The following is a 288358-nucleotide window of genomic DNA, read 5'->3' as shown; positions in this document are numbered from 1 at the left end:
AAAATGCCAACATGGTAATGTATTTGTTATGTCTCCCAAGAATGTTTTTTTTTTTGGACAGGCATGCAACCAAGGTGCCTAACTCATAAGTGATGAATGAATTAGCAAGAAACTAATGGTTTGTTTCTCTCTCTTCCATTTCTCTACCAAAATCTGTGTGTTAATCACATGGATGACACAACCTAATCAACAACTACTTTGGCTGAACGGACACTTTCCTGGTTCCATACAATAGCGAGGAGATAGATATCTGATGGGTGGATCGCTAACGGGGCGAGCAGAAGCGGAGTCACCAAAGCAGCAACAGCAGCAGCCAATACCGCCAGGTCCTCCTGGTGGACCAGCACCAGGATTTGGAAGAGGGAGTCCAGTAGGGGTGTTTGATGGGCCAAATAACAAGCGCCGGCGGTACTGACATATATTTTTACCCATGTGCTGACTACATATTTTTCTATTTTTCCCTGAGATTTATGTATTTCATTATTACTATGCACCGCATAGTGTTTACTGTTTTTTTTTTTTAGTGATTTCAAGTCTACCACATCAGACTTTTGGAACTTGGTCTAGTAACATACATCTACAATAGAAATGTACATGCATTAAGCATGCTGTTTCCCTGCATGTGTTTACTTGAACTCTGGTATCTTATATGGACAACATTGTGATGTTTTGCACTTTTTGTTTGTAAAGAAAAGCATCAATCTGTTGAGATTAATTTTGTTTACATTTGAATGTTGTCTGAATTTTTTTGTACATGATGCAGTGTTGCATCTTGTTCCATTTTTTTGTCAAAATAAAACATTTTGTAGTGAGATGTGTTTCTGCGTTTTATCCCTGTGGCGATCCCACCTTCCACTAGTAGTACAAGCACAACAATTCTTTGTTGATCCTTGGAAGGATTTTGGATCTAAAGAGTTGCATTTCCATTCCATGTATACATGGAATGTATACAATGTATACAATGTACCCAGGGATTCAACATTTTGGTGAGAACCCTAAATGGATCCAAGAAAAAATATGACTGTACTACAAGTAATACAAGTTTTTTACGACTCTATCCTCGGACATGAAAACTTAACTTTTTATTTTCGTAAATTCCCAACTTTGTTCTCGGAAATTAATTTATCGTAATGTTACAAGTTTTTTCTTGTAAATGTACCACTATTGACAACGATTTTTTTCAGTAAGTATTTTTTCAGTAGGCTTAGTAGGTGTGTCCCACTGTGTACATTCTTCGCTGTCTCTTTTTAGCTGTTTTTATATCTTTAGAATGCACAAAATAGAGAGAAACACGATTGTTGATGATAGTATTTTTTTACGTGCAGTTTTCCTTTAAAGTGAATGAGAAAAAAAGTTTTTTGACCAATAACGACTATGCAAGGATTCAGTGTACACTTATTAAAAACTTGTGTAACTAACATTTCCATTGTAATTACCATAATATAGTACGTAATATAACACACAGTTATGTATCAATGATCTTGATATTACCAAAACAGCCTCTCGGTGGAACTGTAGGTCAGACTTCGTCTTCGTAGGTCAGAATCAGTGAACCACGACAGCATGGAATAAATCAATACTTTTTATGAGTGATGTGAGTCAATAGTGGCAAGAGTGAAGGTTGTGTTCCTTTTCTCTGCCGCGCCCAAGGCTGCTCATTATCAACATCATGGAAAGTAATCATTGTAGTGATCCACTTTTAACCGGGCTGATTGTGACCAATTTGGGGAAGGAAGACTTTGTGGCCTCATTTGGCTTTAGCCCAGTTTGTGGCCCACTTCTGTTTTTCTCCTGAAGCAAAATCGATTTTGGGGGCAATAACGCGCTCACATATCTGCTTGTCTGTGTTAAAAATTTCAATCTGGTTATGGGGTCAGAATAATTTGCAAAGGTGAGCCTTGTCAAAATTCTCTGCAATGAAGTTGTTTTCCAGGCTTTAGTTTACATTTGACTGGAACAATAACATCCTAAATCTTATACACTAACTGTGATCACGTAAAGTCACATATCTGTTAAAATTTGTCTTACAAGCTATCTGTCTTGTTTGTATGTGATCTAACAATATAAAACCGAGTTCTAAAAATAGAGCCAACTTTTCCTTGCCTACGTTCTGGCGCCGCCTCTGCTCTGAGCGTCGACGCATTAAGAGGGGGTACAAAAACTGCTAATCCTGACATGAGGCGTGGAGGTGGGTGGGTGTTCTTGCACCTCAACGTTACCCACTGATGCTGCTTTGCTTTGGCCATTTACTAATCACTATCTCGAGCCTAGAGAAAAATAGTGTGTGTTATTTCATCAACCAGCGAATTCCAACACGTGTACGTCCACCCGGATCTCATTAATGGGATTAGATGGTTTGAGGGCAGCTGGACATTGAGCCGCAGGTGTCTGAAGGCCGGATGGACAACATGTCTCCTCAACATCAACAAGACAGACTGAGCCGGAGTACGGGAGACAACGACAACAGACGAGTATAGATTTATTCATATTTTCTATGTTGATATTGTAATTTGTTGCTGTATATTATTATTGTTTTGGATAACAAGGATATTGTCCAACTCTCAATTTCCAATACCGATATGTCTAAAATAAAATGTGGTGTTGTATCCAGCATTTTTAAAAAATATCTGTTTACATGATCGGGCAAAAATCTGTTACGGATATCAACCGATTTTTATGCTCATATCGGGCCGATAATTATCGGTACTGATAATTATACTTGCTCATTTTTGCTCAAAAACATCTTTACACATAACATAAATCGGCAACTAAGCGCTAAACATAACACGTAACTTAAAACTGTTATTTCCAAATGCCCACAAGGCATGCTGGGTACTGTTCACAATATGAACTGTGAACAATAAAACATTGGATATCAAGAGTATGTTAACTCCTCCTTCTTTACTTCTCTGATGGCATAATAATAATTTGTAATCAAGCAAAAATGAGACAAACACGGCAAAATGTTGGGAGGAATGACCACAAGATACCCAGCATGACTTGCGGTGGAAACATATGGTTGTTTTTTTAGGCATGTGTTTGTATGATTGGTTACTTTGAGCGTCGTGTGTGTTGACATGTTTTGTTGTTTGGATTGCTTTTTCATACAAGCCACAAATTGCATGTGACTATTTTGGCAATTCAAAATTAGGACAAAGTCGTATCGTGTCATATTTAGGTTCTAAAGAGTTATACTTGCAAGCAAACAGGTGGTGCCAAGCAATTTGTGTCAGAGCTTTTTTTTCCTGGCACTCACACACATCAGTGACCTGGACACTAAAAGTGTCGTCTTATGTTCAGGTCAATACAGTAATAGAATACAGTAGCGTGTCATACGTATAAATGGGTAGGTTCTTATTCAAGTTCATGCTCATGATGAGATGGGACTGATTCTATAGCCATTGTGGCATCATTTCAATCCAACCACAAGTCCCTCAAATGTGACTTTGTGATCCCTGTGGGGAAATAGGCACAATGTGACTTATTCATTCAGGATTTGGGAACAATGAACGGGGATAAAACAGGGTAACTAGGTCATTATGTAATATAGACGTGTGTTTACGGCAGAAAATGTGTCCAAGTCATCTAAAATCTAGCATTGCATATACCTCTACCTATTTACATATCTACATATTACAGTCAAACCTTACAGTGCCCAAACAAAGCAGCCTTTTTTTGCTAAATAACCTGTCATGGGGCCAAATATAGCTGTGTGTAGTATAGTTCTCTTTTGTTAAAACATTTTTGCGTGAATTGATTTGATGACTCTGCCTCATTGATCACAATTACAGCTTTTGTTGTTAGCTAACAACCTTTGAGACACTTGTTCCATGGCTACATCTGTCCATGTCTCTGGTGTGTACTGTATGTGAGTGACAGGAGGAAAAGCTCTGACTCAACTTGTTTGGTACCACCTGTTTGCTTGCAAGTCAGATGTTTTTCTTATCTGTTGGAATTTTTGCACCCGCCCCACCGACCCTCTTGAGTAACTCCTTTGACCTTGACATTTTCTCGTAGCGGATGAAGTCCCAAAGTGTTCGGCGTCAGTCCGCTCCCTCTTTGGTCATCAGCAGGGCTCTGGCCAGGTCCAAGACACTTTCCAGGTACAATGCTTCACCACCAGATGACCTTGTGGTTTGTTGTCCTTCTCATTCCAGTGAAACATTTTTGGTGTGAATGACCTTTTTGCTGCCAAAAATGTTTACTAATCCGTCCTCCAAACACTTGCCCTGGTTTCTCAGAGGTCTGAAACCATGCTATGAAAGTTAATCCTCCCATAGTCTGACCCGGGAAAGTACAAGTCATGTGAAAAAGGCGCTTGTGGGATGCATTGTGGTCATCTACAAGTTGAAATGAACAATAGTAATTTCGATTGTGGTTTTCCAGAGAGAGTCTCCCAGTTCCGGTATTCCCAGAAACATGCTCCTTGGTCCAATCCTTCCTGAGAGTGCCCGATCGGTCCTTTCTCCTACACGGGCACACTCAGCTGAAGACTGGCATGCAGACTCAGGACAGACACCTCTTCCTGTTCACAGACGTCCTGGTGATTGCTAAAGCCAAGTAAGGAGGACCGCTTGTGTGAACGTTTTTGTATGGGAGTGCATTCATGTTTTGTATCGGCAGGTCAGCCAATCAATTCAAACTGAAGGCCCGAGTGTGTGTGTGTGAAATGTGGACGGCGAGTTGCATGGAGGAGGTGTGTGAGGGAAGCACCTGCCCCGAGAGGAGCTTTGTCTTGGGCTGGCCCACCTGCAACTCCGTGGCTACATTCAGGTGAAGGACTACTAATGAAACCGTTTTAAGTCCACGTGGTATTTACCCTGTGAGTTGTATCCTCTGCTTACTGTGTTCCCTCAGCTCCGCGGAACAAAAAGAACAATGGCTCTCCATCCTCAAAAGGTGAGCTCCTTTAATCACCATTAAAAGGGTGTGTGTCAAAAATTTCTGCGACCATTTCCGCTTTTTTTTACAGTCGCATTAAAGAGGAGAAAGAGAAAGAAGAACCGAAAACCATCCCTCTTAGGGTGTATGGCAAGAGACTCAATACTTATGCCGTGGTAAGCACACATCAGCACTGACAACGTATTTTACCATTGACATTGTGTGCCTTCCGGACCCCAATTAGACCAAGACTTTGCCTGTCAGCAACTCTGATTCCACCACTGAGGTGATTCGACTGGCCTTGCAGCAGTTTAGCATCATTGTGAGCATCAAATCCTATAAAGTGTAATTCACATGGAAATGAATCACATGTGAAAGTGTTCACACTACAGTATGCATCTGCACAACAATGTCATCGTAGCTGACTTGGCATGTTTCTATTCAGGGAAATGTGAAGGACTACCAGCTGTGGATCCTCTCCAAAAGAGACAATACGCCCTATCCTCTTATTGGTCAGTCACTTGATATGTTTTGGTTCTTCTCTTGACACTCTTTGAATGTGACTGGTCTGTTCCATTGGGGAATACCTTGCACAATTCAAGTCTGAAAGACCTTACAGTAATTTCCAGTTTCTTCAGATACAAAGTAAATGTACGTATAGGGAATAATCCATTTTAGGGTAAAACTGTTGATATGTAAATCTAACTAACTGTTATTCAAGTGTAAAAAAACGCTACACTGTTCTAGAAGGGGCGGCACGGCGGTCTAGTGGTTAGCGTGCAGACCTCACAGCTCGGAGATCAAGGTTCAATTCCACCCTCGGCCATCTCTGTGTGGAGTTTGCATGTTCTCCCCGTGCATGCGTGGGTTTTCTCCGGGTACTCCGGTTTCCTCCCACATTCCAAAAACATGCTTAATTGGCGTTAAAACTCCAAATTGTCCATAGGTATGAATGTGAGTGTGAATGGTTGTTTGTCTGTATGTGCCCTGTGATTGGCTGGCGACCAGTCCAGGGTGTACCCCGCCTCTCGCCTAAAGACAGCTGGGATAGGCTCCAGCACCCCCGCGACCCTCGTGAGGAAAAGCGGTAGAAAATGAATGAATGAATGAATGTTCTAGAAGAAAGAAGCGCCCAGTGATTCGATGATGTGATCCTTGCTCCTCGTCCATCCCAGGTCATGAGTTCCCCTTCAGCATCCACATGAGTCATGTAAGACAAGCGCTGTCCCAGAGCTCCACCTCGCCTGAGGACATAGTGAGGGCGATACAGACAGAGCAGCTGCAAGTACGCAAGCGGTGCCAGTTCATCCTGAAGCCCCGCCCAGAGGAAACGCTAAAACCACAGGTGGTGGCAGGTGAGGTCACGTGTAGCGTCAATGAGACTGAGATAGTGCGGTGTACTTTCCAATACAGTACCATCTTCTGTTGTAAGATTTCACCCAGAAACCACTGAGAAGGAGGCGGTCCCTCATCACTTGGGCCTTCTTGCGAGGCTCCTCCCCTTATCTAGGGTTATCCACAGGCAGCGCGCCCCAGGGCTGCTTGTTCGGTCGGACCCTCAGTACTGTGTGTATGGACGACGCTCTACCCAAGCCTGTGATGGTGGGCATGCACACTGAGCCGCACACTGATTTTCTCACACAACACATGTCCCTGAATGGTCTTTCTCCCTTGCCAGGACATGCTGACGTTCCTGTATCACGAGGGCCCGTGGACACGGGGCATTTTTCGGCGGCCGGCAGGTGCTCGTGCCGTCAGGGAGCTAAGGGACTCGTTGGATTCCGGACAGTTTCTTCTCCCATTGACACAGGACCACGTCTTCATCATCGCCGGAGTCTTCAAAGTCAGTGTGAGACCACGCCCTGACTGACCCACATCCATCAGCTGGGCTTTAATCTGCTTCTGCACAGCCACATTAGTGGGACAAAGTGTCCATAATCTGCATTCTAATCCCTGTTATTGTCAATGGATAAACACTCAAGTCTCTCCACATGGTGTTAATGATTTTAAAGACAACATAATTACAGTCCAGAATGTCATCTTTGCTTTCGCCCCTTTCCCTTTGAAACTACGTTTATTAGGACTTCCTGCGCAACATCCCCGGCAGCCTGCTGTGTTGTGAGCTGCATGAAGAGTGGATGGATGCTTTGGAAGATGAAGAGGGGGAGGAGGAACAGGTCCAAGAGATACAAAGGTGTGTTAAGCCAATGAACTTATAATAAAAGGTTCAGATATTGATAACACAGCTGCTACTGTTCCTTATGACACCTAACATACAATACAATACAGTATACTGTATGTCTATCTCAGCTCTCAATTCTTGCAAAACTCAAAAAAGTAGATATTATCCTCCTGCAGAATGATGAGTCGGCTGCCCAAAGACAACGCCCGGTTGCTACGCTACCTGTTGGCAGTGCTGTGCAGTATCCAAGGCAACGCCCAAGAGAACCAGATGACGAGTTTCAATTTAGCGGTGTGCATCGCTCCCAGCATGCTTTGGCCTCCCGGAGCACTGTGTAGCCCAGAGGCAGAGAATGAAGGAACCAGGAAGGTAAATGAGATGGAGGAGGGAATGTAGAAAGATGAATTGTATCGTATACTCTACTGATCTGAACAAAAATCTATTTTCCCACAAATGGGTGTTATGGGGCGGCACGGCGATCGAGTGGTTAACGCGCAGACCTCAATTCCACCCTCGGCCATCTCTATGTGGAGTTTACATGTTCTCCCCGTGCATGCGTGGGTTTTCTCCGGGTACTCTGGTTTCCTCCCACATTCCAAAAACATGCTAGGTTAATTGGCGACTCCAAATGGTCCATAGGTATGAATGTGAGTGTGAATGGTTGTTTGTCTATATGTGCCCTGTGATTGGCTGGCGACCAGTCCAGGGTGTATCCCGCCTCTCGCCCAAAGACAGCTGGGATAGGCTCCAGCACCCCCCACGACCCTCGTGAGGAAAAGCGGTAGAAAATGAATGAATGGGTGTTATGGACAGACTAATGGAAGTTCCGTGTTTTTCTTGATGTGGTCTGCTGCAGGTGTGTGACCTGGTGAAATTCATGATAGAACACTGCCAGCAGATTCTGGGAGAAGACCCCTCCTCTCTGTTCGGAGGTTTGCCACAAAAGCTGTGCACCGAAGAAGAGACAGGATCTGGTACTATGCCACACACTTATGAAATATGTGTCATTATGTATCAGCATAGCATTTAGCAGATGCAGAAAGGGAACATCTCCAGCTGAAGCAGAACATGGCACCATCATGCTGCATTAGATGAAAGGTGTTCTGTCATTGACACAAAACTGTAGATACTAACCATTGTCACCTTTCCCTGGTTTTCAGACAAGTGGCTGTATCCTCTGACAGACTCATCGTACGACAGTCTAGAAAATGAGTTGGACACGAGCAGTGGCGGCTCACCAAGTTTTTGCAGCAGACGTCTCAGGTCCAAACCAGGGAGTCTGGACTCAGTCCTCACCTTCAGTGACTACGACCAGGACACCGATGCCAACACACAGCACACTAACGGGCAGCTGCTGACGGACAGCAGAGGAAGGAGGCTGCACTTGGGAATCTCCTGCCCCAGCCAAGAGGCACCAGCTGTGGACCCCGCCTCAACCCCTGACTCCCTTTCCCCACATAGTGTGCACAGGCAGCGTCGACGCTCAGAACCAGCATTGGTGTATGCGGCCAAGATTCAGTCGTGCTTTTCGGCGAGCACAGATGGCCACACCGGTGAGGATGACAACAACGAAGATGAGTACCCCTCAAAGCCGACCGCCCACGAAGCAGAGGAGGGGCTTCACCAGAGGTGCAGGAGGTCATCGGCAGCCCTGGAAGCCAGCTCCTCTAGCCTGTCGTCTAACCCCACCTCTCCTGCACCAGCACAAACCTACATATTAAACAGACGATACCAAACCAAAGCATGCACTCCCTCCACATCCTTCACCACAAGCTGTGCTCCAACGTCAGGGAGACACGAGGAGCAGGGGACAAGTCGTAAAGAGAGTAAATGGGGGACCTTGAAAAGCTGCAGGAGCCTCCACCCCAATTCTTGGCTGAGGAAAGATCGCCGATTGTCCTTAACTCAGCAAGAAAGCCTGGACAATAACTCTGCCAGTGTACATACAAACACACTCACCAGTGATGAATATTAGCATCTTTGGCAAGTATGTGTGAAACTGTAAGTCACTTGTATACGTAGCTTGAGTATTTTGTTTATATTTTACAACTGTAGACAACTGTCTTTGCTCAGGATAAGTGTATAATAGATTATTGTACAGTTAATGGCCATCAGAATGTGAAAGTTCATCAATGGAATTGAGGTGACTGGTCAACACAGTCAGGAGATCAGGAAGACCTGGGTTGGAAACTCTGCTTAGGCATCTCTGTGTGGAGTTTGCATGTTCTCCCCAATGCGTGCATAGGTTTTTTTCCCCCCCGGGTACTCCGGTTGGGTGTACCCCGCCTCTCAGCCAAAGTCAGCTGAGTTTCAGCATAGCCTCCACAACCCTACTGAGGATAAGCGGCATAGAAAATGAAATGGATGTATAATGTCCCCGAGTGCACATACTAGTATTTCCATTGCATTATCGCTTCTTTTCTGTGCATGCAGATTCATGCATATGGACAAATTCAAAAATGTTTCTTGATGCTCATGTGAATTAAAAATGTATGAAACGTGCAGAGAAGTTGAGTCAGTTTACCGTCAATGTCATTTCTGGTTGTACAACAACATCAAGTTCTCTCTTCCGATGTGTTGAAGAAGAGAAAAACCTTTTTAGGACTTTATTTTTGTCTTTATACAAAACCTTATATAGATTGCGTATCAATGTGCTCTAGCTATTCACAATCACATGGTTACATTAAAGTTGGCATCAAATCATCAGTATATATGATGGCATTAGAATAAAAACATACTTGCATGTCAGTCACAAACCTACCAGGGCCCTTGTATGTCAGTACACTACACGACGTCACGCTAAGAAGCACCGTCTTTACTCTGTCTAATGTCGGCTACACTCTCTGGGACGCGGGCCACCATGCCTTCCAGGGACCTGCTCAGACAGATCTGGCAACCCAGACGCGATCTGCGGTCATGGGGAACACAAAGATACCACACTGAGACCTCTATGGTTGAACACAATCTATAACATGGAGCGGGTTATATTCAGAAAGGGTGTTTTGTGTGTGTGTGTGTGTGTGTGTGTGTGTGTGTGCTTACGTATCAGTGAGGCCGTATGCCAAGTCCAACATGTCCATCTCCTCGTCTGTGACTGGCCCAAGCTTCTTATAGACGTCCTCATCGAAGATCAGATGGCAGGTGGAGCACGCCAGCGTTCCCTCGCATGCTCCTGCAACCAAACAGGCGCTGAATGAGTTCAACGAGATACCCTTTACGTGTCGGACGAATTTGCTTGTTTACAAACCAAAGCCGTCAAAGTCGAGGTCTTCGTTAATGACGACGTCGAGCAGAGAATCCCCTGGAGACCCTTCGACTGTTATCTTCTCGCCATCTCTATTGACGAAATGGACCGTCACCTTGTCACTTGACCTGGTGTGAGAACATGACAAAATCCCTCACTTATTGTGGTTATAAATTGACTTGTTTTCAGTGTATTTCCCTTAAATGTGGTAAATTGTACATTGGAATTAACAGCTACAAGGTTAGTGATAAGAATATTCACTGCATGTTGCATGTCTTCCTGTTTATTTACACACGCACATCATTATAAAGCCATTTTGGTGATGGACGGTGTAGAGACGCGTTTGAGTTGGAGATACATACAGTACTATGTGGTGTGTTCAGGTCAGAATTAAGTTATGAAACAGCATCAGACATTGTGCTCCCTCGGGTGCACATGCTTTAATTACACAAAAAATTCTGTAATTAATTAATCAAATTATTTGCAGCTGTTAATGTGTTATTTTTGACAGTCCTAATTTAAAGACAATGTTTGGTGTTGTTAATTAGTGTCAGCGTTCCAGATTTTTTCTTTTAAAATATTGCTCTTTTTTGATAAATTGTATTTCTACTCCTCTCCACCATCGGCCATCTCTGTGTGGAGTTTGCATGTTCTCCCTGTGCATTTTTGGTTGTTTTGGTTGTTTGTTTTTGGTTGAATGGTTGTTTGTCTATATGTGCCCTGTGATTGGCTGGCGACCAGTCCAGGGTGTACCCCGCCTCTCGTCCGAAGACAGCTGGGACAGGCTCCAGCACCCCCCACGACCCTCGTGAGGATAAACGGTAGAAAATTAATGAATTAATGCATTTCTACTATGTGCTGCACTTTGGACACCTATGCAAAAAAGGCTCAGTTTTTTTTTTACTTCTTACTTTATAATCTTCTTAAATATTCCAATAATCACATCCATATAGCTGGACTCATACTTGTACTACTTGACCTTTTAATGTCCAAGGATTTAGCAGTAAACCACTCCAAACGGCTCAGTGCATGTTGAATCAACACAGCACTTTAAGGGCAGCCTGTTTAACAGAAATGAACCAACTTACATGAATCCCAAATACATGTCCTTGTAGGCACAGAAGGATGGATAGATACAACCTTGTGCACACATGAACGAGCCTGCATTGGACTGGAGACAAGTCTCATTCAAGGTTCCAAGGTTCTTCCCAAATAAACCTGACCAACTGCCTTCACTCACATCACATCACATGCGATAAGATTAAGCAACATTTTTAACACTAGTTCGCACTAGCACTGTGACATTTAATACTTAGTACCAAGTGTTCGCAGATGTACTCACATCTGGTATGAACATTAATAATTAACTGTGATAGAGGAGAGTTGGTAGAATTTAACTATTATAAGAAGGTACATAACGTTGGGATGTGTTGTGAGTGAGTTCAACGACCTACCTCAGTGGCTGCGCCCCGGTGACGAAACCCCTGTGACCGGTCCATCCAGGAGCCCCACAATTTACCGCAATCCTGCGCGTATAGTCACGTAACCCGGCGTGAGCTATTCTCCTGAACGCTGTCAGCACTAACGCCATTCGAACCGCAAATGTTATATCCCACTACACACTTTAAAAGGCACTTATTCAGCTCAACACTACAAGAACTTTCTCTCCCTTCCCTCGATGCCAGCTAGCTAGCTAGCTACTTAAACTAAAAACTACCCAGTCAGTGTCTCTCACACACATTAATTACGCAACGGGCGACTTACAGCAACTGCGCGTTGATGGAAGGGCAGGGCGGACTGGGTCGTGATAAAAGCGTTCGGACAAAAACAACAAAACTCGCTTACAAGGACGACGCTCAAAACGACCTGTACAGTGTCCACAAAATAAATGTTTGACACTGTACACGCATTTCCTGATAAGGCAACGAGCGGTAGGCAGAAACTTCCGGTTATGATCTAACAATAAAGGTCATTACTGTTGTTATTCGAGACACAGCGGCTATAGATTGCCCGTAGCTGGATGTTTACATGCCTTTCTATAAGAATTGGACATGTTTGTAGTATACCAAATTCTCTACACCATGGTTGACAAGTACAAGTGTAGGTGTGCAAAATGCAACCTTTATTTTGAAGACAGAAACATCCATATTCCTATTCCGGCTAATTTGAGCTACTGTGAGTGTTTAATGTAGTACATATTAAAACTTAACACATTAAAAGCCGGGGCTTGTTTTATACAGACTTCATCGTGTCTGGACTAAAATCTCTCTCGTGTTTCGACAAAGTAAATGTAAAACAAACAGAAGAAAAAAACAACACCTTAAAAAACAACACCTTCTACACTTTCACCAACAGAGGTCGCAGCAAACGTAAAACAGGTCGCCATAGCAACCACCACGCCGTCGTCCCAGCTTTCAAAACTTCACCTGTTTACATTAGAGCCTGCGTAAAACACTTATCATATTCTAGTAGCAGAATTTAAAAAAATGCTTTCTAATATTGTTTCTAAATAACATAACTAAGATTTAAAACATATATTTCATCTTATCTTTAGTATTTCAATTGATTGAGATTATTAGTTGGTCCTGTGTCAGCATTGACCTGGCAGGGCAAATTACACAACATATGCAAGATAACCAGTAACCTCATTAAAACCGATACTTTTTATTGGCTGCGTTGGGGTTTACAACCAAGGGGGCCGCCACTATTTATCAGTGGTTGCATGCAATTGGGAGTTGCTCACTGTTCATCAGTGCCACCTCAGGTGAGGAACACATTACTTGAAGGACTAAAGGTCTGCTGCCGTGCAGTTCTTAACACAGCAGAGCATTATGTTTACTTATTTATTTTGGTATTTACAGGATGTTCAAGTTAGTGCTGCCGCTGCTGTTCCTGGCACTGTCAGGTAAGTAAAATGTAATTGTCTCTAAAGATGGTAAAAAGATGGTAAAAGATCCGCTGTGGCGACCCCTTAATCAGGGAAAAAGCTGAAAGAAAGAAAAAAACAAACAAAGCTGCAAGCAAAGGCGAACGAACCTCGCATGACCACAAGATGATGACGGTGTTATCTTTGTCATAATTATTATTATAGAAGTCTGAACATGTAAAGCCGAGTTATTCGGATTTTGTGTTGCTTTTGTGTTGTGAGTTATCAAAGGTTCCTCCCACATCTTATAGGACAGCCTAAAATCTTTGCAATTCATCATCGCCCATCCATTATCTAGTATCCATGTTTGGATTTGTGCTCATAGAAAAAGTTTGTCTTGGTTTGGTCTTACAAAATTTATTGGCTGATGAATTTGGGGGGGCTGAAATATTAAAAAAATATTAAAAAAACCCAGGCCTGATGTGCTTGCCTTGAAAAATGTGAGGAAAAAAAAAAAAAAGAAAAAAAAAAAGTGAGGAAAGCCAATTTGTGCTTGGTGCTCGGGTCCTAATTCCAAAACGACTGAAGAACATTATGTAACGATAGCAACAAAAGCGCTGATGTCAGCATACAGTCATGTAATCACAGCAATTAACCTCTTGAACTGACTGATTTATTGCACTATTTAATAAAGTTACGGCCCACATGTTCTTGTACCACAATAGGCAATCATTCACCTGGAAAAAAACTATTTAGACAATGTTGACTTGATCTACGTACTTGGTGCGGTTTTCACAGGACTGCAAGCTCTCCCAATTGCACCTATGAGAGGTTTGCCAAAGGAGTCATCTACTTCCGTTCTCTCGGAAAACTCCAACAGCATCAAACTCCTTCCTGAAGGTTTCCAACAAGGCACCGAGCCCTCCAAGAGGTTCTTTGACACCGGATTGGTACAAGACCACATTGGTGAGATGAGCAGGAGGACAGGTGAGTAGAAAGATGCATCCAAGCATGTCTACCCCAAACTGTCCAAAATGTCTTCAACAAATGTCAAATGGGGCCATGGACAAGTTTTTTCAGTTTGGTCTCTCAACTGATTGACTGCCGACTCTCACTACAGGTTTCATCCACAATCTTGTTGAAAATGGTCTGGGAGAAATAGAAACAAAACATTGGTTGGCAGATGAGGGTAAGGAGAAATGTTGACGCTTAATTAGGAAAAATCTATTTGAATTCTGTCAGGTAGAACTGAAATATCGATATCACCAAAAGTGGACGCTATAAAAACAGACCATTCTCTCGTTTCAGTCCCTATTGATGTACCAGCCCAGAAGAATGGAGACGGTTGGGTTCGGGTTGAGGAACCCTCTTCATCTCAACTCCCAGATGGTTTCAGACAGGGAACCGAACCTTTCATGTCGATCCCAGATGGTTTCAAACAGGGAACCGAACCGTCTTTGTCGATCCCAGATGGTTTCAAACAGGGAACCGAACCGTCTTTGTCGATCCCAGATGGTTTCAGACAGGGAACCGAACCTTTCATGTCGATCCTAGATGGTTTCAGACAGGGAACAGAACCATCTTTGTCGATCCCAGATGGTTTCAGACAGGGAACCGAACAGTCTTTGTCTATCCCAGATGGTTTCAGACAGGGAACAGAACCTTTCAAGTCGATCCCAGATGGTTTCAGACAGGGAACCGAACCATTCATGTCAATCCCAGATGGTTTCAGACAGGGAACCGAACCATTCATGTCGATCCCAGATGGTTTCAGACAGGGAACCGAACCTACAATCATTAGCCACAGCAGGAGCTTTAAACAGGATGCTGAGTCCTTTGTTTCCATCCCAGACGGTTTCAGACAGGGAACTGAACCTTTTATGCCAATCCCAGATGGTTTCAGACAAGGAACAGAACCCGTTGTTTCGATACCACATGGTTTCAGACAAGGAACAGAACCCGTTGTTTCGATACCACATGGTTTCAGACAAGGAACAGAACCCGTTGTTTCGATACCACATGGTTTCAGACAAGGAACCGAGCCAACTAAGTACATCCCGCGTGGGTTTAGACAGGGAACGGAACCATCTCTTCTTATCCCAGTTGGCTTTAGGCAGGGAACAGAACCATCGATTAAAAACAAAGAGGGACAGGTCCGTTCCAGTTCCAGGCTCCAAACGCAGGCATGTAAAGGGGAGGTTGTGAATGGAAACTGCTATGAGTTCAACCCAACGCCATTAACCTTCAAAGAAGCACAGGTTACTCTTTATATTCTATACATGTGACTCCATCTGTATGTCTTTGTCTCCATTAATTGTATGCTTTATGTTTAGGATTTATGTCAAACTCTCAACCCACAAGCCGAGCTTGCATCTGTAACAAGCGGAGACCTTCATTCCCGCCTGGTTTCCATGGTTACCAAGGGTGGTCAAATCAGCCCACAGTTGACGTGGCTGGGGGCCGTGGTCAAGGCAAGTCCATTTTATCCACTGGAAAAAGATGAATGCAATATAAACACCTGTCTCCTGTCACAGTTTTTTATTAATGGGACTTAGTGACCCTGAATCCTTCATTCCAAGGGTAGTTCCATCAGATATGTTATCTACTGTTATTCCTACCTTACTCAAACATTGACCCTTAGACTTGAAAGTAAAGCTTTCTGGTGGCGGTGATGTCAGAGAGAGAGACAGGCCAGTATTTCTATTTGCACACCTTATTTGAAATAATATTCATTATATACGGGATTGTTTTGAATTTGCAGAACCAGCAGGGCTCTTGGGTTGATGGGTCAGAGTGGGGCTACAGCGACTGGATGCCGGGTCAGCCCAACATTCACACCAACAAGCCAGTCTGTGTGGAGATGTTCAAGATAGGTGAGACGACACAAGGTTCAATTCATCGCATATTTTTACTCATACTCAAAGTATGATATAAAATATGAGTTGAATTGAAATTCTTTCTTTTTATAATTTTTTTCCCTTAAAAATAATTTATTCCCATAATATTTAGACATTATCTACTTTTTATGCAACCTAATTTCCCCCAAAATACAAATTTATGTTTTGTATTCTCCTACTTTGTTACTAAATTGTTATTTTTCCTATTTATTATTACATTACATTACATTATTATTACTACATTATTCTTGTAAAATTGCCAATTTTTTCAGATAAACTTTTCTCAGAATTATTTGGCTTTACTGCAGATTTTAAAATTATTGCTGTTGTTTTTTTAATGTTATATTATATTTCTAGAATGTGTTGCAGGCCAATAAAAGGAAAAAAACCCTCCTGACTTAATGTGTTAATAAACCTTAATAACTAACTGCCCTACTTGCACTGTTGCATAACAAGACATTGCCGCTTTGATCTGCACTAGTAACCAAACAATTATAAATCAGATAAGATATTTTAAGTAATCTTTGAGAATGCTTTGCACTGTAACATAGTAACAACTGGTGTTGACAAAACAACTCTCTTGCAGATGAAAGCTGGTGGACAGCCGCCGACTGCGACCTGAAGAGAGCGTCAATCTGCTCATATCCAGTCGCGGCGTAAAAAAAACCCCACCCCCACATCTAACGATTAAAACCATAATTGCATCACGCATGTGTCTTGTCACTGTTGTTTACAAGGCTTCAAACACACCACTCCACACTTTTATACACTTGTAGTCTAAATCCAGACAAGACTTTAATGATCATGTTCCACTTGTGTATACAAAGCAAGTATGTACAGTTTAAGGAGCCAATTTAAAACAATTTCTTACTATTTGAGTACCTGGAAAGTGCAAAAAGTACATTTAAAAACATTGAAATAATAAAAAAAAAATCATGCTGTACACTATATATTTAGACTGTTTCATAAATAATCACAGATATACACATATCCATTTTGGTGAGTCACAGAGAATAATGCTAAGATGTCATTTGTCTTAAAGCCACTTCCTCTGTTAATTTAATGCCAGGAACACGACACTATGAGAACCATCCTGGGATAAAGGCACTCCATTTGTTGGAAGTCTTAGAAATCAATGTCAGTGAATAAAACAAAAAGAATCACAGAGGGAAATAGTTGGCGTGTATGACGGACACTTGGGTTTAGTAACGTAAATAGACATCATTACCGACATGTACGACCGACTCATACACACAATCACAATGCAAAAATGTGAATCAGGCAGTCTCCACAGGAGCTTCCCACTGTGGCTTTAAGAGTCCAAATGACTGACAAAAATAACAATTAGTGTAGGTAAGTACCCTGTTTATAGACAGGAATGATTTATAAACCATTTGAGGCAACGACGCACACATATCATCAGGGAACGGTAAGCGGAAGACATAAGGAACATGCAGATGAAATGATGTGAGGCGACAAGAGACAAAAACCAGCACCCAACAAAGTATTGCTATTACTGCTGCTGACATCTGGTGGAGCCCTTGGAGATCTTCCCTAAAGGGTGTTGGAACAGTCTGGGGATGATTGAATTCAACGTGTAATGACAAAATGCTACTCTTCTTATAAATAAAAACGATTTCAAGTAACTTCAAAAGACTGTTATGTCATGTCTACAAGTGTCCCCTGCTGCTATCACATCTCCAAGTTATATTTGCGCTCCAGAAATACCACATGACAAGCCAAGCCAAGCCGCAGGAAGCATGTGTGCATTTGTCGAAAAAACAAAACAGATATGAAAAAGACATGAAAAAAAATTTGGTCTTGCAAGTGATGGGCGTTGTCTTACTGATTGGCAGCTTTGAGGAATATTTCTGCATCTTGTAGTGCTTCTGCATCAAAGTAGCGGGACATAAAGGTCACTTGAAATTATACACACAAACAACATGACGCAGTGTTGATGAAGGCGGCAGCTACTTATGGATGTCAACCACAGCGCCAGCGCCGTACGCTCAGTCCAAAGTAGGAACCAATAAAAGGAGCAGTCCACTTATAATTGACAGGAATGGAGGATGAGCGTGAAGGGGGAAGCATTCAAGGGGGCGGGGGAGAGGGTGGACTTGGGACGGTGGGCATGCTAGATGTTGTAGTCCGATTCCCCCGACGAGATCCTGGTCAGTCTTTTAGTGGAGCCCCACAGCTTCCGTGTGATCTGGCCGGAACGCATCTGCGAGGAGCGGCGGAAAAAGGAAGTAGGATGGAGGAAGGGGGTGTGGTTGAAGGGATGGGTGGGAGTGGGGGTATAAAAGCATGAAGCCAAAAGAAACAGGGAGAGGAAGGGGATATGATTTATGAGTGATTAGTTGGTTGCTATTTCATTGCTGGTAGCAATAACTAAATTAAAAAAATCAAAGTTTGATAAACTTTGGTGTGAAAAGATGAAAAGGCGTGCAATGATTTCCTGCCTGGACCGATGTCTGCTACGTTACTATCCACGATAAAACACTATTTATTCTAGATTAGTGCAATATTATCAGCTTATATGATTAAAAAGTAGCTACTCTATTAATATGGCTTGCCAAAGCAGTGTTTTTAGTGTTGCATGTGACGTGTTTGACGTTATAAAGTAATGACACTTCTGGTAATAAGCCTCAAATGGGGGCAGTCAACTCCCCCACTGTTGAATACAAGGAGCTTTAGATGAGGCGTCAGCACAGGAGAGTATTCATAAGACTAGAGCTGCTACGGTTTCTGGATGACAGAAGTGGAGTCGAACACCAGCTGGTCCCGCTGGTGTAGTAGACGAGTTGGAGAGCGAGCTCGCAGCGGCGCCAACAAGGGTGAGGCCATGAGTGGCGATCCCTCCAGGCTCTGAGCGATGTAGTTCCTCAGAGAGTTCTTTACCTCTGCCGGCTTGCCCACGCCAACGATGATCAATTTGCCATCCTGCAGGCCGACCAGGACGTGACTCTGCTCCTTGGTGACAGACACGCAGCACACGGGCACCCGCATGGCCATGGGCTCCGCACAAAGGGCGAGACTGCGAAAAATACACAATAAAAATTGACTCGTATCCTATCATATCATATCAAATCACACAACACTTGCAAAGCAAACATCAAATAATTTATTTATTTTGATTTTGTGGTGTACTGTGACACTTATGTCCCACTTCCAATTTTAATTTACTGTAATTTGGGGTGTTCTTTGAACACTTGTGTTAAGTTGGTGTATGAGTTCAGTATTTTCCAAAGGAAAAATGTTTTCAAATACAGTCCAACCAACCAGTATAACCTTAAAGATGAAGTGTTATAATTATAGGTTATAACATGGTTTGTTGATCTTATTATCACATACTATTTAATCATGAGCTTATTATCACATTATTTATTTAAAAGACCATTATGTTTCCAGAAAATGTTCAGTTTATTACATGTATTATATCTAAACAGTGTAAACACAACAATTGCAAAAATATTTCAACAATAATATTTTATCAACAGTCTTATCTTATCAATGTCTGACAATTAAAGTTCCATTAATCAAGTTTGGGTTTTTTGGTGACTGGAGAAGCTCTAGGAATATTTATAGTGTGTGTTCACGCTCGTGCGCTGTTCTCTGATTGGTTGTTTCATGGGCACGATACCAGAGCAGCGCGCTCTAAGTGGACAGCTACAGGGGCTGATACTGGACATGGTTAAACTCTATATTTTATCAGTATCACTGCCCTGGGCTTTGACACAGTATCATTTCGGCCTTTTCCCGTATCATTCATGGGCGGTTTCTAGTGTACAGGGCCAATTATTACTGTAGTATGTGATATAACATGAGATCATGTGCTGTGATTTTACCTGTAGAGGTCTCTTATAGATAAATAGCCCTGCTCGCTGCCAATGACCACAAACTCCCCAGAAACACACATGTCAGTCATCTGCTCCTTCAGAGGTTCACTGCAAAGGTGCTTCCCGTTCACAGAGTAAAGGTGGAGGGTGTTTTTATCCTGGAAAAACAAAACAATAATTCATTTCTCACCAGTCATGTTTCAGAGAACACAATTTCTACATTTCTATGAAGTTGTTTTTGGTATTTAGAAACAAATGCCTTCACCTTGAGTGTTGCCTTGCCCTCCAGACTGGTGTGGACCAACAGGTGGCCCTCCCAGGACACGACCAAGTGGAGGATGGACAGCGGCAAGGAACTTTCGCATGGCGGTCGCAAGCAACGCACGTACTGACCCTTGCGCACCGTGTGGATGATCACGACCCCATCCTAATGCACAAGATTAAAAAAAGTGTAATGGTTACATCCGCTAACTTTTGAACGTGTTATAAGCATTATGTCCCTCCGATGTCGCCTCAGGTAACACACAGGAGCCTTTGCTCCTGGTGGTGTCATTGTGAGTTGTAAACAGTCTCTTTAATAAAAAGACATTAAATTGCTGATCATTTTGTTCATTAAATCATATCACAGTTGTGGGAGGAGTAGATCGCTACTTAGCCATGCTAGCAGATAGTGCTGTCTTAAATCATATTAAATGTATGTCAGACCCTAATGAGCTTCCCTTGTTTCAAAGACCAGCAACCAGCACTGGTAGCCAAAGGGTTGGTGCTGTGCCACTGTTTTCAAATGAATATACCATTTAATGTCTTAACATGTTCAACTTAAACATTAGTGTTTTTACTCTCACCCGTGATCCAGACACAGCCATGTCCAGCTCGGTGCTGATACTGACGCTGAGCACCTCATCTGTGTGGCCATATAACACCTGAACAGGTTTAGGATGCAGGCCAACAGGAGCAGCACCCTGCAAGAAGATATGAGAGAGGACACATCAGCCATAGTACAAAAATGGGCAAAAACAACATTTTTAGACCGCAAGGTGGCCAAGGTGCCCTGACCTGTTGCAGGACCTGCCACACCATGCAGGTTGTGTCCCTGGAACCTGACATTAAGTGGATGCCGCAGTGGTCTGTTGACAGGCAGGTTACAATATCTGCAGGAGACATGATATGAGATATGAGACATTGTGGGCTATAATTGAAAATATTGCATAAAGAGTGGAAAAGAGCTGCAAAGATTGGGAATGGGGGGGGTCCATATTGTTTCCACAGTGTACTCTATCTCAATGCTGTGTATTCACCCATGTGTCGGATATGCTGCCCCACAGTCTTGCCCTTGACTAGTGAGGTGACCCGTAGGCTATTGTCCCAATGTCCACCACTGAAGAGCAGCTTTCCATCATGCGAGACAACAAAGAGGCCTGTTGTTACCGCTATGCCAGGAGCGAAGGGTCCTGACAGAAAACGTTGCGTCCTGGAGATAATATTTGGGACATGCGCTTAGTGAAAGCAGCATTTTCAACCAATTGGCTGACATGTTACATGTATGCTGGTAGAAGCAGCATTCTCACTTGGTGTTGGACACTGTGGGGTCCTTAATGAAGGTGAAGTAGTTGGAGATGTTCTTATTGTAAGGCAGCCACCCGTGGGTCCCGAACAGACAGTTCTGACTTACTGTCACCTACAAAAAAACATGCACAGCACAGACATCAAATAAGTCGTGTTTTTATAATGGAATCATTTCCATCACGTAGGAGATGGGTCTCCATGATCAAATGTTTTATTTGGTGCAGATGCAAATTAGGATTGTTAGGAGTCTACCAAAGTGCCATTGAACATTTTCTAGTCAATACCTCATTTCCCAAAAGTCTGAAATAGTATGCTAACCATAGTGTCTGGGCTGCCTTGGCTGATGAAGGAGTGGGACTGATTCTTCGGAACAACAGCTTTAACCAGCGGAACATTGTCACTAATGCCCTGCAGGAACATGGAGGGGAATATCATTGTGAGACACACGGCATATTACGGTCAATATTAGCCTGAGAAAAAGAGGGCTCGAACCTCAACAAAGAAGGATTTAAGGTCGCTGAGGTGTTCGAACATGCTGAGAGGACAGGAGTCCAGCTGAGCCTTCCTCTTCTCCACTTCTTCTTGAGTGAGCCGTATTGGATGGGGCTCCTGCTTTCACACACAACATGCATGAAATGCGGAATTATTATGCTTCTCGATTATTATCTGAATACGTATCACACCGATGGAATGGGACTGTACCTTGAGTAGCTGGCATGGCGTCTGCCCAAAGTTGCTGATCATTCCTTCCAGGGCTTTACGTTCCTTTTCATCTGTTATGGCATCAAGGTCCACTGCCCCTGCAGAGCAAACGCAATGAAGCGTAAAATACTGAAACTGGAATGTATACAGTCTGTATACCAGGGGTCTCAAACACGCGGCCCGTGGGCCAAATGTGACCCGCAGGACACTAGTTTGAGGCCCCCGCCTTGATATGAAAGTTTAATGTTAGTGCGGCCCACGCAAGTTTGATATGGATGCTGTATGGTATCATGTACCCAGAAAAAATTATTACGTTTGATTAATGTTCATGTTAAAGGTTAAATAACTGTTAATAGTTATCCTCCCTATCCGTGTGGAAGTGGTAAGTTTTTGGCTATTTAATTTTAAAGGAAATAACTTGAAGGCTACCGTTTAAGTCGCTAGCTCTCTAGATTGCGAGTTAGCATGTGTCTCAAGACCCTGCAGTTGCGCAATATGTTGTAAATAAAAAGAGTATAAATGTGACTATAGTCGTGTTTTGTCATGTCTACAGGGCTCTAATAATGCTTTGTTAATTTTAATCTGAAAAAAATAATTTGTCTACCCACCAACTATCTGTGGTTTCTTTTTATTATTTGCCGTTTTATTATTATTATTATATTTATTTATTTATTACTGATTGGTTGATTTTCTTTATTCTTGATTTGTTTATTTATTTTTCATCTTATTTTGTGTAGAAAAATAAAAAGTAAGATATTTGAGAACAGTGGAATGTTTTATCAGAGCTTTTCTTGTAGAAAATTGGAACCAAAGTGAAGTTTTTTTAAATTTTTTTGTTTTTAATAAATGCGTTTTTTTTTTTTTTTTTGAAAACCTGATGTGGCCCAGTCTCACCCAGACCCAAGCTCCAGTGGCCCCCAAGTAAATTGAGTTTGAGACCCCTGCTGTATACATACCCACTTGCGCGATACAAAAAAAATCAAGTCTAATCTCTTCTCCATTCTCCAGTGTGTGAAAGTTAAAGATGGTACCCACAATGACTACTCAGGATGTTTTACCTTCATATGTGCAGTAGTAGAAGACGTTGAGGGCCTGCACTGCCGCAGGACCCTTCTGCTTGTAACCGAAGATCAGATCAATCCATTCATTAAGGTGCATTGAGACATACTCAGATTCCTGTCAGAGCAACACATCAACATTTAGCTATAAAAGACATACACATATTTTTTCTATATGGTTTACTTGTAAAATGTACATGTGATATGCTTCTAAGGATCTACAATGACAAAATGCAATAAATAGAATAATAAAGCCGAGAGGAGCAGAAGAACTGGAGCAGAAGCTCACCAGGGCTTTGCGGTGCTTGCAGATGAAGTCCTCAGGAGACTTGGCCCATTTAGGTAGAATGACTTCATTCACTCTTTCTTTGGTTATCTGCCTACGACCGAGGTCAAAGCCTGAGTGACAACAGGACAAAAAAAAGAGCAGAATTAACCCCACGTGTATAACAAGTTGCATTCAGTCCACAGCAAGCCTCACCATTGTGGTTCTCTAGAAACTCTGGGAAGTAGAAGAACTCAGGGATGAGCTCCTTGACATCATTGGGGTTATCCATGAGCGTCTGCCAAGTTGCCGGAATGGAGTGGAACTGGCGGTCGGCGCAGTCAAATCTGAGGATGGCAAGAGATGATACACGTGTGTAGGCTACACGTCAGCTACCAGAGCTAGATATACCCATCCTGCTGTGGGTTAAAAGCTCTGCTTACCGTCCGCTCTGTAGCTGGATGTGCAGGGAGGTGAAGGGCTCCACTCTGATGAGGTAGTGCATTACCCCAGCAGCGCTTGAATAATGGGTACCATAATGGAACTTGTCGATGGTGCCTGTTGGGTCCTCAAAACTTTCATACCTGACAGATATTAAGGCTCAAAATTAGACTGAAAGGTTATGCTGTGCTGCAATAATCTTCAATATATGTTGTTAGCGTTTATACTTTTCTCGAACTGTCTTTGCATTGCGGTTGTTCTGTACTGCCACTGGCTTGGACAAATCCCGAAATACCCGTGGATCCGAAAGGTCCAACTCTTCTGATGTGTAGTCAGCCAAAACCCAGGGAAACTGATAAAGGGACATGGCAACAAATATTTTGACAGGGGTAGCCAACACCGGCAGATCTTTTACAATGTACTTGTATTTAGTGATGCAACATACCACTGGATACTGAGCCAGGTCGTTGTACGTTCTGCCAGCAATTGTGTTCAGTTGCATCAGATAGTCAAAATTGGAAATCTCCCGGTTGACCCATTTCTGTGCATAATTTGACCCAAAAAGCACAACATAATGTAAGGTATGATTTGAAATAATGGGAAGTCTGTACTATAATAATAATAATACATTTTATTTGTATAGCGCTTTTCAAAGTACTCAAAGACACTTTACAGAAGAATGGAGTTCAATAAAAGCAAGTAAACAGAGTAAAAGATACATTAAAATACAACATTCATTCGTTAAGACACAGTTAAAACATGAGAAAAAGCGGGGCGGGGCACACTATAGTTCCTTACCTGTGTAAGTCCAGAGGCCTTTAGGAGCTCCTGTGGAGAACGGGTTCCGTACAGACTGAGGGATCGCAGCACCAACATTCGGTTATACACTTTGTTTCTTGCCTGCAAGTCAGAAAATCCTTATAAGTTTTACTTATCAATAAGCAAGCATCAGACAGAAAAAAAGCTTCCACCTCTTTCTTGAAGTTGAGAAAGTAGTTGGTTTGGTCGATAAGAAAAATTTCCAAAGCGGAGCGTCGCAGGTTATATCGCCGCAGGTGGACCTCACGGATCTGACTCAGAGGCCATTTGAAGTCATGGCCCACACCTTAAGGAAAGCACATTCATCAGGTGTTACATTATATAAAGTAATTCTGCTGTTAGTATAGAGCAATGTAGAGTTAATTTATTTTAAAATGAAAACCTCTGCCAAGATGGTCAGAATTTTATGTGTTGGTTTGTAGGTTACGGTTATGGGGGGAAAAAAACACTTGACATGGGTCAACGAAGGACCTTTTGATGAATGTATGGATGTAACTGCAGATGCAGGATTTGTGTAGTAACCTTGGGCATATTTATGCATTTTACCTCATGGAATTATGTATTTAAGTTGATGACAAAAACTAAACAAACAAAGATGAAAACTTCTAGGGATATCTGGCCTTTGAAGAGGACCGTGATCTACTAACTAAACTTGTAACAGATCCAAAACAACACACCTTCATCCTTCTCTTGGCTGCTGTCATAGAAGTAGATATGTTGGGTGGTTATCTCTAAGCGGCCAGGGACCACGTCGACCACAGTCACCAGCTCACAGTCTTCCCACAACACTAGTTTCTCCTTTTGACCTGCCTCCTCTGCTTCAGTCCTGTAGGAAAACATAGAAATCCCCGTATTAAATTACATTTTTAATAATGTAATTGTTAGTTACTTACTGGTTGTTGGCTGCAGCCGGGTCATCCTCAGGGAGCTCCAAAACATCATCTTCCAAGTTGGTGACTTTGACCTGCTTCACAGCCTCCAGCAGCAGCGATTCTGGGTTTAGCAACTGCTGATGAACACCTGAACAAAGCCACAGATGTTGAAATATTAATACGCAAGTTGTATTATACAGTATATATGTATTGTGCAAAATGTACATTCAAATCCAGGTTATTTTGTGTCATACCAAGGTTGTCTCGCAGAGCGCTGGCCTCCTTATGAGGGTCAAAGTTGTAGTTTTTTACCAGCTTCAACCTCATGCGGGAAAAGTTCTCCGCACTGGATACCCTCCAGTGCATCTTATCCTGCTGCCTGTAACAAAAATGTCAAAGATTCCCCCCTTATGCCGAGTATGTAATGGAGCTGTTAATTTTCATTTAATAACATACTCCTGTAATACGACTGGTCCGCCAAAGAATGACACTGGGATCCACAAAATCCACAGCCTAGCCATCGACCTAGCATCAAGCCTGGTCTGTGCAACTCTTAAGGTGTCACAGAGTGAGGTCTACCAATGTAATTTTGCACAGTTGCACCAGCTGGTATTCGTTTCACTCACCTCCTAAACGTCATTTAAACCGCATACTTTCTCACAACTGCGGCAGCTGCCGTTTGTTAAACACTCTTATCATCAACTACCATGTGATACTTCAGCTCAACATGCAATTAATTGTCATGCTTTCTCGTTGGCTTTTTTGCATCGTGGAATGCTTCCAGTAAATATCAATACCTTTCGGCCCATGGCCCCCTTTCACAAATAAGGCCCCGCCGTGCTGCCTTCCACTGCCTGAGAGAGGCGCCGTATTGACTATGCTGCTGCTTTAACATGCTGTTGTACCGCAGGTTCTCCTGACGACTTCGGCGGGAGAAGGGCTCAACAAACTGTTCCTGAAGCAAACAAGAAACAGCTCATTACTTGCGTAATTCCCAAGTGTAATTTGAATAAAACTGAAAAAATTCAACTAACCTGGAAGCGGATCTTACTCTCCCCCCTCTCTCGTTCTCTTTTATGCAGACTGACCATGAAGGCCTCAAAGCAGTCCTTCCAGTAGAGCGCCATGCTCTCATGTCCTTGACTGAAGGTCTCAATTTCATACTGCTTCATGTATGGGATAATCTGAAAACAAATGGGAGTCACTTTATCAATGCTGTCATCTCATCACCTTAAACGAGTCCCGATATATTATATTTCAGTCTCATACATATTTGTCCAGGTAGACACGCCATTCGGTTGAGTTGCAGTATACTTGGAAGTCCTCAAAGAAAGATGGGCTCCCGTTGGTATCAGGCAATTGGGGAAGGTGCAGCTCCATATAAAGGAGGCGGTGAACTTTGGAGAGGAGTGTTCGCAACAAAGGAACCAGGAAGGTGTATGTTTCTTCCGCCTTCTCTTGAACAGCCCGCCTTAGGATACCCTCGACCTTCCCTAACAAGTAGCAAGCCTCGTCCTGGCTGGATACCTCCTTCATTTGGAGGACAAAATTAAGCTTGGCAGTGGCAATTGCAGACACCTGCAAAGAAAAAAAAATGTTGCAATTAGTGTTGAAACAAAATAAGGTCAACATAATATGTGGTGAGGACAATGTTTCACCTCTGAGTCCTCTTGAGCCATGAAACCCAGCAGCAGTCTCAGTCCTACTTGGGAGAGCTGGAACCACTGGGTACCAGCAGAATACCATACCATGAGGCAGTCCATCAGTGTCACAGACTCCTCCAGTACCTTCTCCGTCCACAGGGCTGGGTTGATGAGACCCTCAGCCTGCAGGAAGTCTTGTACCACATGAAGCAGACGGACGGCGTTCTCCGTGTGTTGAGGCAACGTGGCAGCGGATGCCTCGCGATTGTCACTCACCGCCCATTCCAACATACGTTCCATGAGACTGAAATACGGCATAGGGAAGGGAGGATTAAACCAGTTCTCTCACACCTCATGGAGTTCTGCTCAGATTGAAGGCAGACCTGAGTTTGATTTGGTCAACAGGAAGCAGCAGCTCGTTCGCCGTGCCCAGCTTCGTCAGAGCTGAAAAGACTTGTCCACGCTCCAGCCAGGCCGAATCGTCAGAGCCTTCAACTCCACGCCACATGACACACAACACTATCTCCAGCAACATGCTGCACAGTTCCTCCTCAGCTCGCTGGGTAGCGACAACAGAGAAATGAAAAAGGGTTTTACAAATCTGGGGTTTTTAATTCTTGATTTTATGATCCTCCATCTCACCTCCATGTTATTGAAGGACTCCCCTAGAGAAAGAGTGTCACTGAAAAGGAAGGTGTCTTCAGGCAGTGAGGCATTTGCATCTAAACTCCCGGAGTTCGACGGAAAAGGCTTTGATGTCTCCAGTGGTGAGGGCGTGCTGGGCATGCTGCCGGGTGTCTGGCTGCCACTCTCCAAGCCCTCGTAGGTTTGCAGATGAGAGAGATCCAGCGTTAAGCCCCCAGATTTTCCTACCACCCAGGGCTTGATTTGGGCTTGTGGCTCAGTGGAAGTGGAGGATGACGGAGTGTCCAGCAGTGAGATGACATCGCCGTTCTCCAAGCTGTCCACAGAGCGAGTGTCACCGATGCTGAGCCAGTCGTCCTCTGGGCGGTCCAAGCGGCCAGCACTGCCCACCCTAGTTCTACGATCTAGCGGCAACTCCAGACGGTTATTGTTACTTCCACTGGGTCGGTTTAAGTCCAAGCTGCAGGTGCTGACGTTGTCTGCATTTCGTGATGAGCCTTCTCCTCGCAAGTAGAGTCGTGTCAGAGTGTCCTGCCAGCACTGCTGCCTTGAGATCTGGTAAGCAGCGTCTTGTTGGGATTGTAGCAGCTGGTACACCTAAACACAAAATATTATATTGAAACTTCTTGAAACTCTTCTGGGTAGGCCCCCTACAGGCTTTTGGAGTATGTGTGTTTAAGGGCTTTGCCTAACTTCATTAATGAGGGAGTTAATTGAAAAAAACGGCAGGTTTCCAAGGCAAATAGCAGCAAGTTTTCTCACCCTCTTACAGACAATGAGTCGAACACTGGGTCCCGATCGATGAGTTAACTGAACCAATGCCATCAAGTCCTTGTAGTTCACCACTTGATCTGTGAATTAAAAGCAAGCACATGCACATTACACCATTACACATTACACTTGTGTTTCGTATATCAAAGACGACCACTATTCAGCTAACCTGTGTGGAGGACCTGGTTGAGGACGCAGCGAACGAGTGACGGCGTTATGTGAAGATCGGAGAAAAGAAGCGACAGGCCGCTGTAACCCGCCTCCCTCAATCTCAAACGCTGCTTGTTTTTCTCATAGACACGGTCACATCGCAGCATGCGCTCAAACAGCTGTAAACAGGTAGAGACAAATATGCAAAGCTCAGTGAATTGGGTCAGTTACAAGATGCACGGTGGTAAATGTGTGTTAGCTTACCTTGAAGACGAGCTCTCTGACGCGGTCTGAGTGTTTGCTGTTGAGCAGAAGTGCGTAACAAGAATCAGCAGCTCCGGGCTCAAAGAGGAGCAGGAAGAGTTGGTCTCTGGATGGACTGCTCTGAAGGAGGCTGAGTAACATCTCCAACAGCCCACAAATCTTCACCACAGAAATAAAAAACACAATTATCAAAAATATTCATGCCCCAGACTTAGCAATGTAAATCCATATTATTATTATTATTTGTTGATATATGTACACTGCCGGTCATTCCTACAGGTGCTCCATGTTCTGGAGTTATTACTACCTCCAATGTCTGCATAAAAACACTACTATAGCCTCAGTTGAACAGCATTGTACTGAAGAAAGTCATTTGTTGCTATTTTTTGTTGCTAAATTGTGATAAAAAAGGGAATTAACAATGGAAGAGTGACAGTTAAAAATATAGGTTTTGTAGTGTGTATTGAAATGAATGTTTTTCACTTGCAGAGTGAATAATGACTCAAAATATTAAATCAGGAAGGAGAGAAAAAGGATGCCTGGCGGGAAATGAGCCGGTAACTTCCTGCATGGGCACTGCTGTAGTAATTCTCGTGGGGAACCAGAAAATCGTGTGAGGAAAGGTCATCACATTACCTCAGCCATGGAGGTTATGTTTGCATTACCACTTGCTTGTTATATACTAGTATGTTTGATAATGATTCAACATTTCAGTTCTGGAAAAAGAGATGCAGATACCATATTGTAAACACTTCATACACATTTTTTCTTGTGAAAAATACATGAATCTAATAATTTAGGCTAATAAATTGAGCACCCTGTTGAGCGCATCATGAATAAATGAATATACTAATTAAATGAATTCAACATGTTCATAGTTAATGTAGTGTCAATTCCAGACTGTGCCCTCACCTGATCCTCGTCGCCAATGGCAGCAATATATCCCATAATACTGTGCATCTCTTCCTGTGACATGCCCTTGCTGATGTAGTACTTGACGAGCCCGCAGAGAGACATGCGGATGGTTCGAATGTCGTCCTCACTCAGGTCACTGTCTTTATTACTGGTTTTCCTAAAGTCAAGAGCCGAGTTTGATGTTCTGCCAGGAAACACCTGGTGGACCACAATGTTAAGGAACTGACTCTCACCCATAATAGAGGCGTATGATGTCCAAAAGAAATCGTACACCATATTTTTTCCGGAACTGCTTTCTGTTGTCTTTGATGACAGTAGACATATACAGTATATGACCTTTAAAAGACAAAAACAAAAGAGTCATGTGGAATGTCCAAAACTGCTCATTTGAACTGGTTTGCTGATTTTCTGATCTCACCTATTCGTAAAGGGAAGTCCCCTTTATTCCAGATGTTGAAGTTGAACAGCAGATGCGTATGAAGCTGCTGCAGTAGAGCCTGATTCTTCTCATAGGTCACCTGCTCTATCAGCAGCTGCATAGCCACCAGGACACTGACATCAACGTGACCTGCGGGAAGCTAAAAATACACAGCACAGTTATGCTACACTGTGTACATGAATGTGGAACCCCAAACACTATCCTCACGTCACAAAAACATTGAAATGACAAATGTGTTATTTGAAGATTCAGCATTATGATGACGCATTTTAATCTGCCGCTCAGTGAAGGATTTTTACTTTGCTGTGGTGTAAATGCTGATTCAGTGATATTTCTCGTTCTGACACTCCTTTGTTTCCGTATGACACTGAGGAAACAAGTAGGACAGATGCAAGGAAGTCACTGTCAGGGAGCGCTAAACAGGAATTTAGATGTTGCATTTTGGTATCCACCTCTCAATTTTAGTTGACTCAATTTATTAATTCCTCTTGTCTCAACGTATAATCCACTTAGTACATTAACAGCCACAAGTGGAGATAATTAGTCAGTCATAGTGCAATTTCATTTAGTAATGTTTTGATCACACATGAACTTGAAATTTACCCACAGATGCCATCATTCTTTACTACAGCCAAATCAACATCATTAACATTCATGTGCTAAATTAGCATCAAAACAGACACCTTCTGCAGCAGGGCTCCCAGTGTACCAACACCATGCGAGTGGAGCAGATTCTCCTGGTTTATTGCATGCCGCTGGAGAAAATGTTTCAGCACCAACAGGAAAGTGGCTACCAGATTCTTCTCGAGGCGTGCTTCTGATACAAGATAACATAGAAAAACATTTCACATCCTGCTTGTTAACACACTGTGCTTGGTCTCATATTGCAACAAAATAAACATATTTGCAGGGTGACACCAAACAGACCTGAAGCCCTGTTAGATGGGAGAATGACCCACTCGCCGTCGGCTGGAGTGGTCACATCTGGGGTGATGAAATCGGACCCAGTTGGAACATCAGTAGGCTGTTGATCAGGGGTCACAAGAGCCAACTGCTCGAGTATAGGGAAGAGTACTGGCAACCCACCGACACAATTGATCATATCCTGCCAAAGGTACAATATAAAGTATATTAAGATTCCCAGCACATAATTATTGTGTGAGAGAATTACTGGGCTATTCCTGTCCAACCTTGACGTCCCAGTTAACAACTTTCTTCCCGGTCAGGCGACCATGCAGCTTATTCGGGGACAGATCCAGACAGATTGGGTTTTGACAAGCCTGTTGACAAAAGCGTCATGTTTAGGGTTAGGTGGGACTTGATGGGGAAAAATGAAGAAAAATATAATACCTTTGGTGAGTAATGTAGTAGCAGTTTGCTTGAAAGGTCACCAATTTCTGCTTCCTGGACTTTCAAAGGGGAGATACAGTTTGGACCTGTGTAGAAATAGCCATATTTGAGGTTCTTATTTATTTATTTATTATTCATATTTTTGAAATTTCTCCATCACAATATCATCTCATTCTGCTTACCAGCACTACAGATGGCTTTAATGTGGTTGGGCTGCAGGGCTTCATGGAACACCATAACACTCCCCAACTGACCCTGCAGAGAAGTAGGGCTTCCCCACTCGCTGTCCTGGGTCCCTGCTGAAATGAGCTTAGTCACAGACTCAGGCTTTCCACTCAGTAGTCCTCCCCAGGTCTGAGGAGAAAGGATGCCACCCAACGAGGAGCGTGTGTTGGGTGTGGTGGCTGACAAGAAGGGGGGGTCTGGGATTTGAGATGGTGGAGGAGTAGTGGTCCGGTGGCCTGCTGAGCCGATGCAACAGGAGGTAAAGGGCTGTGGGTGGGAGAGAAGGCATGAGTGGAAGTGAACTAAATCTTGGTACAAGTTGCTGGTTTCAATTATTGTGAGTGATGGTTATACCTCGGTCATTGTGGGGTACTTGAGGGGGGCAGACAATTTCTGCTGTCCGTCCACATAAATGTAGACAAGACTCTGCCCAAATGGCCTTTTTCCTGGTATGTGCACCACACCAATGCTGTGCTGTTAACAGAAATTAGACCCAAGTTAGACCCATTTAACCTTATATTCTCAACACCAGACATTAATGACAATGTAAACAATCTCTGGTATTGACACTACATATTAAGAATTCTCCATGCTTATGAGGGAGACTCTGATTTTCGGACTCTTATTTTAAAATTTTTGAATGTGAAGCTTCTGTTTTTGTGTGGGTGGATATGTGTTACAATCGGTGATGCTGTTCTCTCTGTGGCTTTCTACGACCAATGCAGACGTCATTGTCAATGTGAGTTAGTGCATTAACATATAAGATACATATTTGAAGCATTGACAGCTTCTCAGTGTGTGTGATGTGTTCTTGATGTTCTGATATGATTTCAGTTCGAATGACAGCTGTGTCTGTTTAGTGAACAGCATCTGATGATTTAGCTATTATGACAACCTGCGCATGCTGATAGACGAGTTTAAGTGACATTATATGCAAGTGTAATGTGTTCTGACCGGAACCCCACGGTGCTTAATAATTCCATACACCTGCTTCAGAGTTTAATACTCAACACTACCTGTTAGCCCTCCTAATAAACAGGCAATTAAACATTGCAAAACATTGTAAATTGTGTCATACTTTCATGTGAACAACACGTCACTCGATGAACTCACCCAGAGAGAGTCACAGAAGCAGTTGTCAGGCAGCATGACTGTGACATATTCTTTCTTTGTGCAAACAGCCACCACAAGCACACCAGCAGAGCTAATGAAGGCCTCAAAGCCTGTGCCCCCCGAGGTAAAAAAACTGCACAGGGTGAAATATGAGAAAAGGGTTCATATCAAATTGGTGAACTTCGTGTGAAGCATATGGGACAACAACAAGAAGCCGTCCTTTTAATGAGCATGCCATAATGATGTGTGATACAAACCTGTAGAGCTGCTTCCTTTTGTCTTTGCTGAGTGGACCCAACTGATCCTGGTCCAGGGACAACCAGGCCAGGAAACTGAAGGCAGAGCCTGGCCAGCGCTGCACGATTGGAACGGCAATGCCTGCCATGCTGGGCGACAGATCGAAGTACTGCATGGCACTTTCCAGACCCTGCTTACGTACCATGGCGAGGAGAGCTTTCAGGACAGGACCCACATAGGGGTGAGCTTGGCTTGAATCTGTAGGCCTGAGCAAATGCAGCAGTTGAAGGAGATCCCTGGTGCTCAGTGACTGAGAGCCAAGAGAGCCCACCAATCCCAAAAGGCTCTCCGCACATGTTCTGTGCAGCCTCTGGTGGCACTCCAGGACAGCCAGCGCACGCATGACCATGGCAGCATTGACACAAGTAGCACGCGTCTGTCGGTTGAGGCAGCTTAGGCGGCAGAGCCAGTCAGCAGCGAAAATCTGTAACTCGGATGAGTCCAAATCTGGCAGCCACTGTACCAGCAGCAGCAAAGGCTCCACATTGCTGATTCCCAAGAGACCCACTGAGGTGTGCTCACCCTCCACTGCCTACAAATGCATCCAAACACACACACACACACAACAGATTAAGGAGCATTCAGCAAACCGGAAACACGACTTATGAGAAGCAGCAAAATGGCAAAAGACATCAAAACATCATCACCATGTTCATCAGCTCTTTCAGGAGGTGTCGAGATGGCTGGCCGAGCGAGACGAGGACCTCGTACAAGTGATTGTAACCAATCCTCTCTTTAAACACCTCCTGTGGGATGTTCGAAAAAAATGTGATTGCTTCTACCTCATTTTCTGTACAGCTGACTTTCATCATGGGGCACATACTCCCAACATTCACTCATGTTCAAACCTATGGCCGATTTTGAATCTTCAATTAACCCAGTGGTTCTCAATTATTTTCTATAATTTTTTTTCATTTGAAATACCAGAGAAACTAATATTTATTCATTTACCTGTATTAACTTGAAACCGACTTAACTTGAAACCGAAACCAGGAAAATGCAACAAAACGGGGAGCAGTCAAACTGCATGCTGAATACTATAAATGTGTACATGTTGGCAGGTCTGCACTAACATTACAATACATGATGCCTTTACCTTTGCAGCTGGTGATTTATGCATCACCGTTGTCAGGGCCTTTATGGTTGCTACAGCAAGGGAGTCTAATCGTCCTTGAAACACCTAAAAAATATCAACTATGTCACTCAAACAATACTAGCAACCACTTATTTAATATAGATTTTATATCACTTAAAAAGCATGCATGGTAATATAAAGCCACACATATATAAAAGGTAAAATAAATGTCAAACCACAATGAAATTAAAGAAGATGGAAGTGTGTGTGCAAAACAGAAATGTTTAAGAACTCTGAACGGCAGTAGCCACAGGGATCACAGTGGGTACTGCAGATCTTATTGTGAAAAGATGCGTCTTTGAAAAAGACAATCCACTGAGTTGACAGCATGAGATCTGACAAGAGCGGGAAGCTTACTTGGTTATACAGAAGAAATAAAAAAAAAATACCCACCGCCACACACATACAATACACAGAAAATTGATACACGCAGCCAATCACAAAGGAAGCCTGCTTCTTACATAGACGACATGCAACCCATATCCCAGAAGCAAAACCATAAAAACAAACACTTCACCATCCAGCTCTGTCCTGCTCCTAATGTGTCATGAAAATAAAACATGGAGCTGAGTCTTGGATTGTATGCAAAATGTCACACTTGAGAACACGGAAGCCCAGATCCCCTCACAACCCTGAACTCTGGGAGGACAAACACCACTCCAATGTGAAAGCATTCAGTAAAACCCATAATACGATGAGGAAAACCAGGACGATGGGTGAACGGAGCGAAGAAACTGAAAAATGCATTTCATTAAGTGGGGTTGGCAAAGCAGCATGGGAGGCATAGAGGTCACTCCTCAGCAAGGTTCCAGATTTGCTGTCAAAATAGCTCAAATTTGAGTCAATTTTGTATTTGTTGTTTTGTTTTTCAATAATGCAAATGGCTATACAGCTACATTTGGACACTGAACAGGTAAACATAATAGAAATAACCAAACACGACCAATCATGTGCCTCTGCATTAGGTTACCACTAAGCTACAACAAAGGGACATTGTAGTTGGCCAACTGCGAGGCCATCCGCCAGTCCTCACAGTATCTACATCAATGGAGGGATTACGCCTCTGCAAATGAGGCAATAAGTTGAACAAGGCTCACTGAAGTGCTGTATGTCTTCTTGTTGATGCTCTAAGAGCGCTATATGTTCAGCAATATCGTCATGCTTAAAGCTCAATAAAGTTCATTATTCTGGAAAGGTGAAGGTCTTGCTGTGGAGTGGCCAAATTGGCTCTGGTGAAATTAAGGGAGATGGATGGTGAATGAGGGAGGAGGATGACGTGGGACTTTCTCTGCTGTACCTGAGTGTCTCTGTCTCTTGTCAGTAACCTGTTGTTGGTTATATCTTTCTGGTCCTTGTCTGCTGCCGTGCACCTAGCGTTAACCAGCTGACACACACAACAGGCAAGACGTCAACATAGCTTGTGGTGGGGGAGTGGAGAGAGAGAAGGTGAGAGATCGGGAGAGAGGAAGGGACAAAGGTCGGTGCAGGGAGGGAGGAAGGATGTTGTGAGTAGAGTGGCCAATGAAAGGTGAGAAGACCTGACCCCCCCAGTCAGGGTCAATGTATGGAGGAGTGACGGTGATCCAGCCGAGCTGTAGAGAGTTACCATGCATGACGTGCACGATGTTTTTTCTTACACTAGAAGTTTCCAAAATACATAATCATGATGAAGTTCTACAAGACCAAAATAAATGTTGGAGGCCACAGCCCCATGTGTTACATTTGAAATTGCTGCTAAAAAGAATAAGCTTGTCTGTGTTAACCTCAAGATATGAGAAACCATTTCAGTATCTACATCCTAGGTGATAAGAAATCGTTCTTTGAATGTGCAAGTCACGTACTGTGTCATTACCTTGCTATTCTGTAGCAGTCGTATCAAATGCTCAAAGCAATTACTGTTGAGGAAGATGGCTTGTAGAACTGGTCTGTCTGAACACAGGAACATGTCCCTCATTGTATCTGTAGGACAGTGAGAGGCAGCGACAGGTAAACAAACCCCAGGCACAGAGGACCAATGAATATTTTGTCATGAAAGTATAAATATTCTAAAAACCTAATCAGTAGTTTCAACATGCAACCCATGAATGGGATTCAAATGAAATGAAATTAGGTGAATGCCATACCTAGCATGTGCACTTGCAAAGCCACAAAGCGGCTTTCCCAGTGTCGGCCCAGTGTTGGCACTCGTCCTTTGGCTTGCTGCTGTTGTTGCTGTTGTGCAGCAACCACAGCCGCTGGGTCTGAGTTCAGCAGCTTGAAGTAGTTTTCTAGCACAGAGGCTATTTCCACTTGCCGCTGGTCAGAACTAGCGGCCAGGAGGCACTGCACCACCACCCTCAAACATCCCAGAGTCAGACAGGCCTTCCGATCAGGGGCCTCACTGTCCCAATCTTCGCCTTCATCTGCAGAGCAGCTACCCATGGAGCAGTCCACGAGCACACGCACCAAAACCTCCATGGTGGCTGGAGAGATAGCAAGTACAGCATTCTTCTGCCAGATGGATGAGGAGAGGGGAAAATGATTGTAGAATTATGCTGTATTATGTTTTACTTTTCTTTTATATTAAATATATATAGTATGAATATGTATAAGCAAGTTTAGGATAATGGATCATCTGTATCTTATCCTTGTCTTGTGTAGTGGGGAAAAAGCCTGTTAACTAATTTCATTAAAACATCTGACCTTACCTGGTCACCCGCTACTATGGCACCAAAAAGGTGCAATAGACAACATTTGAGACTCTCCTTCAGATGTTCACTCTCTTGAAAACACTCTAAAAAAAATAACATATACGGACAAATGGGTGGATTAGTGGACCCCAAATCGCACACAGTGAGCACACAATGTGCACAAAACAAGACAGTATTCTGCATCAAGGTGGTCCCGGATAATCCATTAACTCATCTGTCAACAAGAGCTGTGATGTCTTGGAAGTGTCCACAAAGAGGTTGAAATTATGAAAATTTGGTTAAAAATAAATAAAAGCTCAGTTTCATGCTTGAATACAAGACAGTACTTGTTTTAAAAGTGTTTACTATGATCTCATCTGAATGGCTGGCAAACATGACAAGGCCAGCAGAGTACAATCAGCTAAATTGTTACATTACCACTTAAAAAGAGATATGGCATTGATTTTGCTGTGCAGGAGTAGAAACACGAATGGGATGACAAGCAGAGGTGGGGAGCTGAACATGAGAAACTTACGGTAAAAGAAAGGTACAAATTCCACAGTAAGTGGAGCTGCTTTGTACTTCTGCCTACTCCTTTCGACTGTGCCCAAATGCTCCCTGGAAGGAAAAAAATGTGTGTAGGTCACGAGAATTAAAACAATGGCACAGATGCTCCCAATGGCACGCTGCACTTCAGTGCTTAAGGATAGTATGTGTTGGGTGGTATTACCCGCATATTCGAAGCCTCCAGTTGGAATAAGGGTCATAGAGGCTCTCGCAGAATGCCAGTGCATGACGGACAAACTCCTCTGCTTGGCTCTGGTCCACCAACTCCTTCTCTTTGGTCTTGCTCTTCAGCTGGAAGAGCACACATAATTAATTTCATACCTCTTTCATCCATTCATCTTTTACCGTCGGAGTTTGCGCGTCTTGATGATCCTAGGGCTTTTATGCCCCTATTAGGGTTCCCCATGACGAACAGGACAAAGAGTGGCTCAATAGACCCCCAGGATGAAACAAACCATTGGACACCGGGGCCCCCCTCTGGAGCCAAGCCTGGAGGAGGGGCACAATGCCGAGAGTCTGCTGGCCGGGCCTGCACCCATGGGCCCCGGCCGGGCACAGCCCAAAGAGACATGGGTCCGCATCCGACAAAGGGGTCGGATGCAGATTGTGCTGGGTGGCAGCCGGATGCGGAGACCTTGGCGGTCCGATCCTCGGCTACAGAAGCTAGCTCTTGTGGATGCGGAATATCATCTCTAATTTCATACCTCTTTTACAATAGATTTCTAAACTCATGTAGCACAACATTAGGTACAGCCACACAAGCTCAAGTTTCCAAAATATAAAGAGGAACAAGTCAGACCTGTTGAATATAAAGTGTCGTCATGGCAATGATGTGGTTGATATAGGAGCAAGTGCCAATCTCCTCCACGTTAGACAGGTTCCTTTTAGAAGTAATTGGAAACACAAACAAAGCATCACAACATAAAAAACAAAGCCTTCATAGGACATCAGTGACCTTTGAAATGATGTTACCACTGTGTAATAGATATGTTTGTTGTCCTGACCTGCACACAATGATGAGGAACTTGAGTAGCAGCAGTGCCAGGTTTTGCTGCTCGGGCTCCAGGCCGTCAGAGGCCTTTTGGACACACTGCAGCAGCTGGTGGCGCAAAACCTGCAGGATGTTGTCTGGGAGGAGGCTCAATACTGGCGGTGGCTCCTCTGGCCTGCACATACAAGAACACAGATTCAGGGTTCCCAAAATTAAACATTCCTTTGTTGGTCTATCCAAAAGCTCAATATTGGAACAAAGGCCTGTTTATACAGGAATGATCAAGCAGAGACGCAAGCAATGTTCCCTTGCAAAATACAATCCAACCTGACGTGATGTAAATGAAATAAACACTATGCCATTTGCAATGCAACTCAGTGAGTGGCAGGTGACAACAAGCGGAAAAAAATCAGATAATATAATGACCAACACTGTCTAGCCAATGCTAAGAGCAGTCTGTTTGAACATATTTACTTCGACCACTCAGTCTGTTTTGCACGTTAGTGAATAGCTACTGATGCAAGAGAGCTGCGAGAAAGGGCTGCTCTTTCAAACATGCTGCAAAGCCAAAGCCAAAGGGTGGAGTGAATGTGTGGCTTCAGTGTGCATGTTTTACAGCCCTGCTTTTATTTTGATGGCCAGACGTATCAGTTACAGGAAGTGTTATACTGGGGTTGTGTTGCTGAAGGGACCACAAGGGGTAAATTTAATGTATTTTTTTATTTAGACAAATGTGAACATTAGCGATGCAATGATACACAAAATTCATGGTTCGATATGTTTGCGTTACGGTACAATAGTTTTTACAAAAAAAAAATGTCTTTTTTTAATTCAAATGTTATTGAAAATGCCAACATTTTTCTCACCTTAAAAGTCCAGTTCTGCTGTTCAGACTCAGCACCATATAAGGCCATATAAGCTAAGTTTTGTAGAAAATTATCAATACGAGTGTATTCAATATGAGTCACTTTGACCAAGATCACAAATTCATGTCTCAGTTTGTAAGTGCACTTTAAGGCGGAGTTACTTCCTGATGTGCATGCTGGCTACATGCAAAAACAGAGAAAATAACAAAACCCTATTTGGTGGATAAGGGTGAGTTAAAAAAAAATCAACATTTCATACTCTTGAGTGCATACAGAGAGGCGGTAACAGTGACAAAGCAGTCAGTCATACATCGGTGTCCCTGCATTTGAGCTTTGGGAGGAGCACAGACAAGAAAGGAACTATAAAAAAACATCTGATTGGAGTAACTCGTTACCTTGATGGCAGCTTTTCAAAGTCCACATCCAGGCAACGGTCATAGGAGCTGATGAAACTCTCCAGCCATAGCTTCAAGTAGTCTGGGTCCCTCTGAAGTGAAGAGAGGTTAAATTATGAGAACCATTTTTAAGGTTTGATTATGTCGTCATTAAACAGTTGTGTCTAGAAACATTTTCCATTTGTCATATTCTGACAAAAACCTTGAATAAAGCGTGCATTCAGCAAAGTACTCAGGCACATTATACAATTGTGGAAAGATTTATAAAAAAAATCGTATGAGCATACTGAACAAGTAAATCAGTCCGGTATTTCACGTCACAGCTGCACGTAAAGCACGTGAGAGTAAATGCTTCAGGCAGTAGTGCTACTTATCTGCTTTCTTATCTTAGTGTCAGGACACAATATGCACCTGCTGGAGCAGAAAACAAGACAGACTACATTCTGAGGGGGGGCGGCAGAGGTCAGTTTGCAGCCGGCTGATCGACATATCCTAAATTCCTGGAACAAAGCCCAGACAGCGACGGGGTGGCAACTTCAGCCACAGAGAAAGACTGGCCCACAAGGCACAAGTGGAGTGCAGAGAAGATGATGAAATTGTCTGAAAAGATTAACTGAAGCAGGGGTCTCAAACTCAATTTACCTGGGGGCCACTGGAGCTAGGGTCTGGGCAAGGCTGGGCCACATCAGGTTTTCAAAAAAAAAAAAATATATATACATAGTTTTCAGTGCTTTGGTTCCGATTTTCTACAATAAAAGCTCTGATAAAACATTCCACTGTTCTCAAATATCTTAACTTTTATTTTTCTGCACAAAATAAGATGAAAAATAAATTAAAAAATCAAGAATAAAAAAAAATCAATCAATCAGTAATAAATAAATATAATAAAACAAATAATAAAAACTTAAGAAACCACATATAGTTGGTGGGTAGACAAATTATTTTTTTCAGGTTAAAATTAACAAAGCATTATTAGAGCCCTGTAGACATGACAAAACACGACTATAGTCACATTTATACTTTTTTTATTTACAACATATTGTGCAACTGCAGGGTCTTGAGACACATGCTAACTCGCAAACTAGAGAGCTAGCGGCCTAAACGGTAGCCTTCAAGTTATTTCCTTTAAACTTAAATAGCCAAAAACTTACCACTTCCACATGGATAGGGAGGATAACTATTAACAGTTATTTAACCTTTAACATGAACATGAATCAAACGTAATAATTTTTTCTGGGTACATGATACCATACAGCATCCATATCAAACTTGCGCGGGCCACACTAACATTAAACTTTCATATCAAGACGGGGGCCTCAAACTAGTGTCCTGCGGGCCACATTTGGCCCGCGGGCCTCATGTTTGAGACCCCTAAACTAAAGGGTGAGAGTCCACCTGCTAGCAAGCATTGGATAGCAAATGTCAGCATTGTTTATGAACAATTATGTGGGTGATATGTCACAATGTGGATTTTCAATATGCATTTTCTCACAATAGAAAGAACATTAATAAGATGCACAGCTAAGATTAACAAATGAATCGTGTATCATATCTGCCCTGACAGCTCATCTCATGACGGCTGACTGCTTCTGTGTGCCTGCCAGTGTGAGAATCCGCCAAACCGTAGCAGGAAGTGAGCTTGCTGCTTTTCTCATGAAGTCATTGGGACAGGCCTGTGACTATAGAAACACCAGCACTGGCCACGTCGTAAGAATGCGGAGAGGAGAAGATCTGCACTCAAAGTGCACAGCACTTTTGCTCAGGGTTTGTCTTGTGACAAATCAGAAATGTTAAATTGTTTACCCTTAGATCTGGTTAATCTGGTTCTTTCATCAATTATGATGCTACATAATTAGAATCTGCTAGGACAAGTCCAAACGGGGACTTAAAACATCAACATGTTAAATGATGGATTTAAGTTGTTAAATTTAAACCCCTTGTATAATTATGTATGACGTCTACATGTGTGGATTACCACAAACATGCTACAATCCTTGGAACAACACAAAAAAAGGCTGATATACACTTAACCAAAATAGAAAATAGCAAAAACACTTAAGTTTTTGCTCCCATCTTTCATGAATTGAACTCATTCATTCATTTTCTGCCGCTTATCCTCACAAGGGTCGCGGGGGTGCTGGAGCCTATCCCAGCTGTCTTCGGGCATGAGGCGGGGTACACCCTGGACTGGTCGCCAGCCAATCACATGGCACATATAGGCAAACAACCATTCACACTCACATTCATACCTATGGACAATTTGGAGTCGCCAATTAACCTAGCATGTTTTTGGAATATGGGAGGAAACCGGAGTACCCGGAGAAAACAGGGAGAACATGCAAACTCCACACAGAGATGGCCGAGGGTGGGATTGAACTCGGGTCTCCTAGCTGTGAGGTCTGCGTGCTAACCACTCGACCTGAATTGAACTCCAAGATCTAAACCATTTTCTATACAACCAAAAGGCCAATTTCTGTCAAATACCTTCATAAAGAGATGCGGATTAAACAGCATGATTATTGCAAATGTGTGCCTTAGGCTGGACACAATAAAAGGACACTCCAAACTGTGCAGGTTTACTGTATTGGTGATAGCGGGGTGTGTGTGACCAGCATTTGCCTCATGCAGTGTAACACATTTCCTTTGCATAGAGCTTGTCTTGTACATTCAATATGCCAGCAATAAAATGCATCTGTGTTTGTTGTCCATATCATACTCCTGACATCAGCAAAAGGCTCACCCACACAACACCATATACGATGTCTGCCATCTGCCTTGTACAGTGACAACTGGCATTCATCAATGAAGATAACGCCTCTTCTAAGTGCAAAATCCAAATGTGTGCATTTCTGCACTCAACTCAGTTACAACAACAAACTGCAACCAAGTTGAGACCCTATGAGGATGACGAGACTGCCAGTTTGTGCAAATCTTTGGTCATCAAAATAGTGGGAAAATTTGCAATAAATTTGCAATTGCTATGTGATGAAACTGGTCATTATGGTGTGGCCTTTTATTGTGGCCAGTATAGAAGAAAATATGCTGTCTAATACCACATCTGTGAGGTGGATGGTTTATCTATGAAAAATGAGAAATACTCGCTCACACAGATTTGATAAATACAAAAGTGTATATTTTTGTTGCCATACAATGCAAATAAATAAACATAACCTTTTAGCGAGAAGGTAATAACACTTAAAATATAACATGCCCGGTTATTAGTGGAATGAAAATGTGCAATATTTCCATCACTGCCTCTGTTACTACCTCAAACATATTTATTTATTTAACAACCCAATACAATACACTCATATGTGACTTTACTCATCTGTATACACCAGTCATTATTTGCACTAAGACCCATTTATCATTGCACTAAAATTAATATATCTGCAATATGTCTGCCCCTGCATAATATTATGTGTATATTTTGGATATCTTGTATATATCTTGTTAAACTGTCTTTTTTTTTTTTACTTGACTACTACACTGAAAGGAGAAGCTCTCCAATCTCGTTGTACATCTTGTATAATGACAATAAAGGCCATTCCATTCCATTCCATTCCAATATGGTTGGACAAACAAGGCTGTGCATGAATCTAATGCCATAATCAGGGAAATGAGTGCATGCTGACTGAGCTGTCACTGAATTTATTGGCTAAATGCTCAATACTTTCCAGCATGTGATAGTGCAAGCAAGCGGTTTCCCCCCTCTGACTGCAGTGTTTATGTGTGTGTGTGTGTGTGTGTGTAAGAATGTTCTCATTTAGACAGCAGCTTTGGAGGACAGATGCCCATTGAGGGTTTGGGTTGTGGCAGACAGGGACACACCCTACACTGTATAGTCCCTGTTACCCTCTGCCTTCGACACTCGATCCAGACAAACACTTAAGCATGGCCACACAGACAGGCAGGCATATCATGAATGATAGTTATGTATTATATGTGTACATACGTGTCTACCATTATATTAAACCCTATATAAAAGCTATTTGATCACACTCATTGCTATATTAAGAACTTGCTGATCTGTGACATCATGACATCATATCCTGATTTAATAATTGGGAGTTTGCGCTACTGTGGCTCCAGCAAGTGCCCCAACACTCTAGACAGGCGTGGTCTGCCTGCTGCTTTGCTTGGGTGAATGACCCATTATGGTGGAGGTGACATGGATGGAGTCACTGAAACCACAGTATAAAAAAAGCTTGTCTCCGGGGAGAATTTATAGACGGATGTGGTCACAGTGTATGGCTTACAACTCCCACCAACCGTGACGTCACAGTATTTGTGCATTTGAAGAAGTGTGTGGGATGGTGTAGAACCCCACAAGGCATGTCTGACACAAAGACAGTGACGTCAGTGTTATTCCATGGGTTTGCACTGTTCTGAGTGAGTTATAATAATCAGCAGTCAAGGGGGAAAAGCTAGCAACAAACAATTAACTTGTTATTCCTATTCAAGAAAGACCACCCTGAAAAAAGAAGAATATATGGGATATAAGAATATTTTTTTACTTAATAATGTACCTGTATAGTAAGGTGCATATATAAATACAAGTTTTATGATGGCAGCATCCTGACCATAGATGAGATTATTTCTATTCTGGAATAAATTGACTGTATAAATAAATGTAAACAATTAGAAAGTAGCTACAGATCCCATTTACTTCCCTTTTCCATTCACTGTTGAGTTTCCTGCAGCAGCAAGAACTAGGATGTCTACTGAACCACAAACACTAGTAGATGCTGTATGGTGGGAGGGGGGGATGATACCAGCAGCAACCTGCAGCTGCCTCTGTGCAGTGACAACACACAGGCACGAGCCAATGACAGCACCTAAGAGGATCGCTGGTTACGTAATGGTTTTAGCTGTAGCTTGTGACCGCTCATCACTTCACTGCAGTAAGAAGACTGCTGGAGCAACTTTATACACAACACTCCGCTTATCTATATCTTTTCATTTCATGCTCATATATCAGGCATGGTTTTTAAAGTGTGAAATGTCGGCGGCCGTGTGGTTGGTGGTTAGCGCGCAGGCCACACAGCTAGGAGACCCGAGTTCGATTCCACAATCTCTTTATGGAGTTTGCATGTTCTCCCTGTGCATGTGTGGGTTTTCTCCAGAGACTCCGGTTTCCTCCCACATTCCAAAAACATGCTAGGTTAATTGGCGGCTCCAAATTGTCCATAGGTATGAATGTGAGTGTGAATGGTTGTTTATCTATATGTGCCCTGTGATTGGCTGGCGACCGGTCCAGGGTGTACCCCGCCTCTCGCCCGAAGACAGCTGGGATAGGTTCCAGCACAAAATGAATTAAATGTCAAAATGAGACTTAATCAAACTCTCCTCACACAACCTGCCAAGAGACACTCATGGCCAGAATAAATCCATAACTGATGAGATTCATTCTGACAGTGTCATGCTGAGTCAATGCAGACACACTCTTGCTAGTACAAAGGAAACATGTAAATGTGGAAATCTGTGCGGCTACACCACAGACTGAAAAGACTATGCCATCAAGATCATGTGATCAACACTTTGCTTCAACACACAGCTTTGCTTTCATGGGCTACAAACCACTGTGGAGGGGAGTGGGAGTGGGTTGGCGTACTGTGCGTGTTATTGCGGGGGATTACTGTGGGCACTGAGTGTGTTGCTGCAGCTCGACTCATGTGAGGAGAGGCTCAGGGAGGCTCTTTTGATTGGACACGAGGAAATGCTAAGGATTTATTGGCAGGTGAATTAAATGTAGCCAACAGCTGACTCAAGGCGTGCTGTCTCAGCTTGAGAGCCAAGTCATTCATCTCCTCGAGTCGAAACACAGCACCATTCATTGCATCAGTACCCGTATCATCAGAGCCTCCAAGTTTGGACTTTGAAACCTACCATGGCCACCCACTGTAGCACACACTGGGGTGGATGATTCAGTTCTGCTTTGTTGTGTGCAAAGACAGAAATTGTTAAATGTTGACTTGCACCGGGGGTGTCCAAAGCGTGGTGTGTGGGCCACTTTTTGGCACATTTTAAATTTGCACTTTAATTATTAATGACATAGCATATATTCCTACACTAATGCAAAGCAAAGATGTTCATGCTTTATTCAGATCGCTCTCGTGTATCAAAGTGACCCTCGCATCCTTCATTTTTTTGTATGCGGCCCTTGGTGGAAAAAGTTTAGACACCCCTCATTGCAAGTTGAATTAATACTAGGCTCTACACTATTAGTTAGCAAATGACGTCACAACATGAATTAAAATCAGCCACAGTGAAACATGGAGTAATGAGAGCTCACCTTAGTGCAATAGAGCATCCAGACCTCGTATAGTCTCTCACTGGATGCCATAGTGCCCAATAAGTGGCACCCTTGGGCTGCAGGCTCCACCGAGGTCACTTTTCTGGGATCTTCATGGTCATTAAGTCAAGACATCAACCTTGGTTACTGGGGATCAGCATCATGACCGTCCCCGTTGGCGACATATCCCACAAAAAAATCAGTATATATTCCACGAGAAACGTCCCTGGTTGGTGATCGATGGGTATTTAAAATCCGTCAGTCGACATCCGGAATAATGTTGACACTGTCAGAACAGAAGCACAGACTCAGTTACTGTTAAAGTTGTAGCGAAGCGACAAGAACTAGATGCACTTTGAGCTGCCCTGTTAGATCCCAACACAAACAGATGGACATTACGCGGTCAAAAACACACACACAAGGGAAATGCCTGCGTCTCTTGTGTGCTCTACAAGTTAGCTTCAGTTAGCCTCACCTGTCGTATGACAGCTGTGTAACGCCTTCACTCATCTTCCGGCAAAGCGTACAGCATTAGACGACCTTACCTGGTCAGGCTAGCCGCAAGCTAGCTGTCAAAATGTCCATTTCTATTTTCTAGCCTCCCTTTTTCCCCTCCTCCTCCTCCTCCTACTCATGTGACAGAAGCGGTTCGTTTTTACCAAACCTGTCCATTCACAGCGGTCTTACATGTCATAACAACAGTCGTACCTGTTAATGTGGATTTTTGCCGAGAAAGACCGGAAGACTAGTCACCTGGATAGCGAAAAGCACTATCTTTACCACAGTGAGAACGGGTCAAGTTACCCAAAACAACCCGATGCTTGGAACAGAGAGGAGCCTTCTGTTCGATGACGTTTGGGTTGATTTCAAAATAAGATGACTGATTTGCAAGACACCTAAGATCCGGTTTTCATCACAACCATTGTAATCTTTAACGTACAGAGACAATAACGACTATTGTGACTGTTATTGTTGTACAGTTATCTTTTAAAAAAATAATGTATTTATGATGAAACAAGTGTATAACGACAACCTTTTATTTTGACAGCAAACCGGAACCGTAGTCAATACTGTGTCCAACAAACAGGGGGACAATGCGAAAGTAAATGTTTTCAGGCCTAATGTGCAGCCTCAGAGAAATACACTTGCTTCTTTTATGTGACATTTATTACCCTAAAAAAATTGTAAAACTGAAAATGTATTTTTAGTATGTAGAATGCGTTTGATAGTCACGACAGTTTTTCTACTTTACGGTGCCGATGTGGCTCTACGTGGTTGTTAAGGTGGGTGTTATTTTTCATGTTGATATACTGCCCTCTAGTGTAACAAAGCGTGAAGCTGCAGCCAATTTTCAAATATTTGGCATACAATACATTAAATAACGGATTATTTTATACACAAAAGCACAAATACTGTTGACTAGTCGTTTAATGTATATGCATTAAATTAATAAAATTCACCAGGCTAAAAATAAACAAATTCAAACAGAAACCACCTTTTCAGGTCAACCGATTAGTTGCCAGTTCTAGTTGACTGGGGTATGTAATATATCTTACAACCTATTAAAAAAGGAAATGTGCACGAAACTCACAACATTAGACACTAATGCAAAGTATTGTGCAACCATGGAGTGTTGTACAACAGAGGGCAGCACTGACCTGCAAATGAAATAAAATAGCATCACAGCATCACACAGAAAAGCTTGAGAAACCCCCCCATAGCAAGATTATTTTATTCTCAATTATTCTCTGTCATGCCCCCCTAAAAGAAATACACCCCCCACGATTTTAAATACTACTGCATACAAATAAACTGCAATTCATTCATTTATCTGTACTGTACAGACTGAACCAGGGAAATACAAGAAAATGGAGAGCATACAAGCACATTGAGTACTATAAATTTGTACATGTTGGTAGGTCTGCATTGGAATGAAAGCACCCCCCCATCCCCCCTCCCCACTATCTGAGTAGCACTGCTGTAAAGTTCACTGACACACACAAATGCCTTAAATTCTCTCACAACAGACAACAAACTATTGTTGCTGCTGTCACCCACACCCCTGATTTCACTTCCTGTCCACACACCACACAGCTCCTCTAGCAATCACACTTATAGCAATACACACAAGTCTTATTCATGTCTTAAATGGCTTATTTACTTTTACTATGTCAACTATATTGGGTAATACAAGTGTAAAGGTGATTATAGGGGTGTTAGTCCATGTATAGAGGGCTCTAGTTATGTTAAAAAACCTATTTAGATGGTTGTAAACAGGTTTTCTAAGTACGAACATATTTGTATAAATAAACATGAAACTTTGATGTGTTGTCCTTTGGCCTATGTATCAAGTCTAAGAAGACACGCTAATAGTTTTTGCCTTTTTAACTTCTGACAAAATGTCTGCAAAGAAAAGTTACACCCAAATAGGATTTAAAAGCACAGAGTTGCATGAAAACCCTCTAGGCTGCTTTAAGGTTATTTGTGGTGAATAAGAACGTCTCTGCTCCTTTCTTTGCTCTCTGGCAGCCTGTCTCTTTTTCCTTCTCTGTGTGTGTGTGTGTGTCTGTGTGAGTAATTACAGAACAGATGAGGAAAGAGGGGGAAAAAACTTTGCTGAACTTTCTCCTCCTCTTCCTTCCAGCCAGCACAACTTGTGGAGCTCCAACACATAAAGACGAACCCCAACAACTCCTGGATCCAGCTTTCATTCACCTTTTCCAGAGTCCTTTAAGTCTTCACCCGCTCGATACACTTCCTTTTCTGAAGGTAAAAGGAGGGGGGATATACGGTTTCTCTCCGACAATGGAAACTCAATCAGGAAATGGAGAAGGGGTGGCGTGCTCAGCGTCCTCAAGCATCCACTCCCCAGGTCACCGCAGGCCACAGGTAGAAGCATCAGAAGATCCGGTGCTCAAAGAGGACCTGCAAGCAGCTAAGAGGATTGAGAGGTTTGACATCCCGCTTGACAGTCTGAAGAGGATGTTTGAGAAGTCAAGCGTGAGTATATGAAACATTTTTCATAGTCCATTTGATTGGAATTTTTACTTCTTTTTTTTTTAGCATGTCAGCAGAGTGTGAAAAAGTTTGTTGGCTGCCTTGCACTTTTGGGTTGAAAGTGTCAGATAGATGGATGGGGTTCAGGCTTCTTGCATTTCAACAAGGAAGCTGCAAAGATATGTGAAAAATGGATGCCGTAGCCACAAGTAGCTGGCGAAGCATCTGGTAGACAGATCTCTGTGGGGAAATTACATTCTATTGAGATTTATCACCTCCTACAAGTCGATTATGTTTTCTTTTTTTTTTTATATTTTGTTTTTTAGGGAGGAAATAATGAAAAAGTACTTTGCAGCATTTCATAAAATTGGCCTTCATTTATTAAAAGCAATAATATGTGAAGTTTTGATGAAAAAAAAGAAAAAAATCTGTAAGTGAATGGTTGAAAAAATTTGGATTATTGTCTTATTTTGCTCAATTTACTAAAAAAAAATGCTTACAGAGCACATCGGCCCTGCTCAGTTTTTCCATCTCAGCTGGAAGCTACCGAGGAAAATCTAGCAGTCTCACGCAGTTTTTCCTAATGTCTAATGATGACTTAAAGGGGCCAATGCGGTTGCGACATTAACTGCAGAAAAGTTCTGGCATGATCAAGAATGGAAACCTTAACTTATCCAAATCATTTCCTGAAAGCCAAACCCAACCCTGAGCCAGTGCATTATGGGTAATGTAGTCATGCAGCGCAGAGACACAAAGTACACCGCCACCGGGCAGTGACATTCAACACCCTGTTATTTGAGCCTTGCTGAACTTTATGGTTAAGAAGGATTTGAAAATAACCCAGTAATTGGTACATTAGCTTCAGCTGGACTCACATCAAACACCTCTAAAAAAGAGAGTCAACGTGGATCGTTTTGACTCACATCTGGCACAAGAGGTATAAATATCCCACAGATGACTCTGGCTAATGATCTGCATCAAAAGCCACTGAATCAACGACTGCATCTTTGCATGGTCTTTGTTCTACTCAGTGCAGCCGGGATAAGACGGTCTCGTATGACCATGTTTTTGTCTTTAGACCTTTGCTGCCTATAGAAGTCAGAACGATGGGAAGTGATAAGAGCTTTTTGGCTGCACATTGCAGAATGTGTTAGTGACTGTCGACTGCTAGGAATTTTTTTTGCTCTGGTACGACTACTACTACAATTGCTGCTACTGCTACTGGTGGTCCTCAGTTTGTAGCTTTCTGGGTTTTGGCATTTTGTTGTGACATACGCGCATGCGTAAATGAATGTAAAAAAACACATCAAAACATCAGCAAACTCAACAGTCAACCTCCTCCCCACACACAATAATTACTTTAGTCCATCCGTCCGTCCATCCATACGTCCATCCATCCATTCGTCCGTCTGTCCATCCATCGGTCCTTCCGTCTGTCCATCCATCCGTCCGTCCATCGGTCCTTCCGTCTGTCCATCCATCCATCCGTTATTCATCCGTCCATCCATCCGTGCATCCATCCATCCGTCCGTCCATCGGTCCTTCCGTCCGTCCATCCATCTGTCCATTCATCCGTCCGTCCATCCATCCATCCATCCATCCGTCCGTCTGTCCGTCCATCAGTCCTTCTGTCTGTTCGTCCATTCATCCCTCCATTCATCCGTCCATCCATCCATCCATCCATCCATATGTCCATCCATCCGTCCGTCCATCCCTCCATCCGTCCTTCCGTCCATCCATCCGTCCATCCATCCATCCATCCATCCATCCATCCATCCATCGGTCCTTCTGTCCGTCCATCCATTCATCCATCCATCCATCCATCCGTCCGTCCATCCATACGTCCATCCATCTGTCCATCCATCGGTCCTTCCGTCCGTCCTTCCGTCCGTCCATTCATCCATCCGTCCATCGGTCCTTCCGTCCATCCATCCATCCATCCATCCATCCATCCATCCGTCCATCCATCCGTCCATCCATCCGTCCATCCATCCGTCCATCCATCCGTCCATCCATCCATCCATCCATCGGTCCCTCTGTCCGTCCATCCATCCATCCATCCATCCATCCATCCGTCCGTCCATCCATACGTCCATCCATCTGTCCATCCATCGGTCCTTCCGTCCGTCCTTCCGTCCGTCCATTCATCCATCCGTCCATCGGTCCTTCCGTCCATCCATCCATCCATCCGTCCATCCATCCGTCCATCCATCCGTCCATCCATCCGTCCATTCATCCGTCCATCCGTCCATCCATCCGTCCATCCATCCATCCATCCATCCATCCATCCATCCATCCATCCATCCATCCATCTTCATCTTACAATGTGGGGGCAGTACTTCAAGACATGAAGCCCAGGCATCCTTCTCCTTCCCCAGCCGCAAACCGCGGCTCAGCAGCCGCATGCTGCTCTTTAGCGCCGCCCTCGTGGCTTCCTGGAGCTTTTTGAAAAATGTTTGAAATTGAAAAAAGGGGGAGGGAAATATATTTTTTGTTTTAATATAGTTTCTGTAAGAGGACAAATATGACACAAACATTCTTAACGTTTTCCAATGTTGTACAAATGTGTAGAGTAAATATTAAATATCAACATTTCTTCCTACGAAGATTTGCGTCATAACCTGCGACACACGTTTCTATCAGCAGGGCGGGATGCCAGGCAGGTGGCTGTTGTAAACAAACCAGGGGCTGTGTGATGGGCCATGGATCCCACAGGGAAAAGTAGAAAAATAACTGAGGAGAACAGAGCCTTAAACTTTCTTGGACCGACTCATTTACATCCATTCCATTCATCTTACATGCCCGATGTTGAGAAGCTGACCAGTCATGTCCGAAAACAGAAGTCACATTAAACGGGTAAGAACACAACCCTGTCATAGGCACACATTTAGTAACACAGTGGCTATTTTTATGAAGGGATTTCTGATTTTCGTCAGTATATATTTGGAATGACACTTAGAGATATTATTGTGTTTTGTTGCTCGCGTCCGAATTTTACAGGCATTTGCCTTGGACAGCTATGTAGGGTAAACTTGTCTGACCTTTGAACCAGGAAGTTTGTCCGGTGTGAAATGCCTCGGGGCGGGAATGTTAAAATAAAGTTGGTTGGAAGCAACACGTAACATTTTCCTTCTCTGCTGAAGTCAGGTCGCCTTTACTACGGTTCGGAGCGGAATAACACTGACAAGTTAACACGAGGATAGCTACGTTGGTGAGGTAGATACTTTATTCATCTATCTATTTACCCACTTACCTGACAAGTTAACGCCAGGATAGCTACGTTGGTTGCGTGTCAAAAGAGAAGAGGACAGCTGCTGCGTTTTACCCTTGAACTGACTTGCTCAAACTTAAACTGTATTAATTTGATTTTATATACTTTACCTTTTATTTGTATAAATGCAGACTGCGTTTTATTGCACTCTGTCGCCCAGATAAGGGGCGCTTTATGCACGTTCCATATTGCTGTTGTTTTTTCGAATCCTCAAAATAAAAATGACATCAAAAATGTGATTTCTTTATTGCATTTTTTTTAATTTAATCAACGCAATGAAACATAATTTATTAATATTGTAAAGAAGTTACACTTGAGGTGGCATCTGTTTTTAATGTCTACCTTTTTATACCTGACTGCTGTGCCCCGCTTTTACTCTTGTTTTAGCTGTGTATTAATGAATAAATGTTGTACTTTAATGTATCTTTCACTCTGTTTACTTGCTTTTATTCAACTCCATTCTTCTGTAAAGTGTCTTTGAGTATTTTGAAAAGCGCTATACAAATAAAATGTATTATTATTATAATTATTTATCTACAGCAGAGTAATCACATGGTGCGTCATTACCTACAGGATGCGCTGCAGGGAAAATAAACATTTAATCATGAAGGCTCATTATGTATTTGTAGCCAACTTAGTCATTTTGATAGTAGGTTAATATAACTAATATAGATACATAAAGCATGTGTTGCCTTCATTATAAGGCTTTGAATTTTTTGTGGCTCCAGACATATTTGTTTTTTTGGTCCAATATGGCTCTTTCAACATTTTGGGTTGCCGACCCCTCCCCTAGCAGATCTGAGGTGTTCTCAGGCCATCTGAGAGACTTGTCCAATATGTTCCGAGTCTTCCCCAAGGCCTGACGTGCTCTGAAAACCTCCTCATGGAGGCGTCCGGGAGGCACCCCACAGACATAAATCATTTAGGCTGCTTTTACCAGCGATCTTGCCCTTTCCGTCATAACCCGCAGCTCATGGCCATTAGTGAGGGGAGGAATGGAGCTTGACCGGTAAAGCGTTTCGGCTCGGGTCCCTTTTCACCACAACAGACCGATGCATAGAGTGCAGACGCCGCACCAATACAGCTTTTGTATTGGATCAGACTACAATGTGCATGTACCTAATATTGTGGTTTAAGAGTGAACAACCGAGAACTCTTTACATACTGTATTCGGCATCGAGCATGAGTCACTTTTCCCAGGTTTTCCAGCAATGTGCTTCCAAAACACGACCTTGACTCTAACTAAAGAGGAAGCTTAATATTTGATGACTTTTTTTTGCCACAGGTTTCTTGCTGTGCCACCGTTTGAATAATTTAAATGATACTACGCCATTGGCTAGGCAGATTGACACTTGCATGTGGTCGGGGATGAGATTAAAGTCCTCACCGTGGGACTGCAGACCGCTTTCAACAGCCCCTGATGTAAGCAGATGCACATGTTTATCTGCAGTGCAAAGAGGGAGTTTTTGCGAGCAGGATCAGCCTAGGGAGGACACGGGTGTGTGTTTACAGCATTCATCTGACCTTCTGTTCATCACTGTGCACATAAGGAAGCATGCACACATGCTTATTCACATGCTATGTATTTTATGTTCAATGAAGATAATCATGAATATTCAGATTCAGACCTCCAATCATCCATCTATTTCCGATACAGCGTATCCTGATCAGGGTCATAGGGTTTTTTTTCCCCAGTTGACTTTCAAGGAGAGGTATTGAGTGCATGGTATCACTATAGTCCTGTGGGGATAGCTTCATATCTGGATATGTGGATATGGTTGGTCCCAATTTTAAACAATGTTTACCACAACACACACCGCCTGTAGAACAAACATAGCATCTATAAAGCTGGAGTTTGCTGTGGAGATTAAGGAGAAAAAGCTGAATGCCACACAGAATTCTTTGAATTTCCGGAGAGTAGCATTCACTATTAATAAATTGAATATTTTCATAGTTAGAGCATAGAAAACCTGTGTATGACTTTCTAAATATGATTTTTACCATTATTAGAAGTAACACCCCTATAGTCACCTTTTATACTCCCGTTATTCTTTCTTTACACCACATTACGCAGACTACGGGATCACTACTGGGATATAAGACATGAGCGCTTTTTCCTCACGAGGGTCGCGGGGGGTGCTGGAGCCTATCCCAGCTGTCTTCGGGCGAGTGGCGGGGTACACCCTGGACTGGTCGCCAGCCAATCACAGGGCACATATAGACAAACAACCATTCACACTCACATTCATACCTATGGACAATTTGGAGTGGCCAATTAACCTAGCATGTTTTTGGAATGTGGGAGGAAACCGGAGTACCCGGAGAAACTGTGAGGTCTGCGCTCTAACCACTAGACCGCTGTGCCGCCCCTCTGCAATTTACTTATTAAAAAAAAAGAGTACCATTTCCACATGGAATGGGAGGAAAACTTCTTATCACTGCGTCATGTGCCATGGCTGATCCATGCAGTGCATAAGTTATCTAAACTTCTGTCATATCCCATCATTGTAACATTACTGACACCTTGTGGCCAGAATACTACATAAAACCTGTATTTCAATATTTTTGACTATAGTCAACGATGAAACATTCATTCATTCATTCATTTTCTACCGCTTATCCTCACGAGGATCGCGGGGGTTGCTGGAGCCTATCCCAGCTGTATTTGGGCGAGAGGCGGGGTACACCCTGGACTGGTGGCCAGCCAATCACAGGGCACATATAGACAAACAACCACTCACACTCACATTCATACCTATGGACAATTAACCTAGCATGTTTTTGGAATGTGGGAGGAAACCGGAGTACCCGGAGAAAACCCACACATGCACGGGGATAACATGCAAACTCCGAGGGTGGGATTGAACCCTGGTCTCCAAGTTGTGAGGTCTGCGCGCTAACCACTTTACCGCCGTGCAGCCCATGAAACAGGAGTCATTTATTAATTGATTTATTTTTGAAAAACTGTGATAGAGTGAGGCAGTGATGTTTGAACTAGCAAAGGACGTCTGTGTAGTATTCTGGAGTAAAAGCAGGTAAACATTCCAACATTGACCCAAAAATAATTAGGTTTGGAACAACCAAATGAGCGGGGGAGAAAGAACGTCTGGGAAAGACAAAGCAACATTATTTTTCAATTATACTAGTATTCTTTTTGTGCCACAATATCAAGTCAAACTAAATGTAGTGTATTTCTATTGAAGCATGTTGATGTAATGGCGGCTGTTGGCCAGTGGGGGGTAGTGTATCATCGAGGGGCTAAGATGACAGGAAAGCAGTCATCTATAGATATTACTGGTCTGTTCACTGGAATTCACTAGTACAGTCCCTAACATAACTTTTATGTATGCATGCCTGCCAGATGACATAATAAAAACAAGAATGTAAAAGGATTTTGGGAGATCAAGTTCCAAGTAACGTTAAAGGGGATGTTGTCACTTGACTGTGTATCATGACATCATGCGGAGTAAATTTAGAGATGAGAGGGTGGTCTGGAATAACTTGACTCGTCACCACTGAAAGATAGTCCTCTGCTCTCTCTCTCTAGCTTCTTATTTTGAAACAAGCAAGGCCTCTTCAGTTTGTCATTTTTAGCCAAAACATACGCTGAGAGATGGGACAATACGCCCTTCCTGAAGGAATCCATCACCAATGCGTCACTGATCGTATTCTGTTAAATGTTGAATAAACTCAAAGCCACAACATGTCTGTGAGGAATGGCTCCAGCCTTGATGAGGACACTAGTGTCTCCATCATGTCTATTGAGCTCATAAAAATTCCATTAAGTTTTACCAGGCATCTCTCGCGTCTCGCTTTCACAGATTCAAATCTTTTAATGGGGCTGGCAGTGGGGGCCCACTGTGTGTACATTGCTCATCTGTTGTGTGATGATGACTTGTTGCTTTGCTTCCTGGCTCTGGGAATTATTGCACTGATGCATATGAACCAAGATAAGTTGTGTTTAAGGGTGTACTTTGTCAAAAGTACAGATCAAAGTCTAGTTGCACTAATAATCGTTAATGGACAGTGGTTCTCAACTGGTTTACCTGCAAGACCCACCGGGGGACTGCACTTTTTTTGGATTTTTTGATTGTCATCCGGGCGGCACGGCGGTTGAGTGGTTAGCGCGCAGACCTCACAGCTAGGAGACCAGGGTTCAATTCCACCCTGCATGCGTGGGTTTTCTCCGGGTACTCCGGTTTCCTCCCACATTCCAAAAACATGCTAGGTTAATTGGCGACTCCAAATTGTCCATAGGTATGAATGTGAGTGTGAATGGTTGTTTGTCTATATGTGCCCTGTGATTGGCTGGCCACCAGTCCAGGGTGTACCCCGCCTCTCGCCCGAAGACAGCTGGGATAGGCTCCAGCACCCCCGCGACCCTCGTGAGGAAAAGCGGTAGAAAATGAATGAATGAATGAATGATTGTCATCCACAATCCTGATGTGAAACATGAGCACGTATTTAGTTCCCTTTTCTGTGCATTCTAGTGTGACAAAACAAGTTAATATGAGTTAGCTAACAACCGACGTCATGGGAAATACCTATTTTGACTCCATAAAAAGCCAACCGTGTTCCATTTAGATAAGTGACTGACTACCTAGCTCTTAATTCCGCTACAAAGATTCAATAAGATGATCAAAGATTTTGGTAATGTTTAAATCATCAAAATACGGCAAGATACTGCGACTATTATTATGTAATCATCAGTGTACTTGATAATGCATGATCACGTCATGTATATCAAAGCATGCAATGTTTTTTTTTTTTTTTGAGGTCTTAATAGTCAAAATAGGTGTATCCCAATGACATGCATTGTTAACTAGCGGCAGGCAATGGTTTAATTAACTTTTACCTCATGCATGCTCCCACCCCTTGAGGATGCAGCGATACTGCAAGTGAATCCTGTGTGATATTTCTGTTATAGTCTGATTAGCAAGAATAATGACATCACACTTACATTAAAGTCATTAAAGATTCTGTAAAAGGTCATGGTGTATAATAAATGTTTCTGCAACATTATATTACCGCCGACATGCTGACAAACATAAACTAGCAGTTACCATGCACTAACTCAGTGCTGGTAGGTGGGAAACCACGCTCATGGTGGCCTCACCTTAGATTTCTTACCTGGATTTAATCAAATCTGCAAATTCAGTGATTTTTACTTAAGAAAATGTAAAAAAATATATAATCATCCAGAAAATACAATGGACAAATTAATATTTATTCTATACACGCCACTGTAACCCAGTGACCAGTCTGTACCCTCAAAGGTCCAAAGTTCTAGTGTTAAAACGCCAGCATGAATCCAAAGTATATGTTAATCCATTGCTAAAGCTGCATTGCACATACAATGCATATTGTCGTCTTGCCATCCGGTTGCATTATCACTTAGCTTAAGACGTATAAAGGCTTATCATGTATTGTCAACATGTGTCTTTGTCACTGCGGAGGCTCGTTTTGCCATCCCTCATCTCTTCTTGGCATCGCAAAAACAAGGGGAGATTGCGGCCAAGTCGAGCTTTCCAATGAAAACGATTGGCTGCTTATCAAACTCAAACCTCACCATGAGAAAATCTGGGAGAAAGCACAGCTTAGATGCACGCTGAGCAAGAGGTTTGACAACGCTGAGGAGTGACAGCCGTGCAAAGGCCGTGTATGCCGCCCTCTTTGCTCTTTATGCCAGCGGGAATCCATACATGGTGATGCGTAATATGGAACTCTAATCATTTATTGCTGGTATTGATTGAACTATGACAAAATATGACATTTTTTCCACCAACTGTACCAATGTGCAATATTAATAAGGGATTTAAATGCAATATACTAAGTTCTATGTGAAGTATTTCCATAATGCCTCATATTATTGTTATTATTATTATTATTATTATTATTATTATTATTATTATTATTATTAATGCCTCAAAGGTGGCGTTTCCTTGTTCCTCAGTGCCATGCCATGTCTCCCTACTGTGTGTGATTGTGTGCTTGCGTGTGTGTGTGCATGTGTTGGTCTAGTATGGAGGGTGGGAAGGAGGGGCTTTCTTTTGTTTCATTGTTTTTTCCTTTTAATTGTGGAAATTGTATTAATTCTATAAAGCACTTTGTGTTGCATTTCTTTGCAGGAAAAGTGCTATACAAATAAAGTTGATTTGATTTTGATTTGATTAACTCTCTAACAAGATCTCAGTGTATAGACTGGTCATATATCTCATCTCGTTTCATATTATCTACATACTGTATTGTATATAACTCTGGGAAAAACTGTTGATTTTGTTAATACTTGGGTTGTTTATATTGTTTATTTTTCTATATTGTGTATTTTGTACTACTTAATTGACTCTGTACTCTTGCTGCTGTGCAATACAAATTTCCCCACTGAGGGACGAATAAAAGCATATCTTAATCACAAAAAATCATAAAATGAGTTAACATGTCATTTAATATGATCTCAAAAAGAGATGCACTCTTTCTTTCAATACTATGAACTTTTTTGCAATAAGTTGGCCTACTTTTTGGTTCACGGGGCCAGTAGGTGAATCAAAGTTCACGGACCTACGTAAGCTTGTGTGAGGAGTCTGAGAACATCAAGCACCCAATGCGGCATACCAGCCAATGTCAGTTTCTTGGCTTTGGGATCGGCTAAAAACAGAGCCCCGTCCTTAGCCACATTGGAAAACATATAAATAGTCGTGCGTGGTGTTGTGGACACTGACGCCCTCTGAACATCAAGCTAGCAGCACGCATGATGAAAGAGAGTGAAATATCAATGATTTATATTCTGCAAGCATTGAGCCAAAACCTTTTGCAAGACCAGACTCTTGGGGGTGGATGGGAGGGGCATGGGTGATGAGAGATTTAAGATAAAGTAACTCCCACATATAATCTAACACATTAACCTTTTCGCTGCTCTGCATTTGACTACTGTTAAAAATGGCTGTCGAGTGAGTCATTACTGTGATGCTCCCAGCAGTTGTCAGCTGGGGTTGCAGTGGGGGGGTGGTTTCTGGAGGGTAATTATGGTACCGTATCTGCCTTAGTTTGCTGGTCTTGTGGGTTTTTTTTTGTACGTAGGAGCACAGAGGAATGTAGAAATATTAATTGAAGTACAATACATATCACATTACTGATGATACTTGTTAAAAATATCACGTTTTGGCGCAACAACAAAAAGTATGAATGTTAGTATTGCTATTTTTAGCGCTCCTGTCAGACACTGGCTCTGAGTCATCACCCCCCCACCCCCCCTTAAGGCACCTCTGGATGGCGATTACACCTACAGGAGCCAAAAATAAAAAATATGTGAATTGCTGTAAAACGTTTCCATTCTTTCTGGGAAGACGTTCTGCAACATGTTGGAGGTCACTGATGTTGCACTTGAGATAGAGCCACTGATTCCGTAACAAAGTCACGAGAAAACAGACTTCCCTAAACAGTTCCCACAAAGTCGCGTTGAATTGTCCCAAAGGTCTTGGTAAGATGATAACAATAAAACTAACAGGTCATTGATTGAATAATTTATAGCTGGGTGTCAAGGCTTTTGTCCATGTAGTGGGGGGAAACCGCATGCAGAATAATTGAATGAATGATGTGGGGGGGTACTTTCATACATTTTGTGCATTAAAGATACTGAAGATACTGCCCCCACCCTCCTATTCATTACAGCAACCACTCCATGCCTGCTCTGACCTTCCCACCTTCAAAAACAAGTAAAAACCTGTGTTTTGTTTTTACCTCTGCTTGCTATATTTAATGTGCCTTCCTTTTCTGTTTGTCATTTAGCTTTTTATAGTTTTTCATCCTGAAAACTATTCCAAATGCAGAGAAATGCTGAATAAAAGGCATAAATGAACATTTAAGGTCACTTTTAAATTTACTGAAGATTGAAAACTGGGTTCTTTTGAAGCCGTAATCAATAAGAAAATCAGGGACTTGTGGCGTAACTGTGTTAGTTAGAAAAGAACTACAGAGTCAACCACTGACGTACACGCAGTATGGGGACAATGACTTCCAGTTCCGGTTTCTTTGTTCACAGTAACAGGTTGCTAACAAGGACATTTAGTGATAAAAATATGTTACAAACACAGTTGGACTCACAAAGTGTATTAATAATATCCATTAATTATGGGTATGCCTGTAATGCAGGCCCCCAGTGACAGCTGCAAAGCAGCATTTAGCATGTTAACATTTTAGCTAATTTACTTGTGTCTAAACGCAACTACACACATGGCATGATGTAGGGAGACTCAAGAACTGTCTTGTTAGTGCTATCTTGCTAGGTCCTACCATGCTAACTGTTAGCATGTTAGCATTTTGGCTTTTTTACTCCTGTTTAAAGGTCTATATATATATATATATATATATGTGTGACACGATGTAGGAATGCTTTAGGACAGTTTTGCCACTTTTGATGCTAGCATGCTAACTGTTAGCATGTTAGCATTTTAGCTGATTTCCTCATGTTGAACAGCTAATACAGACATGGCGTGATGCAGGGTCATTGTAGAACAGCATTGGCACTTTGGCTATGGAGTGCCATCTTGCTTGGTGCTACCATGCTAACTATTAGCATGTTAGCATTTTGGCTTTTTTTACTCCTGTTTAAAGGTCTATATATATATGTATATATATATATATATATATATATATGACACAATGTAGGAATGTTTTAGGACAGTCTTGCCACTTTTGATGCTAGCATGCTAACTGTTCGCATGTTAGCATTTTAGCTCATTTCCTCATGTTGAACAGCTAATACAGACATGGCGTGATGCAGGGTCATTGTAGAAGAGCATGGCACTTTGGCTATGGAGTTACATCTTGCTTGGTGCTACCATGCTAACTGTTAGCATTTTGGCTTTTTTACTCCTGTTTAAAGATCTATATATATATATACATATATATATGTGACACGATGTAGGAATGCTTTAGGACAGTCTTGCCACTTTTGATGCTAGCATGCTAACTGTTAGCATGTTAGCATGTTTGGCTGAATGTGAGAGTGAATGATTGTTTGTCTATATGTGCCCTGCGATTGGCTGGCCCAAAGACAGCTGGGGTAGGCTCCAGCATACCCGCGACCCTCGTGAGGATAAGCGGCAGAGAAACTAGATGGATGGATAACAAATATAAACAATGTGTAAAAGAAATAGAATAGGTCAGAATCCATTGAAGTGTTTGTAAATGTGACACCGGGGGATTCTGATATTCTGACAGGAGACAACCACAAATGCCACCGAGGGGAGGAAGATTGTGTTGCCTTGTTTTTCCAATACCAAAAAAAAAAAAGATAACTTAAGATTTGATGTGGGGCGTAAAATGAAGCAGCATGTCCATATTGTTCATGCAGCAGGTTACAGTACGACAATCCTCCATCTGTTGCGGCAGATTCCTCCATTTGTTTGTTTGCCGAAATGTGAATCATACATCCCAGTTGGCTTTCTTTGTGTAAGCTTGCTATACCACATGCGCGGCTCCATTCTTTTGTCTGTTTTGCTTTTTGCATCTTTTATCTAGCTTCTAAGTTTATATAATTCCACCATCTTAGTATTTTTCATTCCATTCCATCAGCCTTCCACTCGTCTCCACCGTTCTCTCTTTACTTTGCCTTCTCTGTGCTTGTGTTTGCCCACAAGTGTTGGACATATTTGTGTAGGAATGTCGCATAATAGCTGTATTTATCCATTCTGAGGACAGCTTTGCAGATTTGTGTTGTTGCATGAGATAAAAAAAAAATCTTTTCAGACTTACACTGGCTTTTACAAGAAAGTAGACTGCATGGTACCAAACAAAAACACTTGCAGTGAGAGAAAAACTGTCCAAAGGGGAAGAGGGATGGTATAAAAGCCAGAATGACCTTCAACAGAAGAATTCTCACAGTTGCATAAGAACAACAGAAGGCATGTGATGCTGCAGAGAGGAGTGAAAGTGATTAGCGTTATGCTTTTGGAATTAGTCCACCAGCAAAGAGATGTTCTGGTGTCCATCGCTTTTTCGGTCATGGATGCACGGAGCTTTGTTGAATATTCAGCCTTCATAAAGCGACTTCATACCAACAATATCATAGAAACCTTGACTTAATCAGAGGCCCTTCAGCTTGCTTTTGAAAAACAGAACTCACAATGAGCTTTGGAACACAATGTAACGATCATGCCGAGGCTTGCTCACGGTGCAAAACAAAATAACGGCACAACGCTGAACAGGCAGGTTTAACACACACATGACTAGCATGGTAAAGGCACTCAACGTAACATTAGCATGTAAGTAACAGCTATTTACAATAAGTGTGACAAGACATGCGGAAGAAGGACCACTTCCACACTGAACGGGAGAACTTTTTTTCCACTCTATCTTGTGGAACATGTAGTTACAATGCAATGTAAGTTGGTGTGTCATCAATGTAACATTACTGACACCTAATGACCGGAATGCTCCAAATGACCTGTCAATATTTTTGACTAATAATATGCCTGATCATCCATAAAACAGGGATTATTTGTACAATTTTTATATCTGACTGCTGTGCCCCGCCCCGCTTTTACTCATGTTTTAACTGTGTATTAACCAATGAATGTTGTATTTTGGTGTGTCTTCTATTCTGTTTACTTGCTTTATTCAACTTCATTCTTCTGTAAAGTGTCTTTGAGTATCTTGAAAAGCGCTATACAAATAAAATGTATTATTATTATTAATTTGTGTGTACAATTCTACAATGTTTGTGTTCAGTTTATATTATAACTGAAACCATATACTGTATTTCCGTTAGATGGTTAACTATTTTCAAAACAGTAAAACTTGGACTTAAAAACTTGATGCTTATTATTCTTGGCATTTAGGTGACGACTTTGAGCTGATGATGTGATCGGGTGTAGTGGATCCAAGGCAACTGATTGATTCTCCTGGTCTGCCCAGTGTTTCGTTCACTATACTAGAACTGTGTGGGTGATGTGCGGGCGCTTGTATGCTGAGCCAGAAAAGCCATAAGGCACTTTTCACAGCCAGAGGCACTCAGCCAAAGAACTGTCACAGTGGTTGGGAGCTACTATGTATGCTACTGTATGTATGCAGTGTGCAATGCATTTACAGAGAGGTAGTTTGCGATACTATTTCAAATGAATTTTCTAAATTCTGAGTGACTGATTCTCTTGGCAAGCTTCCCACGCACAGCACATAATCATTTACAAGAATCTCCGGGCATTAGATTAACCATTTCCTTCTTAAGCGTGAGTATATAGTATTTACATCAGATTTAGTTGCATTTCAGAGTCCATCAAAAAGCACTGGAGGAGCTGATCGTCATCTTTTCCCCTGTTGTCCTCTAGATTTTACACACCTGCTTTATTATATGATTTCAAAGACCTCAATCAATCAAGCAATCAACTTTTATTTGTCGAGTCCTTTAACAACACACAAGGTGACCAAAGTGCTTTCTATTAAAATCAACATTAAAACAATTTAAATACAATATAATAACAATAGGCTGCACAGTGGTCGAGTGGTTAACGCGCAGACCTCACAGCTAGGAGACCCGAGTTCAATTCCACCCTCGGCTATCTCTGTGTGGAGTTTGCATGTTCTCCCCGTGCATGCGTGGGTTTTCTCCGGCTACTCCGGTTTCCTCCCACATTCCAAAAACATGCTAGGTTAATTGGCGACTCCAAATTGTCCATAGGTATGAATGTGAGTGTGAATGGTTGTTTGTCTATATGTGCCCTGTGATTGGCTGGCGACCAGTCCAGGATGTACCCCGCCTCTCGCCCAAAGACAGTTGGGATAGGCTCCAGCACCCCCACAAACCTCGTGAGTATAAGCTATAGAAAATGAATGAATGAATGAATAATAACGATACAATACAATTAAAATGGCATTAAAAGTGTCATCATTACTGTATCTGTAAATCATTACTGTATTAAAAGCCAGTAAAGCCAATAAATAGGTTTTGAGCCTAGATTTAAAAAGCCCAAAGTGCTCTGGGGACTTCCAACAAAAGCTGGTTTGCCCTGGTGGGGTTCGGAACCCGCACCTGTTCAGACAAATAGGGAGGGGCAAGGCAATTAAGGCAATTAAAAACAAAGATTAACATTCATTCATTCATTTTCTACCGCTTATCCTCACAAGGGTCGTGAGGCGTGCTGGAGCCTATCCCAGCTGTCTTTGGGCGAGAGGTGGGGTACACCCTGGACTGGTCGCCAGCCAATCACAGGGCACATATAGACAAACAACCATTCACACTCACATTCATACCTATGGACAATTTGGAGTGGCCAATTAACCTAGCATGTTTTTGGAATGTGGGAGGAAACCGGAGTACCCGGAGAAAACCCACGCATGCACGGGGAGAACATGTAAACTCCACACATTCGATTTAAGAATGGTTTTACCTTTGTTAAAACCTGTAACTGATAAAAACTGGCCCCGACCACGCTGTCAATTTGCTTGTCTAATTTTAATTTGAAGATTCCTCACAGTAGATTTCAACTTAAAAGATAGATCACCAGATTGTGCTAAATCACCAAATACAACATATTCGGTTTTATCGTTGTTTAAATGTAGAAAATGTTGTCCTAACAACTTTTTAATACCTTTAAGACCTTTCTAAAATCCACTTATTGAAATCATTTGAGTGTTCAACTAACTGTAATGGTACTCACATTGAATAAATAAACAAACAGACATATTGATGGATTGGTTGAAACAGGTTCAGGAGAAGTATTTCTCCATCTACACAATTGTCCTATTCTTAAATGAGCTCGTTACAAATCAAAACATTTTCAAACCATGAATAATTGCCATTTTAACAGAGAATATGGAAGCTGGCAGGAGAGGATGAGGACAAATGAATTGCAGGTTGACGTGACTCCTTGGAGAACATCAGCGTGCAATAGTATGTCATTAAAAACCTGGTGTGAGCAAAGGTTATTAGTGGAGAACGGAAATGTCAGCGTGTGACACAAGACACAAATACGAGGAAAGTTCCTGCTTGTGTGACAGAAGGACTTATGCGTCTCGCTCATATCGGCAACAGTGCGAAGATCCTATCACACTGTGACATCTCTCTAGGCAATATGATACGTACATCACTGTTACCATGGTTCCCAATGACCTTGCTGTTGGCATATGTCGCATGACATGGTCCCAGTTGAACAGAATTGATTTCATTAGCTGGATTTCTTTTAAGAGGATCCATTTTTTTCCTCCCAGAGTGGATTCTCCACTGTGACAGTCTGTCAGCATTAAGGCAGATTAATAACGTTTAGTTTTAGTGATGATTTTCTCTGTCAATCTTAACCCAGCCAGGAAGGAGTCACACGCCAGTGGACTTTGTAGTGCCGGTCCCAAGCGTGGATGGCGAGGGATGCATTAGCAAAACCTGCAAAACAAATCTTTCCCTACTGGGTTAACGACGACCGCGACTGTCATTGTTAATGGACAGGTGCCAGTAAAAACGATGCTACTGTTGGTCGACAACGAAGACAGCGGTGGGGAAGAGGAACCATAGAGAGATTAGGTAGGAAAGGTAGTAACGCAGCAGTGAGATAGGGACTCTAAACGACGGCACAATGAATAGAAAGAGTAGGTAGCGAGCCGACATTACCGAGGGAAGAAAAATACTGTGCCTAAGAGACCAGATGGAAAGGCAGCAAGGCTAAAAACAATGAAAGAGTTGATGGGAAGAGAAATGAGTATAACGGTAAACGGTCTCATGGCGGTGAGGAGAGCATCAGACGAAGCTATGGTGATGAAGATTGAAACTGGGGGAGTAATGATGAACATTGTTAGTGCCTTGTGAGTTAGAAGAGAAAGACCATTTTTGGAGTATTTCCAGAGGTGAGAGAGTGGTAGTTGGTGAAGGAAATAGAGATGAGGAGGCGTTGGCAGATATGGTATTAAGGACAGGAACATGGAAGGACAGATGGTGGTAGATTTCTAAAAAGGAGAGAGGGGAACACAGAGTCATTAATAGGAGTCAAGGTAGGATCATGCAGGTAGACTACATTTTCTATAGCATATGTAACCCAAAACAAGCTAGTAAAGAACTGGGATAGTAAGATTGTGATGGCAAAGGCTAAGGTTGTACGAGAGACTAGACCAGGGGTGGGCAAACTACGGCCCGGGGGCCACATCCGGCCCGCCAAGTGTTTGAATACGGCCCGCCCAATCTTATCTTAAGTATTTCATTTAAACTCAACATACAACCTGGCATCATGGCCTGAGCCAACCTTTTGATGGTTTTTCAATTTCGTTTTTTGACATGGTCTGTTGTTTACAAAGTGCTCCTGAAAAAAGGGACACAAGCACATAATAATAATAATTATTATTATTATTAGATTAGATTATTATAATTATTATGAGAACTATTATGATTATTATAATTATTATATTAATGCTAATTATTATATTAATTATATATAACATTATTGTTATATTTACATATTTTACATAATAATAATATAATAATTATTATTTTAATTTTATTGTAACTATTATAATATTTTATTATTTTTCAAATATTTAAATATAAATATAAAATAATAAATAATAATAGCAGATTGCATGACAATTTTACAGATACAATAATACCAGGTGGACTGTGTAAAATATATAGGCTGCCCCCCCCCCCCCCCCACCCCCGTAAATTTTGTCATATCAATGCGGCCCGCGAGTCAAAAAGTTTGCCCACCCCTGGACTAGACGGTAAGAAGGGAGAAAATTCATTCATTCATTTTCTACTGCTTTTCCTCACGAGGGTGACTAAATAAACACAACAGTGGTGAACAGTGTAATATGACTCGTTTAAAAAGTAGCCTATCCAGAAAAGTCATTCCAAAACTATTGAAATTGCATTCTTCAGCATCGCATTTAAATATCTTCATAATTCCTTCATCACACACTTTGTCAGCCTCTCTTGCTCTTTTTCATTGTCACTGTGTCACGTTTGTCTCAAAGCCATTAGCCGTATAGCTTACTATTAGCTCATAAAGCTCTTCATCGTGCAATAATCTGGCCTTTTGAAACCCATGAGTGATCATGAATGGTTGACTCTAGTAATTCTACACTTACTTAAGATGTGTCCGATCCCTGCAAAACAATTGGAAACAATAAGACTTCAAAAGTGCTATTAGTTTCCACGTCACTCATTCATGTCACTACTTCCTGAAGCTGCAGTCTAACATTCATTCATTCATTCATTTTCTACCGCTTTTTCCTCACAAGGGTGGCGGGGGTGCTGGAGCCTATCCCAGCTGTCTTCAGGCAAGAGGCGAGGTACACCCTGGACTGGTCGCCAGCCAATCACAGGGCACATATAGACAAACAACCATTCACACTCACATTCATACCTATGGACAATTTGGAGTCGCCAATTAACCTAGCATGTTTTTGGAATGTGGGAGGAAACCGGAGTGCATTTGTAGTGCCTGAACTTCTGTATGTTATACAAACATAAATAACAAAGAGTAGTGGAAATATGATTGTTATAAAAGTCTGGGACATCCTGACCATATGCCCAAGCAACCTGATCTGGCTCCTCTCAATACTATATTTGGTAAGGTGACTATGGGGGTGTTATTTAATGTCTAGAAGGCTCTAATACTGTTAAAAAACAGATTTAGAAAGTCAGGAACAGGTTCTGTATGCTTAATTTTTCTACTTGAAATTCACTTATCACAGCCAGGTCTGTAACCAATTAACTGTGATAAACATGGTATTAATGTAATGATTTTTTTTTTTATTCATTTCATAATTTATATGCATTAACAATTGTTTTATGCACGTACAACTATTATTGTAAAACTATCAAACTGTGTTTTGCGTTAACGTTTTTGAAATTTGTAGCGTAACCGCATTAGTTAGCAAGGATCTATACAATCAACTGCTGATGACATCATAGACGGGCAATGGCGCTGACTTCCTGTTCCTGTTTCCATGCATTAGCAAGCAAAAGGTTGCCAACAAGGGCGTTCATTCATTCATTCATTTTCTACCGTTTTTTCCTCACGAGGGTCGCGGGGGTGCTGCAGCCTACCCCAGCTGTCTTCGGGCGAGAGGCGGGGTACACCCTGGACTGGTCGCCAGCCAATCACAGGGCACACACGTATAGACAAACAACCATTCACACTCACATTCATACCTATGGACAATTTGGAGTCGGCAATTAACCTAGCATGTTTTTGGAATGTGGGAGGAAACCGGAGTACCCGGAGAAAACCCACGCATGCAAGGGGAGAACATGCAAAGTCCACACAGAGATGGCCGAGGGTGGAATTGAACCCTGGTCTCTGGACCACTGTGCCGCCCAGAAGGGAGAAAATGAGCTGGATGTTAATGAACTCACGGGAGGATAGTGTGAGGGCAAAATGGAAAGAATACTTTAAAGAAGTGAAGAATGAGGAATGCTTTAAGACATTTAGCACCTATGGAGGTATGACTTAGGTTTAGGTGAGACAGAACGTTCACTGATGTCTTCGAGAATAAAGGGATGCCTGAGGAATGGAGGGAGAGGGTATTGGTGCCGATCCTTAAGAACAAGGGTGATGCCTCGAGCTCTTGCAAACTGCAGGGGCATAAAGCTGATGAGCTACAAAATGAAGCTGTGGGAAAGAGTAATGGAAGCAAGGCTAAGGAAGTCAGTGTGCCTCAATGTTTCATGCTGAGGAAGAGCACCTCTGATACAATGGTACCTCTGAAATTCCTGATGGACAGAAGGAACTACGTTGTGTCTATGCGGCGGTACAACAGTCACGTATGCTGTAGGTAACACAAATCTGCTTCAGGTGGAGCTTAGAGCGCCTCAAGGATCAACCTTGAGTCCCTTCTTGTTTGCCATGGTGATGGACAGATTGACAGATGAGGTCAGACAGGAGGGTCCATGGATAACGATGGAGGAGAAATGAGCGGGATAGGAATGAAGGTATACTATTTGTGTGTCAATGAAAGGGTATCATGGCAGCACACAGGCCTCACAGCTAGGAGACCCGAGTTCAATTCCACCCTAGGCCATATCTGTGTGGAGTTTGCATGTTCTCCCCGTGCATGCGTGGGTTTTCTCCGGGTACTCCGGTTTCCTCCCACATTCCAAAAACATGCTAGGTTAATTGGCGACTCCAAATTGTCCATAGGTATGAATGTGAGTGTGAATGGTTGTTTGTCTATATGTGCCCTGTGATTGGCTGGCGACCAGTCCAGGGTGTACCCAGCCTCTCGCCCAAAGACAGCTGGGATAGGCTCCAGCAGTAGAAAATGATTGAATGAATGAAAGGGCAATGGCGAGAGTGGAAAAGAGGTGAAGAACTGAGTGTCCTGAGAGTCCTTTCTGACAAAAAGGTGTCTTCAAAAGTGAAGGGAAAGATTTACAAGATGGTAATGAGACCAGCCCTGATGTATGGTCTGCAGACAGGAGCCCTGACCAACACGCCCTGACGGGAGGCAGAGATGGAGGTTGCAGAGTCGAAAATGCTTCGACATTCATTGGGCGGGTAGTATATAATGCAGTATGCTTAGCATTTTTATAGTAGGAGGTAGATCATTTTGACTTGGTCATTTTATGAGTAACTTGCATGCTGACAACATGTGTGCACCAATGCTTTAGATCAAGGGTCTCAAACTCAATTTACCTGGGGGCCACTGGAGCTAGGGTCTGGGCAAGGCTGGTCCAAAAAAAAAGGTTTTCCAAAAAAACAAAAAAACAACCGTTTATTAAAAACAAAAAATATACAAACTTTTTCAGTGCTTTTATTTTCTACAAGAAAAGCTCTGATAAAACATTCCACTGTTCTCAAATATCTTAATTTTGATTTTTCTGCACAAAATAAGATGAAAAATAAATAAACAAATCAAGAATAAAGAAAATCAATCAATCAGTAATAAATAAATATAATAATAATAAAACGGCAAATAATAAAAACTTAAGAAACCACATATAGTTGGTGGGTAGACAAATTATTTTTTTCAGATTAAAATGAACAAAGCATTATTAGAGCCCTGTAGACATGACAAAACACGACTATAGTCACATTTATACTCTTTTTATTTACAACATATTGCGCAACTGCAGGGTCTTGAGACACATGCTAACTCGCAAACTAGAGAGCTAGCGACCTAAACGGCAGCCTTCAAGTTATTTCCTTTAAACTTAAATAGCCAAAAACTTACCACTTCCACACGGATAGGGAGGATAAATATTAACAGTTATTTAACCTTTAACATGAACATTAATCAAACGTAATAATTTTTTCTGGGTACATGATACCATACAGCATCCATATCAAACTTGCGCGGGCTGCACTAACATTAAACTTTCATATCAAGGCGGGGGCCTCAAACTAGTGTCCTGCGGGCCACATTTGGCCCGCGGGCCGCGTGTTTGAGACCCCTGCTTTAGATGCTTACTGGGCAGGAGCTTCATAATATACTGTACGTTGAGGTCTTTATGAGGTTTGCTGAGTTATTATTTGCGTTATGTGATGTTCATGTTTGCCAAATTTTGGTGTGTTCCACCCCGCTGCTGCCAGAATTTGGTTGAACGTTGTATGACCTCAGGAAACAGGAAATAAACAAAACAATTGCACTGTTAATGCTACTAATGCATAAAATTAATCATATAATTAGTAAAAAGTCCGGTGTAGGATTTATAGCCTTTAATGCAATAGAACCTGTCAAGTGGAATGCCCCTGAAGTAAGCACATAAATGTATGTGCATTTAAACCTTTGTGGTTTAATATGGCACACCCACCTATAACACAGTTATTGTTTTCCAGTACCAGGTAATCTAATTCAGTCTATTTCCAACTTCACAGGAGCTGCAAATGTTCTTCTTTGGTGAAGTGGTATAGGGATGTAATAAGGTAACATAGAGAAATAAATGGACTAAATGAGGTCCCGTTTACGGCATGGCGGTGTAGTGGTTAGCGCGCAGACCTCACAGCTAGGAGACTAGGGTTCAATTCCACCCTCGGCCATCTCTGTGTGGAGTTTGCATGTTTTCCCCGTGCATGCGTGGGTTTTCTCCAGGTACTCCGGTTTCCTCCCACATTCCAAAAACATGCTAGGTTAATTGGCGACTCCAAATTGTCCATAGGTATGAATGTGAGTGTGGATGGTTGTTTGTCTATATGTGCCCTGTGATTGGCTGGCGACCAGTCCAGGGTGTACCCCGCCTCTCGCCCAAAGACAGCTGGGATAGGCTCCAGCACTCCCTGCGTGACCCTCGTGAGGAAAAGTGGTAGAAAATGAATGAATGAATGAGGTCCTGTTTAACAGCGGTCAACTTAGTTCTACACTTCTATAAGAAGAACAATACAGACTTTAGAAGTAGAAGAAACTTTCCTTGACCAAGTTGACAATATACAGTAGTATTTATGTGTGCCCGGTTATATTCCCTCTGTAGGGAAGTCCAAAGACATATTTTGTGCAACATGGAGCGCTGCACAGCCAGTTTAGAGGATGTGACAGTGCTTGGTGCAGCTCATTGAGTTCGGTTTCATTCGATGTGAGTACCATTACAGAGAGAGGCAGCATGACGGTGACAGAAAGGGAGAGATTACGAACTCGCCATAGTGGATACAGTATAAGTGTCTAAGAGAAAGGACTATTGTTAGAGAGAATGCAGATTAAAATCCATGTGTTATAGAATGCAAAATGTAAATTTGAGGACAACATTTTATTATTGTCTGACACCTAATAATTGTATAATTTTGCTATGGGCACAGTGTGCATTGCGTGACTGTAGAGACTCTCTGATGACGCCCTGCAAGATGCAATTCAAAGACCGCTACGGGGAAAACATCATTTGCATAAAACAAACACCCATACATTTGCAAACACACAAACACGCATATACAGGATTTGCAAATGGGAAAACATGTTGTGCAGGCAGACTTCTAAGTTCTGACAAAATGCTTGCTGATGAAAAAAACATTCCACCAAGGATGGCGACTTAATGCATGTAGCATGTTCGCCCTCTTTGTGGAGTTGGCGTGTTCTCCCAATGCATGTGTGGGTTTTCTCCAAGGTGCTCCGTTTTCCTCCTGCATTCCAAAAATATGCATGTCTAAATTGTCCATATGTATGAATATGAGTGTGAATGGTTGTTTATATTGTATCAGTGGAATTCAGCTGGGATAGGCTCCAGCATACCCCCCAAGGCCCTCATGAGGAAAGTGGATGGATGGAATTAATTTCAATGAGAGTGCCTCCAATTCAAATTCACCTAAGTGCTCTTTGGGCAGACACTTGAATGCTGATCCATATTTACCTCAACATCGTTAGTGCTTGCATGTGTAGATGATTAGCATTGTCGGGAATACTGAGTTGGTGTTCGTGTGCCAGAGAGCTGCCTTTGATCACATGGATTCCAATCTGAGTCTGTCTTACTTTTGCAATGTTAGACTCTCAATTAAACAATGCACACTCTCGTCACAGTTGAGGGGTATCCGACTGTCATCACGATTGGAGCTACAGTACAAAATGACTAAATGAAAGGAGATGTGTTTTTGGGTTTTATTTATACGACAGGTAACATTTCATTGTACTTTGTTTACAAAGCAGATCTCCATTCACATAGTGTGGGTATTTTTATTTTATGTCATGAGGGTGCTGGAGCCTATCCCAGCTGTCTACCCTACAGGGCACATATAGACAAACAACCATTCACACTCACATTCATACCTATGGACAATTTGGAGTCCCCAATTAACCTAGCATGTTTTTGGAATGTGGGAGTCCACACCGGAGTACCCGGAGAAAACCCATGCATGCACAGGAAGAACATGCAAACTCCACACAGAGATGGCCGAGGGTGGAATTGAACTTTGGTCTCCTGGCTGTGAGGCCTGCGTGCTAACCACTTTTCCGCCATGCAGCAAAATGTGTGAACTAATGCTTGGAAAATGTTATTTGTTTTTTCTGTAAAAGAGCATTATGGATAATAATAACAAACAGGAAATGACCAGCTCATAATTATGGAGAGCACAACATAATTTTGTGTAAATTTGTCATTTAAAAAGAGTCATAATGACTAATTATTTGGTGCTTGACCCTCGGGGGTGAGCTACAAAACATGGCACACAAAGAAATCCATCTACTCTTGTTGGAAGAAAGAAGGCTTCCTCTTTTATGCTTTTATGAGTTTTGCATGTAATATCACTTACTCGCTACTAGGGGTGTCTGATAATATCGGCTGGCCAATATTATTAGCCCATATTATTATATTGGTGTCGGTTTCTCCCACATTAGGGATGACTACATGCTCCACGCAGCAAGAAGATTGCTAGCTCATTATATCCGCCATCTAAAAATTATTGCCAAGTTTCGCTTTCGGATTGTGACGATGCAATTTGGAATGAAAGCATCAGTTTCCCATCTTCCATTAATATGTGTAATCTACTACAGTATCACATCTCAGGAGGAATCAGTCAGAGTCACACACAGCTAGCGTACTGGCAGCAAAATAATAAGCAACAGGATCTTTTCAAGTGTCTGAGCACACACCAAAATGACTTGAGCAATGACTTGAGTGGTTTCAAACCGACGGCAAAGATGACAGTGAAGCTTTCTCTATCCTCAACCTGAGAGATAAGTCATGGTCAATTAACCGTCTGAATATTCCATTTATTTTCCCCACAGTAAATCCACAGTATTTCAGTATGTGGAATCAAATTTTGAGCAAAAAATTCAGACAATGCACCAAAATGAGCGAATTCCAACAATACAAGCAGGTGAGGAAGAAGAGTCGTGAACTTGTTTTGTTATCTTTAACTCTATTCATTATGATTTAATATTTTATAAAATCAAACCACTTCCATTACCAAATTTTTAAAATACATATGGAACTTTTTCTATAACTTATATCGCACTTTGCAGTACAGTACAACTTTGGTTAGCATCCACCCCAGTTAGCATGTTTTTTGGTTCATGTTTTAAGGCACAATTTTGCCTTGTTTTGCGTAGATTATCTGGTTAGCATACAATATGGCGAGTGTCTTGCTGTGTTAACACACTACATGAGTCCAACTGTGGTCTTAATGTATGTTTTTTAATCAAAAAAAACATCCTTGTTAGCATCCTATTAGCAAGCTAAACAAAATGGCAACTGGAAAACGCTAGTGGGCTACCTGACATCTATGACGTCATCAGCAGTTGACTTTCAAACATGCTAACACAATTGTATACTTTTACAATCATAGTTTTGCATGCATAAAACAATTTTAAATCTGTAATGGAAGGATTAAATGAACATTTAAGGTTACGTTTAGTGAGAGCAACACTGATCTCTTTTATGTGTGAAATTGAAACTGTGCTTGAAAGTAGTTAGCTTAGCCAAATGCAATGAGGGTCAATAGAACAGCTTGGAAAAGTCCGAACATCTACACAGGTTGATCTGACAAATCTTTAAGTAAAGTTGATCAATGTATAATTACAAACACTTCTGAAGTAATGGTTGATACTGATAATGGAGCCAATATCAAGCATCAATACTAATTAAAACTGCAAGCAGTGATGAGCGGGCTCGAGCACCCCGGCACGCTCGGGGGTACGCGCGAGTCGGGGGCACGCGCGCGAGTGGACGGGTGCGCGGACATGCTGTACAAAAAGCCGGGGTAATCGGATAAGGCTAAGGGAGTTACGGCACTTACAATTTTCTGCCAGGAAAGGTGGCAATGCGGTCACCTCCCGTCCCGCCATAAAAAAATTTGCGACGCCTACGACCCCTACTTTTGGCCCGAAAATCGCCGCCGCCATCAAAAATGGCCGACTTCCTGTTTGTTTTGCAAAATGGGTTCTTGAGACTTTTTGGTGCATCCTGCCATGACAGACTAACCACCAAGTTTCGTGATGATCGGTGAAACTGGTGGCGGGGGCTAATTTTTTTTTATTTCTAGGTGGCGCTAGAGAGTCAATTTTGGAACATTATATTTGAAACCCATAAAATGTAAAATTTTTCGCCAGACCTGATGCACTTGCCAAATTTGGTGAGTTATCGGGCATGTTAAGGCCCTCAAAATCGCGCTCAGTTCGCAGAATAATAGTAATAATAATAAACATTACGATTACAATAGGGCTTTCGCACTGGTCAGTGCTCGAGCCCTAATTACCCATGTGTAAACAATAGAACCACACAAAACCACTGTACTAACCCTACTTAAAATATGCAAATAGAGTTGCAGATGAGATAAAATGTGTCTGATTTTTCAGAGATACAGTAAAGTCTCGTTATATCGATATCGGTTATAACGAATTACTACTTATTACGATACTATTTTCATTTCCCGGCAAAATTCTAGTCTTTTATGATATAATTAGTTCCGTTAGTACGATACCCGGTTATTATGATAATCCGGTTACTACGATGCCCTTTTCATCTCCCGCCAGCCAATTTGGTCTGCTTATATCGATACAAAAGCAGCTTAAATCAATCTTTGCTTAAGGATTTCAATACCAAAAAAGAACACGGCGAACGGCTGCTTCCAGTCAACTTTATTTTTCACACTTCTACCACCAGAGTGCAGCACACACACCGATTCCCGCACTTCCTGGTTCACAGGTCATGCTCAACCCGCCCCACATAGCTGGCCAAACACATGCCTGCAACAGAAGAACCAACTGACATAGCATACACACCTATTCCAATCGGTGTGTGTGCTGCGCTCTGGTGGTGGAAGTGTGAAAAATAAAGTTGACTGGAAGCAGCCGTTCGCCGTGTTCTTTTTTGGTATTGAAATCCTTAAGCAAAGATTGATTTAAGCTGCTCGACATTGTTCTATACTATAGAACAATGTCAAGTGCATTATTGCCCACTTTTAATGCAGTTCGGCGCAGGATCGGATATATGGATAGTCCGGTTATATTGGTATTTTTTCCGACTCCCGAGAATATCGATATAACGAGACTTTACTGTACTTAAAAAAACCACACAAGAGTCATTATCAGTTGTTCACCATCTTTTAAGAGTTATAAATCAGCAATGGTCCGATTTGCTATCTGTGGTCTTTTCTTTCATAGTAACTGCATTCTTGGGGCCTTTCCGTGTACCCCAGGAAATGAAACTTCATTTCACTTTTATGACATTTTGCGACATGTACATTTAACATCTGTGCACAGCCAGCTGGTGTCTCTAACCTGAAGTGCCACCTCTAATTTGCCACATTGCAAAAGCGCAGGTGTTGTGTTGTGACAACTCTCCCTCTCTTGTTTTCTCTGTGGCCAGGAGCTGACAAGCGTCCATGCATCACCATCCAAGCGAGTGACATCCAGAAATCTTACCTTGCCTGATCAAGCAAAAGAAAAAACAATGGCCTTATCTCAGGATGACACTTTTTGTAAGTATTTCCAATTGGCTGTGTGTGTGTGTGTGATGTATGAGAGGAGAAGAGGAGGTCTAGTGTTCCACACCGGTCCCTCCAACTAACAAGCCCGGCCGTAGAACGTGACAGAAGGCAGCTTGGGAACACTAGATTGTTCTCGCCAGATAAGTCTTCCTGGCACATTTTTAATAGGGAAACTTGGCTCTTCCTAGATAACCGTGTGTTCTAGATAGTGGACCTCCTGACTGTGATAGCAATACCGACGAAGGCACCTCTAGTTTGTTTTCAGCTGACTGCAATAATGGTGTGGACACCTAACTTGCACAGTCCTGAAGGGAGGGCAGGGGAGCAATTTTCTTTGAGGAAATTGACCACAACTTGATCTTTGTGAGGAGAAAATAGAAAACAGATGTCGCCATGTTGTGCAATCACAATTTCAATTTTAATTTCAATATTTTTTTTCAAACACTTATTCCAACAGGAACACCTTCAACAATATTTATGTAGTTAAAAAAAAATGCTTATTCAAAAAAGGACCATCTTCAACATTAGGTGTTATGATGATTTATTATATTTAAGAATAGGCGGTACGGTGTTCGAGTGGTTAGTGCGCAGACCTCACAGCTAGGAGACCAGGGTTCAATTCCACCCTCGGGCATCTCTGTGTGGAGTTTGCATGTTCTCCCCGTGCATGCGTGGGTTTTCTCCGGGTACTCCGGTTTCCTCCCACATTCCAAAAACATGCTAGGTTAATTGGCGACTCCAAATTGTCCATAGGTATGAATGTGAGTGTGAATGGTTGTTTGTCTATATGTGTCCTGTGATTGGCTGGCGACCAGTCCAGGGTGTACCCCGCCTCTCGCCCAAAGACAGCTGGGATAGGCTCCAGCATCTTCCGCGACCCTCGTGAGGAAAAGCGGTAGAAAATGAATGAATGAATGAATATTTAAGAATGTTAAAATAACTCAAAACATTGTATGTATTGTCAATGAAGGCTGACTGATGCTGATTGATCAATATTGATACCAATGTTGAGATCGATATTGTCAATATTTGGATCAAGACTGTTAGAAATACATCTGTGAGGACCAGATAGTTCTTTATTTGACAGGAGCCAATCGTGAGCATTTACAGGAGGTCATAACTCAATATTACAGTGCGACTCATGGTTTTGTCTTACAAATGACATTAAACTCATCACACAGCAACTTAACACTGAAATGGTACCTAGGAAATACACATTACATGTACCAATACGAGTTTAAAATAAGAAGAGCAGTTCATTGGAGGACAAGCAACATAGATGGATGGCGTTGCAATGCTTCCTGTCAATGAGAAAGAGCCAAAGATCCCACAGGGAGGCTGATGTCATTTCAGCACCCCCTTGCTCAGATACAATGCATTATAGGAAAACTTTACAATGTTTTTTTTTTTGCATTTTAAACTTGTATTGGTAGTTGTTTGTATATTTTCATGTTTCATGTTGCTGTGTGATGAATTTAGCGTTGTTCTCAGTAAGATGACACATTGCTTGTTGCGAGTACACTGATAACTCGTGAATGGCTACTGCCAAAGAAAGAGCTACCATTTCCTTACTGAATCGCAAGGGGCACAGTTTTTAAACAATTAGTAGTAGTTTAGTAGAAAAGGAAATATTACAAGATTTTAAATGTAGCCATGAATTAGCTGCACCTATGTACAAACCGAAAAAAATTTAAAATGTAAAACAAGAGCTTTTGTTTTTGCTGACAGGTTATCACTGGTGTCTCACAATCTGCAGGGTCAGATGACCGACACTGGTGACAGGGGAGGTTTGGGAGGAGCCAGAGTGGGCTTTGGAGAGGGGGGGAATCGTCAGGGTCCATTTCCCACAAAGCTGTCAAGTTTAAATAAAGCACAGCAGCGTAGTAACTGCACTTTAAACAGATGCAAAGCTTACATTAAATCTCCCTGCTACTGCGCTCCCTAAGCCCTTGTTTGCTTCTACTTGTGTCACTCACGCTCCACAGGGTGATTTGATGGACCAAGCCTGCCATGAACAGAATAATTCTTCGGTTTATAGGCCTACGTACAAGTACATGGCTTATTATGTGGCTAACCTAACCTAATTTGTCATAAAGGAGAGCATATTACTCCGGTATTGCCTTCCCTTTATTGACGTCCTCTTTGTTTTCATGTACGTACATGCTAAAGTCCTTCTATTTGTTGACTTTCCCGCCAATATACCCATTCGCCACCGCTGAGGTCAGCATCTCCAATGCTTTCATTTGTCTTGAAGACACTCGACAAACCTTTTCAGTTGGAAAAATATTGCATATCAGACTTTCCATAATATAACCAGCACAGACAGCTTTCTAGTTCTTCCAGAATCTGCACCTATTCAGCTGTATTTCATTGGATTTCGTGCTTCCTGCGAAAACGGTCTGTTTTAATGTATTCCACCCCGGCCCGTCACCAAGCACACCCACTCCGGTGTGGGTGTCACTTCCGGTTTGTGCCGCTAGCTACGAACTCAACTTTATAGAAGTTGATAAACGGTATAGGAGTCGATAATAAACGGCCATATATCTTTTTAAAATGTCCGCTTTTAACATCCAGTCATGGTAACAATGGTAAATAGCGTTAGCATTATAGCGTTCTACAGCATCTGTAATGTGTTTTATGGCACTACCAATGTTTAAAAAACGTAGGTCGAGCCACTGATAGGGATGGGAAACCGCTAGTACTCTATGTTTTGGTTTACATTAGGATATTTCTTCCCAAACATTTTGATCAGTTTCAGTTATCACTTTCCTAGGTGTGCCATAAATGGCCCCTGGGCTGCAGTTAGGACACCCCTGATCTATTGAATATTGACTAAATGTATGCTACAATTCCCATATACATTAGTATGCCTTATGTGGTGAAAATAAAATGAAATCGTTATTCCTTTTATTTCTACTAAGTCTCTCATTAAGTATTCTGTGGGAGTGTTTGCTTTCCACTTTGGGAACAGGAAATCCATGCGCAATTTCAGTGGGATTATCAGCCGAATGCAGCTTCTCCTCAAGGCCGATAACCACACTTTTCTGTGGTCAATGGGCTGCCAACAGCAGCTCACGGGGTGGGCTCAAGTCAGTAAACACCAATGATCACGGTTAATATCAGAGAAAATAGACATGAATAATTCATGTGAAATGGATTCAGTCTTGTATTGTGGGGAAGGAAAGAGCAGCAGAGAGAATGAAAGAAAGGCTTTGGTCTGAGTTCAGTGGTTTAAGGAAGGATCCTTGCTGATGGTGTACGGCTATGTTTGTTCACAGAAGGGATGAAAGACTTATAGGAAAAGAAGCGGTAAGAAGTCTGTTATGATCTGCTGCTGTGTCTGGGGCATATGTTGGAAGGCCTTATCATTTTAGTACTACCTGAAAATTCCAGCCTACATTTTATAAAGCAATGAATTACCATAAGTGGAGGAAATGAAAAAAAATGCATATTTAAGCAGGTTTTACATTTTTTTTTTACACATTTTCAAGCATAAAAATGGCTAAATGAACAAAAATACAAATCAGAAGACGCATTCAAAGATTCTGTTATATGTAGTATTCCACACCGGTCACTAGGTGTCAGAATTGTTACTGTCATGTTCGGTAAGACACACAGGTTTGAATTATCTTATCTAATTATATTAATAGGCACAATAATACTTCATAAAAATCCACAAAACACGGACTACTGTTGAGGCTATAACGCATCCAAGCTAAAACCCAAGTCTGAACCCCGACATCACATCCTCCCCCACATGACTCCTCTATCACGGGAGCATATTTACAGCAACACACGAGAGCACGAGAGTTATTTATGCCTTACACACCTTTTTGTGTGTTATAATATCTGCTATATTGGGTATTATGAATGTACAGGTGACTATAGGGGTGTTATTTTATGTCTAGAGAGCTCTAATAATAGTGACAAGATTGTAAACAATTTTTTATGCTGTAATTTCAACCATTTGAAACATTAATGTTTCTACTCTAATGTTAAAAACTCTACAAAATAAGTTGTTCACCATTGATTGCCCATCAAAACTTGTGTGTTGAAGTTCTACCCGCTACTTTCCTTAATAATCACTGACAGTATGTAACGTCTGCTGTTGAGGCTGTAACCCATCCAAGCTAAAAGCTAAAACACGAGCTAAAACCCAACTCTGAACCCCCGACGTCACATCCTGCCCCCCCCCCCCACATGACTCTTCTATCACGGGAGCATATTTACAGCAACACACAGGAGCAAGAGTGTTATTTATGCCTTACACACCTTTTTGTGTGTTATACTATCTGCTATATTGGGTATTATGAATGTACAGGTGACTATAGGGGTGTTATTTTTTGTCTAGAGGGCTCTAATAATAGTTCCAAGATTGTAAACAATTTTTTATGCTGTAATTTCGACCATCTGAAACATTAATGTATCTACTCTAATGTTAAAAACTCGAACAAATAAGTTGTTCACCATTGATTGCCCATCAAAACTTGTGTGTTGATGTTCTACCCGCTACATTCATTCGTGACCACTGACAGTATGTAACGTCTGCTGTTGAGGCTGTAACCCATCCAAGCTAAAAGCTAAAACACAAGCTAAAACCCAACTCTGACCTCCCGACATCACATCCTGGCCACCCCCTGCCCCCCCCCACGACTCCTCTATCACGTACATGTACAGGTGACTATAGGGGTGTTATTTTATGTCTAGAGAGCTCTAATAATAGTTACAAGATTGTAAAAAAAATTTTATGCTGTAATTTCGACCATCTGAAACATTAATGTATCTACTCTAATGTTAAAAACTCAAACAAATAAGTTGTTCACCATTGATTGCCCATGAAAACTTGTGTGTTGAAGTTCTACCCGCTACTTTCCTTAGTAACCACTGACAGTATGTAACGTCTGCTGTTGAGGCTGTAACCCATCCAAGCTAAAAGCTAAACCCCAAGCTAAAACCCAACTCTGAACCCCCGACGTCACATCCTGCCCCCCCCCCATGACTCTTCTATCACGGGAGCATATTTACAGCAACACACGGGAGCAAGAGTGTTATTTATGCCTTACAGACCTTTTTGTGTGTTATAATATCTGCTATATTGGGTATTATGAATGTACAGGTGACTATAGGGGTGTTATTTTATGTCTAGAGGGCTCTAATATTAGTTCCAAGATTGTAAACAATTTTTTATGCTGTAATTTCGACCATCTGAAACATTAATGTATCTACTCTAATGTTAAAAACTCGAACAAATAAGTTGTTCACCATTGATTGCCCATCAAAACTTGTGTGTTGATGTTCTACCCGCTACATTCATTCGTGACCACTGACAGTATGTAACGTCTGCTGTTGAGGCTGTAACCCATCCAAGCTAAAAGCTAAAACACAAGCTAAAACCCAACTCTGACCTCCCGACATCACATCCTGGCCACCCCCTGCCCCCCCCCACGACTCCTCTATCATGTACATGTACAGGTGACTATAGGGGTGTTATTTTATGTCTAGAGAGCTCTAATAATAGTTACAAGATTGTAAAAAAAATTTTATGCTGTAATTTCGACCATCTGAAACATTAATGTATCTACTCTAATGTTAAAAACTCTAACAAATAAGTTGTTCACCATTGATTGCCCATGAAAACTTGTGTGTTGATGTTCTACCCGCTACTTTCCTTAGTAACCACTGACAGTATGTAACGTCTGCTGTTGAGGCTGTAACCCATCCAAGCTAAAAGCTAAACCCCAAGCTAAAACCCAACTCTGAACCCCCGACGTCACATCCTGCCCCCCCCCCCATGACTCTTCTATCACGGGAGCATATTTACAGCAACACACGGGAGCAAGAGTGTTATTTATGCCTTACAGACCTTTTTGTGTGTTATAATATCTGCTATATTGGGTATTATGAATGTACAGGTGACTATAGGGGTGTTATTTTATGTCTAGCGGGCTCTAATATTAGTTCCAAGATTGTAAACAATTTTTTATGCTGTCATTTCGACCATCTGAAACATTAATGTATCTACTGTAATGTTAAAAACTCGAACAAATAAGTTGTTCACCATTGATTGCCCATCAAAACTTGTGTGTTGATGTTCTACCCGCTACATTCATTCGTGACCACTGACAGTATGTAACGTCTGCTGTTGAGGCTGTAACCCATCCAAGCTAAAAGCTAAAACACAAGCTAAAACCCAACTCTGAACTCCCGACATCACATCCTGTCCACCCCCTGCCCCCCCCCACGACTCCTCTATCACGTACATGTACAGGTGACTATAGGGGTGTTATTTTATGTCTAGAGAGCTCTAATAATAGTTACAAGATTGTAAAAAAATTTTTATGCTGTAATTTTGACCATCTGAAACATTAATGTATCTACTCTAATGTTAAAAACTCTAACAAATAAGTTGTTCACCATTGATTGCCCATGAAAACTTGTGTGTTGATGTTCTACCCGCTACTTTCCTTAATAACCACTGACAGTATGTAACGTCTGCTGTTGAGGCTGTAACCCATCCAAACTAAAAGCTAAAACCCAACTCTGAACCCCCGACGTCACATCCTGACCCCCCCCACACACATGACTCCTCTATCACGGGAGCATATTTACAGCAACACACGAGAGCATGAGTGTTATTTATGCCTTACACACCTTTTTGTGTGTTATAATATCTGCTATATTGGGTATTATGAATGTACAGGTGATTATAGGGGTGTTATTTTATGTCTAGAGAGCTCTAATAATAGTGACAAGATTGTAAACATTTTTTATGCTGTAATTTCAATCTGAAACATTAATGTTTCTACTCTAATGTTAAAAACTCGAACAAATAAGTTGTTCACCATTGATTGCCCATCAAACCTTGTGTGTTGATGTTCTAACCGCTACTTTTCTTAGTAACCACTGACAGTATGTAACGTCTGCTGTTGAGGCTGTAACCCATCCAAGCTAAAAGCTAAAACTCAACTCTGAACCCCCGACGTCACATCCTGCCCCCCCCCCCCCCCACACACACGACTCCTCTATCACGGGAGCATATTTACAGCAACACACAGGAGCAAGAGAGTTATTTATGCCTTACACACCTTATAATATCTTCTATATTGGGTATTATGAATGTACAGGTGACTATAGGGGTGTTATTTTATGTCTAGAGGGCTCTAATAATAGTTACAAGATTGTAAACAATGTTTTAATGCTGTAATTTCAACCATCTGAATCATTAATGTTTCTACTCTAATGATAAAAAACATTGATTGCTCATCAAAACTTGTGTGTTGATATTCTACCCGCTACTTTCCTTAGTAACAACTGACAGTATGTAACGTCTGCATCCATAACACGTCTGTGACATAAGGTAACCGGCATGCTGGGTACCTCGATACTCGATACTAAAAAAAGGCCAAAGGCGCATGCACCAATCCTATCCTGTAAGTCCATCCTATTTTTTACGAAGGGGGCTTCTAAAATAAAATCAGCTGTCACTGGATGCCGGGGCCTCACTGCTGAGGAACACGCTGCTGGAGCTGGCCTCCACGCTTCGCCGTCGCTCTCCACCAAGGACTTGAACTTCTTTTTCTCCTGAAGTTTTTCTTTTTGGGAGTTGCAAGGTCCTATTCAGTGGAATTCTACTGACATCAGTTGTTAGGTGTGACCTTGGCAGAAGGTAAGCGGTGTCTGTGAATTCTAGACATTACGGCAAGGCAAGCCTCATTTGACATGAGAATGCAGTGGCTGCTTTTTCAAGCTGGTTGCAGTCAAAGACATATTGGAATATAATAAGAGTTCAGAATAAGTGACTTTAATGGGTGGTGTATTAAAAGGAGATTATGTGGTTGGTGTAAAATCAGTAATTGAATTAAGTTGCTCTGCTTTAAGCGGCAAAAAAAAAAGACCATGAAACCCCAAGCATTCACACGTTGACACAAATGCTCCCGGGAGGTAACACTTCCTGTTTTCTCCCGGCTAACGCAACTGGCGATGAGCTCACTGGGGTTTTCCGAGAGGGTAGCGAATGTGAAACAAAGTGCTTATCCGAGCACAAGGAAGCACTCCAGGGCAATCGGGGCTGTGTGTAAAGAAGTGATTCCGATAGATTTGACAACTCAATTATCGCACGAGTTTTGCTTTCATCTGTAAGAAGAAAACCAGGTTGCATGGCTGACAGTTCAATTAGTCTAGCTCATTTGGGGAGCCTCTGTCAAACTGTACCAACCCAAGACTCCGGTCCATTAGAGAAAATGGGGTCGCCTTAGGCTTGCGGTTGTGCAGAGGGGGCCAACAAGGGGGTGTGACACCTCTGTGATTAGTCAGCGGCCTGTACTCACCTCCCTTTGCACCCTTAATCACTGAAATAACTCGTTTTTTTTTTCTCCTCTGTCTCGCCTCAGCAGGACTGCGGATGAGTGAGGAAGGTCATTGGCCTTCAGTTCAGCTCAATATAGCCACTGAGCCCCCCCTCCCAACCCGACACCCATGCCATCATTTGTAGCTGAAATCACACAAAGATAATATAGTGGGTCTTTTAAGGTTAAACACAAGGTTGCGATTATGTCAAATTTCTTGACAATTTGGTCATATTTATTGCTCAACCTTGCTGAAATGTTACGAGTACTGGCCGCCTCTCACGCCCCCCCCCCCTGAAAACTTACCGTACCCTTCACCGGGTGGGGTGTCACAATTTGACAAGCAATGTTGTAAGTAACCTTTTCACAATCTAATCTCTAACATATTAAATTCAGCTCACTTCCTAGGGAATACGACAATGTTGACTTTGCTATATTGTACTGAGCAGCCAGGACAGAGACATGTCATAAAAGGTGCTGAGAATCATGTAATATCTTTTTTTTTATTGTAAAAACTTTTGAAGAATCAAAATGTCATGTAAGCGCGCAGACCTCACAGCTAGGATACCAGGGTTCAATTCCACCCTCGACCATCTCTGTGTGGAGTTTGCATGTTCTCCCTGTGCATGCGTGGGTTTTCTCCGGGTACTCCGGTTTCCTCCCACATTCCAAAAACATGCTAGGTTAATTGGCGACTCCAAATTGTCCATAGGTATGAATGTGAGTGTGAATGGTTGTTTGTCTATCTGTGCCCTGTGATTGGCTGGCGACCAGTCCAGGGTGTACCCCGCCTCACGCCTGAAGACAGCTGGGATAGGCTCCAGCACCCCCCACGACTCTTGTGAGGAAAAGCGGTAGAAAATGAATGAATGAAAATTTTTATGGGCGTCTCAATTACTTGTGTTTATTTGGGATTTAGAATTTTTTGGAGTTTTGGATTCTTTGAACCCTGTGCCTTATACATGTGATAATATGGCTAAAAAAATGTTTTCCTTGATTCTTAGACCGCAGGGCGGCACGGCGGTCGAGTGGTTAGCACGCAGACCTCACAGTTAGGAGACCAGGGTTCAATTCTACCCTCGGCCATCTCTGTGTGGAGTTGGGGTGATTTAATAATAGTGATAACAACATAACATCCTGGGTAGACTTAAATATAGCACATATGGATGACAGCAGTTTCCATTGTGATCCGAGCTTGGAGCATCCTCAGCAATCATTAGTTCATGCCAGTAATAATTAGCCAGCGTGAAAACGTCTTTTGGGAACATGAATGGACATTTGACCTCCTTTTATGTCACTTTCACACAGCGTAGGCCTCCTGCCCTCTATAAATCTTCCCCCGTTACGTGGCGCTGTATAAAAAGGCCTGGTTTATTTTCTCACCCTACGCCTGGTTAGCTCACCTCTGAAGTATGGTGCTTTTGCAGACAACATACCTTTTGTCAGAGGTTGTTGTCACTGCCGTCATGCATCAAAAAGCGGCTCTCCGGCCCCCGTGACAACACCAGACCACGACGTGAACATTCATCTCCGGTGATAAAGGAGGGCATTATCCTTGTGCTCCTGTCGTCGAGCCGGTGTGAGGTTTCAGCGTGGCCTCAGGTGTAGGATATCTGACCTATATTTATAGGGCGGATCCGGTAAAAACCTGTTTATTTTCAGATCCTACTGGCGGCCTATTACTCACCACACACTAACATGCCGCACGTAGCAGAAAGTTTAAACCGGTGTCATGAGGACAGCGTGTTTTTATCACCTCAAGCAAAGACATTAATACCAATGGAAGTCATACACTAGATCTGGGGTGTTCAAACTTTTTCCCAGCGAGGGCTGTATACGGATTACTCATATTTTTCCTTTTTTGTTTGTTTGTGTTTTTAGAATGTGCAGAGATCCAAATAAAACAACATTTGCAGGCCGCAGATTTAGGTAATGATACAGTATGTGGATGTATTGGGACTAGGATAGTAGTATTTATCACTATATATATGGGTGCGCCCCCCAGCTACCACTAATCATTCATTCATTCATTTTCTACCGCTTATCCTCACGAGGGTCGCGGGGGTGCTGGAGCCTATCCCAGCTGTCTTCGGGCGAGAGGCTGGGTACACCCTGGGGCACACCCTGGACTGGTGGCCAGCCAATCACATATAACATATAGACAAACAACCATTCACACTCACATTCATACCTAAGGAGTCGCCAATTAACCTAGCATGTTTTTGCAATGTGGGAGGAAACTGAAGAAAACCCACGCATGCACGGGGAGAACATGCAAACTCCACACAGAGATGGCCGAGGGTGGAATTGAACCCTGGTCTCCGAGCTGTGAGGTCTGCGCGCTAACCACTCGACCTGAATTGACCTCCAAGATCTAAACCATTTTCTATACAACCAAAAGGCCAATTTCTGTCAAATACTTTCATAAATAGATGCTGATGAAACAGCATGATTATTGCAAATGTGTGCCTTAGGCTGGATACAATAAAAGGACACTCCAAACTGTGCAGGTTTACTGTATTGGTGATAGCGGGGTGTGTGTGACCAGCATTTGCCTCATGCAGTGTAACACATTTCCTTTGCATAGAGTTTGTCTTGTACATTCAATATGCCAATAAATATATATTGGCATATTGGAAATTAAACATATGAATGAATTAAAAATGAGAAAAAAGTAAAGCAAAGTGTTTACCTTATAGGACATCTCTGTGTGGAGTATTCACATTCCCCCCATGCTTGTGTGTGTTTTAGGGTCCGCTCGTATTCCCCAAAACATAAAGCCATTATAAACTTCATTTTTCGCCTCCTCTGATGCTGTCTTGATCCTGCTAAGGCTGGTGTTTACCAGAAAGTGAGCACCCACAGCTCTCATTATTTAGCTTCCTGTGAAGCAGTCGTGAACAATGGCGACTGGAGCAATATCCAGGTGGTTGTTGGAGCTGGAACTAATTGAAGTGGAGCATCAGTAACTTTTATTGTATGTGTTGTTCCTAAAATCTGTTTAAAATGGCTCTCGCAGGTGGGGGAAACAGGACAGGGTTACATGTCGGAAATGATATACTACTGTAATAAGAAGCCGACCAATCACAGCATGTCTGCGTTGGTGTTGACGTCGGGTTCTTTTTTTTTGGAAGCACACATCAAGATTTTACTGGAGGTTTTGGAGGGGGTGGAGAAAGCTGGCATGGCTTTCACCTTCACCATGATGTTGTCACATAATAAAGCCTGATTGGTTGTGAATTTGTATATATTATATTTATTTTGAGGCGGCACGGCGGTCGAGTGGTTAGCGCGCAGACCTCACAGCTAGGAGACTAGGGTTCAATTCCACCCTCGGCCATCTATGTGTGGAGTTTGCATGCGTGGGTTTTCTCCGGGTACTCCGGTTTCCTCCCACATTCCAAAAACATGCTAGGTTAATTGGCGACTCCAAATTGTCCATAGGTATGAATGTGAGTGTGAATGGTTGTTTGTCTATATGTGCCCTGTGATTGGCTGGCGATCAGTCCAGGGTGTACCCCGCCTCTCGCCCAAAGACAGCTGGGATAGGCTCCAGCACCCCCGCGACCCTCGTGAGGAAAAAGCGGTAGAAAATTAATGAATATTTATTTTGACAGAGCAGTCGCTCCTGACTCTTAAGTTGCAAGACCAAAAAATTGAAATTGAACTTCATTTTCTACCGCTTATCCTCACAAGGGTTGCGGGGGGTGCTGGAGTCTATCCCAGCTGTCTTCGGCGAGAGGCGGGGTACACCCTGGACTGGTCGCCAGCCAATCACAGGGCACATATAGACAAACAACCATTCACACTCACATTCATACCTATGGACAATTTGGAGTCGCCAATTAACCTAGCATGTTTTTGGAATGTGGGAGGAAACCGGAGTACCCGGAGAAAACCCACGCATGCACGGGGAGAACATGCAAACTCCTCACAGAGATGGCCAAGGGTGGAATTTAACTTCTGTCTCCTAGTTGTGAGGCCTGCGTGCTAACCACTTTCCACCATGCAGCAAAATGGGAACTTATGCTTGGAAAATGTTATTTGTTTTTCTTTAAAAGAGCATTATGGATAATAATAACGAACAGGAAATGATCAGCTCATAATTATGGAGAGTACAAGACGTTGTTCATCGGAATGATCAGGGACAGGATGCATTTTGATAAGATACATTCATTTGAAGAGCTCCCGGCCCTTTGACGTGTATTCTTAGCAGTGGAGGGACTGATTAGGCTCCGTTCACAAGTTCAACTACAAAGAAAGTGATTGCAAGAAGATATTTATTTAATACATACAAAAATTAATTGTATCCTCCAGTTAAGCGAGGCTTTCTAATTAAAGACAAATATAAAATCAGCAATCTTGCTTGTTTTATATTGAAATCCAACCCCGCGTGCTGTTGTGATTGGGAGGGTTTATGTCACATACTGACATCACACCTGTGTTGTTTTATAGTAATATAGTCATATTATTACTTCTACACCAAAAAAAAAATGTAAGCTTTCAGAAAAGTTGCCCCGCCAAGCATAAACATAAGCAAAATACCAAGCATCGCACAGCACCGTCGGGACCTTAATTACACCACAGTGTGCTTTAAAGAAGCAGGTGCTGCTATTCTCCTCAAGAACTTCTAACGACTTTCACTATTTGATGCATACACTGTACCGTTCCCCGTGCAGCAAATATGTAAGCATTTAATGGCAAAAGAGAACAAGGAGTAGGATTTCAAAGTGTGCAAAGGTTGCAGCCTGTGCACATAATGAGAGAAAATCATTTCCATGTAGGTTTTTCCTTCATCCCACCACATTGTTGCCCGCAGAGACAAAACATTCCAAGAGCTAAAAGGTCCAGTGTGGGTGTGTGCCGAGGCTTTCTCTGTTGCTTAATGATGCTTTGTAACACATAAAAGTCAAATGTAGAGTCAATGGTCTCCTCTAATTGGCAGTCCATAGGGATTTGTTTGCACAAAAATGAAGAATCATAATTTAATGCTTGCTTGTGGATGGTGAATGATGATGTTTCTCTTTGGTACAGTTTCTTGCTTATAAATATTCAGCATCATTAGGAAAACGATCTAGTTTACAACAGAGCCAACGGTATGTCTTAATGATGACACTTATACGCACATCTCGTCTTTATGTGTGTTTCTATAACCGCAGGCACAGAAAAAGAGCTCATCCAGGAGAGCCCGACCCCTGATGCTGATGACCGTGAGGCCAGCGAGTCTGTGTCTCTGAAAGAGCGGCTGGCCATGTATCAGGCTGCGGTGTCTCACAAAGAAAGCGGCACTTCCTGCTCTGCAGCGGTAAGGAATAGTTAGACTTCCTGGGATACTCATCATCTGCTTTCAGTGTAGATTTATAGTAGCGGCTTCAGTGTAGGTATTGTATTTATAGGTTATCACATGGCTTGTCTGGTATTAGGCCCGGTATCATGCCCCCAAGTGTCAGTATCAGCCCGAGATACTGACTATTTAATCATGAGCTTATTATCATGTACTATTTAATCAAAAGACCATTTTGTTTCCAGAAAATTTTTATTACATGTATTATATCTAAACAGTGTAAAAATATTTCAACAATAATATTTTATCAACAGTCTTATCTTATCAATGTCTGACAATTAAAGTTCCATTAATCAAGTTTGGGTTTTTTGGTGACTGGAGAAGCACTAGGCACTAAGCACTCGTGTGCTGTTCTCTGATTGGTTGTTTCACGGGCGCGATACCAGAGCAGCGCGCTCTGAGTGGACAGCTACGGGGGCTGATACTGGACATGGTTAAACTCTATATTTTATCAGTATCACTGCCCTGGGCTTTGACACAGTATCATTTCGGCCTTTTCCCGTATCATTCATGGGCGGTTTCTAGGGTACAGGGCCAATTAATACTGTAGTATGTGATAAATTGCCATCTCATGGCCTCTGTAGTAATAAGTCATAAACGCATCATCGGAATGTCACAAAAAGCCAAATTTTTGGTTTAATAATGGGGTTTCATGATTATGCAACTCCGCAAGGACAAACAAAATCAGCATGTTACAGCTCTGAGACCATTTAAATATGTCCCCTAGGGATTGTGACTGAGATAGGAACTTTCCGCTTTGTATGTGCCAAAGTCATTTATTTTTACTCCATAGAATACCAACAATAAAAACAACTTTACCTATACTTATGGAGCAAATGATTCATGATACCACTTGCCATATTGTTACCTGTTAGATTGTAAGTGCGGCATGCAACTGGTATCTGCTAGGTACGCTTCATATAAGGCTGTCATATGTTTGACTCCCTGGGGACGTAAGTGTGTGGGCATGGTACCAGCCTCCCCGAGCCCACTCACTTGCATTGGAACGTGAGTGTACTGGCTTCCTAAAGCACCTACGGCTATCGTAACCAAGAGAACCAGAGTGCACAGCAGGCATTCATGTTGTTTACGCTATGTGCGCAGCCGCCGTGCGTCCATGGACATCAGGAGAACCAGAATGTATAGCTGGATGAGTACGTCACCACAAAAGAAAAGGTGGCTTTTCTTCTCTATGGAAGGACGACAGGGACTTTTAGACCTTCAACTCATTCATTCATTCATTCATTCACTACTGCTTATCCTCACAAGGGTTGCGGGGGTGCTGGAGCCTATCCCAGCTGTCTTCGAGCAAGAAGTGGGGTACAACCTGGACTGGTCGCCAGCCAATCACAGGGCACATATAGACAAACAACCATTCACACTCACATTCATACCTATGGACAATTTCATTCATTCATTCATTCATTCATTTTCTACCACTTTTCCTCCCGAGGGTCGCGGGGGGTGCTGGAGCCTATCCCAGCTGTCTTTGGGCGAGAAGCGGGGTACACCCTGGACTGGTCGCCAGCCAATCACAGGGCACATATAGACAAACAAACATTCACACTCACATTCATACCTATGGACAATTTGGATTTGCGAATTAACCTAGCATGTTTTTGGAATGTGGGAGGAAACCGGAGTACCCGGAGAAAACCCACGCATGCACGGGAGGACCTCCAACTCTTTTGAGTGCTGTTTGGAGTGCTTTTGTAATGGCACTAAAAACACAGCGAAAGCATCTTCTCCATGGGCCTTGGGGGTTGTATACAGTAACTGCCTGTAACACACAATTGAAAACAATGTCCAAAAAGGTACCATAATCTTTTTCCCCGGGTCATATTATAATAATAATAATAATAATAATAGCACTACGACGGCATAACAGATACAGTAGTTTCAATCGGGATTCACCAAATCATTTCCTTGCACTTCACTTCTATTATAGCACACGTTGCACAACCTCAACCTTCCTGACCTCAGTTAATGCACAGTGTCAGAGCTCATGTGGCAGCACTGACAGCTGAGAGTGGGGGGGTGGCTGCCAGACAAAATCTGCATGGGATTTTAGTGTTTTTACCCCCCCCCCCTCTCACTACCTTAGGCAGCTGTCGTCTGCGTGTCCACACAAATGTGACAAGGTGCCTCAGGAAAGTCAGTCCGTCCCATCCATCACCCGACACAAACACGCAGTGCATGTTGAGCCAATGTACATCCAAACATTGTTTATCATCAGGATGATAAGCTTCTAAGTCCATTTTGTGCCGTATATGATTTCATTTCATGCAAATCTGCATAAACATGTAACTACATGTAAACACTGCTAATATTTGTCATTAAACACTTCAATGTAAGGCTGTATTTTAGCTTTAAAAAATGATGTGTTAAATTATATTACACTACATCATCAGTGGATATATTCACATGATTCAAGGGAAATACTAGTACTGTAAAGGCATATGTATGTCATAATACTGCTTTCACATAATACCAAATATGTGCTGAGATTGCTGTGTGGTCAATTATTGATAACAGAGGCTTGCCGGGGCATGTCAGTGACCTAAACCGTTTCTGCCGTCACTTGAAAATTGCTTTGGACTCCTCAATTGTGTATTAAACATACACATGCATGCACACGCACGTGCACTCATTCAAACAGGAGTATTAGTTTATAATGTTTTTAGCTTATTGAATGTAGGAAGCCGCATATAAACTGACAAAACGATACTAAAACACATCACACATCACAAGCAGTGAAGTCTTCTTCTCACCTCCTCTTCTTTGCAAATGAAAAATCTTGTTTTTTTTTGTCATTTGGAACACCTCCTTCCAAGTCCTCATGCAAAGTACTGAGTACTTTTATGTTTTGTTGTATTGACAAACATGAAAAACCTTACTTTCTGTTGTTGACGGACAAGATAGTGGAATGAATATCTGTTGGATCTGTAAGGATGATAGTCAATCCTCATTTTATGTTGTATCATTAAGATTTTTCACTTTACATTGAAACTATACCCTGCCTTGGTGTTCTTTTACCACCCACACTACATCAGGCCCTTTTAAGCCCTCTTAAGGACCCACTTTGTATCCACTGTTAATGTTTAAAAGAACAGCAATCCTGCTGGTGCATGTCAAAAAAGGTGCACATAATCATGTAATATCTTTTTTTTTTATTGTAAAAACTTTTGAAGAATCAAAATGTCCTGTCAAAAATAAGACATTTTTATGGGTGTCTCAATTAATTGTGTTTATTTGGGATTTTTGATTTTTTTTTAGTTTTGGATTCTTTGAACCCTGTGGCTTATACATGTGATAATATGGCTAAAAAAAGTGTGACTGCAGGGCGGCACGGCGGTCGAGTGGTTAGCACGCTAGGAGACCAGGGTTCAATTCCACCCTCGGCCATCTCTGTGTGGAGTTTGCATGTTCTCCCCGTGCATGCGTGGGTTTTCTCCGGGTACTTCGGTTTCCTCCCACATTCCAAAAACATGCTAGGTTGATTAGCGACTCCAAATTGTCCATAGGTATGAATGTGAGTGTGAATGGTTGTTTGTCTATATGTGCCCTGTGATTGGCTGGCGACCAGTCCAGGGTGTACCCCGCCTCTCGCCCGAAGACAGCTGGGATAGGCTCCAGCACCCCCGCGACCCTCGTGAGGAAAAAGCGGTAGAAAATGAATGAATGAATGAATGTTAGACTGCAGCTTCAGGAAGTAGTGACATGAATGAGTGACGTGGAAACTAATAGCACTTTTGAAGTCTTATTGTTTCCAATTGTTTTGCAGGGATCGGACACATCTTAAGTAAGTGTAGAATTACTAGAGTCAACCATTCATGATCACTCATGGGTTTCAAAAGGCCAGATTATTGCACGATGAAGAGCTTTATGTGTAATGGTAAGCTATACGGCTAATGGCTTTGAGACAAACGTGACATAGTGACAATGAAAAAGAGCAAGAGAGGCTGACAAAGTGTGTGATGAAGGAATTATGAAGCTATTTAAATGTGATGCTGAAGAAGATAATTTCAATAGTTTTGGAATGACTTTTCTGCTAGGCTACTTTTTAAACGGGTCATATTACAGACACTGTTCACCACTGTTGTGTTTACTTAATCAGACGTTAAAAAAATGGTGTAAAATCTTTCTGTTTGTTAAGTATCTCATGTTACGACATGGCAACCAGCAGCTTCTTGACAGGTATATATGTAAAAAAAAAAAATAAAAATTTTAATCTGGAAATGACTGTAACTCGTATATGTATCCACTTACTCCTCTTCTTCTTGGCATGGCTCAAAAAGTAGAGCGAGTTGTCCAGTAGCCAGAGGGCTCCTGGTTTGAATCTGTCCTTGGGCAAAGACACGTCACACACATTGCCTCCAGGGTCGCTCACACATGGATGCTTCACTGACCAAGATAGAACAGAAGGCCTTTTATTGTGACCATACACATGGGCGATGAGATTTGAGATGCTCCCTGGACAAATTTCACCGTACATTGTGCATGTGACAAAATATTGAGGTAGTCCTTCCACTTCAGGTACATATCCAAAAGATGCTATTCAGGGTGGTCAGAGTTCATTGTTGCACTCTCAGCACTTGGAGTGCTTTGAATGCAACATCCAGTTTGTGCTTTTGTGAACGCTCAAAATGCGAAATGAAACACAGCCTTGGACTTCCCTGATGATGGAAGTGAAGTGATGATGTCATGACATTACATCATAGTGTTTGCTCTAAAGTCATTCTTATACTGCTCACATCTATTGCTGTTTTCTACACGTTATTTGGACTGTTGATGTGTCATAGTACACCGTTTATTGCATATGAACCCTGAAACATCATTTATGCACAACTTGTGAGGAAATATTTAGTTGAGTTATTGTTTTCATGTACTGTGTTTTGGCCGCTAGATAATGGACGAATCAGAGGCCTGTTCACTACCTGGTGGTCTGGCCAGTGTGAAGAAACAGTTTGAGAAGCAGGAGTTTGCCTCCTCATCCTCCCAGTCCAGCAGCACCCAAGTCCATTTTCAGCAAAGATCAGTCCAGGTGAGTTTTTGTCATTTCACTTCATAAATCCTTGGATTTTGGGGAACTTCATTGAGTTACCTTCACTTCCAGTAAGATAATATATTCGTATTTATTTTCATTGTACATCCATTACATCTGAACAACTAAATTAGGAAACGTATCTGAGAGGCGGTGAGTATAAAAATATTTAAAAGGCAGACGCAAACCTAAAATATACATGTTAGAATGTAAACAGACCAGTAATAAATACAATATTGTGCATCTTTGAGGTAGCCCCTTTTAAGGTGAATATTAAAGGAAAACTGCACTATTTTTGGAACTATCATTATCCAAAATCTGTCAGAGACATGAACCCATCTTTCTCTTCTCTGTGCGTTCTAAAGATATACAAACAAATAAAAAGAGACAGCTCATTACTGTAAGTAATGACAAACACACTCGGCCGTATTATTATTATTATTATTATACTGTAGCTGTCAATACATGGTCACAGAATGTTTATATAAAACCATTGTTAGAGGTTTTTTTGAGGTGTTATAATAGTGGTATTTGTAGGCGGCATATGTGTGTCCCATTACGGGCAGTTAGCTGTCTCTTTTTATCTCTTTTTATCTTTTTAGAACTCACAGAAAATACAAAGACGTGTCTTCATAAGGATTGTGAAATTGAGTTTCAATTTTTTTTGTTTTTGGTTATAATCGTGGTATTTGTAGGCGGCATATGTGTGTCCCATTACGGGCAGTTAGCTGTCTCTTTTTATCTCTTTTTATATCTTTAGAACTCACAGAAAATAGAAAGACGTGTCTTGATAAGGATTTTGAAATTGAGTTTTAATTTTTTTTTGCTTTTGATGGACCTGTACCTCCTTCAGAGGGCGACGGGTTGAACAGGTGGTTGTTAGGAAAGAAGTGATCCATAATGATCGCCTTCGCTCTGGGGAGGCGGACTTTGGGTGAGACATAGGAGAACACCCTGGACTGGTCAGCAGCCAATCACAGGGCACGAATAGATAAACAAACATTCACACTCACAATTCAAACTTACGGACAATTTAGAATGGGTTTGAGATATGGGAGGAGGCCAGAGTACCACACCAAAAGATCTGAAACCTTAATCTCCAGACTCTGAGGCTGACATGTGCTCTACAAGGCCTGTGATTATCAACTGGTGGGGCGGGTGGGTCGCAGAACTGTTTTCAGTGGGTAACGTTTAGTTCCCAATCAGACAGAGGTGTCGTCTACAGAATAAATTATTATCATTATTATAAATCTCACTTCTTATCCAGGTGCACATGCAAATACGCTAGAAGATATACCATGTCATGAAAACCTTAAAATACATGTTTTTTTCCATATAATTTTGCAATGTGTGGATGAAAACATATTGCTGCTGAACTGATGAAACTTGTTTTTGCGCTGGCACACCATATTTGTTATTTGGCACTACCTCAAATTTATACTGCACTTTAATGTCTTCAAGGGACTGTTTGTAGCTGACTCAAAATGACACCGCTAGCGCTTTTACCTGAGGTGCAGCTTACATGCTCAGAGCAGGAGGATTATTCCTGAAGAAAAAAAAACCAAGATAATAATGCTTGTTAACACCCTCTCGGCAGGCAAGTAACCATTACAAACAGTGTTTTTACATTTACAATTTAAATGAATACGTTAAGATATGCCTTTATTCGTCCCTCGGTGGGGAAATTTGTATTGCACAGCAGCAAGAGTACAGAGTCAGTTAAGCAGTACAAAATACACAAAAATAGAAAAATAAACAATATTAACAACTCAAGTATTAACAAAAATCAACAGTTTTTCCCATGTATTTTATTCAATAAATAAGATATTTTTGTGGTTTCCTTTCAAAAAAGTTCATGTAAGGGTGATGGTCTGTGCTGCAGCCAAACTATGCAGCTTTACCTTTTGCTAATTAGTTTTCCACGTTAATGCACTAATCGCTACAGATAGCGGAAGTAAAGCTAACGGAAGTGCTGTGACATAACAGTGAAAAGGGTTTACAAGAGGACACGGATCTGACAGTGCTATTCTCAATCAGCCAGTCAAAGAGGTCGTCGTCAGCTTGGTTCGTCAAGCCGTCACTATGCATTAAGAAAATGCCAGAGCATCTTACATCTGCCTGTGCCTGATCTCAGCAAAGTAAGGTCAAATCTGGCCCTCCATTCGCTCTCTCCTCCATCTGTTCAGTGAGACGTAAAGCGGAGTGGATGCACTGAGCGTAAAAGACCTCACCGAATGCTAAATTTTACATCGAGGTGTGTGTGTGTGTGTGGCGAACGTCTGGGTCCGTTTCATCCAGTCAGTGCTCACTCGCCTCAACAGAAAGGCACTTTACAGTCAGCTTCCCCTTGCAAGTGTTATATCCAGGATCCGTGCCATGTTTTAGAGATTGTTCAACATTGGGAAAGATATTATCATCCTGACATAAGTGGTTTCAGGGGCAGAGACTAACTCCATCATCATGTTAACAGCAGTGGAGACAAGCTCAAATATTGTACTTCTTTTTCACCCTGTTCCTTTGCATGATCCTCGGTGCAAGAAATAGATCATTTTACATTATCTTTACGATTCAATGCAATTGTCCTTTCTGTGTCCTTTAAATTCAGCAGTGCGGTAATAAAAAAAATATTTCACCAACCATGTCTCCATCCCCAGCTACTTTTAGCTAGTTATCTCTTGATAATGCCGCTTAATTGGACCTGATTGATAAGTACATTTCTGCAGAATAGGATTCCTTTTTTTTAGAAATGAAATATTCATTCATTCATTTTCTACCGCTTTTTCCTCACGAGGGTCGCGGGGGTGCTGGAGCCTATCCCAGCTGTCTTTGGGTGAGAGGCGGGGTACACCCTGGACTGGTGGCCAGCCAATCACAGGGCACATATAGACAAACAACCATTCACACTCACATTCATACCTATGGACATGTGGGAGGAAACCGGAGTACCCGGAGAAAACCCACGCATGCACGGGGAACATGCAAACTCCACACAGAGATGGCCGAGGGTGGAATTGAACCCTGGTCTCCTAGCTGTGAGGTCTGCGCGCTAACCACATGACCGCCGTGCTGCCGAAATGAAATATTTTCATAGTTAAACCCGTTTCCGACCTTCTAAATTTTTTTTACTCTTGTATTATCCAATAATTATCCACAAGAGTGAATAAACCATTTAAGACATACAGTGAAGAAAATAAGTATTTGAACACCCTGCTATTTTGCTATTTCTCCCACTTAGAAATCATGGAGGGGTCTGAAATTTTCATCGTAGGTGCATGTCCACTGTGAGAGAGATAAACTAAAAAGAAAAATCCAGAAATCACAATGCATGATTTTTTAACAATTTATTTGTGTGATACAGCTGCTAATAAGTATTTGAACACCTGAGAAAATGAATGTTAATATTTGGTACAGTAGCCTTTGTTTGCTATTACAGAGGTCAAACGTTTCCTGTAGTTTTTCACCAGGTTTGCACACACTGCAGGAGGGATCTTGGCCCACTCCTCCACACAGATCTTCTCTAGATCAGTCAGGTTTCTGGGCTGTCGCTGAGAAACACGGAGTTTGAGCTCCCTCCAAAGATTTTCGATTGGGTTCAGGTCTGGAGACTGGCTGGGCCATGCTAGAACCTTGATATGCTTCTTACGGAGCCACTCCTTGGTTTTCCTGGCTGTGTGCTTCGGGTCATTGTCGTGTTGGAAGACCCAGCCACGACCCATCTTCAATGCTCTGACAGAGGGAAGGAGGTTGTTCCCCAAAATCTCACAATACACGGCCCCAGTCATCCTCTCTTTAATGCAGTGCACTCGTCCTGTCCCATGTGCAGAAAAACACCCCCAAAGCATGATGCTACCACCCCCATGCTTCACAGTAGGGATGGTGTTCTTCGGATTGTACTCTTCATTCTTCTTCCTCCAAACACGCTTATTGGAATTATGACCAAAAAGTTCTATTTTGGTCTCATCTGACCATAAAACTTTCTCCCATGACTCCTCTGTATCATCCAAATGGTCATATGCAAACTTAAGACGGGCCTTGACATGTGCTGGTTTAAGCAGGGGAACCTTTCGTGCCATGCATGATTTCACATCATGACGTCTTAGTGTATTACCTACAGTAACCTTGGAAACGGTGGTCCCAGCTCTTTTCAGGTCATTGACCAAGTCCTGTCGTGTAGTTCTGGGCTGATTCCTCACCTTTCTTAGAATCATTGAGACCCCACGAGGTGATATCTTGCATGGGGCTCCACTCCGATTGAGATTGACCGTCATGTTTAGCTTCTTCCATTTTCTAATGATAGCTCCAACAGTGGACCTTTTTTCACCAAGCTGCTTGGTAATTGCTCCGTAGCCCTTTCCAGCCTTGTGGAGGTGTACAATTTTGTCTCTGGTGTCTTTGGACAGCTCTTTGGTCTTCGCCATGTTACAAGTTAAAGTCTTACTGATTGTATGGGGTGGACAGGTGTCTTTATGCAGCTAACGACCTCAAACAGGTGCATCTGATTCAGGATGATACATGGAGTGCAGGTGGACTTCTAATGGGCAGACTAACAGGTCTTTCAGGGTCAGAATTCTAGATGATACACAGGTGTTCAAATACTTATTTGCAGCTGTATCACACAAATAAATTGTTAAAAAATCATGCATTGTGATTTCTGGATTTTTCTTTTTAGTTTATCTCTCTCACAGTGGACATGCACCTACGATGAAAATTTCAGACCCCTCCATGATTTCTAAGTGGGAGAAATAGCAAAATAGCAGGGTGTTCAAATACTTATTTTCTTCACTGTAACTAGTGTGTGTGTGTTACAAATGTGTTCGCCAGAGGAGCTGAGTGGCGGGCAGGCAGGAAGTGATGTCGTGGGTCAGAGTTGACTTTCAGCTTGGTGTGGGTTACTGCAGCAAGAGCAGAGCTTTTGTGAGATCATTGAAAACGGCAATAAAAGCCTGTTCCTTTTTTTGTGTCTCACTGAACATTACAAAAACAGTGATTCACATTGTCTTTGAATGCATCCTCTGAATTGAATGCCTTATATGTGTATAGAGTACGCCCACATTCCAAAAACATCAACATTAGGTTGACAGACGACTGTAAACTGTCCATTGGCATGAATATGAGTGTTATGTTACGCTGTGTGAGACCAAGGCAAATGTAGAAAAAAGTATTTAATAATAAACAAAGGGCGCTCACAGGGGAGGAAAAACAAAGTACAACAAAAGACAGCATTGACAGAAGGTCACAGGGAAGCTAAAACTACAAACAAAACAGTACAAAGTAGCAAATAAGGATTACAAAGTGGCTCAACTACTCGACTAAAGTAGGCAGAAAAATACTTGGCCTAATGGCTGATGGCCAACAGGTGTGCAGACCAGGAGAACAAGGCAGGAGTCTTAGCTGAAGGACAGAGAAGAGACAACAGGGGGCAGCAGACCAAAACAAGTGAAGATCATGACAATGTACCCCGCTTCCACACAGCTGGGATAGGCTCCAGCATACCCTGCGACCCTCGTGGGGACAAGCGATATAGAAAATGGAAAAATGGATGGATTTTTGAGTGAAACTACGAAATTCAGTGTAGAAAATGTTCAATTCCCGTAGTGTAGGACAACATTGCATCATTTATTACTTCCTCTGGCTGTGAATATCAAAACTAAGTATTATTTTGTAAAGGTACAATTCCTAAAATAGCTCATAGGTGTACCTAAGAATGTTATATGAATTCAGTGTGGTTTTTTCTCCATTGGAAGGAGGTGTCCCATTCCTCAGAGGTGACGGTGAGAAGCAGTGTCAGAGAGGTCGCCCCCTCCACCGCCGTCTTTCACAATCTGGAAGGGGTACTTTTTTTTTTTTTTCTTTTTCTCTTGCAAGATGTGCTCTGAATAATGAAAGCATATTAAGCAGTTCGCATAGCGTGGATCAAAAAGGTGCACTTGTTAGCATACTAATGATTTGCCCACTTTCCACAGGTGATTCATCACGAGCGAGCGCACCACAACAATGTGACCACTATTCAAGGAAACCATCACAATGAAACAGGTTCTTCCATTTGTGTCTTCTGTATTGTAATGTGCATGCGTCACACCCTGAATATTAATAAGGAGGTTATTAAGCGTGTGGATGATTGCCTGCTCGGTACATAGCAGTATAGTCAAATATTGCATAGAGGAAACAGAGTAATTGCAGCCACATGGTTCCAGAAAATGAGGACTACTTGCGCTTTTAATGAAATGATTTATTTCGCTTTTCCATCACTCTCACTGTGAATGACTTAATGAAGCAGCCTCCTTCTCCTGTCTAATTCAGTTATGCTCGCCGGAGGAGAGGACCTACCGAAGGTTTCCACACAGGCTTTGAAGCAGCAGTACGAAAAAACCATTGAGGAAGCTACACCGGCCAATGAAATTAAGGTAATGATACCACTTGTTTATCACAATTGGCAAGGGTTTTAAGTATGAAGATGACACCACACATTATGTAAAACTGTGACTAGAAGGCAAACTGAGTAGATAATTGGGCCTTTTGTTGCTACTGTGTGGGAATAACAATAAAAGAAATCTCAATCAGAAATATTATTTATACTATGAATAGATAGCAAAAGTAGCTTTTGGAACGACATGTTAAACCTTTTTAACTGTTTCTTTTACCACGCCTACTTATGAACTACATAGGTCGATGTGGATTTTAACCAGTTTCAGTGGACGCCAGTAAGCAAGTTAACCAAAACGTCAGCTATCACCAGCCAAGAGTCCTCCTCTCGAAAGACCACCGCCTCATCAACGGTTTCATCAGCAGCTCATGAAACAAGTGAATATTTCCCTCCTCCTCCACCTCCGATGAATCTCCTGGAGGTACAGCAGGAGGCCCCCGAGGGCGGGTCCCAACATAAAACCACCGTTAACAGGGAGCAGTACTTCAAACAGAAGAGCATGGCTGAACTCAAGCGCCTCTACAAGCACATTCATCCGGAGGTCCGCAAGAACCTGGAGGACGACTACCTCGGTCAGATTACTGAGGCAGAGCAGGCCTTCTCGGAAAATCAGGAAGTGGTGGGGGATGTTCAGCAGGCGTGCTATATGTTTGAAAACGAAGGCTCGAGTAGGAGTACAAGTCCAGACCGAGAATCTGTAGAGTGGGATGAGATCCTCAAAGGAGAAGTGGAATCCAGGCGTTGGATGTTTGAAAACAAGCCGCTGGATACGATTAAAGATGACAGTCCCAATGAGAACCAGGCTAAGAATATTGCACAGCAGGAAATCATTGCCGGTAAGGATGTTAGATACACAGCATGGATGTTCGAGACTCAACCAATGGATGCTCTCGGGAGTGAGACACAGGATTCTTCTGAGCAGACACAAAAAATGACTGATCTTGCAAGAGGTGACGTCCGTACGGCGACTTGGCTCTTTGAGACGCAGCCACTCGACTATCTGAATAAGATCTACCAAGATGATGAACATGATGCTGAAGCTGTTAGCACAAAAGACATCACCGGAGGAGATGTGAAAACCGCCAGGTATCTCTTTGAGACCCAGCATCTTGATTCCCTGGGCAAAACCGAAACCATCGAGGAGAGTCATTTTCTGAGCCTGAAGTCCGAGCTAGAAGAGTTTAAAGGGGACGTGAAGACAACCACACGCAAATTTGAGACTTTACCCATGTGTGTCATCAGAGGGGATTCTGGAGAGATGCTGGAGATCACTACCATTCGCAGAGAGGAGACCGAGAAAGGAGATGTGAAGACATCACGCTGGATGTTTGAAACCCAGCCCTTGGATACCATTAACAAAGACCTTGCTAACATAAAGCTTATATGCGGTATTTCCATGGAGGACAACTTTCAAGGCGGAGTCAACAAAGGGAAATGGCTTTTCGAAACAAAGACTCTGGACACCATCAAAGACGAGGAATGGGAGAGTTCCAGGAACCAAAAGGAGGAGATCATCGGAGCGGATGTAAGGAAACACTGCCTGGTTTTTGAAACTCAGCCCATGGATCTGCTGAAGGATAACACCAACGCTAGACCTCCTCCCTCTGAGGAGATTGTCGGAGGTGATGTACGCTCTGCAAAACACCTGTTTGAAACCGTGCCCATGGAACATCTCAAAGAACTGATGGAAGTGGGAAAACTTCCAAAAATGATGGCAAACAAAGAAGAGAAAGGTGATGTGAGACATCAAAAGTGGGTATTTGAAAGCCAGCCTTTGGAGAGCATAAGAGAAGAGAAGAAAGAAATTCTGAGAACTGTGAACATTGAAGCTCTGGATCGAGGAGATGTGACAAATTATAAGGAAAAGTTCGAATGTATGGATTTAGGTAAATGTGAAGCGGCACAGAAAATTCAAGTTGAGGGTGTCACGAGTGGCTCCGTGGAATCCAACAGAGTTCTTTTTGAATCCAACCCTCTGTACGCCATGCAAGACAGCTCTGGCCACTATCACCAGGTGAAGACTGTAACTCGAGAGGAGATTGTCAAGGGAGACGTGCGCAGTTGCAGATGGATGTTTGAAACACGACCTATCGATGAGTTCGATGACAGCATCAGAAAGTTTCAGCTCATCAAAGGCATCTCCAAGCAAGAGATCGAATCCGGGGATGTCAAGACGGCCAAATGGTTGTTTGAAACCCAACAACTTGATGCCATTAAACATGTTGACATTGAAGAAAAGGAGATCAAAGAGGAGACTGAAATTGAGAGAGGAGATGTTAAGACCTGCAGGTGGCTCTTCGAGACTCAGCCGATGGATGTTCTCTATGAGAAGGTGGAGAAGACTGAGGCAAATGTTCAGGAGGTGCAGAAAGGTGATGTGAAAACCTGCACTTGGCTCTTTGAGACTCAGAGTCTTGACAACATACGTGACCACACCGAGTTAGAGTCCGAGACCGTTTTGAAAACCTGCACTGTCAATCAAGACGACATCCAAGGAAAAGACGTGCGGCTGGCCCGCTTCCTTTTTGAGACAGAAAATCTGGAAAACATCACTGGCGAGGACAGCGGTTCTTTCAGGAGAGTCACGGAGATTGACGTTCAGTCAGGTGATGTTTCCAAAATGAAGTACATTTTTGAGAATCGCTCATCAGACATTATGACGTCCACCTCGGAGGAAACCATGCAGCGGCTAAAGATGGAGCAAGCCGAGGACATCCAGAAAGGCAACGTCGTCAACTGCACATGGATGTTTGAGAATCACCCGATTGATGCCATCCGTGAGGAATCCAAAGAGGAGAGAGAAATTCGAACGGTCACAGACGTCCAAGGCGGAAACGTTGACAAAGGCCGTTTTATTTTTGAAACATTCTCTCTCGATCAAATCAAGGATGAAACCACGGAATCTGACATTACAAAACTCACAAGCATCTTCAGAGAGGAAGTGGAAAAGGGAGATGTTAAAAACTACACCATGATGTTTGAGACTCAACCCCTCTACGCTATTCGGGACAAAGAAGGCCATTACCACGAAGTCACCACAGTCACCAAGGAGGAGATCATGAGAGGAGATGTGGTGGGAGCCAGATGGCTCTTTGAGACTAAACCTCTGGATTCTATACGAGACTCGGAGGAAGTTTACGTGATAAAAGCTGTTACTGAAGAAGGCATCAACAAAGGAGATGTCAGCTCCGCCAGATGGAGATTCGAAACGCAACCTCTGGATGAAATCACAGAGGAAATCAAAATAAAAGTAAAAACAGTTGCAGACGTCCGAGGAGGTGACGTGAAGACAAACAAGCACATGTTCGAAACGGATGAGATGTCGCAAAAATACATCAGAACGGTCAGTGTCAGTGAGATCCAAAAGGGGGACGTCAGATCGGCTACGTGGATGTTCGAAACCCGTGCCATTGATGAGATTGGCGGTGAAGGAGCGGAGTATGATGGTATGGAGAAAGTGACAAAAGAGGAAGTCATGAAAGGGGATGTCAAGCAGTCGGTTTGGCTTTTTGAGAAGCAGCCTCTTGACAGCATCAAAGATACAGATAGCGCGGAGCCGCTGGTCGAAAAGGAGGAAATCCCACAGGGTGATGTAAAAACAACAACATGGCTCTTTGAAACAACGCCTTTCCACGCATTCAACGAGAGCAGCGTGGAACAAAAAGATATCGTGGGTAAAAGCATTAAAGATACGCTTGAGGAACTCTACAGTCAGAAAATGGTCAACTCACAAGGTGTCCTCATTGAGGCAGATGAAATCGGCGATGTTCGCATGGCCAAGTACAACCTCATGAATCAAAAGACCCCCGAAATCCAAAAAGAAGAAATTATTCATGGGGACCTGAGCAACATCATGATGAACCTCCTGAATCGCAGAGAAACCACAGAGAGGGCGATCGTTGTGGACAAGGAAGAGCGGGGCAACATCAACACCACAGTAGAGCAGCTCTTCAACCAAAAGAAGGGTAGCAACGTTGAAAAAGAGGAAATCCTCCATGGGGACATTCAGGAAGCCATAAATAGCCTGCTTCGGAATGAGAGTTCCTCCAAACGCGGCATTCTGATTCAGGAGGATGAGAAAGGAGACGTGAGGATGACAATCTATTCCTTATTGAATAAAGAGGAACGAGCCGGCATGGAGAAAGAAGATATCATCCAAGGCAATGTTAGCAAAACTCTTCATCGCCTACTCTCCAACTCGGGGACAGAAGACTCGAAAAGGATCAGGGTAGGAGACACCGAACGTGGCAATGTCAGCTTCTACTCCACGTGCATTGAGTCTGGAGCCTTGGAGTACTTGAAGCAGCTTCAGTGTGAAACAGACGAGACGGTTCAAGCAGTGGAAAAGGAGCGCATCATTGGCGGGGATATTGAGGAAACCAAAATCCTGCTTAGGAAGAATCAACAGGAGATAGGCCGCACAGTAGCAAAAGACGATATAGTTCCCGGTGATGTTTGCAGCATCGTTGAAGTCTTCATGATGGAGCCCGCTGTTAGTTTCCGAAACCTACAGAATCAGGATATTGTTAAAGGTGACCTTAATGCGGCCTTGGATTCACTGAGCCAAGCCATCAATCAGAAAGTAGTGATAGAGAAGGAGGAGGTGGTGAAAGGAGACATACCCACCACTTTGAGGTCTCTGGAGGAGGCTCAGTATCAATCCAAAGAAATGGAAAAGCCAGAAATCATCCGCGGAGACATTAAAGGTGCTCTTGAGTCATTGGAGAAGTCTGCAACCGTGAAAACGGAAGTGACTGTTGAAGATTTAGTCCCAGGTGATATCAGAGGAACACTAAAGTCCCTTGAGGAGGCCAAACGAGCGGTGAAGGAAGTTGAACGAGAGGAGATTGTCAAAGGAGACATTCACAGCGCCATGCAATGTCTCCACGAGGCGTCGAGTGACAAAAAAACATACCAGCATCAAGTGAGTGAACAAGGGAATGTTAAAGGCACCATCCAGCTCCTCCTGGAGCCCACGACGAGCCCAAGGATGCAGCGGCGGGGGAGCATTGAAGGAGATGTGAAAACATCCATAAAATCGCTGTATGAAGGACAGGAGTCAACATCTGTGGAAAAAGAAGAAGTCGTTAAAGGGGATGTTCAAGGGGCGATAAAGTGCCTCATGCAAAAAAAACATTATTCAAAGCCAAAACGCATCCATTCTCCCAAGAAAGCAAAGGCGCCGCAGAAAAATCCATTAACTGTAAATCAAGTGGAGCATGAGCGCTTGCGTGAAGAAAAGGGGGCTAGCATAGCAGGCGATTCAGACAGGGCTGTAAAAAATGGCTGTGAGTCACAGAAGCACAATGAAAGCAAACTGGTGAAAACACAGGTGATTACCAACGAGACCTGTATGGCTGGAACCAAAACAGAAAATACCGCCGAGGTCTCTCAACAAAAGAGCATAAAAGACGAAAATCCCAGAGTGCTCCCCCCACAGAAAACACAATCCCTTAAGCCCATTATGATCACGACTAAACAAACAGCCAATTACCAGCAAGCAAAATCTAAATCCGCTGATGTGAATGCAATTAAAGAGGCACACAACTCATCGCAGACAAATACATCAAACAAACAAATACGCCAAACGCAAACAGTCAAACAATTACAGACGACGGTTGTGCAGAAAACGGTCTCTCACAAAGAAAATATCACAATATCCGAACAGAATTCCACATCTACAAATCAAAATCAAAGCCTAAAAAATATAAAGACTGACTCTCGGAACCTTGACATGATGGCGCGGGGCGCAATCAAAAAGGGGAAAGCTGTACTTCACTTCCCTCCACCTCCTTCATCACCACCTCCTTCCTCCGAGTCGGAGCTTTCCCTCCCTCCACCGCCATCTCCCATTTTGGAAAGCCCGGCACCATTGTCGTCGCGACCTTCCACTGTGACACAGGAGGGTGACCTCCCACTACCGCCACCACCGCCTTTTGAGCCCGAATTTTTCCCTCCTCCTCCACCACCACCATCGTCTTGGTCTGGACAAGATTTCCTTCCTCCACCGCCTTCACAGGAAGAACTCAGTGCAATTCCGCAACCTCGTCCCGCAAACCCAGGAAAACCCATTGGCAAGCCTTTGTTTAAAATTCCCAAACAACAAGAAGCACCGAAACCTGTACCGATTAAACCGAAATGGCAAAAAACCCAACAGAATCCTCTGCAGCGACCCACTCAGCTCCGCCTTGAGCAAGAAACAACAACAACATCAGCCGCAACAACACAGAAAACCCAGCAGATTGAAGTAGACACTCATATTCAAACGGACACAAAAAGTCTGTCTTCTGCTGCACTAATGAAAGAAAGTCCACAGCCGCCCAAAAAAATATTCCCCCCGCCCATTAAGTTGCCTCCACCACCCGAACCTGCTCCCGAGCCAAAGCCAAGGCCGTATGCTCGCAAATTTAAAACTCCTTTAATGCTCGCAGAAGAGAAATACCGTCAGCAGAGAATGGAAAAAGAAGAAACAGAGAGAAGTACAGTCACAACTCCCACATCGCCTCCAGTAAATACACAAACCCCCTCCAATATTGACAGTCTGCAGCTTTCTGCATCAAGTAGGACCGAAAAAATCGACACCACAGAAGCGACAAAAGGAAATGCGCACATTTCCAAAGAAGAAACATCAGCACCACACATCCCCACCAAGAAAATCCCATCTCAGATTCCTCCCAGCAAGCCATTGATTTCAGCGGTAAATAGAAATGTTGGTTTGGGATCTTCCAATATTTCCTTGGATAAACAACAAAAAGTCAGGATAAAGGATCAGGCAGCACCGACGCTTAAGAGTCAGCCTTTTTCTATTGAACACAAACCCTCCAATGTAGACGTCCAATCTAATGTTGCCACCTCTTCAGTCGCGGAACAGCAGCGGTTTATTAAGCAGTCCAGGGTCAGTACCGTCTCTGTCACACAGAGTACTGCATTCAAAGAAAATACAAATGTCCAAATTCAGGCTGCAGCCTCACTGAGACCCGAGGATGGGAAAAACGTCAACGTGGCTTTGACAAAAGAAGACAAAATCCCCAACTCTCAACCTACTAAAATTCCAAAGGTAACTCCCAGTTTCAAGGTCAGAACCTTTAAGATGCCACCAGAGAAACATGACATGTCAAGCCAAATGGAGGCAATGAAAAGTGAACTCCACACGAGTAATGTGTCACAGAGGAGTGAAACAAAAGTGACCCAAGAAAGCAGCCAGGTGACATCATCCACAACAGAGGTTAAAGTAACAGAGATACAAAAGAAAGTCCCCATAAAGGAAGAAACTCACACAAAGAGTGGAAAGGTTGCGCCAATGAATGAAGCCAAAGAAAGCCCTGCACCACCATTAACCGTTTTAATGCCTAAAAAGCCTAAGATAACATCTCCAGCAGCATCTGCATCCCATATTCAGCAGAGCAAACTCCAAAGACAACAGGATGTGATGATGACAGAAAGGGTTCTTCAACATGAAGCCGCACATCAAAAGCAAGTTCAGCATCAAACATTAGAAACAAATAAAATGCAGACAGCATCGGGAAAGTCAAAGAACGTATCCACCGAAAAGGAGCCCCATTCAGAGGACGTCCAACAATCGGATAAATGCCAGTACATGAAGATGCTGCTCACTCAATTGGAAGAACTTGAAGGTACACCAAGCAAGATCGACTCCGCTACTGTCAGCACGATTCTTAGTGGTCTACCAGACTGGTTGGTCGGTTCAGATGAGAAAAAGAACTTAAGCGGAGTCGCTAAACAGTCAAATAAGAAAAAGTTGAAAGAGATGCTGGTTTATTTGAAGAATATTATTCAAATTAAGCACAAAAATCTGGAGAAGCTGACAACCGCGGAAGTAACGGAAAAGGAATTGGTGCCAGCACCTCCCAAAGTTCCACCAAAACCAGACAAGAAGGTTTTCAGCGGTGTGACTACAAATATATCAAAAATCAGCATGGGTTCATCCAAAACGGAAAAGAAGAGATCTGAAGAAAACAAGTCGCTCCAAGAGAGAAAAGTTCATGAAGCAGCAGATCAGAGAGTGCACTCCCCACTGGCTAGCATCCGCACCCCCTCCCCCACCTTCATTAGTATTGAATCTAGGAGGATAGAGTCACCGCTCAGAGGCACCCCATCGCCACCGCCTTATAAGTCTATCGGGACGCCGCCGCTTGCGCCTCGTAAGCAGTACACGACCACATCCACCTTCAGGGCCACGCCATCTCCCACCATGAGCCGCTCGGAAAAGCTCATGAAACTGAAAGAGACTACCTCGAAGCTTTCTCGCAACCTCACGCCTCCACCTCCTATGGTGGCGCCGGAGTTGATTGCAACTTCTGAAGCGGTGTCTTCATCTACTGGACTAGGCGCTCCAGTGAAGAACCAACTTGTGGATACAGCAGAAACAGGCGACTCCATGATGACAGTCAAAGACAAAAAGTATTTCTTTGAGGAGGCGCAGAAAGCAGAAGTGAACAAGTTATACCTTCGAAAGGATCCCATTGATATCCCTGAACGACTTGAAGCTGATACCGAGGAGGGTGCAGATATTTTGATTCCAGACATCCCAAAAGATGACCTTCCAAGAGTCGACATGACTAAGCTGGTAAACAGATTTGAATCTCCACAACCGAAAGTCTACACCAGGAAGGAGCCAATTGTCATCACTGAGAGACTGGGCAGCGATAATGAGGACGTAGAGGCCGACCTGCACACGCCGCGAACAGAAGAACTTCCCACGTTCAACGTCAAAGCCATAAAGAACGTGTTCGAAAGCGGCGAGCACAGTTCTCAGGCAGCCCGAGATCTACGAGAACAAATTGAGAAAAGGGAACCGGACTTCCCTCGTGTTACAGTAGTGGGACAGTCTGAATTGACATCAGTCACTGAGCGGTTGTGCAACATTGATGACTTTGGGAACATGATGAGCAGTGAGGTGCATTCTGGGAGCTCTGTGACACGCGGAAACCCTCCGTCCTACGCTGATGTGGTGAGAGGCAGAGTTCCAACTGTTGCCGTGCCCCCTGAAGCCTCCACCGAGGAGCTGCTGAGAAACTTTCAACAGTCTTGGGCCGAGAGCCAAGGGACCTTCCAGAATGTGGGCTTCAGTGTCATGGAACACAGAAGTTCACAGATTGTCACTCATCAACAAGAGACTGTCATGATGGGTAAAGCCAGCAATGCAGCATGAGGACACTAAACTGGCGTGATGGTGTGTTTTGTGTTTTATTGCATTGTGACATGAAAACATGGATTAACATTGCTTTATTATTGCCATGTTCATATTGTTGTTTTGAGCAACTTGCAGGTGTACTACTAGTACTTTCACCCCTTAATATTCACAGCGTCTCTTGTTTGTTTATGCCACTTATGTGTGATTCTAGCAATTACACTAAAATTGAACTAACATTTGTAATAATTAGTTCATTGGAGGTGTTTTCATTGATTAACAAGAAAGAATGACTTACTTGTTGTTTTTGTTTGCACCTAAAATTACACATGCAGGTAAGTGATATTATATTAATTTTCTACCGCTTATCATCATGAGGGTCACAGGGGGTGCTGGGGCCTATCCCAGCTGTCTTGGAGCGAGAGGCGGTGTACTCCCTGGACTGGTCGCCAGCCAATCACAGCACATATAGACAAACAACCATTCACACTCACATTCATACCTATGGACAATTAACCTAGCATGTTTTTGTGTTTAGCATGTTTAGCATGCACGGGGAGAACATGCAAAGAGATGGCCAAGGGTGGAATTGAACTCTGGTCTGCTAGCTGTGAGACCTGCGTGCTAACCACTTGATCACCGTGCAGCCAGTTATCACAATGTATGAATTTTAAAAATACTGAAAAACACCTGATCTCCTTGTTAGCCAAAATCGTGGCATAGGAAAACCGAGGTTCCACCATATACTTCATATACAGTATGATGGTACGCCAGACTAGAGCACTGCTGCCTTTGGGTGTGAGGCAGGGTACGCCCTGGACTGGTCGCCAGCCAATCACAGGGCACATATAGACAAACAACCATTCACATTCACATTCATACCTATGGACAATTAACCTAGCATGTTTTTGTGTTTAGCATGTTTAGCATACACGGGGGGAGAACATGCAAAGAGATGGCCAAGGGTGGAATTGAACTCTGGTCTCCTAGCTGTGAGGCCTGCACGCTAACCACTTGTCCACCGTGCAGCCAGTTATCACAATGTCTGAATTTTAAAAATACAAAAAAACACCTGCTCTCCTTGTTCCACCATATACTTCATATTCAGTATGATGATACGCCAGACTCGATCCCTGCTGCCTTTGTGTGTGAGGCAGGGTACGCCCTGGACTGATCACCAATCAATCACAGGCCTGACACAGAGTAAAGACAACCATTCACACCTCCGTATAATTTAGTGTGTTCAGTGAACCTACCATGCATGTTTCTCCAAACCACACTCTGAGACAACTCTTTATGTTGTGAAGTCTCTGACTCCAGATCAGAAACCAGGGAGTTCTTGCTTGGAGGCAGCAATGAACTGAATACATCAAATAAACTGCAAAACAGATCTGCTGGACCCAGTACTAGCTTTATACAAGACAAATAAGTCGTATTTTGGGGGAAATACTGAACTTGCCTGCACCTATATCTATTCTATATACTGTATATTTTGAATCATTTGGAATTGTTACATTATTGAGCAACTATGACGATAAAATGAATCTTGAGGACATTTGGTCTTTTCTTGATTGATGATTTAAAACTAGACATTGGAAAGAAGCACGGAAAAATCATTGTTGTATTGAGTGGCTATAATATTAATAACTGTAATTACATCCTGTAAAATGATTTGAGTGGAAGTCATTATCTTAATAACAGTAACTGCATCCTGTAAAATGGTTTGTCATTAATGTGTAGTTTGCAAAGTATGCACACACAATTTCTGCTGCACAGATAATATAGTAAAATATAACGCCGGGGGAGTGGTTAGCGCGCAGGCCTCACAGCTAGGAGACCCAAGTTCAATTCCTGTGTGGAGTTTGCATGTTCTCCCCGTGCATGTGTGGATTTTAAAATAAACACCCAATTTCTGCTCCACAGATTATATTGATGAAGTAAAGGAATATCCAATAACGATCGTTACGGCCCAATCAAGAAGCTGGACCATAGATATGGGGCCAAATTACTTCACATGAATAAAACATTAATTTAGTACTGACATAAAAAATGACACTATTTTCCATGAATGTAAAATTGATTGATTGAACACAGTGAGTGGTTGGCACGAAGGCCACACAGCTAGGAGACCCAAGTTCGATTCCAGCCTCAGCCATCTCTGTGTGGAGTTTGCATGTTCTCCCCGTGCATGCGTGGGTTTTTTCCGGGTACTCCGGTTTCCTCCCACATTCCAAAAACATGCTAGGTTAATTGGCGACTCCAAATTGTCCATAGGTATGAATGTGAGTGTGAATGGTTGTTTGTCTATATGTGCCCTGTGATTGGCTGGCGACCAGTCCAGGGTGTACGCCGCCTCTCGCCCAAAGACAGCTGGGATAGGTTCCAGCACCCCCGTGACCCTCATGAGGATAGGTGGTAGAAAATTAATGAATAAAGTATTGGAATTTCATATCCCCCACGTCACATTTTTGCAAGAAACCAGGCTATGTGAATCAAAGGTCATTAGTTGATTATATATTCATATATAAAAATCACGTGGTGTCCAATCATGACAACTATTATCACCCACATGGATATTTTCTCAGTGCAGAATTTTATTGACCACTATTTACACTTTACCGTAACTTTTTATGATGATTTATTATGATTTTTATCATGCAGCGGTGATTGAAGTGCACCTCAACTTTATTGGTGCCTCCCCAATCAGGTTTTTAGTCAGCAGGTTCCGAGAACATGTGATGTAGATATATTTTTAAAATACTGTATTTATGACTCATATTTTTTCCCTATACATGCTCACAGTAAATTGCTATGCAGGCTTCTTACTGAGCACGCTCACATTTGGTCACGGGGCTCTTTGGTTAACTACACTGTTAATCATTATGTCATTGCTGCACTTGTAATGTATGTGACTCTGTGCCCATCGTAACTCAAATCATAAGTATATCTTTTATATATTTTTCCTATAAGTGTGTGATGTAAACTGATTTGGTATCTTTTGTGTGTGTGTGTAGAAGATTCGAGTTCCAGACAACGAACTGTGCAGGGTGTGTCGGAAGAGGGTGTACCCCATGGAATCTCTGATTGCAGACAAGCAAAACTTCCATAAAAGCTGTTTTCGCTGCGAACACTGTAGAGGCAAACTGAGGTGAGTAAGTCACCCCACGGAGCAAAAAAAAAAAATCCACATTTTGCCTCTGTTTTAAGAATTTCAACTGTTCTTTGTGCTCTTTGAATAGTCTTGGCAACTATGCCTCTCTCCATGGACGGATGTACTGCACGCCACACTACAAGCAACTGTTTAAGTCGAAAGGAAATTACGACGATGGCTTTGGACAAAAACCACATAAAGAACAATGGAGCAATAAAAACCAGAAGGATTCAGCTGAAAAGACTAAATTCAAGTCATCGTTGCCTGAGAAGAAATTCAAAGATTCTAAATCCTCCACTCCTCACAGCACATTTATTTATCAGGATTGTGACACAAGCTCAGCCGGGGGTGGAAACACAAAGCCCACGAGTAAGATTTCCGTCGTTTGGCCTCCTCAGACTGATTCGCCAAAGAAATCCTTCACTATTGAGGAGGAGCTGAAGTTGATGAAGCCCTCATGGCCCCCCACAGAGGGTGTAGTCCAAGAAAAAGAACAAATCAATCAGTCAATTAAGCCTGTTTTGAAAAAGGACGACAATCCCGCTGCGGAAGCTCTGGAAGGACCCCAGGAGAACGTACAAGAGAGTGCGTTGTTAACCACGCAGGAGAAAACAAAGAAGGGGACTCCAGAGGAGGAGGAGACTTCAGAAGCTCCTCTGATTCCTCCTACATTAGCTTCACCGGAAACACTAGGTGTGAGTGCTAGTCAGGAAAGTGCCTCGGACTCTGTCATGGAAACGGAAGTTAAAGAGCCAAGTGAAGAAGAGACTGAGGGCGGATTTGTGGAAAGTGTCAATGAAAGACGAGAAGAGAGTGTGCAAAGCGTGGAGGAAGTGATTGAAAGTGACAGGCCGACTGATAATGCAGTCGGTGAAAATGAAGGACACGGGGAGATGGATATAGGGATTAGCAAGGAGGGGGTGAAGGTCACCTTTATAGAGGAGGAGGAGGAGGTGAATGCAAATACCAACAACAATAACAATAGCGGGACGCTGCTTGGTCATCAGGTCCTGCCGCAGGGGCTGATGGAGGTCAAGGAAATCAGCCAACATCCGTCCAACCTTTTTACAAACACAACTAGAAGAGATGTTTTCCAAGCCGGTTACAGTGAAGAATCAAACTGGATGCCAACTGAAGTGCTGCAACTGGCACAGAGGGATGACGCCTTCGTGCCAGCCGGTGCCAAATGTGCTGAGGCCACAGATCGCGGTTCTGACATTTTCACACATTTTCCAGAAGACAAAGCCGAGGGAACACGCTCTTCCAGGAAGGAGGCAACTGAAGCAAAGATTAGCACATCCAGCTTCCTGGAGGACATTTTTGCCGGCCTCAGTACCAGCGGTTCCACTTTACTATCAGATTTCCAATTTGACATATTCGGGAAATCTGCAAGGGAGGCGCCTCCATTGTCAGCGCTTGACGACCTCTTGGATTTGGGTCGAGAGCAAAGAGATCCAGGAGGGGATGTGAGTCGAAAACAGGAGAGCATCGGCGATGCGTCTCTGTGGGCCGATGACAATGACGTCCTGACAGCGGAGGAGCTGATCAAGAGGAACCGATGCTACGATGACGATGACAGCGACGACTATTAAATTCATCTCAACACCAAAATCTGGGAGCATAACCCACACATAATTTTTACACGCACGTCCATGGAGAGATGATGTGCTCTGATTTCATTTACCCAGCTTTGCCTTTTTATTTCTGCAGTTTTTATCCAGTAAGAGCTGTTTTGATGCTGATGGCGTGCACCTGGTGTGCACCTAACATGAATATTTACTCTTATAAAGTACGTTGCACAGAATTCACATCATGCTATTTTAGAAACAGCCTTGACTGAATATATTTGAACAGGTTTTTCCTTTATTGTATGTGTTTTCGGGTGAAATAAAGCTTCATGAACTCAATGGTTTATGACTTTTTAATAAGTATGTCCACACATAAATGAGAGCAGCAGCGGTGCTGGGATGTTTCATACACCGCATCACTTAGTCAAGATGAGATCTCTTTGGAGAGAGAGAGAGGTGTATTGATTTTTTTTTTTACTGCTACAGCAAGTCTTAGCAGGACTTAGCAGCCATCTTAGTTAGAACTTGTTCTTACAGCTCAGAAGATACGGCATTGTTAATTAGAGCAGCACTTTGGTGTCAGAAAAAGCAAATTCCATGTGGGTTGTTCTATATTCTGCTGACAGCTCCCTCATGCAAGACAACCACTGTTGCAGGTTCAATAATTCAGCATCCATTTTCATAAATCGCTGTTTGCTAGCTTTAATTGGGCCATTTATACAAGCAACAACCTGAGTGACAAATTATATGAAATTCCCATTTCATACATTTTTAATCCTTTAACTCTTACACTTAAACACTTAAAAATACAGCGTTTTAACACAAACCCGTTTGTCCTGTTTTTACTGGGCTAGCGGACTAAACCACTTCATGCCCACAGAAACAGAAGACACATTTCAGCATTAGAAAGACAAAACAGAACTTTTCTTTATCTTTCATGTTTTGCATAAAAACTGTGCTTAATTTTGATATAGTATTTGGGAAAAATGTACTTAAATTAACGCTGGTACATGGTTAGCACTGCAACAGGTACAGGTGTTGAAAACAAACTTACCTAAAGTGGTATCCTCTTAATGAGCAAGTAGTATTAATATAAAAAAGTCAGTACCCCACCAGCCAAGGGTTATGGATTAACAGTTTCGTATAATTAAACACTAGACTTATTCGGGGAAAGCCTTATCTGACAAAATATTATGATATAGTACATTTAATATACCCTTCGGCATACCCAACCCCTCACGATGCCATTGTCAGTATCGTCAGGCGCGAGCTCGCTCAGCCCCGCCTCCTCGCTCAGGCTTAACGCTGATTGGCTGATATCGCACCAACTCGGGGGCTTCTTATTGGATGACCGCTGTCCTCTCGCCGGCTTCAGCCTGCCCTCCAAGAGAGTGAGGCGCGGGATGCCGAATCCATCAAAGCAAGCGCCAGCTCGGCGTGGACCTGACACAACCACAATTCCAGCACACACACACGCGGGACACTGACAACAATATCGGTATGTGCTTTGGCATTTTCGCCCATTCGCCTCGGGTTGCTTTTTGTGCGTCTTTCGGCGTTTGCCGAAGGTTGCTGTTGTTTAGAAAGTGATTGTTATTTATCCCTTTGAATGAGCTGCCATTACGATGCCTGCGTGTACGCCGGTGTTGTCAACAAATGGCAATCATTAGTACTTGAATGTCTTGTAGGTTAGTAACAGTTGGAGGTTTACTCTGAGCGTATTAGTTGCTTCTTGTTTCTGGCGTTACTGGTGCTGAATCTACTATCGCTGATGTGCTGGACCCTAAAAGAGACTAAATGTGTCGTTTAAAGAGCATGCCATCATTCAGTGACAAGAAGCCACAGCTTTTGGCGCCTGCATGTATGTATGTGTGTGTGAGAGAGAGAATGGAAGAATGGCAGAGATGGAATAAATCCAGATTAGAGCATTGTGAATCTCATATTATCCTGCTCTTCATATCATAATGACATTACTGTATCTGGCTGCTAATGCACGTTAGTCAAATTCATCATGCGGGTGTTTTAGTAAAGAGGGACGAGGTCAAGCACTGTCAACATTTAGAGTATTTTATAAAAAGCCTTTCTCCACCACAAATGGCTTTTATGAAAATCAATGCAGTTGAAAATGTATGCTACACGTTGTCAAAAACGTGTCAAACCAACAGGTGGCGCCATAACTCAAACCTGCCAACATCTATGTATTGTTTTGTACACAGCACCTGATTATAATGATATGATTTGTTCACAGAACGGACACCTCTAATTACAAATCAACACAAATAACTGTTGTAATTCAATGGATTAGTTCCAGCTGCGGTAACACACTCTTTCTCTCTTTAGTTACCATTGTTTGTTCACTGTGAAGGAAGCCAAAAAACTAAATAGTCGATTGTATTTTGAGTACTATAAAGAAGGGGTGGTGGTTCTTTTCGGGTATGTGGTTGTCTAATGGAGGGATATTGTTGTGTGGAAGTGGTTGTGTGTGTGTGGTCTTGTTGAGTCAACGTACAACAATGGACACTTCATAATCAACAAGTAGGATAAAAACAAACAAAGTGCTATCAGTGCTGAACTAGCTTTTTTTTTTGAAGAATGGTGCATTCATGTGCATTCATAACTCCTCGGGCACAAGTTGCTGCTGTATTCACGTACACTTGGAAATCGCGGTAAAAAGTTCACACACAAAAAAACATGTATGTCAAGCACACAGTAGCCATTTTGTTTCCCACAAGTAGACCTGCACAGCAAATCAACAAGACAACAAACAGTGTCCCTTTCTACTTTTTAAGACAACTCAAGCACAAACTATTCACATGATATTTTAAACATCCAAAGAAAGAACATATACTGTACATGTCTACATAAACAAACACACATATTAAACATAAACCGTGCCATTACCCTCCTAACAGACGTCGGTTAGCTAGCTTACAGTACCATGTCGCATCTACAACGTGGTACCAAACTATGTTTCAAAGAGTTTCCGCAATCCACCAAACATGCTTAAAAATGCTCACAAGTTGTAGCACAGCAATGAGTACATTTAATGCCTGTGATTTACCTGAAAATGGGGAAATATGTAAATAAGAATGGCCGGACACGTCTCCCTCTGGCATCCTCATCCAGAATGGAGTGCCAGGGCCAAGAGCTCCCCCTTTCGGCCTTCGCAGACAAAGTCAATCGATCCCCGATTAACTGATTCAGACTGCATTGTAAATCAATTATAAATAGACGCGACCCTTTTTAGTGAGCACCTTGCAACACAAACAATATATCACATATGGACATCCTTAACTAACACAATGAGATGAGTTTCCATTTTTGGTTCCAAAATGTCATTGTCAAAGAACCAAGAATACAGATGTAGTTTTGTGTGAAACCATCTCCTTAAAGGGAGGTCATTACATCACTACGTTCCTCATACTTCTTTTCTAGTTTAGAAACTCTAAACTAAAAGAAAACCAAGCCTGTTTAAAACCATAAACCTGCTAATTTCACTCATTAGTGCATGTGTGCTGGCATGGGACCAAGTACGGATCCTGCCTAAAACTGCAAAGTGGGAGTAGGGTTGTCTGTTTTCATTTCTGAACCATCCCACAGGCCTTCCATTCTGTGGTTTCATCTCAATTAGGCAGATAATTGACCTGGCGCACATATGACAGTGATGTAAACTGGTGTAAACAGTTCATGTTGGCCCAAAAAGGGACCAATACAGGGGACGATTCTGCCGTTTTAATAGAAGAAATGTCAGTTTCCAAATGTCAGTCCCTCTATTGGACATCTTGAAGGAACATTGTAAGTCACATATACTGCATGTAACACTTTACATACAGTATTTTTCTGTCTGCTGTGCTGTGAACGGCATGTTATTGACAACCAGTATTGGGATGCAAGCCCCTTGGGTCCGCACCTAATAGGTTAGTTTGAAACTCACTCAACCCTCATGGGGCTTTTTTAACGTGGAGGAGTGCTGCCTGTCAATATCCGGCAAACCTGACACGATGGATAGATTTTTAGCTCAAGGGTTATTTTATTATGGGATTCCATTGCATCAGTCAACCGACCTTAGGCCCAACAGATTTAATACAATGCATTTTTTTTTGTACCGGAAGTGTTTGGAATTCAATGTATCGGTGCCAGACTGCCCTCCCAGATACAATAAAGTGTCTTTGACATTGATGAATGGTGCTTGTAAAGCATATGGGGGAATGTTGTATTTCAAACCAGCAGATTGAATCGCAACGCACGATGTTGATGCACGTTTTTGCCTTTGATGCGTCTTCTCGTGTCAACAATGTTCAAAGAGAAAATCAGTCAGTTTGTTGGTTGTTGCCGTGAACGCTGGCAATGTTGGTGCCTTCAGGGAGCGTTGCAAATGTCAGTGCGGCTTTTGTTAGTCTCCTAGGGAAACTGCATTCAATGAGGGCCTTTTTACATGGCAATTTTGTGTCATCATAGATGTGGAAGCACTATTTTGTCACTGAGACCTGCACAGTAGCAGTAACTGATCCACCCAGATGTTGTCCAACTGGCTGGGGAATTATGGTTAGGTCCCTTAATGGGATTTTTGTCCACTTGTCTTGCAGAACATTTGTGACAGTAAATAAACTCCAGACGGAAACTACAAGAAGCCAGTAGACCACAGTCATTCAGATTGTTTTCCACAGGTCTGTAATCTATTTGTGGCGGTGGGTTTCTGTTATTAGGTGACGCCATCATGTAATTTGCATAATTGACCCTGTAGAAGAAAAGTTTATTTATTTTTTTTTTTTCATGTCTTCAACACCTGGGCGTGTTGGTTATATAGCTGAATGAACGGGTGTGAGTGAATCCTCATGTCAGTCATTCAGTTTCTTTGTGCCAGAGGGTGGAGTCGGGGCTGATCCTGAGTGCTGCAGCCTGCAAGTGAGCAAATATGAATCCACAAAAGCCACGGTTTCTAAGCTGGATGCCACAGCCCCAGTGTGGGAATATTTGGGTTTTAAAGAGAATTAAGCCCATGAACACTGACAAGGCCAATTTGTCGCATTTGTTTGAAAGTACTCCTGAAGAAGACACAACACAAGACGCAACTACCCTGTCCAGTTTTCCGAGGTGGAAGCCTTTTGTCTTGATAGTCATTGCTTACTGACAAAACGGAGCAATATGGTGCACGCTCACAGACAGTGTCGCTCACTGCATGTTAAGTCTTAAGCTTGGCACTAATGTAAGCATGGATGGAACGGCTTAAGAGTTCAGATTTTAAACTTTGCACGCTTGTTTGGCTTTGATTTTTGTCTAAAGTCAGTTTGTGGAAAAAAATATTGGGATATATATCGGACATCGATATTCGGGATATGTGTTTTAGTCCATATCACCCAGACCTAACTACACATCACCTAAAGCAGTTCAGAATCAATATTTATCGAATAAGATGAAACAGTTTTGCTGTGATCAATGGAACAGAAAAATGCCGATGTCACTTTGGGCCAGAAGCGAAGCTGAAATCTGACTGATCTCATGGGCCAGCACTCCTGATTCTGAAGGCAGATTCGATGTACTCACATAATACAATGAAATCTGACATACACAACCAATACTGGAATCAGTAATGCTACTAAATGACGATAATAGACTGTTGGGAATAAACTACAACAATTTAATGGAAAAAATATGAGACATGAAGTTGTACAAGGTCAGTTCTTCTGATTCTGTTTAGGCCAACAGAGAAGGCTTTGCTGGCCCTAACTGCACACCACTGCTCAACTATATGTTGAATAATGGTTTTCCTGCAGGCCAGTGGAAATGTTGTCAGTCTGGAAAACTTAAGCGCTTATTTTCAACTCTATTTTTATGTGAGAATTGTCTGCAATGGTCAGTGTTTGTCAGAAGTCATCAGTCTTACTTTGAGGGGCTATTACTGTATATGGAAAAACACAACAAATCAATGTTTTACTATAATAGGGCAGAATCTGTCAACATGCCTCCAGGGGGTGCCAGGGTTTATAGTTGACCCCGATGGGTGTCAACAAGTCAGAGTATGTTATTTTGCTTGACCTTCTTGCTGAATAATGCCAGGCCAACTGCAATTACAATTCATCCGTGTTCATGTTAACACTGGAAGCGGGTGCTTGTAGGTTTACAATTGTGTCATCTTTTATAAGGTCAGAAGACTTGTGCCACCGTGGCGGTAGTATTTTTATTTGTATGTTTTACTCTCTGAGGGCATTTTTACATTGATGCTCTCTGACATACCGAAAGCTAGTTATTAGTCCCCCCACCCCCCTCCCTCATTTCACAGGAGGTTTATCGGCAAATGTTGTAAATGTTCTGCTGTTTGCAGTAAACGGATCAAACGAAAAATGTCTTTTCCTCCAGTTCATGAATATTCACAGCTTCAGATGTTGGAAGCCCCTCCTTTATATAGCACCAGGGACTCAAGTCAGGCTTCCGTGACTACAGTGGACAGACCAATTCACCAATGCTATCCTTTTTTTTAAATTTTGAATCACCACTAGTCTTTTCAACAACATGAATAAATTAGCGCCTGGGCTGCTTGTATGCAGATTTTTACAAGATTTGACATGGAAAACCACATTGATGCTTACTCTTATACCATGACGATAGGGAAGTAAATAACATGTTGTCATAAACCATCTTGTTCTTGTTTGTGAATCGGAAAATGATATAACAGGTCCGCATAATGTGAATTCACTGATTCCATTTCACCATCACTGCCCTTAATTATGTGACACATTTGTTTTCTAAACAGTTTTTCAGCCTTCAGATTTATGTACCACCAGTCAGATGACTGAGTTTTGATTTTTAAACCAAGATTGGTGATGTTTTGAAAGTGGTTAAGAGAGAGAGAGATGTACACAATATGTTTGAGGCGTGATTGTCTCTGCAGGAGCTGAAGTTGTCATGGGGTTCTGTATGCTGAGATGCATATAATGGAGGAGGCCTGTGTTTGCTTCTCACAGCACCCACAGTGTTGGCATGTTGGGCATTTCATGCACAAGACTCTTAGCATTGGTTTGCCATGGCATTTCTTTAATGCAATCTGCAGTTCTACTTAACTCGGGCATACTTTGCCTTTTCCCTGCCTGCTCTTTGGTCAAATAGATGAGCGTCTTTGACTTATGGTCGTCAGTTAATAAAGAGTCAGAGAAACCAAGGGGCGGCCACCTTATCAGTCTCCAACTCCCCAGGCTGCTCCCGAGGGTAAACAATGAAGCAAACGGCAAGCTACAAACCTAACAAGATGAACACCCAGTCTATATCGATATGAACGATATGGTTGATTTTGATATTGTGCTTAAAATAAATATCAATATTAAAAAAATATGCTAGGTTAATTGGCCGGGGCTCTACATTAAAAACAAAAATTACTTGCCCATGGGGAATCCTTAAGGTGAGAACTACTTGCCCGAACTTGCCCAATGTAAAATGAAAAGACTGCCATAATGATATCATCTAATTTTTGTGGCATCACATGAAAATCTCAAATAATGATGAAATGATTATCATTTCTTGTGGTTGTTTTCCTACATAGATCATGACGTTGCATGGAAATCTGGATTGTCGAGACTTCTAGGCACTTTGCCTTTTATAAGTTGTGCACCACAATGAAACATTATTGAATAGACACATTTGTGTACTAGTAAAGTGTTTTTAATCCAGAAAAAATGCTCAATGGTCAAACAATAATTTGTGAAGCAAAGGTGAGAAAAAATCCACAGAGAAATGGAACCGCTAGATTTTGTAGCTTGTGCAAAATCAGCACTTGGTATTGGATCTAATCGGTGGTGTTTCATTGTGACCACTTCAAATTGTCACAGCAATGTGATTCACTCACCTGTGCCATCATTTGATTTGCTGTTGCTAATAAAATACTCATTTAGGAGGCACTGTTTCATCACTTTTTGGTGTTTTCCTTCAGAAGTTGTTGAAGAATTAGACCATGTTGGCAGGGACGCCATGATAGATGTTTTCAATAGCTGATTGGTTGATCGCGAACAAGAACGGGTGTGGGTAAAACGTGGACTGCGGACCGCAGTCTAAATAAACAATTCTGATTGGTCCATTTCAAGATGGGTTTGCAAATTACCACTGGATTTACGCAGTCTGTGTTTTACCAACACCCAACAAGAACCGCTTTAAAAAAACTCTTGGCAGTATGGCATGCCAAAGTGCACTTGTCCGACGGGAATATCACTGATTGGATTTACTTGCCCCAATTTTGTTTTAACTTGCCCCGGGCCATCGGTACATTGTTATTGTCGAGCCCTTGATTGGCTACTCCAAATTGTCCATAGGTATGAATGTCTATATGTGCCCTGTGATTTTACTGGCGAACAGTCCAGGGTGTACACCACCTCTCACCCAAAAACAGCTGGGATAGGCTCCAGCATATCCCCATGGTGAGGATAAGCGGTACAGAAAATGTATGGTGTGTGGCAATATTTGTGCTTCTGTGTAATTTGTCATTTTAAATGACGGCGCTGTTTAGGTAGCTCATGATGTAGAAGCCCTGTGGCTTATGAAGCACAATAAATACCGCTTTTTCCTCATGTGGGGTGCTGGAGCTTATCCCAGCTGTCTTCGGGCAAGAGGCGGGGTACACTCTGGACTGCCAATCACAGGGCACATATAGACAAACAACCATTCACACTCACATTCATATAGACAATTTGGAGTGGCCACTTAGCATGTTTTTGGAATGTGGGAGGAAACCGGAGTACCCGGAGAAAACCCACGCATGCACAAGGAGAACATGCAAACTCCACACAGAGATGGCCGAGGGTGGGATTGAACCCTGGTCTCCTAGCTGTGAGGTCTGCGCGCTAACCACTTTTCCACCATGCCACACAATAAATACCATCTGTTTCTAAAATCAGACTCAGGTTGAACAATAGATGTAATAGACAGCAGGGTTCAAGGTAGTATATCATGGTGAGGAGTCCATGTCACCCAAAACCCCTGCATCCTAAAATGTGAATCGGAAGTAACCTCGCTGATGTGCAGCTGCTTTCAATCAGCATCTGCTCTCAATAAAGTATGCATCCCTCTGTGGACCCATTTCAGATATGATGTGTTTGACTTCTAGGCCTAATTATACGGCGCGCATTATTATGAGCGCACAACACCACACAGAGCATCATTAATCCTAGCATAATAAGATGTAACAGTTTCTGTTACTAATACTGTTGATGCACGTCTAGGTATTGTTACCCTATGTAAATGCGCCATTAGATCCTCTTCTTTATGTCTGCCGAATGGATTTTTAGTGTGGTCAGGTTAACTATATTGCAATTTATGAACCCCATTTTATCACTGGCAGTTCAATTTATAATAAATGGAGCAGAGGGTGCCTAGCAAACAGCTCAGCGGTTGATCTTGATCTCTACTGCCTCCACCCGTGTTGCTGAATTGAAGGTGCCTCGGGTTACTTTATGCTCACAGTGTGGTGATTTGCTCTCAGCCCGTCTCAGGTTTTAACCCTGAGGAGTTCCAGTAAGAAGCTCAGGATTGGTCATTATTGGCTGTTGAGTGTTGGCTGCTTCTGGGACTTCATTGCCTGCATTTTTCTTGGGTTCTCAATGGTAATTACTGCAAAAGAGGATTAAATGCTACTTCTCTGATTAGGAAGCTGTAAAACAAGAATAATATGAATATTGGGTGTGTTAAGTGCCTTCAAATAAGTCACACTTTTTTTCATAGGTTGGCTGTTCCTGTGACTTATACTCCAGAGCGACTTATAAATGAAAAAACTGTTTATGTTACATAAACACTGGACACCTTTTCTGTTCATGTTTATTGTTTGTGTAGCTGAATAACCATTGTGTTAGCATATCTTACAGCTGTTCTCTATTCTTTTATTGTTAGAACTTATCTCCCAAGATGACATAATGTCTTGTTGTTGTGTTTTGGTCATGTAGTTTGTAAAATAAATTACCCTAAAAAAATGCGACTTATACTCCACAGTGCGACTTATGTATGTTTTTGTTCTACCTAATTATGCATTTTTGGCATTGTGCGACTTATAGGTACTTGCTGTAAAAACAACACTGGGATGTCCTTGGTAGAGTGCCGATGTCAGCCATTTCAATCATTCATCAATTGACAAAATCCGTACAGTGTCCTCCTGCTGTAGACGGAAAACATTTGAGTTTGTCGTCAAAAGATGGATACGACACAAACAGGTGACATTTCAGCTTTTATTTCCAGGTATTTACACCTGGATCGAATGCACCACTTGGAATATAGCACCATTTGTTTGATACTACCCATTTGTCATGTGAACACGGGTATTGACAGGTGTGTTTCGGTGCACATTGCTTATCCGATGAATACATAGCACTGACGCTCAGTTTCAGACTGGCTTGGATAGATTTTGCTTGTGCAGACTGCATTTGAAGACACCGTGAAAACCAGAGAACGCTCTATGGGTGGAAAAACCAGCAATTGTGGATCTGAGAGATGAAAAATCAGTCAGAACCGATGCACAAACATCGGTCGTAGACGCTAGAGGCATTTGAAATAGCCTGCAGAAGAAGGGAAACACTGGTTACAGATGCTGAACAGGCAAACCAGGAAAACATCAGTAGTTGATGACAGGAACTTTGTGAGAGCTGTAAAGAAAAGACCCTAAAAAAATGCATAGGGCATCATTACCTACTGTTCATACTAAAAAAATGGTTAGTTAAATCATTTTTGAGCTACTTCAAGGTTATTTTTGTTAATTTCCAGCATTTATTGCTGCAGTACATCATGGGACAATTTGGCCCAGTTTTCCAAAAACAGATATAGAGTTGCTAACTTTTGTAAATGGTATGACCGCCTCTACACACAAAATCTTCAACAAAATGGAACACTCGTGCTTGTAATTAAGGAAGATGTAGTTTCAGATGCAATTCCAATCGCTTCATTAAAAAAAAGTAAAACGCAGTGTAAACTATGAAAGTTTAATGTTAGTGCGTCCCGCGCAACTTTGATATGGATGCCGTATGGTATCATGTACCCAGAAAAAAATATTACGTTTGATTAATGTTCATGTTAAAGGTTAAATAACTGTTAATAGTTATCCTCCCTATCCGTGTGGAAGTGGTAAGTTTTTGGCTATTTAAGTTTAAAGGAAATAACTTGAAGGCTACCGTTTAGATTGCTAGCTCTCTAGTTTGAAAGTTAGCATGTGTCTCAAGACCCTGCAGTTGCGCAATATGTTGTAACTAAAAAGAGTATAAATGTGACTATAGTCGTGTTTTGTCATGTCTACAGGGCTCTAATAATGCTTTGTTAATTTTAATCTGAAAAAATTTGTCTACCCACCAACTATATGTGGTTTCTTAAGTTTTTATTATTTGCCGTTTTATTATTATTATTATTACATTTATTTATTTATTTATTCCTGATTGATTTTCTTTATTCTTGATTTGTTTATTTATTTTTCATCTTGTTTTGTGTAGAAAAATAAAAAGTAAGATATTTGAGAACAGTGGAATGTTTTATCAGAGCTTTTCTTGTAGAAAATTGGAACCAAAGTGAAGTTTTAAAAAATTTGTTGTTTTTAATAAATGCGTTTTTTTTTCTTTTTGGAAAACCTGATGCGGCCCAGTCTCACCCAGACCCTAGCTCCAGTGGCCCCCAAGTAAATTGAGTTTGAGACCCCTGGTGTAAACAGTCGCAAACACACAACCGCACTAGCATCCACCGTTAAACTAAGTTAACCCAACCAGCTTCCACTCACGCTCCGAGACGAAATTGTCCCTTTTTGTTTGACGGTCCTTGAATGCACCATCTATCATTCTCCCACGGTGCTACTATAAACTACTATACTGTATTTTTCTACATGGGAAGGCTGGCGTATTTTTTATGTGATGCTTCCCAAGTCATTGAAGTAAATGTGATTATTTGTCTGAATCTGTGTTTCATTTGTGCTTACTGTACGAATAAAAAGGGTGTGTCATTTCACCAGTCGAGGAAAGCGATCAGAACTCTCAACCCCCACCCCTGTGCACTCAAAACTGCAATTTGATTGAAGGAAAAACACGCTTTAGGTTTGATTGTTGTCATTTCTTGGAGTGTTTGTTTGAGTGAGTATCAACCGGCAATCATCGTTCCTTCTAGCAAAGCACGGGAACATTTTGTGATAAGAAACTTGCATGTTGCACTGAAATACCTGCAGAAAAAAAATCACCACGGCCTCAAGGTCTAATGGTAAAAGGTGCTCCAGTTACTTCAAGAATGCTTATCTTTGTGAGTTGCCCTTATGGGAAAAAATAATGTAACTGGATTTTGCTAGTGTTTGTTCTGGGGAGATGCTCTGTGTCTTCTTTAATATGTGAAGTCCATGCATTTTTCAGTATGCGGTTGATTACATTCTCTGGATGAGTTTTCATATTTAATCAGCTGCAGGCACTATGGGTTTTACTTGCACACCAGTGGCCATTAATATTCCGTCTCTCTACATGGCACGTATGCATTTACGTGCTTCATGAAGTGCATTTCTTCTTTGGCAGTCTATACGGCCTACACGTCTATGGTTACTAAGCAGCAAATCTTTTATTTTTTCATCATCTAAAGTCTGAAAGGTAAGAAAAATATGGAATCATTGTGATACAAGCTGAACGCCCTTCTGTAATTTGGCTTGATTCATTGAAATACTGAGTGATGTTATGTTTGAATCCCAGCTCAGTAGGGTAGTCTGATATTGGCATTGTCTTTCTTCATTTCTCGCTGCTGCCAGCTCAGTCATGGACCCCGAGTTTACTTTTATACATCACTGACACCATTTTTGAGTCAGTGACACAGTGTTTTATCAACACGAGCATAGAGATGAAGCCATTGTCTGTTGTCTGTTGCGGCCATGACAGTTGTCAGTGAACCCGTGCAGTATTGAATTGCAGGATGAGGCATCTTTGATTTGAGGTTGTAGAATGGCAGCTCCGACTCTCTACAGTTCCTGATGTTTGATTTGCTATGCCACCTGAAGATGCCATCATAGTCGGGCTGCTACAAAGCTGAATACGCAATTAGAATAGAAAGAAAGGAAAAACGACCCTTGAAAATCTCGGTTCCTTTGCACAAATGATGTTGAACAAGTTTATACCAATTGCTGTCATCATCATTCATTATTCTTTTCATGTTGTTGTTTGGCAGCACGGCGGCGGAGTAGTTAGCGCACAGACCTCACAGCTAGGAGGACCAGGGTTCGATTCCACCATCTCTGTGTGGAGTTTGCATGTTCTGTGCATGCGTGGGTTTTCTCCGGGTACTCCGGTTTCCTCCCACATTCCAAAAACATGCTAGGTTAATTGGCGACTCCAAATTGTCCATAGTTAACAATGTGAGTGTGAATGGTTGTTTGTCTATATGTGCCCTGTGATTGGCTGGCGACCAGTCCAGGGTGTACCCTGCCTCTCGCCCGAAGACAGCTGGGATAGGCTCCAGTAGAAAATGAATGAATGAATGTTATTGTTTGATGGGTCGTCATGGGCATCATAATGACAACAAAAGATTGTTATCATTGTCAGTTACTATGCGTATGCCTTTATGAATAATGCTCAGATTTAGAAAAAATATGAGTAAATGATCAGTATAGCTCGTGAGGTAGAGATGCTCGATATCCGACACTCTCCTGCATAATGTCGTATAATGAACACTTTATGCTTCTAATACTGTGATGCTCTTTAGTAAGAAAGTAGTTATTGGCTGTCCTTGAAGTTGCCAGAAGTCTGTCCTTACATGGTTTTTTTTTTTATTAATTTTTTTGATAGCTTGCTGTTTTGGAGCACCAGGTAACAGTATCTCACTTCCATTACATCATTATAGCCTGTGTAGATTTGCCAGGTAGACATTTCAGGAGGCAAATGTAGCGTTTAAGATCCACTTATGCTGTAGGAACACTACAGTGTAGCAATATTTCAGGTCTCAATTCCACTTCATTGTGCCCGGTCACCCTGAAAACCCCCCGCCACCTTTCAGGTCCTATGATGAATGGTCAGCCGCCACCTTAGAATAAAAACAACTCCAAGTCTGTAAGATTTAAATCACATATCCTGGAAGTCGTCCTTCCTCAACTGTAAAATATGAACATCTGTTACGGCATTGCCTGCCAAGCTCACAGCCTCGTCTCTCCCTCCTCCAACGATGGAGCCACCTTACTCGGGTTCATCATCAGCTGCTGCCCTACATGGCTTATTGCCTTTTTCACTCTCAGCTGTCCGCCATGCTGAAAAGGCCTCCCAGGAAGAGATTAGCTTCCCAATAACTCTCTGAGCATCCACCTTAGCAGCCGGTGCTCCCCAGAGTGAATGCTGATGAGAGCAGACAGGACTCTGTAATAAAAGACTAGCAAGTATTTGCCAACAGTGAGGCAGCTTCCCTGAGACTTTAGAGCAAGGGGGCACTCGTTTGAGGCCCCCGCTTTGATATGCAAGTTTAATGTTAGTGCGGCCCGCGTGAGTTTGAAATGGATGCTGAATGTACCATGTATCATGTACCCAAAAAATGACACATTAATGCTGTGTGCACACTGGACACAATTGATGTGATTTTGCCCCGCCCATACGTGAGCGAGCCCGCCTGTTTTGCTTTTTCTTTCATCTTCCATGACTGAGATCACCACCGTCACTGCGCCGTGCTGCTCTGAAAGTCCGAAGTTCCGCTGTCATTTCTGGGTACATGATACCCTCCGGAGGCGCACGGCGCTCAGCTGGTTCCAACGCTTCTTACCGGAGCTCCGCCTGGTCGGCGCGGCTTCCAGCGGTTCTTCAGGCTCAGTTTGAAGGACCTGCTAGCTCGGGTTAGCGCCAGGATTTCCAGGCAGGAAACCAACTCCAGGCGCTTTATTTCAGCTCTGGTTAAAGTTACGACGCTGCTCCCAGATGTATGATGCTAACTTGCTAAGTGGGTCAAATGATAAAATTTCATTAATGTTCATGTTAAAGGTTAAATAACTGTTAATACTGTACATTTGAATCTGAAAAAAAAATTTCTCTACCCGCCAACTATGTGGTTTCTTAAGTTTTTATTATTTGCTGTTTTATATTATTTTATTTATTTATTACTGATTGATTGATATTCTTTCTTTCTTTATTTGTTTATTTTTATTTATCTTATCTTGTGTATCCTTTCATTCATTCATTTTCTGGAGCCTATCCTAGCGGTTTTTGGGCGAGTGGCGGGGTACACCCTGGACTGGTCGCCAGCCAATCACAGGGCACATATAGACAAACAACCATTCACACTCACATTCATACCTATGGACAATTTGGAGTCGCCAATTAACCTAGCATGTTTTTGGAATGTGGGAGGAAACCGGAGGACCCGGAGAAAAATCACGCATGCACAGGGAGAACATGCAAACTCCACACAGAGATGGCAGAGGGTGGAATTGAACCCTAGTCTCCAAGCTGTGACGTCTTGTGTATCTTGTGTAGAAAAATAAAAATTTGTAATTATTATTAGTAATAAAAAAAAAGATATTTGAGAACAGTGGAATGTTTTATCAGAGCTTTTCTTGTGGAACACCGGAACCAAAGCACTGAAAAAGGGTAGGGTATAGCAGAAGCATTGAAGACAGTTTTTTTTTTATTGATTTTTTTCCCTGTTTTTATTAAATGCGTTTTTTTTTTTTTTTTTTACCTGATGCGGCCCAGCCTCACCCAGACCCTAGCTCCAGTGGCCCCCATGTAAATTGAGTTTGAGACCCCTGCTTTAGAGCATATTCACAGGGGAAGTGATCCCAATGTCTATCCTTTATCACCTTGTGTTTGAGAAGACAAACAGACCGTCTGCACTGGCGGATGGCAGGCTGTCATGCAGGCAGACCAATTTCAGGTGCTTAATTAAGCGTTTAAACTCGACTTGACTCACCACCACTGACAGGGGCTGGTCATCTTTGCTGTTATAGGTAATGACTTCTTGTCATCCTGTGGAGGTTTCTCATGTAGTAACGCTGCATCAAATGCATGACTTGGCCGTATTAAACGCCCCCATTTCCCTGCACGAAATGAAAAATACGCACGGCCAACATGACTCCTACTCCGTTCTTAACACGTTATCATGTTTTTCACTCACAAAAGGCACCTAATATGGTGTTTTTCGAAGAAATTACAAAGGCATGACTGATTTATTTGGGTCGTTATAGCCATTCAAGAAAAATCGGTAATTGTTCAAAAGCTGGTTGATTGACTTCCAGACCTGACCGCAGAATGTGAATTTCTGCGAACCAGGATCCAACATTACTAAGTGTAGTATTTACATACAGAGCATAGAAAACTTGTTTATGACTTTCTATATACATAAAAAATGATTAGAGCCCCGTAGACATGAACTAGCACCCCTATAGTTACATTTACACTCCTATTATTCCCAATTTGCACCACATTACTAAAGCCGAGCTGTTGTATCACAGCAGGGTTGTACGACATGACATAAAGTATTTACAAATACTTCCTGTCGTATTTTTCTCCTTCCTCTCATGATGGAGTTCTGCCAACTGGTGGCCGTTTTTATGGCATTAAAATTGCTCTCAATCCTAATCCACTTGTGAGGAGTTGCATCATCACTTCAGATTGGGCGTTTATTAAAACAAATAACTAATAAGTCATCTTTTTCTAAACTGAAAAATGTCAATATTTAACTGATTATCTGTATTTTTTTTATTCCCTAAAGTCAGAAATGTCACTGGCCCTAAAAATTCCATACCCATAAAATATGTCAACAACAACAATATGTGAAACTACCAAAAACCTGTGTTTCATAAACATTTTGTACATAAATTCCTGATCATTCAAGAGTAAATATCATAACCCTCCTGGCCAAACCTCACAAAAGTGCACGCAAAATTAAGCTTCTTTTTATGGAGAACAGAAACGGCATCTCATCCCTATTTTTCATGCATCCCCTCCAGCTTACTTTTGCAGCGTGAGCAGAGAATTTATGTTCTCTGCTCCATTATCATTACTTTGTGATTTCCTCAATTTCACAGGCATGTGTGTTTCACTTTAATGAATCAGTTCCACAGCTCCACAAGGCCATGTAAACTATATAGCAGTACTATGTGAATTGTAGTGGTCTGTATAGCAAGAGCGGATGCGTATCACAAATAATGTTCCATACAATGTATCACAACTTCCCCCCATTATGTACCTTATGTGATTATATGTTGTCCCACAGCCGGACTCATTCATCAGTTTTATAACTATGCACCATACATATGGGTGGAAATAGTAATAGAAGTAGAGACAAGGCAGGGTGAGCTGAATAACAGACACTGATTGAAAGATTGTGTTGTGTAAGATTATGTCTCTGCAGTGGTTGTCAATCATCAACAGGGCCTCAGGTTATATGCCAAATCTGTAAACATCCCATCACTTATCCATGCAAACATACTGTATGTTTTCAAAACCAAGCTAGCAGCTGTCCAAATGATTGAGTACTTCCAATAGCTGTTTTACTGTGTGATGTCTTGACCTCCGAGCGCCTTTGCTTTATAGATTAGGCCTTTAATAATAAATGACCATACACGCTTGTCGGAACAGATTAGGTGGCTAATCTCCAGTGTACAGGCTTTTATAATAGTATAACTCCCAGAAGCAATATAAAGCTAGAGCTTAGTGCGACCGTGGCTAATGTACTTCTTACCATGGAGCAGCATCATTGAGTTTACATCCACAAATTCAGATTATTTGCTAATTTGTGAGTGCCCCGCATAAACAGCCCGGACAACGTTGTGTGACACAGAGAATACCGCATTACCGCGCGTACTCACGAGTTTTGTTTGGTCACGAGTTTGCCATCTGTTGTACTCAGGTCAGTGCAGTGTGCTCTTCATTTAAATGTGCATGTGTTTATTGAAGTGTGAGCATGCAAAATGCTATTAGTCTCACACCGCATGGCTCACTGCCAGCAATGTGTGGTGACGACAGCTGAATAGATGAGGAGCCGCACTCTGTTGGGCATTACTACTCAGTAATTATGACAAATGAACAATTATCATACCTGGACATAAATCCAAATCAGCGTGTGCATGACATGCAATACAGTTTTGTCCTTAGTCATTTGAAATGGTTACAGTTTTGGCACACATGGACAATTATAGTATGTCAATATATATTTTATTGTAAAAAATAGACATGAGACATAAACACAATACAGTGGAACCTTGGTTGGTGTCATCCGTTCCAGAAGGTTCGACTCAAACCAAAACATACCATGGCCGACAAGTGCAAAGCACATTCATAAAAAGCAACCCCAAATTACAGTAAAGTCTCGTTATATCGATATCGGTTAAAACGAATTACTACTTATTACGATACTATTTTCATTTCCCGGCAAATTTCTAGTCTTTTATGATATAATTAGCTCCGTTAGTACGATACACAGTTATTATGATAATCCGGTTACTAGGATGCCCTTTTCATCTCCCGCCAGCCAATTTGGTCTGCTTATATCGATACAAAAGCAGCTTAAATCAATCTTAGCTTAAGGATTTCAATACCAAAAAAGAACACGGCGAACGGCTGCTTCCAGTCAACTTTATTTTTCACACTTCCACCACCAGAGTGCAGCACACACAGCGGAAAACACCCATCCCTTGCGCCTACCCCTCCGGGTGGCAACACCTTCCCTATCGATAGTTCCGGGGTGAATTATGTCCCGGTAACCGGTAATCACTACAGCGTAAGTTTATTTTTATTTACTGTAGTACAAATTTTATTGTAGTACAAAAGCATGCTAGATACGCAATCCATGAACTCAAGGAGAAAATTACATGCCATATCAAAGATCCGCCCACTTTTAATGCAGTTCGGTGCAGGATCGGATATATGGATAGTCCGGTTATATCGGTATTTTTTCCGACTCCAGAGAATATCGATATAACGAGACTTTACTGTACAATTGCAGCACACAAACGGGGAATTGACCAAATCCCAGACTTATAGGAAGTGATAACATTTGGACCAATCAGCTTTTTTGGTTTATGTGTGTAACCGAAAGTCCACACATAACAAAAAGAAAAACTAATGACAATTAGACCACCCAGAAGGGAATTGTACCCCCATTATACCGTCATTAAAATATTTGATGGACTCCTGTCGTACATCTGTTCCTTCCGTCTGGTGTTTGCATGCACATCGAGTTCTGCGTGCACATCGTGGGAGCGCGCACCCTCCGCTAAAACCTAAACTATCAGATGCCATTCAATTTTATTTTTAAGGCACAGTACTCCATGATTATGAGGTGACACTTTTTGTCAGCATCTACTCTTCTATAGTTTGGCCACGGCTCCCAAGTCTCATTTGTAGTGCCGTGATAGTGCGCCACCTGCAGACTGTAGGCTGAACTGAACTTCTGTATGTTATACAAACATAAATAACAAAGAGTAGTGGAAATATGATTGTTATAAAAGTCTGGGACATCCTGACCATATGCCCGAGCAACCTGATCTGGCTCCTCTCAATACTATATTTGGTAATACGGTGTAAAGGTGACTATAGGGGTGTTATTTAATGTCTAGAAGGCTCTAATAATGTTAAAAAACAGATTTAGAAAGTCGGGAACATGTTCTGTATGCTTAATATTTCTACTTGAAATTCACTTATCACGGTCAGGTCTGTAACCAATTAACTGTGATAAACATGGTATTAATGTAATGAAAAAAAATAATTTATTCATTTCATGATTTATATGCATTAACAACTGTTTTATGCACGTACGACTATCAAACTGTGTTTTGCGTTAACGTTTTTGAAATTTGTAGCGTAACCGCATTAGTTAGCAAAGATCTATACAATCAACTGCTGATGACATCATAGACGGGCAATGGCGCTGACTTCCTGTTCCTGTTTCCATGCATTAGCATGCAAAAGGTTGCCAACAAGGGCGTTCATTCATTCATTCATTCATTTTCTACCGTTTTTTTCCTCACGAGGGTCGCGGGGGTGCTGGAGCCAGCCAATCACAGGGCACATATAGACAAACAACCATTCACACTCACATTCATACCTATGGACAATTTGGAGTCGCCAATTAACCTAGCATGTTTTTGGAATGTGGGAGGAAACCGGAGTACCCGGAGAAAACCCACGCATGCACGGGGAGAACATGCAAACTCCATACAGAGAGGGCCGAGGGTGGAATTGAACCCTGGTCTTCTAGCTGTGAGGTCTGCGCGCTAACCACTAGATCGCCGTGCTGGCAACAAAGGCGTTTTATTATAAAAATACAATGCGAACAATACATATATCAATTTTTTGCATATGTTTTTGACATGAACTGAAAACAATGTCTACACTAATTGAGTTTCTGCTATATAAACAATCTATATTAATTCCAGCAGAACTGTCAACATGAGGGAATACTACACCATACATCCTCCATTTTCTCATCATTCCTCGTTGGGTAAAGAATGTTTGCAAAACTTTGTTAGCAACGATCATTAGTGTTCAGCATGCAGTATATCTGATTCATTCCCAAAGTGAGGTCCTTTTTATTAGTGGATCCATTTCCTACAAAGCTAGCTAGACATTTGTGGTATAATTTCAAGCAAAGGCGTGTCTAATACGAGACCATTAGCTTGGTTGTGTCTGCCTTGGAGTCAAGTGTTGGAAGCACCATGTTCTCTCCTTTTTAGAAGCTGAAACAATCTGCATTGTTTAAATCCATCACTCATGTCTCAGCAGTGAATACAAATGTCTTCTTCCATGACATTCCCACTTAGGCTTTGTTTTCTGTGCTTACTTACCTGTCTGTTGAAAGCGATGATGGCCTCGTTCCTTCCTTGTCACCCACTCTGCTTTGTTCAAACTTTTGACAGAGATGACCTGGTTGTTTTTATTATTTTTTTGTAAACATAATATTTATGGAAGTTGCAAGCTTGCTGCGTTTCACCGCTCAGGAAAATGCAGACAATATATATTTTTTTGTGGCGCCTGTGTCTTTCCCACTGATTTATAGCGAGCGGTAGAGGACCTGTGTTGTGGCTTTGATGAAGCTGTTCATACATTTCATTTTATTTCTGCTGGAAAACAACAGCAGTTCATTTTATTGCAAAGGGTCTCCAGGGATATATCACCATAGTCGGTGTTCAGTGCTGTGTGGCATCTTGCCAGTAAGAAATCAAAGGAGACAGATGTGCCAGATAGAAGCGCTACTATTACATGTGGTCAGTGTGCTAATGCTTGCTACATCACTTTGTGTTTGGTTTAATTAATGTAACAATGGATTTTTTGGTCCGATGCTCATAATATTCAATGCACAACAAATAATACACACACAACACAATTACAAGAAATTATGGAAGTATTTATACAATGCAGGGGTCTCAAACTCAGTTTACCTGGGGGCCACTGGAGCTAGGGTCTGGGCGAGGCTGGGCCGCATCAGGTTTTCAAAAAAAAACGCATTTATTAAAAACAGAAAAATGAATAAACTTTGCTTTGGTTCCGATTTTCTACAAAAAAAAGCTCTGATAAAACATTCCACTGTTCTCAGATATCTTAATTTTTATTTTTCTACACAAAATAAGATGAAAAATAAATAAACAAATCAAGAATAAAGAAAATCAATCAGCAATAAATAAATAAATATAATAATAATAAAACGGTAAACAATAAAAACTTAACAAACCACATATAGTTGGTGGGTAGACAAATTATTTTTTTCAGATTAAAATGAACAAAGCATTATTAGAGCCCTGTAGACATGACAAAACACGACTATAGTCACATTTATACTCTTTTTATTTACAACATATTGCACAACTGCAGGGTCTTGAGACACATGCTAACTCGCAAACTAGAGAGCTAGCGACCTAAACGGTAGCCTTCAAGTTATTTCCTTTAAACTTAAATAGCCAAAAACTTACCACTTCCACACGGATAGGGAGGATAACTATTAACAGTTATTTAACATTTTACAAAAACATTAATCAAATGTAATAATTTTTTCTGGGTAATGATACCATACAGCATCCATATCAAACTTATGCGGGCCGCACTTGGCCCGCGGGCCGCGTGTTTGAAACCCCTGATCTAATGGGACCACCCTCTGCACACATGGAAAATATACTCATCCAACACACACAACCACACAAGTGTGCTAAACTACGCTAACCCCACTAGCTTCCATTCACGCTCTGTAAGAGGAGTTTGACCTGTGTTTTAGGTCACCATTTCAACATGCCCAGTTCAGGAGGACGGTTTAGTGTTTGCAATGAGATTCTACCACACTTGAGCCAGCGGCTGGGTAAATACTTCCCCACAGGAACGTTCCTTCTCCTCATGATGACAGTATTTCATTCATATTATGTGAGATCCCGCGTTTAACAGTAAATTCCATTTTTATTGGCCAGTTCTGCAATTCAGTTAATTGTGTTACAGGTAAATATGTTGATTCTGTTAACATAGAGCGCTACTAACACAACACACACTGTTGTCATTGGAAAGTGCTGCAGTACAACAACAACAATACAACATGTAATAAGTTCACCCAGGAAAACAGCATCAACAACATTGATTGACACAATATGGATTACCAACTTTAGTGGTCTCTGACGGTGGTCCCTGACCTTTTTGAGCTCATGGACGGTCTAACAAACAAATTGCATAAAAATACAAGGTGTCATGAGGAGCTGGATACGGCCGGAAGATGCAAAAATATGCAAAACGGAAGTTACTATCTACTATGAAATGGAGCATAGAGCTTGGCTGCAGGGATACAAACAGGAGGAACGCCAGGAGTTCTCACAATACGAGCACACATGGCCGGAATGGGCAGGAACCCTCATGAGCAAATATAAACCGTAAATTAGCTGTAGACTCAGTAGAATTAAAGCGAAACACACATTCCTTTTGCAGATCAATAAAGTATTTCAGTCACGCTGAAAGAAAACAGGAAATGAATGAATCTCCCAAGTAAGGAAATCATAGCAGGAACCCAACTTTAAGTCCAACCTGTCAGCAGATCATAATACAGCTTCTGTTGGCTTAGAGTTGAGCACATTGATTCATTCATATTTAAATCATGCTTTGCTCCTGTAGCGGGTTCCCTTGAGGATACATCAAATAATGCCTTACTGTCGCTTGAAATAGCTACAGACGATTTCAAAAATTAAAGATGGCCTCCAGAACAGCGTTTTGTTACCTGTTACTTTACAGTACAACAGAGATGAAGATCAACCTTCATCAAGACCTCCCGGCATACAGATGAGCTTCATCTGCAAAATGATGAACACTTATCATGCAGATGACAATAATGCCTGGAAATATTTTAATCAAATGGCTTTGGTAATGATTAATTGGACAGCACAATAGGTAAGATACAAATAATCAGGCTACAATGATGCTGTGTAGTGCCATTTGGTGATGCAAGCACAGATGCCGTGGTCATATGTTGGTGAGAGTGCATGATATTCACCAAGAGGCAATTCTGTGAAAGGTGTAATGCAGGGGTCTCAAACACGCGGCCTTAGTGCGGCCCGCGTAAGTTTGATATGGATGCTGTATGGTATCATGTACCCAGAAAAAATTCTTACGTTTGATTAATGTTCATGTCAAAGGTTAAATAACTGTTAATAGTTATCCTCCCTATCCGTGTGGAAGTGGTAAGTTTTTGGCTATTTAAGTTTAAAGGAAATAACTTGAAGGCTGCCGTTTAGGTCGCTAGCTCTCTAGTTTGCGAGTTAGCATGTGTCTCAAGACCCTGCAGTTGCGCAATATGTTGTAAATAAAGAGTATAAATGTGACTATAGTCCTGTTTTGTCATGTCTACAGGGCTCTAATTATGCTTTGTTAATTTTAATCTGAAAAAAATAATTTGTCTACCCACCAACTATATGTGGTTTAAGTTTTTATTATTTGCCGTTTTATTATTATTATTATATTTATTTATTTATCACTGTGATTGATTTTCTTTATTCTTGATTTGTTTATTTATTTTTCATCTTATTTTGTGTAGGAAAATAAAAAGTAAGATTTGAGAACAGTGGAATGTTTTATCAGAGCTTTTCTTGTAGAAAATCGAAACCAAAGCAAAGTTTATTCATTTTTCTGTTTTTCACAAATGTGTTTTTTTTTTTGTTTTTTGGAAAACCTGATGCGGCCCAGTCTCACCCAGACCCAAGCTCCAGTGGCCCCCAAGTAAATTGAGTTTGAGACCCCTGGTGTAAAGTTTAGATTCTGTCAGTCCAGCAAAGCAAACAGTATAAGCCATAATTAATAATTATTGAGTCTGCGAGTAGCTCATTCAATAACAAAGATCTATTTACACTATACAATTTTATAATCCTGAACAAGGTATTTCTACAGTCTTTTAGCTTTTTTTTTTCAGGGGCAAAAAGAGGTGATGATGCAACTCTCCACTAATGCATTTCATTTCATAACAATTTTAAGCCATAAAAACATCCAGAAGGCAGCAGAAGTGCTTTTGAGAGAGCTCGGCAAGTGATCCTGTGAACGGAAAATCACACATGATAGGAAGTGGGAGAGCATGGAGGAGTGTAGTGTGCAGAAGGTTACGCATTTTGTAACGCATTTACACACAGTTAAAAAAAAAAATTGTAGTTATATTTGTAAATTGTTTTTTGATGTAAAAAAAACTTTTTGTGTTCATTAATTCATTTTCTACCGCTTTTCCTCACGAGGGTTGCGGGGGGTGCTGGAGCCTATCCCAGCTGTCTTTGGGCGAGAGGCGGGGTACACCCTGGACTGGTCGCCAGCCAATCACAGGGCACATATAGACAAACAACCATTCACACTCACATTCATACCTATGGACAATTTGGAGTCGCTAATTAACCTAGCATGTTTTTGGAATGTGGGAGGAAACCGGAGTACCCGGAGAAAACCCACGCATGCACGGGGAGAACATGCAAACTCCACACAGAGATGGCCGAGGGTGGAATTGAACCCTGGTCTCCTAGCTGTGAGGTCTGTGCGCTAACCACTAGACCACTGTGCCGCCCTTTGTGTTGTTTATTTAGATATTAAAGCAAAACATATTTGTGTCAAAGCAAAAGTTAAGCTTGAAATATATATATTTTTTTCCTCTCCTTTTTTTGGGTCAGGAATTGATGTTTTCCTTAAACTTTCCATTGTTCTACGTCTCATTACTAAAGAAGGTGAATGTATGTACACTGTATGTTTTGCTCCATGTCATCCACTACATGTTTAAAACCCACAGTGAGATTGTTGTGGAGCTGTAATCTTTCACAAAGGGATATAACAGTGTGAATAGCAAATTGATCAATTCTCGGTATAAAGACATCAATCATTGCTGGGAATGAATAACACAGAAATGATGATGCGATGAGGTCAAAGAAGGAAGGGCGAACGGAGAAGAAATAATCAGCAGAGCTCCGGGTCTAAATTGTGGCAAGGCACAGATCCAGGCAACGCTATAAAAATCTTCTGTGCTTATTGGGCTCCATCCAAGCTACTCTTTGTTGATTAGATGACAGAGAATTGTCACAAGGAAGACAACAATTAGAATTTAGAAAGTAACTGATGAAGGACAGTGTTTGTTGTTTACAGCACTTTTTTTTTCATTGATGTCTACTGTGTCGTGCTGCTTTTATGGCCCAATATTTATGTAGCCCGAAGACGCCAATGCCAACCTGCTTGTAAAGCCCACAGTCGCAACACTTGCCAGATCGATGTTTTGATATAGTCGGATAGAATAAATTGTGCATGAGGTTGGCACATCTGCCTGGTGGTTCTGGGTTTGAATCTCTGCTCTGGAGTTTGCATGCCCTACTTGAGAGGGTTTACTCCGGTTTCTTCTCATAGTTCAAAACAAAGGTGTGAGCGTGATTGGTTAGTTGTTTACTATATTTGACCTCAGTGAGCAAGGGAGGGGCGGGGTTTAAACACAAGCCTTGCAACTTTTTCTGGTGTCATTGTAGAGTTTTCTGGTATTTAGGGACTTAAAAGTGAAAGCACATATTGTTTGTGTTCTTATTGAGCAGCCCTGAGTGGTATTGATTTATTAATTAATATTTTTGGCGGCGCGGCAGTCAAGTGGTTAGCGCGCAGACCTCACAGCTAGGAGACCAAGGTTCAATTCCACCCTCGGAAAATGTATTATTTTGGTTAAAACACAAACATAATAGGTCTGCTTTCATGGATGAGTAAGGGAATTAAAAAATATTCACATTTCACGGGCCGAAATCAGACGATATTTACATTTTTAAATCATTAATTGATGACCAGGGCTGCACGGCGGTCGAGTGGTTAGTGCGCAGACCTCACAGCTAGGAGACCTGTGTTCAATTCCACCCTCGGCCATCTCTGTATGGAGTTTGCATGTTCTCCCCGTGCATGCGTGGGTTTTCTCCGGGTACTCCGGTTTCCTCCCACATTCCAAAAACATGCTAGGTTAATTGGCGACTCCAAATTGTCCATAGGTATGAATGTGAGTGTGAATGGTTGTTTGTCAAAATGTGCCCTGTGATTGGCTGGCGACCAGTCCAGGGTGTACCCCGCCTCTCGCCCGAAGACAGCTGGGATAGGCTCCAGCACCCCCCGCGACCCTTGTGAGGAAAAAGCGAAAAATGAATGAATGAATGAATTAATATCTTTTTATAATCCCATGAGCATGAAATGGCAAAGGTATTTTACATTCCATGCCATACTTTTTTGCCTTCTTGGATGATATTGTTGTACCATGTTTGGTCCACTATTAATCCAGATTAATTAGTTATTAATAATATTGAAGCGCCAAAGAACTGGAGTCTGAGGCGGAGTGTCGAATTTGGGTGAAAACTTAATTTTTCTTGCAAACATTAACTTGCACTCTTTGCTACGTAAGACATGAAAAGCCCCGTCTCTCAACCACAACAGGAAGCGGAAAACCCCCGTCCCTTGCGCCCACCCCTCCGGGTGGCAACCCCTCCCCTATCGATCGTTCCGGGGTGAATTATGTCCCGGTAACCTACCACTACAATATATTATTTTTAGGACCAAATGTTGGAAAAGGCGGCACGGCGTCTAGTGATTAGCGCGCAGACCTCACAGCTAGGAGACCAGGGTTCAATTCCACCCTCGGGCATCTCTGTGTGGAGTTTGCATGTTCTCCCCGTGCATGCGTGGGTTTTCTCCGGGTACTCCGTTTTCCTCCCACATTCCAAAAAAAAAACATGCTAGGTTAATTGGTGACTCCAAATTGTCCATAGGTATGAATGTGAGTATGAATGGTTGTTTGTCTATATGTGCCCTGTGATTGGCTGGTGACCGGAGACAGCTGTGACAGCACCCCCGCAACCCTCGTGAGGAAAAAGCGATAGTGAATGAATAAATGTTGGAGAAATACACAAAACATATCATTGAAGTAGGCTATGCTACAGCACATATGAGCGACTGAAAGATTTTCTGTCTCATTGGAATAAAGAGAGCTCACTGTGTCACTGTGTGGGATTTTCTGCTATCACAATTGAATCTGAATAATAGCTATCGTTTGATAACTTTTCACTTTTATGGCCCATGCCTAATTACAACATTGTTGTTTTACAATGAACAAACTCAGCGTGAATGTGGTGATAAATGGGATGACACACTTTGATTCGTTCAGACTGCATCAAATCATTCCGTTTATAGAGTGACAGAAGTGGTAAAAGGGGAGTCATCCGCACACAAATACATGTGGGCGTTTCTCACTAACGCTCATTTTGCATCAGGGATAACGTTGGATAAGCACTGCGTGCATATTATCTGCCCTCCATGCGCCTGCCACACATTCCCACCGTACCTCATTAGTCATCATGCTCATGAACACATGCTCGCTTTTCATAGCTGCGGCGCATCAACCACCTAGAGGGGTAGATGCCTGGGTGGCATTTTGATGCGCTGTTTGCAGCTGACAGGTTCAGCATAATCACTTCTGGCCTCCCATGAGATTGGTTTATAAGCTCATCGTTAAATGTCAATCTGGATTTACCTTTCGCAAGCAAGGACTGTATCAATGCAAATGGAGTTCTGTCTTTTTAATAATAAGAAAAAAAAATGTATGCCACTCACTTTGATAACTAATATGACAGCCAGGGGTGGGTGCATATCCGCTAAAAATTATACCACATCATGTTGAGGAAATTGTAGTTGAGAATGTGGAGTAGACAAAGAAAACATCCTCTCCCACTTTATTGGGGGGTTGCCTCACCCTCGGCAGGAATCTCCACCCTCCCAGACGGTCAAGGTAATTTAATTTTCTATATAGCACATCAGATGTACACGTCAAGCTACGCAGGAGGGTTTGGAGGGGGATGGGCGAGCCTACGTAGCGTACGGCAGTGCTTCGAAAGATGGAGGATAATCCAGGCTTCACACAGCAGTACCAGTTTCAAGCTCTGCCTGCTGGTGGATCGTAGTAATTATAATCAGGTACAATTGTCTGGTCTACACTGAAGAGTAGGGTTGGTCAGAGGGTTAGTTTGGAACTGGGTAAAAAGCTACTGAGCAGACAGGAGCTTAAATACATCGTGAATCGTACCCCAGGGGTCAATACTGGGACCAACACCATTCAACCTACATGAATGACCATGACAGGTCAAGAATGATCTAAAGCTAGTATTATTTGCAGATGATACTACTATCATACAAGAGTTAATGGAAAAAAGTTACAAATTAATTAAAAGTAAAATATTGCAATATGGGGCGGCACGGCGGTCGTGTGGTTAGCGCGTAGACCTCACAGCTAGGAGACCAGGGTTCAATTCCACCCTCGGCCATGTCTGTGTGGAGTTTGCATGTTCTCCCCGTGCATGTGTGGGTTTTCTCCGGGTACTCCGGTTTCCTCCCACATTCCAAAAACATGCTAGGTTAATTGGTGACTCCAAATTGTCCATAGGTATGAATGTGAGTGTGAATGGTTGTTTGTCTACATGTGCCCTGGGATAGGCTCCAGCACCCCCGCGACCCTCGTGAGGAAAAAGTGGTAGAAAATGAATGAATATTGCAATATGGTTATAGCAAAAAAGATACAAATTGACGGTGTGGACATTGAGACATTACCTTGCATTACATTACCTTCACCCTTCAGCCATGGTATGTCCTACATGAGAGGAAAAAAGTTATCCTCTCATCCAGTGTGGAAGTGGTAAGTGGTTCCTGCATCATACTGCATCATAAGAGTTGTCATGCGATTGTTTAATCCCTAGTTATCCAGCGCAAGAAGGCCCTTGTTCCCTCTTGTAAAAAGCAGGCACACCTTCCGCCTGACTACTCTGTTTAAAGGGTTCCGGTCTCTCCTGTAGAGGGAAGGGAGGTCTCTAAGTCAGGGGCAAGAAATTAATTTAACGTGGTCAGGTGTGGTGACTGCGATCCTCATCTCAAGTAAAGTTGCTGACTTTATTACTGGAGCCTGACAGTTGCACAAAGTTGTAATCCACAGCATCCATCCAGTGTCATAAACAAAGTTTCTCAAAGTACTTCCAGAACATTACATCAAGTACAAAGCCATGTACTGCCTGCCTGCCTTTCATCTAAATCTTTCGCCCGTGGAGTACTCCCATTTCCCTGCAGCTTTTTGCCCACTTTGAGTCTAAATCTATCCCAATTTAAAAAAATAAGCCCATCATGACTCACTGTAATGCACACAGGAAGCCAAGGGAACCAAATGTGGCACGTACTGTACAACACATGCTACTGTCTAGATCAGGGGTCTCAAACTCAATTTACTTGGGGGGCCACTGGAGCTCGGGTCTGGGTGAGACTGGGCTGCATCAGGGTTTCCAAAAAACAACAAAAAAACCGCATTTATTAAAAACAAAAAAATAAAAAAAACTTTGCTTTGGTTCCAATTTTCTACAAGAAAAGCTCTGATAAAACATTCCACTGTTCTCAAATATCTTACTTTTTATTTTTCTACACAAAATAAGATGAAAAATAAATAAACAAATCAAGAATAATGAAAATCAGTAATAAATAAATATAATAATAATAAAAACTTAAGAAACCACATATAGTTTCATTACAATTATTTTTTTCAGATTAAAATGAACAAAGCATTATTAGAGCCCTGTAGACATGACAAAACACGACTATTGTCACATTTATACTCTTTTTATTTACAACATATTGCGCAACTGCAGGGTCTTGAGACACATGCTAACTCGCAAACTAGAGAGCTAGCGACCTAAACGGTAGCCTTCAAGTTATTTCCTTTAAACTTAAATAGCCAAAAACTTACCACTTCCACACGGATAGGGAGGATAACTATTAACAGTTATTTAACCTTTTAACATGAACATTAATCAAACGTAATAATTTTTTCTGGGTACATGATACCATACAGCCTCCATATCAAACTTGCGCGGGCCGCACTAACATTAAACTTTCATATCAAGGCGGGGGCCTCAAACTAGTGTCCTGCGGGCCACATTTGGCCCGCGGGCTGCGTGTTGCTGCTTTCTTTTGACTTGCATTGTGGGTTAGGTCGCAGACAAGCTGCAGGCCTAAGCACCCTGCACAATATCGTTATTTATGTGTATCTTTCTATGCATGGTATTAGTCTTTCATTTCAAAGGGGTCAAAGACAGCTATAATCCAATTGATCCAGACAACTGATCCCACTAAATCCTGTCACATGAGGTTGAGCCTTCTGGCTATGCTGCTGTAGCTGCATCTTTTTGGTGCTCATGTCGAATTTCATTTTATTTCTGCTGCTGAAGGTCTAATCCCATTGATAGTCATGAATGTAATTTCTCCTGCGTAGGTTTGGATTTTGTTTTCAATGTACGGTTAGGATTGTGGACTGACAACGCAAAAATAAACATTCCTAAGCATCAGTGAATGAGTCAGGCTGACATTGAATGCTGGCTTCCCACTCTGCCTCTCGTTATCTCACCCTTCATAGTGGATTCTTGTTGGCTTTGCTCCTGAGTTGCCCTCACACTTGTCCCTGTGTTGAAACCTGCCGTCACCTCTCTCCCTGATACTACTATGTGATGGGCATGTGGTCCCCCTGACCTCACCAACACATATCCGTGCTTGTAAAATAACATTAAGAAGCCTTCACCAAGTACATCACCGCAGCTCATAAAACGCTTTGGCTGTGCTCCTGGTTGCAGGGTACAGTTAAAATGACATCAGTAGATCTTGATGATGATGATACTCTGAGTCCGTCTGTCCTCTACACTATGATGCAATCAACTTTTAAAGACTGCATTTTGAGAGTGAGGGAAGGGGAGGTGCATGTTATTATCATATAATCCGTTGGTCACAGAATAGAATCAAACACATGACCTTGACTTTTGTAAATGGGAGCTCCAGTCAGGTCAGATTCAAATTGTTCTATTTGACTGGCTTCACTATTCATTCATTCATGCGCTGGATAACTAGGGATTGAACAATCACATTGCAACTCTTATGATGCAGGAACCACTTACCACTTCCACACGGAATGAGAGAGCTTTTTTCCTCTCATGTAGGACATGCCATGGCTGAAGGGTGAAGGTAATGTAATGCAAGGTAATGTCTCAATGTCAACGCCGTCAATTTGTATCTTTTTTGCTATAACCATATTGCAATATTTACTTATTCATTCATTCATTTTCTACCGCTTTTTCCTCACAAGGGTCGCAGGGGGTGCTGGAGTCTATCCCAGCTGTCTATGGGTGAGAGGCGGGGTACACCTTGGACTGGTCACCAGCCAATCACAGGGCACATACAGACAAACAACCATTCACACTCACATTCATACCTGTGGACAATTTGGAGTCGCCAATTAACCTAGCATGTTTTTGGAATGTGGGAGGAAACCGGAGTACCCGGAGAAAACCCGGGGAGAACATGCAAACTCCACACAGAGATGGCCGAGGGCGGAGCTTCACTATTCATACACACAGTAATTCAAAGTAGGGTAAAATCACTTCATAAAATCATTCCAGAAATATGAAATTATTCCACAAAATTCCAAAAATCATTCTATAAAAGTAGTCATATGCACAGTTGGAATTGAACATTGCAAAAGTTGAGGATTGTTGCACATCTTCTGGAAGACTGTTCCAGAATTTAGCAGCATAGAACTGTTTAGTCCTGATTCTGGGCACCCACAGGAGACCATTTTCTGACAAGACACAAGCAGAGCTGTTTTAAAGTCTATTGTCTGAGAGACAGAACGCTAGGACTAATACGGTTATATTTCCTGGTTCTAGTCGGGACTCGAGCATCTGAACGGTCCTTGGTCGTTCATACTGTTATCATTTACATCACCATCCGATCTGTACGTCCTTTGGTGGAAAGACGAGCTTGATTGAGGTTTCCCATCCCAAACTGTACTGTGACACCTGAACAAATGTGTACCATTTGTGATGCAATTGCTGTGAAACGGTTATATTCAAAGCCAACACTCATTTATCATCAGCCCTTCATCGATCGCTCATCTGAGGAAAAGTTATTCAGGTTTGCGAGGGTTATTTGTATTCTTTTATTGCAACTAGGGCTTTTGTGCTGTTTTGAAGCTTGTTATTTCCCAGCAGAATGGATTTGCTGGAAGAGAAATGGTAACTTTGAAATGAACACACTTTTTTCATGTAGCCCCGTGATCTTCTCTCACGCTAGTGGAGTTCCGAAAGCATCTTTTTTTTCCTCCTGAGAGGGTGAGAGTCACAGCTTCAGGTGTTTCCCAACCTCCCTAAAAAAAAATGTATATACAGTACGTATTCTTGCACCCCTTATGTTGTGCTGTGCAAGTTTAGCTCACACAATATGAATCCAGTTCATTTAAATTATTTTAGGTGAAAAATTAGAATGAAAGTTGTTTTCAAAAGGGACCTATTATGCTAATTTTCCGGTCCTCTGTATTGAGTGGTGGACTCCTATAGAACAGCTACACACAATAACAATAACATTATTTTTTAAAAAAACCCTTAAACTGTATTATGGAAAGCAGGAAGTGAACAAATGTAACAGTTAGTGATTGTAAAAGTACCAGATGGAGGGGTAGGATTTAATAAGCTTTGCTTCTTCCTACTCCTATTGGACATGTGGAACTGGGAACTGATTATGGGATGCACTCAATTGTAATCTGATGCATGTTCAAACGAAATAAACCATTACCATAACCAGCACAGAAAGCCTTCTAGTTCTTCCAGAATCTGCACCTATTCAGCTGTATTTATTTGGATTTCATGGTTCCCTTGAAAACGGTTTGTTTTAATGCCTTCCACTTACGGCCCACCTCCAGGCACGCCCCCTCTGCCTGTTTTATGATGGCTTCATTGAATAAAACAAAAACACATTTTATGCGAAAAAAAAGTGGTCATGCTCCCCCAATTGAGTTGTTGTGCGCCACGCATGTTACAGAACAAGTTTACCAAGTAACTTTAGATATAAATCAAACTAGTGGTTTGAGTGACTCACCGCTGAGCTCTTCTGTGGCTGCCGATTTCTCGGAAACGGCGAATGGCCAATCACAAGAGCGTGAGGAGTGAATACATAATGAGCATTTTATATAAACACGAATATGGATGACTAAATATACTTGTTTATAACGAGTAATCAGCTCATCCCTTTGTTTGACTTCTAACTGAATTGAATCCAGACGCGACACTCATCTACTCATCTACTCATCTACACATCTACACACATACGTGCTTAAGTGGAAAGACCAAAGGGTTGTTATCTTGTAGATGCCAATTTGTTTGAACATGGAATATGTTTGTGAATATTGTTATCAAGTCAGTTTCAAGTGGTTTCCTAGCTGAGAGTTTTTTTTTTTTTATACCCGTGTTTGTGGTACGGTATAAATAAGCTAATAAAATGCAGTAAACTACGTGTGTGTTTTAAAGGGACTGAATGAACCAACACATTACTTGCATGATATCCTCCCTTGTGCACAATGATAGAAATTTGGCAAAATTTAGCAACTAACATTAGCTATAATTGCGTCGGCAAGACTGTATTTTATTAACTTTATTAACTGTTCCATCATTCATGAAGAACCATGTCTCACCCAGACTCGATGTTGTGTTTTTTTTTGTTCTACAAAATAAAAACTGTCATTCAACAATGTGAAAATCTTTGTGTCAGCTCACTCCATCAAATAATGTGCTGCTAAGTAAAGAGTCTGCCAGGTGGTTTTGTAATGTAAATCACATCCAGTTAAAGTAAATTGGTTTTCTGCTTTTTATAGAGCTTTTCAACAGAATGCGCAGCTTTTAGCAGCACACTGCTAATTTGTCCAAAATGGGAACAATAATGCCTGAGAGCTTAGTCGCACTGCTACATTTCTGCATGCATGTACTTAGTGAAATGTTCTTGTTGCACTTGACTGAACATTTTCCACAACTGGAACTTTAATTAACTCGTGAAGTCTTATCAGTCAATTTGAAGCAAACCTTGGATTTAGCACGATTTGCGTATTGATGTTCAAAATCATTTTAATACAATAGTAAGTTCTAAACTGCAATTTTGGACCTATGGCAACAGATCACTGCAGGATGTTAGAACATTCTGTCCTTGTTTGCAACGTTAACCTCGACCAATTTGCTTGCGGCAACGAGGGAGCCAATCAACTTCCACAGCTCAGCAGCTCCTATTGTCTTTTTCCTCTTGGACTGTGGCACAGAGCACCTGCATAATTTTCATGGTTGCTATCAAGGGCTGTATGATTGTAATTGAACATGTAATAACGCAAGGGAGAGAAAAGTGGGTTTTGGCTCATTGCATTGTTGAAGCGTTGGGTTAGCAACTCGTGTCTTATGGGAAAATAACACAAGCTAGTGTGAGAAAACCACAAACCCCACCATTAAAATATTAGCTCGTCTACTGGGGTCCAGAGGTCATGATAATTCAGTTGTAATTGAATTAATGGTATTCAATAACGCCTTTTCACTTTATTTGGCTGGTTATTTCAGTCACATTATATATATGATTGAATACCTCATTGGGACACGCTTTGCACCAACAACCGCAATCAAGAGTTTGCGATATCATGCAATGGAGGATGTTTTCTTTGCAGAATTGTTGTAATTCCGCCACATTGGAGAGTTTGCCTGCATGATTGGTCTTTTTAAGGTCATGCCACAGCATCTCAACAGGACTCAGGTCAGGACTTTGGGATTTAATAAGTTAATAACTAAATATTCAGACATTACTTTCTGATGAGGTCGGCCATCAAATTTGTGACCTGCTTGCCCTTGACTTAACTTGATTCTCACCACAGTGAATTGGGACTCTAGGGTTATGGCTTGAGACCTTTTGGCTCTCAATTTCACAATTTAAAAAAAAAAATCACAGTTCACAGTGAGGAATGAGCCCCAAGTGCGGAGAAGGCATAATTTCAAGTGGAAGGAAAAAAGCAAGCGCTGATTAAAGGGAGTGTTGAGGCAGGTGGCAGCTTTGTAACGAAGGGCTAGGCTTTTGGTGGCTTTTCGGATCCCTTCATGTGAGCATAAAAAAAGCCTCCAAGAATTGATTTGCTGGGGTGGGTGGACAGAGGGCACCTAGGGGGCTATGAATTTTACTCAAAATCTTAAAAATTGTGATGGCACACCAGCAAAATTGGGTAGCGGTGGTGGATGGAAAGGCTCACTGAGAATAGAAGGCACGCTTTGACAGGGTCAGAGATGTGGAAAGGATACATTGTTTCAAAAAAATCAATGTCCAGTGTAGGCAGTTATAATACAACCAAAGAGGAGGTAATCAATTTTCATTTGAATGTACCGCTGCTGCTTGATCGTCTATGAGATGAGACCTTTCACCTGCAGTACCCATTTCATTTATTTTCTATGCACTCTCTCAGGAAGTTGCCTTCAGTTCAAAACATTCAAAAATCTCACATTTCTCCTTTGGTGAATCGGCAGCACATATTTGATGTTGCCTAGTCAACCAGACCGACCTTGGAATTCCCTTATGATGACTTTGAAATGGTTCTTACTTTAATGATCAGTTTATGGCTTGTCTACACTTTCAGGCATTGGTAGTACTCACAACATAAAAATCATTAGCGCACTTAGTTGTACTTTTGTGCATTCAATTTGTTGATGAATAATGACCTCTTCTGGAATGTGGGGAATCCTGATACGGAGGTAATTAGAACATTTTTCATACTGATTATCACTTGTTGGCTTCTCACACTAATTATTAGTCGACTTGAGCATTTGTCAGATAGAACAATAACAGTGATTGTCCAATATTCTTCAATTTACATTCTTGCTTAGACTGAAAGATCGGTAATCATCATGTATTGAGGTAGTGATACGGAACAGGCTGCTGAAATCCTCACGCCGCACAGTAAAGATGACACTTGGCTGTTGAAGAATGCCTGGAGAGCGTCTCGCTCATTAAACATGATTGCATGGACTCAGAGGTCACTGTGGCGATGCGACCCATTTATTTGTCATGAGAGCAGCTGCTGTCCCTCGAGTCCACAAGGAGGAAGAACGAGTACACGCTCTGTATTCCATTTAACCATTTTGAATGGCCGGCCTGGTGATATTTAATTAATGAGAATACACATCCTTCCATCTTCCTCTGCGTATCCAAGGTTGAGGAAGCAACCAAAGCAGAGGAGCACAGACTTCCGTTTTCCCAGCTGATTTGTCAATTTCCTTCCAGAATCCAGAGATACATGGTCTCGCCAACAAATCTCGAGACCTCCAACTGGTCTCCCAAGAGAGGCGTCCTAACCAGATGCCCGGGCCGCCTCATCTGGCAACTCTACTCCCAGTTTTGTTTCGGATGAGAGAGCTTCTCACCCTGTCTTTTAAGGCAAACCCCAGCCACCCTACAGAGGAAACTCCTTTTAGTCGCTTGTACCTGTGATCTTGTCCTTTGGGTCATTACCCAAAGCTAGGAAGGAAGGGTAGGAACATACATTGACTGGTAAATTGAGAGCTTTGGCTTTCGGCTCAGCTCCCTCTTCACCGCAATGGAGCGATTCTATACCGATCCACCTTTCGATCTCACGTTCTATACTTCCATCGACTCAGAAACAAAACCATGAGGTACTAGGATTAGAGTCCACATCACCAACAAGATGACTAAGAAATAAATCAAGACTGTTGGGTGTGATGTATGATTTCTGTAAATGTGTTTCATAGCTCTTTTCAACCGAATAATAAAGATTATTATAGTTATAAATTGCTGTGTAAAAAAAAAATGACACAACAACAGGCCTTATTATCATTCATTCATTCATTTTTTACCGCTTTTTCCTCACGAGGGTCGCGGGGGTTGCTGGAGCCTATCCCAGCTGTCTTCAGGCGAGAGGCGGGGTACACCCTGGACTGGTCGCCAGCCAATCACAGGGCACATATACACAAACAACCTATTATCATTCAACACATCTTAAAAGTTAACAATTTTGTTCTGAAGCCTTTCTCTTAGTTGATCTCCTCTGCCTTTTCATACAGACTAAATTCCAAAAATCATCATTAGAAGAACGAGCAACATGAGGAAACAAAAGAACGCAGTAAACTCTGCAGTGATTCCTTAACGCCAGTCAAGACTACAAAACTGAATGTCGTTCAAAGTTCAAATGTCAGATTTCTAAGAACCAGCTGCTTTTGAGAAACGCTTGAAAAAAGACCGAAGAAACTGAAACGAAGTTCACCGATACTCTTCCAGAATCAGAATCAAAACTTTATTTATTGACCAAGTTTGCTAAAACTCCCACTGAATTTGTTGCTAGCACAATAAACAGCAAGCTCTTTAGGAAGTTAACAGCTGTTGAAATGTCTACTGTTGGGTCACACTGTTCGATACCGCTTGCCAGAGGGAAGGAGCTGGAAAAAGGTGGTGATCGGGATGGGTTGAGTCTAGGAAAATTTCGCCTGCCCCCGTCTAGGTTGTTATGGTGTACAAGTCCTCAAGAATGGGTAGGCGGATGCCGATGATCCTTTTGGCAGTTCTTACTGTTCTTTGTAGACATGGATTGTAATAGCTTCACCAGACTGTGATGGATTAAAAAAGGACGTTTTTTTCAAAATCTGCATAACTTTGTTTGGCGGTGTTAAACGGTACATAAACCAAAGGCATCCTCCCGAGTCTGAACCATGACCAGTTGCTGTTGAACCTGCGTTATGCCTTCATCTACGCCGCTAACTCGTAGCTGTGCACTTCATATTCATGTTAAAACTCCCAATGGATAATGATTGGCGGTTCTCCTATGGTATTACTTTTTTTTTCAGTTTTCATAGAATATTATCCTATTTTAGACTTTTATGGATGTTGGGAAGGCAGACAGCCCATCCTCCTCCGGCCACAGAACTCACCATACCCAGCATGACAATATTTTGACAATAGGATAAGAAAGTGTGTTTTCACAGCCATGACAAGTTTATATATATATATTTCATGTTGGCAGCACACTTGTCGTCACGCTGTCGGTCCTGCAAGGCAGTAAGTCACTTGCGGGACTGGTTTCTAGCGTAGGACCACTCAGTGTGATAGTACTCCATTCCATGGTAATTATGATGCAAATATTATTTCAAAACGAGAGAGCTTCAACTGTTTGGATGAGGCGATAGGGAGAGCTTGGCCTTTTGTAAGACACAAACTGGATCTTGATAAATATAAGCATTTTTTTACTGACAATTACAGCAACTAAAATGGTCCTGGTCACAATTAGCCACCACGGATAGATGTTACCACAGCACGTTGGTAATATACCGTACCAATTAGTATATCTGTGTATCTGTCAAATGAGCTAATTTGCCAGGTGACTGCTCATCAGCCGCCTCTTCAGAATGTCTGTCTGTGTAGGTTCACAACCGTTGTACGCTCGGGTGCAGTTGAATGTGCTGCCGCTCGCCCTGAGAAACACATTGGGTATGTGAGCAGCTTGTCAATGGATGTGTCTGATTACCGTGGAGCCGAGACGGCGGCTTGATGTGTCGGAAGCCCCCGGTCAGGTGACTGACAGGATGGGGTTGAGGCATGCCACTCAAGCTTCAGGGCAGGAAGGTCTTCCCAATTACGTAGAACACTGCTCTCTGCCTATTAGTGAGAAAGTCACAGTGGTCCGGTCTGACTTTGTACTTGTTGTTTCTGTACTTTCTCTTAGACTGTGATAGGTTCACTTGTTTTTCCAGTCACAATTACAGGCCATAATACCCCAACATAGACCTGTAGATATGTAACACTTGGTCATTATATCCACAGAAAGTGAAAATGGAAAAAATAACCTCCCCAAATTAAACCATTACCATTACCCCTGTGGGTAATTTAGACAATTAATCCACATCACTGGTGAGGTCAGATGTCACTAATGCAAGACAAAAAGGCCTGGATTTGGATCTCTGTGGGTCACCATAAAGGTGTTAGTCGGGGTAAGGTCACGGCTCTGAAGTTCTAAAACATAAAAATTCAGGATATAAGCAGAAAGTCTCAGAATATATTCAGTCAAGTGGCCATTGATCCACTGTGAATGCAATCCAGCGAGCGAAATTAAAGCTTTGATGCTGAATATTTTAATTAGAAGTCATTAATCACATTGTGATGTCAGTGCGGGTGAAATAATTCCAAAACGGCGTATTAAAATGTAGCCACAGCGCCGGCTTTGGAAGTATTTTAGTCGAGTGAGAAACTCCATTTGATATGAATTAATTTTGACCTTTTCACGGCACGAGTGGGTCTTGAATGATAGGTTCTCTGGAAACAATAGATGACTGCACCTCTTCCATCTGTTTGTTGCCGTAGGTAGATAACAACAGTGTATGCAGCATACCGATGAGTTACGGTTGGGAACACGCACGTTGCATGAAATCAGTGTAGCTGTGCGTCCACGGCGGTGGAGAGAATCACGGTGCTCACTGTCTAGAACACGGTAGTACCGTAACATCACGTTGACTACATTTCCACTATCGATGTTGTGCCAAGATTGTCTGCAGTTTGTAAATGCGGCACCGTCACGTCTGGCTTCTGAGCTCCACAGCACGAGTGGTGCCTCTGACAAAGTGTGTCCGACAATGAGTGCTCTTTCTTGGGCAGGCGAGGTTGGAGGCAGCGCCTTACTTTTTATTTTTTTTACTGACTCGTGTGGATAGACGTTTCATTCCTCCTCTGTTACTTCCTCAATCATATTTCTGTTACTACCTCAATCATATTTATTTATTTAACAACCCAATACAATACACTCATATGTGACTTTACTCATCTGTATACACCAGTCATTATTTGCACTAAGACCCATTTATGCACTATTATTATTGCACTAAAATTAATATATCTGCAATATGTCTGCTCCTGTGCAATACTATGTGTATATTTTGGATATATACATCTTGTACATATCTTGTTAAATTGTCTTTTTTATACTCTACTTTTATATACTTTTCTTTTAAACTTGACTACTGCACTGAAAGGAGAAGCTCTCCAATCTCGTTGTACATCTTGTATCATGACAATAAAGGCCATTCCATTCCATTCCATGCTTGAAATTTCTACTTTATGATATAGTATATCGGTTGTTTTGGCGTAGTTATTCATTTCAATAAAGTGATTGTTGATCACCCACCTCTTGGTCAAAAGCTACACTATTTTATATCAACACAAAAACAACACAATCACCTGGAAGAGTCTGCAGATTACGCATTTCCCAGCATGCTTTGAAGTAGTTAAAATGATCACTTTTGACTGTCTTATGCCTCTTTAAGGTGTTATTTTGTACAGACAGGGTGTTTTTGCTACAGTGCTGCCAATTTTACTCACATACTTATGGTAATGGTAATGGTTTTATTTCATTTGAACATGCATCAGATTACAATTGAATGCATCACATAATCAGTTCACAGTTCCACATGTCCAAAAGGAGTAGGAAGAAGCAAAGCTTATTAAATCCTACCCCTCCATCTGGTACTTTTTACAATCAGTAACTGTTACATTTGTTCACTTCCTGCTTTCCATAATACAGTTTAAGGTTTTGTTTTTTTTTTGTTTTGTTTTTTTTAATAATGTACCGAAGTACAAGGTGATATGACCATACAATGACATAATGGGTACCATAGTAACCGTCAATATAGTGATATATATAGCACATCATGACTGGTTCAAGACTCTTCATCCTTGTATTTAGCAAACATCAACTGCTTGTATTGTTTCTTGAATTGGCTCATCGTTGTGCATTGTTTGAGGTCCTTACTCAATCCATTCCATAGTTTGATTCCACATACTGAAATGCTATGGCTTTTTAACATAGTCCTAGCATATAAGTGTTTCAAATTTAGTACTTCCCTGAGATCATATTTCTCCTCTCTTGTAGAGAAGTATTGGATGACATTTTTTGGTAATTTTTTAGCCTTCTGCATTATTTTAGCTGTTTGAATATGAACTATATCAGCAAGTTTAAGAATTTGTGATTTTAGAACAAAGGAATGCTTAACTTTTGGTCTGAATCTGCCACCCTCATTAAGAATGGTTGTGAATTTCATGCAATATACAATATTGTTTCTACTTTAAAAATTAAAATACCATGTGAGTAGTTTCTACCAGGGAAGTCGCTTAATTATTCAGATCACTGTAAGCACTTTGTTTAATAAGGTCCATGAGGGGGGGGCAACTCAATGCTATTTTTCCAAACAGTTCCACAGGCTGTATGAAATTGCAGCGCTCGCCAGATTTGGCCCCCAAGCTTGATTTTGACACATGTGAAGTATTGCATACAGTAGGCCTACATAGGGGGTGTTTTTTTTAATGCAGCTCATGTATTAAATGCAAGTGTAGAAATGAAATGGTGTCACCCACTGTCCAAGAAGAATAGACTACATTTACAAGTTGAATGCTTGTAATGTATGTCCCCAACGTGTTAATATCTTAAAAGTATTATTTTGCATCGCTTTCTGTGGTATTCCTCTCCTTCCCTGATAGCCTTCATTCTTCTATTCATCGTGTTTGAGCTCCACTGACTCACTCCCTTTTTTTTTTTTTTCCAGGGATGGAGAGCGGGCCCTCTTATTGTGTTGGTTGAGAGCCAGCTCCGATATGCTACACTAACTCCAGCTTCCTGTCAAATTGCTGCTCAGTCAGGGATGTAGCCTATTCCTGGGTTTCAAAGGCACTTCATCATACGGTAAGCAGACCTCGCCTTCTATTGAAAGAAAGCAAAGTTTTGAATTGTTGCCTTTTGGCTTCACAGTTTCAATGTCGATTTTTAATGAAGCAAAGGTTTTGTTGCGCTTCCTGTACATTTATTTCAGGGATTAGCTGAATTCATTCCAAAAACCAAAAAAACATACGATAAACGAGGCATTTTTTCACATTTTTTGCCATAGGAAGTCATATAAATCCACTAAATCTGTTATTAAATGATGACTTATTCTCAATCCAGACTCCCATATATCCAGGCTACATCGAATTCAATCGTGTTTCTCGCCCTCTTCATCAAAATGCTGGCACTCCAGTCATCCCTCGTCTATCACCGTTAATTAGTCTCAGACCTGACCATGAAAATTTAATTTCCGCGATTTGTGACTACTGAATACAGTTTTTAACACAACACGTTTAGAGCCTTCTGGACATGAAATAGCACCCCTATAATCACCTTTGACAACTGATATTGCAGACAAGTTAAGGGAAAATATCATAAATAATACATAAATACGGGCGGCACGGCGGTCGAGTGGTTAGCGTGCAGACCTCACAGCTAGGAGACCAGGGTTCAATTCCACCCTTCACCCTCGGCCATCTCTGTGTTTGCATGTTCTCCCCGTGCATGCGTGGGTTTTCTCCGGGTACTCCGGTTTCCTCCCACATTTCAAAAACATGCTAGGTTAATTGGCGACTCCACATTGTCCATAGGTATGAATGTGAGTGTGAATGGTTGTTTGTCTATATGTGCCCTGTGACTGGCTGGCGACCAGTCCCCGCCTCTCGCCCGAAGACAGCTGGGATAGGCTCCAGCACCCCCGTGACCCCCTCTGAGGAAAAGCGACAGAAAATGAATGAATAAATGAATACATAAATACTACAAATAAGAGTAATACTTGTGTATTATAACTACACACACAGAACAGTTGTTCTCTAACATGCAAAATTACTGGTGATGATGCAACTGCTGATGCTCGATGTTGCCAGGTCTCCCAAGAGAAACGAGTGACTAGCTTCTGAAAACAAGCTCAAAACATGAAGAATATTGGAATTTGCAAGGGATTTTACAAAAAAGTAGCTCAAAGTCGCTTATAATAAGTGAACCTGGCAACACTGATGTGTACCTAAGACTCTGTCTTTGAATATGTGAGTGCAGTATGTCTTCTGAATGCCTTTTATAGTTTTTGTTTTTGTTCATTTGGTCATTTCTCTGCTTAAAACGTTTAATTTAGGCCAAAAAGAAGTAACATTTTCTGAATAGTCCATACCAATAATAGTCTACTGTGAAACGGCAAGAAATGACTTTTTTAATGAATAACCGTACAGAGTGATGAGTTGAATGCAATACTGTTATTTTTTTTAGTTGAATCATTTGAACGTGTGGTTTGTGGTTCATCGCAGTGCTCCGTCGAGTCATTCTTCAACAACAGACGTGTTAATATTACAGCAATGGTTTTTGTAGCTCCTGTTGCTGTGGGTCGTCTATTAATAGTGGATGATGCTGCAGGCTGTTGTCTGTTTCCATTTACAAACGTCTTCAAAAGCAGTGCACAGCCATGATCTGTTTGGAATCATCCCATCTTAGATGTAGAAATAAAAAGCAGAATGAGTTCATGTCAACAGGTACGCCATTAAAATCATTCATTGAGAGATGTTTGGGGATGCACTAAGCCTGGGGTGTCAAACTCAATTCCACAGGAGGTCAAAACTCAAAGCCTACTCAAAGGTTGTGGGCTGAACTGGACATTTTGATGGACTACTTCTTTGTCATTCTGTCAATGTCCAGCAAAAGCTATATTTTATATAAAAATTGCTGTTGTTAAAATGATGACTTTTGACTTTCTTGGGCCTTTTTAAGGTGTTGTATTGTACAGACGGGGTGTAATAGCTAAAGTGCTGCTATTTTACTCATATATCGGTAAATGATGTTGACTTTCGGTCTGACTCTGGCACCCTTATTATGAATGGTTGTGAATTTTGTGTGTTATACAATAGTTTCCACATTTAAAATTAAAATGCCAGTGGAGTAGTTTGTTAAATACGTAGACCACTGTAAGCACTTTGTTTGATAAGGTCCGTACGGCGAGCCAACCCAATGCTATTTCCCAAACGTTTTCGCGGGCTGTATGAAATTGCAGCATGGACGGACTTAGGCCCCCAGGCCTGAGTTTGACACATGTGCACTAAACAATCCCCGGCGTTTGAGATTATTGTGACTTTAAGTGCAAAGATGCAAGTGCAGACAGTGATAAAGGAGTAATAAGTACAAATGTTAAAGAACTTTGATGTTGATACAATACATATGTTTGCCTACAAACCTACAAATATTAAAGCAAATAAAGAGCCGCAGTCTTGATGAAGTAGCCACAGGCAATACACAGCAACTTAGTTATTCAGTGGAATCACTGCGCCCACGCGGTTTTAGAGGCCTGGCACTCTACAGCATCATCATCGTGTGAATGAGGTGACATTATTTAACTGTGCACCCACTCTGCCAACCTTAGAGTCACATGGAGGCTATTCCAGAGTTGGGGTGCAACTGCGAGAACAGAGCAAAAGCCATTTTAAAAGGTCTGCAAAATATATTTGTATTCTTTTTGACCGGGGATTAGTTTAAAGTTTAAAAGCCCAAATGAGTTACCGCATACACAAGATGTTTTTTGTGAGCAGCACGCAGTCACAACAAAGGGCTGACCTGTCATCTATGGAAGCCATAGCCTCGCTTGAGAGAATTATATTACACATTATCGATACATTTATATATCGTAATACAGTATTTAAAAACACATTTTAAAGGAGCCACATTATAATAATGTCAGTTTCAATACAAATTTAAACTAATACAATTTTGTAACATTGTATACAATATAATATACATTTAGAAACACAGAGATGCCCAACAGAGATTTCAACCTGATAATGGTTTTATTTCATTTGAACATGCATCAGATTACAATTGAGTGCATCACATAATCAGTTCACAGTTCCACATGTCCAAAAGGAGTAGGAAGAAGCAAAGCTTATTAAATCCTACCCCTCCATCTGGTACTTTTACAATCAGTAACTGTTACATTTGTTCACTTCCTGCTTTCCATAATACAATTTAAGGTTTTTTTTTTTTAATAATATACCTTGTACCGAAGTACAAGGTGATATGACCATCCAATGACATAATGGGTACCATAGTAAGTGTCAATATAGTGATATATATAGCACATCATGACTGGTTCAAGACTCTTCATCCTTGTATTTAGCAAACATCAACTGCTTGTATTGTTTCTTGAATTCGCTCATCGTTGTGCATTGTACAAAATAATAATTGACTTTTTAGGCTAGATGATGTTATCATAGCAGTTTTCAAATAAATACATATTTCTATTATGAAATTGCTAGGCAGAGTAATTGTAACTCTATGGAAAATTGTGTGTAGGTTCTGATAATGTTGTTACCGATTTGATATGCCCTAAAAAGAAATGAAGTGAGGATTGTACTTGCCAACAACATACATCATAGCAGCAACACCCAGGTTCAATTCCATGCACCCAGAAGGCTGCTATCTTGTGTTTAATGCTGGTCTTTCAGCGTTCACGCAATTATAGATAATTGAATGTATAAAGGCAGCACAGAGGAAAATGTGTTTAGGACGCCGGCTTCACATCCAGGAGGTTATGGGTTTTTATGTTACTCCCTGTGTTGCATGGCTTTTTCTCACCAAAATCCAAAATATGCATGTTAGGTTTATTGGAGACTTTATATCAGGGGTCTCAAACTCTATCTGGAGTTAGAGTCCGGGTGAGGCTGGGCCACATTAGGTATTGTTTGAACCATCTCCACTTTTCTGATCTATATTGTTAGAATGTTGTATTACCGTGTTAAACCATGCTAAAGTTTCAGATAATGAGGTTTTCGCATTTGGAATTGAGCCCTGTAAGAAGTTTGGGATGGCTCAAAACGTTCGGTTTCAGAAGGCGTGGTCAAACTGGCACTTTGTGATGTCACAGGGGGTTGGACTTCCTTATTTGGTTCAGAGTTAGGAAGCACTTTGGGCGTTTGTCCGACCACCATGCCCGGGGGCTGGCCATGGGTGAAATAAATTAAAGCACACCCTTTTGGCAGGAAACACAAATCAAGAAAGGCGGCATCATTGCTGGACAGACTCCGACAATGAGAGGGAATCCGTCATGTTTGATTGCGAAATTGCCCAGCTGTTAAATTCAGATACTGAACATGAGGACTGTGGCGGATTTGTGGGAGAAGATTATTTTTTTACAAATATGGTGTATTGTTACATAGTAGAATAAAGTTACACTGATATGTTATGTATGGGTTAAGTACGAGAATAGACCCTGTAATTGAGACTTCACCTTATGATGCAGAAAATACGGTTCTTTCCTCCAAGTGTGTAAACGTGGTGTGTGTAAAATTAAAAGTCATAATAAATGACTCCTATTGACGTGACCTTCCTATGACCACAGTGATGAGCTAATTGAACAGTACGCGCTAGAGGCCCAGCCTTTGAGGTTATTTGCATAGATAGCGCCATCGTTATTCATCAAGGACATTTAAAAGGGTGCTTTATCATGTCCAGGGATTCTTATTCTGGATGAATATATTCTGCACCCAACTCATACATCTTCTTCCCTATGTCATTATGTCACTGAATAGAGCCGTTGTCCGCACAAAAGTGCAAACACTGCACTTAAATTGTAAAGCTCCATTCCCTTTTGTGTTGTTGGTATGGCTCATCTGATGGCCATAATTCTTTTAGGGTGTTGGAGAGAGTAACTCCACCCACCAATCGAGAAGAAACCATACTCATGGAGGTTTTGTAGGTGAATCACTGCTAAATTCAAGTGGGTCATTAAAAGCATAAACCTTGACAAGTGGCCTCAGTGGGACATTCTTTGTAGTGGAGTGGGAGGTGAAGAGGTGAAAAGCGTGGAATGGGTTGGGCTTGTGGGTTGTCTTGCATCACACGTGGTTTGAATGTTATACAATGGCTTCAAGTGTGTCTGGAAATAGTAACTTATTTCAAAAGAAGAGCTGGACGAGAGCTGTATCAAAAAGAGCTATACACATATTACATACGTTTGAATCAGAATGGGGCGTTCGAGTGGTTAGTGCGCAGACCTCACAGCTAGGAGACCAGGGTTCAATTCCACCCTCGGGCATCTCTGTGTGGAGTTTGCATGTTCTCCCCGTGCATGCGTGGGTTTTCTCCGGGTACTCCGGTTTCCTCCCACATTCCAAAAACATGCTAGGTTAATTGGCAACTCCAAATTGTCCATAGGTATGAATGTGAGTGTGAATGGTTGTTTGTCTATATGTGCCCTGTGATTGGCTGGCGACCAGTCCAGGGTGTACCCCGCCTCTCGCCCGACGACAGCTGGGATAGGCTCCAGCACCCCCGCGACTCTCGTGAGGAAAAGCAGTAGAAAATGAATGAATGAATCAGAATGGCCTCTACTTGCCACTTATACAACGGTACAAGCAAAAAAAACAGGAACAACGGAGGAGAAAATTACTAATTCCAAACTGTGCTCCTTTGGGGGAGTACAGTCTGGGACTGGCCAAAAAAAATAAAAATCAGCAACATAGGCTCATATAAACACACTTCACAACATGAACTTGGAGACTTGCACCAGGGGACAGGGAAAGGGGAGTGGAGGTACTCAGCCAGCCACAGCAAAATGCAACCTATATTTCAGCATGTGTGTGTGTGTGTGTGTAGGCTGGAAAGTTGCTCCGTCAAGCGCTGCCTCAATTCGCAGGATGTCATCGCGGTAACATAGCAGTTGTCATGGAGATGACCGTGACATGGTAACACAGCAGTTGTCATGGAGACGACCGTGACACAGGCCCAGGAAGAGTAAACAATCAACAGATGTCCTTGAAGAAGGGTGAAGGTTCCTGAGCGTCTCACTGGTGGAGACCTTGGTCGAGGCAGATACTGGGCGGGGGGCAAAATGCAGATTAGATTGCGAGTGCGAGTAGCCGCATTCCAATACACTCTGCTGCTCGTTTTTGTTTTGTCCATTCTGGTTTCTCGATTGATCCATCAATCATGACGGGCAGCTGCTGGAATTCTGTGATACACCAGGGCAGCGCCTCATCCCAATCAGCAACAGTCCTTCTGTCAGGGTTCCAAATCGGTTGATGATTTTGATGTCCTCAACAGAAAGAATATTCGCCAGGCACCCTCGACTTAACTGGCGGTGAACTGACTGGTTTCCCCAAATCCAAGCTTCTCATCGAGAAGAGGGAATATAAGCGAAAGGGGAGTGAAAAAAATGCAAACTCTTTTGTTTAGAACTAATTGAACAATAGTGGATTGAATAAAGGTGCGGGTTTGAAACCCAAACTAGACATTGAGAAGAATGACAAGGCCTGGCGATGAGCGTCAGCTTGAGCTAGTGCTTGTTGATTTATGGCAAGCACCAGGGTTCGTATAAGTGCTCTGTTGTATGAAGTGGTGATTAATTCAAGCCTGGAGTTATTTGTCTCAGCTGACACATGAATCAGGACAGCCTCCCTTCAGGACTTTACCTGTCACACTCCGGCTGCTGATCTCCAGTCATATTAGTGATCAACCTGGCTGAAGATCACACGGGGGTCCCATAGTAAATGCAAATGAAGTTTTTGTCAAACTCAACTTGATATTATCTGATGTTCCCGCATCAGCACAGCACTGTTAACGTCATCAAAACTGCCACCCACTATGAGTGCACTGTACAGCCGTTCAATCAGTGTGTATGTATATATCAGTGACGCTAACGCCATTCTTATATATATATATTATCTTACACTTTGTAGATTAATCATTTGGTTATGCAATTTTTTGTACCGCATTTTCCTCACGAGGGTCGCGGGGGTGCTGGAGCCTATCCCAGCTGTCTTGGGGCAAGAGGCGGGGTACACCCTGGACTGGTCGCCAGCCAATCACAGGGCACATATAGACAAACAACCATTCACACTCACATTCATACCTATGGACAATTTGGAGTCGCCAATTAACCTAGCATGTTTTTGCAATGTGGGAGGAAACACTCAACCGCCGTGCAGCCCCAAAAACACAATTTGATACTGTTAAAATAACTCAACTCAGATAACTCAGATCAATTGAGTGTCTGGAAAAGGTTATAATGGCATTTCTAAAGCTTTGGGACTCCAGCAAACTACAGTGAGAGCTATTATCCGCAAATGTCAAAAACATGTGGGAACCTTCAAAGAAACAAAAATACCCCAATTAGCATTTTATGTCATCATGGGTATGAAGTGCAAATATTACTAATTATTCAATCGTGTTAATACTTCATTTGTCAGACAAACAACCATTCACACTCACATTCATACCTATGGACAATTTGGAGTCACCAATTAACCTAGCATGTTTTTGGAATGTGGGAGGAATCTGAAGTACCCGGAGAAAACCCACGCATGTACGGGGAGAACATGCAAACTCCACACAGAGATGGCCAAGGTTGGAATTGAACTCCGGTCTTCTAGCTGTGAGGCCTGCGTGCTAACCACTCGTCCGTCGTGAAGCTAAAAATATATATTTTATAAATAATTTTAAACCCCTACTGGTATTTTTACATTCATTAGCTCCCTTTGGAACGTTAAGTTGCAGAGTGATGATTTTAGCATGCTTTGTAAGATGACACTATGAGTCAGACTATTGTGTTGAATAATGACATCCTGTGAGTTCCAATGGGTTGACAAGCTCGTCATGACTTTTTTCATAGCTCGTGATTTACTCCTGTCAAAGAAAGACCAACGTAAAGAACGTGTCATTTGCTGGGAACAACCATTTACACTCACATTCATACCTATAGACAATTTGGAGTCGCCAATTAACCTAGCATGTTTTTGGAATGTTGGAGGAATCCGGAGAAAAGTCACGCATGCACGGGGAGAACATGCAAACTCCACACAGAGATGGCCAAGGGTGGAATTGAACCCTGGTCTCCTAGCTGTGAGGTCTGCGGAATCTGAATTTATATGTAAATTGTACAGTTAATCCATGTAGATTGGTATCGGCCCATCTCACTCTTGATGCTCAATATTGGAATTGGCAGAATGAAACTCTAATTGGAATATCCCTATTATAAAGTTATTTATATTTGATTGAGATGAAATAAGTATTTGATGCTCAAGAAGAACTTGATGTTGGCAAGCACTGAGCGGGTTCCTTTAGTTGTCCACCACGTTTACCCACATCTTAGGAGGGATTTCAGTCCTCTCCTTTCCTAATACTGCATATCGAGGCTGTTCTTTTGAAATTTTCATCTCCTTTCTCAGATTTTCATTGAGATTAAGGTTCAGAGATTTGAGCTTTAATGTCCTTATTCTTGAGCCAGTCCTTTGTTTTCTTGGCTGTATGTTCACTGCCATGCCAGAAGCCATCCACGGCATATCTTCCATCTGCTCTGGCTGAAGCTAGGAGGTTGTTATCCAAGATTTTAGAAGAAATGGCCCTGTTCAGTGGATCCTCAAAGCAGTGACTTCACTGCACTTCCTGTACCTTAGCTCCAGCTCCAGAGCCGGCGGGTTGCCAACCCCTGGTATAGGCACATCATACCAACATTGAATCCTTTGCTGACTGAAATGAGCTCTATGGGAGTGCACCGTTGGCATGACATGAACTGGGTGGCATATTTTTCACAATATTTCAAATCCAACTACTTTTGAGCTGTTAAAACATCCAGGTACCAATACATTTATTGTTAACTTTGGCGAGCTCAACCAGAGGGCCAGAAAAGTGCTTTGATGAGCTGAACCTTTCATTTCCAACAATATTGGAAATTCACGATTTTCTAGCCTTCAAAAATTTCCTCAACCTACAGTATTACTTTCATGCTGTGCGGCATTGTGTAGTGAGCACAGTTACGTTATTTGATGAGATTTGAAGAGTTGCTGCTTGAGCAGCGAGCGCCGGCCTTGCTGGTCTAAGCATGTCTTGGCAAATATGAGATTCATTTAAAGTGAAGGTTGCAAGCTGCTTTTGTTTTGAAATTGGTGATGTGAAGCCTTTTTTAGTTGTATTCACTTTTGTTGTAGGGAACTAATTATCTTTCAGCAGCATAGTTGGAAAAGATTTATATGAAGAAAAATATCCCCTTGCCAAACATACTAAGATGCATGTCAAATGGTGCCAAGTTTTTTTTTACCCCATTTGTGTAGGCCTCATCTGTAGCAACTGAATGCATAACCAAGCCATTACTGAATTCAATCTCTTTAACTGCCATTTAAATATGTGATAGTGGCCCTTTGTGTTTTCATACCCTCCATACACACACAAATCAAACTGTATAGAATGGCTTTCGTGAACCTATTGCAATGACTTGCCACTTTGTAGTGGCCTTGACATCATCGTACCCTCGTTTTAATGCATAGAATTAGAACTGAGCTCCAAGAGCAAGAATTTTTACTGGTCATTTATCATCTCCACCTCTAACAACAAAGCCATTTTTCATTGAGTCGAAAGTCGAAACCTTAAAAATGAGAGTCTGTTGTGTTTTCTTTTTTTTTTTTTTTAAAGATCTCTGTGAAATCATAAGTCAGGTTGTCACATATATCTTTTGATACTGATACCTGACACTTATGACCTTGAAATGAATTTGACACATTGGTGAAATAAACGATGAACGAGCTGGAGATTTATAGCTCAGTTGAACATGAGATGACCAAGGACAGCACTCTAACAAATAAAGCTAGAATCTACAAGGCCAGAGCCCGGCCACTGGTATGTGATGTCTGATGCCTGGAATGCTTTGCGGTTATTTCCTAAGCAGGGCGCTACATTAAAAACAAAAATGACTTGCCCATGGGGAATCCTTAAGGTGAGAACTACTTGCCCAAACTTGCCCCATGTAAAATGAAAAGACTGCCATAATGATATCATATATCAATATGTATATGCTGATAATTCATCAGATAATAGTACTGATGTATTGTATTTGGAGGAATGTCTGAAAAATTGATGATCTTATTATCACATACTATTTAATCATGAGCTTATTATCACGTACGATTTAATCAAAAGACCATTTTGTTTCCATAAAAGTTTCAGTTTATTACATGTATTATATCTAAACAGTGTAAACACAATAATTGCAAAAATATTTCAACAATAATATGTTGACAGAGCACAGACAGCAGCAAAACAAACGCTGTGTGTTCACGCTCGTGCGCTGTTCTCTGATTGGTTGTTTCACAGGCATGATACCAGAGCAGGGCGCTCTGAGTGGACAGCTACGGGGGCTGATACTGGACATGGTTAAACTCTATATTTTATCAGTATTGGATCTAATCGGTGGTGTTTCATTGTGACCACTTCAAATTGTCACAGCAATGTGATTCACTCACCTGTGCCATCCTTTGATTTGCTGCCGCTAATAAAATACTCATTTAGGAGGCACTGGTTCATCACTTTTTGGTGTTTTCCTTCACAAGTTGTTGAAGAATTAGACCATGTTGGCAGGGATGCCATGATAGATGTTTTCCTAGTCAAACCATCGCTGATTGGTTGATCGCGAACTAGAACGGGTGTGGGTAAAATGCGGACTGTGGATTGCGGACCGCGGTCTAAATAAACGATTCTGATTGGTCCATTTCAAGATTTGCAAGGATTGGTTTGCAAATTACCACCGGAATTACGCAGTCCGTGTTTTACCAACACCCAACAAGAACCGCTTTTAAAAAAACTCTTTGCAGTACGGCATGCCAAAGTGCACTTGCCCGACGGGAATATCACTGATTGGATTTACTTGCCCGAATTTTGTTTTAACTTGCCCCGGGCCATCGGTACATCGTTATTGTCGAGCCCTGCTAAGTATAAAGTATTGATGTTTATTTCACTGTGATGCTGCTAGATGCATTTCACAAATTAATTCAATTCATATTTGCAATACAAAGGTGAAATTTGGAAATAATTCCAGACTACGGACATACATACTAAGCTTGTTGCTCTGTGGAGCACATCATCACTGGCATGCTGATATTATTATTAATACTTTAAATGTGTCTGTCACCAGATCTGGTGAGATTATACCATGACAAGATGTATCCTTTAGAAAGCAAAGGTTTTATGGGTAGTAGGCTTGGGACATTAATTAATTAATAACACAATAAAAGAAAATGAACTAATTTTGCCGGTCTCAATATATTGCCATTGGCATGTCTGTTTTCCGTTTCTATCGCCTCTGAAACAGCTAAAATAATGCATAAGGCTAAAAACAACCAATTACCTAAAAATGTAGTCCAGTACTTCTCTACAAGAGAGGAGAAATATGATCTCAGGGAAGAACTAAATTTGAAACACTTCTATGCTAGGACTATGTTAAAAAGCCATAGCATTTCAGTATGTGGAATCAAACTATGGAATGGATTGAGTAAGGACCTCAAACAACGCAAAACGATGAGCCAATTCAAGAAACAATACAAGCAGTTGATGTTTGCTAAATACAAGGATGAGGAGTCCTGAACCAGTCATGATGTGCTTTATATATCACTATATTGACGGTTACTATGGTAACCATTATGTCATTGGATGGTCATATCACCTTGTACTTCAGTACGAGGTACATTATTAAAAAAAACTGTATTATGGAAAGCAGGAAGTGGACAAATGTAACAGTTACAGTTATTGTAAAAGTACCAGATGGAGGGGTAGGATTTAATAAGCTTTGCTTCTTCCTACTCCTTTTGGACATGTGGAACTGTGAACTGATTATGTGATGCACTCAATTGTAATCTGATGCATGTTCAAATGAAATAATAAAACCATTACCATTACCGAACAGGAAGGAAGAGGTTTCCTTCTGTCTATTGGTTTCAGCACCTTGGCACCTTTCTTCCATAGAACAACAGAACGAAGGGAGCGAGCCCTTTCGTCAGTCTTACAGTCTTTGTCTCATGACACCCCAATCACAGACATAATGTGAGTCAAAATAATTTCGAGATTTCGCACCTTCTCAGTCAGCGATCCATGCTGAGTAACAAGGTCCATTGTGACCTTGTAGAGGGTTTGCACAAAGCCCTGAAAGCTAGGAAATGTCTGCAGCTGTCAAATTCTAGGACAGGACAGCCACATGTGAATCCAGTTTTGTGCACACAAAGGGTATGTTTTTTTTTTTTATCCCTTAATTCCCCAAAGGAGCCCCCCCTCCACCCCCCATCATCACAAGGTTCATCCAGCAACATCATTTCCAGACAGCTCTGCAATTCAGCACGGCCTCTTTCTTTCCTCTCCCTCCCCACTGATCACATCCTCAGCATAATAAGTGTCTGTAGCAGTCACGCCATGGCAGTCTGTGACCCTCTCTGTCATCAGGAGCGTAACCCGTACCTCTGCCTCAGAGCAAGACCAATTTACAACTACCCCCACCCGGTCTAGCAGCCCGTCCACGTTGCGATGCTGCCATTAGCTGTGTTGTTGTTTGTGACCCCTTGCCCTCCAACGAAGGGCATTATGAATACAATTATGCATCCAAACACTTTGGCTCAGAACACTTTTTTTTTATCACCCACTCTTGAGTTATAGAGTGATTATCAAGGTGTTCCAATGTTGGACCACTTGCCTCAAACGGAATGTCTGTTCTCTCCCACTCGCCAAGGCGGGTTCGTCTTTCAAGGGACACCTGAAAATGCGCAGTGCAGCGGGGGCTCCCGCTGCGAGGGCGGCTGTTATTGAAGTGGAAATGACAGTCGGGACTCTGGGGTCCAGGCTGCCAGGCACTGAGACTGAGAAATCGGGGAGAGGAGGCAGCCGTCCTCTCCTGAGGCAGAGTTTTGCGGGGCGGGTTGAATTTTCTCACCTTGACGTGTAATTAGGCTAGAAGCGTAAAGACAACATTAACATGAGTGCGCTTCAAACGGCATAGTTTGATTATTTCATTCCAGTGACATTTGGATATAACTTTTGCAGAAAGTCTCACGTTTTGTCTTGTTTTCAACGTAATCCTTTGCTGAAAGAAAGCACATACGTACATTGAATGAAAAGAAACAGCACTGATAGCACTGATAGCAGTGGGATGTACCTTTGCTATAACCGCCATTGAAAAACTTCTTTTGTGTGTACATGTTGCTTACAAACTTAATCTTTTATGTCATTTTTACTATTTTGCTGTGCAGCCTTGATTAATCCCCTCAGGATTACCCCTAAAATTGCAATGTCATATAAGGCAGAGGTAATGTATTTCAGGATGTTGTGTGTGTGGCACAGTAACACTACACAATCAATTTGCCTTTCCAAGAGCTCAGGCTTGTGATTGGCTCAGCAATCAAGCCTCTTCATTTCCTGTGAATGGTTACAATGGGGCTTCAGTCTGGTGACAGGCTAAGGGGCAGGACCTGGTGTCAAAAACGAAGATGAAGAGATGTTTTCCTCTTTATCAGTGTTATCAATGGGTGCTATTGTATACATGAAATCATGAAATGGTGTTTTTTTTTTTTTTTTACTTTTTACTTGACCTTCAACTTCAGCTGCAGGAACACATGGTTATTGCTGCCACCCCCTGCTTCCTGTCTGTATGCACAGTTTCATTACTGTCTCTCTCTCTCTCTCTCTCCCAAGGCTTTTTAAAAGTGCTATTAATTTAATGCTCAAGAGTGCATTATTACAGAGTGATTTTAAGCAGTGGCTGAGATGAATCATTGCATTTACACAGGAGATCAGCAACCCTGTTAGATTCTTGACTGAACTGTGGCTATGTGATTGACAACAGTGTTATTATAGTTATATAAAGAGATGAAAATAAAATTTAGTGTGTTTGAATAGTATAGTTCAGTAGTACTGACACAACATGATGGAGATGGACAGAAACAATAGTGTTAAAGGGGACCTCGGCTCATTTTTCAATGCATTGTTTTGAGTAGTGGACTCCCATAGAGCAGCTACACACAATAACAGAAAATAAAACTGAAAATATTTTAGATTTTGCAGAATCTGAACCTATTCCAGATGGATTTCTTTTGATTTCTGCTTCCTGCCAAAATGGTCTCTTTTCATTTATGTGATTGGTCACACGCCCAAAGTGCTTCCTATCTACGAACCATTTAAAGAAGTCTGCCATGTGTGACATTGTGACATCACAAAGGAACAGTTTTACCACAACTTTTGAACCGAACATTTTCATCCCAAATTTGTTTCAGGGCTCACTTTCAAATGTGCAAACCTCATTATCTGAAAATTTGCTGTCATACCTGGGAGACTTTATGGCATGTTCTGCTCTTGCAGATATCTGCAGCTGTGTGTCGTACGGAAGGCACGTTAAGTCTCACTCAACTTCTTGCTCAAGCTTGATAAAATTGCCCAGAATCACTTGCCACATAATAGTATTTTTGTATAATATACAGTATAGTATAGTATTACATCAAGTGTAAAATAAACCCAAAGTGAATTTCTTAGAATGCCAATGTTTTAATGATATTTGCAAGAGATAACATTAATAAATTCAATCGACTCATCCTCTGATGTTAGTGGTGACAAAGAAACCCTAAAATAACACCCCATTTAAAATATAATTAAGGATTAAATATTGAACCACTTTGAAATATTCATGAATACGTTATACATTACATCATCTCAGCTACAGTAAAAGCCCTTGATCACAGATGCTTATCATGGATGAACTGAGAGGGGAGGGAGTAAAACTTGGTGTATAACACTATCTCTATAGTGCAGTGCTTGTAGAATCATGTAAGCCATTAATGGGAGCTTGGAATGAACATCTTGTTCATTGAAGCGATGCTGGCCAAATTTGGGATCAGATATCAGAAAAAAAAACGGTATAACCCCTGTGATCCGATACAAAAACTCAAACTATGCTGAGTTTAACGTTGAGTGACAAGCCATCATCTTCTGTGAAACCAGCCAAAGCTTTTCGTTATAAAGACAAGACGATGGAGAGGAAGCCGACAAGGAAGAAAAAAGAAGGGCATCAGGTTTGCGCTGTGCAGCTTCGGGGCTGCTGAATTAACTTGAGATAATGAGTCGTTTAAAAGCGATACATCTCCGACACAGATTAGTGCTGCTGTGGCAAGTTTTGCCAAATTGGCAATGCATTAGTTGGATGTATTGTAAGGAACGTCGGAGGGAACGTGAGCACATTTTTACTTGGTTTCACATACTTTGCATCGATTTAAACAGGTGACCAAGAACAGTGATCAGCCTTTTTTGGTGTGGGTTACATTGGAACCTTGGTTAGTGTCATCAATCCCTTCCAGAAGATCAAACTCAAACCAAAACATTCATTCATTCATTTTCTACCGCTTTTTCCTCACGAGGGTTGCGGAGTGTGCTGGAGCCTATCCCAGCTGTCTTCGGGCGAGAGGCGGGGTACACCCTGGACTGGTCGCCAGCCAATCACAGGGCACATATAGACAAACAACCATTCACACTCACATTCATACCTATGGACAATTTGGAGTCGCCAATTAACCTAGCATGTTTTTGGAATGTAGGAGGAAACCGGAGAAAACCCACGCATGCACAGAACATGCAAACTCTACACAGAGAGAGTGGAATCGAACCCTGGTCCTCCTACCTATGAGGTCTGCGCGCTAACCACTAGACCGCCGTGCCGTCCCCCAAACCAAAACATGATTTATTTAATTTGTGGTGATCAGCGATTGCCCGATACATGTGAAACCGGTTTTATCTACCGAGAAAAATGAATACTTGGAAAACTGCTCAAACTGTTCTCGGTGCAATGTCAAAAATGACATTTCTGTAGTATAAATGTTCAGTATAAGATGAATTAGCTTGCCCTACATGTCCGCTTGATCTCTTTACAGAAGGTAATTAAGAGTCATTAATACATTTTCTGCAAAGGCTTTGTTCATTTTCCATTTCATTACTCCGAAAGTACAATGTTGGGTTGATGGTCACGTGTTTGAACAAGACACTGAAGCCTCATGGGCTTTAGAACATTGTAAGATTATTTATAGGGCAAAGCTTTGAACAAAGATCATTTGTCAGTGGTGCAAATTGATCAGTAAGAACCGGTTCATTGAATTTTCAAAAAGCCACTTGTCATATTCAAAGTAACAGTAAGGGTTTAGTGTTTTTGGATTTTTTTGTGTACACTGCAAAGGCAGTACAGTACAGTATGTACCTTTTTACCATCCAGTGGAAGAGCATTTCATTGTCCTGCCTGTCATGATGGTACACGTAGAGTTGCAGGAAATAAATTATATTTTTCCCCCAATTAGTTGGAAGAATGATCCAATGAGTTGGATCATTTCCTGTCACAGCACACTAATAATTGGGAATCCCATTGTTGACGTGGTAATGGCAGAGATGCTGATCTCCGTGGAGACAAATAATTTTTGAAGGGGACCTGTACTGTTTTTTTTTTCACTTTTCTGACCTATAAATGTAGTTAGAATGTTGTATTCTTGTGTTAAACGATGCCAAAGTTTCAGATAATGATGTTGGCCCATTTGGAAGTGAGCTCTGAAAGAAGTTTGGGATGGCTCAAAACGCTGGGTTTCAGAAGGCGTGGTGAAACTGCCCTTTTGTGATGTCACAGAGGAGTGGACTTCCTTATATGGGCCTGGCTCTAAGCCAGATCTCTGCCCTCCCCCAAGATCTGCTTCCTTCCACCCTTCCCCAAACTGTCCTTCTCTGTTTACGTTGTTATAGCAAAGGCTTGTAGGGGAAAGAAAAATATTTTAATCTGTCAACGGCATTTCACATTGGACTGTTTCGTGAACATGGGCCAATATGCAGCTCGCCGACAAACTCGCTGAAGCCCGACTCTGTTCCAAAGTTACTTGGTTGTGTCAAAGACTAAGTAACAATTCATCAGTGCAGTAGCTGTCTTTATTCTTTGTAAGTCATGGAGCATAATGCTGTGGAAAACCTAATGCTAAAATGCTAAAGCTACTTACCATTGAGAGACGTCTCTTTTCTTGAGAATCTTTGGACTGTCCAGTCTCTACTCCTGGATCGGATTCGTGATCCATGTAACGTTAGCGGTACAAACCAGAATTCCTTCTATGCACTCGGGAGTGTGACCAACCACAGCAGAGTGGGCGTGCCTGGAGGTGAGCTGTGGATGGAATACATTAAAACTGACCGCTTTTGCAGGAATCATGAAAGTCAAAGAAATGCAGCTGAATATGTGTAGATTCAAGAAGCACTAGAAAGCTTTCTGTGCTGGTTATTTTGTGTAGCTGCTCTATGGGAGTCCACAAGTCAATGCAAAGGGGCGAAAAATGGGCATAATAGGTCTCCTTTAAGTTTTTTTCAAGATCAAATTATTATATATCGTCGGTTTAAACGTCTGCCAGTAATTACATGAATACAAAAATGTCTGCCACACATTGGCCTGCAGTGGTCAGCCAGGGGATCAAGGGTTCAAATTGCTATTTGGGCATCTCTGTGTGGTGTGTGCCTATTTTCCCTGTGTAGGTTTTCTTCCTCCCCCATTCCAAAACTATGCATGTTAGGCTAACTGGAGACTTTAAATTGCACGTAGGCGTGAATGTCAATGTTAGTGCTTGTTTGTGAACATGTGCCTTGCGATTGGCTGGTGAACAGTCCAGTGTCTACCCAGCCTTTCGTTTCACTCAGCTGAGATAGGCTCCGGCTTACCCGAATGTCTCTAATGAGGCCAAGTTTTTGTTCAGGATGAGCGGTGTGGTTGGACGGACAGAAGATACCTGAACATTTAAACTAAAATGCACATTCCCATTTTGTGGGTGGTGTCACTCTGAAGGAGAGTTCAAGAGTGCAGCCATCACTCAAACCAAAGTGGAAAGTTCCTTTTTGTGCGCCAAAGTGCCGAAGTTCTTCATGTGTAGGTAAACAGACTATGGTGACTTCCACGCAGGGAATAAGTGCGCTGTCTTCATCCCACGAAAAAACAGATGATTTCTCCTCCGAAGAAACTTTAATAGCCTGCAGTCTGCTACCAATCCCCTGTGACATTAGCAGACATTCCGAGGGTTGATATTTGTGTCTTTCAAAAATCCATTTAAAAAACAAACATACATCACGCTGTGATTGAGATATTTGAGCTCAGGTTTTGTTTTGCGTCTGCCTTTTTTTGCGTGCAATCTGGCCATATTCATTTCAACGTTGACAGTTTGATTTCTGGATATTGTTCCTTTGTGACCGACTGACACAAACTCTTTTTTTTTTCTTTGTATCTGTCAACACGCACAGATTCTGGTTGCCAGTCTGTTTGTTGAAACGTCTGTCACCTGTAAGCGGCGCAGTTCCCATTACGGCTTTTCGCATATTCACTTTGATGTCACCAATATGTCAAGGTGAGTCCAAACCCAGAGGCAGCCACGTGCTCAGACATCCTGAGCTGTTAATGAGCCAAGCACACTCCAAAAACCTGAGTGCTGCGCTACAGGGACACCCGCCTTCAGATATACCCACTCCTGTTTACAACCATGTTTGTACCTTTTTGTGTTTGTATTTTTCTTTCTTTGTTGGGGCTTTTTTTGGAGCAAACCTAGCTAAATTCCCATATCAGATTTTTCAATAATCAGAATTAGAAAAGGGTTTATTGCCAGATATGATCAAACACATACTAGGAATTTTGTTTTGGTGAAGTAGGTGCAGACACATCTATTAAAAAAGAATGAAAAATACAAAATATACACAATACAGTAAAAAATATATGTACACAGTCTGTTTTTTGTTGTTATTCCGGAAGTGCAGCCTGATTGTTTTTCCTAAGAGTCCAAACTGGGCGTTACCTTGGGTGTCCTGAAAGGCGCTTTTAAATAAAATGTATTTTTATTATTATTATTATTAATGTAACGCATATAGTGAAAGTGTCAAAGTGGCAGGATGAGGTAGAGGTGGGGTGTGAAGAGTGTCAGGGGGGGGTTCCGGGCCTTGTTGATGAGGCTGACAGCAGACGGGAAGAAACTGTTCTTGTGACGTGAGGTTTTGGTCCTGATGGACCGCAGCCTCCTGCCATAGGGGAGCGTCTCGAAGAGTCTGCGTCCGGGGTGAGAGGGATCGGCCACAATCCTTTCTGCACGCCTAATATACGTTGTAGCAGTTTTGACACCACATGTTTGCCTTGGCACATTGTGGAATATTGCACTACCATAATGCATAGTAATATTATTAGAGTTTTTAAAATAAGTTAATTGTTATTTTTCTAAATGCCAAAGGGTCTTTCTGCGGTGTGGTGTCATAATATACATAATACATCACAATACATTGCACAGCCTTGCAGATACAGAAAAACTGACACCCACGACTTGAAACATGGCTTTATTCTTTACTTTGGTTCTACAAATGTCAGGATTGCAGAGATGTCTGGTCCATTTCAATACACCCAGCCCCCAGTGACCACTGGAGACATAAACCACCATGAATGAAGCAGCATAGTTGAGAGGACATAGCCTGCAGTGTGTGTTGTCATGAAATCACTCACTAGCTGTTACCCTGGAATGAATATCAGAAATAATTGGCTATTAGTGTATCTGGGGTAAAAGAGCATAATGAATCATGTTTTCAACCAGCGCTGTTGTTTGTCCATCTCAGGTTTTTTTTTTTTTTTTTTTTTCAGCAACACACATAGTGTGTTTGTGTGTTTTGCATTACAAAGTCACATTGACAGTCATTACTATGCAGTAGGCGACCGACATGGTATTAGGTTCCCCTGCAGCAGCGGAGCTCCTCCTCACCTGCTCTTAATAATACTATGAAACGGTTCTGTACATCAAAAAAAATAAAATATAACCTTAATGGGGCTCATTTTATAATATTGATTCATATTTCTTCACATTTACATTTAAATTAATCTGTATCATGAAGTCATTTTTATATGTTGTCATAAGTGTATATTTATATTAGGAGTGAGGACTTCAAATTTGAGGTATTATTGGAACCGTACATTAAGTGCTTATCATATAGTACCTTGCAATCCAAGCTAACAGCGTCAGCGAGTGACAAGTAGATGTTTTTTACATCATAGTTGAACAGCTATGGCGCCTTCTTAATATCCAAGCAGCAGCTGCAGTAATTCTATATTTGATCAAAGTTACTTAGTTACGTAATTTTATCAGATCAAAACACATGGCTGTTCGGAATTCTCTGCGCCTTTAATCACCTTTACGAGGAATTACCATCAACATTAAGAATGGCAATTTGCTCGGAGCATGTGTCTGACTACAGTGCACCATGGCGGCCACAACAAGTGGCTTCCTCCTCTTTGTATTCCTGATCTTCTCGGGCTGCCCGGAGTGTGTGTCTGACATGACGCATATCGGGCTGACCATAACTCTGCTTCTTAACACATCAACTATTGGAAACCAGCATTTCAAGAAATGCTGCAAATGTTCGACAAACAGTATAAATTACCTGTAAAAAAAATACATGTCAAAAGTGCCAATTTTGCGACTTTAAGGAGTGAAAGATGACATTCATTCATTCATTTCCTACCGAGGGTCGCGGGCATGCATTTTAAACGCAATTATATACCATAATTTCGATGTGTATGACATTAGGTTTTATCATAACAGTGGTTTATTTGGTCAATTTAAGAAAGTGTTGAAAATATCTTGCAAATTTATATTTCTGCCTTTGTGTCCACACTGTAAGGACACCCTATACTATATATTTCTGTGTTTTTCCTGTATGGCAGTCAGCCTCCACTCTGATGAAATATACAGTAATTGTCCATTTGGAGCACTCCAGTTGAATGGATCTTGCTAATTGGGCCCACATTGAAAACCACAATTAGAACTGTGGCCACAAGAAAATGCGTTTTACCTCACTGTCTCTCTGTTTTTCCTCTCATTGTTAGTTCTTAATGTATTTTTGTTTTAACCACATTCTGTGCATGTTCAAGCTTTATATCTAACTATTAGTGTCCTCAAATGCATGTCTAATTGGACGATAAATGAATAAATACTCAGTTTGCTGAGTGAAAAGGTACAAGCAACAGTAGATCTGGCTTTTTGTTTCATTCTGCTCAATCTTTTACCTGAAATTTGTGGTTAAGTGCTCAGACAAGCACGCCCCTACATGCTTTTGTCTGTAATGGAAGGCTTGTATGCACAACTTGATTTCTATGTCCTGATCCATTCACATATTAATGTTCTGGACTATTGTTGAAGGAAAATTTTGCGATTTAAAAATTCTACTTTGCTCTTAGAATTAACATGAAGGGAGAGGACTCCCTTTATGCAAATTAATGTCAGTGAGGGTCTGCACTATTCAGCACCTCCTCTGCCTCTTCTGTGTCTAAGGCACATCTTTAATTTCCTCTTCCATTCACCCCACATCAAAGCTCATATTGCAGCAATTATCGCAGGCTTACTGTCAAAACGCAAACTTGCTGGATATTATTTTTGTTATTTTGCTGTAAAGGAACAAATTAATGTACATCATTCTATCAGCCATGTTTTTTTTCCCACTGAGCATGTAAACTCCAAAAATAACAATCAAAAGAACTGATGCAGAACATCTTTGTGAATTAGACTCATCATGTCACTCTTGTACCGCTAAAAATGTACAATGCCAACATCAACTCAGTAAGATGGAACACAAATGCCCCCACAAAGGAAACCATATTCTGCAGATTACAAGCTGCATTTCTGTAACAGCTTCCAGTAACACTTCAGCAGATAGTACAGCTTCGCCCATGTTCACAAACCTGTCTTATATTTGTTCTCTTCCTGGTCAGGAATCTGAAATTCCAACCACGTCTGCCTGATGTTTGCCTCTTTACGCAAGTTCAAATCTGAACAAATATTTCCTGGAAGCCATTAGCATTATGACAATCCTAGAGTTTATACCATCCCAAACTCGCAAACGTCATTATCTGAATCCATCATTCCAACAACATTTATAGGTCATAAAAGTAAGCATAGTAACCCCCCTTTAATAGTCTTATGTTTTGTCCATTTAGCCATTTTTATGATTGAAAATGCCCAATTTAGGCAAAAAAAACATGTGAAAAAACTTAAATATGCATTAACAAATAAATTCATACATTTTGAAAAACCGTGATACGTTGAAGCTACAAATTTTGAACCGGAAATTTTTTGGACGACTTTTTGTGAGGAGGCAATGTACTCTGCTTGTACTGGTAACAACCATTTGACTCATTTTAATCAAGCACCATCAACATTCCCTGCTGGACAACTTTTATAGTTCTTGCCACAGGTGTGTCTTTAATTCCCCCCCCCCCCACACACACACACACAAATAGCTGTCAATACTGTGAGTATTTGAGCAAATAGCAATTAGCCTAATTAAACCGAGACAGATTTTCTGTTAACACTTAACATTGACAATGGGTATTTTAATTAGATGTTGAAGGAGCATCACTTCTTGGATGCTAACAAATAAAACCCTGAATTTATTATGTGTATGGTTGGAGGGAAAATGTGATTGTTTGAACTTGTTATGGTGATATTAATCGTGTTGCGGTGGGATGAAGTACAGTGAAGACTCATTTTAGGTCGCATTATTGTATTGCTCAAGGCATGATCAATACTTTTCAACAAGATTTTAACACGGTGACATAAACATACTGGCCTACACCCGTGTGTAGTTTGCTTTTGTTCCAATACCGAGAGGCTCCATCGTCAGGGAAGGGCCAGAGTTCCACTTTTTCTGTACGCTGTGACCTTTTTCAACAAGATAGAAGTGGTGATTATCGCAACAGAAAACCTTGGTTAGCAACTGGCAATGGCATGCACTTAGAGAAGGCTTTTTTATTGTATGCTTAGCTTTCTTTTTTGCACACTGCAGCGAGTGTGATTTTTCATGGAGAAAAACATTTTGTTCTCTTGCTGATACTATAACACCCACCTTGTCTCACCATGAAGCTGCTCTGATGAACTCTGTTGCAAAAGCGCTTTTAATTTTGTTGTGGTTACAAAATGAGGCAAAGTCATTCCAGGCGCTGCTTAAAATTCAGATGTCAACATCATTTGACTTTGTTTTTACTGAAACTGAAAACACCTGTATGAATAGCAATGTGTATACTTATAGGACAGTCGTGGGCTTTTTTTACACACTGAAAAGAACCCAACATCAGTTAATAGACACTTAAAGGTTCTTTATTATGCAAAATTGACTTTTTAATGTCCCTTGAGCCTGTTTCTGACCGCTGCGTGTAAGGAAACTGAGCTGTATCCTCCCCCTCCCTTGTTTATTCCACTGAGGAACAAACAAGGGACATCATGGCCAAACACTTGAGTAAACACTTGGGTATTCTTATCACTAACACTCATAAATCTCAGAAAATACGCTGAAATTCTAAATTGCGTGGTGTCTTTGAATACAACCCCTCATCACTCATAATAACACGGTTAAAGTGTGATTTAGTAAATGTTTGGCTACTATTGGGAAAAATATAACTTCTTCTTCTTTCTTTTTGGGGCTTTTCCACAGCAAATCAATCTCCTCCATCCAACCCTGTCTTCTGCATCTGTCTCTCTCACACCAACTACCCTCATGTCCTCCTTCACTACATCCATAAAGCTCCTCTTTGGTTTCTTCTCCGCCTCCGACCTGGCAACTCTAAACGCAGCATTCTTCTACCAATATATTCACTATCTCTCCTCTGGACATGTCCGAACTATCTCAGTCTGGCCTCTCTAACTTTATCTCCAAAGATAATGTACTCGTTCCTGATCCTATCTATCCTGGTCACTCCCAATGAGAACCTCAGCTGCCTCATCTCTGCTACCTCCATTTCTGTTTCCTGTCTTTTCTTCTCTTCTTCCGGTTTGCTTGGACCTGTTATATAAATACAACTAACTATATATAATTATGTCTCGTCATTTATCTTTCGGTTACTAAAATCAGGGAAAAATGTTATATTTCAAGTTAAACATAAAAAAAAAAAAAATAATTTTAAACTTGTTTTGCAATGCACTTTTACTGAATATATGTTACACATTAAGACATGCATGTGGACACAAACACACTGTTTGCTGTATCCATCTCACTTCTTTAGTGTTGCAGTGTGACACCAGCAAGCAAAAGCACCATTTAAGGTCATTACCTCTTCCCTGAATACTCCATCTTGACTAGTTTGCTCAGGGTGAGAAATTAAGCTAATTACAGTGTGTGAACCCAACTGAGTGTGACTGATGAGTTAAGCCATGTTTCTACCACAGCATGGTTTGGAATAATAAGCCCTGCTCGGGCTTTCATTTCCACCGTGGGCTTTATAGACAGGCTGTTGATCATGCCCTCCAGCAATACTAAAAGCATGACATCATAAAATAGGAGGACGGCAACATTGGATGCAAATGTAATTTTGCTTGTGAAAAGAGCGGTATGGTACACTTTTGTTATTTTGTACCCTCTTGAACTGAGCCTGTTTTGCTCTCTCTTGTCTGTATTGCTCACTGGAAACAGGGATTTTAATGTGTTTTAATCACAAATCACTTTAAAAATCCTTACCCACTTTTAAGGGCTTGAGACTTACCTGCCCTGATGGGTGGAATATTTTTTTTTACTGAGCAGCATGACCTCTGACCACACCACCTGCTGCCTGGAGGTTGCAGCCTCACCTGCAAGTCCTTGTGACAGCTGGGGGGGGGGGGCGAGTCCAAGGGGGTTATCACGCCATCTTAGCGCTTCTGAGTAGCTAATGTGCTCTTGGTGACTTCGGGAGAGTGTGCACACTTGGAAGGAAGAGCGTGTCAGCGACATGAATATTTATCCACCTTTCGTGGCATCATCTAGCCATCATTTGCATGTATTACTATTATTTATTCATCCTGAGATTTTTTTTTATCCATCAGACAGGCAATATGAATCATATCTCCCTTTGAAGAAGATCTAAGAATGGGAAGTTTTAAATAACCTTGGGTTAAATACCAGGCAGATTTGGGGAGCGATTTAAAGGAAGTGAACAGGAAGTGAACAGTGATTCTAGGGAGGATGGATATCCTGAATTTAAAAAGATAACACAGAGAAGTTATATCAGATTGGTCTACTGGAGGATATGCAATGCTACATCCAGGTGTTCCATACAAAAGCCCAAATTATGTCCAAATAACTTACATGTGGCGGCACGGTGGTCGAGTGGTTAGCACGCAGACCTCACAGCTAGGAGACCAGGGTTCAATTCCACCCTCGGGCATCTCTGTGTGGAGTTTGCATGTTCTCCCCGTGCATGCATGGGTTTTCCGTGGGTACTCCGGTTTCCTCCCACATTCCAAAAACATGCTAGGTTAATTGGTAACTCCAAATTGTCCATAGGTATGAATGTGAGTGTGAATGGTTGTTTGTCTATATGTGCCCTGTGATTGGCTGGTTTGATTGACCAGTCCAGGGTGTACCCCTGGAAAAATGAATGAATGAATAACTTACATGTAGTCCACTAAACTGATACTATAATAGAAAGATATATTAGGTTAATTTAGCAATAATAATCAGCTGAAGGTATATTTGTGATATTTTATAATGAATTTGATCCGTCTAACGAAACAATCTTCAATTCAAATCAGGTCGGTGCCACAGAGGCATCATAACAGCGACATACATACAGCACTTGCAGTAAAAAGACATAAATAAAGATAAAAGATGGACGACAGGACAGGCTGTTAATAAAGACAATCGCTGCTGGGATTAAACCGTCCCTTATCTCTTGGTTCTGCATTTTCTGACCACCAGTCTCTGTCCTGATGCCAGATACTGGAACAGATGGTTCACAGGGTGCAGAGGGTCCTGCATAATCCTAGAGCTGAATCTCCGCAGCTGCTTGGTGTAAAGGGACTCCAAGCTGGCCTGTGACTGTCCAATCCACTTTCCAGAGCATTTGATGAGCTGACTGAGAGCAGTCTTACTTTTTACAGACATTTTCAAACCGAGGCACTAAACAGAAAGATAAAAAATGTGATAAAATGAGATAAAACATTGTCATAAGGCCCAGGTATTTGTACTGGGTCACCCGCTCCACAGTGCCCCCATTGATAGAGATTGGGTCAACACTGTGGTTTTCTTTTCTAAAATCAATCACCAAAGCATACATTATGGTAATGGTAATGGTTTTATTTCATTTGAACATGCATCAGATTACAAATGAATGCATCACATAATCAGTTCACAGTTCCACATGTCCAAAAGGAGTAGGAAGAAGCAAAGCTTATTAAATCCTACCCCTCCATCTGGTACTTTTATAATCAGTAACTGTTACATTTGTTCACTTCCTGCTTTCCATAATACAGTTTAAGTTGTTTTTTTTGTTTTTTTTTAATAATGCACCTTGTACCGAAGTACAAGGTGACATAATGTGTACCATAGTATAGTGATATATATAGCACATCATGACTGGTCCAAGACTCTTCATCCTTGTATTTAGCAAACATCAACTGCTTGTATTGTTTCTTGAATTTGCTCATTGTTGTGCATTGTTTGAGTTCCTTACTCAATCCATTCCATAGTTTGATTCCACATGCTATATATAAAGGACAAAAGGACATTTAATGTCATGGAGCTGTACTGAATAAATAAAGAAGATGATTGTAGCGTAACTGTGTTAGTTCGCAAAGAACTACAGTCACCCGGTGATGACATCATAGAAGGGGGACGGATTATTTCAGGTTCTGGTTTACATTTTGTATTAAAGACACGCTACCAAGACGGTGTCCAAGAAGTGAGGGACAATTTCGGCACAACTTTTCATCAAAAAACGGGGGTGTGAGGTCTGATGGAATTAATTTTTGTCATCTTTTGGTTAGAACATGGTACCCGCTGACTTGTCTTCTCGTCCTCACCTGCTTGAGTAGTACACATTGTGTTCCCCAGCTGGAGGTGCTGAAGCTGCAGGTCGTCAGCTGGAAATGTGTGTGTTCATATATGTGTGTGTGTGTGTGTGAGAGAGAGAGAGAGAGAGAGAGAGACACACAAAATAAGGACGCTGCATGTGGTATCAACTCAGGATCAAAAGCGTAACCAGCAACAGCACAAGCTTGGACAACCAGCTGTGTCGACACTTGTGTGTGTGTGTGTGTGTGTGTGCGCGTCAGGACCTCTGTGAGCATTTCATCCCAAAAAAAGAACAACAGAGGACACCTGAGTGCTGTTTGGGTCGTGCCTGCAGTTTGCATTTCCCTGCTGCGTGACTGTTGCCCCTAGGTTGTACGTTATCTGGACAGGCGTAGTTGTCAGTGCTTGGCTACATAATGGGATGTGTTCAGCCTGTTCATGTCGGTCCTGTCTGCCTGCGCCAAGATGCTGTTCTGATAACTGCTTAATCCTCGATAGCTCAACAGCAGTGCAAAAGTCAGCCAGTAGACAACAGCTTCTGTATGCACATGTGGGCGGGTGTCAACTTGAAAGAAAATGGGTCATTTCTGTCAGTGAGTGACTGTGTTGAATCTACTAGAGGCCCGTTTTAGTGATTTTATTTGGACAAGCAAAACTGCCAATGACAGCAAAGGTCTTTAGTAGGGATGTTGCCAGCATTGAATTGATTGAAATCGGCTGATATCAATCACATACATGGAGTGTAAATGTTTAAATGTAGACAAGAGCTACTCATTTTGGTAACAATAATTATAATATAATAATTAATAATTATAATTAATAACAAGTCTCTATTTCTAGTTCATTCATTCATTTATTTTCTACCGCTTTTCCTCACAAGGGTTGGGGGGGTGCTGGAGCCTATCCCAGCTGTCTTCGGGCGTGAGGCGGGGTACACCCTGGACTGGCCGCCAGCCAATCACAGGGCACATATAGACAAACAACCATTCACACTCACATTCATACCTATGGACAATTTGGAGTCGCCAATTAACCTAGCATGTTTTTGGAATGTGGGAGGAAACCGGAGTACCCGGAGAAAACCCACGCATGCACGGGGAGAACATGCAAACTCCACACAGAGATTGCCGAGGGTGGAATTGAACTTTGGTCTCCTAGCTGTGAGGCCTGTGTGCTAACCACTTGTCCGCCATGCAGCAAAATGGGAACTTATGCTTGTTCCGCTTATCCTCACAAGGGTGAGCTGGAGCCTATCCCAGGGAGCGAGGCGGGGTACACCCTGGACTGGTCGCCAGCCAATCACAGGGCACATATAGACAAACAACCATTCACACTCACATGCATACCTATGGACAATTTGGAGTCGCCAATTTTTTTAGAATGTGGGAGGAAACCGGAGTACCCAGAGAAAACCCACGCATGCACATTGGAGAACATGCAAACTCCACACAGACATGGCCGAGGGTGGAATTGAACCCTGGTCTCCTAGCTGTGAGGTCTGCTCGACCGTGCCGCCCTTTATTTATTTCTAGTTTCTCATGTTATTAACTGTAAAGCTGAATGAAAAGCAGGTTTATCCACCCCGGCTTGGTCCCTCCAGCCGCCTCCGCTGCTTTCTGAAGCACAGATGCAGCCCACTCTGTCTTCTGTACCCGGAGTGGAGACACAATATCAGTGTGATATCAATCTGTATGACAATTGCGAGTTGGGAAGAAGTGACAAACTAAGAAGTTTTTTCTGTCCGTCATATCAGACATGCAATGTCAATGTCGTATGTCATCAATGTAACATTAAAATTTGGGATTGGGTGTTCAGGTGGAAAAACGTATGATTTTGGAAAAAGCACTATGGTGTGAGAGAGCTATGTTCGAACTGTAATCTAGCGAGGGACGACGGTAGGAACATCAGGAAGACGATGACTGTATCCATGTACATTTAACTTAATTGCCTCAGGGAACGCTTTAAACATATTTATAGTCGTACGTTCTCAGTTTTACAGAGGTTATTCTGCATATTGTGTGTTTGATTAGTGTGGTAATCAAATCATTTTATTAATATTCATCACTCTCTTCTCGTTCTTCTCCAAGGCACTAAACTGGCCCCATGCAGATACTTCCTGTAAGGCTGTTAGTTATATTTAGCATGCCTATAAAGATGTACAGTGCCTGGACCTGGGCTGCTTTAGCTTCCCACTGACTAAAGCCCCATGACCTTCCACATCCAGATCAATGGAGGTTATTACCGCCATGTTCCCCACTATTAATCTCAACTGTTCAATACCCTTTCTTCCCTACAGTTTGTGCTTTAGCAGAAATGCGCTACCTACTTTGCTTCTTCTCTTCAAATAGCATCACATAAAGGTAATAACCACATTCATTCTTGGGTGCTGGTCTTGTCCCAGTGGTATTACCATAATTCTACTGCCTACTGGGGGACCTGTCTCCACTTACCGAGCCAGAATATTGTGTAACATATGCGCCAGCCAATGGGACGGTGGAATATATTACCTACATGGATCACATTGTCATTTCCAATTTATGGAGATGCTTAGTATTCAATGTGTAGGTCTACACACGCTGACTAAGCTCCGTCTCCTTCGTCTAACCACCGTATTCTCCACTTGTTTTATACTGAGCCAAGCACCTGATGGGTGGGAGTCTTTTTTTGCAAGTTTATAGAAAACAACTTTAGTTTCAACTTCTATTGTGGATTATGATGCCCTTTGAGGCAACAATCACTTCTGTGAAGTAAAGTTTCTAGAAGCGATGCTTGGCTCCCGACTGATCTGCCCCAGTCAGGTTCGAGCTCAGATGATCACTGAAGTGGAGACGGAGCGTCAGGCCCTTTGTACAGCTGCCAAATTTGTTGCCCGCTATTGATATCCCATTTCCTCTGTCAGTCCTAATCTGCTTTGCATTCTGAAGCTTTGCACTAAGCCCACCGTGTCCAGCCCATGGCCTGTAATGCTTTCTATGCCACTGGCAGCGCTGATCCTCCGTAATAACGGCAGCTGTACCCATTCAAGAAACAAATACCTGCCAGTGTCACAACAATGGCATTTTAATTGTTCCTTACTCATACCCTCACATTAGGAAGGATGCTAACTCGCTTGGCCGTTCCTGTTAAGTTCCTCACAAATTAATTCCTCCTTTGAATGCTCAGAACACGGCACAATGGTTTTAACACTTGGCATAAGATTGGGCCAAAGAGGATCAAACGCTGCACACAGAAACAATGTATTTCCTCCAACCTCCTGTTGACTATTTGCCAAATTTAACAGCAGGGGTCTGAGATAATGCCTGGAATTATAGGCTTGGGCTATTAGATCCATATACAAATTGTTTTACAAAGGTTTACGTTAATTATTTACTGTCATTTACAATGTGTAAACCATTATGTTTTTCTTCAATTTTGAACTTTGAACCACAAGCACAACCATTCATTCATGGTTTTCCTCACACTGCTTTTCCTCACAAGGGTCGCGGGGGGTGCTGGAGCCTATCCCAGCTGTCTTCAGGCGAGAGGCGGGGTACACCCTGGACTGGTGGCCAGCCAATCACAGGGCACATATAGACAAACAACCATTCACACTCACATTCATACCTATGGACAATTTGGAGTCACCAATTAACCTAGCATGTTTTTGGAATGTGGGAGGAAACCGGAGTACCTGGAGAAAACCCACGCATGCACGGGGAGAACATGCAAACTCCACACAGAGATGACCGACGGTGGAGTCGAACCCTGGTCCTCTTATCTGTGAGGTCTGCACGCTAACCACTCGACCACCGTGCCGCCACAACCAAAACTTTAAATAATTTTTATTTATTCAAAATTATTTAAATTATTTGTACAAATTACTGTTTACGCTGTACATATTTGATGAAATCTATTTATTCTCCAGATTATTATTTATAATTTATTATTACACGGGAGCCAGGCAACATTTCGTTGGCAATTTCACTGCTGTGTTATTGTGCAATGACAATAAAGAATATCTATGTCTAATTTGGACATCTCCTTTATCATTTAAAAACGGTGCCACTCAATATAACAGTTATGGTGTCATGAAACTGGCGATTCCAGCCACAAATCATCACCTAACTACGGCTAATACAGCTAAAGTTACCTCTTTTTGGTCACATTTTGTCTCTTTTTTTTTATTAACTTTTGTGGTCTTTTTATATTTCCACGGTTTTGGTTGGGTTGGGTAATACCAAGGATTCAGCGGGGGTGTCGGGGTTACATTACCGAATGATTAAACATGCTACTGTTTTGCCTGCAAATGATATAAATAAAGAAAATGAACAAGATGTTAATGCAAGATTATGTATATTTTTATTAAATCGGAATGATGTGATTATATTCGGGGGATTATATCGGTTGGATCTGATTACTGCGGGGGTCGTGACCCCCTATACCCCCACCGCACCCCACCACTTACTGCCTGGGAAAGAGTGACTTATTTTCTACATTTCCGTATACAACAACAAACAGTTCCCTTTCTCCCGGAGTTATTTTTGTTGTTGTTGAATCATACTGTAATCACAGGTCACATAGAATCATGTATTTGGGTGGAAATTTTCAGCTTTATATAAATCACAAGCCATGAAAACTGCAGTGATGGACGCCCCCACCCATTCCCCCCCAACCCCCTGTTTTCCCCTGCCAGTCATTAAATCTGCAATATTGAACCAGGCAGTGTGGTTGTAAGATGTCAGCCTGGAGTTCACCGCATGATTTATTTACCCTCTGATGCGTCTGTCCTCCACGCTCGTGCACGGTATGCACCAAATGGCATAGACGTTACAATCTATCCAAACACCTCTCTGTTCCTCCCTCTTATGTGCATGCGGCATCATCAGCCCCCCCTGAGCAAGGTCACTCCACACTGTGCTAATGACTGCAATCAATTATGTGGGGCAACATGAGACAAGGCTGAACCTCCCACATCTCTTGTCTCCGCCGTTAAGCTTTTTTCCCGACTTATTGAGGTCACCTGATCACAGTGACAATCGAGCAGAACACTTGGAATGATGGCAAAATCTATAATTGATTTCTGTAATGTGCCATTTCAAGTGATTAATCACTATTGTGCGCTGAATATGGCCCATTGTCTATGAATTGTGTGCTGCGATATTCATTACTATCTATACAGTAATCCCTCATTTATCGCTATTAATTAGTTCCAGACCTGACCGTGATGAATGAATTTCCACAAAGTGGGATTCCTTCTTTATAGAAGAAACATTTAGTATTTATAGCACAGAAAACCTGTTCACGATATTCAAAATAGGGTTTAGTATCATTATTAGAGCCCTCTAGACAGGAAATAACACCCACATAGTCATCTTTACACTTGTATTACCCCCTTTAGTACATATAATTAGAGAAAATAAGCTATTTAAGACATAAATAGAACTCATGCTTGTGTGCGTTGCAGTAAATGTGTGGAAGACAGGAAGTGACTTCAGGGTTTCAGTGGCTTGTCGCCCATGTTGTTATTATTTATGATTATTCATTCATTTTCTACCGCTTTAAACTCGTGAGGGTCGCGGGCATTCTGGAGCCTATCCCAGCTGTCTTCGGGCAAGAGGCGGGGTACACCCTGGACTGGTTGCCAGCCAATCATAAACAAATAACCATTCATTATTATTATGATGATTGTTTTGTTATTACTGTGTTGTAAGCTAATTTAAACCTGCAATGAAAGCTTGATCAAGTCTGGTGCTTGGTTCACCGATCTATTACTGACATTACTGACACCTGTTGACTGATGTAGAATACTACATTCACAATTTTAATTCTTCTTAATGCCTGGTATTTGTACTTTAGTTGATTTAGCCATTGGTATGCTTGTAAATGCCTAATTAAGGGAAACAATAGGTTAGGTCTGCCTTTTATTTTTACTAAGAGGCCATTTTTCACAGCACACAGAATATTATGTTCTGGGACTATATAGACATGATATATACCAAAAGAAAGATTAGACTCTCATCTTTCATCAGTAGTTTGATTCTACCATTTTCCATTCTTTAATAATCAGCAGTAGACCATAGGTCGGTTTCAGCAATCTATCAGTTCTCAACAAAAACAGTGAGGAAAAAAGGCTTTTTGTGAAAAGATACCGTATTTTCTGGACTATAAGTCGCTCCGGAGTATAACTCGCATAATGCCAAAAATGCATAATTAGGTAGAAAAAAACATACATAAGACGCACTGGAGTATAAGTCGCATTTTTTGCAGGTAATTTATTTTATAACCTATAAACTTCTAACAATAAACAATAACAAGAATAGAGAAGAGGTTGAGTAAGATATGCTAACACAATGGTTATTCAGCTGCACAAAAAATAAACATGAACAGAAAAGGTGTCCAGTGTTTATGTAACATAAACAGTTTTTCATTTATAAGTCGCTCTGGAGTATAAGTTGCAGGAACAGCCAACCTATGAAAAAAAGTGCCACTTTTAGTCTTTTAGTCCAGAAAATACGGTACATTTCAAACATTCACATTGACACCAATTTTGCCATATATATTTAGCCACAAAAACACAAAAAGTAGATGGTTTATATGAAAATAGGCTTTTTTTTTAACCAATAAAACACCATGAACGCTTTACAATTTTCACATTTGCAACTGAACTGTGTGCGCACTCTTACATGCATGCATGTGCATGTGTTAAAATTTCCCTTTAATGTGTAACCTAACCCCACCGATCGAGGGCATCGGGTGACATGTCCACTATGCTTGTCCGTAGTGAACCCAAGAACTGGGATGTTTTCAGGAATTGTGATTCTTACAACACAGGGTCATGCATTATCATGCTGCAAAATAAGGTGATGATCGCTAATGAATGGCATAACAATGGGCTTCAAGGTCATGTCATGGTATCTCTGTGCATTCCAAAAAGACCTGTGTACCTTGTCCATCACATAGGCCTACCCATACCATAATCCCACTGTCACCATGGGGCCATCCATCCACAACACAGGTGCATTTTATTGATGGCATTTTGAATGCACAGTGATTTATTGTGACCGCCTTAAGGCACATCTGTGTAATAATCATGCTATCTAATCAGGATCTTGGTATGCCACACCTGGGAGGTGATGATTTATGAATTATGAACGCTTATTTACACAGATGGAGAAGTTACTTTTTTGAAAAAAAAAAAAAAAAGTTTTCTCTTGTCAGCATATTGAGCAGCTTCAAGTATTACATCGTTAATGTTACCTTTGTTGTGAGAATGACTGCTGCCATCAGTTATATTTTGCCTGAAATAACACTTACAGGTATTGTACATAGCAGATGGGACAGCACAAAGTTGTTTTATACGATCTCATTCAATTCTAAAGTGGTCCTATTAATACCGTGAAGAAGAAAAACAACATTGTCCAATAATGATGAGAAATAAGCTTTTACTCAATTATACGGGAGAGCCAGAGGCTTTACACAAAGTCATCACTGAAAAGGGATTGTTGCTTGTTTTTTCTAAAGTTAATGTTGCCGCCTTTGGCCTGCAGCTTTTCATCCAGAACCTCATTGGGGTTGCTGCATGTTTCAGTACTCAAAAAAGACATAAAAGCAGTCACAAATAATGGCAGTGCACTTTGTATTTCCTGTGCCTTTTATCAGTTACACAATTTAATTGTGAAGCTGCGCCACACAAGCATGTCCAGTTTGCATGTACAATAAATATATTATTAGTGTGAACATTTTGCTGTAAATGTCACCACCAACAACCAGCTAGTTTATAGTTTATTACAACTGCAAGCAAAAGGGCATCTGGGCTCAAATTCTATTGTTCATTGCCGAGAGGAAAGGCCATGTTGGGCTGTGCTGCAGAAACCGAAAAGAGCTTGGTGATGATTTAGGATATGACGTCAACCACTGGACTTTAAAATGGAGGTGCACTCTAAAACTGATTACTTTTTGCGGTCTTCAATGATTCGTTCATTCATTTTCTACCGCTTATCATCACGAGGGCGGCGGAGGGCTCTGGAGCCCATCCCAGCCAATCACATGGCACATATAGACAAACAACCATTCACACTCACATTCATACCTATGGACAATTTGGAGTCGCTAATTAACCTAGCATGTTTTTGGAATGTAGGAGGAAACCGGAGTACCCGGAGGAAACCCACGCATGCACGGGGAGAACATGCAAACTCCACACAGAGATGGCCGAGGGTGGAATTGAACTCGGGTCTCCTAGCTGTGAGGTCTGCACGCTAACCATTCGCCCGCCGTGCATCCCCGAAAACACAATTTAATACTGTTAAAATAACTCAGATCAATTGAGGGTCTGGAAAGGGTTATAATGCCATTTCTAAAGCTTTGGGACTCCAGCAAACTACAGTGAGAGCCATTATCCGCAAATGTCAAAAACATGTGGGAACCTTCAAATAACCAAAAATACCCCAAGAGCATTTTATGTCATCATGAGAATGAAGTGCAAATATTACTAATTATTCAATCGTGTTAATACTTCATTTGTCAGGTCAGTGGGGCGGGGCCTCAGAAGGAGTTTTATCACCCCCCATTTCACGGAGGGATTCAATATAAGCTCTAATGGTCAAACCACAAAGCATTTAGTGGGTTTAACTCCCACACAAAAGGAGACGTTCATGAATATTCATGCACGGGGAGAACATGCAAACTCCACACAGAGATGGCTGAGGCTGGAATCGAACTTGGGTCTTTTAGCTGTGTGGCATGCATGCTAATCACTTGTCCAGTGTGTTCAATCAATCAATTGTAAATTCATGGAAAATAGTGACATTTTTATATCAGTACTAAATTAATGTTTTTTTCATGTGGAGTCATTTGGCCCCATATCTATGGTCCAGCTTCTTGATTGGGCAGCAACGATCATTATTGGATGTTCCTTTACTTCATCAATATTATCTGTGGAGCAGAAATTGGGTGTTTATTTGCAAACAGCACATCAACATCAATTGTAAATCATTTTACAGGATGCAATAACTGTAATCCCTCGTTTATCGCTGTTAATTGGATCCAGACCTGACCCTGATAAGTGGAGCTCTGCAAAGTAGGATGTCATGTTTATATATTCAATATATTTTGTATTTAGAGCTTAGAAAACCTGTGTACGACCGTCTAAATATGGGTTTTAATTAGGGCTGTCAATCAATTAAAATATTTGATCATGATTAATTGCATTTTTTGTCCATAGTTAACTCACAATTAATCGCATTTAATCGCAGATGGAAATAAATCTTTATCTATAATAAGTAAGGGGAAATCTCTTTGTGGTAAATGATTCGATGTGTAGCTACAATGATAATTACATCAAATTTTATGTAAAGGGGATATTATTTTGGGAACTTTATTTAAAACCCTTTTTTTTAAAGGTTTTATAATAACGTACACAAAATGATACACTGGAAACTACAGTATCTCATCAAACAAGAAAAGACCAAATGTTATCCAAAAGTCATTTTATCATCATTGTACTTCAAAAATGTAAGATATTCTATGTAAGACATAGAATAGAAGATCCTTGTAAAGATCTCTGCTGGTTGTGAGAACGTATCAAGCAGAGATCAACAGAGAAGTGATCTTCCCTGAAGGCTTTATCAGGGAAACATGCTGGTGGAACATTTATGGAAGATAAAACATTACCAGAAATCATTATTGCTCTTTTCATTCCATCAAAAGAGATTGCAATTTCAGTTCAGCAACATTCTGCTTTGGATACTAGAAAAAAAAAGTCTCAGCTTACTCCAATTAGATTTCAGAGCTTTGTCTTTTTAAATATTCAATATATTTCACTTAAGCCTTAGTTGTAGGCGTCGGCCACTTAGTTTACAAGACTCATTGCTAATGGAGGTGCCCCCCCAGGCTGCTGGGTGACTCCTAATTTCAGTGAAATAAAGCCGGTCCCGAGATTACAGAGAAAGGGGGAATTTTAGGCATGGCGGGCGTTAATGTTTGCTTCCGTTTTTAGTATGTTGATGCCCCTTGTATTCTACAAATGTGCATACCGACACACCGAAGTGATCATGTGGCGTCTTCCTTCAGCGTGAAGCGTAATGGAGCAGCTGCCACTGCAGCAGGGCTCAGCGTGAGCTTGCTAAATTGACTTCCAAGAGTTATGCAGAGAAGGGCTTTACGTTCCAAACAATTCTGCTCTTAATGGTTCATTTCTCATCCTTCACTCTACTGCAGGGGCCTCAAACACGTGGCCCGCCTTGATATGAAAGTTTAATGTTAGTGCAGCCCGCGCAAGTTTGATATGGATGCTGTATGGTATCATGTACCCAGAAAAAATTATTACGTTTGATTAATGTTCATGTTAAAGGTTAAATAACTGTTAATAGTTATCCTCCCTATCCGTGTGGAAGTGGTAAGTTTTTGGCTATTTAAGTTTAAAGGAAATAGCTTGAAGGCTACCGTTTAGGTTGCTAGCTCTCTAGTTTGCGAGTTAGCATGTGTCTCAAGACCCTGCAGTTGCGCAATATGTTGTAAATAAAAAGAGTATAAATGTGACTATAGTCGTGTTTTGTCATGTCTACAGGGCTCTAATAATGCTTTGTTCATTTTAATCTGAAAAAATAATTTGTCTACCCACCAACTATATGTGGTTTCTTAAGTTTTTATTATTTGCCATTTTATTATTATTATTATTATATTTATTTATTACTGATTGATTGATTTTCTTTATTCTTGATTTGTTTATTTATTTTTCATCTTATTTTGTGTTGAAAAATAAAAAGTAAGATATTTTAGAACAGTGGAATGTTTTATCAGAGCTTTTCTTGTAGAAAATTGGAACCAAGGTGAATTTTTTATTTTTAATAAATATGTTTTTTTTGGGTTTTTTTTTTTTTTTTTGAAAACCTGATGCGGCCCAGTCTCACCCAGACCCTAGCTCCAGTGGCCCCCACGTAAATTGAGTTTGAGACCCCTGCTCTACTGGCATGGCAGCACGGTGGATGAGTGGTTAACATGTTGGCGACACACTCAGGAGATCGGGAAGACTTGGGTTCGAATCGCCGCTGTGTGGCGTTTGCTTGTCCTCATGTTCTTTTGGAAATGTGTTTGTCCAGTCATGACACGACTGGAGGATATCAGCTATTCTGGTCTCTTGACAAGTGCTTAGCGCATAATCATTTTGGAGGACGAAAGTAATGCCAGGTTTGGAAGAAATTTACATACCGGAGGAGCGGAGTGAGAGGAAGCAAGGTCAAAGAAAGAAGATAAACATAATGATTTAGCCATTCTGTCGTGGGGGGAATCGTTGCAGGAAGTGGAGATTGGGATTGTCTGAAAAGACTCGTGTCAATAAGTGAGAGTAAAATTTCTGAGCTGGCGGACTCCAAAGGGAGCAAAAACAAGGAATGAGTTGAGTGTGTGAAATGGAATGGCAAACTGGCAAAAAAACAACGAGAGCGAGATTGAGATAAAGATGGAGCGAGAGGTGGTGAAAGACATAAAGACAGCTCAAGCACCAAGTGGTGTGTTGAATGAGCGAGTGATTGAGAAGATGACGAGGAGGTGTGGAAAAGCAGCCCTGATGAGATGAATGCTGCTGGGCCGTGAGATTGAAGACTATGCTTCAGAGAGAAAAGGAGAGCCGGGATGGGGGCAAAGGGAGATAGCAAAAAGAAGGGTGGGGGGGGGGGGGTGGAATAGCATAAAAGTCCTGATGAAAAGAAGCTCCAAGCCCCCACAAGACATGGCAAATTCCTGAGCCTGATGAAATGACGAGCTACTTTTATCTCAGCCCTGCCATCTTCCAGCAGCACGCTAGCAGCATCTTTGCTCATTTCACACACGCAGGATCCCTAATAGGATCTTTATGCTTTTTTTGTACATCATCAAATATAGTTTTCTGTCTTGTGTCCCACAAGTTCAGAAGCTGCCTCGTGCTGTCGCTGAGAAAATAGGTTTTTGTTTGCGTTTGAAGTGTTTTTAACCAAAAATGAGTACAGTAATCCCTCCTTTATTGCTTCCAGGCCCGACCGTGATAAGTATCATTCATTTATTCATTCATCGCTTATCCTCACAAGGGTCGCAGGGGTGCTAGAGCCTATCCAATCACAGGGCACATATAGACAAACAACCATTCACACTCACATTCATACCTATGGAAAATTTGGAGTCACCAATTAACCTAGCATGTTTTTGGAATGTGGGAGGAAACCGGAGTACCTGGAGAAAACCCACGCATGCACGGGGAGAACATGCAAACTCCACACAGAGATCGCCGAGGGTGGAATTGAACTCAGGTTTTTTAGCTGTGAGGCCTGGCGCTAACCACTCTGTTTCCGTGCAGCACAAGTGAATTAAGGATTCCTTATTTGTAAATTGAATATTTTCAATTTAGAGCAAGTTTTAACTTTATTAGAGCCCCCTAGAGATGAACTAACACCCCTATAGTCACCTTTACACTTGTATTACACAATATAGTAGATATTAAAAAATATAGATTAGAATATAGATTTAAAAAAAAACAACAACAAAAATTAAAAAAAAAATAAAAACAAAAAAAAACCTTAAACTGTATTATGGAAAGCAGGAAGTGAACAAATGTAACAGTTACTGATTGTAAAAGTACCAGATGGAGGGGTAGGATTTAATAAGCTTTGCTTCTTCCTACTCCTTTTGGTCATATAAACAAGCCATTTAAGACTTGTGCTTGGGTGTGTTACTATAAATGTGTTCCCCAGGGGAGCTGAGTGGCAGGTGGACAGGAAGTGATGTCAGGGTTTCAAAAGTAGCCCTTTTTATGTTTAAGGATGTTCAAGTGGGATTATTGTTCCTGTTGTGAGTTAATGAAAAGCTGATGATGGTTACAGTGACACCTATTGACGAGTGTAGAATACTACATCTCATTCATCTTTGAACGTGTATTTTGAATGCCTTACATGTATTTTAGTTGACTAGAATAATTAAGTTATCTATTTTATATTTAGCCCCTTTAATACAGGGGGGGGGGGGGGTCTGGCAATGTGTCCAATTAGAGCTGTGATTCTAAAAGTTGCTAAAATTACCACTGCAGCGCCAGTCCGACTAATGAAGCGGCGTCTAATTAAAGCATGTCCACATGCTCGGTGCAATCTGACTTTGAGGTGTGGAAGCGAGGTAGTGAAGATGTGAGACGTGGACTGGGATGGTTTAAACGAGACCAGGGGACTGGAGGAATAATAATCATTTGCCCTATTAGAGACGTTCTTTTTGCCAACTGCCTTAAGTCTTAAGTACGGAGGTTGGAGTTGATGCAAATCAGCTGGTCGTGGAGAGATTTCCATTTCTTTCCACCGCAGAGCACGTAATCACAGGTCGAAAAAAAAAAGTGTCATTGCTTGTATTATATTGTTACAGATTTGGTTGCCGCTGACTGCCTGTTTTTCCTATCTGATTCTAGATGCCGGCAGCCTGGGTGTTGTGAGGAGTAATGGGACGCAGTAAGACCTCGGCCATGATAAGAAATCCCTGCAACGTTTCTTTTCAGTCCCAGCACCAGGTAGTAAAAGAGTCCGTTGTTTAGAATTGATGCCTCCTGCGAGGGGGTCGGGGGCAGCCTCAAGCCGTACCCATGGAGGAGCGGTGTCTGTGTTTTGGATGCTGCCAGCGCTGGTAAATCCACCAAACGTGAACAGAGATGCCTTCTAAGGTCTCCTGTTTGTATTTGCTGACTGTGGTTTGCTGGGCCAGCGCTCTGTGGTACCTGAGTGTGTCCCGCCCGTCCACGTCCTATGTGGGCCAGATGAATATTCCCATACGCAAGTCGCCCAAGCTGAACAAGAACACCACTTTCAGCAACTACCGCACGCGGTCGCTTAATCCGCACGACTTCGGCTACATCATCAATGAAGACAGGAAGTGCCAATCCGAACCGCCGTTCCTTGTCATCCTTATAAGCACCACTCACAAGGAATTCGACGCACGCCAGGCCATCAGAGAAACGTGGGGCGATGAAAGCACTTTTCCGGATGTACGTGTTGTGACGTTGTTCTTGTTAGGGCGCAGCACCGATGGCGTCCTCAACCAGATGGTCGAACAGGAAAGCCAGATCTTTCATGACGTCGTAGTTGAAGATTTCATTGACTCGTACCACAATCTGACGCTGAAGACGCTCATGGGTATGCGTTGGGTGGCCACCTATTGCTCCAAAGCCCAGTATGTTCTCAAGACGGACAGTGACATCTTTGTCAACATGGAGAACCTCATCTACAACCTACTGAAGCCCACCACAAAGCCCCGGAGGAGATATTTCACTGGTTATGTCATCAACGGTGGACCAATCAGAGACATGCGGAGCAAGTGGTACATGCCGAGAGATTTATACCCGGACAGCAAGTACCCGCCGTTTTGTTCGGGAACTGGCTACATCTTCTCCGCAGATGTAGCCGAGCTCATATACCAAACCTCACTGCACACCAGGCTGCTGCACCTGGAGGACGTTTACGTGGGGGTGTGCCTGCGTAAGCTAGGTATCCACCCCTTCCAGAACAGCGGTTTCAACCACTGGAAAATGGCTTACAGCCTGTGCCGCTACCGCCGAGTGGTCACCGTCCACCAGATCTCCCCGGAAGAGATGCACCGTATTTGGAACGACATGACCAGCAAGAAGCACCTTAAATGTTAGCAGGAATCTGCATTAGCACGACTCCGTGAGTCAAGGTGCTATTGATTGACCTTCGCTGTGCTGCTTTTTCCAACGCGGGCAAATATTGTACGGCACAAAGCCGAGTATTGACGGACCATTCAGTGTTTTGTCCAAAAGCTGATTGCTTTGCCCGAGGTTTTATTAGCACAAACCAAAACGTGCTTGTCTGTATCCTCCTTCATTTCAAGTATATATACAATATTCACACACATTATTTACAGTGTTATGACCTTATGGTATAAAGACACTTTTTAAAAATAAGTGCAAAAGCATTTGGGTTGATTTAAAATGAATGTTAATTATGCATACAGTAAAGTATCGTTATATTGATATCGGTTATAACGAATTACTGCTTATTACGATACTATTTTCATTTCCCGGCAAATTTCTAGTCTTTTATGATATAATTAGTTCTGTTAGTACGATACCCGGTTATTATGATAATCCGGTTACTACGATGCCCTTTTCATCTCCCGCCAGCCAATTTGGTCTGCTTATATCGATACAAAGCAGCTTAAATCAATCTTTGCTTAAGGATTTCAATACCAAAAAAGAACACGGCGAACGGCTGCTTCCAGTTAACTTTATTTTTCACACTTCCACCACCAGAGCGCATATTGGTATTGGTATTGAAATCCTTAAGCAAAGATTGATTTAAGCTGCTCGACATTGTTCTATACTATAGAACAATGTCGAGTGCATTATTGCCCACTTTTAATGCAGTTCGGCGCAGGATCGGATATATCGACAGTCCGGTTATATCGATATTTTTTCCGACTCCCGACAATATCAATATAACGAGACTTTACTGTATTTAGTTCTAAAGCCATGTTTCCACCGAGTTTCAGGTTTATCTGTTGAACACTGACTACAACTCAACCGTTTATATACCCATATAACCATGCCATTGATGTCGGTAACCCAAAAAAAAAGGTTATAAGGAACCTCAAAAATAAGTGCAAAAGCATTTGGGTTGATTTAAAATGAATGTTAATTATGCATATTTAGTTCTACGAAAGCCATGTTTCCACCGAGTTTCAGGTTTATCTGTTGACCACTGACTACAACTCAACCGTTTATATACCCAATATAACCACGCCATTGACGTCGGTAACCCAAAAAAAAGGTTATAAGGAACAGAATCGATACTTTTAAATGTAAATGAACCAAACAGAGCTGATTGGTGGAAACAGGGCAGTACAGCAACATGCCTTGTCGTGGGTAAATACATAAAAACCATGTATGAACAAGCCGTTTGCCTATGTATGATGTAAAATATCCAAGCATACATATTTTCTTATCATTGATCAAAGTTTAAAAAAAGAATCTGCTGTGTGAGTCTTATTTGTTTTGTGTCTTGTGCAGCAGAATATGTTCTATTACTTGAACATAAAAAAACAGATGTAGTGTCAAAGCAGTGGAATAGTGTACTAAAAAAGTGCCAGATTGAATAAAATCATTTTATAACACCTTAGATTTGCATGTATTACTTTTAATACAAACAATTTATATGTTGTTTTTAAAAATGCATTTAATACAATGAAATATTATAAAGATGGTGGAATTTAGGTGTTTTTTGCACAATTGTTTGGAGGTGTTTTTTTTTGTTTTTTTTCATTATTATTAACCAAGCTGCTGACAATGTAATCGAACTCGATGCAATTCTCCAGTTGTTGTATTCCAAATAAGCACACACAGCAGTTGTTGCTTTGTACATGTTGTGGACGCTTAATGGGGCAACATTATGGTTTATTACTTCATCATAAAACCGGTCCTGTGTGGCTTCTAAATGCTTAATTTTGTTTATTTCTGCAGCAGTGACATGCGGGGAGGTTCATGACTGGTGAGGCAATGACTCCTTTGGAGTTAATAAAATTAATTTTAATTCATTTTGTTAAAAAAAAAGCATACAGTGGTGTGAAAAAGTGATTTCTTTTTTTTTGCTTTAATGTTTCAAATCATCAAACTAATTGAAATCAATGAAAACACAACTTCATTCATTTTCTACCGCTTTTTCAGGTTGCTGGAGCCTATCCCAGCTGTCTTCGGGCGAGAGGCGGGGTACACCCTGGACTGGTGGCCAGCCAATCACAGGGCACATCTAGACAAACAACCATTCACACTCACATTCATACCTATGGACAATTTGGAGTCGCTTGGAATGTGGGAGGAAACCGGAGTACCCAAAGAAAACCCACGCATGCACGGGGAGAACATGCAAACTCCACACAGAGATAGCTGAGAGTGAAATTGAACTCAGGTCTTTTAGCTGTGAGGCCTGGCGCTAACCACTCTGTTTCCGTGTAGCACAAGTGAATTAAGGATTCCTTATTTGTAAATCGAACATTTTCAAGATAGAGCATAGAAAACCTGTTTAAATATTGTTTTAACATTATTAGAGCCCTCTAAAGATGAACTAACACCCCTATAGCCTAGTAACCTAGCATGTTTTTGGAATGTGGGAGGAAACCGGAGTACCTGGAGAAAACCCACACATGCACGGGGAGAACATGCAAACTCCACACAGAGATAGCCGAGGGTGGAATTGAACTCGGGTCTCCTAGCTGAGAGGTATGCGCGCTAAACACTCGTCCACTGTGCAGCCCCGAAAACACAATTTGATACTGTTAAAAAAACTCAGATCAATTGAGTGTCTGGAAAAGGTTATAATGCCATTTTTAAAGCTTTGGGACTCCAGCAAACTACAGTGAGAGCCATTATCCGCAAATGTCAAAAACATGTGGGAACCTTCAAAGAACCAAAAATACCATGAGTATGAAGTGCAAATATTACTAATTATTAATACTTCATTTGTCAGGTCTGTGGGGCGAGGCCTCAGAAGGAGTTTTATCACCCCCCATTTCACGGAGGGATTCAATATAAGCAGTAAAGTAAAAGGTGCTGAGGATGGTCAAACCACAAAGCATTTAGTGGGTTTAACTCCCACACAAAAGGAGACGTTCATGAATATTCATGACTTTCCTGTAAGCTGCAGCACCTCATAACCAAGCAAGACAGTCAAGTACAGCTGTAAACATTCCCATTCCCAAAAAAGAGCACGGGAATGCAGGGCTTGGATTTCAAACCACAGCATGCTTAAAGGCCCAGGCTAGACCTTGTGTGGCATTGTAACCTAATTAGATTGTAAAGACTAGAGGCATTTTTTAATCCTGCATAATCTGCTGCATCTCCTGAAAAGCACAGTTTTGGAGCCCAGATATTCATATTCTTATGCATATTCTTTCACTAGTAACAAACTCTTTTATGACTTTTTGTTCAACACACAAAGAAATATAGTTATTTTACTGATTCCAAAATAAAAAGGTGTACTCATGCTTGGATTTGGTTTAAAAAGAAGAGAAAGGAGCTTCTGTTACATTCCAGTATATTCTGCCTGGGAAACATCTTTGATGTTCTAGCCCATAGTGATGATTGAAGAGAGTTGGAAATGAGAGTCCTTTTTTATTGGCTCTCATGTTAGGATGTTCTGCATGAAGCACAAAAAAATCCCACTTGTGACGATCTCCAGGCTATGAAGGAACGTTTTCATTCAAGCATGAGGGGCTGAATATTTGAATAATTTCAACACCTGAATTGCTTCACGGTGTCTTCTGATTTCACGTGGTTACGACAACGACGGTTCTACAAAATGTCTTCTGTATGCTGGCTATACAACAGGAAGTCTGATGTTTTGTTTTAAAAATGACGATTTCTGGGATTTTTGACCAATTCCAGAGCTCGTACTTCAAGGAATCTTGTCCTATGTTTTCAACTTTTTAGATTTATTTATGTTTAAAATGTGGTGACACGGAGGTCAAGTGGTTAGCGTGCAGACCTCACAGCTAGGAGGACCAGGGTTCGATTCCACCCTCGGCCATCTCTGTGTGGAGTTTGCATGTTCTCCCCGTGCATGCGTGGGTTTTCTCCGGGTACTCCGGTTTCCTCCCACATTCCAAAAACATGCTAGGTTAATTGGTGACTCCAAATTGTCCATAGGTATGAATGTGAGTGTGAATGGTTGTTTGTCTATATGTGCCCTGTGATTGGCTGGCGACCAGTCCAGGGTGTACCCCGCCTCTCGCCCGAAGACTGCGGGGATAGGCTCCAGCACCCCTGTGACCCTCGTGAGGAAAAAGCGGTAGAAAATGAATGAATGAATGAATGTTGTGCTCTTGTGTGTACTTAAACCAAAGTAAGTTATTAAATATTAGTTTTCCGGGGAACTAAAGACCTGCCTCACCTCATTTTTAGAGTAGAGTAATAATAGGTGAAGTCACAAATTTTTAATCACAGTGGCGAGTGGCAACTGTAGTGCTAAACTGGTTCTGAAAACCAGTCAGTCAGTGCGACCACCAAATACTTGCTGATCCAGAGCCTCCTGGTGATGTGGGAAGAGGAATTCTGTACCAGTTGAAAACTTCCGTAATAGTAGTGACCTATATAGGAAGTTACAAGGGGCTCAAATGAGAATGGCGACAAGAACGTTTGAAGATAGCGATGGGTGGGGACAACCAAGATGGAAGGAGGGAGCCGAGATGAAGATGTTGATAAGGGCTTCAGTTGATTAAAGAGATAAGGATGAAGCCCAAGTTATTAGCCTGAGGTGAGGGCTGCAGTGGGAATGGCATGATAACCAGGAGTCCCCCCCAAACCCCCCCCCCCCTTTTTTTTTCTTGTTGAATATTTCCTCATGTTAGCACGAACCAATGGTTCCAGGTTTGTTCATGAGCATCAGGCAGAAGTGGTTGGAGTTGCCGGTTCCAGGTGAAGCATGGGTGAAGCTGGACTATCCGCCAGACTGTTGCTGAAGCACGATGCCTTTTCCAACGTTACCTGGTCATGTTGCAGAGTCTGAAGCGAAAGCTGGAAGTAACAGTTTCTTTTACAGGTCACTGTAAGTCAAAGTAAGATTAAGATTAAGATTAAGATATGCCTTTTTTGTCTGTGTAGCATTATAGAGTGTGCATACAGGGAGCGTCATACCAACATGCATGCCAATTACAAGCTCACCGATGTGTGGAGTCCCAGGTTTTTGGGTAATGACCACATTTCCACTACAAGACTGTCTTCACTCAATAAAGAAGGTTCGGCAGTAGTCCGGAAGTCCTCAAGAACACTTGGGAGTGTGACCAATCACAGTGGAGTGCTCGGAGGCGAGCTGTGGGTGGAATGAAATAAAACAGGGAAAAATTCTAAGGAAATACACCTGGAATAGGTGCAGATACTGGAAGATCTAGAAAGCTTTGTGTGCTGGTTATTGGACCTAGCTGCTCTATAGGAGTCCGCAACTCTATTAAAAGGGCTGAAAATGAGCATAATAGGTCTCCTTTAAAAATGGACAATGAGCACTTAGTACACTTAGTACACTCGTCTCAGTACACTCAGAGTGGGCAGCCATATTTACTACTGTTTTTATCACTGCAAGAAACAACCATTTTAGGTCAATAAAGAACAGCCCTTCATTGCTTTTTTTCATTGAGCTGGTGAAATGGATTGACTAGTTCATTTTGCCCATCTCTGAACTTCAACTCGGTGTGCTGCTGCCCCCCCCCTTCTGTTTCCATTCATACAACAAGGCCAGAGACAATCTTTCTGAAAGGCTTGCAGGCTCTGCATTGTCAACACAACATCACTTTGAATAAAGAACTATTTCAGGAAGACCTTGCTGAGACGTAAAGCATGGATTCGTACACAGAACATTCTCTTTGTCCGCAAGAAGGCACTTAAGCATATAAAAAGAGCTTAAAAATATTAAGTCAAACTTTCAGTTGCCTATTGTTAGTCAAAAACTACTGAAAGACAAGTTATATGTAGTATTGTAGTTATGCTAGGTGTCAGTCAGGTTCACCTGAAAAGGATTATCCTCCTCTTCTGTGTGGAAGTGGTACTTTTTTGGCTTCTGACTTCCCCACTTCATTTGAAAACCCTTTCTTAGGTTTACAATAAATAAATTGGAGGCTAACTAGTTACCTCGCTAGCATGCTATGTTTAAAGCTGCAGTCGTCTCTTATGTCCCTGCAGTGATTCCATAGCCTGGGCATTACAGTTGCGCAATGTGTTATAAACAAATAATAATAAGAGTGTAAATGTGACTATAGGGATGCTATTTCATGTCTGCAGGGCTCTAATAATGGTAAAAATCTAGTAAAATTTAGCAAACTTTATGAGCGAGTGGTTAGCATGTTGGCCACATAGTCAAGAGATTGAGAAGACTTGGCTTCCATTCTCCGCTCGGGGATGACTGCTGCTTTAAACATAGTGCTAGCGAGGGGGCGGCACGGCGGTCGAGTGGTTAGCGCTCAGACCTCACAGCTAGGAGACCAGGGTTCAATTCCACCCTCAGCCATCTCTGTGTGGAGTTTGCATGTTCTCCCCGTGCATGCGTGGGTTTTCTCCGGGTACTCCGGTTTCCTCCCACTTTCCAAAAACATGCTAGGTTAATTGGCGAATCCAAATGGGATAGGCTCCATCACCCCCACCACCCCCGCCACCCTTGTGAGGAAAAAGCGGGAGAAAATGAATTAATGAATGCTAGCGAGGTAACTAGTTAGCCTACAATTTATTTATTCTAAAGGGTTTCAAATAAAGTGGGGAAGTCAGAAGCCAAAAATTTACCACTTCCACACAGAATAGGAGGATAATTTCTCTCTGCGTGGGTTTTTCCCGGGTACTACGCCGTCCTCCCACATGCTAGGTTAATTAGCGACTCCAAATTGTCCATGGTCCATAGGTATGAATGTGAGTGTGAATGGTTGTTTGTCTATATGTGCCCTGTGATTGGCTGGCGACCAGTCCAGGGTGTACCCCGCCTCTCGCCTGAAGTCAGATGAGATAGACCCAAGTCAGGATAGAGGCATCGATGATGGATGGGACTTTTTACATCATATTGATACCATTATTATCAGTCGATTTCACAATGTCTCTTATTTCCACGTCTGGCCGCTCCCACTTGGGTCAAGAGAAGTCGGGTAGAATCGCCCCAAAAGGTAACTTCTATTAGTGCCTTTTTCACTTTTACACTGTGCTTTGTAACATAATGGACAATCACAGTTAATGGAGGATATGACAGCACCCGGTTGATGGAAGATAATCATAGGTGCCCATAAGCGCTGCCAAGAGAACGGCTCCGGGTTTCTTTATGGTCGTAATAAAGCTAACCTTGTCTCCGGCTGCAACGTAAGTCAGAAACATTGACACGACGGTTTTGTTTGGCTGTGGTGACTCAAACAGGGACACTCATATACACACCACAAGGGACTCCCACTCGACAGATGACATGCAGGGTAAATGATGCGACCGTCAGCTCGCAAGTCTTCCACTAGTGCACGTACATGCACGTACATGCACGTACATGCACAATCAGGATAACCATGGGCCTCACCTCCAGGGCGATGTACTGTAACAACAAAGCAAGGAAAGTCTCGCTACTCTGCTTTTCCTTTCCCCGTGTGAAGCTTGCCTCATCTTATTATGCTCTTTGAGCTTCGTGGCATGAAGATTGCTTCCCACCAAAGTTCCTTTAGTCTGACTGGCTTTCATTTCACAGTTGCTGCGCATTGTGGGCGGCGTGATGGATGTCACGGCAAGTGGCGAAGGCTGTTAAATAAGGGGCCATTTGCTACAGTCTCATGCTACATTAAGTTCAACTTTTTAAAGCTGATTTTTTAAAATGATTATTTTCCGTTTATGTTTATTAGAATGCAAAATCAGAAGCCTACATCTTAGTCACACCAAATGAGAGTAGAGCCTGCTAGGTGTCAAGCTAACGTGACTCTTAAAGAGCCCGAGGCATAAACTTGACAGTACAGACCATGACTTTTAAAGGGGACCTATTATGCTCATTTTTCAGGCCGTTTGTATTCCGTTGTGGACTCTTATAGAGCAGCTACACACAATAACCGCAACAGAAAGCTTTCTAGTTCTTCCAGAATCTGCACCTATTCAGCCGTATTTCTTTGGATTTCATGTTTTCAACAAAAACGGTCTGTTTTAATGTATTCCACCCACCGCCCTCTTCCAGGCATGCCCACTCTGCCGTGGTTGGTCACACTCCCGAGTGCTTAGAAGGACTTCCGGTTTGCGCCGCTAGCTGAGAACCCAACTTTATAGGAGTTGATAAACGGTACAGTCTTCTAAGAGCTGTGATTGAACAAACAATCCGATTCATTCAGTAAAAAGATCCGTTCATTTCGGTCAGTTGGTCGTTAGCATGTGCATCAGTCCGTTCACTCATGTTCACGCTTGTTCCAACTCCTCAGCGCAATAACATGTGATGACTAGTGGTGTGTCGGCCATGAACGAACGGGCCAAAAGAACTACTTATTTTTTGTGAACGGAATGAATGGGGTCAATGTCTCGGTCTTTCAGTCAGCTAACCCCACCCACCCACAGAGCGAGGCGTGACGATAGGATAAGACAGGCAAGCACGCAGATAGTCCCGCCCTGCAAAAGGAATGGTGAACTGACTCTCCAGCCACTCAAAAAAAAAAAAAGCATTTGCAACTGAACAGACTCAACGAGTATTTTAGGGGCAGTGACCTTGTTCATTCCGTTCACAAAAAAGAACTAGTTCTTTTGTTCGTTCGTGACTGACATGCCACTAAAAAGGAGGAAATACACACTCGTAATGAATGGCCATTTTACTACCAAGCCATGACTGCATTGTTGGCCAGGTACCGCAATGTTTCTACGCTGGGTGGAACTAGTTAGCTCGTCCCTGATGAGGTCCAACACATTACATTACAACATTATCCCTGCACCATCGAGCTGGTAGAATGTTATTAAATCGCTGTTCCCACTCTGGGAACGACCCTGGAAAGGATAAGTGGTATAGAAAATGGTTGCCTGGGTGAGTAGCAGTATGATATTGTTTTTCAACTTCTTTTTGATTCTGCAATAAGCATCAAAAACTTTGGGCAAATGACTTCTGACCGGATTCATTTTGCACACCAGCCTATGAACTGTACTAGTACTCCCACTGGTACACATAAAGCACATGAAAAGGTTACAAGACTGTTGTGTTTTTTTTTGCCACTTGGTTATGATTGGATTTCAGTGAATCTTGAAAGTTTCACATAAAAGCAACCCCGAATCAAAAAAGACCGCAATCATTTCTTTGTGACAAGCAAAGTCAAAGTGCAGCACTTATTCATCAGACGTACCTCAGAACGGGCTGTGTCTCCAGATTGGCTGCCGGTTTTACAGGTTGCTCATCCTCTCCCTGATCGTCGCATCACCTTCCTGCGGCGCCGGCGGTGGTGGCGGCGGCGGCAGCGGCGGCACATTTGGTACAAACAAACAACTTTGATTAAAGCAGCGAGTGCATGCAAATCTTATGCAATAGCAAATGTTAGATTAGCAAGGATTGCTCATTGAACCAGGATACACACCATGCACATTCATCCACTTTCACATCATAGAACCATTTCATTATTATTTTATTTTATTTCTTATGCATAATTGTGATATGAACTGTTAAGGTCACAAATTGTTTGACTACCTTGAGAGCTAACAGTGTTGCGGTATAGAAAATTGATGGGTAGGTGGTGTTTGTATAGCAAAGCTCAGTATTACCATCGTAGTTGGCATTAATTCCTCTACCACTCTTCCAAAACAAGGAATTATGGGATTACTGTTTTCCTTTATGACTCCAGAATTTGGACAATTGACAGATTAAAATGCATTTCTTTTCTTGGTCGGGAATGAGGAACTCCCGTACGAGGCATTGCTTGCAAGTAAACAGAGGAGTATAGTGTGGGGGAGGGCAAAGAGCTTCACTGGTTTACAGACACGCCCATATAAGGAAGTCCATCCTCTGTGACATCACAAAGGGACAGTTTTACCACGCCTTTTGAAACCGAGCTTTTTGAGACATCCCAAACTTCTTTCAGGTCTCACTTCCAAATGTGCAAACCTCATTATCTGAATTGTTTAACACAAGAGTACAACATTTTAACTACATTTGTGGGTCAGAAAAGTGAAAAAAAAAGACCCCTTTAAAATGTTCCCAATTATGGATCCACTTTGCACAATACTTAGAAAGTTGGATTCAGGCTAATTTTAACATGCATTGAACTACTTTGTACAATGCCTGTAGGGTCCGCCAACAACTTTTACAAAGAGACTGTAAAGTAGAAAATCTGTAAAATGTAAAATTAGAAATGAAAACAAGAAATTAAACTCTCAACGTGTCAAACTGACTAATTCAACTTGTAGATGCCTCGGTTCTGCTCTGTACTGACCATAGATTTAGGTTACTTTAAGTATTCTTCATGCTTCAGAAATACCCTGGTACCTTTAAGACCGTTCCACGATGACAGCTCACAGAAGGGCATTGACGATTTAGCGTTCAAAACCCTGCAAATTAGCAGATTTTAAAATTTTTGTGAGAAAGTAAGAATGATCCTGCATAACATGAGCCGATTACTTGAGAACAAAATGTCCTGTAAATATTGTCATTAAATGAATCATTATTACCAATAACATCACAGGGAGCACAGGGGCCCAACTTAGACGCTCTATAATAAATTTAATGTTATTCATTGAAACAACCGTAGATGAAAGGCATGTTTTTTTTCTGCACATCCATCATCAGCTTGAGTTTGCCATTTCTCCAGCCGTAACTCACTGAGAATGAGGAGGGCGGGGGGAGAAAAACAATTGAGAAAAGGCTTTTAAGCAAAGTGCAAAGTTTTGACCAACCATTCAAAAGAGAAGAATTATTGAAAGAAAGATCACATATTCAATATACAGCAAAACATGTCTGTATTTTCAGCATATTCTTTTGAGCAGCAATCGTGCGGCACTTGGATCTGAGCTGTAGGTCAGCATCTTGGTCAGTGACGGATCTAAAGATATATCCGGGCGGCACAACAGCAGCATTGGCTAGGATGGATGAATGGAGGACACGAGATTCGAACGACCGACTCAAGTCATCTCCTGGCTGAAAGCATGACTTCCGTTCTTAGAAGACCACCAGGCAAAAACAAATTGAGCCTGTCGTCCATCATCTTGAGAGCTCCTGAAAGTTGGCCTATTTGTGGAACATCTCCAGGAGGTGTGATAGCCTCCCCACAATCAAGTTACTTCCTGTGGAGACTTGTTATTGTCCAGTAGATGAGGCCAAGCCCTTGACAGTACAAGCAATTATCCTTGTGGGAAGTTAATTATAAGATGCGTCTACCCAAAAACTGCAAGAGCAATACTTGAAGAGTAATACTAGAAGAAGCACCATGCCTCTGTTATTGCCTCAAATACAGTCTACACCGACCTAAAGCATCCCACACATGCTCAATGGCTGACATGTCGGGTGAGTAATCTGGCCTTTCAAGTTTGGAGTCGCCAATTAACCTAGCATGTGGGAGGAAGGCGGAGTACCCGGGAAAACCCACGCAGAGAGAAATTATCCTCCTATTCTGTGTGGAAGTGGTAAATTTTTGGCTTCTGACTTCCCCACTTCATTTGAAACCCTTTCTTAGGTTTAGAATAAATAAATTGTAGGCTAACTAGTTACCTTGCTAGCATGCTATGTTTAAAGCAGCAGTCGTCCCCGAGTGGAGAATGGAACCCAGGTCTTCTCAATCTCCTGACTATGTGGCCAACATGCTAACTACTCGCCCATAAAGGTTGCAAAATTTTACTAGATTTTTACCATTATTAAAGCCCTGCAGACATGAAATAGCATCCCTATAGTCACCTTTACACTCTTATTATTATTTGTTTATAACACATTGCGCAACTGTAATGTCCAGGCTATGGAATCACTGCAGGGACATAAGAGATGACTGCAGCTTTAAACATAGCATGCTAGCGAGGTAACTAGTTAGCCTCCAATTTATTTATTCTAAACCTAAGAAAGGTACACCCTGGACTGGTCGCCAGCCAATCACAGGGCACATACTATAGACAAACAACCACTCACACTCACATTCATACCTATGGATAATTTGGAGTCGCTAATTAACCTAGCATGTTTTTGGAATGTGGGAGGAAACCGAAGTACCCGGAGAAAACCCACGCATGCACGGGGCGAACATGCAAACTCCACACAGAGATCGCCGAGGGTGGAATTGAACCCTGGTCTCCTAGCTGTGAGGTCTGCGCGCTAACCACTCGACCGCTGTGCCACCCCTAGGACTAAATATATTATTTTAATTATATTTAATTTTATTTACGCCCACATACATACAACACTAAAATAAAGTAGTAATATACTTATGTACAGTATGTATGTGTTCATAAACAAACATTCACATAGTCAGTCATCACTCTTGTATTTACAACTTGCAAGTGTACTTACTTAAGCATGTATAATGTCTTTACATTGTGGTACATTTGTCATGTTTGAGATTGGTAATCTGCTGCTAACACCGCCCCTTTTACGTCAACCTGCTCAGACGACAAACTCTGTTATCCACACATCTTCAAAAACAAAGAAGAGATCCTGGTTAGGTTCATCTTAGTAGAACAGGCCTAAGGTTGTTTAGCTTATTCAACACAAATTTGGGTCACACGTGTATTGGACTGAGAGGCACAACATTTCAGCAAAATGGGGATTATCTGTATTAACAGTATGTTAGTTGTCTTTCATTTATTATAGATAGGATTAGGGAAGTCATAGGATTTGAGAGTTTCTCTGTAAATTAAAGCTGCATATTTATTTCTCTTTTCTATGCATCCTAACAAGAGATAACGAGCCAGCTAACATTTTACGTCATCGGTAGGTATGTACCTATTTTGACTTTGAAGCCCTGTAAAAAAACAAAACAAAACAAAAAAAACTCAAAGAACGTTTTGGGATGGCTGTATCTTCCAGCACAGTCCAGTCTTTAGCAAAAAAATGCTGACAGCACACGAGCATCTTATTGAGTCTTCATAGCGAAATTGAGAGCCAGTAGCCCACCCGTCCCGTTGTCAACACTGCTTGAGGCATTGTGATTCGATACCGACACTAGCAGCTAGCGAGCTAGTTACGCCGCCAGATCAACATACTTTTTCCTGTTAGCTGCCACAATAACAATATTGATGTAGCTTGATTTTGTAAGTGGAACACAGTTTCCGTGTTTTTAAGGTTTTTTGTGCATTGTTAGCTAGCTCATGCTAACTTGTTTTCTCTTGTAAGAATGCACAGAAAGAAATATGTGTTAATGTTTCACATAAGGATTGTGAATGATAGGCAACATTAAAGATGCCTCATTGACATTGTGTAATGTGCTGGGTACTCTCAAAGCCACGTACTATATGTTGTCAAGTGAAAATATGTTGCACTACAACATAGATCCATCGTCCTGAAATAATTCAGTAAACATTCTTTCCCACACAAATAAATACCGTAAAGGTGAAGAGTTACTTCCTGATGTTCAGTCAGCTTCCAACGCCTGCAATAACTCAACTCATTACGTTTGTTTCCAATAAGTTCCACTCCCAAAGCTACTAGCTGATTGGCGCTCCAGTGGTAACCAACTTGTAGTAGGCTCCATTCAGGGCCATAAGCTGGTCGTGGGTTCCCTTCTCGATCACATAGCCCCGGGACATGACGGCGATAATATCTGAGTTCTGAATGGTGGACAGACGGTGGGCGATAACGATGCAGGTCCTGCCCTCTCTTGCTCTGTCCAGCGCCGCTTGCACTGTCTGTGGCGGGCGAGGCAAAACAAGTCACACTGGTCATCGGCACAACTTGCGGTATAATTATGTCAATTTGGCAATAATGGAATGATTACTATAATATTGCAGGGGATCACATGCTTATATGTTAAAGACAGTCGCTGAAGCTTAATGACGTTAATGAGGACAACAATGAAATGCTCTTCTTGCAGTCTGCACTCACAGAATATTAAGTAGGTGTCGTGGTCACAGAATAACGCAGATGGATTTATTCATCAAAACAACGTACCTTCTCACTCTCTGTGTCCAGAGCTGAGGTGGCTTCATCCAGGAGCAGGATCTTGGGGTCACGTACGATTGCCCTGGCAATGGCAATGCGCTGCTTTTGACCTCGAGATAACTGAGAACCCTGGGCGCCCACGTTTGTGTCATATTTCTGAGCAAAAAAAATCATTTATTACGGTCAATGTGAGGGAAAAATCTTTTAATTTTTCCATCAAAGGTGCTCTTTTAAGATCAACAGCAATCAAATTGGTTGGTCAATTGATCAGATAATAATTAGTATCAGCTGAAAAAACTGATAAATGATAAATGCCTTTCAAAGGCGATTACAAAAACCGATGGGTGTGTAGCGGCAAACCCTGCATGTGTGCTGTGTCACGTAGGGTTGCCAACACCCGTATTGAGCCGACAAAGAATTAATTTTGTCCCGTATTGGCGGCACGATCAATACTCGTCTGTAAAACCTCAATGGCTTCAGTTTGACACAGGCGATGCCAATCGATGACAGTGTGTTTGATCACTCCCTTATCAAACCTATTGATGCTCAACTTTTCTTGCATCTTTGTTTATACACTTTGCCTGGCGGGAAGTAACTACCTAGCTAGAGTTATCTGTGACTTTCTTATCTGTGACTTTTTACCACAAGGGCATTTTCTTTTTAAAACAAACAAGCAATTAGGTTAGTTTGGAGCTCGTTTTGGTCCCACAGGGGAGTGGATATAACATTTATGAGGTATGTACCTAATTGTATGTCCAACTCGTGTGCTTTGGCAGTTTTAGCTAATAGCCATCGTGAAGGGGGCGAGGATAATCTCGCACATTACATCATTTAGGTCAGGGGTCGGCAACCCAAAATGTTGAAAGAGCCTATTGGACCAAAAAAAAACAAAAACAAATGTCTGGAGCTGCAAAAAATTAAAAACCTTATATAAGCTTAATAATGAAAGCAACATGTGCTGTATGTATCTATATTAGCTATATTATCCTACTATCAAAATGACTAAGTTGGCTAAAAATACACAATTAGCCTTCATGATTAAATGTTTATTTTCCCTGCAGCACTTCCTGTAGGGAATGATGTTCCCTCCCCCCTTTTTTTCCATTTTCAAACATTTTTCAAAAAGATCTAGGGAGCCACTAGGGTGGCGCTAAAGAGCTGCGGGTTGCCGACCCCCTATTTAAGTGAACCACCCCTGCTCCTGTGTAAATATAATGTAGGGTGTTTACTTTAAATCCTGTTTCTCCTGTTTTGTGTAGCGAGGAGGGTAGCTTCTTGTTTTCATTGGTTAGTTTTTGAAGTTGGGTTTTTTTTGTTATTTTTTGAGGACTGAAATGATATGTCATCTTAATAAACAAATGATTTGTCATTGTTGGAAACCTCTCTCAAGAGTTGATATAATGTGTAAGGGCTCCTTGTCTGGGACTTTATTATTCCTGCCTTTGTTTTTCCTCCCGTCTGATATGTTTGCCCTTGTTGATTGATCAGACTTTCATTCAAACAAACTAATCCTTCTGTTTAGCCTCCATGCTGCCATCCACAGCTCTCCTCCTGCAAACATGAACCTACCTCGGGTAGAGACATGACAAAGTCGTGGAGCTGTGATTTCTTGGAAGCGGAGATTACATCATCCATTCCGATGTCCCGTGAGTTGTCACCATACTTGATATTTTCCGCGATGCTGCAGTCAAACAAGATTGGCTCCTGGGACACGATGCCAATCTTGGATCGCAGAAAAGACACGTTGACGAGAGTCGAGTCGCGACCGTCAATCAGCTGTAAGAGGTAATTGATTTTACCATTAGTGTCGGGCGGGGTTATAATCAAAAAGTCGAAATATATTCCTCTTAATTAGCGCTCATGTAATGTCCCTTCTAACCGTGTTCGTTCTTCTCCTAAATCTGACTGAATCAGAACGATCAGGAAGTTCCCACGGCACTTTCAGCTCAATTAAGACCATTCACATCTTGGCAGTCGTTCCTTTCTGGCAGGAAAGTCAACATCCAATCGAGATAAGTGCTCACACACACTGCAAAATTGTCTGACTTTAATGTGAACAAGAAATGGGAGTTTCAAAAATACCTTTTAAGTACCTAAATGTGGTAAATGTCCTGCAGTTGCTGTTTGACTTTGACAGGTTTCATAGACAGTGACACTTGATTTATTTCAAAGTGACATAAATGACATTTTCTAAAAGGTCATCATCATCTGCTGTGACTCTATCGTGTTGACTGCGATATATTTAGACATTTTGTATTTGGGTAAACTACAAAGAGATTACCAAACAGTGCTTATACATACATCTTTCATATGTAGAGGAGCAATGCATTGATTATGCTTTATGTTATATGTTGTGTCCATCTTACCACTCTGCCTTTGTCGGGGTCATAAAACCTCTCCAGAAGCTGCACACTGGTGCTCTTTCCACAGCCGCTGCTACCCACAAAGGCCAACGTCTGGCCGGGCTTTACCGCCACATTAAGCCCATTGAGGACCTGGATGTCTGGTCGGGTGGGGTAAGTGAACTTGCAGTCAATGAACTCAATGTTGCCTTGGAAGTTATCCTGGCCAGGAAGCGTGGAGTTAGAGGGGGGGGGGGGTCAAACAGGAGGGTGGCAAAGGTTTAGTTTTGTTTCAGGAATTATGTCCTGTCAACAAACAGCAGGTTCAACTCAATAACGCACTGAGCATTGGTATCTTTGGAAAGGTTTGATTGCTTGACTATTGAGCTCTTGCATAAAAAGAGGAATAAAAATGGCATACCCATTTATCCCCGTTGTTACTGTAGACGCTAATCTGAGGTATGCGGTCCAGCAGCTGGAAGAAACGTGCAGCAGAAATCTTTGCCTTGGCATAGTCAGGGGTGTAGGAGGAGGCTCTACCCAGGGCGGTGCCACTGGTGACGATGGCAGAAATGACCCTGCACAAGATAAAAACATGCAAGCAAATGATAGTTTCGTAGTCATTTTTAATATTGTCTTTGGACACGCCTCCTCTTTTACCTGAACACCAAGCTGAAATGTAGCCCTTCTTGGCGTACCAAGTAACCCCCGAACCGATAAGAGGCGGAGTTGGTCAAGAAGACTACACATTGGGCGAAACCGTAACAAGCCCCGTAGACGTTAGCCTTCTTCAAGGCTGCCTTGTATGGAGCATCCAGTTGTGCGCTATACATGTCCACAAAATTCCTCTCCTTCCCAAGACCAGCGATGGTGCGAATATTGTTCAGGGCTTCACCTGAAATCTGTAAAGGGTGATATTTAAATCCAGACAATTAATAAGTTGCAGAAAGATGGCGGTGAGCCTGTTTCACCCACTGACACCAGGGCACAGCAAAATGTGCATAGTGATGGAAGCTAAAACTCGGACCTTAAAATCGACTGATCACTCACAGTTATTGTCACTTTTACCTTAAGCAGGATTACTGTCACAGTATAACTTCAATGTGAGGATGTTCCTTGGTTGTGCTATCAATCAACAATTATTAAATATGATGATTCAAGTCGGTCAGTGAAAAATGTGCACAGTTCTGACCCGTCCAGCCGACTCCATAGCTTCCTTGTCCTGCTTGGCAAACCCAGTGAGCATCTTGGCCTGGAAACCACCTGATAGAGCGATGAAGGGCAGGAAGCACAGGATAAGCAGCGTGAGCTTCCAGCTGAAGTAAAAGGACATGAGGATGGCCACCCCGATGTTGGTCAGAGAGTTGACGATCATGCCGATCTGGGAGCCAGTAGCCTTTGGAGAGACATGTATAGCCTGTCATTCTAAATTATGACTTATTATAGTATTATAAGAACTATTTATAAGTATTATTGCATGTACAGTTAAGGTTAAGTTGGTTAAAGTTGTGACATTTTTACTTGGGGAAATATCTATTTCATCCATCCATCCATTTTCTTCCACTTCCACTCTGGGTCCTGGGGGGGTTAGCAGTCTCCAGACACCTTTTCTAACTCTAGGAGTTCCCAGATTAGCTGTGAGACATAATCCCTCCAGTGCATCCTAGATCTGCCCCAGGGCCTGCCCCGAGCTGAACATGCCCGGAACCAGTGAGGCCAGTGAGGCGTCCAGGAGTCATCCGGACTTGATGCCCAAGCCATCTCAATTAGCTTCCCCCAATTGTAAAGGAGCAGTGGTTCTTATCGGAACTCCTCCCGGATGACTTGGCTTTAAGACCAAACAAATCAGTAGTTGACCTACATTCATAACATTACTTTAGAGGTTCCCCCGAATTATATTTGTTTATAGATAATTGTGTGCTTAGTTCTCCTTGACATTAGCTATTGATTTGATGAGCTATATCGACTGTACATCTTCCCATTAATGGGAGGTTTAAAGACTCATATTTGCACTATAATATAAATTATAGTGCAAAACTATAGTATAATGAGTGCATAAGTGCATTCATGTCAGTACCCAGACGTTGCACTCAACAATAGTGACAAATAGTGACGACCTTCATTATCACCACAACTACTGTATGTATCAGATGGAGAGGGACTAACTCAGGGGGTTGAAATTTATCATTAAAATGGTAATGGTAATGGTTTTATTTCATTTGAACATGCATCAGATTACAATTGAATGCATCACATAATCAGTTCACAGTTCCACATGTCCAAAAGGAGTAGGAAGAAGCAAAGCGTATTAAATCCTACCCCTCCATCTGGTACTTTTACAATCCGTAACTGTTACATTTGTTCACTTCCTGCTTTCCATAATACAGTTTAAGGTTGTTTTTTTTATAATGTACCTCGTACTGAAGTACGAGGTGAATGAGGCACATCATGAATTGGCTCCTCGTTGTGCATTGTTTGAGGTCCTTACTCAATCCATTCCATAGTTTGATTCCACATACTGAAATGCTATGGCTTTTTAACGTAGTCCTAGCATATAAGTGTTTCAAATGTAGTTCTTCCCTGAGATCATATTTCTCCTCTCTTGTAGAGAAGTATTGGATTAACTGTATCAGCAAGTTTAAGTATTTGTTATTTTAGAAATAAGGAGTTAGTATGTTCTCTGTAGATGGCAAAAAAGGAGAGAAGTAAGCTAATAAATACACAGCCTACACCTTACCCCTTGTACTTGAGAGGCATCGGTTGCCAGTCGTGTGGTCAGAGCACCAGGACTGTTCCTGTGATCATCAAACCAGCCAATATCCTGGCCCAGCATGGCGTGGAAGCCCAGACGACGTAACCTGCGGGTCAGCAGCTCTCCAGACTTGGAGAAGGCATAACCCTGAAGATAAACATAAACAAAAAATAATGAGGACATGTATACCATACACTTAGACGAAGTGAAAACAGAAGAAAATGTGAAGTCGGTCTATTGTGGAGTGTGGCTGTCGTCTGCTTGTCTGGAGTCTGTTCATTTATGGCTCAGAATGGAGTAAAGAGCAAAGGTCACCGGAAGGTCGTGGTAGAATGAAGGATTACGATTCAGTGGGAAGATTATCGGCAATTCAACGTCATCATAGTGACCTTTAACATAAGGTCCAACCCTACATTATGGATAATGTTTTCCAGTCCAAAATTCTTGTTGAAGCTGACTGATATTCTACCTGCAGCATCTGGGTGAAGAAGGAGATGACGCCCACCATGACAAAAAATAAGCAGATGCTATCAATCTCTTTCCTCTGAGCCACGGGATCTGTAACGGAGAAAGTCTGCACACACACAGAAAGATAAGATTCTATGACTCTATAGATCTGGAGAACATATTGATGGTTTCCAAAGTCTAAACAGGACCTCACCGCTAAGATTTGACTGAACAATAGCGAATAGACGGGGTTGACCCCTCCATTCACAGCAGCCCCAAGAGATCCAAAAAGCATGTAAGGCCATTCAGGCGAGTTGTACTTCAGGATCCGAGCAACAGGTGCTGGCTCCACAGGTTCTTCATCCTCCTCTTCTGAGATGGCGTCCTGAGTATTTAACATTCAGAATGTGAAGAAAATTAACAAAGCTTTTAACTGTGAGATGTGGGAATGCACTCTAAATGCATGAACTGATGGCCTACTCCAAGTACCCACGCATGTAATCGGCGGCCATCACACCCACTCACCTTGGATTTGTCTGCTTGTGACACAGCGTGGGCTCTGGGGCCGAGCTCTCCAACGATGGGAACGGAAGATTCTGGAATCAGGTTAGAGAGCTGCGATCTGGATCTCTGACGGATGGAGGCTCTGCAAGACAATTGTTCCAACACAAGAGGTTCAACGAAATGTGTTCAAGAACATGTTGCTTGGTCAGATTCTACAATCAGCAAAATGTGCTCTCACAAGAATTAGTAGCTGAATAGATGAATGGCTGTGATGACACAAAGAAGTAAAAGTCAGGGATCTGTGAGGTACACTAGCACTACTAGCTCACCCAAAGAAGAAATATAATATAGACAAAAGATGGATGGCCGTATGGAAATTGTGTAGTGGTACCTCAAACTGGCCCGGTAGCTTCCACCCTTGGATAGACTGATCTTCTCTGGCACGTTTTCATTTTCAGCCACTGGTGCAAAAAGAGAGCAATGACAGTTCAAAGCACACGGTGGCTTTGCATGGATCAATAATAATCTAACCCACTTTGCCGAGCCTTCTCATTGAGGGCCTTGTCTCCCTGGCTTTGCAAGGTGACCAGTGTGAAGTAGACACCCTTCCTGTCCAGCAGTTCGCTATGTTTGCCCTTCTCGACCGCCTGGCCATGTTCAAAGCCAACGATCACATCTGCGTTCTTTATGGTGGACAGCCGGTGGGCGATAGAGATGGTGGTCCGTCCCATGCGTACCTTAAGGAATGGAAATCAAATGAAAAAGCTGATCTATTATCAAATAAAATACTTTCACTGGATTGTATTATTTGTAGGGCTGTCAAAAACGGCGATAACTAATTCATTCATTTTCTACCGCTTTTCCTCACGAGGGTCGCGGGGGTGCTGGAGCCTATCCCAGCTGTCTTTGAGCGAGAGGCGGGGTACACCCTGGACTGGTCGCCAGCCAATCACAGGGCACATATAGACAAACAACCATTCACACTCACATTCATACGGCGATAACTAATTAATTTCATTAATTACATAAAATTTCTTTGAGTCATTAAGCATGCACATCAGAGCGACCACGCTTCGGGTCTGCCATCACACACAGTGGGGCATCCTTGCACTGTCACACAGAGCCTGAAAGCTAGCCTTGTGTGCTAGCTTTTAGCTTGATTGACATATTCAGTTCATTTGGAGCTCCTAATACATACATATACAGTATATATCATCATTTAGCTTTCTATTCATTAAATACAGTAAAAATGTGCATATTTCAGGCATAATTAACAGTGATTATTTATGATTAATGGGTGTGATTAATCTGATTCAAATTTTTAATCATTTGACAGCCCTAATTGTTTGTCAATATCTTGTTGACATTCCCTGATTTCACTGAGCGAAACGCTGAAGACCTCACCACTTCTTTTCCTCCTGAGCTGCAGCCAACAACCACCACATTTATCATTTGTGTTTTCGGTGACTACTGTAACAGCTGAGTAAAATTGTTTTCGGACAATTGGGAATGGGAAGATTAACGTCATTTGGTTTGCTCCACTTCTGAGAGTAGAGGCGCTCAACTGGTCAGTTTTGAAGTCCTGTTTTTTTTATAACATCCATCCATCCATTTTCTGGACCACTTATCCTCACGAGGGTCGCAGGCATGCTGGAGCCGCGGGCATGCTGGAGTCTATCCCAGCATCGACATATGGCTAGATGAGGGTGACCAAATTGTGATTACCACAAACCAACACTGGTGCTGGTGTTCTGCCTGGCTGTGCACCCTCATTTCTATTTATTCATATATTTATATTTAATATACATGTATACACTACAAGCTATTAAATAATGACATTGAGGTTTCATTTGATTATGATAGTCATGTGGACATGTCAAAATAATTATATACTAGTTTGATGGTAAAAGTCTCACTACTGTACTAAATAAAACAGGACATTTTCTTCAGTTTCTAAAAAAAACAACAAAAACAGAACTGGATATTAACAACTGGATATTAAAAAAACAACCTGGGAAAACAGGACATACATATATGTAGCGCAGTTTCCTATAAATGATTCATATTGATCCTTCATACTACAAAATAAAGGGATTGAACCAATAGCAGCTCTGCTGCTTGTAGCCAAATAGTGCACTACATTTGGCCTTAAATGGCTTTTCATTTGGCCATCAAACCCTGATCCCTATATCTCCACTCTCCCTTCACACAACATAGTTGTCACGCGGGAAGTGCTGCGTTATGAATAACATTAAACTGATTATTATTATGATTGAAGAAGGGGCCCAGACATACTTTATCCAAGGCCTCTTGGACTACAGCCTCACTTTCGTTGTCCAGTGCAGAGGTGGCCATGTCCAGCAGCAGGATGCGAGGGTTCCTTACCAACGCTCTAGCGATTGCAATACGCTGTTTCTGACCGCCACTCATCTGACCTCCACCCTCGCCTACCAAAGTGTCGAATCTCTGTGGAAACCCATGCAAAGAAAGACTTTTTTAAAATATGTTGTACATCTCTTCTGCAATTCAAATCAGTCTGTTCGTCTCCACCTGTGGCAGATCCATGATGAAGTTGTACGCGTTGGCCTCTTTGGCAGCGGTGATGATGTCATCCATGGAGACGCCGGGACGACCATAGCGTATGTTCTCAGCAATGGTGGTGGCAAACAGCACAGGCTCCTGCTCCACGATGCCGATGAGTGAGCGAAGCCATTGTATGTTCAGCCCGCGGATGTCATGACCGTCTAGAGTCACCTGATAGATGGTGGTACAAAAGTACAATGCCGCTGTAATGCATTTTTCTTTTCTTTTTAAATCCAAATTTAAACAGCAAGAGACCATTTTTCTCTGCCATACCAAAGTGCTATTATAAAAGTGAGGTGTTTAAGTTGAGTAAAATGGGAAAATGAGGCTATTTGGACAAAATGGCAAGATAATGACACAGTTTATCATCTCCAGGGGATGGTTATTTTTAAAATGGCAAGAAAATGTTGAAAGGAAAAGCGAGTTCTGAACATGTCTCAATCTTACCATCCCCTCTTTTGGGTCGTAGAAGCGCTGAATGAGTTGGACAGCTGTGCTCTTTCCGGCGCCACTTGGGCCGACAAAGGCTGTCGTCTCACCTGATTTCACCGCAACACTGAGCTGGTCCAAGATCTGAGTACAAGATGGCACAACAGTACGTACAGCTTGTTAGCTAGTTGGGGTGTTGAGATGAAAACATGACAGTCAGAAGCCAATCAGACTGTGAACGATGGCATCACTACTACAAATGACAATACAGTAATATGTTAAGGGTCTTATACTTGAATTTTGTCATAAGTGAACAATTACATTAGAAGACTAAATAAAAAAGGTGTAGGTTTTGGAGCTGAATCCAACCTAATAATTCCAACTATCACAGAGAAGAGATGAGAAGAACATGAACCTAACATGGAGGCTTTAGGGAAGGCGAGCCGTGTGTCAAAAATAAACAATTGTATAGGTGCATCAATTACTGCTTGTGTTTTTTTTTGCCATTCACTGGTGATCCCAAAAGGCCACCTCTGCGAAAAGTGGGGCTCTAATTTATTGCAATTACAAAGAGAGTCCAATACCTTCACTTCTGGCCTGGAAGGGTAATGAAAGGTCACATTGTGAAACTCAATGTCACCTTTGACTCGATCAAGCTTATATCCTGCTTCAGATAAACAGTCAATCTCAGGTTCCTGACAAAGTAAAAAAAATATATATATATTAACATATTGAGGTCACCATAAACTAACTAGTATGGACCAAACATTTCTTACTCGATCCATGGTTTCAAAGATGATAGTTGCTGCTCCCCGTCCTGCAGCGAATGCTTCCAGACATGGTGATGCTTGACCCAAATTCATGGCTGCAATCAGAACCCCGAAGAAGACCTGCAATTGTAAAAAGAAGGGATTGGGGGCAGGGTTCAATTTCCTCTACACCACTCTCTCTGGTGAAGAGCCCCGATACATTTGTCCTCAGACTATGCTGTTCATCTTGAACCTCGTCATTGCAGTGAACAGGATATTATAATTTAACAGGACCATAAGGAAGCTGTAATGATCCATCTGCTACACAAGCAAGAAGACGATTAAAAAAAAAAAAAAAGTCTACAAGCTACATATTGTCATAAACGCAGCACGGGAGGTTTTACCTGTAGAAGTGTCCCTGGTGAGTACTCCTCTGTGTCCACCACGAGACTGGAGCCATACCAGAAGGCCAAGCCGTAGCACAGGAAGATAATCAGCCACATGTATCCAGTGAAAAAGCCCATGATCAATCCCTTCCTAATGCCCCAACTCTGTGCTGATACCAGATTCTTGTCATAGCTGGAAGGAAAAAGAGGAGCTTGTTTAACTGATGACTTTGATCAACACTCTTATGGGCCTGTTGAACAAGAACAGGTCTGTAACGACACTTTTCTGGTCCAGGAGGTGGGCAAAACCCACCACTCCTTCATCGGGGGTCATTATTGCCCGTTATTCAGGTCCGCGGTTCTCGCAAATTCTCCTTTTTTTAAGGTGTTCAAACGACACTTTTATGATCTAGGAGGTTAACAAAACCCACCACACTTTCATCATGGGTCCTGGCAGGACCCAAAGAACAAAAGATAATCCCATTTTTCTGATGCTTCGATTTTCACCTGTTTTTTAGGTCCACAGCTGTTGCAAATTCAAATTTTTTGAGGTCCTGAAACAACAGTTTTCTGGTCTAGGAGGTGGACAAAACCCACCACATATTCAGCAGGGGTCTTGGCAGGACATGAAGAAGGCAAAAAAAAAATCCCACTTTTCTGACGGTTTGATTTTCGCCCGTTTTTCAGGTCCACTGCTGTTGCTGCTGCTAAATGTGTTAGGAACTCACTTAGCAAACAAAAAGTGTTATGGGTGCACATTTTTAAAATAATTACCTACATTTGCAGCTAAAATATTGGATACACATGAAGAAAAATTATTTTCTTCAGGCAATATGAGGCATATGAGGTATGTACATAATTGACTAAAAGCCAGTATGTAAAATATTATTTTGTTATTGTTATTATTATTAATTGAAAGACATTTTGCATACCGTTGAACCTCTTTTTTCTCTCCACCAAAAGCAGCCACCGTCCTGATGGAGGAGAGGACCTCGTCTGCAACGGCTCCAGCTTTAGCATAGGCCTGCAGCTCCATACCTGTCAGCTTAGCCACAAACTGGACACAAAGCACAGTGAAGATGAAGACTCTTTTCTGTCCACCAGTCTCTACAGTACAGTTCAGCTCAACACTGTTGGATTTGGAAAGGTAAGCCCAAATATGCTATGTGTTTCCACTCAAACTCAAAAGGTGTGGAAGTAAGGAGGAGCAACAGGAAGTCAACATCTCACCAGAGCCATGAGGCCTGCTCCAACACCAAGCAGTGGACTGGCTGCCACGATGACCAGTGTCAGCTTCCATCCTTTCACAAAGCCGACGCAGAAGCCGCACACAAAGGTAGTGAAACGCTGCATAAAAATAGCGACTTGGTCCGCAATGGCGTCGTTGATCTTGTTGATGTCACTGCGATGTGACAGACATGACATGATGTAGTCAACGCAAACTGGATACAGCCCTTTTCCACAGTCATATACACAGTCCCACTCACTCAGACATGCGCGTGTTCAGCTCGCCCACCGAGGTGCAGTCGAACCAGCCAATCTCCATCCTCATCACTTTGCTGAAGTAGATTTTTCTAATAAGCCGAATCTGCTTGGCAGCAGCAGTTACCCACAGAGAGATCTGCCAGACATAAGAGGGCCATGACGTGTATTACTGTGTTCACACCTCAAATCAACCATATTAAAGGCAAAATGTGTGTTTTGATAAAACAGACCAAAGTGTGAAGTCACTAACCTGAAAATATCCCAAAATGAACACAGCTGCTCCAATTCCGACATAATAGAAGGCAAATAAGGTCATTTCATATTCAATGTCAAGGAGCCTGAAAGACATGAAATGTATAACAAACAGGTTTTTAACACAAAGCCAACCTCATGAGTTCCCCCCCTCACGTACCCACATGACCTGTCCCTCAGTGGCGCCAGAATCTCCCAGTCAGAATAGTTGATGGTGCTCCAGTGTGACTGGTTCATGCTTTGCATGAGTGTATCAGTGTAGTTCTTCTTCCACTGGATGGTGTTGTTAACGCATTCCTTCCGCTCATCGCTCAGCTCGTTCAGCTCAATGTCGTACTCGATGAAGGTGTCCGTGAGCAGGCCGAACACCAGCAGCATGAGAGGCTGGGCTGAGCCGTGAAGTATGGCGCACACGCTCCCCACCACCATCATCACCACCTCGTTGCATGTAGCGAAACGGAACTTCAATGCGTATGCAATGAAGGAGGGGGTTTGTATTAGACGAGAGAATAAACACAGACATTGACAATAATTGACTTTCTACCAGCTGAAAGAAGCCAACTCTTATTGCTGGCAGCTCCTTCTTCCCTTGTGCTCTGTTTGGAAAATAATACCAAACCAACGTGTTATTTCATCATTTTTAATAATTTAAATAATGAACTGCTTCACTCACTTGTCATGTTCCTTGGTTGATGTCATGCTCCTGCATGCAAAGAAGATTCTCTGGTCAGTTACTAATACATAAGTTAGAGCCATTATATTTAACATTTACTGTTTTTTTAAGATACTTTTAAACCAGGCGTCTCAAACTCAATTTACTTGGAGGTCACTGGAGCTAGGGTCTGAGTGAGACTGGGCCACATCAGGTTTTCCAAAAAAAAATGCATTTATTAAAAACAGAAAAATAGACAAACTTTTTCAGTGCTTTGGTTACGATTTTCTACAATAAAAGCTCTGATAAAACATTCCACTGTTCTCAAATATCTTAATTTTTATTTTTCTACACAAAATAAGATGAAAAATAAATAAACAAATCAAGAATAAAGAAAATCAATCAATCAGTAATAAATAAATAAATATAATAATAATAAAACGGCAAATAATAAAAACTTAAGAAACCACATATAGTTGGTGGGTAGACAAATTATTTTTTTCAGATTAAAATGAACAAAGCATTATTAGAGCCCTGTAGACATGACAAAACACGACTATAGTCACATTTATACTCTTTTTATTTACAACATATTACGCAACTCCAGGGTCCTGAGACACATGCTAACTCGCAAACTAGAGAGCTAGCGACCTAAACGGTAGCTTCCAAGTTATTTCCTTTAAACTTAAAAAAGCCAAAAACGTACCACTTCCACACGGATAGGGAGGATAACTATTAACAGTTATTTAACCTTTAACATGAACATTAATCAAACGTAATAATTTTTTCTGGGTATGATATATGGTCATGGTGTGTATGATACCATACAGCATCCATATCAAACTTGCGCAGGCCGCACTAACATTAAACTTTCATATCAAGGCGGGGGCCTCAAACTAGTGTCCTGCGTGTTTGAGACCCCTGTTTTAAAATCTTCTCACTTGGTGTCGGAGACTTAAACACCAGTAGTATTATCCCTTATGTGTAAAAGATCAAACATTCTGCAAAAATAACACTCCAAAAGAATGCTAAGCCACATGAGGGAAATATTTGTTAGTATTATTATAGTTTGCAGTAAACCTGTGCTGCATAGAAATAGTTCTATTATGTGCACTGTGCCCAGTGTGTTCATTCTCCAAGATAGCACTTGCATTTTATTACATGATGTTAGATAAGTCGTTCATACTGCTCTGCTTGGTCAGTGAATTTCAAATGGTTGGTGAGTTTTAGAAAAGTTACGTTAAAAATCAAATGAAAGCACCTAAGTAGTATTTCAAAGAGTATACAGTACATACATGTAAGAGCCAGCTGGTTCTGCAAGACATAGAAATTGTGTTAGAGTCAGATTATGATTAGACTAAGATTAGACTGACATCACCAATGAAGATGGATGGATATGATTTACCTTCATCTGAAATATCATAGCCGCGATTCTCCTGTCCAAGCTTTCTGATGCTTCGTAATTTCACTGATCCGGCAGGCATAGTGGCTCATCTATATAAATATATATATATATATATATTAAAAAAATATTATGAATAGTTATTATCAGTCTATGCTCTTATATTTACCAACACAAAATGTCCCTTGTCCGCGTTTGAAACTTATCATGGATCCCAGGAAGACAGCGGTTAGGTATACTGATCCACTTTGATGTTTAAGTCCGGTAACGTGACATTCCCCCCAAAACTGTGTTCTCCGTGAAGTGGCCGCGTGCCACTTGTATATAGGAGGAGGACGCAAGCGTGTACCTTGGAAGAGATTCACGTGCTCATGTTGAGTAGGACCGGACTTGCTTAGAACCTGAGGTCAGAGTGTTTTGTTTAAGGGTAACTGTCCGGTCGGTTTGTGTCCCGTTGATGTAAAGGTCAGTGACCGCACGTGTAAACATTCCACCTGCAGAGGCCATGGACTGTCACCCTTTCCAGGACTGGATTCTTGTAGTATTTGAGCCCAGTGACAGAACCACCACTACTTCATTACTGATACCAACAGATCTTTCCTTAAACTAAAAATACAAAGTATAGAAAAAGTGGCAAAACACTGAGTGATTCTTCTGTGAATCAGTAGTGCACATTACGGCCGTCTCGCTTGCACACAGAGACCAATATTGGCAGAAAAACACAATACTGATATGATCCAATATCTCATTTATATGCCAATATCCGCCGATCCTTACTGCCAACATAACCATGCCTTGAATACTTGGATGGAAAGCTAGTAGGGGTCTGGACACACCAAATTATTACTTTTTTCCCATTACCGGGCATTCAGTGTATCTGCCTCCACTTACTGCTTACTACTTACTAGGATTCCGACAATAACAATGAGTATAACGCCAGAAAATGCGCATTCTCACACTTCTGAAGCCATTGGAATAATTTCTATGGTTTAACACTTATGCTAATTTGACAAGTTTATGGGCCGGATGTGACTCGGTCTTCTCTACATAGTGTAAATGCAAACACACCAAAGTCTAGCCTGAGGTTTTCCTTCCAAACGTGTAGACATACACGATTAAGACAGGAGTACATGTGCACATTATAAACACTGTAGGAAGTGTAGTAGTGTAGCACATGTACAAATACATTTTCCATATAACTATTACATATACTATATCGAGTATTATGTAGCCTCCCCCCTCCTCCAATTTCATACAAGACCTTTCACCTCGTTTCGAAGTTATATTTCTCTGTTTTATCCATAACCACTTTTTAACATTTGATTAAAAAGAAGTATACTACCAGCAAGCTAGGAGACCAGGGTTCAATTCCACCCTTGGCCATCTCTGTGTGGAGTTTGCATGTTTTCCCCGTGCATGCGTGGGTTTTCTCCGGGTACTCCGGTTTCTTCCCACATTCCAAAAACATGCTAGGTTAATTGGCGACTCCAAATTGTCCATAGGTATGAATGTGAGTGTGAATGGTTGTTTGTCTATATGTGCCCTGTGATTGGCTGGCGACCAGTCCAGGGTGTACCCCGCCTCTCGTCCAAAGACAGCTGGGATAGGCTCCAGCACCCACCACGACACTCGTGAGGAAAATGCGGTAGAAAATGAATGAATGAATGAATACTTCCAGCAATCCTGCCATGGTCAGAACGATCTTTGTCTTTGTCGTCAGGTCGTGACAGTGTGAAGAACCTGAAAAGGAAAGCCAAATTTTAGTGGCGATTTTGACTTTTTCAAGCTATGGTCGTTAATTGGCGACTCCAAATGGTCCATAGGTATGAATGTTTGTCTATATGTGCTCTGTGATTGGCTGGCGACCAGCCCAGTGTGTGTGAAATGGATGGATGGAGGCCTGTTTGAGTCAAAAGGATCTAATTTCGTAACTATAAGATATTTGGAAGAGTGAGCTGTAATGTATTCAGACCTATATCTTTAACTCCACCCTTTTCATACAAGTGGCTGCATTCTTCCTCTTTTGAAACAACTGCAGGAAGAAGCTCATTCAGTGCTCTGCTCCGTCACTCACTTCATGTCCTCCTGCTGCCTTCAAGTTCCGTCAGAAACTTCATACGCAGCCACTGTAAAACTACGTCTGCCTGGTTGAACCTATGATGTGATCAAAACTGGAACCATCTCGAGGTATGACAATACTACTTTTGTGTTGTTATATTGGCCCACAGCACATTCTAAAAATATAATTTAGTAAGAGCAAAAATTGACAAATCGGCAGCAATTTTACAAGAATAAAGTGAAAATATTAAGATAAAAAATCTGTAATCTAACTACGAAAAGTTGTAATTTTACAAGAATATAAGGAAAATGAATGTTATTTTAGTAATATCAAGTTTAAATAAAAGAAAAAAGATGTTTTTTTAATAAAAGTCAATTCAAGAAGCAAAAAAAAAAGAAAATAATGTAAATTTGGGAGAATTTGCTTGGGGACAAATCATATTATGGGACTAAAGCCAAAATAATATGAAAAGAAGAAGAAGTAGTTGGAAAATGACTAATTGCAGTAATTGAAAAAATACAGCTGTAATTTTACCAGAATAAAGTCAAAACATTAAGAAAAAGTTGTTGCATTCTATCCATTCATCCATTTTTTTTATGCTGCTTATCCTCATTAGGGTCACGTATGCTGGAGCCTATCCCAGCTGTCTTTGGGCGAGAGGCGGGGTACACCCTGGACTGGTCCGTATTGCATTTTAACGAGAAAAAACTGTTGCATTTGGATCACATCATTTTGGTCTCTTCATTGGGGGAAAACATACCATACCAACAGAGTTAGCCTTAAAATACGTTTGTGTGGTGCAGAAACAACACCCTGTATTTCAGCATACACAAGTACAACAAATACATCTAATGTGTCTGGTAAATTGTAAAAAAATATTTGAAATCATAGCGTCGCAGATATGCTTGTACTTGTTGTAATTATACTCAGGATCAGATCGGAGAGGAAATCGATCCGTCATGCATCATACATCAATACTGAAAAGTCAGGATGTCCGTGAAGTACATCTATGCCGTCATACTGGTGCAAATGTTGTGTGGCTTGAGTGACTTGACTTATGACTTTGGTGCCCAGGGTTAATCAATACCTGTTACACTTGGATGAGAAGATGGATTATACATTATTCCAATCTCTGTGAATGTCGCAGCAAATCATGGTGAAGTGCATTGCTTCCACCTTGTGGTAAAAATGTAAATTGACATGGACATACAGTGTATTGGCAAATATCTGTACAAATTAATTTTAAAAAACTGTTTTGCGCAGGAGCCGTCAAGCAATGCTATACAAATGGTGTATGGTGGTGGGTTTGTTTTACATAATAAATTGGTCAAAATTAATCTGATTAAAGTGGATTGTTAAAGACAGTGTTAAAATATTATTTTTTTAAAAATCACATAACCTACAGTATCTATTTGTAATCTGCCAGTCATACCCTGAAGCGGACATTGATTGGCTGTCATTGCAGTTCAGAGGGCAAGGTGAGGAGCTGCGAGTAGCGGGGAGTAGACATGAAAATGGCAGAGCATGTGACAGTTGTTGTTCCAAATCCAATGAATGGGAAATGAACATTTAAAAGAAACACCACCATTGATCAATGAGTGATGTTCCTTCTTTGTTTACCACCAAAGTACCTCAAGTTTAGCCTTTGTGAAAAATCGCAAAAGTGAAGGATAGATGTCCGAACTGCGAAGTAGCGAGAGACGACTACACCCATCTTGGCACCCCAGCAATTTTTTTTAACCCACGGTGGCTTGCAAGTTGAGCGTTTGCCCACTGGTGCTGTAGATGGTAATTACAATTGCTTAATGCCTTAGTTGTTATTGACCTGAGAATGTCCTTTGCACGCAGGAGCATGAACGCAACCAAGGACCATGGGACGTGAGTAAAGCAGTTCAGCTAAGGTCCTGATCTATCATCTCACTCAATGATATTAAGAAATAATGTACTGGTACTCTTTTTTTCCAAACAGAGCACAAGGGAAGAAGGAGCTAGCAGCAATAAGGGTTGGCTTCTTTCAGCTGGTAGGAAGACCATTTTTTATTGTATGTGTTTGCGTGGTAGATTCCCTTGTCTCATGCAAAGTCCGTCCTGTGTAGTTTCGTTTTGCAACATGCAACGAGGTGGTGATGATGGTGGTGGGGAGCGTGTGCGCCATACTTCACGGCTCAGCCCAGCCTCTCATGCTGCTGGTGTTCGGCCTGCTCACGGACACCTTCATCGAGTACGACATTGAGCTGAAAGAGCTGAGCGATGAGCGGAAGGAATGCGTTAACAACACCATCCAGTGGAAGAAGAACTACACTGATACACTCATGCAAGGCATGAACCAGTCACACTGGAGCACCATCAACTATTCTGACTGGGAGATTCTGGCGCCACTGAGGGACAGGTCATGTGGGTACGTGAGAGGGGGGAACTCATGAGGTTGGCTTTGTGTTAAAAACCTGTTTGTTATACATTTCATGTCTTTCAGGCTCCTTGACATTGAATATGAAATGACCTTATTTGCCTTCTATTATGTCGGAATTGGAGCAGCTGTGTTCATTTTGGGATATTTTCAGGTTAGTGACTTCACACTTTGGTCTGTTTTATCAAAACACACATTTTGCCTTTAATATGGTTGATTTGAGGTGTGAACACAGTAATACACGTCATGGCCCTCTTATGTCTGGCAGATCTCTCTGTGGGTAACTGCTGCTGCCAAGCAGATTCGGCTTATTAGAAAAATCTACTTCAGCAAAGTGATGAGGATGGAGATTGGCTGGTTCGACTGCACCTCGGTGGGCGAGCTGAACACGCGCATGTCTGAGTGAGTGGGACTGTGTATATGACTGTGGAAAAGGGCTGTATCCAGTTTGCGTTGACTACATCATGTCATGTCTGTCACATCGCAGTGACATCAACAAGATCAACGACGCCATTGCGGACCAAGTCGCTATTTTTATGCAGCGTTTCACTACCTTTGTGTGCGGCTTCTGCCTAGGCTTTGTGAAAGGATGGAAGTTGACACTGGTCATCATGGCAGCCAGTCCACTGCTTGGCGTTGGAGCAGGCCTCATGGCTCTGGTGAGATGTTGACTTCCTGTTGCTCCTCCTTACTTCCACACCTTTTGAGTTTGAGTGGAAACACATAGCATATTTGGGCTTACCTTTCCAAATCCAACAGTGTTGAGCTGAACTGTACTGTAGAGACTGGTGGACAGAAAAGAGTCTTCATCTTCACTGTGCTTTGTGTCCAGTTTGTGGCTAAGCTGACAGGTATGGAGCTGGAGGCCTATGCTAAAGCTGGAGCCGTTGCAGACGAGGTCCTCTCCTCCATCAGGACGGTGGCTGCTTTTGGTGGAGAGAAAAAAGAGGTTCAACGGTATGCATTAAGTTTTTCAAAGATAATATCAAGACTATTTTTCTATTGGCCTTTCTTAAAACTATTTCAATTTTGAGACTGTTAAGAAAAATGAATGCTGTTTGGCTGCAGTCATACTTACTATAATATTTTGGCTACACAATTACTTTTTGTGGTGTAATTCTTGTGTGTGGTGCCTAATATTGTGGGTGTTTTTACTATTCTCATTAGAGACTCTTCTTGCTCCACATACAGGCCTATAAGAATGTTGATCAAAGTTTTCAGTTAAACAAGCTCCTCTTTTTCCTTCCAGCTATGACAAGAATCTGGTATCAGCACAGAGTTGGGGCATTAGGAAGGGATTGGTCATGGGCTTTTTCACTGGATACATGTGGCTGTTTTTCTTCCTGTGCTACGGCCTGGCCTTTTGGTATGGCTCCAGTCTGGTGATAGACACAGAGGATTATACTCCAGGGACAATTCTGCAGGTAAGACCTCCCATGCTGCCAACATTTTTGACAATATGCAACTCATATACATTTTTTATGGTCATCTTGCTTGTGTAGCATATGGATCATTCCAGCTTCCCCATTACAGCATCCCTGTGTATGGCCTTGTTAAACTGGTATATCTTGTTCCGTACAATGATGTTTGCTTCTTAGGTGCACAATACTAAATTTGAGATGTACAGTGTACTACGAGGACAAAGGTATTAGGACATCAATCACGGGTTGACCATAAAAGCATGCTGAATGAGTTTGGTGTGAAGGAACTTGAAAGAACCCTGTCCCCAAGCTCATCTGTAGCAGGTAGGTCCTCTTGCCCAACATTAAAATTGATGTATTTGCCATTCCAGGTCTTCTTTGGTATTCTGATTGCAGCCATTAATTTGGGTCAGGCATCACCATGTCTGGAAGCATTTGCTACAGGCCGAGCAGCTGCCACCATCATCTTTAAAACCATTGACAGAGTAAGAAATGTTTGGTCTATAACATACATCCATAGCAGTTATTAATTGAAATGTGTTTTTTTTACTTTGTCAGGAGCCTGAGATTGACTGTTTATCTGAAGCAGGATATAAGCTTGATCAGGTCAAAGGTGACATTGAGTTTCATAATGTGACCTTTCATTACCCTTCCAGGCCAGAAGTGAAGGTATTTGAGTTTCTTTATAATTGCAAAATAGAGTATTGAGTACATCATTTCTACCGGCCAACGACTTACTGTACTGCTGTGCCATCTTGTGCTCAGATCTTGGACCAGGTCAGTGTTACCATAAAGTCAGGTATGACCACAGCCTTTGTCGGCCCAAGTGGCGCTGGAAAGAGCACGGCTGTCCAACTCATTCAGCGCTTCTACGACCCAAAAGAGGGGATGGTAGGATTCAGAAATGATCACAACTACCTTTGCATGTTGGGACAGAACATCCCTTTTCTTTTCATAATTTTTAACCGCATTTTACATGTTTTTTGTGAACATTAATGTGAAAAATCTGTCAAACTGTTGCTAAAGCCAGAAGCAGCGCGCTCTCGCTTCTGAGCTCCACAGCACCAGCAGTGCCTCTGACAATGTGTGCCCGACAATGAGTGCTCCTCCTCAAGCAGGCGTAGTTGGAGGTTCTCCTGAATTCTACGGCACACAAAGTTGTCGCACACAAAGTGTGTGCGACAATGTGTGCCCCTCCTCCCTGCACTCTCTACACCCTGCCAAGTTCTCGCCCCCAATCCACAGCTTTTTAAAGCACCACCCCATGTAGATGTTTTTTTTAGCACGTTTTGTAGGGTGCAAAACTTGTATCACTCTCACAAAGACAGGAAGTCCCACACATGGTTGTTATGGATGCCACAGTGGAAGCAGAGCTGATTGGCGGATGGGATCAGTTTCATGAAGCAAGTACCGGCCAATATCGATACGCTGATATTTGCAGATCCCAATCAGTATCAGTAGCCGATGGATTTGAGCCCCCCTAATATATATATATATATATATATTTATAGTCCAACTTTTTATTAATTACGTGAAATGTGGTAATGTTTTCTTACAGTTTAGTTGCCAAAATACGTGTGTCGTCGGGTAGTGGTTCTCAATTACTTTCTGTCTCGCCCCCAGTGGGGGGGATACTGATAATATCTACGTATTTATCTGTGCTGTACTGACTGCACTCAAAATTGAAACCAGCAAAATGAAACAGGAGTAGGCAGGTGTGCACTAAAATTGAAAGAAAAAAATCCCTACCTTTTGTACCACCATCCATCAGGTGACTCTAGACGGTCATGACATCCGTGGGCTGAACATACAGTGGCTGCGTTCACTCATCGGCATCGTGGAGCAGGAGCCTGTGCTGTTTGCCACCACCATTGCTGAGAACATATGCTATGGTTGCCCCGGGATCTCCAGAGACGACATCATCACCGCTGCCAAACAGGCCAACGCATACAACTTCATCATGGATCTGCCACAAGTGAGTACAGATAGATTGAACATTTGAATGTTATACGGAATGTGCAACATATTAAAGCCTTTATTTCATGGGGTTTCACAGAAATTCGACACCTTTGTTGGCGAGGGTGGAGGTCAGATGAGTGGTGGTCAGAAACAGCGTATTGCAATCGCGAGAGCGTTGGTAAGGAACCCTCGCATCTTGCTGCTGGACATGGCCACCTCTGCACTGGACAACGAAAGTGAGGCTGTAGTCCAAAAGGCTTTGGCTAAAGTACGTAATGGTAATGGTTTTATTTCATTTGAACATGCATCAGATTACAATTGAGTGCATCCCATAATCAGTTCACAGTTCCACATGTCCAAAAGGAGTAGGAAGAAGCAAAGCTTGTTAAATCCTAACCCTCCATCTGGTACTTTTACAATCAGTAACTGTTGTTCACTTCCTGCTTTCCATAATACAGTTTAAAGTTTTTTTGTTTGTTTTTTTTTTAATAATGTACCTCGTACCGAAGTACAAGGTGATATGACCATACAATGACATAATGGGTACCATAGTAAGTGTCGATATAGTGATATATCATGACTGGTTCAAGAGTCCTTGTATTTAGCAAACATCAACTGCTTGTGTTGTTTCTTGAATTGGCTCATCGTTGTGCATTGTTTGAGGTCCTTACTCAATCCATTCCATAGTTTGATTCCACATACTGAAATGCTATGGCTTTTTAACGTAGTCCTAGCATATAAGTGTTTCAAATGTAGTTCTTCCCTGACATCATATTTCTCCTCTCTTGTAGAGAAGTATTGGATGACATTTTTAGCTAATTGTTGTTTTTAGCCTTATGCATTATTTTAGCTGTTTGAAGATATCTATCTACATATATCAGCAAGTTTAAGTATTTTTGATTTTAGAAATAAGGAGTTAGTATTTTCTCTGTAGGCGGCATTATGAATTATCCTTACTGACCTTTTTTGCAGTACATTTAGCGAGTGAAGATTGCTTTTATAGTTATTACCCCATATTTCCACACAATAAGTAAGATATGGTAGAACCAGAGAGCAATAAAGAGTGTGGAGTGATTTCTGATTGAAAACAAATTTTGCTTTGTTCAATACTGAAATATTTCTGGCCACCTTATGTTGTATATTTGTAATATGAGGTTTCCAGCTCATATTTTCATCTATTGTGATCCCCAGAAATTGATTTTTGTTCACTCTTTCACAAAATACGTATATTATTTATAATACAAGTGCATCACAAAAGTGATTTCCATCAAAACATTAGACCTCATGACTGCAAATACACTCATGATAAAAGTGGTGGTGCAGCTCAGGAGGAAAATAAATGCTGAGTTCTTCAGTGTCTCACTCAGGGAAATCCTAATTGATTTCTGCACTGTCAATCAAATGTTGACATCTATCCAACCAAGTGATTTAGTTATTTTTCCCAGCATACATTTTCATTTGATTGCCCCTTTTAAGGTGAGCACAGGACGAACCACCATCTCTATCGCCCACCGGCTGTCCACGATAAAAAACGCAGATGTGATCATCAACTTTGAACATGGCCAGGCAATGGAGAGGGGCAAGCACAGGGAAATGCTGAAGAGGAAGGGTGTCTACTTCACACTGGTCACCTTGCAAAGCCAGGGAGTCAAGGCCCTCAGTGACAAGACTCGGCACAGTGGGTTCGAGACTCAGTGATCCGCATAAAGACGTGTATTGCTATGTACGATCCTCATTGCTATTTCTTTGCACCAGTTGCTGCAAACATCAGAAAAGTTCAAAGGAAGCTCAGTCTACCCAGGGGAAGCGGCTACCAGGATAGCTTGGGGTACAAATACATACATTGGGAGATTTGAACCCACTAACTACACATTGTAGAAACTGCCAAATTATGGTTAAAAAAAACACATTTCAACAATGACAGAAGTCTATTCTACTCATAGTAGCAGTAACTGGTCCCACAGCTGTCAATCAAATATATACAAGAACAATACTTCATGCTTATGGTCTTCTGGGCTTGTACTCACATGTTGTACAGAGACTCCACTCATCAGGGATCCAAATCGGAGCTGTCCAACCTGATTCTAGAATCTTCTGTTCCCATTGCTGAAGAGCTCGGCCCCAGAGCCCACGCTGTGTTACAAGCAGACAAATCCAAGGTGAGTGGGTGTGATGTCCACCGATCACAAGCACAGGTGCTTGGAGTAGGCAATCAGTTCATGCATTTAGCTTCTACACATCTCACAGTTAAAAACTTTGGTCTTTTTCTCCACATACTTTATTTACTTACAGTATTTACTCACATACTTAGAACGCCATCCAAGAAGAGGAGGATGAAGAACCTGTGGAGCCAGCACCAGTGACTCGGATCCTGAAGTACAACTTGCCTGAATGGCCTTACATGCTTTTTGGATCTCTTGGGGCTGCTGTGAATGGAGGGCTCACCCCTGTGTCTTCGCTGTTGTTCAGTCAAATCTTAGCGGTGAGGTCCTGTTTGACTTTGAAAATCATCAATATGTTCTCCAGATCTATAGAGTCATAGAAGTATTCTTAAAGGGCAAAAAGGCAAGTAGTCAGTCATCTTGTTTCTGTGTGTGTATGCAGACTTTCTCTATTACAGATCCTGTGGCTCAGGGGAAAGAGATTGATAGGATCTGCTTATTCTTTGTTATGATCGGCATCATCTCGTTCTTCACACAGACTTTGCAGGTAGAGTATCAGTCAGCTTTAGCAAGACTAACTGCAAAATGGCACGATTACCTATTTGGCAAAAATAATATCCACGCTTCAGGATTTGCCCTTATGATGAAGGTCACTATCATTGTATTTTTTATCGTATTGTGTCTCATTGACTAAGTCTTTGGACAGATATGTAATCGATCAGGAGTTTGGATTTTTGAGCTCACAAATGAACAGACAGAAATTGCAACAGACAGACACCACAGCCTTGTACATGTACAAAATATGGTGACTGACTTCACATTTTCTGTCCTTATTTTTTTTTGTCTATCTGCCTTCAGTGTTATGCCTATTCCAAATCTGGAGAGCTGCTGACCCGCAGGTTACGTCGTCTGGGCTTCCACGCCATGCTGGGCCAGGAAATTGGCTGGTTTGATGATAACATGAACAGCCCTGGAGCTCTGACCACACGACTGGCAACCGACGCCTCACAAGTACAAGGGGTATGGCATCAGCTCAAATCAAATACTTCGGTCAGTAAACATCAATATGCATACAGATACACCTACAGATGAAGGTGGTTTGTGGATCGTTTATATTTGTGCTGATCATAGAGACAAGGAACAAAAACTGTCTCATTTTGGGATGATGAGCTTTGAAGCTTTTGGAACTCTCATGTCATTGTCATCAATTAATTAGTCATTTATAATTAAAAACAATGAATCTACAGGCTATACATGTCTCTCCAAAGGCTACTGGTTGCCAGATGGGCAGGATGGTGAACTCTATGACCAGCATCGGGGTGGCCATCCTCATGTCCTTTTACTTCAGCTGGAAGCTCACGCTGCTTATCCTGTGCTTCCTGGCCTTCATCGCTCTATCAGGTGGTTTCCAGGCCAAGATGCTCATTGAATTTGCCAAGCAGGACAAGGAAGCTATGGAGTCGGCTGGACGGGTCAGAACTGTGCACATTTGTCATTGAACGACTTGATACATCATATTTAATTATTGTTGATTGATAGCACAACCAAGGAACATCCTCACATTGAAGTTATACTGTGACAGTAATCCTGCTTAAGGTAAAAGTGACAATAACTGTGAGTGATCAGTCATTTTAAAACTCCATGTTTTAGCTCCAAATGCATTACAGTACACACATGACTATATTACTGCTGTATTACTGCTATATTGCTGTCTTTTGGAAAGGTCAAACAAACTTTGAGTTACTCAACGTTACCTTGGTGAGGTGACACAAACAACTGATGTCCTCTTCTAAATTCTGCTGTTCTTCTAACGTACTACATATGCAATTACACCATTCGCAGTCCAGTTGGCTACTATGGGGCGTTAGCCTGAGATAGCTAGCACACAAGAGCCTCTTCGCCGCAAAACCTGTTAACAAGCATTCGGCTCGATTAGCAAGCTAATGCTAATTGAGCAGACAAGGCCGCCTTGACGCTTAACGACTGCGTGCACTTGGCCTAGCTACACCTATAAACAAATAGAGGGTAGCTAACAGGGCTACACTACACGGTACCTGCTCCAAATGAGTGGAATGAGTAATAAGGAAAAAAATGAGCAGTTTGTGGCTAAAGTCACAAGCTAAAAACTATGTCTGTAACGGTTTGTCCTTCAACTGTTGAACAGAGACCCACTATTAGCTCGAACTAGCTTAGCATAGTTCCCACTCAGGAAGAAAGCGAGAAGGAATTGGCGGGAAAGGTCAGCTGTGTTATAGGAGGGGGCATGACAAAAAAAGGCCTACATGTCCACACCAGAAGTATTAAAACCAACATTTTCATGGCTGAGGAAACCTAAGAAGGTAACCAAGACATGAGAAGCAAATTTGATGGTAACTTTTGGGTTTTAGTGTATTTTATAGCTTATTTAATACATGGGTCAAAACTGACATAACATAACATAAGAGATGATACCAGAAAGCTAACACAAGAGGAAGGTTAAACAAAGCCAAAACAGTTAATTCTGTATATCAAATCCAGATAGTATTCATCCATCTGCCTTGTGTGTCTTTATTTTTATCTCATATCACCCTTTACAGATTGCAGGTGAAACTCTGAACAACATTCGCACCATCGCTGGTCTTGGGAAGGAGAGGAATTTTGTGGACATGTATAGCGCACAGCTGGATGCTCCATACAAGGCAGCCTTGAAGAAGGCTAACGTCTACGGGGCTTGTTACGGTTTCGCCCAATGTGTCGTCTTCTTCACGACCGCCGCTTCTTATCGGTTCGGGGGCTACTTAGTACGCCAAGAAGGGCTACATTTCAGTTTGGTGTTCAGGTAAGAGAGGAGGCGTGAGATTAATATGATTTAATATGAACATTAAAAATGATTTGGAAACTCAGTGTGGGCCGTCAGGGCCAGTAAGGCCTTCCCTGCTGAACTAACACTAGACTTAGACTTTCTTTATTGTCATTGCACAATAACACAGCAGTGAAATTGCCAACGAAATGTCCTTTGCCAGGCTCCCCTGAAATAATAAATAATAAATAATAAATAATAAATAATAAATAATAAATAATAAATAATAAATAATAAATAATAAATAATAAATAATAAATAATAAATAATAAATAATAAATAATAAATAATAAATAATAAATAATAAATAATAAATAATAAATAATAAATAATAAATAATAAATAATAGGGATCGGCACGGCGGTCGAGTGGTTAGCATGCATACCTCACAGCTAGGAGACCAGGGTTCAATTCCACCCTCTGCCATCTTTGTGTGGAGTTAGCATGTTCTCCCCGTGCATGTGTGGGTTTTCTCCGGGTACTCCGGTTTCCTCCCACATTCCAAAAACATGCTAGGTTAATTGGCCACTCCAAATTGTCCATAGGTATGAATGTGAGTGTGAATGGTTGTTTGTCTATATGTGCCCTGTGATTGGCTGGCGACCAGTCCAGGGTGTACCCCACCTCTCGCCCGAAGACAGCTGGGATAGGCTCCAGCACCCGCTGCGACCCTCGTGAGGAAAAGCAGTAGAAAATGAATGAATTAAATAAGAAATAAGAAATAAGAAATAAGAAATAAGAAATAAGAAATAAGAAATAAGAAATAAGAAATAAGAAATAAGAAATAAGAAATAAGAAATAAGAAATAAGAAATAAGAAATAAGAAATAAGAAATAAGAAATAATGTGGAGAATAAATAGATGACATAAAATATGAACAATGTACAGCGTAAACAGTAATAAAAGTAGAATAGAACACTATAGAACACTAAATAGAATAGAAATAAAAATAAATAAAAATAGAACAATAAACACTTATAGAAGTACTGACCGACAAGTATTTGTTCCATGAAATTCACAAATAGATAGATAGATAGACTCCCTTTATTGTCATTGCACAAAAACACAGTAGTGAAATTGCCAACGAAATGTCGTTGCCTGGCCTAAAAAAAATCCTATATTTTCTTAATTTTGTAGTGTTTCATTTGTTTTTTTTAATCAGAGTTCAGCTTCCATGTGTTGCCATGTCAATCTAATCTGGGGCTTTCAGAATCAGGAATCTGTCGATAGTGTCCCAGGCACCAACTGCACAGCCTGCTATTGCCCCTTTTGCAGCTGCCATTTTGTCTGTGGAATATGAATGATGATGTATGCTGTATCTTGTGCAGGGTCATTTCTGCCATCATCACCAGTGGCACCGCCCTGGACAGAGCCTCCTCCTACACCCCTGACTATGCCAAGGCCAAGATTTCTGCTGCACGTTTCTTCCAGCTGCTGGACCGCACACCTCAGATTAGCGTCTACAGTGACAAGGGAAATAAATGGGTATGCTTGAATGTACTGTTCATTTTAAAAATGTTTTCAATTTTGTTTAATGTCAGCCATGAAATATATAAAAATGTAAAGCCTCACATTTTTCACAGTATCTTCCTTTAGAAATATAATAATTCCCAGTTTTTTATTTACACTGTCGGAGTGGTATTATAATAAAAATAACTGACTTAGCAATATCTGCATTTTTGTGACTGCAGTTGTGTAGAACTGGAGTGCATAACACTGAAAACAAATTATTTTTTTGCTAAATTTAGCGCTTTGGTTTATACACTGGAAATTACGATATATCTTTTTTTCTGCTGCCCCCAAACCCTTCTCCACGAGGATGACTTCCAAGGCAACATTGAGTTCATTGACTGCACGTTCACTTACCCTGCCCGACCAGACATCCAGGTCCTCAATGGGCTGAATGTGGCGGTGAAGCCCGGCCAGACGTTGGCCTTTGTGGGTAGCAGCGGCTGTGGAAAGACCACCTGTGTGCAGCTTCTGGAGAGGTTTTATGACCTTGACAAAGGCAGAGTGGTAAGATGAACATCTTTAAATGCTGCACATACATTGTCTTCTTTTCATTTAATTCAGGTGACCAAAGTATTTGACTTCAGGTTCCTGTGTTCTGTTTTTAGAATCATTTTTGAGGCAGCTTTTCCTCTCCTGGAATTTGTGTCTTTGGTTATAGATCATTTAATCAGATAATTAGTAAATCAATTAACTGCAACTTGATAATTTCGACAGCCTCTGTAAATGTTTTCCTTTAACGTGTGGGTCACCACGCAAGCACCTTGACAGGAATATATTTCTACTTTTTGATTAAAAGCAAATCAATGGTGAAACCTAAAACCTTGCTTTTTAATGCACGACTAGACACACACAAACTAAAAAAGCACATCTAAAAACCTCAAGGTAGGGCTTAACAAGAAGAAACTGATGTTTGAGTTGGTCACCTGTTCAGACACAGTCTCAAGTTCTTGTTTTTTAATGCACAAGATTAGTCACATGCAATCCAGAAAGTGATATGTAAATGTTACACTTGGGGGGGGGGGGCTAATAAATTGACAATAAAAGCATAAATGCTGCGGATTTCAGAAAACAACAGATGGAATGATACAGCACTCTACAAGAAGCAATGAAGTCTGTAAAATTAAATAATTAATAATAAAAAAATCTAAAAATTGTTACAACTATAATGATGGAAATAGTAATATTAATGATGATTATAATAATGGTGATAATAATAACAATAATAATGGTAATCATGATAAAGATAACGATAATGATAATAATGATAATGATAATAACATGAACATGATTATATCTTGCAAAAACTCCTTTTGGGCTTGTGATCAGATAGTTGAATACAAATGTAAATAATGCAAAGTTATATTTTGATTGATGTAAGAAATGCACTGTAATGTTTCATATATTTGCCCAAATAAAATAAAAAATAAAAAAAATAAAATTACCTCTTACAGCTGATTGATGGCCGAGACTTGACTCTCGTCAACGTGTCTTTCCTGAGATCCAAGATCGGCATCGTGTCCCAGGAGCCAATCCTATTTGACTGCAGCATCGCAGAAAACATTAAGTATGGTGACAACTCACGGGACATCGGCATGGATGAGGTCATCTCTGCTGCCAAGAAATCACAGCTCCACGACTTTGTCGTGTCTCTTCCTGAGGTAGGTTCATGTTTGCAGGAGGAGAGCTGTGGACTCATAAGGATGACTGGGGCTTAGAGGCTAAACACAAGAATTAGTTTGTTTAAATGTTAAGTCTCATCAATCAATATGGGCAAACAAATCAGAATAAGTGTTTCAAATAATAATCATAATCATGTGAAAAACTTAGGGCGGCACGGTCTAGTGGTTAGTGCGCAGACCGGGGTTCAATTCCACCCTCTGGCATCTCTGTGTGGAGTTTGCATGTTCTCCCCGTGCATGCGTGGGTTTTCTCCGGGTACTCCGGTTTCCTCTCACATTCCAAAAACATGCTAGGTTAATTGGCGACTCCAAATTGTTGTTTGTCTATATGTGCCCTGTGATTGGCTGGCGACCAGTCCAGGGTGTACCCCGCCTCTTGCCCGAAGACAACTGGGATAGGCTCCAGCACCCCCACGACCCTTGTGAGGAAAAAGTGGTAGAAAATGAATGAATGTGAAAAACTTCATCTTGTTGAATGTTTTTTACGATCATATACTATAGTCATTCATCTAGTGGTTTCATAGGTGACCACCCAGTCTGAGTGCACCTACATTGAAGAATGAACAGATATGTCCTCACATTGACCGTAATAAATGATTTTTTTTGCTCAGAAATATGACACAAACGTGGGCGCCCAGGGTTCTCAGTTATCTCGAGGCCAAAAGCAGCGCATTGCCATTGCCAGGGCAATCGTACGTGACCCCAAGATCCTGCTCCTGGATGAAGCCACCTCAGCTCTGGACACAGAGAGTGAGAAGGTACGTTGTTTTGATGAATAAATCCATCTGCATTATTCTGTGACCACAACACCTACTTAATATTCTGTGAGTGCAGACTGCAAGAAGAGCATTTCATTGTTGTCCTCATTAACGTCATTAAGCTTCAGCGACTGTCTTTAACATATAAGCATGTGATCCCCTGCAATATTATAGTAATCATTCCATTATTGCCAAATTGATATAATTATACCGCAAGTTGTGTCTCCAAGTTGGAGTGCCGATGACCAGCGTGACATGTTTTGCCTCGCCCGCCACAGACAGTGCAAGCGGCGCTGGACAGAGCAAGAGAGGGCAGGACCTGCATCGTTATCGCCCACCGTCTGTCCACCATTCAGAACTCAGATATTATCGCCGTCATGTCCCGGGGCTATGTGATCGAGAAGGGAACCCACGACCAGCTTATGGCCCTGAATGGAGCCTACTACAAGCTGGTTACCACTGGAGCGCCAGCCAACAAATAGCTTTGGGAGTGTAAATAAATGTTATTGAATGCAACTGTTCACCTTTACGGTATTTATTTGTTTGGAAAAGATTTGGATCTATGCTGTTTGCTGTTTGTTTGGCAAGTCTCTTGCCAACATATAGTGAATGACTTTGGGAGTTCCCAGCTCATTACATTAAAAATGCTGTTTGCATTGGCAAATGATGAATAATCATGAGGAAAGGTTGGTCAAACATCGATTTTTTATGCCACTGTCACCCAGGAGAGAGGAGCCAGATGAGGTGGCTTGGGTGATCTGGTCAGGATGCCTCCCAGACGCCTTCCTGGGGAGGTGTTTAGGGCTTGTTCTCCCCGTGCATGCGTGGGTTTTCTCCGGGTACTCCGGTTTCCTCCCACATTCCAAAAACATGCTAGGTTAATTGGCGACTCCAAATTGTCCATAGGTATGAATGTGAGTGTGAATGGTTGTTTGTCTATATGTGCCCTGTGATTGGCTGGCGACCAGTCCAGGGTGTACCCCACCTCTCGCCCAAAGACAGCTGGGATAGGCTCCAGCACCCCCCGCGACCCTCGTGAGGAAAAAGCGGTAGAAAATGAATGAATGAATGAAACTTTGTGTTGCATGTCTTTGCAGGAAAAGTGCTCTACAAATAAAGTTGATTTGATTTGATTTGATTCACGCAATGCAAAGCAATACACTTGGGTGGTGGTGTTCCTCCAAAAAAGGGGGTTTAGAATATGATTTATTTGGATCAACTTAAATGTGCTCCCAATTTCCCCTTATTTGGCATAGGGGTCATTTGTTCGCTGAGAAACTCTCATAACGGATTATTTGTGTTGCATTCGTGTGGCTGTAATCTCAACTATTCAGGATCAAGGTCTCGCAGTACTTCCCTCTCAACAGCCGGGGGCGCCCTTGTGCAGACATTCTCGACATAACCAAAGCCAGATGAGGGGGTTGTACAGGGGATATTGCACAAGATAAAAGGGGCTGTACATTGAAAGAAAATAAGTGCTTCAGGCTGCTCTGGTCCATCTTTTCTCGACGGGTAAGCATGACCGATTTGCTACTCATATCTATGTATTCTGCAAATATGTTTCTTTTTCCACTCCAAGTATCGTCTTATGTTTACTTAGGTGACTTCTAAGACATTGTTTATTAAAATCATGTGGAATGATGACATAATCTAACAGTTTTCTCATACAACCTTATGCAAGATGTGTCACGAAGTGCAGAACTAAAGCTTTGTGTGGAGTCAAGTTGGGAGTAGGATGGTGGTGAACATTTTTCTGAGCTGGAGGGCAAAGGTCACATCCTGACACATGCTTGTCCAAACACAATGTAGTGTATACTCACACTTGAGTAAGCCACAGAGCAGCTAATCTCTTATCTTATTTCCAGCAGACATGTTCCTGTACATCCTGGGGCTTGTGGTGTTCTATTACCTGTACCGTTGGGTCAGGGAACTACCCAGGGTCTCTGACAAAGGCAGCAAATATGTGTACATTACGGGCTGCGATAGTGGCTTCGGAAACCTCCTGGCTCGCCATCTGGACAAGCTGGGCTTCCGAGTGATCGCCTCATGCTTCACGGAGAAGGGAGAAGAGGAGCTGAGGAAGTCGTGCTCCAGCAACATGACCACAACGCACTTGGATGTTCGATCTGCGGAAAGTGTCGGGAAAGTTGCAGCCATGATCAAGGACAAAGTCGGGCAGCGTGGTGAGTGGTTATTGGGTTCCTGTTGCCCAGACTTTGTTTTTGTGGGAGGAAACAATTATGCAATGTCTTATGCAATGTTTGTTTTTGCATCTGTAGTTGGTAGGGGTGTACAAACTACAAAATTTTTCATATGTCAGCTCATATAATGCGGTGAAGTTAAAAAAAAAAACACTACGAACACTTTATGTAATACAAGCATTGAACACTCAATCACCTGAATTGCTGATTATATTAAACACAGTTGGACGAATCCTCCACCAAAGTCTTACATTTGTTTTTCTGTGTGCATCTTGTCCTGCACAGTGCCTTGTGTGGTGTAATTGGACGCAGCCTGTAAAACCTATGTTAACTCCTTCTAATCTTCCACTATGTTTATGTGCTTGCAGTTCATTGCTATCTACTTGACAAGAACTTTCAACCTGCCGGTGCTCCAATTTCCCCTCACCTCGCCGATACTCACTGTCCCTCACCTTGCCCTCTCAAATACAAATGAAGCCTCATGATATTTATAGGTTATCACATGGTTTGTGTGCCTCAACCTTCGGTCTCGGGCTGATACTGACACTTGGGGGCATGATACTGGGCCTGATACCAGACAAACCATGTGATGATCTTATTATCACATACTATTTAATCATGAGCTTATTATCATGTACTATTTAATCAAAAGACCATTGTTCAAAATGTTCAGTTTATTACATGCATTATATCTAAACAGTGTAAACACAATAATTGCAAAAATATTTCAACAATAATATTTTTTTATTCGATCAAGTCGCTCTCAAAGGGTTTCTTTATGATCAATTCCTATATCGTCTAAATTAGAAAGCGTGGTTCGCCAGCAGTCCGGAAGTCTTCGGGAACGCTTTGGGGTGTGACTAGAGGCGGGCGGTGGGTGGAATAAATTAAAATCTCACCCAAGAGAGCTGGGGTAGGCTCAAGCACCCCCCGCGACCCTCATGAGGAAAAAACGGTAGAAAATGAATGAATGAATGTTTTGGAAATCCCAAGAAAATACAGCTGGAATAGGTGCAGATTCTGGAAGCTCTAGAAAGCTTTATGTGCAGGTTATCGTGCTCTATAGGAGACTACAAGTCAATACAAAGGGACGTAAACTGACCATGATAGGTCCCCTTTAAAATAACTATTTAGAACTACAAGTTTTTTTTCTTTTAGGATAGTACCGCAGAAGTATTTTTTTCTATTATCTATGTAAAGACAGAATTGGTGATACAAGTGTGCCTAATGGTGTGGTATGTTCTTTGTGGTTGTCTCAGGCCTGTGGGCTGTCGTGAACAATGCCGGCGTGTCCGTCCCCACCGGCCCTTGTGACTGGCTGACCATCGAGGACTTCAAGTCAATGCTGGATGTGAACCTCAATGGAGTGATTGCTGTGACTCTCAGTGTCCTGCCGCTCATCAAGCAGGCCAAAGGCAGGGTGGTGAATGTAGCCAGCGTGTTTGGTAGGATCAGTGCCACCGGAGGCCCGTACACCATTTCAAAGTACGGCGTGGAAGCCTTCAACGACTGCCTCAGGTGAAATTGCCAAGTCATTTAAATAACACTCTGTACCAAAATCGGAAACAATCAGTAATTGAAAAAAAATAATTTTCCATCCAGGTTGAACATGGAGCCCTTTGGTGTCAAGGTCCTGTGCATTGAACCAGGTTTCTTCAAGACCAATGTGACCGATACTGCCATTTTGAGCAAGAACGTGAAGTCACTGTGGGACAAGCTGCCCCAGGAGGTCAGAGACGACTATGGACCGGATTACCTTCAGAAATGTAAGCTTGGTGTATTTCTTGTTAATGAATACATCAAGTTATTAATTAACCCTTACGCTCTTCATCCCACAGCATTAGAAATCATATCAGACAAGGTTGCAAAGCTATCAGATGCAGACCTGATGAAGGTGGTCAGCTGTATGGAGCACGCTATATCCGCCATCAGACCCCGGACTCGCTACTCCCCAGGCTGGGATGCAAAGTTGTTTTGGCTACCGCTGTCCTATATGCCATCATGCGTTTCTGACTATATCCTTACAAAACAAGCCATTCCTATTCACAGGTCAATGCAATAAGCATGCTTGCTTTTAACGACGCCTTGGTCTGTATCAGTATGCTTAAACATTTAAAAGCAATCAACATCAAATATATACTTTGATGAAAGCTGTATACTTGTGTCATGTGTGTGGAAGGTTGTGGAAAAACCAAGACTAACTACAATTTCTGTTCAATTGAAAGCAGTGGGTACAAGGACATGTGAGCAATTTTCTGTAAATTAAGGTCTTAAGGTTATCAGCTTGGCTAGTTAGTCTATGTAAAATATAGCCTAAGTCCAAGTTAAACTTTGTTGGACTATAAAAAGACATGCAACAGTTTGCCATTTTACAACTAAGTTCCTAACATAGCTCTTGATTGCCATCTACTGGCCGAAGTAGGTATACAAATTCAACAAGAAAAACAGTTCGACAAGTGTGTATGTGGAAAGATTGCTTTATTCCATAATTTTCCCCAAATGGCGACATTAAATATAACTCCAAGATGACAAGACGGTACATTTGTAATGGACATGTTTTACAAACCAAGTGCTCTAACAGCTGGACCCTTCCTGCTTACGTTTTCCTCATGGATCTCCATTAGTTTGATTGTTCGGATGTTTAGGAGTGTTCCTCGGCCAGTTTCTCAGCCTTCTGGACCACTTCCTCAATGGGGCCCACCATGTAGAACGCCTGCTCAGGAAGGGCATCGTACTCACCTAAGAGGACCGGCAAAAATGTTAACTTGAGTAGTCGCTCATCAAGTCAAAAAGAGAAACATCTGGATGCCCTCACCTCCAAGAATGTTCTTAAAGCCCTTAATGGTCTCCTTCAGGGGCACCAGCTTGCCCATGTGGCCTGTGAAGACTTCAGCCACCTGGAAGGGCTGGGACAAGAATCGCTGGATCTTACGTGCACGGGCGACAGTCAGCTTGTCTTCCTCAGACAACTCATCCATACCCAGGATGGCAATGATATCCTGAAGGGATTTGTAGTCCTGCAGTAGGAAAATATTACAGCTACTTAGCATGGAGGGAAAGCAAAAAGATATTCAAAATTAAACCTCAGACCTGAAGGATTTTCTGCACACCACGAGCAACATCGTAGTGCTCAGCTCCGACAATATTGGGATCCATGATACGCGAGGTCGAGTCCAGAGGGTCGACAGCTGGGTAGATACCCAGCTCAGCGATGGCGCGGGACAACACAGTGGTGGCGTCCAAGTGAGCAAAGGTAGTGGCAGGGGCAGGGTCGGTCAAATCATCAGCAGGCACATAGATGGCCTGATGAGTATGGAGTAACTATTAGACACTACTGTAGATATTTGGCATTTTATTAGAGTAATCCATCTTGAATGTACCTGCACTGATGTGATGGAACCCTTCTTGGTGGTGGTGATCCTCTCCTGCATGGTACCCATGTCTGTGGCCAGAGTGGGCTGGTAACCCACAGCAGAGGGGATACGACCCAGCAGGGCAGACACCTGAGCGGAAATTAAGATCAAATTAAAAATTGCTCCTAGTTTTCATCTACGCTTTAGGAAGCAGCGGACCTCTGAGCCGGCCTGTGTGAAGCGGAAGATGTTGTCGATGAAGAGCAGCACATCCTGACCCTCCTGGTCACGGAAGTACTCTGCCACAGTCAGTCCGGTCAGAGCCACTCTGGCACGAGCACCAGGGGGCTCGTTCATCTGTCCGTACACCAGCGCCACCTAGCAGGAGGAAGAAATTCTCAGTGGAAAAGCCCCTAGCCTTAGACCCGAATTATGTTCTGGTGCCACAACACCGGCATAACAGGCAGAATTGGACAACTTCGTGTGAACAGTTAAAATATGAGCATCTATATAGAATGTTGTGTTGATGCCGCTTCAATGGTTTTTTTTTTTTTACTACGACTACAATGTAAATAGCTTGTCAGACAAGAGGTGTGGTTGCCCACTCATGAAATACTGCTCCTAGTGTTTTGGTGGAGAATTGCATGTCAAGCACTCACCTCCCAGCCCAAGGGCTATTAATGGCACCATATGAAAAGGGCCGGTGTAGTGACACTATTATAATTCAACCATTACTGGCAACAGTCACATTTGCACACCTTGGAGGTGGTGTCCTTCAGGTTGATGACTCCAGACTCGATCATTTCATGGTACAAGTCGTTTCCTTCACGGGTACGTTCACCCACACCAGCAAACACAGAGTAACCACCATGGGCCTTGGCCACATTGTTGATCAGCTCCATGATCAGCACAGTCTTCCCTACACCGGCACCGCCAAACAGCCCTAATGCCAGGAGAAAAGAAAATTGGTTTAAAATATTAATTTATTTAAGACCAACGTAAAAGTGTTCACTTAACACATACCAATTTTTCCTCCCTTAGCATAGGGGGCAAGCAAGTCAACCACCTTAATCCCAGTAACAAGAATCTCCTGCTCCACACTCATGTCAGTGAATTCAGGAGCCTCAGCATGGATGGGCGCAGTCCTGTGAGGAGAATTGAAACACACCAATATATTTAGGGGAAGCAAACCCTTAAAATAAACATCCTCTTCAAATTTAACTTACTGCTTTGTGGAAATAGGGCCCCTCTCATCAATAGGCTCACCAATGACATTCATAATCCTACCCAGGGTCTCGGGACCTACAGGGATTCTAATGGGGGCGCCGGTGTCCAGAACTTTTTGTCCACGGACAAGACCTTCAGTACCATCCATAGCAATAGTACGCACAGTGTTCTCACCTAGACAAAACGGGACTCGTGGTAAAACCCAAGCTTCCGGTGTTCAGTTACAAAAAAGGACATTCATTTCTTACCAAGATGCTGTGCCACCTCCAAGACGAGTCTAGAGTCCCTGCTGGTGACCTCCAGGGCATTGAGAATGGGTGGAAGGCCCTCATCGAACTGGACGTCCACAACAGCACCGATGACTGCTACAATGCGTCCATTGGCAACACTGGCGGCGGCAGCGGGCGCAACATAGTCTCTTCCTATAAGGAACATATTATGGAGACAACTTTTATGCAATGCTGTGCAATCTGCTTTTGACCTTTCGGAACTAAATTTATTAAAATTGTGAATGTCACAAAAGAGCATAATTAAACACAACATTTATATTAGTATGTCATTAAAAACCAATTCATTTAGTGGTATTTAACTGCCAATGACAAATGAATGAACTTGTGCTAAGCTAACAAAGCTAGCGTAAAGAGATACATTTGACAGCTTCATATAGTTTAATTTTATCTCATCATAATACTCCATTCCTTCTCCAAAATTAGATGCTTAAGTAAAATAAAGTTTTAAATAAAGATATCTAAAGAAAGCTAAATGACGGACTCCACAGTGCTGTTGACTAGCAGCCACCGCCACCTCATGTCATTAAAGAAAGGTCATAGATGCTAGCAAAAGAAAACCACTGTGTAGACATATTTATTACACATCGGCCGTCAAGAACTATTATGCACATGCATTGAATGCGTGTTATTAGTGCTCCCAATGAACAAAAACTAATTGTAATTTAGCATTTCAATCTCAAGGCCTGTCATGTCACTCTAAAGGGCAGCCAGCGTGTAGCGAGCTAACAGCTAATGCTAGCAATAGCCTCAGTGGTCCTTTGACAGCCGCACCTTTGCTTCATCGCTTAGTGCTCCAAAAGTCACCATGTTTCAAGGAACTTACGCGAGAGGACAGCTGGGGATCCGACAAGAGTCTTCAAGGGCTGGACCCCAGGCTTCAGAGCCTGCAGGGCCCCGGTGCAGCAACGTCCCACAGCTCCCAACATCGTCAAAATGGCTGAAGGTGGAAAGAGACAGGAGGAACTCGCGGCTTTATAGCAAATACCCACGAACCCGAACTGCGCTTGCGTGCGACGTTCGAGACATGCGCAGTTTACTATACCTTGCTAAAGCACGCATTACTTCAAACCGACCAGCTGATTGACTGTCCTCCACAAATTTCGCATTGGATTTAGTCTGTCAATTTCCAATTATAAGTAAAAGTTTTGCTGAAAAGAAATTCTAATCGTATGTCGTCTAGATATACTTCGTTTAGATGCTTAAATTCCCTGCCTTTGGCTGTGCTACAACACTGTCCTTTTGTACCTTCGTACCTTTAGGTCATTCGATGCACTCCATTCATGAACGAGTCCTACTTTTAATTTATATAGTGTATACTACTTGGTGAAAAGAAATACATATCATATATGTATCTATCGTCATTTTTACCTGACTTTATTATATAGTATTATGGATTTGTAGAGCTCATGAACCTCTGAAGTCTGAAACGCAGCAATGTAGTGTACCTTAAATCCACTAGAGTGCGCCACTGTACCATGGGAAAACGCAGAACCAACTCGAGCCTTTGTATGCATGATGCAGAGGTAATGTATGGCTGCCATGTTTTTCTGCCCTTTCAATCTTAGAGGAAGGCCTCCTTTATATTTATCATGTGTATTCGTCTAAAACAACTGACTGTCAATGGCACGATTTTGTAAAAATAACATGCGGACTGATGTTTTGACTCGTATACCGACTGGAAAAAGACCAATTACTGCTGCTTGTATATGTATATGACTGAACTAGTCAGTAATTGTCTGAGAAAACACAGCACATATTTGGTTTATCTCTTTGGGCACTCCCTTGAGGAAAGTGATGGGTGATGACAGAATATTTGTACTTTCAGGGTTGTAATGAGGACACCCAGAACAAAAAATACCTTAAAATGTGGACTCAGGGGCACAACGTTGAGCTCATTTAGACCCTTAATTCCCGAGTGATTTGAAAGGTTGTTGCTTTCTTTAATTTGCTGTTACCATAGCTACTTCTAGGCGGAGAATCGAGGTGAAATCAGTTCATAACAGAGCAGCTAATACAAGACTCAACATGTTTCCTTCACCAGTCTATGACAAAATGAATATCAAAGACATAACTGCTACCTTCAATAGAGAAGCGTATACAAGACGGAAATAATAGCTATTTTTATTGTCATGCCACACACATAAGAACATTGCCATTTAGAACAACCTTCTTATTATCCATGCACTCATAGCATCACTGTGTATTTACATCATCATGCTCTGTGATATGAAACAAACTTCCATCCCATATTATGCACTAGACACATGGGAGCAAATATTATTCCTCTCTTAGACGGTGTTAAGGACATGCATTCTTGAGTGACAGCTCACCTTTCCCTGCTTTCAGTGAAGTACTTGGCATTAAAAACACAGACTGTCACCACAGAGACAGAATTATGTGATGCCCATCGCTACAGTCTCGCTGGAATCCACTGAGTAAGGACTTTCAATACAGGCAGTCACGTAGGAAGACTTTGTCGACTTTGGTGGTAAAAGGGCAACCACCCCGATCATATAAATAAGAAATACATGTACTTAAAGAGGACCTATTGTGCTTTTCCCACTTTTCCGACATATAAATGTAGTTAAAATGTTGTAATGTTATGTTAAACCATACCAAAGTTTCAGATAATGAGGTTTGCGCATTTGGAAGTGAGCACTGACAGAAGTTTGGGTTGGCTCAAAACGCTCTGTTTCAGGGGGCGTTGCAATACTGTGCCTTTGTGATGTCACAGAGGAGCGTGGCTGTAGGCACAATACACTCTCTGCCCTCCCCCAAGCTCTTGTGGGTGTTGTCGAGGGGAGGGCTTGCGGTCGTGCAGCGTTTGGAGTTGCACGGTTGGCGTCTTCTGTATGTTTACAATACTTCACACAATTAGTTTGCTAGCCATTTTTTCTTAAAGGGCCAGTGGAATAGCAAGGTGACCCACGATGGAGCGAGGGAAGACTCCATTGCCGAATGGGCCAACCGGTTCTGGGTCCTAATGTTGTGGTGAGTACTGTTACAAACATATTTTCACAACAATCGCCAAAGGTACAACTTTTACACGTGAACTGAAAATTATTCAACCCCCGTTGTGCATTGTTAACAACCGTGTCACTACTACAAGTTTGTAAATAAACATAATTAGCAACGAGTGCTGAATCATTTTGAGGCCATCTGTATTCTTCATAGTCGCCACAGGCCTGTTTGCAGTCAATACGTCACCAATGACGGGACTCAATTCCGTTTGGTAAAAGTCTCACATACGTATTACTCCATGTAAAAGGAACACTGCATTCACTGCCTTTTCATGACAAAGATTTTGAGAGGTCTTGAGGTGCCTCTCCACAGCCATGCACCCCTCCCACACTCCAGAAATGGGAGTGAGTGAGCTTAAAAAAGGGTTGGCCTTTCTTTCACTTATACTGCACCTTTTTTTTTTTTTTTTAGAAAGTATCAAATCTGCGTTTGCTTGGTCTTGATCTTGGCCTTGAACAGCACCATTCATCCCTGCGAGAGGACACTGACTTTGATGCTATGGACTTTAAACCAGACAATCTGTGAATGCAGATGATCACCTCCATATTTGCACCTTTTTTCCCATTTCATCTCTTTCAGGGGTACTGATCACCTTTTGAGACTTCTCCACATTGTGAGTTGTACTTGTTAAAGCTTGTTCTTGGAGTGTGTGCAGAGTTTTTTAATGGCTCTCTTTCCACTCAAGGACATCATGCCGCTAATGCCCTCAGCGCACTGGCTTTTGCTCTTGTGGAGGCTGAATGGTCTTTGGGCACAGGACTATAGAGGACACGAAGGAAAGGTGGTGACTTCCAGGAGGAACAACAGGCAATACTCATCCAATTATGTGCCCACTAATGGCCAATGTAAGTCTCAAGCAGCACTATTTCATTTGCATCAATTGGGGATTATTTTTTTTGGCAAGTATGCCTAAAATACGATGGAAAAAATCTTTACTAGTACATTACTACTATAAATGTAACAGTGATGATTACACATTAGTTACTCAAGTTTCTTTTATTCATTTTTTGGACTAGTCTATTATTTCAAAACATGTTTCTCTGCATAATAAGGATGTCTTTATGACTGTAAATACAGTAATCCCTCGTTTATAGCAGTTGATTGGTTCCAGAATGGACTGTGATTTGGGTGGTAGGTGATCAGGATTTGACATGGGGGTTCAAAGTTCACTTTGGTTGACAGTATCCTGTGTAAGGGATTATTGTGTCTTCTGAGATTTAATTCAAATGGACAATAAAATCCTGTTGATCCGGTGTTCAGGTCTGGTGCTTGTGTGTCCCAGTGAACGTTACAGGAGCAAAATACTACGTATCATCACAGCATCTTTTGAAATAAAAATAAAAATAAAAATAAAAATAAAAATAAAAATAAAAATAAAAATAAAAATAAAAATAAAAATAAAAATAAAAATAAAAATAAAAATAAAAATAAAAATAAAAATTTTATTTGTATAGCGCTTTTCAAAATACTCAGACACTTTACAGAAAATGGAGTTGAATAAAAACAAGTAAACAGAGTAAAAGATACGTTACAATACAACATTCATTCATTTATCCACAGTTAAAACATGAGTAAAAGCGGGGCGAGGCACAGCAGTCAGGTATAAAAAGTTAGACATTAAAAACAGATTTAAATGAGGTGGGTTTTTAGTTGTTTTTTGAAACTGGGAAGGTCAGGGCAAGCACTGAGTGAATGGGGGAAAGAGTTCCAGAGGGTGGGGGCAGCGATATCTTCATTCATACATTTTTTAAGTACAATTTGCTAAACAATGCATATTTTTGTCTAATAATAGGCAATAGTAGGCTGCACGGTGGAAAGTGTTTACACAGCTAGGAGACCCGAGTTTGATTCCACTCTCAACTAACTCTGTGTGGAGTTTGCGTGTTCTCCCCATGCATGTGTGGGTTTTCTCCGGGGAGTCCGGTTTCCTGCCATATTCCAAAAATTGGGGACTCCAAATTGTCCATAGGTATGAATGTGAGTGTGAATGGTTGTTTGTCTATATGTGCCCTGTGATTGGCTGGTGACAAGTCCAGGGTGTACCCCGCCTCTCGCCCGAAGACAGCTGGGATAGGCTCCAGCACCCCCATGACCCTCGTGAGGATAAGTGTTAGAAAATGAATGAATGAATAAGCCATAGCCGAAGCAGTTACATTTGAGTGGTGAGGGATTACTATCCTGCATTCTTAATAATGACTTCATCTTACTTAATTTTCTTAGCATTCACAGAGGATGGCTGCAGTTTGGAATTAGCCTTTTTGATTGACAGCTCAGAGAGCGCCAAAGACAACCATGCCCAGGAGAAACGCTTTGCATCTGATGTGACCGAGCTGCTACAGGGTCTCCGCTTGCAGAACGGCCGAAGCCTCATCACCCGCTCTGCCCTCCTTCAGTACAGCAGCCATGTCATCATAGAACGGACCTTCAACCAATGGCAAGGCCCCGACAGCTTCAAGGCCCACATCACCCCCATGACGTACATCGGCCACGGAACCTACATCACCTACGCCATCACCAACCTCACACGCATCTACCAGGAGGAGTCACCTGCCAACAGCGTCAAGGTGGCCATTCTGCTCTTTGACGGCATCTCGCACCCGAGGAACCCAGACATATCAGCGGCCGTGGCTCATGCCAAGAACCAGGGCATTCATTTCTTCACCATTGGCATCACACCTGAAGCTAAGGAGCCCGCCAATATAGCCCAGCTGCGGCTAATTGCTAGCTCACCAGCCTCACGCTACCTCCATAACCTGCAGGATAGAGGGATTGTGGAAACAGTCATCCATGAAATTGTGAGTAAATGAAGAATAATTTATGGAAGCAGGGATTTATTGTTTAGTTTTTCTCTCTACTTTACACACACGTATATTCACATAACTTGGAAGAGGAAGAATTAAGACAGCATTCATTGATTAAGACATACAGTATGTCTCAATCCCTGGATTACATTATTAATGATCTTCTATCCTAAGAGCATTTCTATTACATGGAGAGCATATGCGGCACGTAATAAGGAACAAGGTTTGTTCCATGATCAGCCATTCTAATTGGATGATTACAGGATACTGCGATGCAACATCTGGTAGCTGCAACATATGTTCCCCATTAAATGAAATATCTACGGGAAAAAGCTAGGTGCAACAAGGACAGGAACCAAGCAAGAACTAGCATGCACACAACATATCCTTCAGGAAAAGGACTTCACTCTGAATTTTTTAGGTGGCATAAGGTGGCAAGCATCCAAAGACGGACAAAACTACAGGAGCAGTCTCATCACATATCATTGCACTCTGCATTTTCACATCACTTGGTCACCTAGCAACAAACTTCTTCCTACTTAGCCACATTACTCTCCAGATTAATAACAGTCTGTTAGCGCCCATATTTATCTTTTTTTCCCACTCTGCAGATAACACTGGCAGATGAAGGGGTAAGTCTTTCCACTAATGACTTGATTTGCGTCCTGGATTGCCCCCCCCCCCCCCCCCCGACTGTAACTCTTTCTGTTCTCATTCTGCTCCAAGTGTCCCCTTGTGCAAAGTCTGTGTGCATGCGAGAAGGGCGAGCGGGGAGCAAGCGGCCCGGCTGTAAGTATCACGCTACGACATACAAAGTCTCCCTTTTGACTCTCTTATACACAACAAAGACTTGATATACTGTAATTACAAGGTTTGGGCGGAATCGTGTGAGTTTTCAGACATTCCCTGCAGCAGTGAGAATGCCGCACATTCCTTGTTCACTTTATTGAGAACAGGCCGAAACAGATATTTACATGGGTGCATACATCACAGGAATCCTGTTCTGGCTATTCAAACACATAAGAGCGCAGAATATACACATGTTCACTTGTTTCATCAAGACTTTCTACGTCTGCCAAAGCAATTAACGCTTCTTTGTATCCTGGCAACAGGACATGACATAGAAAATAATAAGAAGAATATTGGTCATGAAAAAAAACACCCAAATGTCCGATGACAGAACACTTCTGTGTCAAAGACTCCTTCTTCCCTGAGCTGCTGTGACGTAGTCCTGATTACCCAAATTACCCAATTACCCAAATAATTATAATAATAATAATAATTACCCAAATTGCTTTGATACAGGTTTAATTTTGCTGTTTGAGTTGTGCATAGATATTATAATATTGAGGTGGCTGTCTGGATCGTACTACCAAGTGATAGCTACACTCGTTTATTGGCACAGTAGCTTTGCAGTTCATATTGATTGATATCACACATGATGAATTCATACGGATCTTCAGGTCAAAGATTGTTGACGTGGTGTGATTCATACCTCATTGTCAGATGTGTAATTATTTTTCCAATATGTTGTATATGAAAATATTATAAAATAGAAAGTGGCTGTAGTAATGACACATAAAATGATTCATGTTCTTTTTCTTGTTCCCATGAACCCAATATTGTTTATCGTGATACGTGACGTGACTTCCTTTTAATATTTTGTCACCGATTTTGTTGGCTTTCAGGGTAAGAAGGGCCGTCCCGGAGAGGATGGCAGCCCAGGACCAAAGGGACAGAAGGTACTGCCCACCCACTGATTTACCTCTTGTTTTTTTATCATACTAAAGAGTTTGTTACCAGTAATGTTTTTGTCCTGATCACAATCTCTATCTCTATTTCTCAGGGTGAAAGTGGGCTTAGTGGACTTCCAGGTCAGGAAGGATCAGAAGTGAGTTCCAAACCCCATCTTTATTATTATTATTAATGCTAATTTTTGGCCCTTCGTATTGAGTTGTGGACTCCCATAGAGCAGCTACACACGATACCCGGCACAGAAAGCTTTCTATATCTTCCAGAATTTGCTCCTAGTCCAACTGTGATTCCATGTATTTCCTGCTTTCCGGCAAAACGGTCTGATTTCATTTATTCCACCCTCGGCCACTCCACTATGATTCCTCCCGAAGACTTCCAGACAGCTGCCGAAACCCACTTTCTAATTTTGTCGCAAATTGATAATAAATAACGCTGATGAATTGTTACTTATAGCTTGCTCTTCTGACTCTTGGACCCAACCAAGTAAGGTTAGAAAGGTGTCGGGTTCCAACAGCAGTTTGGCGAATAGTCCAGCTTGATATAGCCCCAGGTGTGTACCCGTGTGAAATGCAGGTGATGGGTGAGAATATTTTTCTTTTGCTGGCCTCCAACCACTTTGGCCTGATGCTTGCCTTGTACATGCTTACACTAAAAGAAACATTTCCTGAGAGCCATTGCTAACACACGGGGGAGGGCATGCCCATATAAGGAGTCCGGATCACATTGAAGTGCGTTGGAAAAAACTCTCTGAAACTGAGCGTTAGAGCCTTCCCAAACTTTTTTGAGGGCTCACTTCCAAATACGCAATCCGAATTATCTGAAACTTTGGCATGGTTTAACACGATAATAACAACATTCTAACAACATTTATAGGTCAGAAAAGTGGGAAAAAGCACAATAGGTCCCTTTTTAAGCCTGTAAATTCATAAATCAAATATAACATATAACATCAGTTTGTTCTGAGCACGGCTGTTTTGTTCACACAGGGCAAACCAGGATACAAAGGAGAGAAGGTACTGTATAAACATACGATGAAACATTTTAGTCTATTTCTTATCATAGCCTGCAGGAACTAAAGATAATTATTTGCTTCACTTTTCTTGGAATTGAACCAGTATGTCCCTGATTGTATTACCTTCTGGCTCAGGTGTCCAACAACATAGTTTATTTATTACTCTTTGGTGTAATGGCAGTCTATTACATGCCTAAACTGCTTTTGCATTCTCTTTCAGGGAGAGAGAGGAGAGTGTGGCACACCTGGAATAAAGGGAGACAGAGTACGTTATTCTCTGCACGCGTTGTTTATGGCTAATAGAGTTATAATATTACACTATGTTTGAGGACATTTGTTTGGATTATTACATCATTTATTGCACATCAGTCAATCAGTTACAAACATCTATTACTTTTTTGTCTTTCAACAGGGACCTGAAGGGACCATTGGCCACAGAGGGAATCGTGGCCTCCAGGTAATTTCTTAATTATCTTCAGGACAGCATTGGTTGTATCGTGATACTGCAATAAGCTTGATTTCCAGTTTTATCGTTACCATCATTTCACCATTTTTTATTTGCAGTATAATAGTTCTATCATGATGCCATGTAGACCAGGGTTCAATTCCACCCTCGGCCATCTCTGTGTGGAGTTTGCAAGTTCTCCCTGTGCATGTGTGGGTTTTCTCCGGGTACTCCGGTTTCCTCCCACATTCCAAAAACATGCTAGGTTAATTGGCAACTCCAAATTGTCCATAGGTATGAATGTGAGTGTGAATGGTTGTTTGTCTATATGTGCCCTGTGATTGGCTGGCGACCAGTCCAATGTGTACCCCGCCTCTCGCCCGAAGACAGCTGGGATAGGCTCGTGAGGAAAAAGCGTTAGAAAATGAATGAATTAATTAATGAATGAATGATGCCATGTTAAGTTTAATTGTGTTGTTTGGAACTCAATCATGCTAGTTATGACTATATTCACCATGCAGGGTTTGCCTGGACCTCCTGGCGATGTTGGACCTGAAGGTGTGATTGGTAAAAAAGTAAGTCATCCTCAGCATTGATGCTTTATATCAGGGGTCTCAAACAAGCGGCCCGTGGGCCAAATGTGGCCCGCAGGACACTAGTTTGAGGCCCCCGCCTTGATATGAAAGTTTAATGTTAGTGCGGCCCGCGCAAGTTTGATATGGATGCTGTATGGTATCAAGTACCCAGAAAAAATTATTACGTTTGATTAATGTTCATGTTAAAGGTTAGATAACTGTTAATAGTTATCCTCCCTATCTGTGTGGAAGTGGTAAGTTTTTGGCTATTTAAGTTTAAAGGAAATAACTTGAAGGCTACCGTTTAGGTCGCTAGCTCTCTAGTTTGCGAGTTAACATGTGTCTCAAGACCCTGCAGTTGCGCAATATGTTGTAAATAAAAAGAGTATAAATGTGACTATAGTCGTGTTTTGTCATGTCTACAGGGCTCTAATAATGCTTTGTTCATTTTAATCTGAAAAAAATAATTTGTCTACCCACCAACTATATGTGGTTTCTTAAGTTTTTATTATTTGCCATTTTATTATTATTATTATATTATATTTATTTATTACTGATTGATTGATTTTCTTTATTCTTGTTTGTTTATTTATTCTTGATCTTATTTTGTGTAGAAAAATAAAAAGTAAGATATTTGAGAACAGTGGAATGTTTTATCAGAGCTTTTCTTGTAGAAAATTGGAACCAAAGCGAAGTTTTTAAAAATTTTTTGTTTTAATAAATGCTTTGGGGTTTTTTTTTGGTAAACCTGATGCGGCCCAGTCTCACCCAGACCCGAGCTCCAGTGGCCCCCAAGTAAATTGAGTTTGAGACCCCTGATTTATATAGAAACCATTAGGTGTCTTCAGTGGTGCTTGGGAATGATGGAGAGCAGTGGAAGCAGACTTTTTTGTTGTGGAAAGTCAAGTACAGTAATGATCTGACAAAGGCTGATCTGGATTAAATAAAACCAGATTAAAAATCCGGATGACAGTGAACACAGTGAAACATAGCGAGTTAACTAATGAGGGTGCCAAGCCAGCAACAAGGAGACCATGAAGTAGAAATGTGTATTTGCACTGAAAGCCCAGCATGCAAGACACGTCTTCTGCTTGTATTTATCCATTACATCGTGTTATTCCACTCTTTTCCTTCAAGACGGTTAATGAAAGGTGACCTTTAGTTGCAAAACCAGATGGAGTCTTTGAAGTTCTCTTTTCCTGTCTGGGGTACAATTCATTTTCTTCAAAAGTGGAATTAGAGTGTCAGCGTCAGAAGAGTCGCACCATCTGCTATTGTGCTAAAATTGCTAAAATTGTCACACATAACTAATTGCAATGCCATAACTGCTGGTTGAGTTCTGCCAATAGGGATGTATTTTTCATACACAGCCCTTGAAGACGCTTTGCTGCTCTCCATGTACGCATTTTGTTTGAAACCCGGCTTATAGTATATTCCTGTGGGGATGTGCCATTGTACGCTACACCGGCTCACACTTCCCCCTCGAAATCGAACCTTAAGGACGATCATTTCCTGTGATCATTTGCTCACAATAAACTTAAGCTAATAAGCCGGGAGTCGACAACAGTTGTGGTTGCTGACAGTGTTGACCTCACATCAATCACTCAGGAGCGGTCCGTGGCTTGTTTCTTATTGGTATATATTTATATATTTGGTATACTATATATTTATATGTATGGTATATATTTTTATTGGCATATTTTAGAAATCAAACACATTTCTTCAAAGTTGGCAGGTTTCGGACAGGAATGGTGACATTATTGAATGTGCATTGATGACCACTAGGACATACTGTACTACACACCATGTGGACCAAAGTATTGGGACACGTGGTCATGTGGTCACGTGGTCACGTGGTCACGTGGTAAATGGTAGAAAATATGAATTTCCCATGAACGCAGCACTGGACTGATCAATACAATGATTATTAGGTGTGTACTAACACCTTTTCCCCTGTGTTTGCAAGTATTCCATCTGTTATTACCTACCATCTGTCAGCCTATTTGTCTACTGTTGACTTTTGAAGCCCCCCAGCTGTGTTTTATAACCGCCAATTGTGCCACTAGCCTGCCCTGCCCTCACAACTCCTTTACTCTTCACGACTTAATTATTTTGGAAGAATGCGTCTGCCTGTCATCCAGTATCAGCAACAGACTAATGTCGAGATTTAAGCGTTGTCCTGACTTGTCTGGAAGGCCAAAGAAAAATGAAAAAAATAGTTACCGGTATGCATTTGCAAACACCCCCGCGCCTTCTCGATGCCTCTGTTGTCTGATGTGCCCTGCTGTTGTGCACTGTGGCTTAGAGTGAAGGCATTCCTGACTGGAGGCATCAGAGATGACACATCCAATGGCCTTTTCTGGGATATAAATGTTCAGACTGTTCCATAACATTTTCAGCTAAGAGAGTCCACATATCAGAACTTTATGGCGTTCTACTTGTCTTTTTACAGGGGGAACGAGGACTTCCTGGTCCACCTGGTATCCAAGGGGAAACTGGGATTGGTCTTCCTGGACAAAAGGTTAATTTGACACTGTCTTGTCAGAAGTCTGTAAAAAAAGTGGGTGTTGTCGAACAGGAAGTCATTATTAGCTACTTGCATTCTTTTCAATGACCAGCAGGGTGCAAGGACACACACTTCACAGTAGGAAACTGTAATAGAACTGTAAACAGTCTGTTTACAGTTCTACAAGGGCGCTGGAGTCTGTCCCAGATGACTGACCACTTTATTTATATAGCACATTTTATAAACAGAGTTTCCAAAGTGCTGCACAGACTAGTAAAATTAAAAAGTAATAATCCAAAACTAAAAGATCATTTAAGAAATAAAATAGTAAAATAGATATTAAAATATTAAAAACAAGAAACAAAGCAATAAAAGTATAAAAAATAAAACCAATAAAAACGAAGAACTAAAAGACACACACCCATACAACTCACTCCGAGTTAAAAGCCAGAGAATAAAAGTGGGTTTTAAGACGAGACTTAAAGCTTTCGATGTTGGGGGGCCTTTTTTACTTGGGAGAGTTCCATAGTTTGGGGCCAACCACAGAAAAGGCTCGGTCCCCCCCTGGTCTTAAGTCCCGTCTTAGGCACCACAAGTTGTAAATGATGAATGAAAGTGATAACTGAATAGTTAAGGTTATTTTTAGCCAGGGAGTGTAGTGCATTTTTGCCGACTGACCCAAAAGCTGAATATCCCTAACTTTTTGTGAGTAGCCTCGCAGATATCAGAGTCATCAATGAACCTAACATGCATGTCTTGAACTTCACGGACCCGACAAGAACCCGTACAAGCACAGACAGTGCAATCCACTTGCTGTGTCCAATCTTATTTTCAGACAAAATGAGTTTTAAAAGACAAGATTGCAAGAATAGCAAGTTTTAATGTGTGCTTCTGTGGTTATAGGTGTGGCCATTGTGCTAATCTCCTTTATCACATACTACAGTAATAATTGGCCCTGTACCCTAGAAACCGCCCATGAATGATACGGGAAAAGGCCGAAATGATACTGTGTCAAAGCCCAGGGCAGTGATACTGATAAAATATAGAGTTTAACCATGTCCAGTATCAGCCCCCGTAGCTGTCCACTCAGAGCGCGCTGCTCTGGTATCGTGCCCGTGAAACAACCAATCAGAGAACAGCGCACAAGCGTAAACACACAGCGTTTGTTTTGCTGCCGTCTGTGCTCTGTCAACATGTCAGCGGTTGACACTCCCGGCGAAAGACAAATAGGGAAAATAGCAAACAGAATATTAGAAATGGAACGTTTTCTCACCATTAATGAGGAGGACACTCTTGAAATGATCAAAAAAACTAAAAATGCAAATACAATTCGGAAAGCCAAGGGCGACCTCAAGCTTTTTTCTGAATGGCTCATCAACTGCAAGAACGAACAAAGACTGGTAGAAAGTATTCCCCCGCCTGAGTTAGACAAATACGTATCTATGTTTATTTTATCAATCAGAAAAGAAAATGTGGATGAATACGAGCCTGATTCTCTCAAATCACAATTCAACTCTCTGGCAAGTTACATGTAATAAACTGAACATTTTCTGGAAACAAAATGGTCTTTTGATTAAATAGTACGTGATAATAAGCTCATGATTAAATATTATGTGATAATAAGATCATCACATGGTTTGTCTGGTATCAGGCCCGGTATCATGCCCCCAAGTGTCAGTATCAGCTGTTACTATACTGCAATATTTGTTTGTACTCCACAGGGTGATGTCGGTCATCAGGGGCAACCAGGGCCTCCTGGTCAAGTGGGCCTCGGCGAGTCTGGACCACCAGTGAGTAAGATAAATATCTCAGGCCAAAAGTACTTTACGTAAATGATGATTTCATCAACATACATTTGCAATGTCCTGTTTATAGACAACATTTTAGGTACGTATATAAACAGATTTAAGACTATAGGGATGAGCTGATATTATCAGCCAATATTGGCATTTACAAGTTTCATCTTCCGATTGTAAATATGCAACTGTAAAGTGCTGCAAGGGTGGACCGCTGCATTCTAGTCAGGACTCGAGCAGCAGCATTCTGGATGCGTAAACCTCTACGGCTCAGCAAACCATGTCATTGAATTGTGTTCCTCCACAACAGTTAACATTGATTTGTTTTGTGCAGGGGCCTCAAGGGCCACAGGGAATCCAAGGAGAGAGGGGTCCTTTAGGAGAAGGACTCCCTGGCCCGAAGGTATCTAAGCTGACCTCTTGACACTGTCTTTTGAGGTTCACAGTTTTTCCCCTGCTGCTTACTTCGACTCACCTATATTCATTGCACACAAGACCTAGATTCAGAGGTTAATGACAAATATGTTTACAAGCGGTAAATATGCAAAGGCTTTCTGTTTATTCACATTCAGAAGTGCAATATGCCTGACATCCACACCTCATATGATCTGACCCACTAAGTGGAGAATAGCTGTGAAAGCATGGCCCGGCCAAGTGAAAGGAAGTGATGACATCTTCAGACTTGATGTGACGCATGAATGAGACAGAGACGAACGTCGTGCTGTTGTCACACTGACAAGGAAATCAAAATATATAGTGCTTAGACGTGTAGAGATGGTGAGCGTTTTTGCAAGACCACGTGAGATTGTTCCCAAGGTCACTGCTAGTTATTCCCTAAATGAAGAATTGACGGCGGATTCACAGATGGCGTTCTCACTCTAAAGCAATCAGCACATGACGTGTCTGGACAAGCTGCTGATTCACAGCAGCTCGCAGGCAGAATTACCTTTTTTTTTTTTCCACACCACTAAAGCCTCAGGTGGCTTGTCTATATAAGGGGTTCATATTCATCACTTAAAATATCACCGTCTTAGCAACTGCACTTATTCTTTGAAGATAAGCATTAACTCCTTTCACCATTTAATTATCTTACATGCTATTTCATATATTTAACATCCATGGAGTAATTTCTTTGTCATTGCTCACAGGGGGAGCGAGGCTTGGAGGGTCCCCGGGGGAGTAGAGGACCAGCGGGCATTGGAATAAAAGGAGACAAGGTGCAGTAAAAAAAAAGGCCATAAATAAGACTGACCCTGCCTGACAGGGTTTCACAAAGGCATGGAGATAAAGTTGTTGTGAAGATGTCCAAGGGTTGGCATCCACCGCTGAATGCACTGTGGGGTTGTATATGTGGAGACCACAGTGGCCTGTGATGAATGAGCTCAGAGTTTGGACGGTGAAGAAGCATCACTGTTTCAGGTTGATTCATGTGGGAAAGTTAGCCCGCACCAAAAATGACATAATTTATATCCACTATGTATATACAAATATCAGAGGTAAGCCTTATGTTGGCCACAATAAAAGGTCACTCTAAACTACCACATAGCATAATGTTGCCATTGTTAAGGGAGTGTACTTTTGTAGTAGCCAACCAATAGTGTCACTGCAGCAAAGTGGTGTCATGCATCTTGGAAACACTTTTATTCTTACAGGGGGAGTTTGGCCCTCCAGGTCCTGCAGGTCTTGTTGGCCTTCCAGGTGTGGGCATGCAGGGCGAGAAGGCAAGTACCTACACAATGACAATTTTATGTGTTATAATAATATGTTAGGCGGCACGGTCGTCGAGTGGTTAGCGTGCAGACCTCACAGCTAGGAGACCAGGGTTCAATTCCACCCTCGGCCATCTCTGTGTGGAGTTTGCATGTTCTCCCCGTGCATGCGTGGGTTTTCTCCGGGTACTCCGGTTTCCTCCCACATTCCAAAAACATGCTAGGTTAATTGGCGACTCCAAATTGTCCATAGGTATGAATGTGAGTGTGAATGGTTGTTTGTCTATATGTGCCCTGTGATTGGCTGGGCACCGGTCCAGGGTGTACCCCGCCTCTCACCCGAAGACAGCTGGGATAGGCTCCAGCACCCCTGTGACCCTCGTGAGGAAAAGCGGTAGAAAATGAATGAATAATGTGTTATAATCAGATGGTAATCAATATTTCAACTGCACATGCAAAGTAGAATTTAATATTAGTAAATTGAATATTTTCACAGTTAGAGCAAAGAAAATATATTTTTCTTTACCATTATGAGAGCCCTGTAGACATGAAATAACACCCCTATAGTCACCTTTACCCGCCGGTTACCCAATATAGTACATATGCTAAGCGATAATAAGACATAGATATACTACATATTACTAATAATAGGCCTTAGTCAATCACAAAACTGTGATAATTGTTATAGTGAAGATGTATACAAGTGTATATTTAAATTCCACCATTACAGGGCATTGAAGGTCCGAGAGGGCCGCCAGGACTTCGAGGCCCACCAGGAGAAGGCTTACCTGGACCCAAGGTTCGTACAACAAATCAATGCATTATACACTGAATAAAGTAAATAAATGACTTATTTGTCCCCCAAATCAAATGCATTATTGTCACCCAGTGCTGCAACTCTTTACTAAGTTGTGAGGAAATATAGTTTCAAATGTTATATTTTCTTGCCTGGCTCAGGGCGACCAGGGATTCCCGGGTGAGGTTGGCTCTCCGGGAGAAAAAGGAAGTGGGGAACCTGGAGATAAGGTGTGTGAACGCGCTCTCATGGTCAGACTTCATCAGTGATTACAGGAAGTCTTCAGATAAACTAAATGATTTATTTTGTCTTCAGGGTGAGCCAGGATCAACAGGACTCTCTGGGTTGCCAGGTCTGCCGGGGGAAGATGGAGCTCCTGGACAAAAGGTACTGTAGGTAGTCTGTTGCTTGCTAGGAATTACAGCAACTATTATGCTTGGTTACCTCCATTTTATGAAGCTCATTTTGACTCCCATGGACATCACCAAATGCTGAAAAAATTCTTTCTTGGTGATATTTTGCCAGGCTTTCACTGCACTTTCATCATCATCATCATTATCATTATTAGACATTTGTCCATTACCTTTAATACAACACTGCCATTGTCCAATGGAGGATATGCATATGTGCTCCGTGACTTTAGGGCGAGCCGGGAGCTCCAGGCCTGAGGGGGCAAGAAGGGTCACCTGGACTTGGAATCCAAGGCGAAAAGGTAAAAAAAAAAAAGTTCCCTTATCTTGTAGGAGGTGAGCTGTACATGGCTAATGACTGTATTTCCCGTGTAACCTCCAGGGCGACCAAGGTCAAAGAGGAATAAGAGGCCTGACTGGGCCACCTGGCATTAGTGGCCCGTTAGGACCCAAGGTGAGGACTGGGAAATAGATTTATAATGATGGAGGGAGGAATGTCAATCAAAACACTTCTTCCTTTTTGGCTTCATTTAAACCCTCAGGGAGAACCGGGCGCACAAGGCAGGCTGGGTTTACCTGGTCCACCAGGACGTTTTGTTCTGGGACCCAAGGTAAGGCCGTGGAAATACAAATATATTGCTCTCCTTTAAGTCAGTACTTCTCAACTGGTCAAATTGCACCTTGTCAAGACACAGACAAGAATGCGAGGTGCATTCATGGACATTATTGTTTTGTGAAAACAACAAGTGGGTCGCAGTCCACCAGTTGAGAATAAGTGCTTTAAGTCACTGACAAGACTTTTCCTTTTGTTATCATTGCCTTCTCCATGTTCTAGGGTGATGTTGGACCAAGCGGCCCTCCTGGTCCGATTGGGGAGACTGGCTATGGCCTTCCTGGTCCAAAGGTGAGGTCCTCTTTTCTTTTATGCTCAATTTCACCTTAATCACAATTAGACAACTATAGATCTGCATATTGTTATGCTTCCTCTCTCCATTATTGATTTTTTGTCAGTTAAAAAAACATTTCTGCCTGTTTTCCACAGGGTGACCGTGGAGATCTGGGACTTCCAGGTCCATTCGGTCCGAAAGGAGAAGGTTATCCTGGCCCCACTGTAAGGAACTGATTCACACATGGACTTGTCTATTTCTATCGTCTATCTGTTTTCTAACTCAAGCCAACCTGCGGTCTTTAATTCATCACAGTGTCATTTATTGATTTATGTTTTTGCTATCCCATAAAATGTTGAGCCATTGCTAAGAACATATTTATTATTTCAATGCAACTTACGTAATCACAGTGACGATGCACATCCTTTTTTGTGGTGTAACATCTAATTTCTGTATTAGTGTGTAATACCGCCATGTCATGTATTGGCTAGGGTCCCCCTGGTCTACCTGGGCTTCCAGGAGAACCTGGCCAAGAGGGCGTGGGAATTCCTGGACCAAAGGTGAGAGTTTTTTAAGATGGTAAACAAGGGGACTTTTGACTTTGACCATATAAGCATGCTGTGTAATTCCTAATTACCTATTATGCTCACGTTGCTGCTTTTTGTATTGAGTTATGGACTCCTATAGAGCAGCTCCACACAATAACCCGCATAGAAAGCTTTGTACATCTTGCAGAACCTGCAGTGGTCTCTTTTTGTTTATAATAATATAATAAATTATAATAAATTAATAAAGCCTTTGGAGAGCTACTTGAAAAGTGGTTAGGAGCTACTGGCTGGAGACCCCTGATGTGCTATATGAATATATGAATTCAAAGAGTGGTCATTTCGTTCTGTGTTCCAAGTGCAGACAATCTTGACACAACATTGGTAGTGTAAATTTGGTCATTAAACGTATTCTGTTCAAAAAAATTGTGCAAAAGGCTATTAGCAACTCCAGACATCTGTGAGCTTGTAATTTGCATGCATGCAGGTGAGACACTCCCTGCATGCACACTCTATAATGCTACACAGACAACCGTGCATTTGTTCATCTATCTTCAGTGCATCTCTTTGTTTTAGGGGGATATTGGTTTCCGCGGGTTGCCTGGTTTACCCGGACCTCCAGGTGAAGGCGTCCCAGGACCTCAGGTATATACAGTTAGATTATAAGTGACCTAAAGTACATCCAAGGTCACATTTATTACATTACATTTGAAAACTCACACAACACACAAGCCCCATTTTGCGACATCTAACATCCAAGAATGACATTTTAGCGCCAGTCAGAGCACACGTTAATGTATTCAAGTTATTTGGGTTATGGCTCCCATTCACTGCTTGGCTTTAAAAATCTAACAGATGCCACACCCGTATGTTTTCCATCACATCCAGATGGATTACATCAGCACAGCGAATACAGGACAGTATATAAAAATGTATTGAAAATAAAGTACATTAGATGTCACATTCAAAGAACAGGAAACTGTTAACGCAATAAAGGGAATAATTGAGGGTCTAAAGATTGGCATCATCACTTGTGAGGCTGTATGTTTTGTGCTGCAGGGTCACCCAGGGCGACCTGGCCCCCTGGGACCAGTTGGGCCACCAGGAGTTGGAGTCCAAGGACCAAAGGTAGACTGCCATGGTCATTGACCTACCTGTAAAATACTGTTTGTCAATGTTATTTTGTCTTTTTTAGGGTGAGCAGGGGGTCCAGGGCGTGACAGGACCCAGGGGATCCCCTGGAGAAGGCTTTCCGGGAGCTAAAGTACTTGCCAAAATGGACTTTTAGAATGTAATGTTTCATGCTGGTATTCCGTTGCTGATGTTCTGTTGTTGTCTCTGTGACAGGGAGACCGTGGCACTGCGGGCGAGAGGGGGCAGAAGGGCTTCAAGGGGGACATGGGTGACCCTGGTAATCCAGGGCAACCTGTGAGTATTATTTGTTGAAATGCATAATGAATGGAACCGTTCCATGTATCGGTAATGAAAGATTTATTCTCATCTGAGGGTCGATCTGGTGTCAAAGGAGAAGCAGGCCTCACAGTGAGTGACACTTTTTCCTTCTCGTGCTTCACGGGATGCTGATATTAATCTCGTTGATACGGGTTCTGAATGGTTTGTGTGTTTATTACAGAGAGAGGACATCGTCCGACTGATCAAAGAGATCTGCGGTATGGTATTTCTTTTATTCTGCTTCTTGAGCGATATATGATTATTACTAACTATGGGCTAATTGTTCATTTATTATGCTGGTCTGTTATGATTCCAGGATGTGGGATTAAATGCAAGGAGAGGCCTATGGAACTCGTGTTTGTCATTGACAGCTCAGAGAGCGTTGGTCCAGAGAACTTTGAAATCATTAAAGACTTTGTCAACGCATTGGTGGACCGAGTCACGGTGGGCCGCAACGCCACCCGTATCGGCCTAGTGTTATACAGCCTGGAGGTCAAGCTGGTGTTCAACCTGGCCCGCTATGCAACCAAACAGGACATCAAACAAGCTATTAGGAACATCCCCTACATGGGAGAGGGAACCTACACGGGTACGGCCATCCGCAAAGCTACCCAGGAGGCCTTCTACAGTTCACGCCTGGGAGTCAGCAAAGTGGCCATCGTGATTACCGATGGACAGGCAGACAAAAGAGAGCCGGTGAAGGTGGATATTGCTGTGCGTGAAGCACACGCCGCCAATATCGAGATGTTTGCCCTGGGTATTGTCAATACTTCGGACCCAACGCAGGCAGAGTTTCTACGAGAACTCAATCTGATCGCATCTGACCCGGACACTGAACATATGTTCCTCATTGATGACTTCAACACGTTGCCAGGTGGGAAAACACGGAATGACAGTCAATGCATTAGGCCTTGGAAAATGGACAAGTAGTCCTCAGTTTACGTGTTTTAGCGTTTTGTGGTTATAAAAACATAATTTTGACTTGCTCGAAAACTGGTTGCAGTGCAGTAAACTATGGAAGAATCCTTTACATGATCAATATGGGCTCACAAACATCAATAAGAATAAAAGTTGAATTAGAATGTTCACCTGGATGTTGTAAGGATCACATGGAGATGGTCGATGAACGAAGTCTTGATTGCAAAAGCAAAACAACGCCACACCAAATCATCAGCAAACTCAACTGTCCTCTCTGTTTTACTCGTTCTACTCATAGTCAGAACATGTCACATTCACAGACAGTAGGACATTTAAAGTTCTTCATAATACAGTACACATGAAAGCGACAGTAATAACTATGTATTGTTGGAGTCTTATTATTGTGATGGAGATGGTTGATGGTCCACATCTTTGTCATCCTTACAACATCCGTGTAGAAGTTGAGTAGTGTTGCTTCGTCCATATTGTATTCTTACGTTGTAAGTAGTTCTCGAGCAAATCTCATGTTTACAGGCCAAAATTAAGTAAACACTGTACACTGTACTAAACACCGTAAACTAAGGACCGCTTGTATAATGTCAAGCATTGCGACTGAAAAGTGTAAATCTAACTCATTAGACTCGACCCTTTGGCCACCATGAATGTTTGTCTGGTTTACTTTGGCTGCAAAATCACAAATAACAGCGTGTTTTTATGTTTCAGCTCTGGAATCCAAGTTGGTCAGTCAGTTCTGTGAGGATGAGAACGGAGCCCTGATATACAACAGAATCACTAACGGAAACAATGGCCATAGCAACAGCAGGGATGGTAACAATGGGAGGTATGCAGTCGGCGGCTATGGGTACCAGCCTGCCACTGAATGGGAACTCCTGAACTCCCATCAGACCAACAGCCAGGACCCCAGTGTAAGGGGGGAGGCAAGCCAACATGGCCATAAAGGATCCAGAACAGGACAGGTATGGACGGTCGTTGCAATGCAAATGTGTCCGATTTAGGCATGTGGAGAAAAGATGAACTCTAATCAAGTCTTCTATATTTCACTATTAGCGAGGATACACAGACACGACACAATGGGGGACTGAGCGTGGAGACACTTTTAATCGTGGCGAGTTCCGGCCTATTGCATCTCACAGAGAAAAGCCTGTCCCATCTTCTACCGTTAATGTAACATCATCTGTGCAACCAAGGCCGTCTCCTCCCAAAGGTAGGCCAGACTTTTGCGAATAAGCTTTATAAAACTACTAAAGTGCTTAGTGAAGTTGCTTTCAGAGAACACTTCTAATGAGGAAGGATGCTTTTTTTGTTGTCTTGTGTCTGCAGTCATACACCAACGCGACATAGATTAAAGACAGCATTAAAATCAAAGTAATGAGCACCTGAAATTATGCATACTGTATATGAGAGAAAATGTGTTGCCAGCGCTGGTTCCCTGCTCGGCTCGCTCCCTCAGTCGCACAGCAACTGCCTGTTGGGGGTTTGAATGCATAAATCTCCCAACCCGGATTATAAGACAACCCATGTTTTTCCTAGAAGTCTTGGGTCAGTGGGTGTTTTGGGGTGAGTAAAGCTTGTATGAGGGATGAACCACAACAGAGACCGTGACTCCACCGACTACAACCTATATCACGGTTCGATTATCACTCCCTCGCTATACCGCTTTTTTCAGGAATTAATTCATACATGATGGCTGTTATTACTTGTGGTTATTACATATTGAAATACAAGGGATATGTTGAATCTGGTCACTAGGTGGCAGTTATGCCACTAAACATTGAGACATTAACTTACATTACATTACATTACCTTAACACTGCATGAAGTCATGAATGGCATGAATGGCCATGGCTTTTCCAGCATAATAGAGTGAAAAAAGTTATCCTCCCAGTCCGTGTGGAAGTGGTATTTTTGTTACCTCGCTAGAGTGCTAGCTAGCAGCCATGTCATGTCCCTGCAATAATTCATTCATTCATTTTCTACCGATTTTTCCTCACGAGGGTCGTGGGGGGGGGGCTGCAGCCTATCCCAGCTGTCTTGGGGCGAGAGGCGGGGTACACCCTGGACTGGTCACCAGCCAATCACAGGGCACATATAGACAAACAACCATTCACACTCACATTCATACCTATGGACAATTTGGAGTCGCCAATTAACCTAGCATGTTTTTGGAATGTGGGAGGAAACCGGAGTACCCGGAGAAAATGCACGCATGCACGGGGAGAACATGCAAACCCCACACAGAGATGGCCGAGGGTGGAATTGAACCCTGGTCTCCTAGCTGTGATGTCGTCCCTGCAATAATGCTAATCATAACATACAGTAATAATGAATAAATATAATATCCACTGGGTCGCTGAGTGCTTAGCATGTAGGCCACACAGTCAAGAGATCGGGAAGACCTGGGTTCGAATCTCTTGGGCATCTTTGTGTGGAGTTTGCATGTCCTTCCGTTTCCTCCCACATTCCAAAAACATGCTAGGTTAATTAGCGACTCCAAATTGTCCATAGGTATGAATGTGAGTGTGAATGGTTGTTTGTCTATATGTGCCCTGTGATTGGTTGGCGACCAGTCCCCCACCTCTCACCCAACAACAGCTGGTCGACTCGACTCGACTGGAAAACCACGGTGACATGATGATATAGGCCTCAACCTGAATGACTAAATTCAGGTTCTAGTCAAATAGCATAAAAGTAGCTTTTAAAGGTCAGTTAAGTCCTAGAGATGTATTGACCACAGCCGCCCAGGGGGCCCATTGTGATTTATTTTTTTTTTACATGGGGCCCAGAATTCCTGGCGGTGCCCCTGGCCACAGGGGCGCTGTAGTCGTATAGTTCCTCGACAACGTTGAGCAGAAGAGGGCCCAAGACCTTGCTCTTTGTGTTTGGCCTGTGAGATCCCCATATAAGCGTCTGGAAGAAAATCCAAATTTGGGGGGAAAAAAATCCCAAATGTGTGATGCCCGGTCGATCTATGTTCCCACCCTCACCTATGGTCATGAGCTTTGGGTCATGACCGAAAGAAAAAGATCACGGATACTGGCGGCTGAAATGAGTTTCCTCCGTAGGGTAGCTGAACTCACCCTAACAGATAGGGTGAGGAGCTCAGTCATCGGGGAGGGGCTTCTCCTTCACATCGAGAGGAGTCAGTTGAGGTGGCTCGGGCATCTAGTCCGGATGCTTCTCGGACGCCTCCCTGGTGAGGTGTTCCGGGCATGCCCATCCGGGAAAAGGCCCCAGGGCAGACCTAGGACATGCTGGAGGGACTATGTCTCACAGCTGGCCTGGGAACGCCTTGGTGTCCTCCTGGTGGAGCTGGAGGAGGTGGCCGGGGACCGGGAAGTCTGGGCTTCCCTACTAAGACTGCTGCCCCTGCGACCCGGACCCGGATAAGCGGAGGAAAATGGATGGATGGATGGATGATGCTCATTTCTCATCGCAGTTCTTTTGTCCATATAGTTAGTATAAGCATTTTGTGGTAAAAAGTGAAACCCAAGCCAATCATATCTGAAGTAGAGTCTATCCCATTAAAGCCTTCCTCTCTCAGGTGGGATTAGATAAACAAGCCACGGAAGGGATTCTGCTTTTTTTATTGACCTCTCCGATCATGTTTTTTATGCAGAGATTGCGCCCTCGGACCCTCGCTGCGCCTTGGCTCTAGATCCGGGCTCGTGCCGCGACTATAGCATCCACTGGTACTATGACAAGCAGGCCAACGCCTGTGCCCAGTTCTGGTTCGGAGGCTGCAATGGCAACAAAAATCGTTTCGACACAGAAGAGGAGTGCAAGAGGACTTGTGTGCTAACCACATCTAATGGTACGATCCGTTCTACTGTACAATTCTAGTATTGAAAATGTAGATTTTTTATTGGATGTGTTTCTCTTCTGTTCTCTTGTATAGGAAGCTGAGTGAAGGCATATATATGCTAGATTCTGGTTTTGCTTCAGAATCTGCAACGCTCCTACTCAGGAACAGAGGCTGTGTATTTCTCTCCCCATGGGAACAGAATTTGTTTTCCTACAGTCTCTGAATGACACTGCAAATGACTGTGTTGACTAAACTTCAACCAGCAGCACACTGCAGAAACGTCCATTCTGTCAGTAAATACGAATTAATATTCTATACTATTAACTTTATCAGTATCAGCTTTAGTATTGTTTTGCTATACAATTGGGTTCTATATTAATGACATCCAATACAAGAAGCTGTATCAAAACACTGTAGTAAGATAATACAGTCGTAAACACAATAGTTAGTTTTGATTGACACCCAGTTGTGCTTGTTAATTTACCATGGTAACCACTTGTTGTTAAATGAATACTTTTCTGATTGTGTCAATCAAACATTTGTAAAGGCAGAGTTTTATTGCAGTAGTATCATTGATTGTACTGCAGCACCCCCAACACACACACACACACACACACACACACACAGACAATGCATTGACTGCCCCCTGCTGGGTCATTCACAGCCATGTCAAATTGGTCAGGGATGTAATAGAGGTACTTTATCTTTGAATAGCTAGCTTAATTTTGAGAAGCTGTATGTGTCCATGCTGCTTTTCAAGTGCACTATAAACACCTTGTAAGAAACATGCGGTGCTTGTAATAAATATCTGAACTGAACAAATAATACATTCTTTACCAATTATTTGTCATATGTTATTATTTGACATACTGTGCATGCTATGGTTTTATATCCGGGGCAAATGAAATGATTTTACAACATCAATAGTCTTTGTTTTTCGGAATTAAAAATCCATTTTTAATAACTTACATATGGTCGTTAAATATTCAATGTGACGTGATTGATATTTACACATTTGCATCTTGAACTCCCTGCAGTGCTGTCTCGACTCTTCTCTTCTGCTTAAATTACATATGAGATACTCCTCGACAAGTGGCGTAGTCTGATCTATCTTTAGTACTGCCCACTGGAGAAATGTTACCTAACTCCACACAGTCCTCACACACTTTTCCGGCCAAAGCAAGAAGACAGCAATTCAGGATGCTATCGATCCAGTGAATCGGATCTTGCCATCACAAAAAAAAAAAAAAAATGTCTGAGTTTTGTCTTGTCTGTAGATGAACAGTTGTTGGACAGTAAAACGAAAGGGGCGGGGCTAGCTTAATGGCTTCTTGCATGTGTGCTCTCACCTGTTTGTGTTCACAGCAGCTGCCGCACCCAAATTTCCCTGATCCATTTTTGGAAACCTTTGTAATCATCTGCCTCACCCAAATAATGGTACTTATTAGCCTCTGTGGACTTGAATCGAATGTGCCCTTGTCTTTGTTATACATGAATGTGTTAATTTGAGCGAGCACTATTGGCTTGAATTGATTTTCATGGTCACTCCAGCAGCAAATGATCATTATTACAGATACCGACCTACTAGACACACCTGATCATCAGACTCCACCATAAGAAGACACTGAACAAAAACGTTCCAAAACGAAAACCAATGCTTTATTCATTCATTCATTTTATACCGCTTTTTCTGTGGGGGGTGCTGGAGCCTATCCCAGCTGTCTTCGGGCGAGAGGCGGGGTACACCCTGGACTGGTCGTCAGCCAATCACAGGGCACATATAGACAAACAACCATTCACACTCACATTCATACCTATGGACAATTTGGAGTGGCCAATTAACCTAGCATGTTTTTGGAATGTGGGAGGAAACCGGAGTACCCGGAGAAAACCCACACATGCACGGGGAGAACATGCAAACTACACACAGAGATGGCCGAGGGTGTGAGGTCTATGTGCTAACCACTAGACCACCGTGCTGCCTGCCAATGCTTTATTTATTTATATATTTTACCTTTATTTACCCAGGCAAGCAATTTAAGAACAAATTCTTATTTACAAATGCAGCTTGAACAAAGAGCAAAATCACTTTGAGGGCTCAATGCTGAGCAAAAAGAACTTTAAGGATTGTCTCAATTTTGCCAAAAAAAAAACATCTTGATGATCCCCCAAGACCTTTGGGATATTACTCTAGTATGATCTGATGAGACAAAAGCGGAAAGCTGGAACTTTTTGGAGTGTGTGTCCTATTAGAGTGCTGTAAAAATAATATAATAACAACATCATACTAACAGTAAAATATGGTGGTGGTAGTGTGATGGTCTGAGGCTTTTTTGCTATTCCGTGCCCTGAAAGACCATGAACTCTGCTGCCATCCATAAAGTCCTGTAAGAAAATGTCCGTCCGTCTGTTTGTGACCTCATGCTGAAACCAACTTGGGTTCCGCAGCAGGACAATGATCCATAAAACAGCAGCAAGTCCATCTCTGAATGGCGGAAGAAAAACAAAATGAAGACTTTGGAGTAGTGTAGCCAAAATCTTGACCTGAATCGGCGCTTCACTGTGGCGGAATGACAACAATTCTGCAAAGGTGAGTATAGGCCAAAATTCCTCCAAAGCGCTGTAAGAGACTCATTGTAAGTTATCGCTTGATTGCAGTTGTTACTGTGGTTGTTTTTATATTTAATATACAAGAAACGCGACACGGCGGTCTAGTGGTTAGCGCGCAGACCTCACAGCTAGGAGACCAGGGTTCAATTCCACCCTCGGCCATCTCTGTGTGGAGTTTGCATGTTCTCCCCGTGCATGTGTGGGTTTTCTCCGGGTACTCCGGTTTCCTCCCACATTCCAAAAACATGCTAGGTTAATTGGCCACTCCAAATTGTCCATAGGTATGAATTGGCTGGCGACCAGTCCAGGGTGTACCCCGCCTCTCGCCCAAAGACAGCTGTGATAGACTCCAGCACCCCCGTGACCCTCATGAGGAAAAGCGGTAGAAAATGAATGAACTAATAAATATTTATAGGGTTGCATGGTGGATGAGTGGTTAGCGCGCAGGCCACACAGCTAGGAGACCCGAGTTGGATTCCACCGTGTGGAGTTTTTCATGTTGTCCCCGTGCATTAATTTAGGTTAATTGGTTAATTGGTGACTCCAAATTGTCCATAGGTATGAATGTAAAGGTTCCTAAGTGAAGTTGCGGGGGAATGCTTTAACTGAGACACATAACAGATAGAGGCCGAGTGGTTAGCGCGGAGGCCTCACAGCTAGGAGACCCGAGTTCAATTTTCCTCCCACATTCCAAAAACATGCTAGGTTAATTGGCAACTCCAAATTGTCCATAGGTATGAATGTGAGTGTGAATGGTTGTTTGTCTATATGTGCCCTGTGATTGGCTGGCGACCAGTCTAGGGTGTACCCTGCCTCACGCCCGAAGACAGCTGGGATAGGCTCCAGCACCCCTGCGACCCTCGTGAGGAAAATGAATGAATGAATGAAGATACAAGAAACACTTCCCTTAGGTTTTACATACAGTATTGTGATGTACCACAAATCTTTCTTCAATATATCCATTTGTGAAATATAATAGTATTACTAGTATTAGAGTTACTCTTATTTTGTATGTGACAGTGGTGGCTAAAAATGCCCTCTCATGTCAAGCTATTTATTCCTGGGCTCTGACACCATTGTCTGCTCTAAAGTGGCCTGGTGACACTGAGCTGCATCATGGTCACATATCTTCAGCAGCCAGCTGCTTCTTTCCGTCGGTGACAGCAGCTGTTTGCCAACGTGAGGCCGCTGCTGCACTGTGACTTGGCCTAGGCGGATTCCTGGGGAGATGAGGCAGGCAAGGCCTGCTATATTTAGACAGGGGGGGCTGGATTAAATTGCAAAACCTGCGACCCTTTTCGCTCTACTGCCCTTTCTAGCCAGGACTGACTGCGTGAAGGACCGGTGCTCACCGTCTCCTACGTTTCTGTACACACCATCTCTGCTCGTTCATCATCATGGATCCCAACGCCATCAAGGAGGAGCTACGACTCTTTCAGAGCACCCTGCTCCAGGACGGTCTGAAGGAGCTTCTCAATGAGAACAAGTTTGTTGACTGCACGTTGAAGGTTGGAGATCGCAGCCTGCCTTGCCATCGACTCATCATGGCCGCCTGCAGCCCTTACTTCAGGGAGATCTTCTTCACAGAGGATGGGAAGGAAGTGGAGAACACCAAGGAGGTGGTCCTGGAGGATGTCAACCCCACCATCTTGGACATGATCATTCAGTACCTCTACTCCGCTGAGATTGATCTCACAGATGACAATGTTCAGGATATAATAGCCGTAGCCAACAAATTCCAGATCCCTTCCGTCTTCACTGTCTGCGTCAACTACCTTCAGAAGAAGATCTCAATGGGCAACTGCATGGCCATCTTCAGGATGGGCCTCGTGCTCAGTTGTCCCCGCCTGGCCGTCGCCGCTCGGAACTACATCGCTGACCGCTTTGAGCTCCTGCACAAAGACGAGGAGTTCCTCAAACTGGCTGCTCATGAACTGTTTGCCATTATTGGTGGAGACTCACTCAATGTGGAGAAGGAGGAGATGGTGTTTGAATCGGTCATGGCTTGGGTTCGCTATGACAAGGAGAAGCGTATCAAGGTCCTGAAAGATGCCTTCAACTGTATCCGCTTCCGCCTGTTGCCTGAGAAGTACTTCAAAGAGAAAGTAGAGAGCGACGATATAATCAAGGGGGACCCTGAACTCCAGAAGACAATCCAGGTTATCAGAGATGCCTTCAAGGGGAAACTTCCAGAGACCCCAAAGAAAAAGGAAGGAGACGCAGGGGCGGAGGCGGAGGATAGCCCCTTCCCTGGCTACTTGAACGACAACCGCAGGCACGGTATGTACGTACGGGACTTCATCCTGATGGTGAACGACTCGGCGGCGGTGGCGTACGACGTGAACGAGAACGAGTGTTTCCTGGCGGCCATGTCAGAGCAGGTACCCCGCAACCACGTCAGCCTGATGTCACAGAAGAACCAGCTCTACATCATCGGGGGGCTGTTTGTGGATGAGGAGAACAAGGACGTTCCCCTCCAATGTTATTTCTACTTGGTAAGCAACCAGGGGTCTCAAACTCGCGGCCCGCAGGCCAAATGCGGCCCGTGAGACGCTAGTTTGAGGCCCCCACCTTGATACCAAAGTTTATTGTTGAAATGACAGCTTAAAGCTGTGTGCACATCGGACCCAATTAACATGATTTTTCCCCGCCCATACTGTTACCCTACCCTGTTACCCCGCCCTGTTTTGCTTTGGATTAGCAATGAAGCTAAAGGCTTATGACGCTGGGTACAAATAAATGCAGGAAATGATTTGGAATAAAACGGAAAATCCACGTCAAAATAAAGCATCTCATCAAACATGTTGTTAAAGTTACGACGCTACTCCCAGATGGAACTGAGTACGATGCTAACTTGCTAATTGGGTCAAATTATTAAGTTTCATTAATGTTCATGTTAAAGGTTAAATAACTGTTAATACTGTACATTTGAATCTGAAAAAAATAATTTCTCTACCAACTGTATGTGGTTTCTTACGTTTTTCTTATTTGCTGTTTTATTATTCATTCATTCATTTTCTGCCGCTTTTCCTCACGAGGGTCGCGGGGGTGCTGGAGCCTATCCTAGCTGTCTTCGGGCGAGAGTCGCCAATTAACCTAGCATGTTTTTGGAATGTGGGAGGAAACCGGAGTACCCGGAGAAAACCCACGCATGCACGGGGAGAACATGCAAACTCCACAGAGAGATGACCGAGGGTGGAATTGAACCCTGGTCTCCTAGCTGTGAGGTCTGCGCGCTAACCACTAGACTGCTGTGTTTTATTATTATTTTACTTATTTATTACTGATTGATTGATTTATTGTCTTTATTCTTAATTTGTTTATTTATTTTTTTTAATCTCATTTTGTGTATAGAAAAATAAAAATTAAGATATTTGAGAACAGTGGAATGTTTTATCAGATATTTTGGTGTGGAAAACCGGAACCAAAGTACTGAAAAAGTGTAGGGTATAGGAGAAGCAAAAGCATTGATATTTTTTCCAGTTTTTAAAATGCGTTTTGGGTTTTTTTTTTTGAAAACCTGATGCGGCCCGGCTTCACCCAGAACCTAGCTCCAGTGGCCCCCCAGGTAAATTGAGTTTGAGACCCCTGGTCTATACCGTTTGTAGATTATCAGAGGGAATATGTGGGGTTTTGTTTCTACAACACAGGATGATATGGACAATGGGCCAAATAATCCCTAACACAAGATAATGTTGCATTTGTAACAACAACAAGCTAAACTCAACTCATCTCCCCTGGGAAACATGTTTTATTATGAATGACATAATAGCTCATTTATAGGTTTCAATGGACAGCAACCACCTATTATTCCAACTATGCCCATTTATACTGATTAATTTTGTATTTATTATTATACTGATCAACATATATTATTATCTATTAGGACTATGGAAAAACCTTGATAATTATATTCCCACATTGTTACATTGCCTTATGATTTTCCTATGTATTGACTGCCACCCTCGGCCATCTCTGTGTGGAGTTTGCATGTTCTCCCCGTGCATGCGTGGGTTTTCTCCGGGTACTCCGGTTTCCTCCCACATTCCAAAAACATGCTAGGTTAATTGGCGACTCCAAATTGTCCATAGGTATGAATGTAAGGGTTCCTAAGTGAAGTTGCAAGGGGAATGCTTTAACTGAGACACATAACAGATAGAGGCCGAGTGGTTAGCGCGGAGGCCTCACAGCTAGGAGACCCGAGTTCAATTCTCCGTCTCTGGTTTCCTCCAACATTCCAAAAACATGCTAGGTTAATTGGCGACTCCAAATTGTCCATAGGTATGAATGTGAGTGTGAATGGTTGTTTGTCTTTATGTGCCCTGTGATTGGCTGGCGACCAGTCCAGGGTGTACCCCGCCTCTCGCCCAAAGACAGCTGGGATAGGCTCCAGCACCCCCGCGACCCTCGTGAGGAAAAAACGGTAGAAAATGAATGTATTGACTGGTAAAGACCACATTCGGAATACATGAAGTGAATAAATGTATTGCAGTTGATGTGACACTGATGGGGAGAGGGGGTTAAATAAGCTCTGCTTCTCCCTACTCCTTTTAGACATGTTTAACTGTGAACTGTACTATGTGATGTATTCCATTGTTGTTCCATTGTAACTGGTGTGACATTAGTTCTAGAATGTGTACTAGTCCAGTAATCGGTCAAGAGTCTTACTGCTACAACATATGTGGTTATGGTGGATTACCCCAAGTTGTCTCACCTTGATTTTTCTGCTCCGTCTCACTCTGGGGCAAAGTGAGACATGACCATTTTTAAAAAAAAACTACATTCTGGTGATTTATATTTCGAGAAGACATCCTGAAATAATATTAAATGTGCATATTGTATTGATATATGATCCCAGCTTGCTTACCACTCCTTCCCCTATTGTGTTATTTTTCCCTCTAGCTGGATCCACTTGCCTCCGACTGGGTCGCCCTGCCACCTATGCCCTCTGCCCGATGCCTCTTCAGCATCGGCGAGAGCAACAACCAGCTTTTCGCTGTTGCTGGAAAAGACTTGCAGACTAATGAGTCACTGGATAGCGTCATGTGCTACGACATCGAGTACAAATTATATTTCATCCTTGTTTTACATCTCAAAGTCTTGTTAAGCTTTGTTTTGATTTTTTTTGTATCACATTCCTTTTTCAGGAAGCTGAGATGGAGTGAGACTAAGAAGCTTCCTCTGAAGATCCACGGACATGCAGTTGTGTCCTACAAAGGGCTGGTATATTGCATTGGCGGCAAGACAGACGACAAGTGAGTCAATGTGTGTTTATCGTATGACCCCTCGATGCGACTATCTGGGATTAATAACGTCACAGAAAGTTTACAAAAAGAAGAACATTGATTAACATAACCAGCAGCACTAAAGCCTGAAGATTAAAGCGTGTGTGTGTTCAGCCGTCACAAGAACACAGCGAATGATAAGCAGGCGTGAGTTCCAGGGAAGGGAAAAAAAAAAAACGATGTGTGAAGCATGCATTGCAATGTGACTCCTTTTCAAAGGTGCTTCAAACACCCGCAGGAAACTGCTTGAAGCTAACTCCACAGCTTAAAAGCAACATTTAGTTTGAGGAGAATCTGGAGAAGTACATGTTTTAGTTCTATAGACTCATAGAATGTTATTGCAGAGATGATAGTACAGGAACCAGTGATGAGGGATGCCTTTAATGCCTTTAGGGCCTTTTTGGCTTATGGGACTTCGGAGGCAGTTGATAGGAACCGGCTACCGGTAACGACTACCGAGTGGCTTCGAAGAAATTCTGGACCGCCATTGGCCACAGTAAACACTGCGTATACACTGTGATGGTTTGCTGCTGACCTCAAGTTGAGATGTGGATCGTTGGAAGGAATACTTCAAAGACCTCGTCAATCCCATCGACACGGTGCCTAAAAACTCCACAGTGGGCTCTTCTATGTCGGGGTCTGAGGTTCCAATCCAATCCACTTTATTTATATAGCACATTTTATAAACAGAGTTTCCAACGTGCTGCACAGACTAGTAAAATTAAAAAGTAATAATCCAAAACTAAAAGATCATTTAAGAAATAAAATAGTAAAATAGATATTAAAATATTTTTGTCCAAATTGTCCATAGGAATAAATGTGAGTGTGAATGGTTGTTTGTCTATATGTGCCCTGTGATTGGCTGGCGACCAGTCTCTCGCCCAAAGACAGCTGGGATAGGCTCCAGCACCCCCGTGACCCTCGTGAGGAAAAAGCGGTAGAAAATGAATGAATGAATAATCCAAAACTAAAAGATAGAAATAAAATAGTAAAATAGATACTAAAATATTTTTGTCCAAATTGTCCATAGGTATGAATGTGAGTGTGAATGGTTGTTTGTCTATATGATCATTTAAGAAATAAAATGGTAAAATAGATATTAAAATATTAAAAACAAGAAACAAAGCAAGAAAAGTATAAAAAATAAAACCAATTACAATAAAAACGAAGATCTAAAAGACACAGGACCATACGACTTAATCCGAGTTAAAAGCCAGAGAATAAAAGTGGGTTTTAAGACGAGACTTAAAGCTTTCGATGTTGGGGGCCTTTTTTACTTGGGAGGGGAGAGAATTCCATAGTTTGAGGCCAACCACAGAAAAGGCTCAGTCCCCCCCTGGTCTTAAGTCTCGTCTTAGGCCCCACAAGTTGGAGCTGGCCCTCGGACCTCAGTGACCTCAGTAAATTTGGATGAGGTCCGAGATGTATTTGGGGGCCAGCCCATTCATTCATTCATTCATTCATTTTCTACCGCTTTTTCCTCTCGAGGATCGCGGGGCTGCTGGAGCCTATCCCAGCTGTCATCGGGCGAGAGGCGGGGTACACCCTGGACTGGTGGCCAGCCAATCACAGGGCACATATAGACAAACAACCATTCACACTCACATTCATACCTATGGACAATTTGGAGTCGCCAATTAACCTAGCATGTTTTTGGAATGTGGGAGGAACGGGGAGAACATGCAAACTCCACACATAGATGGCCGAGGGTGGAATTGAACCCTGGTCTCCTAGCTGTGAGGTCTGTGCGCTAACCACTCGACCGCCGTGCCGCCCCCAGCCTATTCAACGCCTTAAAAACAAACAATAAAATCTTAAAATCAATCCTAAAGCGAACAGGCAACCACTGCAGGGGGGTCAGAATTGGGGTGATGTGCTCCCCCTTTTTTGGTTCCTGTTAAAAGCCATGCCGCAGAGCTCTGGACTAACTGTAACCGGGAGAGAGACTTTTGGTTAATTCCAGAGTAAAGTGCATTACAGTAGTCCAGACGTTGTCGGAAAAAGCTCCTTATTGTCAAAAAGCCACCCCAACAGGTCCCCAAATGAGGGATGGCCGTGGTCGTCTAGTGCTAATAAACAATATTCATGTGCAGGATGGTATTTTTCAAACACCAACCATAACATAGCTTAAGCTATAATATTTGATCAGCTGTCGTTGTTTTCTGCAGCAAAGCTATCAGCAAGATGTTTGTGTACAACCACAAGCAGTCCGAGTGGAGGGAGTTGGGGGCCATGAAGACGCCCAGAGCCATGTTTGGCGCTGTCATCCACGATGGCAAAATCGTAGTGGCCGGTGGAGTGAACGAGGGAGGCCTCACTGCTTCCTGTGAATCGTACAACTTTGCAACAAACAAGTATGTTCTACGTTTTAATTATGTGTGGAATTTATTTTTGATTTGACCTTATCCTCCTCGCGTTGCCAGGTGGGAGTCTTTCACAGAATTTCCTCAGGAGAGGAGCTCTGTCAACTTAGTGAGTACCGGCGGCGCACTGTATGCTGTGGGTGGTTTTGCTATGATTGAGATGGAGAACAAGGAGGTGGCTCCCACAGAGGTCACTGATGTCTGGCAGTAAGTCTTCTTGAAAAGCAAGCAGGTTGTGCAAGACGTGATTGCACAGAACTCAAAGACTGTGCTCTCCCTCCAATAGGTATGAGAATGATAAGAAGCAGTGGAGCGGCATGCTGAGGGAGATGCGTTACGCCGCTGGAGCTTCCTGTGTGTCGATGCGTCTCAACGCGGCCAGGATGGCCAAACTGTAGACACAGCTTTCTGTTTTCCTTATGCACCCTCCTCTTTACCCTGCTAGCTCATATTTCATGCATCATATTAATCTTTGACATAGAATGTTTACTGTAAAGACTCCAGCTACCCCCCCCAATCAAAGACTGCACCAAATCCAACAACACCAAGGAAAATACAACTCTAATTACATTATTTTGTAAAATAATCCTTTTTACCGCACGGCGGTCCAGTGGTTAGCGCACAGACCTCACAGCAAGGAGACCAGGGTTCAATTCCACCCTCGGCCATCTCTGTGTGGAGTTTGCATGTTCTCCCCGTGCATGCGTGGGTTTTCTCCGGGTACTCCGGTTTCCTCCCACATTCCAAAAACATGCTAGGTTAATTGGCGACTCCAAATTGTCCATAGGTATGAATGTGAGTGTGAATGGTTGTTTGTCTATACGTATGTGCCCTGTGATTGGCTGGCGACCAGTCCAGGGTGTACCCCGCCTCTCTCACCCGAAGACAGCTGGGATAGGCTCCAGCACCCCCGCGACCCTCGTGAGGAAAAAGCGGTAGAAAATGAACGAATGAATGAATCATTTTTTACATGTTCAGGATTGTGTGACCATAGTTGAACTTTAATAATCAATCTCTCGGACACAAGAAATGATGAAGTGACTCACCTTATTCACTCTTCTGACGTGCCTCAACCCGGCTGTAGCGTTTTTGTACCCTTGTTAAAACATATACCTCTTGTTGTAGTGTTTTACTTCTCCTAGTTTTTCATGAACCGAAGATTCATGGATCATAAAAGTATGATCACTAGTGAACCGTCATGTAGCGAGGGACGCTGCCACAAACCGTCCAGAGAAGTGCGAGTCATTAATGAACCATTCAATACTTGCAGGTTTTTCACTGAGTTGGGATTCGCAGGTATGTATTTTTCTCTATTACATGGTTCACTTACGCACCCCCGCTACCCTTACCAATTAATCTGTATTTTAACGCAATCTTAATACTCGATTTACAACTTGTTGAGCATGTCCAAGGTAGACTCAGACCGCAACCTTCCCAACTAAATGTATTTTATATTAACGTGTATGAAAACTTTTTAGGGACCACCATGTGTGGTACAACAGTACCCCCCCACACACACACGCTTCGATGCCCTGGTGATGTGTCTCACAATAGATTTGATACAGAATGTTTACTGTAAAGACTCCAGCTACCCCCCCATTCAAAGACTGCACCAAATCCAACAACACCAAGGAAAATACAGCTCTAATTACATTATTTTGTAAAATAATCATTTTTACATGTTCAGGATTGTGTGACCATAGTTGAACTTTAATAATTAATCTCTTGGACACAAGAAATGATGAAGTGACTCACCTTATTCACTCCTCTGACGTGTCTCAACCCGGCGCCATTAAGCTGTAGTGTTTTTGTAACCTTGTTAAAACATATTGCTCCTGTTGTAGTGTTTTACTTCTCCTAGTTTTTCATGGATCATAAAAGTATGATCACTAGTGAGCCGTCATGTAGCGAGGAAACACTACATAACTCTGACGCTGCCACAAACCCGTTACATGGTTCACTTACGCACCCCCACTACCCTTACCAATTCATATGTATGTTAACACAAGAAATCTTAACACTCGATTTACAACTTGTTGAGCATATGCGAGGTAGTCTCAGACCGCAACCTTCCCAACGAAATGTATTTTATATTAACTTTTTAGGGACCACCATGTGTGGTACAACAGTACCCCCCCACACACACACTTTGATGCCCTGGTGATGTGTCTCACAATAGATTTGATACAGAATGTTTACTGTAAAGACTCCAGCTACCCCCCCCTCCATTCAAAGACTGCACCAAATCCAACAACACCAAGGAAAATACAGCTCTAATTACATTATTTTGTAAAATAGTCATTTTTACATGTTCAGGATTGTGTGACCATAGTTGAACTTTAATAATTAATCTCTTGGACACAAGAAATGATGAAGTGACTCACCTTATTCACTCCTCTGACGTGTCTCAACCCGGCGCCATTAAGCTGTAGCGTTTTTGTACCCTTGTTAAAACATATTGCTCCTGTTGTAGTGTTTTACTTCTCCTAGTTTTTCATGGATCATAAAAGTATGATCACTAGTGAGCCGTCATGTTGCGAGGAAACACTACATAACTCTGA

At 42.0% G+C, this 288358-nt stretch overlaps 14 protein-coding genes across 22 annotated transcripts in view; 9 read left to right on the top strand and 5 right to left on the bottom strand.

Moving 5' to 3' along the window:
* Positions 1-802, top strand: part of pspc1 (paraspeckle component 1) — a 3784-nt gene extending 2982 nt beyond the window's left edge. Inside the window, exons 9-10 of the mRNA XM_058050950.2 lie at positions 1-14; positions 236-802. The exon at positions 1-14 is cut by the window's left edge and continues 123 nt beyond it. Of these exons, the coding sequence (XP_057906933.2) occupies positions 1-14; positions 236-415 (194 nt within the window). The 3' untranslated portion in view covers positions 416-802. The remainder of the gene's footprint in view (positions 15-235) is intronic.
* lypd6 (LY6/PLAUR domain containing 6) overlaps positions 1-10330 on the bottom strand; it is a 17736-nt gene extending 7406 nt beyond the window's left edge. The window contains exons 1-2 of the mRNA XM_058050954.2: positions 10311-10330; positions 10106-10235 (exon numbers count right to left, since the gene is read on the bottom strand). The gene's annotated coding sequence lies outside the window, so the exon portion shown is untranslated. The remainder of the gene's footprint in view (positions 1-10105; positions 10236-10310) is intronic.
* On the top strand, positions 2166-9587 carry LOC131104126 (rho GTPase-activating protein 20-like). Its single transcript, XM_058050946.2, has 15 exons — positions 2166-2471; positions 4018-4103; positions 4387-4560; positions 4624-4773; positions 4858-4899; positions 4973-5057; positions 5126-5203; positions 5327-5393; positions 6057-6236; positions 6314-6483; positions 6560-6724; positions 6963-7075; positions 7240-7432; positions 7920-8037; positions 8224-9587. The coding sequence occupies exons 1-15, from the start codon at positions 2400-2402 to the stop codon at positions 9036-9038; spliced, it is 2508 nt and encodes an 835-aa protein (XP_057906929.2). The 5' UTR covers positions 2166-2399; the 3' UTR covers positions 9039-9587.
* Positions 9641-12211, bottom strand: fdx1 (ferredoxin 1). Its single transcript, XM_058050956.2, has 4 exons — positions 11762-12211; positions 10311-10435; positions 10106-10235; positions 9641-9971 (listed from the first exon to the last, which is right to left on the bottom strand). The coding sequence occupies exons 1-4, from the start codon at positions 11896-11898 to the stop codon at positions 9863-9865; spliced, it is 501 nt and encodes a 166-aa protein (XP_057906939.2). The 5' UTR covers positions 11899-12211; the 3' UTR covers positions 9641-9862.
* A 741-nt stretch (positions 12212-12952) lies between these two features.
* On the top strand, positions 12953-16821 carry LOC131104381 (uncharacterized). The gene is made up of 8 exons (XM_058051487.2): positions 12953-13071; positions 13169-13212; positions 13972-14160; positions 14294-14362; positions 14482-15431; positions 15507-15644; positions 15935-16046; positions 16657-16821. Exons 2-8 carry the CDS (start codon positions 13170-13172, stop codon positions 16728-16730), a joined length of 1575 nt encoding a protein of 524 aa, XP_057907470.2. The 5' UTR covers positions 12953-13071; position 13169; the 3' UTR covers positions 16731-16821.
* A 306-nt stretch (positions 16822-17127) lies between these two features.
* On the bottom strand, positions 17128-47268 carry nbeal1 (neurobeachin-like 1). 4 transcript variants are annotated; one of them, XM_058051484.2, is made up of 55 exons: positions 47071-47267; positions 46363-46648; positions 40068-40159; positions 38820-38981; positions 38615-38696; positions 37979-38106; positions 37784-37866; positions 37267-37352; positions 36703-37069; positions 36432-36538; positions 35877-35963; positions 34541-34624; positions 34092-34190; positions 33405-33976; positions 33148-33280; positions 32389-32508; positions 31992-32301; positions 31810-31895; positions 31650-31739; positions 31387-31564; positions 31143-31276; positions 30439-30598; positions 30254-30356; positions 30018-30177; positions 29106-29264; positions 28861-29020; positions 28683-28771; positions 27918-28517; positions 27659-27834; positions 27291-27579; positions 26902-27210; positions 26667-26816; positions 26430-26587; positions 25887-26011; positions 25654-25780; positions 25438-25586; positions 24913-25046; positions 24740-24841; positions 24387-24482; positions 24169-24293; positions 23944-24084; positions 23717-23847; positions 23525-23634; positions 23236-23353; positions 22178-22275; positions 21968-22084; positions 21794-21883; positions 21478-21587; positions 21208-21380; positions 20966-21060; positions 20755-20871; positions 20175-20336; positions 19919-20067; positions 18972-19107; positions 17128-18294 (listed from the first exon to the last, which is right to left on the bottom strand). In XM_058051484.2, exons 2-55 carry the CDS (start codon positions 46411-46413, stop codon positions 18205-18207), a joined length of 8259 nt encoding a protein of 2752 aa, XP_057907467.2. In that variant the 5' UTR covers positions 46414-46648; positions 47071-47267; the 3' UTR covers positions 17128-18204. The 4 variants fall into 4 exon arrangements, with proteins under 4 accessions (XP_057907467.2, XP_057907465.2, XP_057907469.2 ...); XM_058051482.2 differs by having other exon boundaries at positions 17128-19107; positions 47071-47268; XM_058051486.2 differs by lacking the exon at positions 35877-35963 and having other exon boundaries at positions 47071-47266.
* Positions 47269-49080: 1812 nt separating this feature from the next.
* xirp2a (xin actin binding repeat containing 2a) lies at positions 49081-114651 on the top strand. 2 transcript variants are annotated; one of them, XM_058051731.2, is made up of 10 exons: positions 49081-49362; positions 76836-76947; positions 90461-90606; positions 95552-95689; positions 101434-101520; positions 101653-101722; positions 101990-102093; positions 102355-111262; positions 114279-114412; positions 114504-114651. In XM_058051731.2, the coding sequence occupies exons 1-9, from the start codon at positions 49168-49170 to the stop codon at positions 114371-114373; spliced, it is 9855 nt and encodes a 3284-aa protein (XP_057907714.2). In that variant the 5' UTR covers positions 49081-49167; the 3' UTR covers positions 114374-114412; positions 114504-114651. The 2 variants fall into 2 exon arrangements, with proteins under 2 accessions (XP_057907714.2, XP_057907716.2); XM_058051733.2 differs by lacking the exons at positions 49081-49362; positions 76836-76947 and adding an exon at positions 84470-84622.
* Positions 114652-117381: 2730 nt separating this feature from the next.
* On the top strand, positions 117382-199669 carry LOC131104474 (beta-1,3-galactosyltransferase 1-like). 2 transcript variants are annotated; one of them, XM_058051700.2, is made up of 4 exons: positions 117382-117481; positions 157838-157974; positions 176167-176270; positions 198110-199669. In XM_058051700.2, exon 4 carries the CDS (start codon positions 198347-198349, stop codon positions 199331-199333), a length of 987 nt encoding a protein of 328 aa, XP_057907683.2. In that variant the 5' UTR covers positions 117382-117481; positions 157838-157974; positions 176167-176270; positions 198110-198346; the 3' UTR covers positions 199334-199669. The 2 variants fall into 2 exon arrangements, with proteins under 2 accessions (XP_057907683.2, XP_057907684.2); XM_058051701.2 differs by lacking the exon at positions 176167-176270.
* Positions 199670-212559: 12890 nt separating this feature from the next.
* abcb11b (ATP-binding cassette, sub-family B (MDR/TAP), member 11b) lies at positions 212560-227822 on the bottom strand. Its single transcript, XM_058051423.2, has 29 exons — positions 227392-227822; positions 227226-227314; positions 227116-227134; positions 225842-225871; positions 225713-225764; positions 225329-225630; positions 225167-225254; positions 224919-225052; positions 224662-224833; positions 224364-224488; positions 223450-223624; positions 223073-223186; positions 222881-222991; positions 222315-222440; positions 221835-222038; positions 221580-221750; positions 219820-220021; positions 219676-219745; positions 219306-219426; positions 218995-219165; positions 218803-218907; positions 218319-218480; positions 216774-216977; positions 216242-216483; positions 216003-216159; positions 215606-215803; positions 214809-215015; positions 213249-213395; positions 212560-212986 (listed from the first exon to the last, which is right to left on the bottom strand). The coding sequence occupies exons 2-29, from the start codon at positions 227302-227304 to the stop codon at positions 212786-212788; spliced, it is 4089 nt and encodes a 1362-aa protein (XP_057907406.2). The 5' UTR covers positions 227305-227314; positions 227392-227822; the 3' UTR covers positions 212560-212785.
* A 2449-nt stretch (positions 227823-230271) lies between these two features.
* Positions 230272-244563, top strand: LOC131104183 (bile salt export pump-like). Its single transcript, XM_078796814.1, has 26 exons — positions 230272-230304; positions 231130-231182; positions 231251-231302; positions 231378-231679; positions 231755-231842; positions 231957-232090; positions 232176-232347; positions 232521-232645; positions 232938-233112; positions 233481-233594; positions 233668-233778; positions 233875-234000; positions 234881-235084; positions 235166-235346; positions 236555-236763; positions 237033-237227; positions 237380-237550; positions 237673-237777; positions 238089-238250; positions 238499-238702; positions 239807-240048; positions 241397-241553; positions 241887-242084; positions 243032-243238; positions 243871-244017; positions 244296-244563. The coding sequence occupies exons 1-26, from the start codon at positions 230272-230274 to the stop codon at positions 244497-244499; spliced, it is 4071 nt and encodes a 1356-aa protein (XP_078652940.1). The 3' UTR covers positions 244500-244563.
* Positions 244564-245398: 835 nt separating this feature from the next.
* Positions 245399-248374, top strand: dhrs9 (dehydrogenase/reductase (SDR family) member 9). 2 transcript variants are annotated; one of them, XM_058051102.2, is made up of 5 exons: positions 245399-245529; positions 245886-246200; positions 247478-247736; positions 247821-247984; positions 248057-248374. In XM_058051102.2, the coding sequence occupies exons 2-5, from the start codon at positions 245888-245890 to the stop codon at positions 248278-248280; spliced, it is 960 nt and encodes a 319-aa protein (XP_057907085.2). In that variant the 5' UTR covers positions 245399-245529; positions 245886-245887; the 3' UTR covers positions 248281-248374. The 2 variants fall into 2 exon arrangements, with proteins under 2 accessions (XP_057907085.2, XP_057907086.2); XM_058051103.2 differs by having other exon boundaries at positions 245444-245529; positions 245883-246200.
* A 305-nt stretch (positions 248375-248679) lies between these two features.
* On the bottom strand, positions 248680-252077 carry atp5f1b (ATP synthase F1 subunit beta). Its single transcript, XM_058051101.2, has 10 exons — positions 251912-252077; positions 251047-251220; positions 250798-250972; positions 250595-250716; positions 250330-250514; positions 249791-249949; positions 249599-249721; positions 249309-249521; positions 249034-249235; positions 248680-248957 (listed from the first exon to the last, which is right to left on the bottom strand). The coding sequence occupies exons 1-10, from the start codon at positions 252012-252014 to the stop codon at positions 248860-248862; spliced, it is 1554 nt and encodes a 517-aa protein (XP_057907084.1). The 5' UTR covers positions 252015-252077; the 3' UTR covers positions 248680-248859.
* A 277-nt stretch (positions 252078-252354) lies between these two features.
* On the top strand, positions 252355-276480 carry LOC131104184 (uncharacterized). Of its 3 annotated transcripts, XM_078796653.1 has the most exons (38): positions 252355-252611; positions 253991-254079; positions 254521-254722; positions 254795-254954; positions 256330-256904; positions 257522-257542; positions 257637-257699; positions 258599-258652; positions 258757-258801; positions 259652-259678; positions 259898-259942; positions 260090-260134; positions 260644-260697; positions 263150-263218; positions 264925-264993; positions 265334-265402; positions 266148-266216; positions 266652-266720; positions 267439-267507; positions 267666-267734; positions 267820-267891; positions 268148-268216; positions 268297-268368; positions 268457-268525; positions 268750-268818; positions 268957-269025; positions 269293-269361; positions 269923-269991; positions 270406-270474; positions 270542-270610; positions 270694-270774; positions 270853-270888; positions 270980-271016; positions 271115-271672; positions 272440-272693; positions 272785-272941; positions 275354-275548; positions 275633-276480. In XM_078796653.1, exons 4-38 carry the CDS (start codon positions 254801-254803, stop codon positions 275638-275640), a joined length of 3588 nt encoding a protein of 1195 aa, XP_078652779.1. In that variant the 5' UTR covers positions 252355-252611; positions 253991-254079; positions 254521-254722; positions 254795-254800; the 3' UTR covers positions 275641-276480. The 3 variants fall into 3 exon arrangements, with proteins under 3 accessions (XP_078652779.1, XP_078652778.1, XP_057907083.2); XM_078796652.1 differs by lacking the exons at positions 252355-252611; positions 253991-254079 and having other exon boundaries at positions 254468-254722; XM_058051100.2 differs by lacking the exons at positions 252355-252611; positions 253991-254079; positions 254521-254722 and having other exon boundaries at positions 254834-254954; positions 256379-256904; positions 275633-276479.
* A 2988-nt stretch (positions 276481-279468) lies between these two features.
* Positions 279469-286339, top strand: klhl41b (kelch-like family member 41b). The gene is made up of 6 exons (XM_058052011.2): positions 279469-280644; positions 283052-283209; positions 283297-283404; positions 285603-285788; positions 285858-286004; positions 286084-286339. The coding sequence occupies exons 1-6, from the start codon at positions 279547-279549 to the stop codon at positions 286193-286195; spliced, it is 1809 nt and encodes a 602-aa protein (XP_057907994.2). The 5' UTR covers positions 279469-279546; the 3' UTR covers positions 286196-286339.
* Positions 286340-288358: the final 2019 nt, after the last annotated feature.

Source organism: Doryrhamphus excisus, linkage group LG15 (genome assembly GCF_037039965.1).
Source record: "Doryrhamphus excisus strain RoL-2023G ecotype Guam linkage group LG15, RoL_Dexc_Guam_v1.1, whole genome shotgun sequence".
NCBI classification, from domain to species: domain Eukaryota; kingdom Metazoa; phylum Chordata; class Actinopteri; order Syngnathiformes; family Syngnathidae; genus Doryrhamphus; species Doryrhamphus excisus.
The sequence above is the reverse complement of the archived record's forward strand: the minus strand, read 5'-3'. Positions and strand labels throughout refer to the sequence as shown.

Bases quoted from the DNA above. Each gene is read 5' to 3' on its own strand.
- atp5f1b (XM_058051101.2), bottom strand. From the start codon at position 252,014: ATGTTGGGAGCTGTGGGACGTTGCTGCACCGGGGCCCTGCAGGCTCTG. The intron at 250,973-251,046 runs GTAAGAAATGAA...CGTTTTGTCTAG, and splicing joins GGAGGTGGCACAGCATCTTG to GTGAGAACACTGTGCGTACT. The intron at 249,522-249,598 runs GTACATTCAAGA...CATACTCATCAG, and splicing joins GTTCCATCACATCAGTGCAG to GCCATCTATGTGCCTGCTGA.
- fdx1 (XM_058050956.2), bottom strand. From the start codon at position 11,898: ATGGCGTTAGTGCTGACAGCGTTCAGGAGAATAGCTCACGCCGGGTTA. The intron at 10,236-10,310 runs GTTTGTAAACAA...GTTTGGTTGCAG, and splicing joins CCTCGACTTTGACGGCTTTG to GAGCATGCGAGGGAACGCTG. The intron at 9,972-10,105 runs GTAAGCACACAC...CCATGACCGCAG, and splicing joins GCATACGGCCTCACTGATAC to ATCGCGTCTGGGTTGCCAGA.
- LOC131104381 (XM_058051487.2), top strand. From the start codon at position 13,170: ATGTTCAAGTTAGTGCTGCCGCTGCTGTTCCTGGCACTGTCAG. The intron at 13,213-13,971 runs GTAAGTAAAATG...CGGTTTTCACAG, and splicing joins GCTGTTCCTGGCACTGTCAG to GACTGCAAGCTCTCCCAATT. The intron at 15,645-15,934 runs GCAAGTCCATTT...TTGAATTTGCAG, and splicing joins GGCTGGGGGCCGTGGTCAAG to AACCAGCAGGGCTCTTGGGT.
- nbeal1 (XM_058051482.2), bottom strand. From the start codon at position 46,413: ATGGCATCCAGTGAGAGACTATACGAGGTCTGGATGCTCTATTGCACT. The intron at 32,509-33,147 runs GTGAGTTCATCG...TTCTGTTAACAG, and splicing joins GCTTCTGTGACTCTCTCTGG to CACAGCATTGGTGTGGTGCA. The intron at 23,635-23,716 runs GTGAGGCTTGCT...GTTGTCACTCAG, and splicing joins GTTTCTAGAGAACCACAATG to GCTTTGACCTCGGTCGTAGG.
- LOC131104184 (XM_078796653.1), top strand. From the start codon at position 254,801: ATGCCGCTAATGCCCTCAGCGCACTGGCTTTTGCTCTTGTGGAGGCTG. The intron at 257,543-257,636 runs GTAAGTCTTTCC...TTCTGCTCCAAG, and splicing joins TAACACTGGCAGATGAAGGG to TGTCCCCTTGTGCAAAGTCT. The intron at 259,679-259,897 runs GTACTGTATAAA...ATTCTCTTTCAG, and splicing joins CAGGATACAAAGGAGAGAAG to GGAGAGAGAGGAGAGTGTGG.
- LOC131104126 (XM_058050946.2), top strand. From the start codon at position 2,400: ATGGACAACATGTCTCCTCAACATCAACAAGACAGACTGAGCCGGAGT. The intron at 5,394-6,056 runs GTCAGTCACTTG...CGTCCATCCCAG, and splicing joins TACGCCCTATCCTCTTATTG to GTCATGAGTTCCCCTTCAGC. The intron at 6,725-6,962 runs GTCAGTGTGAGA...TACGTTTATTAG, and splicing joins TCATCGCCGGAGTCTTCAAA to GACTTCCTGCGCAACATCCC.
- xirp2a (XM_058051731.2), top strand. From the start codon at position 49,168: ATGGAAACTCAATCAGGAAATGGAGAAGGGGTGGCGTGCTCAGCGTCC. The intron at 90,607-95,551 runs GTAAGGAATAGT...TTTGGCCGCTAG, and splicing joins GCACTTCCTGCTCTGCAGCG to ATAATGGACGAATCAGAGGC. The intron at 111,263-114,278 runs GTAAAGCCAGCA...GTGTGTGTGTAG, and splicing joins ACAAGAGACTGTCATGATGG to AAGATTCGAGTTCCAGACAA.
- LOC131104474 (XM_058051701.2), top strand. From the start codon at position 198,347: ATGCCTTCTAAGGTCTCCTGTTTGTATTTGCTGACTGTGGTTTGCTGG.
- dhrs9 (XM_058051102.2), top strand. From the start codon at position 245,888: ATGTTCCTGTACATCCTGGGGCTTGTGGTGTTCTATTACCTGTACCGT. The intron at 246,201-247,477 runs GTGAGTGGTTAT...TGGTTGTCTCAG, and splicing joins GGACAAAGTCGGGCAGCGTG to GCCTGTGGGCTGTCGTGAAC. The intron at 247,985-248,056 runs GTAAGCTTGGTG...TTCATCCCACAG, and splicing joins ACCGGATTACCTTCAGAAAT to CATTAGAAATCATATCAGAC.
- abcb11b (XM_058051423.2), bottom strand. From the start codon at position 227,304: ATGCCTGCCGGATCAGTGAAATTACGAAGCATCAGAAAGCTTGGACAG. The intron at 221,751-221,834 runs GTGGAGACGAAC...GGGTTTCCACAG, and splicing joins TCATCATGGATCTGCCACAG to AGATTCGACACTTTGGTAGG. The intron at 215,804-216,002 runs GTATGCCATTTT...CTTCCTGGCCAG, and splicing joins GTAACAACGGGGATAAATGG to GATAACTTCCAAGGCAACAT.
- LOC131104183 (XM_078796814.1), top strand. From the start codon at position 230,272: ATGTCCGTGAAGTACATCTATGCCGTCATACTG. The intron at 241,554-241,886 runs GTATGCTTGAAT...CTTCTCCACGAG, and splicing joins GTGACAAGGGAAATAAATGG to GATGACTTCCAAGGCAACAT. The intron at 244,018-244,295 runs GTACGTTGTTTT...CGCCCGCCACAG, and splicing joins TGGACACAGAGAGTGAGAAG to ACAGTGCAAGCGGCGCTGGA.
- klhl41b (XM_058052011.2), top strand. From the start codon at position 279,547: ATGGATCCCAACGCCATCAAGGAGGAGCTACGACTCTTTCAGAGCACC. The intron at 283,210-283,296 runs GTACAAATTATA...TTCCTTTTTCAG, and splicing joins GTCATGTGCTACGACATCGA to GAAGCTGAGATGGAGTGAGA. The intron at 286,005-286,083 runs GTAAGTCTTCTT...TCCCTCCAATAG, and splicing joins GAGGTCACTGATGTCTGGCA to GTATGAGAATGATAAGAAGC.